Source organism: Mobula hypostoma, chromosome 2, assembly GCF_963921235.1.
Source record: "Mobula hypostoma chromosome 2, sMobHyp1.1, whole genome shotgun sequence".
Taxonomy (NCBI): domain Eukaryota; kingdom Metazoa; phylum Chordata; class Chondrichthyes; order Myliobatiformes; family Myliobatidae; genus Mobula; species Mobula hypostoma.
In genome coordinates, this window is record NC_086098.1 from 23465483 (window position 1) to 23753840 (window position 288358).

General features: G+C 42.2%; 5 protein-coding genes and 1 long non-coding RNA gene across 6 annotated transcripts in view; 4 read left to right on the top strand and 2 right to left on the bottom strand.

Annotated features, from left to right (window-relative positions):
• Nucleotides 1-12932, top strand: part of nkain2 (sodium/potassium transporting ATPase interacting 2) — a 663645-nt gene extending 650713 nt beyond the window's left edge. Inside the window, exon 7 of the mRNA XM_063034222.1 lies at nt 10086-12932. Within this exon, the coding sequence (XP_062890292.1) occupies nt 10086-10095 (10 nt within the window). The 3' untranslated portion in view covers nt 10096-12932. The remainder of the gene's footprint in view (nt 1-10085) is intronic.
• Nucleotides 12933-39604: 26672 nt separating this feature from the next.
• Nucleotides 39605-156209, top strand: rnf217 (ring finger protein 217). The gene is made up of 6 exons (XM_063034243.1): nt 39605-40983; nt 112794-113027; nt 118297-118461; nt 121687-121888; nt 142855-142926; nt 152390-156209. The coding sequence occupies exons 1-6, from the start codon at nt 40234-40236 to the stop codon at nt 152461-152463; spliced, it is 1497 nt and encodes a 498-aa protein (XP_062890313.1). The 5' UTR covers nt 39605-40233; the 3' UTR covers nt 152464-156209.
• Nucleotides 127742-140531, bottom strand: LOC134338441 (uncharacterized). Its single transcript, XR_010016228.1, has 3 exons — nt 140185-140531; nt 128608-128699; nt 127742-128209 (listed from the first exon to the last, which is right to left on the bottom strand). It is a non-coding gene; the product is annotated as an uncharacterized LOC134338441 (long non-coding RNA).
• Nucleotides 156210-189456: 33247 nt separating the features above from the next.
• Nucleotides 189457-233252, top strand: LOC134358363 (myosin-11-like). The gene is made up of 12 exons (XM_063070505.1): nt 189457-189495; nt 193694-193747; nt 195016-195069; nt 195724-195816; nt 195907-195985; nt 201138-201252; nt 207393-207577; nt 208275-208429; nt 212290-212452; nt 214680-214838; nt 218205-218372; nt 232989-233252. The coding sequence occupies exons 3-12, from the start codon at nt 195044-195046 to the stop codon at nt 233184-233186; spliced, it is 1341 nt and encodes a 446-aa protein (XP_062926575.1). The 5' UTR covers nt 189457-189495; nt 193694-193747; nt 195016-195043; the 3' UTR covers nt 233187-233252.
• Nucleotides 233253-253523: 20271 nt separating this feature from the next.
• Nucleotides 253524-281372, top strand: LOC134338447 (tumor protein D53 homolog). The gene is made up of 7 exons (XM_063034263.1): nt 253524-253718; nt 261747-261847; nt 263357-263505; nt 273724-273825; nt 274107-274139; nt 280670-280730; nt 281236-281372. The coding sequence occupies exons 1-7, from the start codon at nt 253661-253663 to the stop codon at nt 281359-281361; spliced, it is 630 nt and encodes a 209-aa protein (XP_062890333.1). The 5' UTR covers nt 253524-253660; the 3' UTR covers nt 281362-281372.
• Nucleotides 281373-282142: 770 nt separating this feature from the next.
• Nucleotides 282143-288358, bottom strand: part of hddc2 (HD domain containing 2) — an 18573-nt gene continuing 12357 nt past the window's right edge. Inside the window, exons 5-6 of the mRNA XM_063034275.1 lie at nt 287798-287936; nt 282143-282278 (exon numbers count right to left, since the gene is read on the bottom strand). Coding sequence (XP_062890345.1) covers nt 282169-282278; nt 287798-287936 — 249 coding nt within the window. The 3' untranslated portion in view covers nt 282143-282168. The remainder of the gene's footprint in view (nt 282279-287797; nt 287937-288358) is intronic.

Genomic DNA, 288358 nt, shown 5'->3' on the forward strand with positions numbered 1-288358 from the left:
TCTTTCTTGGAGTCTTCTTAAGTCATGCCATAATTAAAATGTCTTTTGTTACATTAAGAATTAACATTACAGGGGATTGCACAAAAAATGGTGTGCAGTTAATTAGACAGATGATGCATCACATGAAGGTCATTGTGTAATTTGGCTATAACCAGATGTACATTGACAAGGTTCACCTACAGAACATTATACCGTGAACTTGGCACAGTTGGGAGAACAGATGGGCCACACTACTGCACATTTCTGTCTCCTATGGTTGTGAAGTCCTTCTGCAAGAAAAACCCATATTGAGTCCACAGATGGCTATTGTGACATTTTTTCGCATCCCATCCTGCCCACAATCCCAGTTCCATCCATCAAACCACCATGTGGAGCCACCCTGCTAATATATCAACATGAGCAAGCAGAACAGTTTATTATTTGGTTAAATTCTTGATATCTTACCTATACTCTGAAGTTAAACCATTAGACATAGGGGCAGAAATAGGCCATTCGAACTGTTGTGGCTGCTCTACATTCAATCATGGCTAATTTATTACCAGTCTCAACCCCATTCTCCTGCCTTCTCCCCATAACCTTTGGCACCCTTACTAATCAAGAATCTTACCTACTTCCACTTTAAATATACTGAATGACTTGGTCTGCAATGAATTCCACAGATGCACTGCCCTTCAGCTAAAGAAATTCCTCTTCATCTCATCTAAAGTGCTATCTTCTATACTGAGGATGTGCCTTCTGATCCTAGACTCCCCCACTGTAGGAAACATCCTCTTCACGTCCACAAGTTAAAGCAAACTGCATTGAAACAAAAGTAAATATTTGATGGTAGTTGAGGTTAAAAATATTTATTTCTACTGTAAAAAAAAAGGATAGATAACCTGTATTAGTTTTTGAATCATTAATGTAAAATATATGTGTTCTTCTTTTCCCTATGTCAACCCTTCAAGTATTAGACTGTACCGTCAATGTTACACTGTTATAATTTTCAGGAATGTTTTAGAATCTGATCTGGAGCAGTATTTTTGCCACATGAGGACATCAAAGTTTTCATACACAGCAACACACTTCCAGCATCTGCAGAATATCTTGTGTTTCTCATACATAGGTTGTCTTATTGGTAAAATTTACGAATCCCATCCACACACACATTGCAGAAGTTTTCCATTCAAAACGAAGCACCATACCTACTGATTTCAGAAGCAGATGTTTCCAAGTGGAATAAACCTTTAAATGTGGCACAAGTTGATTAAATTGCTTTAGCAATCACTTTTAGGAACTTTTGCTTCATATATACAGATACAGAGTAAAATTAAGAATAAAATTATGCTAAACCTTCACAAATTACTGGTTAGGCATTACAATAAGTATCATGTCTAGTTATGAGCACCATACTGTAGGAAGGAGGATGACTATGGGGTTTATTAGTCTATACAAGCAATGAAAAGACCATAGAAGCCATGTTTGGATCTCCTAAAAAGAGATTAAAATGAGAATTGATACAGGTATTCAAGGCGATGTTGGGGAGTAAATGTTTCCATTAGCAGTGAGATTGGTAACCAGAGCTTGCAACTTCAAAGTAACTGGAAAAGCACAACCCAGAAGTTTCAATGAGGTAAAATTTAATTGGTTGTTTGCTACAATAATGTGTAACTTGTTAGAAATGGATTCAACATTAACTTTTGAAAGAAAATTGGATAAGCAACAGAGATTGCTGAGGTAGGTGGAAAAAGCAAAAGATTGGAACTAATTGGATGGATTCTTCAAAGAACTGGAACAGGCAGAAAAAACAAATAGCTTCCTCCTTTGTTTTTAAAGTCCATGAATGTGTATCATTAATATTAAATGATAAACTGGTTTTGACTATAGTCACTGCTATTCAGATATTACAGTTTAGTGTCCAACTTAGTGACAATAATGTATTTAGTTCACAAAATTAAGTTCTACAACCCAAACACTGTATTTGATCATTTTAACATTCAGTTTCTGCCTTAATTTGCAACAATTTTCACATTGTTGCAAGAAAAGAGGCGAACCCAAACGCAGGACACAGGCACGGAGATTGAGTTAGGATGCAGACACGGGCGTGAGTGTTGAATGGCAAACAGGAGGGAGTGCAGGAAGGCAGGAGACAGGCAGAACTTATCTTGACATGGAGCGTAGAAAGGAAAGCGGCAGACAAAACTTTTCTTAGCACGGAGAGACGGAGTTACACAGTTAAACCTCAGTGCTGAAGTAAAACTTAGAACACACAATCCTAAGCAGCCGGGAAACTTTAATTACCACACTAGGAAAACCAACGATCTGGCAACTAGTGGGTGCAAAGCCGGGGTTCTTATGCTGCAGGTCTTGCTGAAAACCAGGTGTGCCACCATCAAAGGAAATTAGGAGAAAATGGGGAATTAATGGTCGGAACCATGGCACAATCAAAGGGAATTAGGAGAAAATGGGGGATTAGTAGTTGGGACAGTGACAGAACCCCACCCAACGGGAGCCTCCAGGCTAACCACCAGGGTTGTCTGGATTGTCTTGATGGAAATCTCGGATGAGGGAAGGGTTATGAAGTGGATGGCTTTGGAGAAATGGTCCACCACGGTGAGTACAGCAGTGTTCCCATGTGAAGGGGGTAGTCCAGTAACGAAATCCAGAGCAACGTGAGACCAAGGGCAGCTAGGGACAGGTAGGGGATGAAGCAGCCCAGCAGGTGGCCGATGGGAGATTTTACTGCGGGCACACACAGAACAGGCAGAGACGAAGGAGCAAGTGTCAGCGTCCATGGTGGGCCACCAGAAATGTCGCTTCAGAAGGGACAGAGTTCGATCGATTGTGGGATGGCAGGCAAACCGGGAAGTGTGCCCCCACTGGAGAATCTGAGACCGAACAGAGTCAGGCACGAAGAGGCGACTGGGGGGTCCGTCCAGATGATGAATGGATGTTCAGCTCCCTCCAGCCAGCAACTCCCAATTCCCAACATCGTAGTTCCGTTCGGCCGGGGATAGACAGCAAGAGAAGAAGGCGCAGGGATGGAGTTTTTGGTCTGGGACGAAGCGTTGGGAGAGGACCGCTGCCATCCCAGAGTCGGAGGCATCGACTTCCACAATGAATTGGCGAGAGGGGTCGGGTTGGACCAGGATGGGAGTGGAGGTGAAACGCCTCTTCAGCTCCGAGAAGGCTGAGTCCGCTTCGGGGGTCCAGTGAAAAGGGGTCACAGGAGAGGTGAGTTGAATAAGGGGTGCTGCCACCGGGCTGTAATCCCTGATGAAGCAACGGTAGAAGTTTGCGAACTCCAGAAATCGCTGGAGTTGTTGGAGCGTCGTGGGTTTTGGCCACTCTGCCACCGCCCGGATCTTTTCAGGATCCTCCGTCACTTGCCTGCTCTCGATGATATACTCCAGGAAACTGACAGAACGGGCATGGAACTCGCACTTCTCTGCCTTAACGAATAGCTTGTTCTCCAAAAGCCTCTGAAAAACTTGACGGACATGGTGGGTGTGTTCCTGAAGACTATGGGAGATTAGGATGTTGTCCAAATAAATGAAAATGAAACGGTTAATAAGGTCCCTAAGGACGTCATTTACGCGGGCTTGGAAGATGGTGGGGGCATGGGTGAGACTGAATGGCATGACCAGATATTTGAAATGACCGAGGGGGGTATTAAAAGCTGTTTTCCATTAATCTCCCTCCCTTATCCTGACCAGGTGATAGGCATTCCGCAGGTCCAACTTAGAGAAAATTGTGGCTCCGTGAAGGGGCTTGAAAGCAGAGTTGATGAGGGGCAGGGGATACTTATTCTTTATGGTGATGCTGCTCAGGCCACGGTAGTCAATGCAGGGTCACAGTGAGCCGTCTTTCTTCCCCACAAAGAAAAAAACCTGCTCCTACAGGGGAAGATGAGGGTTGGATAATGCCAGCCGCGAGAGAGGCTTGTTCTGGTGGGAGGCGGTAATGAGTGCCACGGGGTGGCCAAAGGTGGTGGACAACCAGTTCTTTCTCTATGGTGTTCTCGGGGGCGATTGTCCAACCTGGTGGCCAGGGAGATCAAGGAATCCAGGCTGTCAGTATCGTCTCTTGCCGCTAACTCGTCTTTCACCATGTCACCGAGACCGTTCCGAAATACCCCTTGGAGTGCCTCATCATTCCACCCCGATTTGGCCGTTAACGTCCAGAACTCCGCGGAATATTCGGCAACACTGCGTGAGCCCTGAGGGAGAGTGAGTAGACACTTGGTGGCGTCTTTACCACGGACGGGGTGGTCAAAGATCTTTCTCATTTCCGCGATAAAGGTGGCGAAGGAAGAGCAGATATCCGGTTGGTTATCCCAAACAGCTGCGGCCCATGCTAATGCACTTCCCTGCAAGAACCCCATGATATAAGCAATCTTTGACTTATCCGTGGAGTACGTGGACAACTGCTGTTCGAACACCAAGGAGCACTGAAGAAGGAAGGCCCAGCACTTCCCCAAATCCCCAGCGTAGTGCTCCGGTTCAGGTACGTGAGGCTCTCTTGGCGGGGATGTTGCTGGCACGTGGGGGGTTGCTGCTACAGGCTGTCTGGGCTGGTTAGTCAGGGTTCCAGGAGTGGGTTGACTAAAATGAGTGGATACACAGTCCACCTGGTCACCGATCTGCGTGACGTGAGCAGACAGGGAACGGAGGTTCTCCATGACCCCCCGGAGGAGTTGGTCGTGCTGTCCCAGTAGGGAACCCTGGCTGGCGAGGGCTTGTTGAAGGGTATTTGTGTCTGCTGGGTCCACAGTGGCCAGATTGTTCTGTTGCAATGAACAAGGTGAACCCAAATTCAGGACACAGGCACAGAGATTGAGTTAGGATGCAGACGCAGGCATGAGCGTTGAACGGCAAACAGGAGGGAGTGCAGGGGGCAGGTAGAACTTATTTTGAGCAACACTTACAGTGCGCTGGAGGAACTCAGCAGGTCGGGCAGCATCAGTGGAAACGATGAGTCAACGTTTCGGGCCAGAACCCGTTGTCAGGACTGAAGAATGAAGGAGGAGGAAAGACTTGAAGAATGTTTGTAGGTTTGGTTGAAAGACCAGTAATTTGAAAGACAAAGGGGTGGGGGAGGGGAAGCATCGACCTCATAGGCTGGAAACCAATGGGTAGTAGAAGATGGAGGTGGAACCATGAGGGAGGTGATAGGCAGCTGGGGGAGGGGGCAGAGTGAAATAGGGATAGAGGAAGGGAGGGGGAGGTTATTACCGGAAGTTGGAGGATTCTATGTTCATACCAAAGGGCTGGAGACTACCTAGACAGTATATGAGGTGTTGCTCCTCCAACCTGAGTTTAGCCTCATCATGGCAGTAGAGGAGACCATGTATGGACATATCTGAATGGGAGTGGGAAGCAGAGTTGAAGTGGGTGGCTACCGGGAGATCCTGTCTGTTGTAGCTCAAGAACTTATCTTGACACGGAGCATAGAAAGTGGCAGACAAAACTTTTCTTAGCACAGAGAGATGGAGTTACACAGGTAAACCTCAGTGCTGAAGTAAAACTTAGAATACTTATCTTGACATGAAGAGACTGAGTTTCACTGGTAAATCTCGGTACTGAACCAAAACTTAGAACACACAATCCTAAGCGGCTGGGAAATATTAATTACCACACTGGCAAAACCAACGATCTGGCAACTAGTGGGTGAAAAGCCGGGGTTCTTATGCTGCAGGTCTTGATGAAAACCAGGTGTGCCGCCATCAAAGGAAATTAGGAGAAAATGGGGAATTAAGGATTGGAACCGTGACACACACATTATTCTGTATAAAAATACATAGGATAACTTAGTGACTGAATAATTTAGAATATTTGGGTAATGTTTAAAACATGCAAAGGTTGAATCAGAACAGTCACGTCAAATCGTTAAATCTAAACCGTGCTATCCAGATTTTCTTGGCATATCAACTCCATGTGAATGTTCACAAGTACAAAAGGAATTTTTGCACTAATTTAGCTTTAGTGTGGTGGAGCATAGGATTTTCATGAAGGCTAAGTTCATGTAGTTAGAGGCAAAAACTACTACCACCATGGGGAAAACGAGAGTTGTCCCCATGAAAGCTCTCGGCCCAAAACATCGACTATTTACTCTTTTCCATAGATGCTGCCTGGCCTGCCAAGTATCTCTAGCATTTTGAGCGTGTTGTTCTTGACCATGGGGAATCTCATCTCATTGGTTACTCAAAATTCAAGTTAATTTACTCAAACTTCAACATTGGTGCTAATAGAATCACTTGAAATTAACTAACAGGAAGAATATTTGAAATAGCATGAACATGCTAATGAAAATCTAACCATATTACCACTCCAAAAATCGCTTTTGAGGCATTGCAATCTTTTATCAAACACAACAAAAAATAACTTATGAACTGCCATTAATGTTAACATTTGAAGAACTGTAAATACAATGGTGAATAATCCCTAAATTATGTTTTGCACAATAATGTTTAATAATTTGGTTACTTTCTAAAGATTTAGACTTTGAACAATAGGATTGATTTTGCACAAAGGGAATGGTGCAGCCCACTGAATTTATGGTGGCTCCGAGAATAGTAATTCCAACAACCCCATTCCCCTGTCCTTTGCACAGTCCTGCAAGCTATGTTCCATCAATTTCTTATCCAATTCCCTGTTGAAAGGCCTGATTAGTTTCCTTTCCACCACCCTGAAGCTCTCTGTGTGAATGAAGAAACACATAACTTTTGGCCAAAGATTTTAATCTGTGGCCCCTTAAGCAATCAGCTAATGGGATTAGATTCTCTCCATTTACCTTATCTACAGCTGGCACGATCTTGTACATCTCTGTCAAATCTCCTCTCAACAGCACCTCTTCAGGGGTTTTCAGGAGATTGACAGCGGTGTACAAGATAGTGCACAGTAAATGCTGGCTTGGTCAGTGATGCCCGGATCCTGCGAATAGGTAAAGCAAGCACCATGGTTTAAGAAATTTTAACTAACCAAAGACCATGATCTCTAATGTAATTCCAGCAAATCCCTTCTACATCCTCTCCAACCTCTTAAATGAGCACAATACTAAGCTTGGCATAAATTTCTTGTTTAGTACTCAATCCCTCTATTCATAATGGCAAGAACTTACACTTCCATATTGCAAAAAGTCTTCTCAATTTGTCCTGTTACCTTCAAAGTGTTAACTGTTAAACCACAGGTGAACCTGTTCCAAAATTCATTTTAAGAGTACCCAGTCCTGAAGAAGGGTCTCAGTCTGAAACATCGACTGTTCACTCTTTTCCTCAGATGCTGCCTGGTCTGCTGAGTTCCTCCAGCATTGTGTGTGTGTTGCTCCAGATTTCCAACATCTGCTGATTTTCTCATGTTGGGAGTGTACTGTTTAGTTGTCTTCATTTTTCCATCCAGATCCCATCAGATTCCTGAAATCGACCAATCATTACCTTATTTACAGGTTTGCATTATGTGCACACCTTGAAAAGATATCTAAGACCATGTCCTCAATATAAATCTGAACAATCAGTGGTCATAATAAGGTAACCTGCAGAGCAGCTCTGCAGTCTGTTCAATAGTCGTCACCTATCTCTGGTTTCTGTCCTTCAGTCATATTTAGTCAATGCGTACAGCGACAACTCCTTTAATTTGTATTCCCAATCTCCCAAGATAATCAAATCATTGTCCCTCTAAATTTAAGTCCTGTGCATCCCAAGTTTCTTGTGATCTCTGTAATGTTCTCTATTGACATAAAAGCAATGGATGAGCATTTTCTCCGTCTTCATTCGCATAGCTGTTCCAGTTTTAATTTCCAGTACAGTACGTACCAATGTCATTGCTGTAAAACTGGGAGTTCTACCACTAAACTTAATGATTGAAGCTGAGACCCTGCTGAACTTTCTAGCAGCTGCTCCCAGTCTTCTGTGCATCTTTGCTGCAGGTTGACAAACGTAAAGGGGAAGGTCTGCTGTGCTTCCAGCAAAGTTATGGTGGCATGCTCGGAGTAGTTCCAAGAAAGTCCTAGCCTAATCCAATATATGCCTACTGTGTTGGATAGAGACCAGAAGGAAAAGACAATGGGCCTCCTCGCCCACCAGAATTCAGCTCCCCTAGGCTATGTGAGAGATACATGCAGTCTTGCTGTCTGTCCGGGATTTGTTGATTGACTGGTATTAGTGCTCCTCTCACTGTGCTCTGTCAGTGCTTTCCGTTTAGCGGCAAAACTCCAATAGAGGTTAATTGGCATCAAAGCAATGGATGACCATTTGTTCTGTTTCTCAATTTGCTTCACAGTTCCAGTTTTCATTTTGTGTGTGTGTGTGTGTGTGTGTGTGTGTGTGTGTGTGTTAATCTGGAATTCCAACACACACAGAATCTCTTGTGTTTACACCCCAACAGAGCAGTGACTGCCCAGCTTTTTTGGACTATTCTGAAGAGTTTCTCAAAGTTATCACTGGTCTATGTAAAGCTCCACAACCTTACCAGTTCTGACTGTCACTGCAGTTCACTACTTTAGCGTTTAGGAAGCAAGGTAGAAGAGTGGTCAGTGCACAGTAATAACTTTACAGCGCCAGCTGTAAAATCGATGTCCAAATCCCTCCGCTGTCTGTAATCCCTCCCCATGACCCTGTGGGTTTCCACCGGGTGCTCCGGTTTCCTCACACATTCCAAAGATGTATGAGTTCGGTTAGTAAGTTGTGGGCATGCTGTGTTGGTGCCGGAAGCACTGCAACACTGGCAGGCTGCCCCTGTACATCTCAGACTGCATTGGTCATTGACATAGGCAACACATTTCACTGTAGGTTTCAATGTTTCTGTGTATGTAACAAGTAAAGCTAATCCTTTATCTTTTTTTAAAAATGACAGATATAACTTTCTGTGGTTATTTAAGGTAGTTATCTGAGAGTCTAACACATTAAACCCGAATCCCTGTTACGTAGCAGCAGCAATAGACCACAAACTGACTCAGGGCTTAATGTTAAACCACTATATTTATTAGGATCTACTCAAAATATAGAAAATTAAACAAACTACTCTTCGAAACAGAAGTTAACAGTGTTATGCACTTGTGGCTCCTAAACTGCCAAGTTTAAGAACAGTTCTTAAAGTTTTAAGATGTCAAGCTGAAAAGTTTCAGCTATCCACGGAATAGATGAGGGAAGAAACTTGTAAATCCACATTAAAATGCAATGAGGAGACGATCACGAAGAATTCCACAGATTCTACGCTGGGAAAATGAAGTAACAGTCACAGAAGATCTCAGCCGTTGAGTTGTATTCCGAAAAACACGTAGAGATATTACAAGGTGTTTTCTCTCTTTCTCTCTCTCTCTCTCTCTCTCTCTCTCTCTCTCTCTCTCTCTCTCTCTCTCTCTCTCTCCCTCTCTCCCTCTCTCCCTCTCTCCCTCTCTTCCTCTCCTCTCCTCTCCTCTCCTCTCCTCTCCTCTCTCCCCCCCCCCCGCATTTTGTTATGCTGACGTCATACTCCCACCTTGTCCAGGGTCTTAAAGTGACGCCCACAGTAAACAAAACCCATGGTCACGTAACATCCCTTACAAATGTGCTGACTGCTTTAGTTGATAAAACCCCAGTAGTAACTGCAGAAGGGTCTCAGCCCGAAAAGTCAACTGTTTATTCATTTCCATAGATGCTGCCTGACCTGCTGAGTTCCTCCAGCATTTTGTGTGTGTTGCAGTTGTAACTGCAGTTTGTTTTTCAGGATTTCACTTGTCATTGAAATTGGGGGAAAATAATGGAAGCCACTAAGTTAAAATCAGAGTACGTGTGCTCGTTTTTGATCTGACCATCTGACCCTGAATCGCAATGAGGAATATGATGTAAATAGTACCAAAGTAGCAAAATGCATCCAAAACCAGTATTACCTGAAATCTGTCTCTCACCGCTTCATTTAAATATCCCTGTAAAACTACTTTGATTTCTCTAGTCCTGTATCTTGTTAATACATGTTGCTACTGGATAACAAGATTTAGAATCAAATCCCTCAAGTTCTTTGCCTTGTATCAAATGCATTGACATGCAATTGTTATTAAATCTCTTTGAAGCTTAGAAAAATACTGTAAACTTTTATATAGTAATTGATATCACTTCTAATTTATCATTTCAGGTCAAAATAAGCAGGAAGCTGGATGCCTTAAAATTCTCCTGACTTCAAACTTTTCATACCTTAATTTCAAAGAATCTGGTGGTGGTGGCTTTTGTATTGATCAGTGTGGAACACTGATCATGTTTGAAGTGATGTCCTAACTCAGAGATTTGGAATAACAGAAGACCCAACTAAAATGCAGACAATATGAAAGACTTCGAAGTTTTAAAACTGCACACAGTTACCAGCAAAAGTTCTGCTCTGTGTTTCAACTGTAAGTGGAAGTTTGGTGCCTAAAAGGTTGAACTAGAGTTCTGGCGCCCTCTGCAGGGTAAAGTGGAAAAGTGACTGCACAGTTTTCCTGTCAGATTGCCAACTATAATAACTGTAACTGTTCATCAACAAATTAGATTAACAGTTTATATTTAGAGGTCATTATTAAATAAGAATTTCTGCTGGATAAGATGCAAATGGTGAATTGAACCAGTGCCATGATTTTACTAGAGATTGGGTGATGCTACCAAATGTGAGCTAATTCTTGTACTAGCTCCACATTTGCCTTAATATATTCAGGACTAAGCATCTCTAAGTAAATTAAAAATGGGGTTATGGAGGATGGATGTAATAATGTTGAAACTTTTTCCCTGTCTGACTGCTGATGGAGTCTATCTTAGTCATGTTGCTACCATAGCCTCCGCAGGAGGTGCTTCAAATTCCCCTGGCTCTTCGGTAAATAATCCTCTTCATCTTTTACTGTCCCTACACAAAAAAAAATGAAGCTGTGGAAGAAATAGGCTGTAGTAGTGTATATGAATAGTTGAAAGCCTTTGTAGGTCACATGAAAAATAGATGAAAGGCAAGAACCAAGCAAACATTGGTAATAGAGTGTAGTCAAGAGACTTTTGTTTCTATGTTCCACTGCTTCCGCTGTAACCCACTAAAGCTGTCTACATTTTAATATCTGAATGTATACAGCAGCTGTTATGTTTTAACACAGGGATACATGTACATTATGTTCATTAATGCAAACTAAAGGCTAGAAATTGTATTTACTGTTATTTTTTAATGCACTGGTCTATTGATGTACTTTGTGATAACCATCTTTGTTACTATCTGTATAAAAGGAACACGATTTTATTATCTGTATTAACACTCTGTTGGTCCCATGGTGTTTTTGGAATCCAAATCTGCTATAGACTATGTCTTAAACATTATATCTTAGCTATAATTGTGGCTCATGTTTGTGCTTTCTTTGGTAGCTTGGGGGATGTTATTAAGAACTAAATTATAGTAAATTGTGCATATATTAACATTCTATACTTGCCTGATCAAACGCCTGTTCTTGCCGAGTGCTTGCATTTGATGCCAAATGTCACAGCCTGGAGTTACATTTCAGTTTATTTATCTGTGCTTGTAATACTATAGGGCACAGTGATTGTTTCATTATTTTTACATGTCACCAGAGCACTTCAACTATATCATTTTTCTTTGAGATGGAGGTTGGATGAAATGGTGAGTAAAAACATGTTTTTAATTTTTTTTGTTGATTACGTTGGGAACGGGTCCAAATACTGGGGAAAATGTTGCCTGGCAGGGAATCTACCATCTGTGCAATTATGATGTGATTCCCCCAAGGCCGGATAATGTCCAGATTGAGATCTTTATTAATACAAATAAAATTAATAGTTTATTAGGTTCTGAAAAAGCTGCATTCAATCTCAGATTTTGTTGATAACATTTGTAAAATGAAAGCCTGAACTTATTATTGGCCCCGAGATTGACTGGGCCGGCCGGTGGCAAAATGGCATTCACACCGCGCTTCGAGGCGTGTGATCCCGGTTCAAATCCGGCTGGCTCCTGCATGTTTTCCATCCGTGCTGGGTTGAGCGTCGAGCTAGCAACTCGGCCTCATTTAAAAAAAACTGAAAAATCAAAAGAAATGGCAAGATTGCCACCCAATGTGCCACAAGGCGCAGAGAGGAACAACCTGAGATAGACTGGAGATCAAAGGATAAAAATTCATCATGGGTCGATGCATAAAACATCCACGTCCACAAACACAACCCAACTTGGAAGTGCTTCATTTACTGGAAAGTTGAATCAGCACATTGCACTCTGGAATGAATTTTAAACTGTGTGCAATGCAGTGACCATTTAGAGTTACCAATTGTTTTTCAATCTCTGAACAATAGTAACTGTGTGGCCTCTCATGGTATGCTCGGCTTGGTCTATTCATTGAGTTCAGTGGAGTAAAATATGATGACTCACACTCAAGGTGAATTTCTACTTCAAAGGATGTATCACAATTATCAAAGTTACAGGGACCATATTAAGAATGATTTATTTTCATTTCATAATTTGTAAGGATTATAAGAATCATTAGTAAGAAATATATCACTAAACAATGACTTTGCCCTACATTATTAAGCCAATTGTTTTGATTGTCAATATATACCACAGGCAGGTTGCCAGAAGGAACAGTTGGAAAATAGATTTTCACCTTCACTACCAGCTGAAAACAATGGCAAGAAAACCTGGCAGCTCTTTAAAGGCTAGATCATCATTTTCACCAGATTAGTGGCCAGGTGGTGGAAATAGAACACTATTCTTTCTTTTTGTTACATATTTTAATGAAATATTTATTTTTATAATTGTAGATAATGTTACGGAAATTTTATTTCATGTTCAATTATAAAAGTAAATTTGAAGACTGATGGATTTACATCGATGAAGAAAATCGATGACTGGAATCAAATTTAGTGCTATTATTTGCCTCTTAATGTCTGACTTTTATTGTCTAATCTCTTCTTTGAAGGGGAGCATAATCCCTGTTTACTTGAACGCCCTTGTGCTGTCGGCACTTTTGAAAAAGCCTTTTTATTTGAATGAAATAAATTTTTTCAGGATTACCAAGTTGTTGTGGGAAATGGTTTAATATTCTATTACAGTAGTGTACAAGGGTATATGTTTACCTTTAAAATGTACCAATATTTTCTTTCACTAACATCAATGACAACTGATCATTTGCCTCTTTTGTCAACAGCTGCGAAATCAATTCACAGGTAATTATAAACTCCAAGTGAATGACAAACTGATGGAATGGGAGAAATTTCTCTTGTTCCTCGTCAGTCATATCAATGTTAATTTTTAATAGTACCACATCTGATAGAATTATAGATTCCCTCAGTTAGATTGAACCTAATGTTGTTCATTCAAGCAAAGCAAGTTACCATTCCCTTGCTTCAGTGATCTATCTTGACATTAACCTTGGTAACTACAGCTATTTTACTTGCTACTTCCATGCACATGATCTTATGATGCCAAGTTTTAGTCCAATGATTTGTTCCAGTCTCTAGACAAATAAATATGCTCTTCATTTTAAACTTATATTGAAGGAAGAGGGCCATTTTTCACTTCACATTCATGACAGATGTGTTGCAGGAGGTAACTCACTCCATTTTAACTCAGCTGTCCAAAGGTGGGGGGAAAATATAAGAACAGAAATACCTCTTTTAAGCATATAGGATGTCTTGGGTGTCATCTAAGCATTGTGAGATAGGGAAAATCATTCGCATTAAAGTTTAAGGTTCAAAGCAAATTTTATTGTCAAAGTACATATACGTCACCTGAGATTCATTTTCTTGTGGGCATACTCAGCAAATCTCTAGACTAGCAACTATAAAAGGATCAATGAAAGATCAACCAGAGTGCAGGAGACAACAAACTGTGCAAATGCAAATACAAATAAATAGCAATAAATACCGAGTCTGCTGAGATTTCTTACATTACCTTAAGTGGATGGCAATCAGGCAAGCTGCATTATGTATTTCGGAATCCCTCACATCAGATTAGCCATCCACACTGCACTTGAGTGTTCTTTCGCCCCTGATATTATTAACAGTAAAACATTTCCCAGTCCTTCATTCACAAAGTACAGTTGCTTCTCAGGCATAGATCTTTTGATTTAGTTTTGTTCTTGTAGGCAATGCTTCCTTTAATTGAAGCAGTTTTAGCTTCATATTTGGACATAAGTTTTGAAATGGTATTAATCACTAAAGTCATCTTCCACCATCCACAAAAATAGAACTTTGCAGCGGAGTGCCGTGCTGATAAATATTCAGCCAACAGAGTGAATCCTGCAATTGGGTTTGCATTCATTCTTCCGGCTTCATTAAAAGTTAAGTCCCAAGGGTTTGTTTGCAGAATTTTGAAAGAAGTTTTCTTTTTGGTTTACATGTTTTTGGGGATTCTAGAATGTCCAAGTACCAAAATCCAGGTTTATGTATCGGTGTAATTTTCCAGCTTTAATGTCCTCAAATTTTCAGAATCTTATTCTGCAAGGTACAGAAAAACAAATCGTATGTACCTCCAGTAGAGGCTAGGTCTCATCCTAAAACTAGGAAACAGACAACAGAAAGTAATATAATTGGAACATGAAACACACCGCCATTTCCATCCAGTTTAGTTTTTTTCTGCAGGAGTGCAGCCCGTTAGCACTGTACTTGTTATAATGCTAATTCAAAGGAGATTGCAGAATTCATTTGTCCTGAAGAATCAATTTCAAATGGACGATTCTATTTTTTTCAGCAGTCCCCGAATAAGGAAATGTAAAATTAGTTTAATGATACCCACCCTTAATTTAAAAAGAGCAAATATGAGAAGAGAAAATCAGGTTTATTTGTACTGTACCTCACTATAATGGGAAGTAGTTCACTAATCTAAGTCACCCAGACTAGATGAACTGCAACCCAGGGTTCTGAAAGAGGTAGCGGTAGAGATTGTGGAGGCATTAGAAATAATCTTTCAAAAATCTTTGGTCTCTGACATGGTGCCGAAGGACTGGAAAATTGCAAATGTCACTCCACTCTTTAAGAAAGGAGGAAGGTAGCAGAAAGGAAATTAAAGACCAGTTGGCCTGACCTCAGTGGTTAGGAAGATGTTAGAGACAATTATTAAGGACAAGGTGACGGAGTAATTTGTAACACAGGACAAGATAGGGCTAACTCAGCATGGTTTCCTTAAGGGAAAATTTTGCTAGATGAACCTGTTGGAATTCTTTGAGGCGATTACAAGTATGATAGATAAAGGGGATGCAGTGGATGTTGTATATTTGGACTTTCAGAAGGCCCTTGATACGGTGCCACACATGAGGCTGCTTACCAAGTTAAGAGCCCATGGTATTACTGGGAGGAGGCAATGAATGTGAATAAAATGATCTTTTTCTGGTTGGTTGCCAGTGACTAGTGGTATTCCGTAGCTATCGATGTTGGGACCATGTTCTTTAAAGTGTACATCAATGATTTAGATGATGGAATAGATGGCTTGGTTGCCAAGTTTGCAGATGATACAAAGATTGGTGGAGGGGCAGGTAGTGTTGAGGAAACAGGTAGGCTGCAGAAGGAATTACAGATTAGGAGAATGGGCAAGAAAGTGGCAAATGAAATACAATGTTGGAAAATGCATAGTCATGCACTTTGGAAGAAGAAATAAATGTGCAGACTATTTTCTAAATGGGGAGAAATCCAAAAATCTGAGATGCAAAGGGACTTGAGAGTCCTTGTGCCTAACACCCTAAAGGTTAACTTGCAGGTTGAGTTGGTAGTGAGGAAGGCAAATGCAATGTTAACATTCATTTCAAGTGGTCTAGAATACAAGAGCAAAGATGTGATGCTGAGGCTTTATAAGGCACTGGTGAGGCCTCACCTTGGGTATTGTGAACAGTTCTGGGATCTTCATCTAAGAAATGGAGAGTGTTCAGAGCAGGTTCACAAGGATGTTTCCAGGAATGAAAGGGTTATCATACAAGGAATGTGTGGAGGTCTGGGTCTGTACTCACTGGAACTTAGAAGGATGGGGGAGGGGAATCTCATAGAAATCTTGTTGAAAAGTCTAGACAGAGTAGATATGGAAAGGATGTTTCCCATGGTGGGGGTGTCTAGGACAAGAGGGCACAACCTAGGGATACTGGGGCATCCATTTAAAACAGATGCAGTGAAATTTCATTAGCCAGAGGGTGGTGAATTTGTGGGATTTATTACCACAGGCAGCTGTGGAGGCCGGGTGATTGGGTTTATTTAAGGCAGAGCTTGATAGATTCTTGATTGGACACGACATCAAAAATTACAGGGAGAAGGCTGGGGTGTGGGACTGATGAGGGAAAAAATGGATCAGCCATGATTGAATGGCAGAGCAGACGCGATGGGGCAAATAGCCTAATTCTACTCCTCTGTCTTACGGTCTTATGGTAATATTCACATTTAGATCCACATATAAAGATTAATCCCTTGGGTCAAAAGTCAGAGGGCACTATCAAGCATATAAATGTATCCCAGCATCCATTTGTAGATAACTGGAGACAAGAGATTGAAGGTTTTATGTAAAAATTCTTCACTGTCTTCAGGGTCCATTAAACATCCACTGAGCAGTGAGCGACTGACAATTTTGGTGAATGGGGAAATACAGTCACACTTCAGGTCTAGGGCAGTACATCTGTTGGAGATGTCTACTGTATCTGGTCCTCCCAGTGTGGCCTTCCCTACATTGGTGAGACCTGACGTAGATTGGGGGACCACTTGTTGAGCACCTCAGCTCCATCTGCAAAAAGCGGAATTACACTTCAATTCCTAGTCCCATACCATTCCGACATATCGGTTCAAGGCTTTCTCTTCTGCCAAGATGAGGCCAGTCTCAGGTTGGAGGAGCAACACCTTACATTCTGCCTTGGTAGTCTCTAAACTGATAACATTGACATGGTTTCCCCAACTTCCAGTATTTTTTCCCTTCCCCTTCCCTCTTCATTTCCCTACTCTGGCCTTTTACCTCTTCTCCTCAGCTACCCATCACCTGCTGCCACTTCTCCTTCCCTCTCTTCTTTGGTCTGCTCTCCTCTCCTATTAGATTCCTCCTTCTCCAGACCTTTGCCTTTTCCACCTTTCACCGCCCAGCTTCTCACTTCATCCCATCTCACCCACCTACCAGCCTTCACCTATCACCTTCTAGCTTCTTCTCCTCCTCCTCCTCCTTCCCCCAACTTCTTCCCCCAACTTCTTCCCCCTCCCTTCGCAGTCCTGATGAAGGGTCTCATCCTGAAACACCAACTGCTTATCATTTCCATAGATGACCTGCCAAGTTCCATCAGCATTTTGTACGGGTTGTTCTGAATTGGCCGTATCTGAGATAGGGTCATTCCTTTGTGGAGATGCACGTGAAGAGTATGCACTGGAAATCATTTAAGTCGGTGAGATTATAACTGTGTGGGAGTGGGTCAGGGATCAGTGGATTTAAGGCACAGGCCTGCTCCCAGTGATTGGAGGGGATGGGATCCGTTATCAATGGTAGGGCCAGCAACGGTTACAAGATTTGGGGGAAGGGGATTGGGCATCTATACAATGTATGGGAAGTAGTGAGGAACAGGAGTGATGAATTGCTGAAGTGGACCCGACATGAATCATAATCCCAGCAGTGAAGTAGTTCAGGGAGATACTCCTCACATCACCCAGAAGGCGGCTCCATGGGTTTAGTGAAAGTTTTCTCTGCAGGTGAAGTGAAGCCTACATCAGCATTATAAATCATTGGAGGCTATTTGTTACGCTTTGTAACTTCAAAATATTAAGGACACAGGAGTCCGAAATGGGAGTCTAACTTCGTATTTACTGTAAGTGAGGTGCACAGGTATCATGTGGTGGTGCAATGACATATGAAATTCACACGTTTTAATATATAACCCATAATGAATTATTTAAATAAACAAGAATGCTTAATCAAGCAATATATTTACAATATTACTCAAATATTATGAAATGGTAAATACACTACACTATTTATGTAATTAATGCTCTCTGTGCATTCAGTGACAAATGCATGAAGGAATCTGGAGCCATCTACAGACATTGCAATACAGCAAACACAGAATCTTGGTTCATATTTTGTTATTCATTGAAATTGGATCCTGTGGCAGGTATTAGTTTCTGAGAATTTGCTCAGAATTCCATAAGGTGATATTCTCTCCTAGATGCACAGTGAGACTCGAATTAACAACATATGTAGACATATTGCATTGCAGTTAATGCCATTTTTGTTATAAGGCTTCAAAGAAACTGAGAAGATTTGCAAATAATTCACATTATTCAAAAGCTATGAGATTCCTAAAGCACCTTAAGTTGAAAATGGAGACAATGTATGACTTACAAGAGGGACGCGTGTCATTGATGTTGATGCTAAGGACTTATGAAAATGCAAGTGCAGCATTCAGCCTTGTTCAAAACTCACACAGACATCAAAGGGGTTATTCCATTAAGGTCATTCACTCCTGAGCTGAAAGGAGGAAAGTACTGCTACATATAGGAAAGAGTTCTGTTACAATGCTAATGTCCCCGAGCACCTGATCAATTGCCAATTGAACTCCTTCAAGTCATGTTGCAAAAGATGCGATTATTTCTGGTTCTGTCGGAAAAGGAGAGGCAACACCACTATGTAAGCGCAATATGGATGACATTATACTGTCTTTGATTGTGAATTACAGGCATCTCAAATCTACTGTAAACCACCTCCAAGTTGATCATTGGTTATCTGAATGCCTTCATGACATATGATGCACAATATACAATGCAATTCAGAACATAAATCAAAAGCCACCTACACTGAGATCAAGATTTTCTTTCACTGATGGGTTAGGAAGATTTCAAAGGCTGAATGTGTAGCCTAAAACTCAAACTTGATAACCCTAAACTCCCGATCAAAACAAAATCTACCATATTTTAAACTCTGACTGACATTTGTTCCTCTTACACTTCTACTAATTAATTTTATGGTACAGGTATTGGAATGAAACACCCCAAGGTAAAAGTTGTTTCAAAGCTATGTCACTGAAATGATTTTTAAAAAAATGCATTGAAAGTTAGCTTGTAATTTCTTTAAAGAACTATAATCACGATGGCTTGCTGGCCAAAGCCCTTTTGAATTTACCAAGTGGATGGAAGCAAACAGATGGAGAGGTATGATAATGAACAAAGTCCGAGAGATTAAATATTGATTAGGGTAAACCTCCTGCCTCCAACATCCTAATGAAGCAAGTAAGAGAGAGAAGGTATAACCTTAAGTTGGCATATTCCATGAATTCCTTTAAAAATATTAGTTTGGGCTGTTAGATGTTTGAAGAAGCTGACCAGAATATGTATGGGGTATATGCCTGGTGTAGAACAAACCAACTAAACAACTTCCATGGAATTCAATGTCTTGCTGAGGGATGTAACAAACTTTCACTCAAGACCTTCATTGATTCTCTCATTAAGCACAGAAACCAGTTCAAATTGGCATCCAACTGGTCTTTGGCAAGGGTGCTACTGTCCAAGTCACTGCTTCAGTCCTTGTTAATATTAATGAAGTGCCTATCATAGAATGAAAGAGCTGCTTACCTCTGCGAATTTGATGTTTGAATTCCCTCCACCCTTTTATCTCCAGCACAGCATTATAATGTATCCGTATGACATGACAGCAAACATTCTTTTATATACTTAGGCCCACACTGAAAAAATATACTAAGACAATCAAAAAGTTTCAGGCAGATCAAAAGAAGTGTAGGATAGTGCAAATGATATATTGCCTAGTTCCAACAAGCAACTGCAGTATTTTTTCAGTCAGATGTTCCTTACACAATAGCAAGAAAGAAAAGATTGATCTTGAATGGATGAAATACAGAAAGAGCATAATTATTAGAATAGGGTTGTAACACTTTCTCCATTTCATATAAATTGATACAAAATATTAAACAGGGAATGAGCTTATCCTTTGTGTCTGGTGCAGAAATCACATCAGATGCACAAGAGTTAATCTTCCCAAGATTCCCAGAATATGTTTTTCTAAGGACTGATCAAAGTTTAGATAGGGCAGCACAGTGCATTACAGTACAGATGACCCAGGTTCAATTCCCATCACTTTCTTTCAAGAGTTTCCTCCAGATGCTTCAGATTTTTCCCAGAGTCCAAAGATGTGCCACTAAATAGGTGAATTACTCATTGTAAATTGTCCTGTGATTAGGCTAGGGTTAAATCGGGGGGTTGCTAAGCAATCTGAACTGAAGGGCTGGAAGGGCCTGTTTCATATCGTATCTCAATAAACAAAAAAAAACACAGAACTACTGAGTTGTGCTGTAGAATGGATTTTTCAGAAATTCAGTACACTACATGAAGTATTATAGCAAATAAAATACATTTGATCTGTAGTTAGAGTTTTATGAAAGGAAACACTGGAGCCAATTTAGGCAGAGCATAATCTTAGAGAACAGCAATAAAGCAACCAATTAGATGAAACTTGTTTCTGCCTAAAGTTCTGTGAAGAACTCCCCATCTCTGTTTTCAGTTTCAGTGTAGTGTTACACATGGGAGCCTAAAAAAAACTGCTTTTATTTGAAACTCCCAATAGAAGCTCCAGCTCTTTCACCAGTTTTCACAAACTGCCTAGACAAAGCTTGAACCAGAACAAGGCCAGAAAACTGGAAGAGAAGGGGATATGTCCCAATCGATTACAAATGCTTTAGAAACATCCATGAGAAAAGTTAGCTAAAGAACTTCATTTAGTATGCTTAACTTGTATCCTTTACAAGGAACAGTGGGAGGGCATTTGGCCCATCAAGTTCAAGTTGGCTCTCAGAGCATCCCACTAATTCTATTCTCGCTGTTTCCCTGGAAACCATTCTCTCTGACATGCTCATTAGCTCCATTTTAGCAGTTTCTTACCGGGCCAATTAGAATCAGAATCAGTGGCATATGTCGTGAAAATTGTTGTTTTACGGTAGCAGTACATTGCACTATATAATAATGAAGAAGACTATAAATTATAATAAGTATATATAGAATATTGAATTTATTAAGTAGTGCAAACAGAGGAAGAAAAAAAAAAGAGGTAGTGTTCATTGTCCATTCAGAAATCTGTTGGCGGAGGAAAGAAGCGGTTTTTGAAATGTCGAGAGTGTGTCTTTATTACCCGTACATCCTTCTTCATGGTAGCATTGAGAAGAGGGCACTTCCTGGGTGATGGATGCCACTTTTCTGAGGCATCGCCCCTTCTGAAGGTGTCCTCAATGCACGTGATGGAGCTGGCTGAGTTTACAACTTTCTACAGTTTCTTTCCCCGATTCTGAGCAGTGGCCCCTCCATGCCAGACAGAAATGAAACCAGGATGTCAGACCCTGATAGTGTACCCGGTAAGACTCTCAAAACTTGTGCCAACTAATTGGCGGGAGTGTCAAAGGGCATCTTCAGGCTCTCACTGCTGCATTCGGAGGCTCCCAACTGCTTCAAAAGGGCAACAATCATACCGGTGCCCAGGAAGAGGTGGGTGAGCTGCCTCAACAACTGTCACCCAGTGGCACTCACATCTACAGTGATGAAGTGCTTTGAGAGGTTGGTCATGGCTCGAGTCAACTAATAATAATGGGACAATGGTAATACTATACTGCTGTTTATTGATTACAGCTCAGCAATCAACACAGTCATACCCTCAGTTCTAATCAACAAGCTCAAAAACCTGGGCCTCTGTACCTCCCTCTGCAAATGGATCCTTGACTTCCTCACTGGGAGACCACAGTCTGTCAAGATTGGAATTAACGTCTCCTCTTCACTGAGAATCAACATGGCACACCTCAAAGCTGCACATTTAGTCCACTATTCTACTAACATGCACATCTCCGGCATGTGGTTGGGGGGGGGGGAGCCACTTGTCCTAAGGGAGAACATGCAAACTCCACACAGGCAGCACCAAACACCAAGATCAGGCTGGGTTCCTGGAGCTGTAAGGCAGCATCTGTGCTACTCAGATGCTTAGAATGAATGAAGAAATTTTAAGCTGTAACAGAATTACTCACATGCCTCTTGTCAGCACCAATGATATGGAAGAGTACATTTATTCAAGGATTGCAGAGGCTTATTGTAAAAGTAAAGCTTTTTCAAGCAATAATTTCTAAAACCAACAAGAGAACAAGGTGCAAAAGGTTTACTCATGTGCCTGGTTTAGGTTTTAATCTAATAGGGAACATTTACCCAGCAGGCATTATGATCAGATTCAACGCTATTTAAAAGGTAGAATTTTATCACAGTAGCTAGGTAAGATGTTGGTAAGGCTAACTTTAAATTATTTATTGAGATGCAGCACAGAGTAGGCCACCCAAGCCATGCCATTCAGCAAGCCCTTATTTAACCTTAGCTTAATCATGGGACAATTTACAATGACCAATTAACCTAGCAACCAGTATGTCTTTGGACTGTGGGAGGAAACAAGAGCATCCGGAGAATTGGAAAAGAATTCGATAACATTAAACTAAAGGACCGAAGTAGAATAATGATCTGGATCTTAAAATGAGTCTTGGACCTGGAATTTTAATCCTCTTTCTCATTCCACAAATACACGAGATTTGCTGAGCACCCGATTCATTTTATGATCTGGATTTACCTTTGTGCCCCAGCATGATGGTGAGCTTTCAAGTCAGAAGCACATCGACTTTTACCGTGCAGTGTTCCTTTTGGAGCACTGTAGGAGAACGTGGACCATGTTGTCCCTGTTGTTGGGCAGTTTGGGCTCTACATGCACAGTAACCAGCTAAGATTGGGAACAGCTTCTTTCCAACTGTGATAAGACTGTTGAATGGATCCTGACCCGGAACTGGACCGTACCCTCCAAATATCCGGACCTGCCTCTTGGTTTTTTTGCACTACCTTACTTTCCATTTTTCTATTTTCTATTTATGATTTATAATTTAAATTTTTAATATTTACTAATTTTAACTATTTTTAATATTTTTAGTATTTAATATTTGTAATCCAGGGAGTGTGACGCGCAGAATCAAATATCGCTGTGGTGATAGTACGTTCTAGTACCAATTGTTTGGCAATAATAAAGTATAAAGTATAAGACATCAGCTAGACAAGGTAGTTGCACACTTTCATCAATCAGTGACACCTCGTCATCACTGCCCCGAGGTAAGTCAGACTCTGACCCCTCATTCAGCGAAGCCCTGATCGACATCAATTCTGTCACCTCCCTAATCACCATCACACGCGTGCACACACACACACTTACTTCCTTGGACAGTGCTAATCCTCTCCCTCTTCTGGAGAGTGAGGTTCTGATGTCTGATGCCCCCACACCTACTCTCAGCAACCTTGGATTGAGGAAATAAAGGTTCAAATTACCTCAAGCTCATTGAATGGATTGAAGGGAAGAATAAGATACTTCTTTTTCTAAGATTCCTGAAAAAAAATTAAATTTGATTGCTCAGTGACAGATCAAGGTGTGAATATTGAAATAAATCAATATAATCTGAAAGTTGAACTTTGAACTTTGAAAGTTTAAAGGACAACTATAGGGTAAAAATGATTGTGAAGGAACATATGCTACTGCAGTGGTCCTATCTCCAATGGGATCCTACCACTAAGTACATCTCTCCCTACCCTCCTCCACTTTACATAGAGATCAGTCTCTACACAATGCCCTTCTTCACTCTTTCTTCCCCACTGATCTCCCTCCTGGGACTTATCCCTGCAAGCGTGACAAGCCCTAAACAGTTCTTACATGTGAGGCAACACTTTACCTACGAGTTTGTTAGGATCATCTATTGTTTCTGGTGCTCCAGGTGCAGCCATATCTACACCAGTGAGACCCAACACAGATTGGGGGAACTGTTTTGTCAAGCTCCTGCACTCTGTCTGCTGCAAGAGGTGGGATCTCTCTGTGGCTATCCATTTCCTTTTGCCATCCCATTCCCATTCTGACATGTCTGTCCATAGCCTCCACTAGTGTTATGTAGGTAAATAAGTATAAACTTAAACTTTTCTGTACCCACTGCTCAAAGTAAGGTAGAAATAATTTTATAACTAAATCTACCCTGTTCTCCAGGCCATGAAACAAACTGGAAATAATGAATATAATCTGCAGGTCAGACAGCACCTGTGTATGGGAGAAACAATGTCATGTTTCACATTAATGCCTTTCACTGGAACCCATTCACTCTAATTATGGATACCATATTTCTCCACTTTAAAATCTGTATTCACCAAATTTTCTGTTACATATTCCACCATCAACACCATCGCAACATTAAGCATAATTTCTAATTGTAGATATCCTTTTCCTGCACTTTCATTACAATGGCAGGATACACAATATCTTATGTGTCTTGTCTCATTCCACTCTTAGTGTTCAAGCACTTCCTGTTCAAGTTATTTACATACGCTTACCAATCTCGTAGGTTGCATTTAGATTAGATTAGATTATGAGGACACTTAGTCCTCGATTATTGTCATTTAGAAATGCATGCATGCTTTAAGAAATGATACAAATGTTCCTCCAGAGTGATATCACAAAAAAAAAGGACAAGCGAAAGACTAACACTGACAAGACCACATAATGATAGTTAATATAGTTACAGCAGTGCAAAGCAATACCATAATTGGATAAAGAGTAGACCATGGGAATGGTAAAAAATTGTCTCAAAGTTCTGATCGGCTCCCAATAGTCCCCGATAGCAGGCGGCAGAAGGGAGAAACTTTCTCTGCCATAAACCTCCAGGCACCGACAACTGTCGATGCATTGGAAGCACCGACCACAGCTGACTCTGAGTCCGTCCGAAAACTTCGAGCCTCCGACCAGCCCTTCGACGCCGAGCACCATCTCTGCTGAGCGCTTCGACCCTGTCCCGGCCGCCGAGCAACAAGCAAAGCCGAGGACTCGGGGCCTTCCCTTCTGGAGATTCTGGACCACACGGTAACAGCGGCAGTGAGAAAGGCATTTCAGAAGTTTCTCCAGATGTTCCTCCGTTCTCTCATGTCTGTCTCCATCAAATCAGGATTGTGCACGCCACCCTACTTGACAGATTACAGATATCGTTCACCAGAGTGGCCGTGCGCGCTGCGTCACGCTGCCATCTTCTCCTCATTTGTATTCAGATTGAAGTTTCCTCCGCCATTGGAAAACCAGTGCAAATATATGATTATTTCATTGACCGTATTCTACAAAATTAACATTATGTACTATAGTTTATCAGCTTAACCCCATTCTCATTCCCATTCTGGCCTTTTTAGTCGTTAGGCTTTAATCACTGCCCCAGGGATAAGGTTGTCATAGCCGAGGGATGATAATGGGGACAAGTTCCCACTACCTATTAAGTGGTCCCAATGTGTGCGCCTCAAATAGCCTCTGACAACCAACTCCAGCTCCTAGCTTTCACATGTGGCTTAGCTACTAAGCCCAGCAGAACAGTTTCTACTGACAGAAGAAGGGGCAAAGGCAGGTTACTGGTGCCTTAAAACCGTCGCTTCAGGCAGATGGAGCTTATCACCCATGGTTGGCAGCTCATCAAGGAGAAGGAAAACTCTGATCTCAAAACTCCGCTGCCTTGCAGCAATACCCACTCATGGGAAAAGGTTCAGGAGTAAACTTGAGGGAAAAATCCAGAGCTGAAGTCCCTAAGGCAGTTCTTCATTGAGTTCAATGCTGACTGGCAACTCCTGAGATGCTGCTGGTGCCAAACTATATCAGTCTCTGCCGTTGCTTTAGGTTCATGGAGAGGGGGAGCTTGCTACATGGGTAACCGCTTGCTCTCCATATTGTACTGCCTTGGCTTGCGTATCTAAACCACCAGGATGCAACATCCATGATTGACTCTGACTAACGGAGGCCAAAAAATTGAATCTTAATACAGGATTCCAAAGAGTTCCTCTGCCATAGAAATTTAACTTTTCACATTGTATTTATTGTAGGGCTACCTGTGATGCAGAGTGAATCCGTGATTATCCAGATGAAGAAGAGATAAGATCCTATTTGGTTGATGATCAGACAGAGGATCAGAGTACAATGTCTATGGCAATGGGCTGCTTCAATATGAAGGACAGTGTGAGGAGACTCATATCACACTGTTAAATGACCTCTGTACATAAATATCTTGCAACAAGATGGATCAGAATGAGCGATCAATAGCAGAGTTGGCCAGGCGACCTGAACAATGGCATCCTGTGGGGGAAAGCCTGCTGTATCTCTCATGGCAGGAATGGGTCCCTCTATTACAATGAAGCCAACCCGAACAAGTGCACAAACATTACTCTCCTTGCATCAAAGCCTACCTGTCGGAGGATCTCATTGTGGATGCCCTAATGCAGTTTGTGGTGGGTGTCAAGCGGGAGGATAACTCCACAACCCCCACACTGAACTCCATGAAGACATCCGGGACAGCATGCAGTTGACAAATAATTGATCACTCTTAAGAATTTATACAGAAGTAGAAACCCTAAAGTTGTTGCTGATTACTCAGGGAATGTCAGCAGTCCACATAAGATCCAGCGTATTTACTATTTTTCTTGATTCTAAACCCTATGGTTTTCTCATTTCTTTGCTTCTTTTTCAATTTTGTTCAGTTCATTGCTTTCTTAAGATGAGCATCAATTAATACTGTGAGGCAAGGGATCCATGGAAGTTTGGCAGTGTGGATTTGGAATTTCTTTCGCCCACAGGAGGCAGGGGGTGGTAGTAGATGGACCGTATTCTGCCTGGAGGTCTATGACCAGTGGTGTTCTGCAGGGATCTGTTTTGGGACCCCAGCTCTCCGCAATCTTTAAAAATGACTTGGATGAAGAAGTGGAAGGGTGAGTTACTAAGTTTGCAGATGACATGAAGTTGTTGTGTTGTGGATAGTGTTGTGGCTGTTGTAGGCTGCTATGGAACATAGACAGGATGCAGAGCTGGGCAGTGGCAGATGGTCCAATGGTTCCATTTAATATCAGAGAATTTATACAGTATACAACCTGAAATTCTTACTCTTCACATCCACGAAACAGAAGAAAATCCCAAAGAATGAATGATAGAATAAAGTTAGAACCCCAAAACACCCCCACCCCCCTCCCACGCACAAGCTGCAGTGAAGCATCCACACCCACCACCCACCAAGCAAGCAATAGCAAGCCCCACTACCCAAAGAGACCATGATCTAAGTCCATCCAAACCTCTGGTTAGACTACACTTGGAGTATTGTGTTCAGTTCTGGCTACCTCATTATTGGAAAGACATGAAAGCTTTAGCAAAGGTGCAGAGGAGATTTGCTAGGGTGCTGCCTGGATTAGAGAAAAATATGTTAAGTTTGAGCAAGCTGGGCTTTTCTCTTTGGAGCGAAGGAGGATGAAAGGTGACTTGATAGAAGTGTATAAGATTATGAGAGGCCTATGGACAGCCAATGCTGTTTTCCCAGGGCAGCACTGGCCTTTACCAGAGGACATTTTTTAAGATGAGTGTAGTGCTGATGATTAGAAATGCAGGAGCAGGCTGTCAACCATACTCCCCCCCCCCCCCACCCAGAGCGTCACACTGCCCCCACCCGAGATGTCATCCATCTTTGGCAATGCCAGAGTCCTTAACAAAGTCCAAAATTCCCAGTGGGGGTCGACGCTGCTGCCTGGGGCACCGGGGGGGGGGGCGTGTTCTGGAGCTCCCTTCAGGGGAGGCCCTGTGGCCCTGTTTGTGTGAGGCAAGAGGCAGGGCAGCTGGACTGTCACTTCCTTCCTTCAGCCTCGTTCGGTTAGTGGTGGCCAAGGGCTGGCACGGTGCCAGCCGGTCCCGGTGCAGCACCACTGCCTTCTGCCGCTCAGGCAACCGTACCCAATATACCACATTGGAGATGTGGTCGAGCACCTCTCCCAGCCCCTTCCAAGCCTGGGGGATAGTCCTTTCTTCCAGGAGGGGCAGTAGACTGTCGGCCTGACCCCTTCTGGGATGTGTAAAGGCTAATTTATACTTGTGCATACGGGCTACGCCATAGGCCTGATTTATACTTTTGCATAGCCCTACGCCGTAGCGAGCATGCGCAGTTGTGTCTGCGTTGCTCTGCAATTCACTGCCAAAACACTAGTTGGCGGTGGGGTTTCTATGCCACTGTGTTGAGTTTCTTCGTGGGAGACATGGAGGAGGAAACGTATTTCAAATATTTTCGGATGTCGGCAGGTAGATTTGACGATTTGGTTCATCGTCTCCAACCATTTATTTCGCATCGGTGTACAGACATGACGGAGAAAAGCAACCGGAAATGCGTAGGAGGAAATGTGATGCTACCAGTGGACCAATCACAGTTGTTGCGGTCTGCGTCGCCACGATGCGTGAGTTACTTTTTGGGGGAGGTGCATGTCACCCCACGGCATAGGGTACGCGGTACCTACGGCGTACATTTGACACACAAGTATAAATCAGCCTTAAGTGTCGTTGCAGTCCCCAAACAGCTCCACGTCCTGCCTGTACCCAAGCCGGTAGAAGCACTCATACAGCTTGCCCAATGTCTTTGCAACTCTGAAATGGCCGTCCCCCACCACTCTGTGCACCGACCGCAGCACCGTGGCGCAGAGCCCCCAGGGGACCACCAGCTGCAAAAGGTGTCTGTCACCGTTAGGTATCTGCCACCGCCAGAACAGCAACCCGTCACGTACCTCCAGCGTTCCCACTGTGAGTGAAGGGCTTTGGTTTCTGGATTCAGGGTGGAGACCTCCGCCCACTCCGGCCGTCGTCCAACACTCAGCCATCCCCTCACCTGGGCCAGCACGGGATCGCTCACCTACTCACCACGCAGCTGTTTGTGGAATTCCGGACTTTGTTAAGGCCTCCATGGTGGGGAGGTCTTCACTGGCTGTCACCTGAAGCGCCATCACCGTCGCTTGCCCCTGGTTCAGCTATGTTGCATTGGGCTGCTGTGGGGTGTGTGCGCTGCCGCGGGGGGCTGTGAAACCGGCGGTAGTTGCTGCTCCCGCTGGGACCGCTTCCTGGAGCTGCCCTGCCGGAGAGCCACGGCTTCAGCACCAAGGTAGAGTGTTGCCCCCGACACATCCACACGGGCCGCCGAGTGGGTCAGCAGGTCCAGGCCAGTGATGCAGGACTCTCGGATGTCGGCGAGCCACACCTCGTGCCCCACTGTCTTTCTCCCCACCGCGATGCGCAGCCACCTCCTCCCTCTCGTTGACGCACAGTCGTCGGTGACCTGTGCCAGCTGGACCACCGACGTTGTTCACCCAGGCGGGGATGGCTGGTCCGTGTCGGGGAGAACACCAGGACAGATGGTTGACCCTGTGTCCACCAATGCCCAGCATCTGATGCCCTCCCCCACACAGTCCACATATAAGCCTCTGTGGAGGGGTTCTGCTGGAGGTCACAGGCAGGTCTGCCCACTTGACATTTCCCCATGGCCGCGCTGGGCTGTGGCATGGTGCTGGTGCAGGACAGTCCCAGGTCAAATGGCCCACCTCACCGCACCAGTAGTGGAGATTGTTCCATGGCCCACCGAGCAGTGGCAGAGATCTGCTGCAAGAGCCCCCAGGCTTTATCCCCACACAACGCCATCTGCTGCGCAGCTCTTCCCTCAACAGCCTCTGCTCAAAACATCGCTCCAGCACCCTGTAGTCACACTACTAGGCCGACGTTAGTTTGAGGAGGATCCACTGGGCATTTCCCTCCAGTGCCAGGGCAAGGTGCACCGCCGTCTCATAGAAAACCTACAGCTCAATGCAGGACCTTCGGCCCACAAAGCTGTGCCGAACATGCCCTTACCTTAGAACTACCTAGGCTTACCCATAGCCCTCTATTTTTCCAAGCTCCATGTATCCATCCAGGGGTCTCTTAAAAGAACCTATCGTTTCCGCCTCCAGTAGCCCATTTCACACACTCACCTCTCTGCGTAGAAAAAAACTTAGCCCTGACGTCTCCTCTGTACCAACTTCCAAGCACCTTAAAACTATGCCCTCTCGTGTTAGCCATTTCAGCTCTGGGAAAAAGCATCTGACTATCCACACGATCAATGCCTCTCATTATCTTGTACACCGCTATCAAGTCTCCTCTCATCCTCCGTCGCTCCAAGGAGAAAAGGCCGAGTTCACTCAACCTATTCTCATAAAGCATGCTCCCCAATCCAGGCAACATCCTTGTAAATCTCCTCTGCACCCTTTCTATGGTTTCCACATCCTTCCTGTAGTGAGGTGACCAGAACTGAGCACAGTACTCCAAGTGGGGTCCGACTAGGGTCCTATATAGGGGCAACATTACCTCTCGGCTCCTAAACTCAATCCCACGATTGATGAAGGCCAATACACTGTATGCCTTCTTAACCACAGAGTCAACCTGCATAGCAGCTTTGAGTGTCCTATAGACTCGGACCCCAAGATCCCTCTGATCCTCCATACTGCCAAGAGTCTTGCCATTAGTGCTATATTCTGCCATCATATTTGACCTGCCAAAATGAACCACCTCACACTTATCTGGGTTGAACTCCATCTGCCATTTCTCAGCCTAGTTTCGCATCTCATCAATGTCCCGCTGTAACCTCTGACAGCCCTCCACACTATCCACAACACGTCCAACCTTTCTGTCATCAGCAAATTTACTAACCCATCCCTCCACTTCCTCAACCAGGTCATTTATAAAAATCACAAAGAGTAGGGGAACCAAAACAGATCCCTGAGGCACACCACTGGTCACCAGCCTCCATGCACAATATGACCCATCTACAACCACTCTTTGCCTTCTGTGGGCAAGCCAGTTCTGGATCCACATAGCAATGTCCCTTTGGATCCCATGCCTCCTTACCTTCTCAATAAGCCTTGCATGAGGTACCTTATCAAATGCCTTGCTAAAATCCGTTTAAACTACATCTGTGGCTCTACCGTCATCAATGTGTTTAATCACATCCTCAAAAAATTCAATCAGGCTTGTAAGGCACGACCTGCCTTTGACAAAACCATGCTGACTATTCCTAATCATATTATGCCTCTCCAAATGTTCATAAATCCTGCCTCTCAGGATCTCCTCCATCAATTTACCAACCACTGAAGTACGACTCACTGATCTATAATATCCTGGGCTATCCCTACTCCCTTTCTTGAATAAGGGAACAGCATCTGCAACCTTACAATCCTCCGGAACCTCTCCCGTCCTCATTGATGATGCAAATATCATTGCCAGAGGCTCAGCAATCTCCTCCCTCACTTCCCACAGTAGCCTAGGGTACATCCTGCCCGGTCCCAGTGACATATCCAACTTGATGCTTTCCAAAAGCTCCAGTACATCCTCTTCCTTGATATCTACATGCTCAAGCTTTTCAGTCCACTGCAAGTCATCCCTACAATCACCAAGATCCTTTTCCGTAGTGAATATTGAAGCAAAGTATTCATTAAGTACCTCTGCCATCTCCTCCAGAACCATACACACTTTTCCACTGTCTCACTTGATTGGTCCTGTTCTCTCACGTCTTATCCTCTTGCTTTTCACATACTTGTAGAATGCCTTGGGGTTTTCCTTAATCCTGTCTCAGTGTGACTCCACCCATTGTGCAATGCAGCAAATTTCACTTGCGCCAGGTAAGCCTCCAGGCGGCTGGTGCCATTGTATTTGGGGAGCTTCAGGGTGGACCTTGAGGCACAAATCGTCGAGGCCCTTTGGTCTTCCTGTTGGACCGGCGGCATCTGCCATGGTGCCCATTCTCTCATGGCTACAGCGTCTTGGGTTCCCCTGTGCAGGTCGCTACAGAGGCTCTGTCCCCCAGGTTGGGGAGCCTGGGTACGCTCGTCCTGTCGGGGCTCCCTGGGAAGGCACAACGCCAAGTTCCCAGGTCCTCCCTCCAGCTGCTGCCTTCATGAGCCCAGCCTCGGGGCGCGGGGAGGCATACTGCTTGGTCGCTTGTCTTATCCCCCAGTCATAACCGTTCAGTCTCACTGTCAATTTTGCATCCCACTCCTGACACCAAATTGGCGAGCGTTTGGTCCATTATGACAGTCTAGGCAGCTTGTTAAACTCAACACCAGTTTTATTGTGATAAACACAAAAACAAAGCAGCCACCATGATCCGGAAAGAGAACCCAACCAGTCTCATACAGACAGGGGAGGTGACCATCACACAGCCCCGCTACAGGTACGGTGATCCACAAATACACAAGTGAATAACTGTATAACCAAAGCTAAAATGAAACAATAAATGATCTCGAACGTCCCACCATAATCCCACAAAAGCATTTTAACACAAGAACAATAAACAGTGCTGGTCATTAGAAACACGGGGTGGTCTGTCGACCACGCCCAACCCTGGAGCGTCACATGAGTCTACGAGACTCTTAGATAGGCAGATGAATGTAAGAAAATTGGAGGGTTATGGGCTGTGTCAGAAGGAAGGGTTTGATTAGCTTTATGTAGGTTGGCACATTGAGGGCCAAAGGGCCGATATGCTTCTATAATTGTTCTATGTTCTGTCCTGTGTACTTTGTAGTGACAGTTTTGGCCACCAGAAGGTGCTATTACATTCATGAAAGTTGTTTTCCTGGATCTTATTTTAATAGGTTTGAAGCAGCAGTTACTCAGCATTTCTTCAAAACATTCTCTACAATAAACCAAAAGTTGTAATTATACTACAATTGATGTCATAAATTTGGATGATATCAGCTAAGTATTGATGCAGGAGTACAAAATACTAATTTGGGGAAACAATCAGAAAAGTCAGCTAAAATTAAATTAATTTACATTTAATGCAAATGTAAGGTTTTCAACTTCCCACAAATAAAATCAAAAGAATTATATTATTGGAGATGCCAAAAGCTGTAATCTGGTAGAATACTACAATATCAATATTCACATAGTTACTGTTGTTGTCATAAGAATATAAGACATAGAGACACAATTAGGCCATTCGGCAAATAGAGTCTGCTCTGCCATTCCAACAAGGCTGATTTATTATACTCCTCAATCCCATTCTGCTACCTTCTTTCCATAACCTTTGATGACCTTACTAATCAAGAACCTATCTAGCTCCTCACAAAAAAAAAGTTCTCCAATGCCTTGTCCTCCACAGCCATACATGGCAATGAATTCCACAGATTCACCGTCCTTTGGCTAAAGAAATTCCTGCTCATCTCTGAACATAAAGAACATTCTTCTATTCTGAGTCTGTGCCCTCTGGTCCGAGACTCCCCCACGATAGGAAACACCTACTCAACATCCAGTGAGTACAGGCTCAGCGCCATCAAACGCCACTCATTCCTTAACCCTTTCATTCCCGGGATCATTTTCATGAACCTTCTCCAATGCTAGTACATCCTTTCTTAGATAAGGGACCCAAAATGAACAAGAGGCCTTCACATGAATGCTTATTTACACAACTTATGGCAGATATGATCTATTTTGTCAGTCTACCTTTTTAAAACAATTCCAGATCTAGCACTTTTCTTACAAGTAACTGATTTAATTCAACATAGGGTGAATAGTAGGTCAGGTTTCTCAGTTTTCATAAGAGTATGTATAGAAGTCAAGCATGTTTTGAACCAGGTAGGGTGACACATACCTGTTTGTGCTAGCTTGGTTGTTAATTTTTAATATTTTTAATATTTCCCTTTCACCTGTGATGTAATTCTCCATCCCTATGTTGCAGATGAGGATTCAAAGGTCAAACCACAATCCAGGAACAGGTAGGAGTTGGGAGTGACTCAAAAATCTGAAATATGTATGTTGCAATGCAATTTGCTTTACATCAATCCACAGTGAGGTTAGACACACACAATCAAACAGATTAATGACAGCTGTGGGACCTAACTGCAGTTAATAATCTGGGATTATGTAGTCATTCCTAATAATGACAGTTAAACTGTTTTTTTTTGTGAAACGTGTCACGGGCACCAGCCTACCCAACCATATATACAGAAAGGTAAAAAGAAAAAGGCCAGCGATATTACGAAGGACCCACACACCCTGCTCATGTACTGCTGTCCCACTGCCAGCAGGGAGGAGGCCACGTAGCAACCACGTCAAGATCACCAGTTATTTTCCCCAAGCAGTAAGGCTGATCAACACCTCCACACACTAAACCACCCCACCACCACTACTGTCATTTCCTATTAAAGTCAACTTACGTACAGACCCTCATGTGCTTAGTGTCCCTTTATGGACAAGCAATCAATGTAAGACCATAAGACAAAGGAGCAGAAGTCGGCCATTTGGCCTGTCGAGTCTGCTCTGTCATTTTATCATGAGCTGATCCATTTTCTCCTATTTAGTCCCACTCCCCCGCCTTCTCACCATAACCTTTGATGCCCTGGCTACTCAGATACCTACCAATCTCTGCCTTAAATACACCCAATGACTTGGCCTCCACTGCTGCCCGTGGCAACAAATTCCATAGATTCACCACCCTCTGACTAAAAAAATTCCTTCGCATTCCTGTTCTGAATGGGCACCCTTCAATCATGCCCTGTCGTACTAGACTCCCCCATCATAGGAAACAACTTGGCCACATCCACTCTGTCCATGCCTTTCAACATTCGAAATGTTTCTATGAGGTCTCCCCTCATTCTTCTAAACTCCAAGGAATACAGTCCAAGAGCCGACAAACGTTCCTCATATGTTAACCCTCTCATTCCCAGAATCATTCTAGTGAATCTTCTCTGTGGAATCATTCTAGTGAATCTTCTCTGTACTGTATATATAACTTATACTGTACTGTATAAGCTACCTATGCATTTATATTTATTGTGTTCTTTACCTTATTGTTCGTTTATTCTGCTGCATGAAATCTGGAATAAAAACTATTTTGTTCTCCTTTTACACTTGTGTACTGGAAATGACACTAAATGATCATAAATCTTGAAATCCTATCAGGTTTCTCTTATGGAAGGAAGTCTACCATCCTGGTCCAGTCAGGGCTACATGCAGCTGCGATCAGCATGGTTATTGACTCTTAAATGCTATTTGAAAAGGCCAACCAAGCCATTCAATTCCAAAGCATTTAGAAATGGGCAATATCTGTTGGCCTTACCAGCAAAGCCCAGATTCTGATTTTTTTAAAAAGCAAGTAAAATGACAAAGCTTGGAAGCTGGCCAAAGTTTAATTCCCAACAACTATAATGGCTTTGAGTGCTTTGTTGTCATGAAAGGCAGAATTCGATAGAAGTAAGGATGAAAACACTTTGAGGAGTCTGTGTGAGGGCAATTCTGTTCTACTGGAAGTTGATCAAAACTTCTGTCTAACGTATATCCAGACTTATTTCAAAAGATCTAAAACTTGTTGAAAAAGGCATGTGGGTTGATGCCGATGATGATCTTCTAGTGGGATGACTCACTCATAGAGTCCAAAAGCAGAGGAACAGGTCCTTCAGCACATCACAGCTATCAAAAATATATGACGTTCAGGTGATCACCTCAAATATTTCTGAAATGTTTATATAACATCCTGAGGGAACAATTTGCTCCTCACCTCAAATGAATAATTTGTCACTTAGACACTGCTTTATTTCATGACCATGCCTCCTAGTTTTAACCTTCATGACCGGGGAATAATATATTACCTTATTAAACTGCCCCTCAGAATACATGGCCATTCCTCATTAGACAATTTCCAACCCTCCACCCCCATTCCATGAATCAGTCTCGTTCATCTCTGCCGCACTATCTTGCAGGAATCTCATCCACCTCTATTGCCTGTGGAACCGAGATCACACCGACTTCTGTCATCAACTTCCAGAACGAGTTGGCACTTGTGTGTGTGCACACTCAGGGTCTGGCCCTTCAATGAAGTGTACAGGAAGATGGGCCCCAAACTGGATATTCAGAAATCAAGTGACCTTCACCATTTCCTCAGCAATCAGCCAATCCCTTGGTCAAAGTGGATTATTTTCCATACCTCAATACACCTCCCAGTAAATGCAGGCATAAGTGATTGTAATGTACCATGAACATTTGGAAGAAATGACCAAATCCAACACTAAGCTATCCATTGAGCGGCAGTGAACAGAGACCTGAGGAACTTGCAGTAGGCATCGCAGAAGACAGTGGAGTACTTATAAATCAATGCCAAAGTTTCTCCTAGTCCGACATCACCAGTACCGTGTCTCTGATCACATTCAACCCATTCTTGTGAGCAAGCCACATTGTCCACATGCCTGATAGGACTCCCAAAGCCTCACTTTACGCCAAGCTCTATCACAACACTACATTTCTATTCAGGAGACACAGAAAACATTTCAAGGATGGTTTTCCAAACCTTCTTGAGAAAATCTTACTGGCTCTGGGAAATTCCTGGTCCACATCTGATCAAACTAGCAGAGAAGCACCTGGATTGCACCTCGTATTTTGCGCCATTCAATAAGAGATAATACGGAGGCCATCTGCAAGGAGGAGCAGAAAAATTCCAACAAACCTACCCTCAGGTTTTGCCATTGTGGTAGAGTCTGTAGATACCACATCAGTCACCTCTGAACCTGGGCAATGGAGCTGAAGCAAGAGATCTTTGTCCCCATGCAACTTCTCAAAAAAGAAATCTCAAAGGCAAGTGAATATCTCCTTTAAAGGTACAAGAATCATATTTCTTATTTGCACCCTTACTCACTTAGAGTCCATCTTTTGTAATTTCTCATTGAACTCGCATTGCAAGTTTTAAAATAATGCCTTTCTTGTAACTTCTAAAAATGTAGCCCCTTTGGCTGCAATTGTATCACTTACACAAAAGTGTGAAAATCCCCAAAACTCACCTGCGAGGCAAGATCATCAATATCATATTATATCCTGTCCCACTAAGATAAATGGAGATTTTGTGTTGTATCTTGCTGCCTTGTTGCACAGTAAAGGCCCTGCAGCTATTTCTTCACTAAGTCTTGGTAATAATGTTCACCTCTTGGAAATGCTGAAACAATACCTGTTATGCTGATGAGTCAAGATAATTCAGTATTAATTCCACCCTGACTCAACTGGTATTGCTGTCAGATTCCTTCTTATTCAGCCCTTTACCTCTTCCACCTATCACCTTCCAACTTCTCAATTCATCCCCACCTAGTTTCACCTGTCACCTTATATCCTTCCCCCGCCCGATCTTTTCCAGTCCTGACGAAGGGTCGCCGTCTGAAATGGCAACTGTTCATTCCTCTCCATAGATGCTGCCTGACCTGCTGAGTTCCTCCAGCATTTTACGTGTCTTGATCTGGATTTCCAGTATCTCTTGTGTTTATAATACTCAACAGGAGCCGTGAATGTGATGGGTCTGATTCCCTTTTGTGCTGCTCAAGGACCATTTAACAAGCTTGTGCTAAAAAGTTGTTACAATCCCACCTCCCTCCAGTTTCTTAGTCACCTCGCAACCCTGTCTTAGGATAGGACTCTAACCTGGTTACCCCGCAAATAAAAACTCATATTGAATTATGAGAGTCCAGGGCCAGGGACTAGGGGGCCCGTGGAGGCCAGTCCTGGGGCTGGAGGCCAGTGTGTGAGGGAGGGGGAGCGTAAGAGTAAGAAAGGATCTTCTTTTGCTGTCGTTGTCTTGTTTTGTTCTGTTGTTGTTGGTGCTTGTGTTGGTCTGCTGAACATTATGGGCATGCTATGTTTTTTAAAGAAATACAACTGGTATGGTGGGCATGTGGCCAAGTGGTTAAGGCATTGGACTAGCAATCTAAAGGTCATGAGTTCGAGCCCCAGCCGAGGGAACGTGTTGTGGTCCTTGACCAAGGCTCTGCGATGACACTGGTGCCAAGTTGTATGTGTCATAATGCCCTTCCCTTGGACAACACTGGTGTCGTGGAGAGGGGAGACTTGCACCATGGGCAACTGCTGGTCGTCCATACAACCTTGCCCAGGCCTGCGCCCTGGAGAGTGAAGACTTTCCAGTCGCAGATCCGTGGTCTCACAAGACTAACGGATGCCTTTACTTACAACACAGTAGTAGGCCCTTCTAGGCCAATGAGTATGTACCACCTGATTACACTCATGTGACCAATTAACCTGCGAACCCTGATGTCTCTGAGTGTGGGAGAAAACCCATGAGGTCATGGGGAGAAGGTACGAGGTCACGGGCAGCACTGGAATTAAACCTAGGTTTCTGGTGCTGTAATCGTACAGTATTACATTAACTGCTATGCTACTGTACTGCCCTGGAGTGGAGCACAGGAGTATGTGGTGACACTTGTGCGCTGCCCCCAGCACATCCCAAGGTTCTGTTGATTGTCAACAATGCCACATTTCACTGTATGTTTTGATGTACATGTGATAAATGAATCCTAGAATCATTAAAAAGTACAGCACAGAAACAGGCCCTTTGGCCCATCTAATCTGTGCCGAACCATTTAAGCAGCCTTGTCCCATCAACCTGCGGCGTGACCACAGCTCTCCATATCCCTACTGTCCATGTGCCCCTCCAAACTACTCTTAAACATCGAAATCGAGCTTGAATCAGAATCTGAAACTTAAACCAAATATTGTCGGATGTTCAGCGAGCAATGAACCAATCATGGAATGAACTGTGAGTGAGACAGCAATCAGTCTGAGAGCTTTAGAGGCCTGTAGAAACCAGATGGTCTGATCAAAAGTTAGGGCATGGACGTTAGTCCATCTGCATGAAAACATATAGTAGTACTAGGCAGCCGTCGATCCCAGGGGATCATGGGTTTGCGCCTCTGGTGGACTGTGTCCTCTCCAGGGCGCAAGCCTGGATGAGAAGATTTGAAGAACCGGCTGTTGCCCAGGCAGCGGGTTCCCCCTCTCCGCGTCACTGATGTAGTCGAAGGGAAGGGCAAGTGCCAATACAGCTTGGCACCAGTGTCGTCGCAGAGGTTACCAGCGTGGAGTTGTAAACAACATCAAACTGCCATAGGGACCCCGGCTCCATATCTCTTCCTCAGGGTTTACTCCCAAAGCCTTTCCCATGGGGGGGTATGGCCGCAAGGCAGCGGAGGTTTAAAATCAGAGTTTTCCTTCTCCTAGCCGGGCTGCTGTCCAAGGCTGACCAGCCCCACCTGCCTGAAGCAACTAGTTTTGAGGTGACAGTGGTCCACCTTTGCCCCTTCTCTTGTCAGCAGAAACAGTTCTGCCGGGCCTAGTAGCTAACCCACACGTGAAGGACAAGAGTTGGACTTGGTTGTCAGAGGCTGTTAGAGTTGCACACCATTTGTAGCACTTTAAAGGTAGTGGGAGCTTATCCCCACGACCACCCCAGCTATGACAACCTTAGGAACCAAGAGAGAACAGACACAAAAAGCCGGACAAACTCAGCAGATCAGGCAGCATCTACGGAAGAAGGTGAACATTTCAAATATGTATAGACAAAGTGCCAAAGTTTTTCAGTATGATAATTTTAGGTAAGTACCCAGCAGTCACCACAATACTTTTCTATGATTCTATGACAATATACAACTGTCAGGGACACAGAAACCAAGAGTCTAATTCACTGTTTAAGCCAGGGGTTTCCAACTTGGGGTCCACAGACCCCTTGTTTATTGGTATCGGTCCGTGCATAAAAAGGGTTAAAAACTCGTGGTTTAAGGCATCAGGATCACTGAAACTAGTTACTCTGAGTGCCCAGGGCACGTACGGCAAACGAGGCAGTACTCACATCGATTCAAGCTCTATCCAGATGACATATAAAGTAACTCTTACACTTCCTTATTACGGATGGTTTGTGTGATAAGGAGCATTTAATGTTGACGCTGTGTTTTTTCCCTGCTGTGCAATTGCTCTGTCCCTTCCTCGCAGGCTCTGCTATCAGTTCCCACATTGCTACAATGACCATTGTTTCGACCTTGGCACTTTTTTTTCGCGACAAGGAAGCACTGCAGATTTTCGATTGCACTTTTGAATTTTAGCTTGCAATTCTGATTTTGCTTGTCAAATTATTATTTGTTTGGAGAATTGTTAGTTCCATTGTCCTATTTACTTGCAAAATACTTGCTCAATTCTATCCATAAAACTTTTTGATCGGTACTACAATCACTGCTATTCGGTGTATTAGATGAATTTCCCGATATCTTTCTATAATTAATTCTACTGATATTTACGGTAAATTCAACGTGCCCATTTATCACGGTAATTACAGTAAACCCCGAACAGTTGAATCGACCCGACTTTGTTGTGAAAGTATGAATGTAGGAAACAGCCTGCACGATAATTTCTGGGAAGCTCCGGGTTCGTGAAATCGTTCCAAATCTGCCTTTTGTAAATCGGAGTGAAGTGCGTTCCGAGAATGAATGCCTCGGGAAAAGGAAAGACGACATTCCCGAAATCTTGCTTTTGAAAGGTTTGACTTGCAATCCCTCCTCCCGGGGAAAACATGAACGAGTGAATGTTATCAGTGGCGATCGCGAAAAAAAGGGGGGAGTGGGACCCGGAAGCAGATGCGGGACTAAGCTTGTTTTGAGCCGTGCCTATGGGATTGGAGTCAGGAATGGAAGATGAATGTGTTAGAGATGGGGGAGACCTGCTTACGTCCAGCGAGGATGAGGACACGGCCGAGGTCGGCCGGGCCACGGACCGCCCGCCCCATGGAGTGGAAAGCCCTGATGCCGTTGCAGCCGGCCAGCGGCATGAGGAGGAGCACTCCGCCCGGTTCGGGACCTGCCCTCCACCCGCTGACCAGCGCAACAATAAGGAGTGCCCCGCCGGGCTCGAGTCTCGCCCGCCGTCCGCTGGGCAACACCACCGCCGGCGTTCCTCCAGGTCCTGCCCGGCGCCCGGAGACCTCCAGGACAATGAGACCGGACCTCCACCGGCCGCCCAGCAAACACGCCCGCAGCCGGGGTCGGAGCTTTGGCAGCACGTCTACTGCACTGTCTATTGCGTGGAGAATGAGAACCACAAGAACTCGGAGCTGGGAGGCGAAGGTGAACAGACTAATTACCCTCCTGACTCGGGCCGATCCACACCGACCGCCCTCAGCCGCCGGACGGACCGGGACACTGCACATTCCCCGACACCAGAAGGACCTTCCATTTCGGAACCCTTTAACATCTCCCGGCAGATCGACATTAATTCGCTGGGAAACCTTTACGTCGGGGAGTATAAACAGTTAGTTATTTTGACCTGTCGAGTTTGTCTGGATGAGAAACCTATCCGACCACTTCCTTGTTGCAAGAAGGCTGTATGCGAAGAGTGTTTGAAGAGATACCTCAGCAATCAGGTAATTCTCATCCGTCATACTTGATAGGAATAGGAACTACAGGCGTTCACTTTAGAGCAGAGAACCCCGCAGAATCTGATACTGAAATCCTAGCTACTAACTGAGGTACTACACCACCAACAGTCCGGTGCCATGGTTGTCTTTTTCCCCCCAACAAACTTGTTTGTTAACACAGCTAAAACTTCATCCTTTGGCTTTCGGATGCACTTGTGACTGCTAATATATCTTAATTCCCCCAAGCACTGTCAAGGAAGATTATGGCACACGCGGTCCTTCAACCCAACCTAAACCCACCCGTCCAACATTTGGTTGACAATCCAGTAGCTCAAGTCCAGGCATTCCTTGCCGGGTCTTCCCGCCTTGACCACCCCGCCAGGCAGCGAGTTTCAGACTGCTGCCTGCCACTTTGAATGGAATCACCGCCAATCCTACAAATAACTTAAAATTCAGGTTTAGATTAGTTTAGTGTCATACCAGGACGCAATGAAATACATCAATATATAGAGCAGCCAGTCCAAAACAACATAAAATCTCTGTGAATATCGAACATTTCTCCTTTTGGTTGAAAAAAAAACCCTCCCCTCTTCTTCTACTCCCCATTCTGGCCTATTACCTCTTCTCACCTGCCTATCACCTCCCCCTGGGTCTCCTTGCTTCCTGCTCATAACAGAGGTCGACCTTCACTAATCCAGCACCATTGGGACCTGAGGAGTTCTGGATTAGTGAAAATGCCAAATTACAGAAGGATCACATTAAGCATAATCAGTGCCGGATTATCAAAGGAACTGGATTACAAGTAGTCAGATTAGTGAAGGTCGACTGTACTCCAAGTGAGGCCTCACGAAGCCTCAACATAACATCCTTGCTTGGCTAATGAAAGAAAGCCCTTTTCACTGCCTTATCTACCTGTAAATATTAATGGCATTATACTCTAAGGTCTCTCATTTCCTGAATATATCTCAATAATCCCCTTTTGCCTTGTTTCCACATATCTCTAGATCAGAATCAGGTTTAACATCACTGGCATATGTCACGAAATTTGCTATTTTGTGGTAGCAGCTCTTTGCAATACACGATGATAGAAGCTGTAAATCATAGTAAGAAGTGCATATATATTAAAAAAGTTAAATAAGTAATGGAAAAATAGAAAGAGGAAGTAGTGAGGTGGTGTTCATGGGTTCAATGCCCATTCTGAAATCTGATGGCAGAGGGGAAGAAGCTGCTCCTGAATTGTTGAGTGTGTGCCTTCAGGCTCCTGTACCTCCTCCCTGATGGTAGCAATGGAAAGAGGGCCTATCCTGGGTGATGGCTGTCCTTGGTGATGGGCGCTGCCTTTTTGAGGCATTGCTCCTTGTGAAGATAACCTGCCCACCTATATAAATGTAAATTGCTGCCTCTTTGCCCAGCCTGACCATAATAACTAATGTCAAAAGCTTTCCACTCAGTCCCGCAACTACATGCCATTTAATTACTTTAAAATGTATCAAATACAAATGTTGCTTCCTATGTAAGTCCAAAAGCAAACTACTACAGAGACCAAGAAATTGAAGTAAAAGCAGTAAATTCTAAAGTATTCAGAGAGTAGTGCCTACATTTTTTTGTTCCTACTTCCTATTTTGTTTACGTACATTTGGGGGTGTTGCAAAATCATTTTGGTGCCATTGTAACTATTGAAACCAGCAAATTGTTTTTTTGTTTATCAGATTAAGTTGAATTGAGGGAAGTTTGTTCAAAATACATAATTGATTGATGAGGTCAGTCTACAACCTCAGTGCATTTGGTTTGACAATGGCAGTATAATTGTGGTATTCTCTTTTATATTTCTTACAATGAACTATAGAATTTTACATTGCAGTAATTTAAAAGTATGTATAATATTTTTAAATCAATGGTTTTGTGACTTTGCTTAAATAAATATGTATGTTGATTAACAACATGAATGATTCTGCAGATGCTGGAAATCCAAAGCAACACACACAAAATGCTGGAGGAACTCAGCAGATCAGGCAGCATCTATAGTCCTGAAGGCCCAAAACGTCGACTGTTTATACCTCTCCATGGATGCTGCCTGACCTGAGGAATGTTGATTACACTGTTGAATTAATACAGAAATATAAGCACGAGCATTTTTTCCTGGAAAAACTGATTGCTCTAAGATTTAGAAGGAATGTATTTCAGAAGAAAGATAAGGAATTTATTTAAATTATTGGGTGGCGGGTGGAGATGTGTCTCTACCAAAGGAAGCACTCCTTCCCTCAGCAAGCATGCAGGTCACTCTTGGGCAAGGTGTAGTATCTGCTTAGCTCCTGATCAGGGTCATGTGAAGCCATGGGAGAAGGTGGTGGCTGGTCGTATGAGCAGCTGGTGCATATCACGAGCACTGGTTCTGTGACCATTGACCCCGGGCAGACAATCTCTGAAGAGTATTGATCATGGCTGGGGTCACCCGTCTTGTAAAGACATTGCCCAGAAGAAGGCGATGGCAAACTACTTCTGTAGAATTTGCCACGGACAATCATGGTCATGGGAAGACCACGATCACTCACGTCATATGATATGGCACATGATGATGATGATTTAAATATGTATATATTAAAAAAGGAGGAAAAGATCAAGTTTTCCAACTAACAGAAAGTTAGTTCCAAACACTCGCATTCACAAAGGCAAATCCTGGACCACACATTGTCTGTCAGGTACCACATCCGATGTGGACTTTGGTGACCATGGTTTTCCATATGGATCTATCCTTTGGTTTTTAGATGACTTCCATTTCCACACATTAATTAAATTCTAATTAAACAAATATGTGAATTACAAACTAAATCAAGAATGAAACTAGGTAACTAGGACAGCACGGTAGTTCAGCGATTAGTACAACGCTATCCCTTGACATTCAGTGGCATCACCATCACTGAATCCCCTACTATCAATATCCTGGGGGTTACCATCGACAGCAGACTGAACTGGTCTAGCCCTATAAACACCATGGCAACCAGAGCAGGTCAAAGGCTAAGAACCCTGCGGCAAGTAACTCACCTCCTGACTCCCCAAAGCTTGCCCACCATGTACAAGGCTCAGGTCAGGAGTGTAATGGAATACTCACCACTCACCTGGATGAGTGCAGCTCCATCAACACTCAAGAAGCTTGACACCATCCAGTACAAGGCAGCCCACTTGACTGGTACCCCTTCCACAAGCATCCAATCCCTCCACCATCGACGAACAGTTGCAGCAGTGTGTACTATCTACAAGATGCACTGCAACATCACACCATAGTCCCTAAGGCAGCACCTTCCAGACCCACGACCACTACCACCTGGAAGGATGAGAGCAGCAGATACCTGGGAGCACCACCACATGGAAAATCCCCTCCAGGTCACTCACCATCCTGACTTGGAAACATATTGCCGTTCCTTCATTGTAGCTGGGTCAAAATCATGGGATTCCCTCCCTAACAGCACTGTGGATGTACCTACACCTCGGGGACTGCAGCCCATCACCACCTACACAAGGGCAACTAGGGATGAGCAATAAGTGCTGCCTTGTTTGGCAACACCCACATCCCATAAATGAATAAAAAAAAGAAAAATTACACTCGGTGTCGGAGTTCGAAGTTCAATTCCAGCGCCACCTGTAAAGAGTTTGAACATTCTCCCTTTGACTACTTGAGTTTCCTCTGGGTGCTCTGGTTTCCTTGCAGTCCAAAGGTGTTGTAAATTGTCCTGTGATTAGGCTAGGGTTTAATAGGTGAGTTGCTGGGTGTTGCGACTCGTTGGGCCGGAAGGGTCTGTTCCTCAAATAAATAAAAATAATCATTCCCAGTGTGTGTCTATTGCGGCTTTGGTCAGTCATGTCATCACAACAAGTGTGTAGCTATAATGTATTAAGATACTGGAAACTAGACACCAGTTTGTGAGTGGGTGATGTAAATTGATAGCTGGGAAAGTAAGTCAATCAGCCTATTCATAATTACAGAAGTTTACATTTGATTTCTGTAGATGTTATCCTTTTTCACAATCCTCATCTTTTAGTGTTCTTTTCAATTCATGATTAATTTGACTTCCAGACTAATAGTCTTAAAGGTAAAGGTCAGAAAACATCAGCCTGCATTAAACAAATGTCATTTGCTATGGATCACTGAAGTGATTATCTGATTGCAATCACATGGAAACGTTACAGCACCAAAGAAAGTGATTTGATCCATTAAATCCATTGATGCCAGTTCTATGCAATCACTTCCAATTCCCCTTGTGTTTTTGTGAACCTGCAAGTTTATTTTTTTCTAGATTCTCTATCCTTTTTTTAGATCAATCTAATACTGACCCTCCATTAGCTTTAATTTTATTAACCAGACTTTTGATGTGACAAATTGTTAAATATCTTTAATAAACACGGGTCAACTCCATTTTCTAAACTCCTTTCATCCAAAAAAAAAGTTAAAATATGACCTAGTACCATTCCTTGCTGAATTAACCCTTAGATCTTGGAAGACAAGATGTATTGTGTTCGACTGCAGGCTGCTGCAACATTCATGGACTCGGGCTTAGACTTTTTTTTGTGTGACTGTATTTTACTGCTATCTTATATGTGCTTTGTGCTGTGTATGACTGTTGGCACTGTGTTTTGCACCCTGGCCCCAGAGTAACACTTTTTTTTGTGCCTATATTCATAGGTATTCATGCATGGTTGAATGACAATTAAACTTGAATTTGAACTAATTAATTTAAACCTCTTTGTGCATGCCATTTTTCCACAATCTATAGAGAAGATTGGATTACTATGCCAACACTTTGTGCTATCTGCATTCGCACTCTCCCATGGCAAGCAGACTGACAAACCATTCAGATTATGCAATTTATACAGTCGAAACACAGCGAGCCTTTCCAGTATATCAATCAATCCAGTTTTCACCCCACCTTTTGCTCTCCCTTCTCCCCTTCAGATTATATGTTGTCTGTAGCCTCTTACAAAAAAACTACTCGTAGTTCCTCCTCTTGTGCCACATTGGGGCCACCCTCAAGATGGAGGAGCAACACCTTGTGTTCCGTCTGGGTTAGCCTCCAACGTGATGGCATGAATTCAATTTCTCTTTCCAGTTAAAAAAAAATCCTCTCCCCTCCCCTCCTCTTCTCCCCATTCTAGCCTCATACAAACCTCTTCTCACCTGCCTATCACATCTCCCTGCTTCCCCTCCTGCTTCCCTTTCACTGTGGTCCACTCTCCTCTCTTATCAGATTCCTTCCTCTCCAGCACTTTACCTTTCCTACCAACCTGGCTTCACCTATCACCCTCTAGCTATCCGTCTTCCACTCCCCCCCCCCCACCCACTTTTTTATTCTGGCATCTTCCCCTTCCTTCCCAGTCTTGAGGAAGTGTCTCTGCCTGAAACATCGACTGTTTGTTCATTTCTGTGGATGTTGCCTGACCTGCTGAGTTCCCCCAGCATTTTGTTTATAATGGTTTGCTTAATTTGCCAATCGATTTGTGGCATTGGTTGTACCTTGCAGGAGTAGTGATGTGTCTGATGCATGTTTTTGCCCCTGAGAAGTACGTAGGTAGGCAGGGATTGTGGTTTATCTGGGATTGAGGTCACCATTTTAGAGCATCCGTTTCCTTTGCCAATTAAAGTCCGTGCTGCTGCTCCTTAGGTTAATGGTGCATTCAAACCTTGGTGCCTGCAATCACTAAGAGGTGGCTCTCGAAGTATGGGAAGTGGTTCACATTTTCCAAGGTCTCTCTGTGCTTACAGATGCGCAGCTATACAAGCATAATGAATATAATACAACTTGATTGCTGAGTCCTGAAATGGATTATGTAAATTGAACGGTTTCCCGTTTGTTCTGTAAGAAAGTGGAGGTGAGGTGCAACTTAATCGGGGGTGAAAAGCTAAAAAGAAATGTCAGGGCAGTGACATGGTCTTGTTTGAAACCAATCTGCACTGAGAATGAGTTTGTTATGGACCCATTGGTCTGGTTAAATGACCAAACAGCTGTGTATTTTTGTGTTTTTAGGACGTTTATCCCATCTCTTTCTGGTGCCTCTCCTCTTTATCTGCATCCTATTTCCTCTCCTATCAGATTCCTTCTTCAGTCCTTTTCCTTTTCCATCTATCACCTCCCAGATTATTTTCTGTCTTTAGGGCTTCAGTGCTGAGGTTGCCAAGAACTCCAGTATTGAGTCCCTAATTGCAGTCCGTCATTGGTGCTTTGATCACATGGTCACCAACAGACTTCCAAACCAGACATTCACATCTGAGTTCCGTCACCAAGGTAACTATCAGGTAGAGTGAGGAAGGGATTTGCAGAAGTTAATCCTGACTGGCAGTGGTATGGGGATTCTCATGGGATTGCCTGACCCATGACTATGCAAAGCGGTGAAGCAGCTGTTGGGATTGCACAGAAAATCTCGAGTCCCTGCATCGGAAGCACACAGAAGGCAGAAGGAGCACATCACCTCCCAAACTACCTGGCTGCCATCACACCAAGTCCCTTCTGTCTAATTTATGGCAAAACCTCAGTTTCCCATATTGGTATCATCATTTAACGTGCAATCCACAGAGTCCGAGACATCCTTGTCCTTGGTGAAAACCAAAGAGAAAGGAAAGACTAATACAAAGAGCTGATTAAGCCTTACATAAACATAAGAAATTCTATTTCTTCTCCCTCCTCCTTTTGAACTTTTCCATTCCCAATTCCGGCTCCCCCCTCACCCCTTCTCCTCACCTGCCTATCATCTCTATCTGATACCTCACCTCCTTCACTTTATGCCATGGTTCAATCTCCTCTCCTATCAGATTCCTCCTTCTTCAGCCTTTTCCTTTTCCACCTATCACCTCCCAGCTTCTTAATTCATCAGCCCATCCCCCACCCACCTACCTTCCCCTTAACTTGGCTTCATCGTACACCTTCCAGCTTGTACTTCTTCCCCTCCCCCCACTTCCTTATTTGGTTTCTTCCCCCTTCCTTTCCAGTCCTGATGAAGGGTCTAGGCCCGAAATGTCAGCTCTTTATTCCTTTCCACAGGTGCTGCCTGACTTGCTGAATTCCTCCAGAATTTGATGTGGGTTACTCATTAAGCCTTTCCCTTTGTCCCACCTGGATTCTTATGACCCTGTTATGAGTTATGTGCTAGTAAAAGATTTTCCAATTTCTTTATACACACTGTGGCCATTTTATTAGGAACCTCCTGTACCTAATAAAGTGGCCACTTGAGTGTATGTTAATGGTCTTCTGCAGCTGTAGCACATCCTCTTCAAGGCTCAACGTGTTGTTCATTAATAACTCAAATAACCACACCACTTGTAACACCTGGATATTTAAGTTGCAACATTCTCTGGCAACTCTGGACACTCGTGTGTGAATATCTCAGGGTATCAGCAGTTTCTGAGATACTCAAACCACCCCATCTGGCACCAGCAATCATTTCACATTCAGAGTCACTTAGATCACCTCTCTTCCCCATTCTGATATTTGGCCTGAAAGGCAGATGAACCTCATGACCATGTATACATGCTTTTATGGATTGAGTTGCTGCCACATGATTAGATATTTGCATTAATGAACAGTTGTACCTCATCTAAAGTGGCCACTGAGTATAAGCTGCTAAGACTGGTTGTGGACAAAATGGTGCAAATTTCACTTGACCTGTAGACCTGGAGGTTATGGCACTTTTTAACTACAGCATTTGCGTTTCTACAGAGCAGTTCAAAGTACATTTTGTTATCAAAGTATGTATGCAGTACATGAACCCTGAGATTCGTCTTCTCCAAAGATGGCCACATAACAAAGAAAACCATGGAACCCGTTGGTAGTAAAACATCAACCCCCCCCCCACATGCAAAAAAACCAATGCGTAAATGGCAACAAGAACATCAACACCACCCCCACTCACAGAGAAAAAATAAAATTACACGTAACTTAAAAATAGTTTGACTATAAAATTCGAAGTGTTATTTACATATCTGCCTCAAAACCATGATGAACTGATATATACTGCAATTTTCTAAATTTTAGGAAGCATTTGTGTCTCTCTTTTGTGTTTATCCTTTAAATATAATTGCACAAGTAATGTTCTTCATTGGTATCTTGTTATTGCTAAGAAAAACATTACATCTTTCCATTCTGTACCATATAATTTGTTGCAGTGATATGTCAAGTACATAATGTCAGGTAACATACTGACCAGAACACGTTACCAGAGGCAATCTGTCTCACTTCTCATGTCTGTCTGAATGAGCTTGCTTCTTTAAATTTTTAGGGATTGCCTCCTCAGTGTTTCGTTTTTAAGTGAGTAACCATTCCTAATATGGGAGTAATTTTCACATTAATAATAACTGCCAAAAAGCAAAGTAAAATTGTTTGCCCTTCAATACAAATCTGAGAGGTTTTCTAATGAGGAATGATTGAACATGCTGGGAAAAATAAGTTTAATTTGACCTAACACAGTGTATTAGGTCACATTAAGCTTCCATCTGCCAAAAGCAGAAGTTCCCGGTGGCCAAACATTTTAATTCTGATTCCCATTCCCGTTCCAACATGTTGGTCCACAGCTTCCTCTTGTTCCAAGATGAGGCCACCCTCAGGGTGGAGGAGCAGCACCTTATATTCCGCCTGGCTAGCCTCCAACCTGATGGCATGAATATCAATTTCTCCTTTTGGTAAAAGTAATTTTCCTCCCGTTCCCCTCTTCCTATGTTCCCCACTCCGGCCTCTTACCTGTTCTCACCTGTCTATCACCTCATCCTTCCCTTTCTCTTATGGTCCACTCTCCACCCCTATCAGATTACGGCTTTTCCAGCCCTATATCTTTCCCACCAATACCTATCACCTTCTAACTATCGTTCTTCCCCTCCCTCCACCTCTTTATCCTGGCATCTTCCCCTTTCCTTTCCGGTTCTGAAGAAAGGTCTCGGTCCAAGTGTCAACTATTTCCACAGATGCTACCTGACCCACTGAGTTCCTCCAGCATTTTGTGTGTGTGTTACAGTGTACAAAGAAGTGAACAAGTTTGAAATAACAAAAATGGGAGGCATGTTTCAAACAAGGGAGGAGGGGAGGGGGAGGGAGGAAACGTCAACTCAGACCATGAGAGGCCTGCGTCGGGCATTTTCATGCCTTACAAGGTGCAGATTGGAAGTCTGTGTGGGGCTCCACTCCTCGCACAGACACTAGAACAATGTGTGGTTAAGTGCTTTGCTCAAGGACACAAACACGCTGCCATAGCTGAGGCTTGAACTAGCGACCCTCAGATCACTAGACGAACGCCCTAACCACTTGGCCACGTGCTAACACAAGGATCAAACAAGGATCACATAGAAAGAATTTATTCAAGGTTATCCTTTATAAAAAAAATAAAGAAACATTGATTTATTCCCAGATTTCTAATAATACCTAGCTCACAACCACAAGAAGTTGTATAGGAAAATGATATCATTGTAATAGAGAAGGTCGATTGTCAGGAATAAAGAAATAGAAGAATATATCACGAGAATTGATTATGTTGCGTTCATGTGAGTATAAAGGTCACTCAAGTCAGTTGCATCAAACGATTGGAAATTTTATGTAATTCACATTGATTTGCACAGAATTCAGAGACAAATCTTCATTAAAATGACATATCTAGAGCAGAGAGTTATGGTATTAGTGGTGAATTGCAATGAGATAACCTGATTGTTTTAGATTTTAACTTTATAGCCGCAAATTAGCAATTTGTTTGCTTTTACCATAATTCAGTGACTGATTCACTTGTCACATACTTGCAAATGTCTAGGTCTTGCACGTGACTCCCATTTCCAAACCATCAATGCTTGGTGCTTTAAACTTAATTAGTTTTGAGAGTTGCAGCTACATTTAGATTTGCATGTATTTGAAGCTCATTTTGTTAACATCAAGCAACACACATCAAAGATGCTGGTGAACACAGCAGGCCAGGCAGCATCTCTAGGAAGAGGTACAGTCGACATTTCAGGCCGAGACCCTTCATCAGGACTAACTGAGGGAAGAGCTAGTAAGAGATTTTAAAGTGGGAGAGGGAGGGGGAGATCCAAAATGATAGGAGAAGACAGGAGGGGGAGGGATGGAGCCAAGAGCTGGACAGGTGATTGGCAAAAGGGATATGAGAGGATCGTGGGACAGGAGGCCCAGGGAGAAGGAAAAGGGAGAGGGGGGGAAAACCCAGAGGATGGGCAAGGGGTATAGTCAGAGGGACAGAGGGAGAAAAAGGAGAGAGAAAGAATGTGTGTATATAAATAACGGATGGGGTACGAGGGGGAGGTGGGGCATTAGCGGAAGTTAGAGAAGTCAGTGTTCATGCCATCAGGTTGGAGGCTACCTAGACGGAATATAAGGTGTTGTTCCTCCAACCTGAGTGTGGCTTCATCTTGACAGTAGAGGAGGCCGTGGATAGACATATCAGAATGGGAATGGGATGTGGAATTAAAATGTGTGGCCACTGGGAAATCCTGCTTTCTCTGGCGGACAGAGCATAGGTGTTCAGCAAAATGATCTCCCAGTCTGCGTTGGGTCTCGCCAATATATAAAAGGCCACATCGGGAGCACCAGACTCAGTATCTCACCCCAGCCGACTCACAGGTGAAGTGTCGCCTCACCTGGAAGGACTGTCTGGGACCCTAAATGGTGGTAAGGGAGGAAGTGTAAGGGCTAAAGATGCTGCCTGGCCTGCTGCATTCACCAGCAACTTTGATGTGTGTTGCTTGAATTTCCAGCATCTGCAGAATTCCTCGTGTTTACGTCGTTAACATCAAGTTGTTCACTCCGCTCTTCACTGTGTTGGGGCTGAGGCTTTGGCCCTGCTCCGGCTCTTCTGGCCTTTGTGTCTGAGGACTCAATTTCATTCTAAATATTATTTGCTTACTTTTATTTGTAAGCACGATTCGTTTTTTTCCCCCTCTCTCTGCACATTGGATGTTTGTCAGTCTTTTCTATGGGTTCTTCTGGGTTTCTTTGTTTTGTGGCTGCCTATAAGGAGATGAATCTGAAGGTTGTATAATGTATACATTCTTTGTACTTTGAACCACCAAAACAAAGGTCTGGAACTTGATGAGAGTGAATTATTATTTATATAATATTACAGAATAGTGCATTGAAATTAGAAATTACTTTTTTTTGTTTTCTAACATTAGTGTGCAGGGGTGGGGAAAATTATTGTCTTTTTATGTAACAGAGTATAGATGGATAGATCTCTCACTTATTTGCCTCTCTGATTTTTTTTTTGGAGGAGGACTATGCTTACAGTTTAGATTTCAGAGCAATGATCCAGCAGTACACCATGCACTTCTAGTCGCATTCAAAATATGTATGACCTCAAGATCTCACTACCAAATGCCAGCTAATAAGTTATTAGCTGATGTAAATTACTAAGTAGATTTTATAAGGTCTGTTGCAACAGAACTTTGAATTTTTAACAAGGCTGAACACTTATCAGAGCTCTTTGAGGTGGTCATAAAGTATTCCAAGATCCTTGACATCTGCTCTTAAATTGCATTTAAAATTCAATAATAAATGGTTCTAAAAGCCGAACAACTTGATAGCAGTTCGCTTTTGTCGTTGCTGGTTAGTCAGCAGTGAGTTCTGTGATCTAACTCGTATTCTTCTGATGTTTTACTGCAGATGGTGTTAACTTGTACAAAGTTTTGCTCACTGGTTTTTAATAACAGGGGATTTATCTAATCCTAGGGAACAAGCTGAAAGAACGGTCAGTGAATGAAAAATATATTTTTAAAAACTGCAGATGCCGTTACGAAATAAAAACAGACTTCCAGAAAGGCAGTAGGTCAAGCCACATATGTGGAAAGAGAAGCAGTCAGCAATATGGGTCTGTGATCCTTCATCAATTTATTATGAAAGAAGTCAGTTTTATTTAAAGAAACATGTAGACAGTCCAGCCGGTGGTGTAATAGCATCCCCACCAAACTTCTAGGTAAGTGGTCCTGGGTTCGAACCTGACAGGATCCCTGCACACTTCCCATCTGTGCTGAGTTAAGCATGGAGCTAGAAACTCAGCCTCATATAAAAAAAAATAGACAACATGCTAAAGAGGTTTGCCACCCAATGTGCCATAAGCCACAGAAAGGAACAATGAAGACTGTCCAACACATTCAATTTGACTTTGAAATACAATAGATACAGCATCAAATGCTCTTTTAGGGAGTTTTGCACTGAAGATAAAATGGTAAAATATCTGTTCCTCTGCTATAAATATCAATTTGCACTAACATGGTATATGGTATCTTGAATTGTACATAATTGCTGCAGGATATCCCAGAGGTATAATCAAAGATCTGTGGCTGCCATGCAGAGAGGGGAAACATTCAGAGGGTTTCGTTACAGACAGATTTCAGAAGGTTGTAAAGGAGGAGCATAATTGATGAGGAATAAGAGATTGTAGTACCTGCATTCCGGCCAGATAAATGGAAAGGTAAAGCAACAGTGTACACAAATGCTAAATTAATCCATAATCATGGCAGCAAATCTTTGTCAGTTGCAATTTGAGGTGCCTGTTGTTTTTGTGTATGTTGGAAAAATCTTATACATATATTTCATCTATGAAAGAGCACACTTAGAAAGCTCATGTTCCTGTATGCACCAATCATGCTAAAGGAGATATGGTTGAGAGCTCAAGTCAATGCTGACTCTTGTCTGATGCACAAGTACATATATGCACTGGTGCAATAAAAAAAATGTATTTGCAGCAGCATCACAGGAACATAGCATCAGACAAGAAAAGCATAAATTAACAACGATTTTCTTAACAAGAAAGAACACATTTAGACCAAAAAAAAGCAGAGTCCATTGTAGTGCAAAGTGGCACAGCATAATCGTTTGCAACACACACAAAATGCTGAATGAACTCAGCAGGCCTGGCAGCATCTATGAAAAAGAATGAACAGTCGATGTTTCTGGCTGAGTCAGAGTGATGAAGGATCTTGGCCTGAAACATCGACTGTTTACTCTTTTCTATAGACGCTGCCTGACCTGCCGAGTTCCTCCAGCATTTTGTGTATGTTGCTTGGATTTCCAGTATCTGCAGATCTTCACAGCATAACCACCTGTCCAATTCCAGTTTTACGTCAACAGTGCAACATATTTAAACAATGATTACTTAAAAAAACACATTGCTTTGAAATTCTTAGGGCTACATTGACTTTTCCTAAAGCTGTGGGTTCCAGCTGTACTAAAGAAAAACGGGTCTGGGGTGTTCCTAACCAGAGATCTGTCTACCACAATTAAAATACATATATTGACTACGTGTGGAATTGGCAGCACATCTCCCCATCTCTCACCAAGCAGCAAACAGATCAATGAAATAGATTGTAGGTTGTTGTCTGTTTATACTTGTGAATCAAGTAGTTGGGGAATGTCTGACGGGTTCCCCTTAGTGTTTGTAGTACTTGGTAGAACAGGGCCCCATGTGTGAATGTTATCAAACACGTTCATAGACAATGAGTCTAACTTAGCTTCTCATGTTGTTGGTGTGCCAACAGAAGTGACACAGCAGAGATAACCAGTTCTTAGTAATTTAGTGAACCATAGGGCAAACTGTATTTCTTAATCAAAGCTTTTAAATACTTCTTAATCAAACGTGTTAAATCATCTGAGACAAAACAAGGAGGTGGAAGGGGTAGGAGGACATATTGGGTGAATTTGCTGTCAAGTCAGGTATGTTAAAAGGAGTAGAGATAGATTGTTTTTATTTCCCTCTCTCCCTTCGCACGAAGGCACAAAAAATTAACATGTAAGATTACAGTATTTCTAAAATCTTATGTGATAAGGCATAGGCTAAAATTATAAGGTCGATTATTTCTGGGACAGAGAGACTAAGTGACAATCATTAAATATTACCACTTCATCATTAAAGTTATATACGCTAATAATTACAGAGTATGGCGTTTTCACAGCTCACTGGGTGATTAATCTGGGAGTATGGTAACCATGAAATTTCTATAGTTAAGGACACAATGATATTTTGCAAACTTGAATGAAAAAGAGTGCAAATTGGCTAGCAACATGGTGAATCAAAGGAGTTTAATTCACATACATCTTCTGTCAGTATTTCAATCATTAACGATATTGGAGAGAACTAAACAGACAGGGCTAATTTAAATTTGCCACTTGCTGATTGATAATTTAATCATTATCCAACAGCGTAGCACAATTGTACAATAATTATTCAGAAAATTTTAATAAGTGTTTGATGTCAAGAATCCAACAGAATCTTTCAAGTGTGCTGTATTGCTTAATACAGCAGTAATAAATGATGCAAATGGAGGCAGCACCTCTGATTAATGGTTAGGGTTGGGAAGGTGGGTATGAGGGGGCGAGGTTGACCAAGCTCTCTGGATTCTACAAGTATGTGAAGAGCAAGGGGATAAGATCCAAGAGAACAAGATGAATCAAGTGTGACAGTGGAAAAGTGCATGGACCCGGAGGAGATAGCAGATGTAATTAATGAGTACTTTGCTTCAGTATTCCCTATGGAAAAGGATCTTGGCGATTGCAGGGATGACTTACAGCGGACTGAACAGCTTAAGCATGTAGATATTAAGAAAGAGGATGTGCTGGAGCTTTTGGAAAGCATCAAGTTGGATGAGTCACTGGGACCGGACGATATGTACCCAGGCTAATGTGGGAGGCGAGGGAGGTGAGACTCTGGCATCATCAATGGGGATGGGAGAGGTTCCAGAGGATTGGAGAGTTGCAGATGTTGTTCAAGAGAGGGAGTAGAGATAGCCCAGGAAATTATAGACCAGTGAGTCTTACTTCAGTGGTTGTTAAGTTGATGGAGAAGATCCTGAGAGGCAGGATTTATGAACATTTGGAGAGGCATAATATGATTAGGAATAGTCAGCATGGGTGTGTGAAAGGCAGGTCATACCTTACGAGCCTGATTGAACTTTTTGAGGACGTGACTAAACACATTGATGAAGGTAGAGCAGTAGATGTAGTGTATATGGATTTCAAGAGGCATTTGACAAGGTACCCCATGAAGGCTTATTGAGAAAGTAAGGAGGCATGGGATCCAAGGGGATATTGCTTTGTGAATCCAGAACTGGCTTGCCCACAGAAGGCAAAAAGTGGTTGTAGAAGGGTCATATTCTGCATGGAGGTCGGTCACCGGTTGTATGCCTCAGGGATCTGTTCTGCGACCCCTACTCTTCATGATTTTTTTTAAATGACCTGGATGAGGAAATGAAGGGATGGGTTAGTAAACTTGCTGCTGACGCAAAGGCTGGAGGTGTTGTGGATAGTGTGGAGGGCTGTCAGAGTTTACAGCGGGACATTGATAGAATGCAAAACTGGGCTGAGAAATGGCAGATGGAGTTCAACCCAGATAAGTGTGAGGTGGTTCATTTTGGTAGGTCAAATATGATGGCAGAATATAGCATTAATGGCAAGACTCTTGGCTGTGTGGAGGATCAGAGGGATCTTGGGGTCTGAGTCCATAGGATACTCAAAGCTGCTGCGCAGGTTGACTCTGTGGTTATGAAAGCATACAGTGCATTGGCCTTCATCAATCGTGGGATTGAGTTTAGGAGCCGAGAGGTAATGTTGCAGCTGTACAGGACCCTGGTCAGACCCCACTTGGAGTACTGTGCTCAGTTCTGGTTGTCTCACTACAGGAAGGATGCAGAGGAGATTTGCAAGGATGTTGCCTGGATTGGGGAACACACCTTATGAGAATAGGTTGAGTGAACTCGGCCTTTTTCATTTGGAGCGATGGAGGATGAGAGGTGACCTGATAGAGGTGTACAAGATAATGAGAGGCATTGATCACGTGGATAGTCAGAGGCTTTTTCCCAGGGCTGAAATAGCTAGCGCGAGAGGGCATAATTTTAAGGTGCTTGGAAGTAGGTACAGAGGAGATGTCAGGGGTAAGTTTTTATGCAGAGAGTGGTGAGTGCATGGAATGGGCTGCCAGTGGTAGTGGTGGAGGTGGATACGATAGGGTCTTTTAAGAGACTCCTGGACAGGTATGTGGAGCTCAGAAAAGTAGAGGCCTATGGGCAACCCTTGGTAATTTCTAAGGTAAGGACATGTTTGGCACAGCTTTGTGGGCTGAAGGGCCTGTATTGTGCTGTAGGTTTTCTATGTTTCTATTTCATCTAGGGTCCTAACCAACTGAAAATATGTATGCCTGCATTTGTAACAAAAACTGTATGATGATGCCTGTTAACAAGCGTGCTGTTGGAATAGTTATTGAAAGGCTGGTAGACCTGCAAGAAAGTTGCCAGTATCTTCAGGAGGAGAAAAATTGCTGAAGACCAGAGGTGACTAACTAGGGAAATTATAAAAAAAAAATTTACATGGACAATTACTATATTAGGAATGTGATTAAATGATCAAACTGAGAGGGGGGAAATCAGTTCAAAAATTTGCTCTTGAAATTTTCTTATTGTTAGAAGATAAGGCTGACACAGCAAATAATATTTCTGAGCAGTAGAGTAAAAAATCATCTAATGTGATTTGATGTGGATTTTGTCTGGGAATAAAGTTAAACCTAAATTAATCTCAGTTTATAAGTAATCAGAATTCCTGTCTCCTCTGGTTTTGTGGGGAAGAGTTTTATTTCTATTTATTTATTTATTGAGCTACAGCACGGAATAGGCCCTTCTTGCCCTGCGAGCTGCATTGCCCTTTTTAAACCTAGCATAATCATGACCAATGACCAATTAACCTACCACTGGTAGGTCTTTGAACTGTGGGAGGAAACCAGAGCACCTGGAGGAAACCATGTGGTCATCAGGAGAACATAGAAGCTCCTTACAGTCAGCAACAGGAATTCAACCCAGGTCGCTGGTACTGTAAAGCATTGTGCTAACCACTACGCTGCAGTGCTGCCTTCTCACTATCCACTCCATCCATACCCTCTATAGTTTTTCAGATCTGTATCAGATTCTGCTCGGCCCACTCCACTCCTAGGAAAACAGTAGCCTATCCAATTTCTCCTGTTAACTCTGCATTCTCTCTGAGGCAACATCCTAGTAAATCTCCTCCTCACTGTCTTCGGTGTAACCTCATCCTTCCTCAAGTTGCGCCATAGCCTGCATGTAGAATGTTGTAAAATGCTACCTAGGTTATGTGACTGTAGAGTGCCTCTCCCTGAGCTCCCTGCCAGTGAAATCCAGTCAGGCATGTTCTGCGATGGAATTCCCTACTGCCTTCTGTGTAATGCAGTATTGCTGAACCGGCATCTGTAATTGGTCCAGTTAAATGCAGTGATGTGAGATCTGCTGGTGGCAGAGAGCGCTGTCCAGTCTGATCCAGGCCATAGTTTCCTAAATTTCTGAGCTGAAATCTGAATCCTGAGCAGAAATTTTTCTTTTTCCTGTAATGATGCATCAGTAAAGAGGTATTTAGGCAGATACAAGCAGGGATTGGAGGGACATTTGACCATCCACAGACAGATTGGATTAGTTTAAACTGGCTTCAGGGTCAGCACATACGACAAAGGCCTAAAGGCCCAAAGGCCTAATCTTGTGCTGTACTGTGTAAAGGAGACCTGTTGGCCCACCATGCCTCGCTGGTTTGCAAGGACTAACTAATTAGTCCTATTTCACTCGTCTTTTCCAAAAGACCTGCTGTTTACTGTGCTTCATGGTTATTAAGCAAGGATATATTTTACAATTTTCCCCTATCTTCTTAAATTTTCTTGTCACATCGACTTCACAGCTTCCCTTAATTTAGCAAAATGACCCAAAGCGATTCACAGGAATGTCACTAAATAAAAATGCTGTCAAGCCATTTAAGGAGGTTTCAGGGTATGTGATCAAAGATTGTTCAAGCAATATTTAAGGAGGAAAGTGAGCTGTGAAATAAACAGTCTTATAAAAAGAACATTAACACTTTGGAAGCTTAAGTAATGGCCTAGAAGAGTGGACTTCTGTAATTCAGCTATAAACAAGAGCTCATGATTGAGGGGAAGCTGATATTTTTGGTTATAGGGATAGAGGTTAATAAAATAATGAAGGAGGTATTTGTAAAAGAAGATGAAAATTTTAAGATCAAGACATTGCTTAGCAAGGTGATGGAAGAGTAGGGCATGTGAAATAGATCAGTGGCAACACAGTGTTAAACAAACTTGAGTTTACAAAGAGTAGAATGAAGAAGACAATTTTTGCAATGGAATATTGGATCTAAAGGTGATAAAGACATATACTTAGTGTACCTTTATTAGGTACACCTGTATATCTGCTTGTTAATGCAAATATCTAATCAGCCAATCGTGGCAGCAACTCAATGCATAAAAGCAAACAGACATGGTCAAGAGGTTCAGTTGTTGTTCAGATCAAATATCAGAATGGGAAAGAAAAGTGACTTTAATCGTGGAATGAGTATTGGTGTCAGACAGGGTAGTTTGCTGATTTCCTGGGACTCTTAACTGTTTTTGAAGTTTACAGAGAATGGAGTGAAAAACAACAAGCATCCAGTCAACGGTGATTCTGAGGGCAAAAATGCCTTGTCAGAGGAGAATGGCCAGACTGGTTCAAGCTGATGGGAAGGTATAAATACAAATAGCCTTAAATTACAGCAGTGGTGTGCAGAAGCTCATCTCTGAAGCACAACACATCCAACTTTGAAATAGATGGGCACAGCTGAAGAAGATCATACCTGTGATGGTCTGAACCTCAGGCTCAGCTTTGGATCAGTTGTGATACCAAGATGTCAATAAATCTGAGGCACCTTCTTGCAAATTGCCAGGGAAATGGATGGAGTTAATAATTCGTGATGTATTTGCATGAGTAAAGCAAAAGCAAAGACACCAACTTGCAGTACCCCAAAGTCTACTTGTTCACTCGATATTCAACATACCACAGGTTCTCTCTCTCTCTCTCTAATAAGCGAGAAAGAGATGTCTCAGTTTCACAGCAAGAGGGGAGACATAGCAAACAGCTCGCTGGTTTATGATGTTAAAAGTCAGTTGCGTCGCTGATTCCAAACTCTGTGCCTAAAGATCTCAGGTCTCTGTGCACACAGCCAAAGGTCTTCCAGCTCCCTTGACACACTGGTCTGTCAGGACACTGACCTTCGATCCGCCCATCACCAGAGCCCCGAGATCCCAGACCTCCAAAGGCGAGCCCTTGGCATGTCGGATAACGACCAGTCATAAAATCCCGAGAGCGGGTTGCATTCCCGCAAAGAACCGAAGTCAGCTTGTAACTCCAGACCAGAGTCTCCAAAAGAACCTTGCAAAGGAAAAATAGAGATATTAAAGACGGAAATAGAGCTGTTTCTGAAGATGCAAGCAAAGGAATCACCGTTTAGCACCATCTTGACTAAGCTCCGCCCTCCATTCCTGTGCAACCAGTTTGCCGTATCAGAACATTATGTTGCCTATCTCCTGCAGAAATTGAAAATATGACTTAGAAACATAAAAGTAGATAATTTGATATATTCAGAAGTACAGTAGGAACAATACTGGCTCTAGGATACTAAAAGATCCTTCCAGTTTGGAAAAACAATAATTTATCTTTATTCCAACCAATTGCATTCAATTTAGGCATCACTGCTGGGAAAAATATTATATGATACTTTATCAAATTTATTTTGGAAATTCACTTTTTCTATCTTTGTAACATATTCATAAATGCATGAAGAAATAGTATGTGTACACAAAAGAGGTGGTGCTTTATTTACAAGACATATTATTGATTAAAAACACTTGAGTTTTCAAGCTCTTGATTGCGACTTGCATTCCAAGTCATTGTAATAAAACAGACACATCACACATCAGGCCTTTCCAACAGCATAACTGCATGTCCATGCGCATTGGAGAATGTCCATGTATTTAGATAAACAACGATCTCAAATGTCATTTTACCTGTCAATGTCAGGGTAAGCAGAACGCCCATTGTAATTACTCTTTTCTTTTACGTGAAGATTTACTTCTCACTCCCCTCCCAACTTTTGATAGGTTGTTGAATAGATGGGCATCATGGTAGCACAGTTGTTAGCCTAACGCAATTACAGTGCTCGTGACCCGGGTTCAGTCTCGCTGTTGTCTGTAAGGAGTTAATATGTTCACCCTGTCACAAAATGGGTTTTCTGTGGGAGCTCCAGTTTCCTTCCACATTTGAAAGATATATATGGGTTAATAGGCTAATTAGTCACATGGGTGTCGGCTTGTGGGCCAGAAGAACCTGTTACATAATGTATCTCTAAATAAAAAAATCTAAAACTTGCAGCATAATAAGTCCACCATTGTTCCTTAATTCTAACTAAACAGATTTTATTTGAATGCCTAAGTACCCAACCCTTTCCTCTATTGTAACAGTGTTTTTTGGATTCATAGCTCCCACTCTCTTACTAATGAAAAAGGCTTGCAACTCATCATGGGTGAGACCCAATGGATATGGCCTTGTGCATTTAGTACTCACTGAAGCTCTCCTCCTAGCATGGTGGGAGAGGAATGTGAGTAAATCGCGGAACTCTGGCAATGAAAACATTGGCAGGAGGAGAGGGGATTTCATATTAGGACATCAGTTTTGGGGACGCTGAGGCTTTAGAGGACAGTTCACAGTCAGCTGCCTGGGATTGAAGTTGGGCTGCCATCAAGAGGAGTTCAGATCTGAGTTTGGTAGTGTGGGGAGTGAGGCTGAAATATTTTTTGTAGCAGCAATTGGTGCATCAAAGTGATAGAGTGTCTGTGCTTAAGGATGAGATTTTGAATTTGACTTTGGGGTAATGTTCATACAAAAGCTTGGTTACTTTGTCTCCACTAATAAATCGAAGCCAGAAAGCAACTTGCATTTAGCACCATTTAGTCCCTTTTATATTGTTCTGGTTTAGCACTGCATTGCAAGCTCCACAAATAGTTGTGCTAACAGCCAGATTATCTGCTAAATCATCTATTAAAGCTGTCAAGATATGCTTTGCTAACCATGGAACTGCTTCAGTTTTATTAGTTTGGTGACCAATTATGGATCTCCTTGTTTATGAAATTCTTAGATCATCCATTGATCCATTCAGTTTTCACTTAGCCATTCCAATAACTTGCAGCACAAAATTTACTTGAGGTGAAGGTTGAGGGGGGTGTTAGAGCATTTTTTGGGGGTTAGTACATATAGCATAGAAACATAGAAACATAGAAAATAGGTGCAGGAGTAGGCCATTCGGCCCTTCGAGCCTGCACCACCATTTATTATGATCATGGCTGATCATCCAACTCAGAACCCCACCCCAGCCTTCCCTCCATACCCCCTGATCCCCGTAGCCACAAGGGCCATATCTAACTCCCTCTTAAATATAGCCAATGAACTGGCCTCAACTGTTTCCTGTGGCAGAGAATTCCACAGATTCACCACTCTCTATGTGAAGAAGTTTTTCCTAATCTCGGTCCTAAAAGGCTTCCTCTTTATCCTCAAACTGTGACCCCTCGTTCTGGACTTCCCCAACATCGGGAACAATCTTCCTGCATCTAGCCTGTTCAATCCCTTTAGGGGTTTCAATCAGATCCCCCCTCAATCTTCTAAATCCCAACGAGTACAAGCCCAGTTCATCCAGTCTTTCTTCATATGAAAGTCCTGCCATCCCAGGAATCAATCTGGTGAACCTTCTTTGTACTCCCTCTATGGCAAGGATGTCTTTCCTCAGATTAGGGGACCAAAACTGAAAATAACTTCAGCAACTGGCTTTAGCCACCAGTCTTCAAATATGAATATAAACCGTAGATTTATAACTGAATAATGTGTTCCTAAGAACCATGAAGCACAGTTAATTGGAAGACTGGACAATGCTGATTTACATTTGTTTTTTGGGTGTCTGTAGTGTGGATGTGAAGAGGGAGGTGTGAAAGTTGTGTGTGGTTCAAAGGAAGCATTGTGGATGCATTATAAATATGGAATTGTCTTTTGATCTTTAGCATATAAAATTTCATGTAGTGTTGGGTCAAGGAGGCCTTTATCCTCCAAAATGATGCCTGCCCGGTCTCATTCTATTGAATGAGGCGGTCTCTTTAAATCTCCTAGTACTTCTCTCTGTTGACTTCATTCACGCAACAATGGGGTATAAAGCAACTGTGAAGCATTCAGAAATTTTCTTGGGATGGGATTGGCTGAAATAGATTTGACTATGTAGCTCCAGTACAAATGGCTGGATTTCTTAGCCTGTCACATGTATAAATATTTCTGTGGACCGAAATCATTTTGAAGCTGAATTAATGATGCTTGATGCACTAATATTAAAATAGTATGCTGTCTAAGTAGATAGAATTGCATCAATTAGCCTAATCAGTTTTTAAAAAAAATTTCTGTAAGCTTATTTCGGGATTGCGAGAATATTATTGCTTTTGGGCAATGGCTCATAATTGAGGAAACGTTCAGAAAACTAGGTTGGTTTTCTTCCTAATCTAATTTGCATGTTACATTATCAAGGGAATTAAAATTGATTCCATAAATAATGAAAATGGAAGGTTTTGCTAGATTTTTTTTACCACTGAGTTTGCAAAGCAAGTAAAAACTGCAGGATTTGACACCATAGTACAACGTGCTTCTGGAGGAAGACAACGAAGGCACATAATGAGTTGATGAGTGAACGTCAGTAAGACGAAATAGCTGCTTGTAGACTTCAGGAAGGGTAAGACGAAGGAACACATACCAATCCTCATAGAGGGATCAGAAGTGGAGAGAGTGAGCAGCTTCAAGTTCCTGGGTGTCAAGATCTCTGAGGATCGAACCTGGTCCTAACATATCGATGTACTTATAAAGAAGGCAAGACAGCAGCTATACTTTATTTGGAGTTTGAAGAGATTTGGCATGTCAACAAATACACTCAGAAATTTCTATAAAATCTATTCAGTATATTTAGTTGATTTACTTGTTTATCTATTATTATTATGTTTTATTTTATTTATTATTATTTTTCTCTCTGCTAGATTATGTATCATGTTGAACTGCTGCTGCTAAGTTAACAAATTTCTCGTCACATGCCAGTGATAATAAACCTGATTCTGATTCTGAAACTAGGTAGTCATTTTGGAGAGGACCTACATTTTCTTCTCCAGATTCCAATATCTGTAATTTATTTTGTCTTTGGACTAAAAGCGATGACAAAAATGGATTCTTGAAGAAATTGGTTCAAGAAACAATTATATTTGCAAAGTGAGATGTTAAACTGGAAGATAAATGAGCTAAATGGATAACCTAAAAGAACCAAGCAGGACAGGAGTTGACTGTCGGCTCTTAAATGGTCAATAAAGCATACAAGAGCAAATATGTGACCAAATTTCTCTGGAGAGATCATCATCATGGCTCCGTCCGTCTCCAGGGTGCAGACCTGGGCAATAAATATGGAGATCCTGGGCTGCCCAGACATCAAGATCCTCCTCTCGGCCTCACGGACGTGATCCAAAGGAATGCGAAGCAATACATTTGGCATCAGCTTGGCTGCAGGAGCTGCCGGGAGATGGCGTGATATGTCATCCAACCGCCTTAGGGGCTCCACTCCGGATTTGTGTGGGTTTACTCCTTCGCCTTCTCTTCTCCTGAAGATACCCGCAAGGCAGTGGAATCCATAACCCTGGATAGGGGCCCAAACCAGGTACTGTCAGCCGGAGCCAGCTGAGCCCAGGACTCGTGTAAGGCAGGGTTGTCACGCCCGGTAGTAGTGACATATGGAGCCACTACCCACTACCTGGAGAAATATAGCAGTAATTTTAGGCATCAATCAATTTCTGTTCCAGGAGACCAAACCTTTTAAAAGTTAAAGAAAGTGCAGAATGCTTAAAATACATTCGAGTAGTATTTTAGTTAGTGTTAAGAGAGGGTAAGGCTCTGGACTGAGTTCAAGGGAAGTACTTTGAGAGGGAGAAGGGGGTAAATCCAGAATAGCATTCTGGAGGTGGTGAATATGTGAAAAGATTTACTAAACTAAAAGGCGAGAGAAAATCCGGAAATACTGGAAATCAAAGTAGTAGACACAAAGTGTTGGAGGAACGTAGACCAGCTAGCATCTATGGAAAAGAAGAAACAGTTGACGTTTCGGGTCAAAACCCTTCATCAGGACTGGAAAAAGAGATGAGAAGTCCAAACTAAACTAAGCTAAACTAAACCTTTGAAAAATACCTAGAGCAGTACAAGTTTTCAAGTGCAGAACTGTTGTTTGTACTGAGTGAACCAGTCTAGTGCCAAGGGATGGGGATAAGTAGCTGGGAATGATGATCAGCCCAAGGAGTTCTGAAGAGAACGGTCCCTGTACAAGGCAGGTTGATTTTCCAGTATACCATGTGCCTTTCCAATCAGTTTTTGTGCCTTCATGTTGGCTTTCCATTCCAATCCGTCATCATTTCTAAATGTACAGCATGCTCCATTTTGTGTTCGGTTTCCATTTTGTAATCCATCTGCCCTGTTTTTGCCCCTTCACAACGTTGCCTTATCCCTTTTAGGGGTCTTTGCATTTTTCTCCATTATCACTATCTCATAGTGAAGTTGTGCTTTAGTATCAACATCAAGTTTGTAAATATGTCAAAGGTTCCTTCAATAAAATGTCAGTATAGAGCTGGTGCCCAATCACCCATTGGCATAGTGCCCCATGAATTGCACACTGTAAATTTGAAAAGGGTTAATTTTTATCACACCTTATTTCCTGTACAATTATCAGTTCTCAGTCTCCTTGGACCAAAACCTATGAGAAATAGAGGAAGATTCTTTACGCACCACAAGTTTTGTCCATATTCTTTAAATGTTTTTCTTTTTGCATTGTAATGCTTTAGATTTTAGTTCATAATAAGTCTTGTTGAGACATTGTAATACAGTCAGCTCAGACAACGAAATATCTAGGAAGAAGTACTGGCTAACAATATTTTAACTGCATCAATATTGATTTAAGTTGCTCTGTAGATGAGGCTGCAGAAGCATTTAAAAACGTTTGAATTAAAATAGCCATTTCAAAGCATGAAGCCTTTGCCACCCTGGTTCCCATCTACTCTTTCATGTTTCAGGACTTTGTCGACAGCCTGTGTTTCCAATTTATTAATAATAGTGACCCTAAACCAGTGGTCAAGGCTGCAGTGGCACATTTCCACATAAAACAATGCTCTGTCCATCAACACACATCAAAGTTGCTGGTGAACGCAGCAGGCCAGGCAACATCTCTAGGAAGAGGTACGGTCGACGTTTCAGGCCGAGACCCTTCGTCAGGACTAACTGAAGGAAGAGTTAGTAAGAGATTTGAAAGTGGGAGTGGGAGGGGGAGATCCAAAATGATAGGAGAAGACAGGAGGGGGAGGGATGGAGCCAAGAGCTGGACAGGTGATTGGCAAAAGGAGTATGAGAGGATCATGGGACAGAAGGCCCAGGGAGAAGGAAAAGGGGGAGGTTATTTATTTATATACACACATTCTTTCTTACTTTCTCCTTTTTCTCCCTCTGTCCCTCTCACTATACCCCTTGCCCATCCTCTGGGTTTTTTCCCCCCTCCCCCTTTTCCTTCTCCCTGGGCCTCCTGTCCCATGATCCTCTCATATCCCTTTTGCCAATCACCTGTCCAGCTCTTGGCTCCATCCCTCCCCCTCCTGTCTTCTCCTATCATTTTGGATCTCCCCCTCCCACTCCCACTTTCAAATCTCTTACTAACTCGTCCTTCAGTTAGTCCTGACGAAGGGTCTCGGCTTGAAACGTCGACTGTACCTCTTCCTAAAGATGCTGCCTGGCCTGCTGTCGGTCACCAGCAACTTTGATGTGTGTTGCTTGAATTTCCAGCATCTGCAGAATACCTGTTGTTTGCTCTGTCCATCAGTTGGCTTTGACCAATTTGCTGTGGAATGGGTGACTTTCTTCCTGACCAACAGATTGTTGAACAGGCCATCAATGCTGACTGAGTTTCTTTCTTTATTCACATTCTCTCAAGAATAAGGATAAAAAATACTTCCATTTTATTTTTTCTTATTTTGAGATACAGCATGGTAACAGGCCGCTCCAGCCCAACAAGCTCACGTAAGTTGGTGCAGTCCAACCTAAAACTGTTTTGTACTCGAGGAAGCAAGCAACCAGCTTATACAGGATGTAGGCGTCAAAGATCACCTCCTTGATCTGTTGGGAACAGACGTGTTTTTCACGTTTAGTTAATGACACAAACAAAGCTGTTGATTGATATATTTCTGGTGCTGATAGTGTGCACTCAGAAAACTACTGCAGAGATATCTGGAATATGGCTTCTTACTCTTTTCTGCAGCCAACAAATGGACAGTTCTTTTCCAGTTTGATTATTACCTGAACATGAAGGATGCCTGCTTTGTACAGTGTCATCTTGCTAACAAAAAAAACTATAACCATGAGTTTATATTCCTCAGTAAATGTCAAATGATTTATCTACCAACCAACCAACCAACCAGAACAGGCCCTTCCGGCCCTTCAAGCAACACCACCCAGCAACCCCCAATTTAACCCGTAGCCTAATTACGGGACAATTTACAATTGCCAATTAATGAATAAGGTTAATGAAGTTTCAATTCTTTTTCAGCAGAATTTTTTTGATATTCAGCTATTCTTTTGACTTCTACAAACCAAAAATAGGCCTTTGTTTCTGATTATTGGTGAACATTTTAATGGCGTAAAATTCGGTTGTGATGGTGAAGTTAAAATGTCTGTGGGGAAAAACTGCAGATGCTGGAAATCTGAACTAAAATTTCAATATGCTGGGAACACTCAGCAGGTTGAGAAATGTGTGGGGAAGAAAGAAACTGAGTTATTGTTTCAGATTCGACGTCTTCTCTCACCTCAACACTGAACTGATCATTGAACACAACCCTCGGACTCACTTCCAAGGAATCTACAGCTCATGTCCTCAGTTTTATTTATTCATTTATTTATTTATTTTCTCTCAGCCAAAATGGGTGAAACCTGAGATATGGGCATATTCATCTCTTAATTGCTTGCAACTTTCGGACTTTTCTGGTGGTGTTTAATATTGTGGCTTTTCTGGAGGTTTACATAAATATTGCTGTGTAGGTCTAATTGTTTAATGCTATTATATAGTGACTTTGGGATGATACCAGTTATAGATATTACTATTGGGACAATGTGTGTCCTGCTCATGTTCCATAGTCTTTCAATTTCCTCTCTTAATTCAGCAAATTTCTAGTGTTTTTTTTTAACTTATTTATTTCTGTATGTTATGTGCTTGGATTGGCTATATCTTATAAGTAAGTTCTTGCTTGCTTATCCTATAATATTATATCCAGAAAGTTATTACAGATTGCCCTATCTGTAATAATTGATCAGTCATAATATAATTTGTAGGACTCTGGCTCTAAAACTGGATCAGGTGTATATTTATAGTAAGGTATGGTGTCTGTCATGTGTGGGTAGTTCAAAGCAAGATTTTGGTGGATGATGCTTGCCACTTGATTGTGTCCGTGTAAGTAATCAGATTGAGTTAAACTGCTACAAGATCCTGTGATGTGTTGGATTGTTTCTAGTTTCTCTTGGCATTTTCTGCATTTATCATCTTGAACTTGTTGGTCTTTTATTATATACCCTTGATAATAGTTTTGTGTTAACCACCTGCTCCTGAATTGCCACGAGGAACCCTTTATTATTTTTTTTCTGTATTTCTATAATTTGTCAGTTATTGTTTGTGTTTTTCATTGATTCTATTGTAATTCTTTGTTCTACTGTGAATGTCTGCAAGAAAATGAATCTTGGGGTAGTATATTGTGACATATGTGTACTGTGATAAGAAAATTAATTTTGAACTTTGAGGTCAAGGAGCCTGCAGAATCAAAGTGTTACTTGTTTGTGAATAATTTTAAACCTCTGCATGAGTTGCTCATTTGAGCATAGAGGGTTGTGATCATGGTGGAAAGGTGTGATGCAATTGAGATTAGTTTAATTGTATATAAAGTTCTCGGGATGTTGCTTTTTATATAATGTATGTAAGTTCTGCTGGTATATCCCATTGTCCTATTTATGCTGTCAGCTTTACCTCATTCTAAAACAGTTACGTTCTCCAAACTGTAAGGCTAATCAACACCTTCACCCACAAACCCACCCCTCCACACAGCCACTACTGTATCATTTCCTGTCAGAGTCACTTCATGTACTGACACTCCTGAGCCTGGTATTTACTTTAGGACATGCAATCATTTTATATATACATATAAGCTACCTTATATGTTTATATTTATTATGTTATTCATCATTGTACTCTTTATCTAATTGTATTTATTTTGTGCTGCATCGGATCTGGAGTAACAGTTATTTTGTTCTCATTTACACTTGTGTACTAAAAATGCCATTAAGCAAACTTGTATCTTGAATTAACTACCAAAAGATTTTAATATAGCCGATCCATATGATATAACCATAACAATTGGTGTAACTGTGGCAATGATACTTAAATATGAAAGATGGTAAGTGTATACCAAAGGCACTTCTTTGTACTGATGTTTTCAAAATCCTGTTTATTAGCAAATCTGTTTTTTTTATTCTAATTTTGAAACCTCTCAAATGTTTGACAATATTGTCATCTTTTCTTTCTTAACTGTCTCTTTCTCTTCTTCCTTCAAAGTTCAAAGCAAATTTATTATCAAAGTACGTAGATGTCACCATATACAACCCTGAGATTCATCTTCATACTCGATAAATCCATAATAGAATAATAATCATAGAAACAATGAAAGACTGCAACAATTGGGTATTCAACCAAAGTTCAGAAGACAATAAACTCTGCAAGTATAAAAAGAAAGAAATAACAATTGATAAATAAATAAGCAATAAATATCAAGAACATGAGATGAAGAGTCCTTGAAAGTCAGTCCATAGGTTGTGGGAACATTTCACTGATGGGACAAGTGAAGTTAACACCTTTGGTTCAAGAGCCTGATGGTTGAGGGGTAATAACTGTTCCTGAATCTGGTGGTGTGAGTCCTGAGGCTCCTGTACATTCTTGCTGATGGCAGCAGCAAGAATAGGCCTTGTCATGGGTGGTAGGTGTCCCTGATGATGGATGCTGCCTTCCTGCAACAGTAATCTATGTCAATGTGCTCAATGGTGGGGTGGGCTTTACCCGTGATTGACTGGGCCGTATCCACTACTTTTTGCAGGACTTTCCATTCAAGCGCATTGGTGTTTCCATACTAGGCCATTATGATGCAACCAATGAATATACTCTCCAGGGCCCAGCACAGATCCTCTGGAAATGGTAACACCGAGAAATAGAAAATTGCTGTTCCTCTTCACCTCTGAGGAGAATGGGCTCATGAACATCTAGGTTCCTCCCCTGAAGTCAATGATCAGATCCTAGGTCTTGCTGACATCGAGTAAGGGGTTGTTGTTGTGGCATTTCCAGAACTCATGATGCGGGTTTGCTGGTTTCAATACATTATCCAATTGAGCTTTAGTCACTCAGACAACCAGTTTATTTCCCGTCTTGCTCTCAGTCTACCTTCAAGTGAATCCAACACAAATATCAATGCACAGCAAGAGAAAATCAGCAGATGCTGAAAATCAAAGGAACACACACAAAATGCTGGAAGAATTCAGCAGGTCAGGCAGCGTCTATGGAAAAGGGTAAAGAGTCGACATTTCAGGCCGAGACCCTTCATCAGTCCTTGTATTCCGTCTGGGTAGCTTCCTCCCTAAAATAGACACCACAAAAAGCTCAGCGAAGACCAGAATTCAGATCGTGGTCTGAGAGCTTGCTACTCTGCATTGCTCAGTTATTTCTTGTGGAAGCTGAGCTTTTTGTATTAAATCTTCCAAATCTAAACCACAATTAATGCATCTACTGAGCACACTTGTACTACTGCAGGTGAAAGCACAGGTGACTCCCTCCTCTGTGATCTATCAGCATCACTGAAAAAAGCAGAAGTTTGTCAAAGTATTTTTTTTCTTCCCCTTTTAGTCTGGTGCATCTAGCTGCACCAGTAATTATAAGGAATACTTATAAATAGCATACACAAACTGGTTATTTTTTTTAAGCGTGTCGCACCAGACAGTCAGCCATTCTTGTCTGGCATGTGGTGTCAGGATTGGTCTCCTTTCGGATTAACTGGGTCACGATATGAACGTCCCTGACTCAACCTTTTCTTAAAAAAAAACGAGGCCAAGTGGCTAGCTCGATGGTCAACCCGGCACGGAATGGAAAGCATGCTCGGGGGGTGGCCTGACTTGGATTTGAATTCAGGAGCCTTCGCTCTGGAGTCTGGCACTGATGCCATTGCACCACCAGCCGGCCATAGCAAGCTGGTATGGGCAAAAAAATGCTAAAGACCACAACAAAAACTAATTAAACAAAATTCTGGAAAACATTCTTGATTGTGGAGAGAGGAATAATGTTGGCATCTCATGTTGATGGTAAAGAGAGCCACAAGGTAGAATGGTGGTTAGCACAAGGTTTTACAGTACCTGTGACCCAGGGTCATTTCATGCCGCTGTCCGTAAGGAGTTTGTATTCTCTCCCTGTGACCATGTGGGTTTCCTCCAGTTGCTCCAGTTTCCTCCCACAGTCCAAAGATATGCCGGTTTATGGTTTAATAGGTCATGGTAAATTGTTGCATGATTAGGCTAGGGTTAAATCGGGGTTACTGGGTGGTGCGGTTTGAAAGACTGGAAGGGTCTGGTCCGTGATGTATCTCAATTAATAACTAATAAATAATAAATATTTAAAAATTTAAAAATAAATTAACATTAATTCTCTCTCACAGCAAGTGCAGCCTGTCTTACTGAATGTTCCAAGCCTTGTACTGTTGTTTTTAAAGTTATGTTCTTTGATTAGATTGTCAATAGAAACATAGCAAACTTGTGATCTTCCACATTTTTGAAAAATTAAGCTGACAGCTCTTAATTTCTATTCTTAATAAAATGTGGAATCTTCTTCCTTTTGAGGCAAGGTGAATCAAATTTTAAAAATTGACAATACTGGTAGCTAACACAAGTTAGATTTTAGTAACCCTGCCCTTTTAATCAACATTTCATCCACATAGAAAACAAGACCTGAGATTTTTTATAAAATGGAAGAATCCGTGATTCAAATGTTTGGCAATATTATTGTATGTTCTGTGTAAATAAAATCTGTAGTTTTATGTAATATAAGGCTGTGAGAGAGCGCATTATTTAAAAAGACAATGGGATAATCCTGAAAACAATGCGGACTGAGAATGGGTAAAATGGGTAACGTGGCTCTTGAGTCGAAAACCATTGGCATAGTTTTGATATATCTCTGTTCACAGAATCAAAGAATCACTAACAGGAACACAAACTTGTTCCTGTTAGTAATTCTTTGATTCTGTAAACAGATGGATAGTTACAAAGATGAAATTGCTTGTGAAAGGATGTCAGAGATATTTTGAAACCATTCAAAATCATTGGTAACCTTTCCAGCAGGAAGTGTCGGCTATCAAAACAAACACACGGTATTCATGTATAGCAACAAATATAACAGGCAAGAAGCCAATTTCTACAAAAATATGAACACCACATTTTGAGAACTCTGTTTCAAATGTTCGTGCTAAGGTTAGGAATGTGTAAATCACCAAACTCTTAAGTTTAAGATATTAATCTTACTTTCTAACATGGTTTATTTATTTTATGAAATTTTGATTAAAATTACACTGTCTGATGTAAACTGGAAATGTAGATTTCAGCAAGATCCACATCACATCACATTACTTGTATATCTCATCAATCCACGTCACATTTACTTGTATGTTTTTTTTGCAGTATTTTGTTTACTTGCAATGAATTTACTAATACTATATTCATATATTATGTGAATTAATTAATTTGTAATGTGGATTCACCAGATACTTTTCCGTAGTTTTCTTCGTTTTGACTATATTATCATCCAAGCCTCTCTCTTGCTTTATTTGACAGTAAATTGCAAATACCCCTCATGTCACGGGTTTTTTTGTACGTCCATCTGCACTACACTGGCACTTGTCAAACTTGTATTATGGTTGGGCAAGGTTTGTCAGTAATTTGTATATAATTCTAGTACAAAGGTAATACCTTTTTACATAGAAGCATAGAAAACCTACAGCACAATACAGGCCCTTTTGCCCACAATGCTGTGTCAAACATGTACTTTCTTTAGAAATTACCTAGGGTTACTGATAGCCCTCTATTTTTCTAAGCTCCATGTACCTATGCGGGAGTCTCTTAAAAGACCCTATCATATCTGCCTCCACCACAGTTGCCAGCAGCCCATTCCATGCACTCACCACTCTCTGTTTAAAAAAAAAACTTACCCCTGACATCCTTTCTGTACCTCCTTCCAAGCACTTTAAAACTGTGCCCTCTCGTATTAGCCATTTCAGCCCTGGGAAAAAGCCTCGGACTATCCACATGATCAATGCCTTTCATTATCTTATACACCTCTATCAGGTCACCTCTCATCCTCTGTTGCTCCAAGGAGAAAAGGCCAAGTTCACTCAACCTATTCTCATAAAGTAAGTGGTTAAGGCATCGGTCTAGTGATCTGAAGGTCGCTAGTTCAAGCCTCAGCTGAGGCAGTGTGTTGTGTCCTTGAGCAAGGCACTTAACCACACATTACTCTGCGATGACACTGGTGCCAAGCTATATCGGCCCTAGTGCCCTTCTCCTGGACAACATTAGTAGCATGGAGAGGGGAGACTTGCAGCATGGGCAACTGCCGGTCTTCCATACAACCTTGCTCAGGCCTGCGCCCTGGAAACCTTCCAAGGCACAAATCCATGGTCTCACGAGATTATATATACACACACACACACACACCATCATTGTCAATACGCTCTGCACCTTTTCTATAGTTTTTACAATACTCCAAGTAGTGTCGGATAAGGGTCCTATATAGCTGCAACATTACCTCTTGGCTCTTGAGCTCAATCTCACGGTTGATGAAGGCCAATGCACCATATGCCTTAACCACACAGTCAACCTGCACAGTAGCCTTGACTGTCCTATGGACATGGACCCCAAGATCCCTCTGATCCTCCACACTGCCAAGAGTCTTACCATTAATACTATATTCTGCCTTCATATTTGACCTACCAAAATGAACCACCTCACACTTATCTGGGTTGAACTCCATCTGCCACTTCTCAGCCCAGTTTTGCATCCTATCAATGTCCCGCTGTAAACCCTGACAGCCCTCCACACTATCCACAACACCCCCAACCTTTGTGTCATCAGCAAATTTTCTAACCTATCCCTCCACTTCCTCATCCAGGTCATTTATAAAAATCACAAAGAGTAGGGGTCCCAGAACAGATCTCTAAGGCACACAACTTGTTACCGGCCTCCATGCAGAATATGACCCATCTATAACCACTCTTTGCCTTCTGTGGGCAAGCCAATTCTGGATCCACAAAGCAATGTCCCCTTGGATCCCATGCCTCCTTACCTTCTCAATAAGCCTTGCATGGGGTACCTTATCAAATGCCTTGCTGAAATCCATATACAATACATCTACGGCTCCACCTTCATCAATGTGATCTCTTTTCTTGTATTTCCTTATCAATGTTTGTCACATCTCATTACACACAAGTATCGCTGTGAAAACTTATTTAGATCCATTCTCTTGAATTTTCTGTCCTTGATTTAGATTAATTTGTTTTAATTTTATTAAGGTGGAGTCATAACTACTGTTTAAATTGCCTATATATTCACCTATCACTGCAGTGCTTAAAGGCTACTAAGTAACAAAAACAATATTAAAATGTAACATCCTTTTATTGCTTATCTAATAGCTGTGCTTATTAACCAGACCTGGATTTCAGCACTTGATTTCCTTTATTTTTAGATCACCCAACTTTATTTGATCTTATACTGTGCCACATTAAATCTCGGTCAGATGTAACTTTATTCTTGTTAGTACACACTTCCTTAACATGCTACTAAATATTAAAAAACACTCTCCTCAAATCCCTCCAGATCTTACTGCTCTGCATTTATTTTATCCTTAAATTGCGCTGCAAGGCTGTGTGCTTAGCCCGTGCTCTACCCACTTTGACTGCAAGGCTAAGCGCAGTACCAATGCCATATTTAAGTTTGCTGATGACACCACTGTCATTAGCCAAATCAAAGGTGGTGACAAATCAGCTTATAGGAGGGAGATTGAAAGCCTGGCTTAGTGGTGCCACAGTAACAACAACCTCTCATTTAATGTCAGCAAGGTCATGGAGCTGATTATTGACTTCGGAAGCAAGAAACTGGAGGTCATTGAACCAGTGCCTTTTCACAGTTTCAGAAGTGGAGAGGGTCAGTAATTTTCAGTTCCTCAGTGTTATCATTTCAAAGGATCAGTTCTTGGCCCAGCACATAAGTATAATTATAAAGAAAGCACAGCAGCACCTCTATTTCATTTGAAGCTTGCAAAGATTCTGCATCATCTGTAGAAGTTTGACAAACTTACAGCTGTGTGGTGGAGAGTACAGTGACTGGCTGCATCATGGCCTGGTATAGAGACACCAGTGCCCTTGAACGGAAAGTCCTACAAAAAGATGTGGATACGTTCCAGTCCTTCACGGGTCAAGCCCTCTCTGCAGTTGAGCACCACCCAATCCATGCCCGCTTCTCGCTGCTGCCATCAGGAAGAAGGTAAAGGGACCGCAGGACTCATACCACCATGTTCAGGAACAGTTATTGCCCCTCTCCCATCTGGCTCTTAAACCAGTGGGGATAACTTCACTCACCCCAAGACTGAACTGTTCCCACAACATCACTTTCAAGAAATATTCATCTTATGTTCTCAATATTTATTGCTTTTTTATTATTATTACTTCTATTCTTTCGTAATTGCACAGTTTGTTGTTTTTTTGCACACTGGTTGTTTGTCCTGTTGGGCGCAGTCTTTCATTGATTCTAGTTTGTTTTTTGGATTTCCTGAGTATGCCCACGAGAAAACAAATCTCAGGGCTGTATATGGTGACATATATATACTTTAATAATAAATTTACTTTAAACTTTGAAAATTTTTGATTTCCTTAAAGAAAAACTTACTGAGAAGCATCTGTTTACATATCTTTTATACTGGTTTCTTTAGAACCATAGAACACTACAGCACAGAAAACAGGCCATTCGGCCCTTCTAGTCTGTGCCAAAACATTATTCCTCTAGTCCCATTGACCTGCATCCAGTCCATAACCCTCCAAACCTCTCCCATCCATGTACCTATCCAATTTATTGTTAAAACTTAAGAGTGAGCCCGCATTTACCACATCAGACAGCAGCTCGTTCCACACTCCCACCACTCTCTGAGTGAAGAAGTTCCCCCTAAACCTTTCCCCTTTCACCCTCAAGCTATGTCCTCTCATATTTATCTCTCCTAATCTAAGTGGAAAGAGCCTACTCGCATTCACTCTGTCAATACCCCTCAATTTTTTAAGCCTCTATCAAATGTCCCCTCATTCTTCTACGCTGCAAGGAATAAAGGCCTAACCTGTTCAAGCAACACACACAAAATACTGGTGAACGCAGCAGGCCAGGCAGCATCTATAGGAAGAGGTACAGTCGACGTTTCAGGCCAAGACCCTTCGTCAGGACTAACTGAAAGAAGAGATAGTAAGAGATTTGAAAGTGAGAGGGGGAGGGGGAGACCCAAAATAGTAGGAGAAGACAGGAGCCTGAAGACCCGGCAAGATCCTAGTAAATCTTCTCTGCACTCTTTCAATCTTACTGATATCCTTCTTATAGTTAGGTGACCAGAACTGCACACAATACTCCAAATTTGGCCTCTCCAATGTCTTATGCAACCTCCCCATAACATCCCAACTCCTATACTCAATACTTTGATTTATGAATGCCAGGATGCCAAAAGCCTTCTTTACAACCCTGTCCACCTGTGACGCCACTTTCAGGGAATTATGCATCTGAACTCCCAGATCTCTTTGTTCCTCCGCACTCCTCAGTGCCCTACCATTTACTGTGTATGTCCTTCCTTGATTTGTCCTTCCAAAATGCAACACCTCACACCTGTCTGCATTAAGTTCCATATGCCATTTTCTCGCCCATTTTTCCAGTTGGTCCAGTTCCCTCTGCAAGATTTGAAAGCCTTCCTTGCTGTCCACAACACCTCCAATCTTAGTGTCACCAGCAAACTTACTGATCCGATTTACCACATCATCATCCAGATCACTGATATAGACAACAAACAACAATGGTCCCAACACAGATCCCTGAGGCACACCACTCATCACAGGCCTCCAGTCTGATAAGCAAACATCCACTACCACTCTCTGTCTTCTCCCACACAGCCAATTTCGAATCCAGTTTACAACCTAGTGTATGGATACCTAGTGTCTGAACCTCCCATGTGGGACCTTGTCAAAGACCTTATAAAGTCCATGTAGACAACAAACACAGGCTTTCCTTCGTCTGCTTTCTTGGTAACTGCCTCAAAAAACTCTACAAGATTCGTTAAACACGATCTATCACGCAGAAAGCCATGTTGACTATCCTTAATCAGCCCTTGGCTGTCCAAATACATGTATATCCGATCTCTCAGAACGCCTTCCAATAATTTACCTACTACTGATATCAGGCTCACTGGCCTGTAATTACCTGGTTTACTTCTACATAGATAGATAGATAGATATACTTTATTAATCCTGAGGGAAATTTGTATTCGTTACAGCCGCACCAACCAAGAATAGAGCATAAATATAACAATACAAAAAACTGCAACAATCAAACACCAAAATACAAACTATGCCAGATGGAAAATAAGTCCAGGACCAGTCTATTGGCTCAGGGTGTCTGACCCTACATGGGAGGAGCTGCATGTTCGACGACCACAGGAGGAACGACCTCCTGTGCCGCCAAGTGTTGTATCACGGTGGAATGTGGCCGAAGTCCAACAGTAAAAAATTCAGTATCCAGTCTGCAAACACGTTCCTCGATTGTAATATACCCCGGATTGCACCATCCGTTGTTAGCCAGAACAGTTTGGAGCTTTTCTTAAAAAACGGAACATGAGCTACCCTCCAATCCTCTGACACCATACCCGTGGCTAAGGACATTTTAAGTATTTCTGCCAGGGCCCCTGCAATTTCTACACTGGTCTCTCTCAAGGTCCGAGAAAATATCATGTCAGGCCCAGGGGATTTACCTACCTTTACTTACTGTAAGGCAGCAAGCACCTCCTCCTCTTTAATCTCTATATGTTCCATGACACTGCTGCTTGTTCCCCTTCCTTCCATATACACTATGCCAGTTTCCTGAGTAGATACTGATGCAAAAAAATTGTTTAAGATCTCCCCCACTTCGTGAGGCTCCACACATTGATGACCACTTTGATCTTCTAGGGGACCAATTTTGTCCCTTACTATCTCTTAATACACTTGTAGAAACCCTTCAGGTTTACCTTCACATTATCTGCCATTCTTTTTGCCTTCCTGATTTCCTTCTTTAGTATTTTCTTACAGTTTCTATACTCTTCAAGTACTTCATTCGTTCCTTGTTGCCTATACCTGCTATACACCTCTCTTTTTCTTAACCAAATCACCAATATTCCTTGAAAATCAAGGTTCCTTATGCCTGTTAACTTTGCCTTTAATCCTGGCAGGAACATGCAAACTCTTCACTCTCAAAATTTCACCTTTGAATGCCTTCCACATACTGAACACATCCTTGCCAGAAAACAAATTAGCCCAATCCACTCTTCCTAGATCCTTTCTCATCTTCTCAAAATTGGCCCTCCTCTAATTTAGAAGTTCCCTAACTGGGTTTGTCAGGAGCTGTAGTGGGATGCACCTTTTACAGGTGTAGTCATCAGGGACAATTGTGCTGTCCCTGACTTCCCACATACTGCATACGGAGCACTCGACTGTCCTAACTGCTGCCTCCGTTACCCTACTCCTAAGTTAATTAAATTAATTAAAGGAACCAGCCTCAGCCTCAAAGCTCCACTCCTATCCTGAACCACTCACACACTGGCCGCTCCTTGCTAGCCACTCCTTCTTCTTCTTCTTCTATTTCCGGCTGTTTAGACGATTGCAGCTCAGCAAAACATGTGGGACTGTCTCTGGACTACCACAGTCACATAATCCAGTAGGATGTTTTCCCATTATCTTTAAATAATAGTTTAGCCCACAATGCCCAAACCTAAGTCTTGTAAATTTCACCATATCTCTACGACTTAAAAGGTTACAGTCTGAGACCTTTTTAACTAGTGGGTAACTAGAAAAATAATGCCTGCCCTTTAACTCATTTTTCTGATTCTCCTGCCACTTCTTCTCTGTACCTTTTTTAATCCTACTTCTCAATTCTGCTCTGCCTAGGGGAACTCAAATTTCTACTTGCCTGCTCTGTAAGGAAGACTTTGCAGTGCCATCCACAATTTCATTTCCCTCCACCCCAGCATGCTCAGGAATCCATGAAAATCTAACTGCACAATCCATCTTCCCTACTCTAAACAACACTAAGAGAATCTCAATAACTATGTCAGGACAAGCTTTTGATTTACTCCTTTTTATAGACTCTAAGCCAGCAGCAGAATCCAAACAGATGATAACCCTACGTGTTCAAGAGTCTTCTATCCACCGTAAGGCCCAGAGGATTGCCAATAATTCTGTTGCAAAGACAGAACACCATCTGAAACCCGGTGACCAATCTTAACTCCAAGTTGAGACACATACATCCCAAATCCTGCCCTATTGCCCTCTGGGTCCACTGAGCCATCAGTAAAAATCATCAGATAAGATCCCCATTTGTTATTTAAATATTCATTTGTGACCAATGCTGATGAAATTGCACTGCTTCCTTTAAGCTGAAAAAGGAGGAATAGGTCTATTTCTGGTTCTGGAAAGAGCCAAAAAGGGACAGGTGGCAAGCAATTTTGGTCAACTATGTCTTCCTCAGTCAGTTTCAATTTCACAGCCCGGTTATTAACCAAATCAAAAAATGGATATCTTTTCATTTTACTTTGGCACTCTGACTTCCCCTGCAAAAGACACTTTGGTGGACAGCTGTGATTGAATCCATTTAGTTTTACCCAATACTGCAGGCCCAACTGAATTTGTCTTAAATGTAGAGGCACTTCTCCCATCTCCACACATAACAGCCACTCCTCTTTAGTTACCCCACCTTTTATTTGTCCCTGCCAATTATCTCAAGTACTCACTCCCTCTAATCAACTAATCAACACTGTTTAACCCTTCAGTTGCCTTCCACGCTCCTTTTTAAAGCACACTCACCTGAGCTGCTTCCCAGCACTCAGCAGCCGTTCCTCAATCAAACTTATGTTTGTAAAAGACCAAGTACTCTGAACTGGCAACTGAAGCTGCCCAAAACGGCTGGAAGACCAAGATTTTCCCTGTAGAACTGGGATGCAGGAGATTCGTTGCTACATCTACGACCAGTCTATTGAAGAAGTTGGGGGTGAGGGGTCACTCCCTCCAACAAGCAATCAAGTCCTTGTCAAATGCAGCAGAAGAAAGCAGCAATTGGATTTGGATTAAAAGGAAAGACAACAACTGGGCTGCAAGATGAAGACAGGAGGGTATGGAACTGAAGGGGGTGTATCTGGGACGCCAGGTAGCACCATTGAGCCCTCTGGAGATGTCGTGGGCTTATCAATGAAATGTCAAAGAAGGAGGGTGCCCACCTGATGACCCCGATGACGTACCTACCCTCCCTCCTTGTCACCAATCCAAACCCACTGCCAACATCGAGAGTGCCAACTTACCATAGGGATTGAAACATCAAGTCCTAGTAGCTCTACTGTGAAACAGATTTTCTTTGTTTCAGGGAACTAATTAAATGTTCACAGATTTTCCTAGTGTTTCTTCCAGAATGATCTGAAATTGTACATCTGCCCTTGAAAGTGTTCTTATTTGGAGACCTGTAGACAGTTTTTAATACTGATCTGGACAATATCCCAAAAACATCAGTTCAAATCTCTTCAAGAATTTTCAATTGAAGAACAATGGGAAAATAATAAGCTGGCACTTGCTGCAGAACATGTTGTATGGAGCTCTTGGAGTACTTATCACTATTAGTCTCAGAAAGTTCAGAACATCTACGTAAATATGAAGTCAGGTTGTTCCATGCTCTGGTTTTCCTGACCTATGCTGTCATGTTGGTGCAGGAACAGTGGCCCATTTGTTCCTGCTGGGAAGTGAAAGGGCAGCTATAAATAAATTTATATTTAGTTTTGTGCTCAAAGATTTCTTTTAAAAATAATTTTTCTTTGATACATTAACTTTAAATTTTTTATAAGTGTTGCTGAATGTCAGAGTTCTTAGCTACATTTATTGCCCCTGCCAACTTTCATAACCAATAGGTTATGGAAGCATGGCTTAGCCTGCTGGCAAAGTTAATTTTGGTCTGGTTTTTATTATCTGTTAATTATGACACATCCTAATTGTATGTAATAGAATAGTCGCTAGGTATTGACTATTAATGTCTGAATGAAAATGCATTACGTAATTTATTATTTAAATAACTTTTGATTATTAATATTAAAATATTGAATACAAAAATTGTAGTCAGTTTCATGTTGATTGAAAAGATTAATGAGACCCATAATGAGAACCATATATAGCTTTGGTGCCTTAGATTTTTGTATATTAAGTCTTTCCAGTTACCAAATAACACTTAATACTACTGAATCTAATACAAAGCTAAGTTTCTTATTTCTATTTTCCAACGATCTTCATATTTTAACCAATATATAGTACTCTGTAAAAGTCTTAAGAACCCTAGCTGTATTTTCTGTATGTGCCCTAAGACTTTTGGACAGTAGTGTATCAGTGTTCAATAGATTTTTGTTTCATTCAAATACAGAAAAATGAGACCCCCTCTACCCAGCATCTTGTCAGCAAATGTGCTGTCGCTGGAGAACAAAATTGAGGGCCTGAGGGCAAAATGGATGTATCGGAGAGATATGAGAGACTGTTGTGTTCTATGTTGAATCAAGATGTGGCTTAATCCCAGCATGTCAGATGCGGTGATCAGACCCAAAGGCTTTTTGGTTTATGGGATGGATTGAACTGCTGATTCAGAAAACTCAAAAGATGTAGGTGTGTGGTTCATGATCAACTGTCGGTGGTGCTCCAGTATGGTGATTTTCCCCGACCTTGAACATCTAATGATCGAAGAGAATTCTCCGTCATCCTGACTACAGTTTGCATATCACCAGTGGCCGACTATAATCAAGTGCTTGAGATACTGCATGATGTTGTCTTTCTCCAAATAAGAAACAGCCCATCCTGATCCATTTCAAATCATAGTAGGGGGCTTCAACCAGGCTTGCTTGAAGAAAGCCCTGCTCAATTACCATCAGCATATAATCTGTAGCACCAGATGTCCCAACACACTAGACCACTATTATACTAATATAAGGACTGCTACCATTCCAAGTCCAGGTAAATCTGATCACTTGGCTGCCCTTCTCCTACCTGCATACGGGCAGAGGCTAAAGAGCGGAGCTCCAGCGATTAGGACAATGGAGAGGTGGTCGCAAGAGGCAGAGGAGTGACTATGGGATTGCTTTGAGTCGGTGGACTGGGCCATGTTCAAGGACTCATCTGTGGATCTGACTGAATACACCATGGTTGTAATGGACCTTATTAGAACTGTTGTTGAGGAGAGGGACTGCACAAAATCACTCACAGAGTCTCCCCAGCCAGAATCCCTGGATGATCCATGAGATCCATAATCTGCTGAGTGCCAGGTCAGAGATATTCAAGTCCGGTGACCAAGGAAGTTACTAAAGGTCCAGGTATGATCTCTAGAAAGCCATATCATGGGCAAAGTGGCAATTCTGGTCTAAACTTGAATTAACGAAGGATGCCCAACAGTTGTGATAGGGCTTGAATGCTATTGCCTCTTACAAAATAAAATCAAGCAACATAGGTGACATCAGGGCTTCACTTTCAGATGACCTCAATGAATTTTATACTCGCTTTGACCATCAAAGCATGGAAGAACCATCACAATCTCCTGCAGCCCCTGATGATCCTGTGATTTCCGTCTCTGCGGCTGACATGTGAGCATCCTTCAGGACGGTGATCCCCTGAAAAGCATCCTGCCCAGATGGGGTATCTAGCCAAGCACCAGAGACCTGCGCTGATCAACTGATCACTGATATTTTCAACCTCTCACTTCGGCAGTTGAGGTACCTACCTGCGTTACTTCACTTATACTGGTCCCTAAGAAGAATGTCAGAATCAGAATCAGGTTTAATATCACCGGCATATGTCGTGAAATTAGTTAACTTAGAAGCAGTATAACAGGATAATATAGAAAAAAAACTGTGAATTATAGTGAGTATATATACTGTGTATATTAAATAGTTAAATTTAATAACCAGTACAAAAAAAAGTAGTGAGGTAGTGTTCATGAGTTCAATGTCCATTCAGAAATTAGATCGCAGAGGGGAAACAACTGGGCCTGAATCACTGTGTGTGTGCCTTCAGGCTTCTGTACCTCCCTCCTGACAGTAACACTGAGAATAGGGCATGTCCTGGATGATCCAGGTCCTCAATAATGGGCAAATACGAGGAATTCTGCAGATGCTGGAAATTCAAGCAACACACATCAAAGTTGCTGGTGAACGCAAAAAAAAAGTTCCTGATGAAGGGTCTCGGCCCGAAATGTCAACTGTACCTCTTCCTAGAGATGCTGCCTGGCCTGCTGTGTTCACCAGCAACTTTGATGTGTGTTCCTTAATAATGGGCATCGCCTTTCTGAGGCAGTGCTCCATGAAGATGTCTTGGATACTACGGAGGCTAATACCCAAGCAGGAGCTGACTAATTTTATAACTTCCTGCAACTTACTTTGGTCCTGTGCAGTAGCTCCCCATACCAGACAGTGAGGCAGCTGATGCAGAACATGGTAACCTGCCTCACTGACCATCGTCCAGTAGCTCTTGCTTCCACAGAGATGTAGTGTTTTGAGAGGTTGGTGATGAAACATGTCAACTCCTGTCCAAGAAGCAATTTGGATCCACTCCAATTTGCTTCCCAGAGCAGCAAGTCCACAGCAGATGCCATCTCATCGACTCTTCACTCAACCCTGGGACATCTGGATAGCAAAGACACATACATCAGGATGCTCTTTATTGACTACAGTTCAGCATTCAATAGCATCATCAGCTCAAAATTAATCAATAAGCTTCAAGACTCTTGAACCAAAAGGGATAAATTAACAACATTGAATCAATGCCCCACCATTGAAATGTTCCTACAACTTATGGATTCACTTTTAAGGACTCTTCATCTCATGTTCTTGATATTTATTATTATTATTATTATTTCTTTCTTTTTGTATTTGCACAGTTTGTTGTCTTTTGCACACTGGTTGAATGCTCAAGTTGGTTCATAGATTATATTATGATTATTATTCTATTATGGACTTATTGCATGTGCCCAGAATAAAATGAATTCAGTATTGTATATGGTGACATGTATGTACTTTGTTAATAAATATGCTTTGAACTTTTAATCAAAACGAAAGAATGTGGGGCGATACAGGACCGTGCCTTAAGATTAAAAAAACAGCTGTAACTTTATTGAAGATTGGAGTATATGTGAGCAGATAAATGCCTTCCCCTTATTTCTTTTTTGTATATTCAATGCACATCATCGTGCTATGGAATAAATCAAGTACATTCAGGAATTTGTGGTTGCATTTCAAAAGAAATCTGCAAAGGAGCCCAGTATGGACTGAAAGATTTACTAGTTTAACTTGCAACCTTGCTTTTCAATTTTGTTTGGTTTCTCGCGCCCTTTCCTCAAAGCTGTGAATTAATTCTCCAAGCCCGCTACGTTTTGATGAGTGTGATGTCTAATCATACAATTTTGAACCTGCTCAGTTTTTTCCCAGTGAGAGTCCCAGGCATTATTGTGTTCTTGTTTTCTTCATTTGCTCGCCTATCTGGTCAAGGAAGGAGAGCCCAGTTCAACCATAATACTTTAAAAGGTTTATAAGTGAGGTAAAAATTATTGCCATCAGTTTTCTGCACACTTTGTACTGGTGCATGAAAACAGAAGTATAGTGCTGATCTGACATCACTTAGACACAATTATTCCATGCATTCATGATCATCATTACATCCTCGGTCTCAAGACCAAGATTATTCTTGGCAATTTTTTCTACAGAAGTGGTTTGCCATTGCCTTCTTCTAGGCAGTGTCTTTGCAGACAGGTGAACCCAGCCATTATCAATAGTCTTCAGAGACTGTCTGCCTGACATCTGCGGTTGCATAACCAGGACTTGAGATATGCACCAGCCAACACCTGCTCCCATAGCTTCACATGATACTGATCAGAGGCTAAGCAGGTGCTGCACCTTGACCCTGTTATCCATCCCTGCGCTAGAATACTGAAAAAGGGCTCACCAGGGCCATATGGAGCTTCCAGTTTCCAGCCATTTTAACTCTCTTACCCATTCCCACACCAATACGTCTGTTATTGGCCTCCAATGCCAGGATGAGGCCAAAAGCACACTCGACACATCTCATACTCTACAAGCCAAAGGCATGAACATTGAATTCCCCAATTTCAGGTACACCTAGTTATCCTTGCACTCACCTCATTCACTGTATCCTTCCCCTCCTCCACCTACTCCATATACCCACCACATCCCCCGGTTCTTTTGCTATTCCAACTCTCTTCTCCTCCATCTGCTTATCCTCCCTCCTCACCTCGATCTACTATCGCTTGCTGCTTTACCCCATCCCTTCACCTGTTTATAATGGCCATCTCCCCTCTATCTTGCGTCTTCACCCAGTAAGTTGCTAGTGTTAGAAGCTCCAATTTCTCTTGGCCTGCATCTTGTGTGTTTGAGGAGGCCAGTTTCCTTAAGAGAGGCTTTTATAACCTCTGCTTGACTTCTCCTCTCCCTCAGCTGCAGTCCTCTCCTGAACGGATTTCTCACGTCTGTGCGATGAGGTTTATTCTCACATTTATGGTGGCTACGACTCCTTGCACATCTTGACATAGGCACAAATCCTTCTTGAACACTCCTTTGGCAGGCTGGCAGGAATTAACATAATTACTTTCTAGCCAATGGCATGGTCAGTTCTTGGATAACGAAACTATATCCACCACAGTCCTGGTGTTCTGCTGATACATGTTTAGTGATTACAGAAGCATTTGAGTTAACTTATCTCCATGATACCAGAGCAGAAGAATATTTTTCTCTGACACCATCAGTAACCATAGTAACCTCAGAATAAATATTTGAATGCTACATTCAGAATGGCACACTGTTTGTTGAGTGTTGTTTTAGTATGCTCTGTGCTTACAATCATCAACCCGCTGGTAAAGATATTTGTGAAAGTAGATTAGTTATTTCTCTCTAAACTGAGCCAATAGAATCAGAAGCTTAGAATATATCATCGACATATTTTCAAAAGTTGAGAAATGTATTCGATTAATTTGCTTCATTCAATTAAGTATTTATAAAAGTAGTAAAACTCTTATAACCTCATGGTATCACTGATTATGTGTTCAAGTCAATGATAATTTATTTTGCCATTTTACTGAAGAATAATGTCTCAATCACCTTCACTGAGGTAAGTGGTTTTAAAAAAAGCAACTGTACTGTAACTTAGGAAAAGCAACCAGACAGAAACTTGTTTAAAAAATTGGTTTTATAGAGAACAGGAACCTGGGAATTAGATCTAAGAAGATTGATTCAAAACTTTGAAACAGCCCATATTGGTGAGGTAACGTAAGGGAGTAATTTGTAAAATATCAGGATTGAACAACACATTTGGGAGAAGGTGAAGTGATTCAGATTCAGATTTATTTATCACATGTCCGTGGAATGTGTCATCTGCCTTAACAACACAAGGATGTGCTGGGTGCAGCCTACAAGTGTCGCCACAAATTCTGGCACCAACATTGCATGGCCACAGTGCTCGGCAGAACAACACAGAATGCAACAAAGCGGAACACAACAAGCAACAAAACAGCAGGAAAAATAAACAGGCCCATTTCCTTCCTCTCACCCACCCCCACACACTGATAGGCCTCCACCTCCAGGAGAGGCCTTTGGTTCTCCAGAATCCAGGACAGGGCTCTGTGCCTTCAACTCCTAGATAGGCCTCTGGACCTCCAGACTCCGGGCTTGGGCCATTGGATTTCGCATTCCAGACTTCAGATTTCATTCTTTGATATTGACTGAGGCTCAGGGTTTGCCAACCGACTGCCCTCATTCCCAATCGTGGGACGGACCAATCCAGGACAGCCCAATCCCAGGATGCACCGACCTGGGATAGCCCAACATCCGTGGATGTCCTTGGTCAGCAATTCACATCATTGACCTTGCAGTTTGGTGGATATGAAAATGAAGACTAGAATTTTACTCTTTGAAGATGATTAATATAATGGATAAGTGGACTGTGGGCTGGACAAGATTAAATAATTTGAAATGATAGAAGATCAACCATGGAAATCTGCAAGAAAAGCGTTTTAATAATGATGGTGGCATATGTTTGTAGGGTTCATTGAAAGATGGATTGGAGGTAGAAGTTGTTGTCTTTTATGTAGGGTCACATGGAGGTGTTCCTTGTGATGTAACAACCTTGGGAATACAGACTGGCAGTAATTGAGAAGCTGAGAGTCAGAACCAACTAGAAAGGTAGTTGGATCTCCTGATCAGTTTGATCCTGGGCCTGGCCAAGCTGGCCACTCATGGATCCAGGAGACGAAGAGTCAAAGGCTCTGCCTAAGCCAACAGCCGGCTTGCGCCTCTTCCAGGATTACAAGGGCTTTGCCCGAGTTGATTGCCCACCAACTGCAGTTAATGCAGAGATGTTCAATAGTTCTGTTTAATATCAGAGAATGTATACCTGAAATTCACACTCTTAAAGATAGCGGTGTGAAGGGAGGTGGGGAGAAGGCAGGAACAGGGTACTGATTGTGGATGATCAGCCATGATCACAGTGAATGGCGGTGCTGGCTGGAAGGGTCGAATGGCCTACTCCTGCACCTATTGTCTATTGTCTTCACAGACATCCTCGAAACAGAAAGTAAACTCCAAAGAATGAATGACAGAAAAAACGTTAGAACCCCAAAGCCCCCTCTTCCCCAACATTGACAAGCAGCAGGAAGGTACCAACCCTCCCCCGCTCCCTTTCCCCCACTTGCTCCAGCAGAAAATGACAGCCCACCAGCACCACCTACCTAGCAATAGCAAGCCCCCAAATAGCATGATTTGTTGTGCTTCAGAAGCTACAGTCCATAACACACCTCTTCAACATGCCACAGGCTCACTCTCTCTCTCGCAAACAAGGGAAAGAGAGATATCACTCCTTCCACAGTGAGAGGAGAGATCAGTAGCTCACAGTTTCAATGTTAGTTGTTATAGTCATTGCTAATTTTTTTATAAAAGAAAAGGCAGTTGGAGCCATAATTTGTGACTGGCAGTGAAGGAAGAAACTTCAATATTAGCTCAGTTTGAAACAAGATAATATGTTCATACTTTTATGTATGGTGCAGTAAGTCAAATCAAGTGGCTTTTTATTGTCATTTTGACCATAAATTGCTGGTACAGTGCACAGTAAAAACGAAACGACATTCCTCCAGGACCATGGTGCTACATGAAACAACACAAAACTACACTAGACTAAGTGAGACAACACAAGACTACACTAGACTACGTAAGACAACACAAAAACTGCACTAGACTACAGACCTACACAGGACTACATAAAGTGCACAAAATGGTGCAGGGCAGTACAATAAATAATAAACAAGACAATAGGCACAGTAGAGGACAAATTACAATATAATAATAAATGATGTAGATGTCAGTCTAGTCTCTGGGTATTAAGGAGTCTGATGGCTTGGGGGAAGCAACTGTTGCACAATCTGGTCGTGAGAGCAATTTTTAATTTAAAAAATTAAAATACATAGTGTCAACCACGTAGCTTTCCATTGGACTTTTGCAATGAATTATTCCAGAAACACAAGCTTCATGAACTTTTATTTCAGTAATAATGTTCTTCCACAGAGTATGTACTAAATTATTCAAGCAAAGAACTTGGCAATATCTCTGCAAAGTTCAGTTACAGTGTTTATTTTCTACATTTGTTTTCTGGCAAATCTGACAGAGCCGAGAGTTCTCAAAAGATCATTCCCTTGCATGGAATGTAAATGGCTGCTCTTGGTGGCTTTGTCTATCCTGACAGTACAATAACTCTGGTTTCTGACTGCTCAACTACATCTCCCAGGGAGACCATCTAACTGGGAGTTCGCGGCTACAATGTTCAGTGAACTTTATTTTCTTTCTGCCTCAGAGCTCCTCAGAACTTAACCTGTAATGTGGAAAAATAAACAGAGAGATAACCTGGCTAAGAAAAAAATAAGACACTATTGGTTTGAAGTGGTTTTATACAATATTACTCCTTACATTACTGTCTATTTTGGGTATGAATTCAGGAATATATCATATATGTAAGAGTTTCTGCCGATGCTGGAAAACCAGAGCAACACCAAGAAAAGATTTAAACTTCTTCACGGTGGGCATACCTTGAAGAGACTTTACAGTGGAGCAGCAAATCAAAAGCATGAGATTCCAACCAGACTTGCTACCACAGCTACGTGTTCTTCCTGAGAACTTGTCTTATTTCATCTCCCCTTCCCCCACCAACCCACCGTCTCCCTCAGCCACGATAATGCCATTGAATGTGAATGGTATGTGGTGAGATTTCCCCTTGTTGTTGATGGCCACCGTCTGCCACTGTGTGATGGAAACGCTGTTTTTTTACATATATATGCAGAATAAATAAAGTGGGATGAAATGTACCAAGACTTAGCATGTTGTCTGTAAGGTAGATTTCTGTAATTACAACTGTCAGGCTGAATACTGAGACCCCCACTTGCTCTGTGAACCACAGTCTTTATATAGTATGACTGATTCTGTCCAGTTTCTGTACAGTGGTAATCTGGCAATCTTGTTATATTGATGGTTTGGCCTTGGCAATGGTCAAACTATTGAACACTAAGGAAGGGAGTTTAATTGTTGGAAAATATTGCCAGCCACCGTTTAGCATGGATGTTATTTACCGCCGATCGGCCAAATCTTGAATGTTATCCCAGTATTGATGTGTGCAATATTGGACTGCTGCTTTATCTCAGGAGTAATGAATGGAACTGAACTCTGTGCGATGGCCAGTGAATGTCCCCACTTCTAATATTGATATTGAATCACAGCAAGGTTATAACATGACGGGGGCCATTTGGCCAATTGAATCCATTGCTAGTGATATGAGTAGAATCAGTCTGGTTCCTTTTACCTGCCCTTATATATATTTTAAGTTCTTTCCTTTGAAATATTTACTCATTTCCTGTTTGGTGCATCTTTAAATTTGCTTCTGCTTCTACCCCTTTCAGTGCATTCCACACCATAAATATTCACAATGTACACAGAGTTTTCCTTTCTTCACTTCTGGTTGTTTTGACGATCATCTGTGTCCTCTGCTCATAGGAATAATTTCTCTCTTCATTTCAACTAGACCAGGGGTTCCCAAACTGGGGTCCATGGACCCCTTGCTTAATAGTATTGGTCCATGGCATTAAAAAAAGGTTGGGAACCCCTGGTCTAGACCATTTATGATCTTACACACCCCTTTACATTCCTTGTAAGGCCTTCACAATTTTCTCAAAAGTGTAGTGCCCAGACCCGAAGCAGTTCTCCATTTGTGGTTGAGCCAGTGGTTCATAAAAGTTCAACAAGATCTCCTCGCTGTTTTGCTGTTCTTCTATTTATAAAGCCAAGGATACTAAATGCTTTTATTAACCATGTTCTCAAACTTCCCTGCCCCTTTAAATTATTAGGGTAACACTCTCCTTGCCCCTTTCAAATTATGTCCTCTAGTTTATGTTGTCCTTCCTCATTTTATTTCTCCATAAAAATTTCATGTCTGTCCATTACGCCAAATGGACTTTTTACACCACTGACTTTTTGCCCCTCCATATTTGAAAATTGTGCTGTTGTGGTAAACCATGTATATATGTTGTAACTGGGTTAACTGTCTGGACACACCCCTCTGCTGACTGCCCCTGTGGTTCCTCCCACAGAATCCTGTATAAAGGTGTTTCGCCTTGTCCCTCCCCCTCAGTCCGGGGGCAGACACTCACCGTGGAGGTCATATTGTACAGCGAATAAAAGCCTTTCAGTACTTTACCTAACCTCAGTCTTTTGGAGTTATTGAAGGTGCTTCAGCTGTATACTTCCAAGACCAAATCTTTAACATATTAAATAAAGCAGGAGATACTAGTCCCTGGTAAACTCCAATGAACCTTCCCTTCTGTCTGAGAAACATGCTTTCTTTAATGCCCTCGGTTTCCTGTTACATAGCAAGGCAATTTATACTTTCACTGATACTTTATTGTCGCCAAACAATTGATACTAGAGCATACAATCGTCACAGCGATATTTGATTCTGTGCTTCACACTCCCTGGAGTACAAATCGATAGTAAATAGTAAAAATTTAAATTATAAATCATAAATAGAAAATCGAAAGTAAGGTGGTGCAAAAAACCGAGAGGCAGGTCCGGATATTTGGAGGGTATGGCCCAGATCCGGGTCAGGATCCATTCAGCAGTCTTATCACAGTTGGAAAGAAGCTGTTCCCAAATCTGGCCATATGAGTCTTCAAGCTCCTGAGCCTTCTCCCAGAGGGAAGAAGGACGGAAAGTGTGTTGGCTGGGTAGGTCGTGTCCTTGATTATCCTGGCAGTACTGCTCCAACAGCGTGCGGTGTAAAGTGAGTCCAAGGACGGAAGATTGGTTTGTGTGATGTGCTGGACTGTGTTCATGATCTTCTGCAGCTTCTTCCGGTCTTGGACAGGACAACTTCCAATTTTCTGCCCATACCATTACTGACCCTTTTATTCCATTTGGTTCAGTCTTGTTGAGAAGCTAATAATGCAGCATTTTCTGTGATGCTTTTTAAGAATCCATATGCACTGTATCAACTGCAATTCCAATCACACTTGTTTATATCGAAAACTCTGTGAAATTATATAAACATGATTTGTTTTTAATTAGTCCATGCTAGCTTTCTTGAATTAATCAATACTTGTCCAAATGAGTGTTAATTCTGCCCTGATCATCATTTTGAAAAGTTTCCCCACCAATAAGGTTAAATTAACCAGCCTCTGGTTGCTCAATTTATCCTTGCATCTTTTTTGAACAAGACAGTAACATTCCCAAAACTTGGGGAATAACTACACCACTCATCATCACACCCTATGTCTTCTCGACAAGTTCTGTAACTTCACTATTTTCTGGCCTATGGGTTAATTCCAGTAATCTACATGTTACTTCAATTGAATAAATTTGTTGTGACCACTCCAGGATGTCCTGTCTTCTAATTTTGGAATTTATTTCCCTAATCCATGCTTCCACCTCCTCCTTCCTATCCTGAACACAGTATATTCTGAAATATTTTCGACCAAATCCTGCCAACTTATTTTGAAGAGATCTTTCTTTTTGCTGCAGCAACATAATCCCATGTGGTTAAACATAGAAACGTAGAAAACATACAGCATAATACAGGCCTTTCGGCCCACAAAGCTGTGCCGAACATGTCCCTAGCTTAGAACTACCTAGGCTTTACCCAAAGCCCTCTATTCTTCTAAGCTCCATGTAACCATCCAAAAGTCTCTTAAAGACCTTATCGTATCCGCCTCCACCACCGCTGCCGGCAGCCCATTCCAGTCACTCACCACTCTCTGCATAAAAAAACTTACCCGACATCTCCTCTGTACCTACTTCCAAGCACCTTAAAACTATGCCCTCTCGTGCTAGCCATTTCAGCCCTGGGGAAAAGCCTCTGACTATCGACATAATCAATGCATCTCATTATCTTTTACACCTCTATCAAGTCACCTCTCATCCTCCATCGCTCCAAGAAGAAAAGGCCGAGTTCACTCAGCCTATTCTCATAAGACATGCTCCCCAATCCAGGCAACATCCCTGTAAATCTCCTCTGCACCCTTTCTATGGTTTCCATGTCCTTCCTATAGTGAGGTGACCAGAATTGAGCACAGTACTCCAAGTGGGGTCTGACCATGGTCCTATATAGCTGCAACATCACCGCTCAGCTCCTAAATTCAATCCCACGATTGATGAAGGCCAATGCACCGTATGCCTTCTTAACCACAGAGTCAACCTGTGTGGCAGCTTTGAGTGTCCAATGGACTTGGACCCCAAGGTCCCTCTGATCCTCCACACTGCCAAGAGTCTTACCATTAATGCTATATTCTGTCATCATATTTGACCTACCAAAATGAACCACCTCACACTTATCTGGGTTGAACGCCACCTGCCACTTCTCAGCCCAGTTTTGCATCCTATTAATGTACCGTTGTAACCTCTGACATCCCTTCACACTATCCACAACACCCCAACCTTTGTGTCATCAGCAGATTTACTAAACCATCCCTCTACTTCACCATTCCTCTACTTCCTCATCCAGATCATTTATAAAAATCACAAAGAGTAGGGGTCCCAGAACAGATCTCTGAGGCACACAACTTGTTAACGGCCTCCATGCAGAATATGACCCATCTATAACCACTCTTTGCCTTCTGTGGGCAAGCCAGTTCTGGATCCACAAAGCAATGTCCCCTTGGATCCCATGCCTCCTTACTTTCTCAATAAGCCTTGCATGTGGTACCTTATCAAATGCCTTGTTGAAATCCATATACAGTACATCTACTGCTCTTCCTTCATCAAGGTGTTCAGTCACATCCTCAAAAAATTCAATCAGGCTCGTAAGGCACTTTGACAAAGCCATGCTGACTATTCCTAATCATATTTTGCCTCTCCAGATGTTCATAAATCCTGGCTGTCAGGATCTTCTCCGTCAACATACCAACCACTGAAGTAAGACACACTGGTCTATAATTTACTGGGCTATCCCTACTCCCTTTCTTGAGTAAGGGAACAGCATCCGCAAACCTTCAATCCTCCAGAACCTCTCCCATCCTCATTGATCATTCAAAAATCATTGCCAGAGGCTCAGCAGTCTCCTCCCTCGCATCCCACAGTAGTCTGGCGTACATCCCATCCGGTCCCGGTGACTTATCCAACTTGATGCTTTCCAAAAGCTCCAGCACATCCTCTTTCTTAATATCTACATTCTCAAGCTTTTCAGTCTACTGCAGGTCATCCCTACAATCACCAAGATCCTTTTCCATAGTGAATACTGAAGCAAAGGATTCATTAACTATCTCCTCTATTTCCTCTGGTTCCATACACAGTTTTTCACTGTCACACTTGATTGGTCCTATTCTCTCTCGTCTTATCCTCTTGCCCTTCACATACTTGTAGAATGCCTTGGGGTTTTCCTTAATCCTGTCCACTAAGGCCTTCTCATGGCCCCTTCTGGCTCTCCTAATTTCATTCTTAGGCTCCTTCCTGCTAGCCTTATAATCTTCTAGATTCCTATCATTACATAGGTTTTTGAACCTTTCATAAGCTCTTCTTTTCTTGACTAGATTTACAACAGTCTTCGTACACCATGGTTCCTGTACCCTACCACTCTTTCCATATCTCAATGGAACGTACCTATTCAGAACCCCACTCAAATATCCCCTGAATGTTTGCCACATTTCTTCCGTACGTTCCCCTGAGAACATTTGGTCCAATTTATGTTTCCATGTTCCTGCCTGACAGCCTCATATTTCCCCTTACTCCAATTAAACGTTTCCCTAACTTGTCTGTTCCTATTCCTCTCCAATGCTATGGTAAAGGAGATAGAATTGTGATCACTGTCTCCAAAATGCCCTCCCACTGAGAGACCTGACACCTGACCAAGTTCATTTCCCAATGCCAGATCAAGTACAACCTCTCCTCTTGTAGGCTTATCAAATATTGTATCAAGAAACGTTCCTGAACACACCTAATAAACTCTACCCCATCTAAACCCCTTGCTCTAGGGAGATGCCAATCAATATTTGGGAAATTAAAATCTCCCACCACAACAACCCTGTTATTATTACTCCTTTCCAGAATCTGTCTCCCTACCTACTCCTCGATGTCCCTGTTACTATTGGATGGGCTATAAAAAACACCCAGTAGAGTTATTGACTCATTCCTATTCCTAACTTCCACCCACAGAGACTCCGTAGACAATCCCTCCGTGACTTCCTCCTTTTCTGTAGCCGTGACACTTACTCTGTTCAACAGTGCCACACCCCCACCTCTTTTGCCTCCCTTCCTATCCATTCTGAAACATCTAAAGCCTGGCACTTGAAGTAGCTGTTCCTGCCCGTGCACCATCCGAGTCTCTGTAATGGTCACAACATCATAGCTCCAAGTGCTGATCCACGCTCTAAGCTCATCCCCTTTATTCGTGGTACTCCTCACATTAAAATAGACACATCTCAAACCATCGGTCTGAGTTCGTCCCTTCGCATCTGCCTATCCTCCCTTTCGCACTGTCTCCAAGCTTTCTCTGTTTGTGAGCCAACCTCCCTTACCTCCGTCACTTCAGTTTGGTTCCCACCCCCCAGCAATTATAGTTTAAACTCCCCCCAATAGCCTTAGCAAACCTTCCCGCCAGGATATTGGTCCCCCTCGGATTCAAGTGCAACCTGTCCCTTTTGTACAGGTCACACCTGCCCCAGAAGAGGTCCCAATGATCCAGAAATCTGAATCCCTGCCCCCTGCTCCAATCCCTCAGCCACACATTTATCCTCCACCTCATGCTATTCCTATACTCACTGTCACATGGCACAGGCAGAAATTCCAAGATTAGTACCTTTGAGGTCCTGCTTCTCAACTTCTTTCCTAACTCCCTGTAGTCTGTTTTCAGGACCTCCTCCCTTTTCCTGCCCATGTCATTGGTACCAATATGTACCACGACCTCTGGCTGTTCTCCTTCCCACTTCAAGATATCATGGACGCGATCAGAAACATCCCATCCCTGGCACCTGGGAGGCAAACCATCATCCGCATTTCTTTCCTGCATCCCCCTAACTATAGAGTCCCCTATCACTACTGCCATCCTCTTCCTTTCCCTACCCTTCTGAGTCACAGCGCCAGACTCTGTGCCAGAGGCACGACCACTGTTGCTTCCCCCAGGTAGGCCAACCCCCCCAACAGTTGTCAAGCAGGGATACTTATTGTTAAGGGGAACAGTCACTGTGGTACTCACTAGCACCTGCTTCTTGCCCTTCTCTCTCCTGACTGTTACCCACTTCTCTGTCTCCTCTGGTCCTGGGGTGACTATCTGCCTATAATCTCCGCTCTATCACCTTCTCACTCTCCCTGACCAGACGAAGGTCATCGAGCTGTATCTCCAGTTCCCTAACCCGGTCCCTAAGGAGCTGCAGCTCAATACACCTGGTGCAGATATGGTTGTCCCACATCTGACACCGAGCACAGAAAACCGGCCTCACACACATACTTTTTATCTTTATTTTAAACAGATAATCTACCTGGCCTCAACCCTTTATCACCGATGCCCCGTTGAGCCAAAGCTTTCCTACTCTGTCTCCCACTACTTGTTGCCCGCTCTGTAAATCTGTCTTCCTTTTAAACTCTTCCCGCTGTTCTCACTGGCCGACCTCCACGCGCTTGCACAGTCGTGCCCCATTCAAACTGCTGAAGATATAACCGTCACCTTTTCAACTCCACTCGCTTTCAAACTCTTTCCGCTGTTATCACTGGCCAACCTCCATGCACTTGCACAGTCATGCCCCGTTCAAACCGCTGAAGAAATAGCCTGCTGCTCTTTCATGTTGTCTTTGCAACACTGTGCAAAAGTCTTAGGCACATATCTGTAGCTAGCGTGCCTCAGACTTGTGCACAGCACTCTATTTGTCAACACGGAGTGGAGAGCGAGTTTGTCAATCAGGCGGGAGCACTTTGGGAGTGATGAAGGTGGAGCGCCGCGGGACAGGTGTGGAACAGGTGACAGAAGGAGTGCCAGGGGCAGGGGTATAGCATGGGTGCAGACACACCCAGCTCTGAGACACCAGACAAGGTTATTTTTTTCCAAACAATTAGCTTATTGATCATTACAGAGTAACTCTCTGGTGCTTCACGCTCCCTCTCCCTTCCACTTTTCCCAACTATGATCCCTCTCTCCCTAAGCCCTTCCTACTTTCAGTCCACAATAGAGACTCACATCAGAATCAGGTTTATCATCGCTCACATATGTCATTTTTTTTTGCAGCAGTACAGTGCAACACATAAAATTACTATAGTAATGTGCAAAATTCTTCAGCACCCTAGCTATATACTGTATATGTGCCTGAGACTTTTGCACAGAACTGTGTTTACTCTATGTTCATTTATGCATGTGCACTGGAAACGCAGTTTAGACTTTCTTGTATGCTCTGTAATCTGGGCCTAAAGTCATACCTTTTATCTTTTTCAAAGGTCAAAGGTTCATTTATTATCGAAGTATACAACTCTGAAATTCTTCTTCTCCGGGTAGAAAGAAAAGAAAGGTGGCACGATCATCAGCCCCCACAATCCCCCTGTCCTGCTCAAAAAAACTGAACAAAAACAACAGGAACATCAACCCCAAAATCCCTCCTCCCCACACGAAAAAAATGAACAAAATCAAGCAGCACATCAACTCCCAAATTCCCCTCCACTGCACAAAAAAAAAGAGAAAGATCGGGCGAGAAACAAAATATTAAAAAACTATAAGACTGAACAAAAATGTTCAAGTCTGCAGTCCAATTCCATATCAAAAATGCAGAAAACCCCGGTAACATTCTACAGGTACAGCGGCAGGCTCTTTATCTGTTCTTATCATCTCTTCTCCTCTTTTGCTATCTTATCTGGAGGCGAAAGGAGAAGATGGCAGCGCGCGCAGCTCTCCGGTGAAATGATATCGTATCTGTTAAATAGGGTCCGTGGACAATTCTGATTTGATGAAGACAGACGTGAGAAGCAGAGGAACATCTGGAGAAATTTCTGAAATTCCTGATTTCGCTGCCGCTGTTACCGTGCGATCGAGAATCTCCGGAGGGGAGGCCCCAAAATCCCCGGCTTTGCCTGCTGCTGGCGACCAAGGCTGAGGTCGAAGCGTTTGGATAGAGATGGCGCTCGGTACTCGGTGTCGGAGAGCTGATCAGAGGCTCAAAGTTTTCGGACGACTCAGAGTTGGACTGTGGTCGGGCATGGCAGGAAGGGTTTTCTTCCTTCTCCCGTCTGCGTGAGATGTGGGACTTTCGAGAGACTTTGAGCTTTTTTACTGTGCCATGGCCTGTTCTTCATGAAGTTATGGTAATATTGCACTGTTGTAACTATGTGTTATAATTATGTGGTTTTGTTAGTTTTTCAGTCTTGGTGTGTCCTGTGTTTCTGTGGTATCACACCGGAGGAATATTGTATCATTTCTTAATGCATGCATTACTAAATGACAATAAAAGAGGACTGTGTGTCCTCATAATCTAATCTAATAATCTAATCTAATCTCCCTGCCTACCCACCACGAATGTCTCTGCCAAGCACGAATTGTACACTTGAGTCCAGATTGAGATTGAGAGACAAGTGTTAGAAGCTAATCTGAATTATGATAAACCAGACAATGAAGTTCAGTAGATATTACTATTAACTGTTTTCTCCATTACTTTGATTGGCAGTATATGGATTGTGTAGGTTAACTGCATTGGATTTGCTTATCTATTATGGATCAGAATTGTCTTGTAAATTTTCTAACTTGTTAATTAGTAGCCTGGGTTTACCTGACTTCGATAAGTTGGCTAGGAACATGGCTAAATCTGGATCATGGTTCTTCTGTGTTAAAGCCTTTATTTTCTGACTGGGTTTCCTCTTGTTTTCCTTCCTGCTTTGCTGACTGTCGATGTTCACAATGTTCACCATCCTTTCTGTTCAGGATATCTCAAATAAACCAAATCCTCTCGCAGGAGAATAGTCAGACACATTATATAATGATTGCTTATTTAGAACTTTCTCAATCACAATTGATGTGGTTATTTTTGTCAATAAGAAGCAACGTAATAAATGGCTCAGTGTATTATAAAGCCATTTAAAATTTTCATTTTAGAATATAACATTTTGAATTGACTCATTACCCTTTTAGTTGTTCAAACAAAAAGAATCTGGATTCACTGTGTAATGCTACACGTCTTGTCAAAGGTCCTTTAGCTTGTCATTTCCTTCCAACTGTTAAGCAGCTGCAGTATAACATCCTGTTTGAGTTCCTTCAATCAGCTTTCCCTCTCTGACACAACACAATCAGTCACCAGTGATGTTCTGCTATTTTGACTTCTTGTTCTTTCTGGTATTTGACCTGTGCCTTAGTGCTCTCCACAGACTGCTTACAGCCTTTTCTGGTATCTTTATAATTATCTACACTGATCGCATATTTACAGCTGATACCTTGTTGATAATAGTTTGATTATATGTACAGGGTTCGAGCAATTATTTACAAAAAAGAAATTAGAATTACAGTCCTCAATGACATTTTTCTAAGTTCTTCACTATTTTTTTTATTCACCTTCCTTCCTTGTGTGGAATCTTCCACACAAAATTGCCTTAGAGACACCTGGTTATATGCAACAAAAGAAACTTGCATTAGAATTTGTCCAGATGCAGTTTCTTATAGAATCAGAATCGCGTTTATTATGATGGACATATGGTATGAAATTTGTTGTTTTGTGGCAACCTGTACAGTGCAATACGTAAAAATTAATGAGCTGCAGTAAATGAATGAGTAAATAAATAAATGGAGTAGATAGTGTGAAAGAGGAATGGCAAGGTAGTGTTCATGGATCTGTAGACCTTTCAGGAATCTGATGGCACAGAGGGAGAAGCTGTTCCTGAACTATTGAGTGAGGGTCTACAGGCTCCAGAGCATTCTTCCTGCTGGCAGGAGCGAGAAGCGGGCATGTCATGGATATTTAGGGTCCTAATGATGGATGCCACCGCCTTGTGGCTCTGCCTTTCAAAGACGTATTCTGATGGGGGCTGTTCTGGCCGGGATGGAGGTGACCAAGTCTATATTCTCTGCAGTCTCTTTCCATCCTGCACATTGGATTTTCCCATCCGTCTCCATAATGCTGTTCATTTTTGGTTCTGTTCTCATCACAAGGATTAGCTTAATGACCAATTTTGTACTGACCTACTGTAATTAAAAGGTAGCTCTGGGTTCAGGAAGCTGAATAGGCTAAAGGTCGATAAATCTCCTGGACCAGATGGAATGCAACCTCGTGTTCTGAAGGAAGTAGCTGTGGAGATTGCGGAGGCATTAGCGATGATCTTTCAAAAGTCGATAGATTCTGGCATGGTTCCGGAGGACTGGAAGATTGCAAATGTCACTCCGCTATTTAAGAAGGGGGCAAGGAAGCAAAAAAGAAATTATAGACCTGTTAGCTTGACGTCGGTGGTTGGGAAGTTGTTGGAGTCGATTGTCAAGGATGAGGTTACAGAGTACCTGGAGGCATATGACAAGATAGGCAGAACTCAGCATGGATTCCTTAAAGGAAAATCCTGCCTGAAAAACCTATTACAATTTTTTGAGGAAATTACCAGTAGGCTAGACAAGGGAGATGCAGTGGATGTTGTATATTTGGATTTTCAGAAGACCTTTGACAAGGTGCAACACGTGAGACTGCTTAACAAGATAAGAGCCCATGGAATTACAGGAAAGTTACATACGTGGATAGAGCGTTGGCTGATTGGCAGGAAACAGAGAGTGGGAATAAAGGGATCCTATTCTGGTTGGCTGCCGGTTACCAGTGGTGTTCCACAGGGATCAGTGTTGGGGCCGCTTCTTTTTACATTGTACATCAACGATTTGGATTATGGAATAGAGGGCTTTGTGGCTAAGTTTGCTGACGATATGAAGATAGGTGGAGGGGCCGGTAGTGCTGAGGAAACGGAGAGTCTGCAGAGAGACTTGGATAGATTGGAAGAATGGGCAGAGAAGTGGCAAATGAAGTACAATGTTGGAAAGTGTATGGTTATGCACTTTGGCAGAAAAAATAAACGGGCAGACTATTATTTAAATGGGGAAAGAATTCAAAGTTCTGAGATGCAACGGGACTTGGGAGTCCTCGTACAGGATTCCCTTAAAGTTAACCTCCAGGTTGAGTCAGTAGTGAAGAAGGCGAATGCAATGTTGGCATTCATTTCTAGAGGAATAGAGTATAGGAGCAGGGATGTGATATTGAGGCTCTATAAGGCGCTGGTGAGACCTCACTTGGAGTACTGTGGGCAGTTTTGGTCTCCTTATTTAAGAAAGGATGTGCTGACGTTGGAGAGGGTACAGAGAAGATTCACTAGAATGATTCCAGGAATGAGAGGGTTAACATATGAGGAACGTTTGTCCGCTGTTGGACTGTATTCCTTGGAGTTTAGAAGAATGAGGGGAGACCTCATAGAAACATTTCGAATGTTAAAAGGCATGGACAGATTGGATGTGGCAAAGTTGTTTCCCATGATGGGGGAATCTAGTATGAGAGGGCATGACTTCAGGATTGAAGGGCGCCCTTTCAGAACAGAAATGCGAAAAAAAATTTTTAGTCAGAGGGTGGTGAATCTATGGAATTTGTTGCCATGGGCAGCAGTGGAGGCCAAGTCATTGGGTGTCTTTAAGGCAGAGATTGATAGGTATCTGAGTAGCCAGGGCATCAAAGGTTATGGTGAGAAGGCGGGGCAGTGGGACTAAATAGGATAAAATGGATCAGCTCATGATAAAATAGCGGAGCAGACTCGATGGGCCAAATGGCCTACTTCTGCTCCTTTGTCTTATGGTCTTATGGTTATTTAATTGGATGAATGTACCTGTAGCAACAGTCAATGAGGACTGGCTCATGGATCTCTGGTTTCCTCCTCCTGTAGTCAATAATCAGCTAGGTGAAGGTATTCCTGCAGTATGGTAAGGTAGCAGATTCAAAAAATACCATCTATAAATTTGCTGATGGTACAACCATTGTGTTAGAATCTCATATGGAGACGAGAGGGCGTACAGGGGCAAGATATACCAGCTAGTGGAGTGGTGTCGCAGCAATAATCTCTCACTCATCATCAGTAAGATGAAAGAGCTGATTGTGCCCTTTAGAAAGGGTAAGATGAGGGAAAGCGTACCAACCGTCATAGAGGGATCAGAAGCGGAGATAGTGAGCAGTTTCAAGTTCCTGGATGTCAAGATCTCTGAGGACCTATCCTGCTCCCAACATATCGATGCAGCTATAAAGAAGGCAAGACTGTGACTATACTTCATTAGGAGTTTGAAGAGATTTGGCATGTCAACAACAACGCTCAAAAACTTCTATAGATGTACCATGGAGATAATTCTGACAGGTTACATCGCTGATTTGGGGGGAAGCTACTGCACAGGACCAAAAGAAGCTGCAGAGGGTTGTACATTTAGTTGGCTCCATCTTGGGTGCTAGCCTACAAAATACCCAGGACATCTTCAAGGAGCGGTGTCTCAGAAAGGCAGTGTCCATTATTAAGGACCACAGCACCTGGGGCATGTCCTTTTCTCATTGTTACCATCAGGAAGGAGGTACAGAAGCCTGAAGGCACCCACTCAGCAATTCAGGAACAGCTTCTTCCCCTCTGCCATTCAATTTCTAAATGGACATTGAACCCATGAACACTATATCTCTTTTTAAATATATATTATTTCTGTTTTTGCACGATTTTTAATCTATTCAATATACATATACTGTTATTTATTTATTCATTCATTCATTCATTCATTCATTCATTCATTCATTCTGTACTCTGTATTGCATTGCTGCTGCTAAGTTAACAAATTCCACAACACATACCAGTGATAATAAGCAACACACATAAAAATTGCTGGTGAACGCAGCAGGCCAGGCAGCATCTTTCAGAAGAGGTACAGTCGATGCTTTGGGCCGAGACCCTTCGTTCTGAATTTGGCTTAATGATAATGGAGCAAGGGCAAATCCTTTCTGAGTTGGATGATGTGTGACGTGTAGCCGAGTACTGAATTTGTTAAGCACTTTTTGCCCTTGTCCTTCTAATTAGATAGATTTGGGAGGTGCTGTTGAAGAAACCATGAATTCAACACTAATATCTTCTTAAAGTTTGAAAGCAATGCTTCCTTGAGTTAACTCTACAGCCCATGGTATCCCAGTGCTGAATGGATGCTTATGGTTATGTTCAGTGGTGGCAATACTATTGAAAGTTTGGGAGGGGTTGTTAAACCACCTCCCTTTAAAGAGATGATCACTATGTGACACAACAAATTCCTCAATGATTTTATGCTTGTGTGTGTCCCATTAAATGGAGTAAAATGTGGTGTAATCAGCAATGAATGTCACCACATATAGAATTATGACAAAGAGAGTGATTTGTGAAACACTTAAAGACACTTGGATGAATGACAATACTCTTTGGCCCTTTTACAGCAATATATTTTTTAAAAGATGATTAGTCTCCCACAGTCTTCAGCCAATACAGAGCTGTATCTTAAACAGGAGTGATGCGTCTCACTTCTGTGCGTGTGTGTGTGTGTGTGTGTGTGTGTGTGAGAGAGACAGACAGACATGTCGCTGTTGGCATGAACAGTTGTTTTTGATGGATCATGGTCTCTTTTGGGGCTTTGCCATTGCTTGCATGGCTGGTGGTGGGGGCTCATGCTTTTGTTGAGGCAGATAGGAGGATGGGGAGGGGGACTTTGGGGTTCTGATGTTTTACTGTCATTCGTTCTTTTGGGGTTTTTCTTCTGTTTCATAGATGTCTGCGGAGAGTAAGAATTTCAGGTTGTATACTTATACATTCTCTGATATTAAATTGAACCATGAAACAGAGATTCTGCAGATGCTGGAAATCCACAGCAACACAGGAAAATGCTGGTGCATCTCAGCATTTGCGGAGAGGATGAAGGGTCTCAGTCCAAAATGTTGACTGTTCATTCCTTTCCATAAATGCTGCTTGACCTGCTGAGTGCCTCCAGCATTTTTTAAGAGCTGCCTCCTATTTTTAAAACTCTTCAATTTTCTTGGAGCACCTTGATTTTTTACTTGATCAAATTCTAACTTGATGTCAAGAATGATTACTTTCCTCTCACCTGAAATGCAATGTATTGTCATTGTTTGCTGTAATATAGTCTGAAGCCATGTTCTCTGAGGAATCCAAATGAACCATCAGGGAATTTGTTATTGTTGGTACTGCTCCCTGGCATTTTCAATGACATTTAATATTTTGCAAATTGAAGGAAAGCTGATTAAGTGGTAAATGGGCCTATTAGATTTGACCAGCCTCATCTACTGGTTAATTGCATAGACCAAACTATAAGTATCTCAGCATTTTACTCAGTACTTTTTATGCTTAAATATAGATTAATTCTCGGCTCCCCTAAAAGAACAGCACAGATTTGTTGGAATGATATAGTTTATTTTATTAAGATAAATTATTAAAAATCATTGTGTTCTTAATCACCTCTTAAATGGAAACGAGTGGATGAACAGCTGATCATTCTGTCCAGCTAATTCTTTAAAATAAAATATGTCTAGATGTCTGTTGTCCTGCCATTTCATATATTCATGATATGGTTACTATGAAAAAAAGAGGTCATTCAGCCTTTGAGGTATGAAATAGTCATATGTAAGAACAAAGTAGCTAGTCCCTTTCCCCGACAGTCCTGTAATTTTTTATACAACAGATACTTATCCGCCTTTTATTTTTAACAATGCTATTGTATCTGCCTCCCCACTGCCCAAGCAGTGCCTAACAACAGGGCCAGTTCCACATCCTAATCATTCAACATGGGTGTTTAATATTTTACCTCTTGTCATTTTTTGATTCTTTTGGCAATCATCTCCATTCTATAGCCTCTAGTTAATGACTTTTCCATCATAGCGCCACCAAGCACTACAAGTAGAGAAACAGATCCTTCAGCCCATCTCCCTGCACCTGGACCATAGCCCTCCTTACCCCTGTCATCCAGGAACTTACCCAAACTTCTCTTATATGTTGAAATCAAACCCACATCCACTAATTCCACTTGCAGCTCGTTCTACACGTGGACTTCCCTCAGCGTGAAGAAGTTCCTCTTAAATATTTTACCTTTCACCCTTAAGCTATGACGTCTAGATCCAGTTTCACCCAACCTCGAAGGAAAAATCCTGCTTGCATAAACGTGCCTAAACTTCTCTTTATTTTGTTTAGCAGCGGGAACAATTTCTTTTTGTCTATCCTGACCAGACAATTCATGATTTTAAATACTTCCATCAGATCACTTGTTCCAAGGAGAAGTGTCCTAACTTCTGCATTAAACTAATGTTCCTTGTCTCTGGAATCATTTGATTAAATCTTTTATTTGTCCTTACTAAAGTGTATATAGGTAGGGTCCCTAAGGCTTTTGCACAGTACTGTAGTGATTTCATGTATTGCACTCTACTGCTGCACAAAAACACAGACTTCATGACATATGTGAATGATGATAAAAATGATTCTGATGCGGGTCTCTATTATGGACTGAGAGTAGGAAGGGAGCAAGGAGAAAGGAATCATGGTTAGGAAAAGGGGAAGGGAGAGGGGAGGGAGCAGGAAGCAGCAGAGAAACATTCTGTAGTGTTCAACAAACCAATTGTTTGGAATCAAATGGCCTTGCCTGATGTCTCAGGACTGAGTGTGTATGCACCTGCTGCCCCACCCCTCCCATGACACTCCACCCTCGCCATTCCCAACATCTTTTGCAACCGCCAAATTTACAAACTTGTTCTCCCCTCCACATTGACAAATACAATACTGTGCAAAAGTCTTAGGCAACCTATAGCTATATACAGTTGCAAGAAAAAGTTTGTGAACTTGTTGCAGTTGCCTGGTTTTCTGCATTAATCACTCATAAAATGCGATCTGATCTTCATCTAAATCGTAATAATCCACAAACGCAATCTGTCTAAACTAATAACACACAAACAATTCTACTACTTCTCGTCAATATAACATTTGAGTATAACATTTAAGGAATCACAGTCTAGGTTCAAAACAGTGGATGAACCTCCTAGGGTAATGCCTTCTACAAAAGCTATTTGGAGTCAGGTGTTCCACTCAGTGAAATGAGATTGGAAGTGTGGGATGTAGAAGTGCCCTGCCCTATAAAAAGATACACAAAGTCAGGTTACTGACAGAGTCTGCTCTTCTCAAGAAAGATCTGTTTATGCGCACCATGCCTCGATCAAAACAAATTTCAGAGCACCTTAGAAGAAGATTTGTAGAGAGACATGAAACTGGAAAAGGATACAAAAGCATTTCTAAAGACCTGAGTGTTCATCAGTCCACAGTTAGAGAAACTGTCTACAAATGGAGGAAACTCAGTATCTTTGCTACGCTCCCTAGGAGTGGGTCTTCTGCATAGATTACACCAAGAGCATAACATGCAATGCTGCTAGAGATGAGAAAGAACCCAAGGATAACAGCGAGAGGTCCATAGAAACCTCTAGAACTTGCTAAAGTCTCGGTTCATGTGTCCACTATAAGAAAAACGCTGAACAAGAGTGATGTTAATGAAAGGACACCACAGAGGAAATCACTGCTCTCCAAAAAAAACATTGCTGCACAACTGAAGTTTGCAAAAGGCCAGTTGGATGTTCCACCATGCTTCTGGGTCAATGTCCTGTGGACAGATGACAAAAGTTGAACTTTTTAGCAGAAATGCACTCTGCTACGTTTAGTGTAAAAGGGGCACTGCACACCAACAGCAAAACTTCATCCCACCTGTGAGGCATGGTCGAAGGGGCATCATGGTTTGGGGCTGCTTTGCTGGAGGACAGCTTGCAATCACTGAGAGAGCATTTTAGAATGGCCAAGTCAGAGTCCAGATCTTAACCCAATTGAGATGCTGTGGCATGACCTGAAGAGGGTTGTTCATGCAACGTATCCCAGAAATATTGATGAACTGGAACAGTTTTGTGTGGAGGAATGGTCCAAAATTCCTCCTCGACATTGTGCAAGTTTGATCAGCAGCTACAGGAAATGTTTGGTGGAGGCTATTGCTCCTAAAGGAGGTTCTGCCAGTTATGAAATAGAAGGGTTCAAATACTTTGTCCAGCCTGGACTGTGAATGATTAAACAATGTGTTCAATAAAGACGTGAAAAGTACAATTGTTTGTGTGTTATTAGTTTAGGCAGATTGTGTTTGTCTATTAATGTAACTTAAATGAAGATCAGACCACAATTAATGCAGAAAACCAGATAATTGCGAAGGGTTCACAGACTTTTTCTTGCAACTGTATATGTGCCCAAGACTTCTGTACAGTACTGCAGTACTTGACCGTAACGAACTTCATGGTGACATGCTCACTGAAGCTTAGAAAGCTCAGGATCCCATTTGCTATTTCAACCACGTTCTTAATGTGCCCAAACTTTGGACACATTCCTTCAGATCATTCTGTTCTTTAACACCCTTTTAGAATTAGCTTATGTTGCTTCTTCTCATTTTTCTTCCCAAAATGTCACACTGTGTATATTACAGCAATAAATTTCATCTGCCATCTGTCCATCACCAGTACAACCACATATAATTCGTTTGAAGTCTGTTGCTTTCTTCCTCAGATTTACTGGTCTTTCAGGTTTTGCATGATATATAGATTTAGAAATAGTGCCTTTTATGCCTGAGTTCAAACCATTAAAATACGAAGGAAAGCAATGTTCCCAGCAATGACTGTGGCGGCAGCTCCTTTGAACACTTCCCTCCTGTAAGAAAGATGAGTTTTGTCCAATACAAGAGAGACTGCGGGTGATGAGAATCTGGAGCAGCACACAAAGAGCTGGAGGAACTCGGTGGGACAGGAGGGAAACCAACAGTCAACTTGTTAGGCTAAGACCCTTCATCAGGACTAGAAAGATAAAGGGCAGAACCAGAATAAAAGGGTGGAGGAGGGAGAGGAGTAAAATTTGGCAGATGATGGGTGAATCCAGGTTAGGGGGGGAGGCAAGAGGGTGGAGAAAAGGGAAAAATGGGAATGATATGGGAAGCAAGGAGAAGATAGGTGGAAGAGTCAAAAGGCTGATGGGAAAGGACAGCAGACCACGAAATAAAGGGAAAGGGGTGGGAAACAGAGGGAGGAAGGTGTAAATGATAGGCAGGTCCTGAGTGTGAGGGAGGGGAAAGAGAAAGGCTTAAAGAATCAGAATCAAGGGTCCTGCTAAAGGGTCTCGGCCCAAAATGTCTCGACTGTACTCTTTTTTCCATAGATGCTATCTGGCCTGCTGAATTCCTCCAGCATTTTGTGTATGTTGCTTGAAGTTCCAACATCTGCAGATTTTCTCTTGTTTGAGAATGCGAATCAGAGTTGGGTTTAATATCACCGGCATGTCATGAAATTTATTAACTTAGCACCAGCAGTACAATGCAAAACATGATAATATTGAAAAAAAAATAAGTAAATCAATGACAGGAAGTTTATGTATATTAAATAGTTAAATTAAAAATAGTATGTAAACAAAAATAATAGATACATTTTTGAATTGATGAGTGTGTGCCTTCAGGCTTCTGTACCTGCTTCCTGAAGGTAACAATGAGAAGAGAGCATGACCTGGGTGATGGGGGTCCTTAATGATGGACACCACCTTTCTGATGCATTGCTCCTTGAGAAGTCTTGGATACTACGGTGGCTAGTACACATGATGGAGCTAACCAGTTCTACAAGTTTCTGTAGCTTCTTTTGATCCTGGGCAGTAGCCTCCCCCATACCAGACAGCGATGCAGCCTGTCAGAATGCTTCTCCACAGTACCTCTGTAGAAATTTTCGAGCGTTTTAGGTAACAAACTAAATCTCCTCAAACTACTAATGAAATATAGCTACCTGGACTATTCCTCTTCCCACCCTGTCTCTTGCAAAAATGCCATCCCCTTCTCGCAATTCCTCCGTCTCCGCCGCATCTGCTCTCAGGATGAGGTTTTTCATTCCAGGACGAAAGAGTTGTCTTCCTTTTTTAAAGAAAGAGGCTTCCCTTCCTCCACCATCAACTCTGCTCTCAAACGCATCTCCCCCATTTCACGCACATCTGCTCTCACTCCATCCTCCCGCCACCCCACTAGGAATGGGGTTCCCCTTGTCCTCACCTACCACCCCACCAGCCTCCGGGTCCAACATATTATTCTCCGTAACTTCCGCCACCTCCAACGGGATCCCACCACGAAGCATATCTTTCCCTCCCCCCCCCCTGCATTCCGCAGGGATCGCTCCCTACACAACTCCCTTGTCCATTCGTACCCCCCATCCCTTCCGATCAATCTCCCTCCCGGCACTTATCCTTGTAAGTGGAACAAGTGCTACACGTGCCCTTACACTTCCTCCCTTACCACCATTCAGGGCCCCAGACAGTCCTTCCAGGTGAGGCAACACTTCACCTGTGAGTCGGCTGGGGTGATATACTGCGTCCGGTGGTGCGACCTTCTATATATTGGCGAGACCCGACGCAGACTGGGAGACCGTTTCGCTGAACACCTACACTCTGTCCACCAGAGAAAGCAGGATCTCCCAGTGGCCACATATTTTAATTCCACATCCCATTCCCATTCTGATATGTCTATCCACGGCCTCCTCTACTGTCAAGATGAAGCCACACTCAGGTTGAGGAACAACACCTTATATTCCGTCTGGGTAGCCTCCAACCTGATGGCATGAATATTGACTTCTCTAACTTCCGTTAATGCCCCTCCTCCCCTTCACACCCCATCCCTTATTTATTTATTTTATATATATTTTTTTATATATTTTTTTATTTTGTATTTTTCCCCCTTTTTTCTCTCTCTTTTTTCTCCCTCTGTTCCTCTCACTATAACTCCTTGCCTGCTCTCCACCCTCCGGGCTCCCCTCCCACCTTCTCTTTCTCCCCAGGCTTCCCATCCCATGATCCTCTCCCTTCTCCAGCCTGGTATTCCTTTTGCCAATCAACTTTCCAGCTGTTGGATCCACCACTCCCCCTCCTGTCTTCTCCTATCATTTCGGATCTCCCCCTCCCCTCCCACTTTCAAATCTCTTACTATCTCTTCCTTCAGTTTGCCCTGACGAAGGGTCTCGGCCCAAAACGGGAACTGTACCTCTTCCTATAGATGCTGCCTGGCCTGCTGCATTCACCAGCCTTTTGTGTGTGTGTTGAATGAAATATAGCCACTGTCTTGCCTTCTTCATTGCTGCATCAATATGTTGGGACCAGGTTACATCCTCAGAGATCTTGACACCCAGGAACTTGAAATTGCCCAGTCTCCACTTCTAATTCCTCAGTGAGGATTGGTTCGTGATCCCTCGTCCTACCCTAATTGTATCCATTGAGCTGGTCCGCATCCAGTTCACCTTAGGGTGCCCCAGAGTCCGAGAGATAAAGCAGAACAGTGTGCGGAGCGTAACCGAGGGGCATGGTTGCTGTAAGTTAGAGAAATTTAAATTGTTGCCATCAGGTTGGAGATACAAAGATGGGAAATGAGGTATTGTTCCTCTAATTTGCATCCAGCGTTAACTTGGGAATAGAGGAGGTTGTGGACAGACATATCAGTGTGGGAATGGGAAATGTCTGGCTACCAAGAGATCCTGTCTTTATGGTAAATAGATCACTGCAGTTTCTTTGCAAATCCTTTGACCATTTAAAGAAATATGTGAGAAAAGATCAAGTAAGGATCAGGTGATTTAACAAATTTAAGTGAATTAGTCTATGTAATATCCTTATCATTTTTAATGCATTCAGCATTTCAACTACATCTTTCTGAGATTACATCAGCACCTTCTCAATAAAGTTTGATGTTACCTGCTTATTTAGGACCTCAGCTGTGCCTTCTCCCTCCATGAAAATTGTCAATCCAGAAGTTAATTAAGTTAAATAATCGAAGGTTTCAAAACTTAATTTAATGTTAAAATACTTCAATTGATTTCTCAATGGAAGTATAGAAGGGGATCTATTTAATTTGTTCTTTATCCTTCTACTATCACAGATCCTCTCCCAGCATGTTTGTAACCACAAACAATGATTGTTTTCATTAAAATCACTCAAATATATTTTGGCAATAGTTTAACATGATCATTCCTTCTCAATCTTACTTCTTCCCTCTTCCTTTCCAGTTCTAATGAAGGGTCTCGGCCCAAAACGTCAACTGTTTACTCTTTTATATAGATGCTGTTGAGTTCCTCCAGCATTTTGTGTGTGTTACTGAGAAAAGTATTTGTTTCATTTGTGCTTAAGCAGTTTTGAATGAGCTTGGAAAGTAAGTATGTTGTAAGGTTAGACAAGAGAAAGAAACAAGTTCAAAGAATTATTTTCTGAAAAATTTCAAAAATTAATTTTGGCTTCTTACGGAATAATGAGGTCATTCCACATCTGAAAGAAATATTTTTGCTTGTAAACATTTACTGCACTGGGAAAGAGAGTTCAAGCTGCTGAGGAACATAATAAGCTTTTTGCCCCTGAGGATTTTCCTTAGTTTATTTCTGTGCTCCAGAATTTTAATAAAGCTCTCCAATGATTTTAAATAAAGGAAGTATTTCTGATGTTTGACATTAAACTGTCATGCTCTTTCAAATGTTGAGTATTTGAACATGTACATTCAGTATTCAGTGCATGATTCCATATTTTTGCCTTCATCTTTCAAGGAAAAGAGAAACTGTTAATGACGAACACTGAACAAGAGAAGCAGTTTTTATTTATCTTTTCCTCACAAAGGACATTATCATAGTTGCTTACAACACACACAAATGCTGCAGGAACTCAGTATGTCAGGCAGCATCTATGGAAATGAATAAAAAGTTGGCGTTTAGGGTCATGACACTTAACCAGGACTGGAAAGGAAGTTGGGGGGGTGGGGAGAAGCCAGAATGTGGGGGACAGGAAGGAGTATAAGCTTCTTCTTATTCTGTTTTTGTCCTTCCTTTCCAGTCCTGATGAAGGGTCTTGGCCCGAAACTTCAACTGTTAATTCATTTTAATAATTCCTGTCTGACCCACTGAGTTAAGATCATAAGAGGTAGAAACAGAATTAGGCCATTCAGCCCATTGAGTCTGCCCCGCCATTCCATCATGCATGATACCAGATCCCACACAACCCCATACACCTCTCTTCTCGCCATAATATTTGATTACTCTGACCAATAAGGAAACTATCAATTTTCGCTTTAAACACACGGTACCCATGATCTTGGCCTCCACAGCTGTCTGCAGCAGAGCATTCCACAGATTCACTACTCTCCAGCTAAAAAAAATTCCTTCTTACCTCTGTTCTAAAGGGTTGTCCTCAATTTTGAGGCTGTGCCCTCTAGTTCTGGGCACACCCACCGTAGGAATCATCCTCTCCACATCCACCTTATCTAGCCATTTCAACATTCGGAAGGTTTCAATGAGATGCCCCCGCATTCTTCTAAATAGTACAGGCCCAAAGCTGCCAAGCACGCCTCATATGTTAACCCCTTCATTTCTGGAATCATCCTGGAGAACCTCCTTTGGACTCTCTCCAATGACAACACATCCTTTCTGAGAAATGGGGCCCAGAACTATTGACAATATTCCAAGTGCGGCCTGGCTAGTGTCTTGAGGACCCTGTCCACAATGCAAAGTTCCTCCCAACATTTTGTGTGCATTGCACTAGGTTTCCAACATCTGCAAAATCTGTTTGGTTGATTAAATTTTTTAACGTTATTTTCTTTTTTGTGATGAGGAGCCTGTAGTTCACACCTTAACCTGCTCATCTTTAGTTAATTCTAACAAGTGCTTTAAAAAGGTGTCAAGTCACAATTAACATTTGATAGACTTACCGATGATGTACTTGGGCAGGTGACTGAATTGGGCTGGGTACAGTTGAACAGTTGCAGGTTTCATTCTACCTGCCTTTACTCAAGTTGTCAATCCTAACCACATACATGCTATTGCAAAAAGGAAACTATGTGAGTGTACTGCAGTTTTGGCTCGTTATGTATTCTACATACCTAACTTTTCCAAACCATGTCTTCCATGAATGCAGGTACAGCTGGGAAGAGCGGAGATAAAATGCCCTATTACTGAATGCAGCAAATATATGGATGAAAGCACTGTTATCTCCAATTTGCCTCGTGATGACATTGTCAAGTACAGTTACTTCCTAGAGCTGAGCAGGGTTGATTCCAGCACAAAGCCCTGTCCTCAATGCAAGCATTTTACTACTTACAGACGGAAGAGCAACATTCCAACCCCTACAAAATCAGAGAGCAAGTTCAAAGTGAGTAGCGTTCTGTCAAATTCTCATAGCATTAATTTAGTGAATATGTGTAAATTCCTGCTACGTGTGGTTAAAATACTTGTCTAAGATATTACTTAGAATTGTAGTAGAGCATGGCATGGGGAAGTGTTCTGTGTGCAATGAGTGTTTGAATTTATTGTTTATTTTTTTCTCACATTTCTAAGTAAATTTATTATCAAAGTACAAGGAGGATGTGAGGGGTAAGTTTTTTGCTCAGAGTGTGGTGGATGCCTGGAATACACTGGTGTGGTGGTAGAGGTAAATACATTAAAGGCTTTCAAGAGGTGTTTGGATAGGCACGTGGATGTAAGGAAGCTGGAGGGATATGGACATGGTGTAGGTAGGAGGGATTAGTGTTTGGGTGTTTTCGATTTGCTTTTTAGCTGGTTTGGCACAACGTGGTTCCTGTGCTGTGCTGTTCTATGTTCAATGTCAGCATATACTACCCTGAGATTAATTTTCTTGTGGGTTTTCACAGTAAATAAAAGGAAACGGTAGAATCATTGAAAAAAAAATGCAAATAACAAGAGACCGTCAACAAGCAATGTGCAAAAGACAGCAAACGTGGAAATACAGAAAGAGAAAAAGAATACGAATTTCATTGGTTGGTCAATGTGCTTGAGACGTTTTGTAATAATCCTAATGTGCCTCTTGGGTCAATGAAGCAATAGCAGTGGTGTTGTTTATAGACAGGGCCCCTTGTCCATTCAGCCTGGAGCGGTCGTAGAGTACACTTATAAGAAACTGATGCAAATGAAGTGCTTATTCCAAGGGGAAAGGAAGCAGTGAGCATTGTTATGTTGCAGTTACAGAAAGCAAGAGAAAAGTTCACGAGAAAAAGAGGTTCAAGATTCAAGTTTATTTTTCTCATAAACATCAAAACACAAGGGTGTGCTGGCGGCAGCCCGCAAGTGTTGCCGCACATTCCAGCGCCAACATAACATGCCCACAGTGCCCGGCAGAACAATACAGAGCGCAACAAGCAACAAGGCAGCAGCACAAAACAAGCCCCATTCCTCCCTGCCTCCCATGCACATACACAGTCCTTTAAACCCAGAACAGGTTTGACAAAAAGCAGAATTTCCCAGAGGCCAAGCATTATAATTCCTATCCCCGTTCCTGTTCCAACATGTCAGACCACAGCCTCCTCTTCGACCACAATGAGGCTGCTCTCAGGGATTGGGAGCAACACCTGAAATTCCATTTAGGTAGCCTCCAACCTGATGGCAGGAATATTGATTTCTCCCTCCAGTAATTTTTTTTTCCTTTTTTTTTCTTTTCCCCTCCCTCCTTCCCACTTATATTATTCCCCATTTGGCCTCTTAGCTCTTCCCCTCACCTGCCTATCACTTCCCCTTGCTGCCCCTCCTTCTTCCCTTTCTCAGTTGGTCCACTCTGCTCTCCTATCAGAATCCTTCTTCTCCAGCTATCACCTTCTGGCCATCCTCCTTCCCCTCCCTCTAATTTTTTATTCTGGCGACTTTCCCCTTCCTTTCCAGTCCTGATGAATTGTGGCAGGCCAAAACGTTGACTGTTTATCCATTTCCATAGACGCTGCCTGACCTGCTGAGTTCCTCCAGTATTTTGTATGTGTTGTTCTGGATTTCCAACATCTGCAGAATCTCTTGTGTTACAGGTTTGATCAGTTATAAAGCGTCACAGAGTCATGTACGTGTACAGCACGAAATTTTCACTTGCAGAGTTTTGTTTCAGAATCAGGTTTAATATCACCTGCATATCTCATGAAACTTCTTGTATTTGCAGCAGCAAAGCAGTAGTAAAAGTAAATAAAAATAAAACAAGTATTGCTAGTGTTCATGGTTCAATGTCCATTCAGAAATCTGATGGCGGAGGGGAAAAAGCTGTTCCTCAAACATTGAGTGTGTGCCTTCAGGTTTCTGTACCACCTTCTTGATGGTAGCAATGAGAAGAGGGCGTGTCCTGGGTGATGGGGGTCCTTAATGTTGGATGCCATCTTTTTGAGGCATTGCTCCTTGAAGATGGCCTGGATGCTGGGGAGGCCAGTGCCCATGACGGAGCTGACTAAGTTTATAAGACTGTACAGCTTATTTTGATCCTGTGCAGTTGCCCCTCCCTCATACCATATGGTGATGCAGCCAGTTAGAATGTTTTCCACGATACATCTGTAGAAATTTGCGAGTGTCTTTGTGACGTACCAAATCTTCTGAAGCTCCTAATGAAATATAGCACCTGCTATGCCTTCTTTGTAGCTGCATCGATATGTTGGCCCAGGATAGATCTCAGAGATATTGACACCAAGGAAATGGCTCACCCTTTCCATTTCTGATCCCACCATGAGGACTGGTGAATATTCCTTTGTCTTACTCTTTCTGAACTCTACAATCAGTTCGTTGGTCTTACTGATGTTGAGTGCATACCATTTTTTGAGTTATGCGTACTAGTTTCAATATACTTCTATCAAATTGGAGCAATAAACAAACCAAGGCAATTTGTTTATTTGAGGGAGTAGAGAAGACAACATTGCAGAGGATGGCCCGAGCCATTTCATGAGTGCAATGTGAACAGAAGGACTATTTTAAAGTAGCAGTTGAGCTACTTGGGTAAGTGATTCTTGACTGAGTGCCACATGATACCAGTTTACATAGGATTTCAAATTTATCTACAGCTGGATCAGCAGTGTGAATCTGGGTGCCTTCAGCACTCAGCTGTCAATTGACCTCCTCCTGAACGGTGACGTTTAGATACAGGAGGCAATGGTGTTTTGGATAGTATCCAGGACATCCTCAAGTAGTGATGCCTCGAGAAGGTGGCATCCATCATTAAGGACCCCATCACCTAGGCCGTGCCTTGTTTTCATTACTACCATTCAGGGAGGAGGTACAGAAGCCCGATGGCAATCATTCAATGATTCAGGATCAGCTTCTTCCCCTCTCCCATCTGATTTCTGAATGACCATTGAATCCATGAACACCACCTCATTTCTTCTTTATTTCTGTTTTTGCGCCACAGATTTCCAACTCTGAGTTTATGTGCTGCCGATAAGCAGTCGTTGTCTTACACATGATCATCATACTTATGTACTTAACAGTAAAAATTACTACATAGCATTAATATAATGAAAATATATGCTGTGGGCACATGACCAAGTGGTTTAAGGCTTTTGACTAGCGACCTGAAAGTCGTGAGTTCGAGCCCCAGCCGAGGCAGCGTGTTGTGTCCTTGAGCAAGGCACTTAACCACACAGTGCTCTGCGACGACACTGGTGCCAGGCTGTATTGGTCCTTGCCATTCCCTTGGACAACATCGGTGTCGTGGAGAGGGGAGACTTGCAGCATGGGCAACTGCCGATCTTCCATACAACCTTGCCCAAGCCTGCGCCCTGGAGAGTGAAGACTTTCCAGGCACAGATCCATGGTCTCACAAGGCTAATGGATGCCTTATTATTATAATATCTGCTAAGTAACAAAAGCAACACAGCAGCCTGGTGAGAATACCTGAATCAGCTGTTAAACAGCAATAAACAACAGCAAGCTTTCAGTTTCCGCCTACAAGGTCGTGTTTTGATTAAAAATTTACAGTACACTGTATTTGTATTTTTCTGTTTTTAGATTTATGTAAGGTATATAAACAATTAGCATTGTAGACTTGTTCTGTTGTTAGATGTTCACCAACAAATATCTTGCAAACCCATCAATGAATTTCTCTGCTGCTTTTTGATCAGCAGAAGCTTTAATAATTTAAAGTCCTGCCTTTTCTTAAATTTCTGCAACCAGCCTGCTGAATATTCACAAAAAGTTTCAATTTTCCATTCATTATGATAGATCTTTGCTTGTTTCATGATCAGCATACTGTTAAGCAGAATATGTTCACTCTGACGCTGACAAATCCACTCTTTCAATACAAAATCAAGACCTTCATTTTTGCTTTATGCGGTGTTTTTTTCTATTTTTCATTAACTTCTGTTCATCACATATGTGAGGTCACAGGACTGTCTGTGGTGCACAAGGACCTGCACCTCACCTGGGAACCTTCCTGGTGCCCTGTGGAATTTTCCATTTGTGACGTCATGTCAGTGCTCAAAAAAAATTTGATTGGATTTTCGGATGAGGGGTGCTCAACCTGTATTACTATGGATGGTATGCTGTTCGTAACTGGTAAGTGGTAAATTAATGGATAGGAACCTCTTCCTGTTCTAGATTTCAAGGCCATTGAAGTATACCTACTTACTGTGCTTTTTTTTTTATCTTTTTATATTTGGAAATATAGCAAAACTGTAAAATTTGAACAGTCCTTCACACTGTTTCATATGAAAAGGAAAAACAAATAGCAATATCAGAGAAAGGAACAAAATTGGGTTTTGTGCTGGCTGTACCACCCCACTGTGGTGATAGGTGCATATTCTCTCTCTCTCTCTACTAGATTGTACATCACCATAATTGCTTGCTTGCTGAAACAAAACCTGAAGTGATGCTGCTTCTGGAATCACTCAACTGACTCACCGATTCCCAGTTTCTTGTTTCCTTCATTTGCCTTTATAATCGTTTTTACGGCTGCTGACAGATCTCTCAGCCCTCAGCACCACAAGTGCATTTCACGGACTGTCTGTGCCAACTTTCTACCGTTGACTTTATACCCATTCTCCTCCCCTTCCTGCCGCCTCATTGTTAAGTCCTGGTCTTTGGAAGCAAACTCCCAGTGTCACCCTTTAAAACAGCTTTAAGATCGCTGACAAATGCTTCGTAAATGGGTGGCACTGTAGTGTAATGGCTTGCACAACCCAGTGACCTGGGATCAATTCCCATTGACACTTGACCACATGGGTTTCCTCCAGGTGCTCCGTTTTCCACCCACAGTCCAAAAAGGTAACGGTTGGTAAGTTAATTGTAAATTGCCCCATGATTAGGCTAGAACTAAATCGAGGGATTGCTGGGCAGCACAGCTTGAAGGGCCAGAATGGTCTGTTCTGCACTGTGTCTCAATTTAATAAAAAGAAGTAATTTTTCCTGTTCTAATAAGAGTATTTCCAAAGAAAACATCACGTGTTTTTATGGTTCTGACCACATAGTCCCTTCCCGTAGACTTCATCAAGGCAGATTTAGTCACAGGCTGCTGGGAGCTTGATATTTTTAACTGAGCAGATGCATGTTTATCTAAAGTGTTCTACTTTTAGATCTGGCTCTTCTTTTGCAGACATCTGAAGAATTTCCCTTCCCCTTCATCAGGGTGTGAACGTACTAATTTTTTTTTCTGTTCCTTGATTCTACAGATTCAGTGTTCCGTGTGCCAATTTGTTTGGTGCTTTAAGTGTCACTCTCCTTGGCACGAAGGTTTAAACTGCAAAGAATACAGAAAGGGTGATAAGCTGTTACGCCACTGGGCCAGTGAGATTGAGCATGGGCAAAGAAATGCTCAAAAATGCCCAAAGTGCAAGGTGGGTTCAGACATGTTTAATCATTCGTGTTTTCTAACTTCAGCACAGAGTACAGGTGTGTTTTCATCTAGGATATTGCTGTTTAACTGATAACTCCATAATCTGTGCTGTGCTTCTTACAAGGTTCATTTTATTGTCAAGGTATGCATGTACAATACAGCTCTGATATTTACTTCTCCAGATAGCCAGGAAACACAGAAGGATTATGCAAGTTGTTGAAAGAAAAGACCAACCCTGCCCCCCCCCGCATGAAAAAGAAACTAAACTCACAAAACCCAAACCCCCCCCAACCCCTCCCTCGCACAAAAAACAAACAGATCACCCACACGGAAAAACGATAGCCAGAATATGAAAAGCCAGGCCCCCAGCACCCTCCCTCGCACAAAAACTAACAGATTGCCCACCCAAGAGACAGCAGTTATGTAGCCCCCCTGGCCACCCTCAGGGTCGCTCGGCTCGTTGTCGTCTAGGGAAACAGCCCTCGGCCCCGCCAAACTGGGTAATTAGTTTGCGTGGATACTGTGTGATATACCCCACCCTGCCCCAAATAACAGACAATACACCGGATACGATTAAATGATTTACAGTTTATAGATATTACTGGAACTATATAATTAATAGAGAATAAAATATAAAAGGAAAATAAAAGGCGCCACACTTATCAAAGTTCAGTCTCTTCGTGCACAAACAGTTGGAGCTCAGGACCCTTCTTCGTCACCCTGCGACCCCTTGGACCACCTCAACCGGCCGCCTGGGACCAACAACGGTGGTCGACCAGACGCTCCACACGAGTCCGTCTCCGTCCCCTCTCCTCACCGACCGCCCCGCTCGGGGTCCGACCCCATTAGCGGACATCACAGCACCTGGTCCATCCTCTGTCTCTCTCTCCCTCCAAAACCCCGCGCATACAAATCTTCCAGATACACCAAAAGCATAACAACTACCCCAATTGGTTCATATCATCTTCTTATCACAATCTAACCCAAAACAAGCTGCTAGCGCTAGAACTTTCTCAGCGTTTAACATAACAAAGAAACCATTTTAATTAGCCTACGCATTAACATAAAAGACGATACCCCCTTACAGTTAGAACATCAAAAACCCAAACCCCCAACCCTGCCTCCCTCACAAAAAGACATCAAGCCCCCAACCCCCTCCGTCGCAGTGACAATAGCATGAAATCCCAAACCCTCGCTCTCACATACAAAAAATTAACAGATCGCCCATGCAGCAAAGCACGAACAAGAACATCAGGCCCCAAATCCCCAACTCCTCCCTCACACAAAGCATTGAAACAGCAAATTGCTATTGTAGATTGAGGTCTGGGAACCATTTAATGGTGTCAGGAGTTGCTACATGTAGATCACTAAACCCTACGGATAGGTGGTTCATATAGCAAGATTTTACAGCAAGATCAGTTGTTTGAGTTTAATATTTACAATTGCACATGGGGGTGTTTTTGTTCTCTTACGGGGAATTACATCGTGCTGTTGTTACAGTCAAGTTTAATTTCATGTTAAATGTCAAGTTAAAATACCAGATTGCAGCAAGAGTAATTCAAATGTGGTCTATTTAGGAGTGTTGTATGTAGCCTGCAGAACGTCACTGTGGTTCACCGGTGCCATGTTATTCACATCTTCTTCTTGGCCCAAAATGTTGACTGTTTATTCCCCTCCACAGGCATTGCCTGACTTGCTGAGTTTCCAGCATTTTGTCTGTGTGTCTTGCTCAAGTATCGACCTCTTATTTTATTGTGGGCCGTAATTCCTTCCAATAAGTTGTCAGTGAATGACACTGTGATCTAAGGCTTTTTATACTAGACCAGTGGAGCCAGGAGAATTGCCCTCTGCAATAGAAAGAAGCTTGTATGTAATTGGCAATTGGCAACAGTTGATTGGCTGTACAGTTCGTTAATGTTCTGCTCATTATAAAAGTAATGGCAGATCAATATGCACAAAGGCAGGGAGCACCTGATCGGGACCAATTTTAAGGCTTCAGTCATTACTTAGTTGATCTCAAATGGACATCAATGATTTGTGTGTATCATTGTCTGCCCATATCAAGCACCAGTGCTGCTGAATTAACTAATAAATGTGCAGTGGCTTGCATAGTGTTTGCTTTACTCCTCCATGTAGTATCAGCTGGTTGCTATATGACATGGGACGGCGATATCTCGGTCAGTCAATCGCTTTTTTTGTTGTAAGGATCAAATGCTGTGTTACCAGTTCAAAAGGTAGTGGATTTTTTTTTTCTTTTTGTGAATTGTGTTTGGCTTAGATCTTATTTTTTGGTATCGGTTAGAACTAGTTTGGGTCCAAAATTGTACATGAATGAATGAATTAATCGCCATTCAGAGTTAACATCAATTGTTAATTGTTAGTCCTGATGAAGGGTCTCAGCCCGAATCGTCGACTGTACCTTTTCCTAGAGATGCTGCCTGGCCTGCTGCGTTCACCAGCAACTTTTATGTGTGTTGCTTAACATCAATTGTGCTTGTTCACAGGATTTTATAGAGCTTATAAAATGAAGTTAGTTAAGCAGGAATTGAGGACTGTTAACCAGTGTAGTATAAAATAGTTAATAAATTATTTTAAATAAACATTCTCAGTTTGACTAAAAGTGCAAATTTTTTGATGAATTTATTTTCACACACATTAGTAAAATGCTCCTTATCTTTAGTTAGATTAATAGTTTTTTTAAAAATTAAAACAATTCTAAAAAGATATTTTATAAAGCTGTCCAATTCTGATGGGTCACAGGAGATTTAGTTTTCCCTCCTGGTGATTAAATAATTAAAATGATCTAAATGATTAAAAATGAGTGCTTTATTTGTAAATATGAAATTCAGTAGAAGGTGCCCCACCACATCTATTCATTTTAATCAACTTACCAAACTGGAGAAGAACATGATTAAATGCTGTGTATTTATAGCCTTAAATTTTTCAAGTTCAAGTTTATTGTCATGGGTATGCATATGTGTGATATACATGCCATAATAATTAGGTTTCAGCGGCAACAGCACAGTACATTGCAAAGTTGAATTACATTAACATAAGTTATAAATAACTTGCACAACAAAATAAACAAAAATAATTCTCTGAAATATACTTTTAGAAAAGTGAAGCCTTTGATTTATTTAATGTTTACTATTTAAAATGAGTTGTACCTCTGCCAAAATCCTTTATTTTTAAATTAACATGCTTTTTCTCCCCCTTACAATTAAAGATTCATATCCAGAGGACAGAAGGCTGCGATCACATGAATTGTTCACAATGCAACACTAACTTTTGCTACCGCTGTGGGGAGACGTACCGGCACTTTCGATTCTTTGGTGACCATACTTCCAATTTAAGCATTTTTGGATGCAAATATCGCTACCTCCCCGACAGACCACATTTACGAAGATTAGTCCGTGGTTCTGTCTGTGGTAAGCAAAGCATTTTAATATGCAGGTTGTGTGGGGAAATATACAAAAATATTTTTTGTGCGGTTTGGATTTGATTTTATTTAGAGATACAGATCACCATCACCATCAGTGTGTCCTGATTCCTTACAGAAACAAAATTTTAAGGGAAATTTTGAAAAAAGAATAGGTTAGGTACCTTTTCTGATTCCTACATCTTCACTAGTGCTCCCACAGATCTTGCAGTTGGGAAGGGTGTAAAACCCTGATAGAAACAATCAAAGAATAAAAATAAAATTGGGGACAAAGCTGCCTCTCAGCTCTTGGACCTCACCATTATCCTGCAGCATGTTCTGACTTCCATTATCCTGCCAATGAGGCCCCAGGTATCCCAGGGCGGTAGGGATATGGCTCTGCGTAGATCTTCTGATTTTTTGTCTGGGAAATGGATGTCCTCAAGGAAAATGATCGGTAAGGTTGCCCAATAGTGTTGCCTCTCAAGCAAGATTACATTTCTGTTGCCAGAAAATGGTATATATTTGCAAGAAGAGTCGTCAGATGAGCATGCGAAGAAAGCCTTAAAGAAATATTAACCACTTTGTGATCTGAACAAATTGATATTGAAATGCAAAGAGCAAGGTTACCAAACCTTTAGACTGGTTACTGTTTTTGAATGTTGTGTGTTTGTTCTCCCGCCTTCCCAGCTGAACTGTGACCTTCACCGAGCAAAGGTTAATGTCAGGAAGAAAGTGAAAAAAGACTGGGCGAATCTAGCTAGTTGTCTCAGATTCTTTTTGAATATGGCCTTAAATTCAAAAATTATTGTGTACGAGTTAAAGGTGGCAACTCATTATTTCACAATATATCAACTAAATTTTGCTGCCATGCACGTTCAAACCTAATCTCTGGATGAAGGAAGATAAATAATACAAGATTTGTTTGTGGCGTAACTTAATATAAAACATTGCCATTAATATTTGATTATTGCATCATGGCCTGGCACAATTAATTTTAAACTATCTGTAAACAGAAGAAGGTGCACACTGTAATTAAACCCTTGGTTCTAATCTTGATTTCAGTATTGGATTACTTGAAATCAGGTTTTTGAAATTCTGCAGACTTGAGTTACAAGTTATCGATATTTGTGAATTTCTTTTTGCTTGTTCTATTTCTGATTGGTTGCACAGTTGAGTAATTAGTTAGACATGAAAGTGTAAACTGTGTCAAGTTTTAGTTACTTACTTACTGCCATTTACATCGCTGGTGTTTAGGGCAGCAATGAAGGTCCTCCATCTCTGGCGGTGTTCAGGGCTTCCTTCCTCATGTCGGTAGCTTCCTGTCGGTTTTCACTACTGTCAGTCATGCAAGTCCCGGTTGTTTTATATTAACCCTGGGCGGAAACTCAGGAAGACCATCGCACTCAGATGTAGATGGATTGTTCATTGTTGTTTCTGTAACAATTTTGTTTTACCAGTGAGGGTTGTTAGCCCTGAGCTGAACTCATGATGGTATGGTGGTCCACTCCCATTCTAGCCTTTACTCTTTGACCTGTTTGGCTTGGGTGACCCTACCGAGAGCCAAAGCACAAAACCCTGACTCCAGCCAACATAGCTCTCTGGGTCGTTGAGGCACGCAAGCCTCCACAGGATATGGTCCTCTAGGAGGATTTTGTTTATAATTTCCATTATATGTCCACAACCCACCAATTTTATTTGCACATATTCATGATAGTCAGGAGTTGGATCAATATAATAAGTTGATTTATGACATTTGCTGACCTCATAGGCAAATGCATCAATGGATCAGCAGAACTGCAGCACATCCCAGTGAATATTGGATGTTAAAGATGTGATTTTCATATTTAATCATTTTCTCATTACATTTGGCACATAAGGTTGAAAGAGTACAGAGAAAATTTACAAGGATGTTACCAGCCTTAGAGGACCTCAATAGGTTAGAATTTTATTCCTTAGAACGTAGACAATTGAGAGGAAATTTGATAAAGGTATACGAAATTTGATAGAGGTATACAGAATTTGATAGAGGTATACAAAATTCAGAGGGGTATAGATAGAGTAAATACAAGCAAGCTTTTTCCGCTGAGGTTGGGTGGGACTGGAATCAGAGGTCATGGATTACGTGTGAAAAGTGAAAAGTGTAAGGGGAAACTTCTTTGCTCAGCGGGTCATGAGAGTGTGGAATGAGTTGCCAGCACAAGTGGCATACGAGCTCAATTTCACTTAAGTGAAGTTTTGAGAGGTACATGGTTTGGGGGGCTGTTGTTCCAGTGCAGGTCGAATCTTTAGATCAACCATGTCCATCTAGTACCTGTCTATAGTAATCCCTTTTGTCAGTGCTTTATCCATAGTCTTTAGCTACTCAAGTTCTCCTCGACACTCAGCAGCCACTCTTTAAGGTACACCTGTACACCTACTCATTAATGCGAATATCTAATCAATCACTCATGATCAGTGCATAAAAGCATGCAGACATGGCCAAGAGGTTCAGTTGTTCAGACCAAACATCAGAATGGTGAAGGAATGCAATAGAAAGGAAGGACATTAGCCAGGAGGATGTGGAATCGATATGGGTAGAGCTGCATAACACTAAGGGGCAGAAAACGCTGGTGGGAGTTGTGTACAGGCCACCTAACAGTAGTAGTGAGGTTGGGGATGGTATTAAACAGGAAATTAGAAATGTGTGCAATAAAGGAACAGCAGTTATAATGGATGACTTCAATCTACATATAGATTGGGTGAACCAAATTGGTAAGGGTGCTGAGGAAGAGGATTTCTTGGAATGTATGCGGAATGGTTTTTTGAACCAACATGTCTAGGAACCAACTAGACTGGGTATTGAGCAATGAAGAAGGGTTAATTAGCAATCTTGTCGTGAGAGGCCCCTTGGGTAAGAGTGACCATAATATGGTGGAATTTTCATTAAGATGGAGAGTGACATAGTTAATTCAGAAACAAAGGTTGTGAACTATAAGAAGGGTAACTTTGAAGGTATGAGACGTGAATTAGCTAAGATAGACTGGCAAATGACACTTAAAGGATTGACGGTGGATATGCAATGGTAAGCATTTAAAGATCGCATGGATGAACTACAACAATTGTTCATCCCAGTTTGGCAAAAGAATAAATCAAGGAAAGTAGTGCACCCATGGCTGACAAGGGAAATTAGGGATAGTATCAATTCCAAAGAAGAAGCATTCAAATTAGCCAGAAAAAGTGGCTCACCTGAGGACTGGGAGAAATTCAGAGTTCAGCAGAGGAGGACAAAGGGCTTAATTAGGAAGGGGAAAAAAGATTATGAGAGAAAACTGGCAGGGAACATAAAAACTGACTGTAAAAGCTTTTATAGATATGTGAAAAGAAGAAGATTGGTTAAGACAAATGTAGGTCCCCTACAGACAGAAACAGGTGAATTGATTATGGGAAGCAAGGACATGGCAGACCAATTGAATAACTACTTTGGTTCTGCCTTCACTAAGGAGGACATAAATAATCTTCCAGAAATAGTAGGAGACAGAGTGTCCAGTGAGATGGAGGAACTGAGGGAAATACATGTTAGTAGGGAAGTGGTGTTAGGTAAATTGAAGGGATTAAAGGCAGATAAATCCTCAGGGCCAGATGGTCTGCATCCCAGAGTGCATAAGGAAGTAGCCCAAGAAATAGTGGATGCATTAGTGATAATTTTTCAAAACTCGTTAGATCCTGGACTTGTTCCTGAGGATTGGAGGGTGGCTAATGTAACCCCACTTTTTAAAAAAGGAGGGAGAGAGAAACCGGGGAATTATAGACCGGTTAGCCTAACATTGGTGGTGGGGAAACTGCTAGAGTCAGTTATCAAAGATGTGATAACAGCATAATTGGAAAGCGGTGAAATCATCCGACAAAGTCAGCATGGATTTGTGAAAGGAAAATCATGTCTGATGAATCTCATCGAATTTTTTGAGGATGTAACTGGTAGAATGAATAGGGGAGAACCAGTGGATGTGGTATATTTGGATTTTCAAAAGGCTTTTGACAAGGTCCCTCACAGGAGATTAGTGTGCAAACTTAAAGCACACAGTATTGGGGTAAGGTATTGATGTGGATAGAAAATTGGTTGGCAGACAGGAAGCAAAGAGTGGGAATAAACGGGACCTTTTCAGAATGGCAGGCAGTGAATAGCGGGGTCCCGCAAGGCTCAGTGCTGGGACCCCAGTTGTTTACAATATATATTAATGACTTAGATGAGAGAATTAAATGCAGCATCTCCAAGTTTGTGGCTGACATGAAGCTGGGCGGCAGTGTTAGCTGTGAGGAGGATGCTAAGAGGACGCAGGGTGATTTGGATAGGTTAGGTGAGTGGGCAAATTCATGGCAGATGCAATTTAATGTGGATAAATGTGAGGTTATCCACTTTGGTGGCAAAAACAGGAAAACAGATTATTATCTGAATGGTGGCCGATTAGGAAAAGGGGAGGTACAACGAGACCTGGGTGTCATTATACACCAGTCATTGAAAGTGGGCATGCAGGTACAGAAGGCGGTGAAAAAGGCGAATGGTATGCTGGCATTTATAGCAAGAGGAATCGAGTACAGGAGCAGGGAGGTACTACTGCAGTTGTACAAGGCCTTGGTGAGACCACACCTGGAGTATTGTGTGCAGTTTTGGTCCCCTAATCTGAGGAAAGACATTCTTGCCATAGAGGGAGTACAAAGAAGGTTCACCAGATTGATTCCTGGGATGGCAGGACTTTCATATGAGGAAAGACTGGATCGACTAGGCTTGTACTCGTTGGAATTTAGAAGATTGAGGGGGGGATCTTATTGAAATGTATAAAATCCTAAAAGGATTGGACAGGCTAGGTGCAGGAAGATTGTTCCCGATGTTGGGGAAGTCCAGAACGAGGGGTCACGGTTTGAGGATAAAGGAGAACCCTTTTAGGACCGAGATGAGGGAAAACTTCTTCACACAGAGAGTGGTGAATTTGTGGAATTCTCTGCCACAGGAGACAGTTGAGACCAGTTCATTGGCTATATTTAAGAGGGAGTTAGATATGGCCCTTGTGGCTACGGGGATCAGGGGGTATGGAGGGAAGGCTGGTGCAGGGTTCTGAGTTGGATGATCAGCCATGATCATACTGAATGGTGGTGCAGGCTCGAAGGGCTGAATGGCCTACTCCTGCACCTGTTTTCTATGTTTCTATGTTTCTATCTAAGTGACTTTGACCATGGAATGATTGTTGGTGCCAGGCAGGCTAGATTGAGTATCTCAGAGACTGCTGATCTCCTGGGATTTTCATGCACAGCAGTCTCAGCTTACAAAGAAAAGTGTGAAAAACAGAAAAGATCCAGTGAGCGGCAGTTCTATGGGCGAAAACGCCTTGTTAATGAGAGAGGTCAGAGGAGAAGGTACAGGAGCCTGAGGACTCTCACCACCAGGTTCAGGAACAGTTATTACCCCTCAACTATCAGGCTCTTGAACCAGTGGGGATAACTTCACTCAACCTCACTGTCCCACAACCTATGGACTCACTTTGATGGACACACTTCATCTCACACTCTCAATATTTATTGCTTATTTATTTTCTTCTTATTGTTTATTTTTTTTCTTTTGTATTTGCACAGTTCGTTATCTTTTACACATCTGGTTGTTTGCCATGTTGGGTGCGGTCTTCCACTGATTCGTTTACGGATCTTGGATTTACTGAGCATTCCTGCAAGAAGGCAAATCTCAGGGTTGTGTATGGTGTCATATATGTGCTTTGATAATAAATTTACTTTGAACTTTGAGAATGGCCAGACTGGTTCCAGCTGACAGGAAGGTGACGGTAACTTAAATAATTGCGCGTTACAATATTGGTGTGCAGAAAAGCATCTCTAATCACACAATACGTCCAGCCTTGAAGTGGATGGGCTACAACAGCAATACATACTCAAACATACACTGCATGTAGATCGTTGTTAACCGTTGCAACGGTACTTGGTTTCACCACCCAGTCAGGCCTTGCGTTCCAGATTCCCACCACATTCTGTATGGTTTGTGGATTGCAGTTCATGTTGTATGTGTTTCTGGTTTCTGGTTACTCCTTTTTTTTATTGCTGTTTTGTGCGATTTTGATTGGGGGGTACTGGCTTTGCAGCCTACAGTCAACGAGCGACACGGAGTTAAATTAGACTGGACTGAACTAAACTGAACATTCCTAGACCGCTTCAATGTGTCTGGATGTTTTATATTCTGTGTTCTTCGCTTGGTTTTTGCCACTTGCACAAATTGTTCTTTCTTTTTGCGCATTTGGTGTTTGTTGTTTTCTTGAGCGGGTTCTAAGGTGTTTCTTTGTTTCGTGGCTGTCTGTGGAAAGACAGATCTCAGGGTTATATACTACATACATACTTTGATAATAAATGTAGTTTGAATCTTTAAGTTTTCTCCACTCTCTCTATGTCCTACATAATTGTATACATGTCCATCAGGCGCCCCCCACGTGCTCCACCTCAACCTCAAGGAAACAAGATCCAGCCTTCCTCGTAACACACACAAAATGCTGGAGAAATTCAGCAGGCCAGGCAGCATCCATGGATAAAAAGTACAGTTGCAGTTTTGGGCCGAGACATTTCATCATTTCTCAGCCTGAAACGTTGACTGTACTCTTTCCCATAGATGCTGCCTGGCCGACTGAGTTCCTCCAGCATTTTGTTTGTGTTGCTTAGATTTCCAGCATCTGCAGATTTTTCTTGTTTGTGTCCAACCTTTCTTGTTCCTCCTTGTAACTGAAGGGCTCCATTCCATGCAAATCCTGGTAAATCTCCCCTGCAGTTTGTCCAGTGTAATCAGGTCCTTCCTATATTAAGATAACCAAAACATAGTACAGTGAATTCAGGTTAATTGGAAGTGGTTAAAAAGACAAAACAAGTAACAAATTATGTCTTAAATAAAATACAAAACAAATTAGGACACTACCAATACTACTACAGTACTATAAAACCAGTGTGACCCTTGCTGCAGAGAAGCTTCTAATAAAATAAAGAATCCGCTATACAATAGTTACTGAAAAATCTCTGAACAATTACATGTACGTGATCATATGAAATTACAAGCATACTTCGGAAAAGTTGAATGACAAGGAAAATAACAGTTTTACATTCCAATCCAATACTACTGATCACAGGTTTCCAGTGACAAAAATAAATCTGTAAAAAGTTTGAAGTACATTTATTATTGAAGTGTGCACAGTGTTTCTTTGTTTCGTGACTGTCTGTGGGGAAGGTGAATCTCAGGGTTGTGTACTGCGTATAATACTTTGATAATAAATGTACTTTGAATCTTCGAATACTGTATACAACCTTGAGATTTGTCTCCTTACAGGCAGCCACAATACAAAGAAACCCAATAGAACCAATTGAGAGAAAGGTTGTCAAACACCCAATGTGCAGAAAATAAAAACAAATCGTACAAACAATAAAAATAAGCAAATAACATTCAGAACCGAAGTTCATGAAAGTGAGTCCACAACCACGAAGCCAGTCATCACCGCAGCTGAAAATCTACATCCAAAATCTGGGCATTCCTGGAAAGGTGAGCACTTGCTGCCCACCTGTAATTGCTCGTAGAAAGGTATATCTCACCATTGCAGTTGTTTCTGGTGAAGATGCTAGTGGGTTGGGGCTTCAGGATTTGGACTCATCAATAAGGAGGTCTCGCACCATGAGTAAATGTCGAAGATGCTTAACGGAGGTGCAAATCCCCTCAGCTGCCTTGAAAGGGACCTTCTTGAGTGTTGTTGGTGTTGCTCTCATCCAGACAGGAGGAAAGTATTTCATCATGCTTCGGACTTGTGCCTTGTGAAAGGTGAAAAGGCTTTTTGGTGTCAGGAGGTGAATAACTTGCTGCAGGACACCCAGTCTCCGATCTGCTATTGTTATTTTGGCTGGTCCCGTCACTGGTCACTTGTGACCTCAGGACTATTGATTGTGAGAGACTCAGTAATAGTAAGGTCATCGAATGTCACGGACAGCCGGTTAGATTTTCTCCTGCATCTGCCTAGCACTGTTATGGTGCAAATGTTACCATGACAGTGGCTAATCAGGCCATTGGCTAAAAGATGTCCTGTTCAAACATATCAGATAATAAGGGGCTTGACAGAATAGATACTGAGATGTTGAAATGCTTTGAGAACTTGTTGTTGAGCTAAAGGGAGAGTCACAAACAAGGGGGCATGGTGACAAAATAAAGGGCTGGTCATTTAAAACTACGATGTGTTGTTTGTTATCTATGGAGGGCGGTGAATCTCAGGAATTCCTTGCCTGAGAAAGTTGTGGAGACTGCCTGTGAGAACTTGTAGATTCTCTCCATGAATGCGTGAGTTTCCTCAAGGGGTTCTGGTTTCTGCCCATAGTCCGGTTGGTGGGTTAATTGCTCAGTGTAAGTTGACCTGTGATTAGGCTAGGATTAATTCGGGATTGCTGGATGGTGCGTTTCAAGGGGCTGGAAGGGCTTATTCCATGCTGTATCCCAATAAATAAATAAATGCGAATTTAAAGTGGAGATAGAAAAAATATTTGTAAGATTGAGGAACTGAAGATTAAGGGGAATTCTATTAATTATGATCATATTGAATGGCAGGACAGGTTTTTGAGGGACATAGTGACTACCCTGTCTGGTTTCCTGGCATTCTTGTTTATGTCTTGGGGCATGCAGACATGGGCTGGTTTACTTGTATGGATTTGGGAATAAAAATTAACATTGTGAAATCACTGGTGAATGGTCCCACCTTTGACCTTCCTTGTGATGGAAAGGGTAAAGCAGCTTAAAATGGCGGTGCTTAGGCTGCCACCTTTAGCAGCTCTTGCAGGGGTGTTCTGGGACTGAGATGATTGGCTCTGACAACCACAACCATATACAAGTTTGCTGATGACACGATGATACCGCTGTTGTGAACTGTATCAAAGGTGGTGATGAATCAGCAGAGAGCAGGGAGACTGAAAATTCGGCCGAGTGGTGTAATAACAACAACCTTTCACTCAATGTCAGTACGACCAAGGAACTGATTGTGGACTTCAGGAGAGGGAACCAAAGGTCCGTGAGCCAGTAATCATCAGAAGATCAGAGGTGGAGAGAGTCAGTAACTTTAAATTCCTGGGTGTCACTAACTCAGAGGATCTATCCAGCACCCATCAGATAAATTTAATTGCAAAGAAAGCACAGCAGCATCTCTACTTCCTCAGGAGTCTGCGGAGATTCGTAATGTCATCAAAAATCTAGGCAAACTTCTATAGATGTGTGGTGGAAAGTGTGCTGACTGGCTGCATTATGGCCTGGTATGGCAACACCAATGCCTTTGAGCAGAAAATTCTGCAAACAGTAGTGGATTCGACCCAGTACATCATAGGTAAAACCCTCCCAACTATTGAGCACGTCTACATGTAACGATGCTGTAGAAAAGCAGCATCCATCATCAAAGATCCTCACCACCCAGGCCATGCTCTCTTCTTGCTGCTGCCATCAGGTAGAAGGTACAAGTGTCTCATGACTTGCATCACCAGGTTCAAGAACAGTTACTACCCCTCAACCATCAGGCTCTTTAGCAAATGGGAATAACTACACTCATTTAAGGACTCTTTTATCTTGTTATTTCATGGTCGTTATTTATTACTATTTACTTATATCTGCATTTGCTCAGTTTGTTGTCCATTGATCCTGTTTACAGTTACTATTCTACAGATTTGCTAAGTATGCATCAGAAAAAGAATCTCGGTTGTAAGTGGTGACATGTATGTACTCTGACAATAAATTTTACTTTCAACTTTGAACAACCATCTTCCTTTCTGCAAGGTGTGATTCCAACCACTGGAGTTTTTTTCCCTCCTCTTGATACCATTGTCGTTATTTTTACCAGAATATCTTGATGCCACATTCAGTCAAATGTTCTTTTAAGACTATAAGATATAGGAACAGAAGTAGGCCATTCAACCTATCGGGTCTGCTCCGCCACTCAATCATGGGCTGATCTAATTCTTCAGGTCATCCTCACTCCCCTGCCTTCTCCCCATACCCTCTGATGCCCTGGCTAATCAAGAACCTATCTATCTCTGCCTTAAGTACACCCAATGACTTGGCGGTCCACAGCCACTCGTGGCAACAAATTCCACAAATTTACCACCCTCTGACTAAAATAATTTCTCCGCATCTCTGTTCTAAAAGGACATCCTTCAATCCTGAAGTCGTGCCCTCTTGTCCTAAAATCCCCTGCCATGGGGATTTTGGCCATGGATATGACTTTGCCATATCTAATCTGTTTGGACCTTTTAACATTCAGAATGTTTCTATGAAATCCCCCCTCATTCTCCTGAACTGCAGGGAATACAGCTCAAGAGCAGCCAGACGTTCCTCATAGTGTAACCCTTTCACTCCTGGAATCATTCTCGTGAATCTTCTCTGAACCTTCTCCAATGTCAGTATATCCTTTCTAAAATAAGGAGCCCAAAACTGCATACAATACTCCAAGCATGGTCTCACAAGTGCCTTATTGAGCATCAACATCACATCCCTGCTCTTATATTCTATACCTCTAGAAATGAATGCCAACATTGCATTCGCCTCCTTCACAACTGATTCAACCTGGAGCTTAATCTTTAGGGTATCTTGCACAAGGACTCCCAAGTCCCTTTGCATCTCTGCATTTTGAATTCTCTCCCCATCTAAATAATAGTCTGCCCGTTTATTTCTTCCCCCAAAGTGCATGACCATACACTTTCCAACATTGTATTTTATTTGCCACTTCTTTGCCCATTCCCCTAAACTATAAGTCTCTCTGCAGGCTCTGTGTTTCCTCAACACTATTCACTCCTCCGCCTATCTTTGTGTCATCGGCAAATTTAACCACAAATCCATTAATACCGTAATCCAAATCACTGACATACATTGTATAAAGCAGCGGTCCCAAACCCTGTGTAACTTCATTGGTAACCGGCAGCAGAATAGGATCCCTTTATTCCCACTCTCTGTTTTCTGCCTACCAGCCAATGCTCCTCCCATACTAGTAACTTCCCTGTAACTACATGGGCTCTTATCTTGCTAAGCAGCCTCATGTACGGCACCTTGTCAAAGGCCTTCTGAAAATCCAAGTACACCACATCTACTGCATCTCCTTTGTCTACCCTGCTTGTACTTTCCTCAAAGAATTGCAGTAGGTTTGTCAGGCAGGAAACCATGCTGGTTTTGGCCTTCCTTGTCATGTGCCTCCAGGTACTCTGTAATCTCATCCCTAACAATGAACTCCAACAACTCCCAACCACTGATGTCAAGCTGACAGGTCTATAGTTTCCTTTCCGCTGTCTCCCACCCTTCTTAAATAGCAGAGTAACATCTGCAATTTTCCAGTCATCCGGTACAATGCCAGAATCTATCAATTGTTGAAAGATCACCGTTGATGCCTCCGCAATCTCTCTAGCTAGTTCCTTCAGAATCCGAGGGTGCATTCCATCAGATCCAGGAAATTTATCCACCCTCAGACCATTAAGCTTCCTGAGCACCTTCTCAGTCATAATTTTCACTGCACATACTTCACTTTCCTGACACCCTTGAATGTCCGGTATACTGCAGACATCTTCCACTGTGAAGACTGATGCAAAATATTCATTCAGTCCCTCTGCCATCTCTGCATCTCTCATTACAATATCTCCAGCATCGTTTTGTATTGGTCCTATATCTACCCTCAACTCTCTTTTACCCTTTCTATACTTAAAAAACTTTTAGTATCTTCTTTGATGATAGTCGCCAACTTCCTCTCATAATTCATCTTTTCCTTCCGAATGACCTTCTTAGTTTCCTTCTGCAAGTCTTTAAAAGCTCCCCAATCTTATATCTTCCCACTAGCTCTCGCTTCTTTGTATGCTCTTTCTTTTGCTTTTACTTTGGCTCTGACTTTACTTGCCAGCCACAGTAGTGTCTTTCTTTCCTTTGAAAATTTCTTCTTATTTGGAATATATCTGTCTTGCACTTCTCTCATTTTTCTCAGAAACTCCAGCCATTGCTGCTCTGCTGTCCTTCCTGAAAATGTCCCTTTCCAGTCAACTTCAGCCAGTTCCTCTCTCATGCCATTGTAATTTCCTTTATTCCACTGAAATACCAACACATTGGATTTTATTTTTTTCTCTCAAATTTCGATGTGAACTCGATCGTATTGTGATCACTGTTCCCTCCAGCTTTCAAATACTCACTCTTCCTTCAGTTAGTCCTGACGAAGGGTCTCGGCCTGAAATGTCGACTGCGCCTCTTCCTATAGATGCTGCCTGGCCTGCTGCGTTCACCAGCAACTTTGATGTATGTTCCCTAAGGGAACACTGTTTTGATGCCAAAGACAGTGACTTTCACCTCACCTTCGGAACTCAGCTGTTTGGTCCATTTTGAACCAAAATTTAGATGAGATTGGAGCTAAAAATCCAAGCTGGGAACTAGCGAGCAAATTATTGGTGAGTTACTGCTGCATGATAACATCGCTGATGCTGATAATGGAGGGTAGATTGATTGAATGGCAATTTGCCAGATTGTATTTCTGTTGCTCGTCTTGAAAACAATATATCTGGATAGGTTTCCATTACAGTTTTTGAGTGTAGGTCTTCAATATTACAACTTGGCATGCATTCTGATCCCCTAGCCTTTGTTGTATCTAGTGCTCCTAACCATTTCTTAATATCACACAGATTTTATCAAAGCACCTATTTACGGCCTGTAATGCCACTGGCATTTAGGGCAGCGATGAAGGTCCTCCGTCTCTGGAGGTGTTCAGGGCTTCCTTCATCATGTCAATAGTTTTCATCTCGGTTTTCACTACTGTCAGTCAGGCAAGTCCTGGGTGAAAGCTCAGGAATACCGTCGCACTTGGATGTAGGAGAGTACTTCATTGCTGTTCCCGTAACAGTTTTGTTTGACCAATCAGGATTGTTAGCCCTGAGCTGAACCCTCGAACCTGGAGGACCAGTGGACCACTCTTAGTCTGGCCTCTAACCTTTGACCTGTTTGGCACGAGTGACCATACCAAGAGCCAAAGCATAGAGCCCTGACTCCACCCAACATGGCTGTGCGTGTCATTGAGGCACGCAAACCTCCATACCACGACAAGGTTGTGACCCACATGAAGGTTATAGATTTAATCAACTTGAGTCAAAAATGGCTTCTGAGATAAGACTTTAAGGCATAAGAAAAGAATTGGGCCTTTTGGCCTATCAAGTTTGCTCCACTATTCCATCATGGCTGATTTATTTTCCCTCTCATTCCCATTCTCCTGCCTTCTCCCTATAATGTTTGACACCCTTAATAATCAAGAACCTGTCAACCTCAACTTTAAATATACCCAATGTATGACTTGGCCTCTGCAGCCATCTGTGGCAATGAATTCCACAGATTCACCACCCTCTGTCAAAAGAAATTCCTCTCTGTTCGGAAGAGACATTGTTTTGTTCTGAGCCTGTGCCCTCTGGTCCTAGGCTTTCCCACTATTACAGATACCTGCTCTGCAACCACTTTAAGTTAACCTTTCAATCTACAGAGTAGTAACTACAACAGGCTCAGTGAAAGATCAACCAGAGTGCAGAAGACAACAAACTGTGCAAATGCAAATATAAATGAATAGCAATAAATAACAAGAACATGAAATAACAAGATGAAGAATCCTTGAAGTGAGGTCATTGGTTGTGGGAACATTTCAATGGATGGGCAAGTGAGTGTAGTTAACCTCTTTTGTTAAAAAGCTTGATGGCTGAGGGATAGTAGCTGTTCTGGAACCTGGTGGTGCGAGTCCTGAGGCTCTTGTGCCTTCTACCTGATGGCAGCAGCAAGAAAAGAGCACGGCCCTGATGGTGAGGATCTCTGATGATGGATGCTGCTTTCTTAAGACAGCGTTTTGTGTAGATGTGCTCAGTGGTTGGGGGTGGGGGGGCGGGGTACTGGGCCATTCAAAAGCATTTGTGTTTCCAGACCCCAAGTGGTAATGCAGCCAGTCAAAACGCTCTCCACTATACATCTGCAGAAGTTTCTCAAAGTTTTTGATGTCGTGCCGAATTTCCGCTTACTCCTAAGGAAGTAGAGGTGCTGCTCTTTGTCTTTCCAACCCACCTGGCTTCATTTGTGACCTAATGGCCTCCTCCCATCAGCCTCTTTATTGTCACCCCTGTCCATAACTAGATGCAATAGGATTGCTGAGTTTTGAACTTATCGACTGGTTGTGATATTATTTAGGGTTAATTCCTAAACTACTTCCATATCTAAAGAGCAGCACAGAGATCTGCGGTGAAAGTGACCTCTGGGCTGTATGTCCAGTGCACACAGAGTTCCCTTCATTTACCATTCGTCTATCACCACGGGATGCTGCAGGCACTAAGGTTTTTCATCTCTAGGTTCTGGGTGGGTTCATGAATCAATTTGGTAAGTGCATATTTCAGTGCTGCATCATCGACACAACAGATTGTGTTTCCCATAGCGGTGTTCCAGTTTTACAGGTTATATAACATCACTGTAGTGTGGGAAACGGTCATATGACCATCATGCACCTGCAATCAGTAACCTCCCTTCTACTAACCGAGCATTTTTGTTCTTTCAGCATTCAGTTGCATGTGACCTGCAGCTAAAAAAAAGGGAGTAAATATTGCCGCAATCACTGAAATATTAAGGGAATCAAGGATCATTTAAGTGTCAAGCATGGCTGATAGGCAGTTAGCTTATACAGGTTAAAATTCACGTTCTATCTGCATGTGTTAGAACTATTTATGAAACTCTTCAGAATGGGCCTATAATGAAGCATACTTGCAAGGAAAAACAATACCAGTACAGCATTTTAAGATATTTAAAGTTAAGATGATTCTTCTAAGGTATTTATATTTGGAGCGTGTTGCAACTTATTGTAGCATAAGAAAACAAAACATTAAACAATGATCTTGCTTCAAAAGTGCTTCATTGGTTAAAAAGCACTTTGGGATGCCAAAAGCAATGCATGCCAAATGCTGGAATAACTGAGCAGGTCAGGCAGTATCTCCAGAAATGAATATAGTCAATGCTTTGGGCTGAGACCCTTCATCAGGACTGAAAAGGAAGGGGGAAGACACGGTGGGAGTAGTAGGAAGAGGATAGCTCGAAGGTGCTAGGTGAAGCCAGGTGGGTTGGAAAGATAAAGGGTTGGAGAGGAAAGAATCTGATCGGAGAGGAAAGTGGACCACAGGGAGCAAGAGGATGAGGAGGAGCACCAGAGGGAGGTGAGAAGAGGTAAGAGGCCTGAGTGGAAAATAAAAGAAGTAGAGAGGGAGATGGATTTTTTTTTAGCAGAGGGAGAAATCAATATTCATGCCATCAGGGTGGAAGCTACGCAGACAGAATATAAGGTGTGGCTCCTCCTCCCGCATGTTTAGGAAAAGTGCAAGTCTTTTATTAATTTGAGCAAGAGAAGAATTCTCTTTTAAAATCCAAAGCAGGATCTTATTTATATCAACTTATGATTTCCAGCATGGTGATTTTCAATATCTGACTAACTTGGTGAAAGAAAATATTTGAAAGATTGAATGAATGGAGAAAGCTAAAGAGCAGTCAAAGTAATTCGGTGTGGGAGCTTCTCTCATTTTCTCAGACCTATTCTTAAGGCAGTGATTTTCATCTGGATTTGTCACCGATAGGTCCACAACAAACAAGAGCTGCTCTGCAGTCAAGTCATCCTGTTGAAGTGTGGCACCTAACAGAAGTAGCTAATCGAGAAACTGTAAGGTTTAAGATGAGCTTTATTTATCACATGCACATCGAAGTGTACAGCGAAATGTGTTGTTTGCGTCAACAACCAGCACAGTCCAAGGGGCAAGTGTCGCCATACTTCCAGCGCCAACACAGGAATGCCCAGAACTTTCTAATCCTAACCTGTACGTCTCCAGAAAGTGGGAGTAAACCAGGGAACTCAGAGAAAACCCATGCGGTCGCATGAGAAAATACAAACTCCTTGCAAATAGTGGCGGAATTGAATCCACTACAATTCCGCTAACCACTACACAGCTGCGCTGCACCAACCTTGCAGATCCAACCTTCACATTTCAGTACTTGAACATAAGTGCCTTTAAAATCAAGGCCTGTAATTACCTAATCCCAATTTACCAGCCAACAGTCACTATCAGTAGTAACGTACACAAAATGCTGGAGGAACTCAGCAGGCCGGGCAGCATCTATGGAAAAGAGTACAGTTGACGTTTCAGGCCGAGACCCTTCAGCAGGACCTGCTGAGTTCCTCCAGCATTTTGTGTTCGTTGCTTGGATTTCCAGCATTTGCAGATTTTCTCTTGTTTGTCACTATCAGTAGTACTTATTATGAGAACTATAAGCTAGTTTTCTAGTCTGCCTAGAATGTGTATTATCTTCATCTTAAAAAGATGAAAATTAGGGACCATGCTCTTTACACAAGTACACGACAGTAATCATGGACTGTTCTGATCTTGCATTGAATGAGACATTCTTATGGTGACCTAACTAATCCTGGGCAGATGGTAGTAATTTCCATTGAAGATAGTACAAGAAAACATAATACAAATATACAAAATGCTGGAGAAACTCAGCAGGTCAAACAGCCTCTGTGGAAATAAAAAAACAGTCAAGCTTTTGGGCCGAGACCCTTGTTCAGGACCTGAAGGAGGGTCTTGGCCCAAAACGTCGACTCTTATACAGCATTTTGTGAGTGTTGCTTTGGATTTCCAGCATCTGCAGAATTTCTTGTGTTTATTAATACAAATATATACTAATACATATTCATTTATTTTTGTTAAAAGAAAGGGAAAAAGAAATCATTTCAGATTTATAGAGCTCTCTTTGTGGAAAAGAAATCCATCTGATTTAGGCAACACACATAAAAATTGCTGGTGAATGCAGCAGGCCAGGCAGCATCTCTAGGAAGAGGTACAGTCGACGTTTCGGGCCGAGACCCTCGTGTTTCAGTCTGATTTAGGCTCTCTGAATCTGTGAATTAATGAGTGAGCTCACCTAAGTGCTCATTACAGAGTGGTAGCAGATTGATCCTTGTTCTGCGAAATTTCTGGTCCATCTAAGTCAATAAAGCTGAACATTACAAGTGACCATGATGAATTCCTATCCCTCAGAATTTTAGAAGTGGGATATATTCTTTAGCATAGTTTAGTAAAACTGAAAATACTAAGAGCAACATGAACTGTTTTTGTGCTATATATGGGTGGAGAGAGCTGAGCAGCCAATTGAAGAGGGGAGGAACAGCTTAGGAAATGTTGTGCCAGTCAGTAGGATCTGACAAGCTGGGGGTGGGGGACCCATGGATCATTCTCACTGTACCAAGGCGTAGCCCAGAGATCCAGCACCGCAACCCCTGAGACTCTGGTGAGAAACAAGAGAAAATCTGCATTTGCTGGAAATCCAAGCAATACACACAGAATGCTGGAGGAACTGAGGAACTCAGCAGGCCAGGCAGCATCCATGGAAGAGAGGAAACAGTTGACACTTTAGGCCAAGACCCTTCATCAGATTTCAGTCAGATTCAGGTGAGAATGGAAGCAGATAATATTCAATGATTTATTTGAAGACCATTATAAAGTTATTATTGAACTACATAATTATTATTGAGCTGCATAATTAACAGGATATCAGGACTCAAACTAAATGGCATGTTTTTATTATTAACTTCAGTATTCTTACAATTCATTTTTTTGTAAATGCTTTACCATGTATGGAGATTTTCTCTATCCAACTAAGAAATCCCCAACTTCAAACCTAAACCACACTGAATCAATTAATACCAATAACAGTGGTAAATGGCTCCTAATTCCTGCCCTGCTGGATGTTGGGAATGGTGAGGGGTGGAGCTGTGCAGGAAGGGTGTTGGATGGGTAGCACAGAAGGAGTGACAGGGGTGGGAAGGTGGCGGGCATACCCAGCCCTGAGGTACCAGGGAAGGTCATTTGATTCCAAACAATCGGTTTAGTGATCATTACCGAGTGTCTTTCCAGTGTTTTCTCTCCTATCCCTTCCCCTTTTCCCAACCATGATTCCCCTTTCCGTGCCCCCTTCCCACTCTCAGTCCACAATAGAGACCCATATCAGAATCAGGTTTATCATCACTCACATATGTCATGCCTGTATAAAGTATTCACCCCCGCCCCCAGAAATTTTCATGTTTTATTGTATTATACCATTGAATCGCAGTGGATTTAAATAGGCTTTTTTGAGACTGATCAACAGATCATCTTTCATGTCAAAGTGAAAACAGATCTCTACAAAGGAATCTAAATTAATTGCTAATATAAAACATAAAATAATTGATTCTATATGTATTCACCCACCTTTAATATGACACGCCAAATCATCACAGGTGCAGCCAGTTAGTTTTAGAAGTAGCAATTAGTTAAATGGAGATCTGTTTTTGGAGACCTGTGTGCAGTCGAGGTGTTTCAATTGATCGTAATAATACCTCTAACTGCTGGTGAGTTACTATCCTGCCAAAAACTACACCATGAAGACACTCCAAGCAAATCTGTGAAAAGGTTATTAAAAAGCACAAGTCAGGAGATGGATACAGGAAAATTTCACAGTCTCTGAATATCCCTTGGAGTACAGTGCACAATCATCAAGAAACAGAAAGAATATGGCACAGCTGCAAATCTGCCTAGAGCAGGTCATCCTCAAAAACTGAGAAAGAAGGGGACTAGTGATGGAGGCCACCAAGTGACCTATGACAACTCTGGAGGAGTTACAAGCTTCAATGGCCGAGATGGGAGAGACTGCACTGACAGTAACTCTTGCCCGGGTGCTTCACCAGTCACAGATTTATGGGAGAGGGGCAAAGAGAAAGCCACTGTTGAAAATAGCTCACATGAAATCTTGGCTAGAGTTTGCCAGGAGGCTTGTGGGAGACTCTGAAGTCAGCTGGAAAAGGATCTATGGTCTGATGAAACCAAAATTGAGCTTTTTTGGCCATCAGACTAAATGCTATGTTTGGCATAAGCCAAACACTGCACATCATCAAAAACACACCATCCCTGCCATGAAGCATGGTGGTGGCTGCATCATACTATGGGGGTGCTTCACTGCAGCAGGCCCTGGAAGCTTGTGAAGGTAGAAGGTCAAATGAATGCAGCAAAATACAGGGAAATCTTGGAGGAAAACCTGATGCAGTCTGCAAGAGAACTGAAATTTTGGAGAAGATTTGTTTTCAGTAAGACAATAACCCCAAGCATAAAGCCAAAACTACACAGTAATGGCTTAAAAACAACGAAGTTAATGCCCTGGGGTGGCCAAGTCAGAGTCCAGACCTCAATCCAATTGAGAATTTGTGACTGGACTTGAAAAGGGCTGTTCACCCACAATCCCCATGCAATCTGACAAAGCTTGAGCAGTTTGGTACAGGAAAATGGGGGGAAATTGCAGTGTGCAGCTATGCCAGGCTGACAGAGACCTAGCCACACAGACTCAAGGCTATAATTGCTGCCAATGGTGCATCTACTAAATACTGACTTGAAGGCTCATGATTGGTTTGTTTTTTGGCAGCTGTAGAGTGCAATACGTAAAATTACTGTGCAATTGTTTGTCAATATGTGGCAGCACTAGCAGGCAAGTAGGAAAAATGACCTCCAGGGATTAAAAAAGGAAAGTTTGGCTCATATTTAAGCCTTGTAAGAATACTTGTAAACTATTGTGTAAAGAGGTTATGCTGGTAATTCTCCTGCAACCCACTTCGCAAGATCTAGATTGATGATAGTGTTATTTTTAAATTTGCTTACATTGGCAACAATTCACATTGTTGTTGGAACTGTTTAGACCAGTAAATCTCAACCTTTTTTTGTCCACGGCCCCCTTAGGAGCTCTTCTCTGGTTCCAGGGCCCCCCTTTCAAACAGGAGTACAACACAAACAGATAGACAGAAAATCATTTATTATTGAACACCAGGAAAACATGAACATTCCGACATACTGGACAGAACTTAAAAAAAGACTGTATGAAATTAAACATCTATCAGGCCTAATGCGATCCCTGAGCTTGGTGCTTTTCATCATGATAGCGGGCTCCAGATTAGACAATGACAGTAATAAACACTTTTCACAACGTACCTTAACATATAATATATCCAAACACATATACTTTAAAGTTACTAGGCTAAAATAGGCCTAGGAAGACACGCTGATCTTCGGAGAATGAAGTATGGTGATAATGGATGCGAGAACCCCTGATTGAATACGTTGACCCGGTGCAGTCTGATTCGCGACTGACTCTGAAGTGAGGCTGTGTGGGAGGAGCTTGAGCAATGAATTTACCAGGTGCGCCAAAGTCAAACGGTGTGTTGGAAAGATATTATAAATAGGAGGGAAACTATTGACTCCAATGAAGGTTGCTGCTTGGGTATTTCATCGGTTCAGTTACCAGAGCCCCCATAAACCCTTGGGGCTCCCCTTCTTACAGTTTTCAGTTGGTGACCCCCTTCAAATGTGCCAGGGCCCCCAAAGGGGCCATATGGCCCCCATTGAGAATGGCTGGTCATTATCTTTGACTCTTACACTGAACTGAAATATAATGCGAGGAATACTTGGGGCGCCACAGTCTCGCAGTGGTTAGCACAACGCTGTGACAACTCAGGGCATCGGGGTTCAGTTCTGGCATCTGCTTTAAGAAAGTTTGTACATTCTTCCCGTGAGCCTCCAGGTACTCCAGTTCTCTCCCACAGTCCAAAGACATGGCTGTTAGTAGGTTAATTGGTAATTGTAAATTGCCCTGTGATTAGGCGAGAGTTAAATCGGATTACTGGGAGTTGGAGCTCATTGGGCTGGAAGCACCTGATCCAAGCTGTATCTCTAAATAAATAAATACTGACTGCTTCTTCCTCTGTGTGCACCTACTGTCTACTCTCAAAGTGCCCACCCATTGATAGGCAGATTTGCACCACACCACAAGTGATCTAGGAGAAGAACAATGTGTCCTTATGTACAATTATTCTAACAGGTTTTTTTTTCATCTTACAGCTGGAAAGTTACTAATTGCTCCTTTGATGCTGGTTTTGGTTGTGGTGGTTGGAGCCATAGCATTTGTAGTAGGTAAGAAATAATGGACTCTCCAATTTCAATTTTCCTGTTAATTATGAACTAATTTTTTGGTAAAATTGTTGACTTTACATGAAATGATTTCAGCAAATATCTTTATGTCACCGATTGTACAATTTTCCATGTTTGCCTTGCAAATTATTTTATATAATGGCATCTTAACTTATTTTGGTTGTTAGAAAACTGATAATGTGGAAATACAGCTATTTCACATTAAGCTGTCACAACTGAAAACTCAGAAACACTTGTATTTCTTGTTAGCTTTGACAAGCAGCTAAGCCAATGAACGTTGCTTGACTCTCTGTTTAGCCTCTCAGCAATTCTTGGCCAAGATGTCAGCCTACCCACCTCCCCACACCTGCACATGATTTTTTCATCATAGCCAGCTGTCTGAGCTCAGGGTTAGTCATTCAGTAAGATGCCCTCCAGTGAAACGGCAAAGTAAGTGCAGACTTTAGTTTTTAATCCACAAACCAGAAATGGTACAGTCATTGCCTGACAGCACTGCAGGCTATTCACTACTCACCTTGGGCACTGTCTGTGATTTGTCTGTACATTCTCCCTGTGGCTGTATCCAGGTGCTCCTGTGTCCTCCAATATCTCAAGAATGCTGAAGAGATTACAGAGGAATTAATAACGATCAAGTCAAATCAAGTCACTTTTTATTGTCATTTCAACCATAACTGCTGGTACAGAACACAGTAAAAATGAGACAACGTTTTCCAGGACCGTGGTGCTACGTGAAACAATACAAAAACTACACTGAACTACGTAAGAAAAAACACAAAAACTACACTAGACTACAGACCTACCCAGGACTGCATAAAGTGCACAAAACAGTGCAGGTATTACAATAAATAATAATAAATAATAAACAAGACAATAGGCACAGTAGAGGGCAGTAGGTTGGTGTCAAGCCAGGCTCTGGGTATTGAGGAGTCTGAGGGCTTGGGGGAAGAAACTGTTACATAGTCTGGTCGTGACAGCCTGAATGCTTCGATGCCTTTTTTCCAGATGGCAGGAGGGAGAGGAGTTTGTATGAGGGGTACGTGGGGTCCTTCGTAATGCTGTTTGCTTTACGGATGCAGCGTGTGGTGTAAATGTCTGTGATAGCGGGAAGAGAGACCCCGATGATCTTCTCAGCTGACCTCACTATCAGCTGCAGGGTCTTGCAATCGAGATGGTGCAATTTCCGAACCAGGCACTGATGCAGCTGCTCAGGATGCTCTCAATACAACCTCTGTAGAATGTGGTGAGGATGGGGGGGGGGGGTCGGAAATGGACTTTTCTCAGCCTTCACAGAAAGTAGAGACGCTGCTGGGCTTTCTTTGCTATGGAGCTGGTGTTGAGGGACCAGGTGAGATTCTCCACCAGGTGAACACCAAGAAATCTGGATCTTTCAAGAATCAGTGGGTTCTGATATGGTTCCAGAGAAATGGAAAATTGCAGATGTTACTCCACTCTTCAAGAAAGGAGGGATGCAGAAGAAAGGAAATTATAGGCCAGTTAGCCTGACCTCAGTGGTTGGGAAGATGTTGGAGTGGTTTGTTAATGATGAGGTCTCAGGGTACTTGGAGGCACATGATAAAATAGGCCAAAGTTAGCATTGTTTCCTTTAGGGAAAATCTTGCCTGACAAATCTGTTGGAATTCTTTGAGGAAATAACAAGCAAGATGGACAAAGAAGAATTAGTGGATGCTCTGTACTTGGATTTTCGGAACAGCTCTGATAAGGTGCTATACATGAGGCTGCTGAACAAGATAAGAACCCATGGTGTTACAGGAAATATTCTAGCAGGATTAGAGCATTGACTGACTGGCAGGAGGAAAGAGTGTGAATAAAAGGAGCCTTTTCTGGTTGGCTGCTGGTGACTAGCGGTGTTCCACAGGGGTCACTGTTGGGACTGCGTGTTTTTCCATTGTATGTCAATGATTTGGATGATAGAATTAAGTGCTTTGTGCCCAGGTTTACAGACAATATGAAGATAGATGGAGGAGCAGGTAGTGTTGAGGAAGCAGGGAGGCGGCAGGAGGATTTAGACAGGTTAGGAGAATGGGCAAAGAAGTGGCAGGTGGAATACAATGTTAGGAAGTGTATGGTCATGCACTTTGTTAGAAGGAATAAAAGCTTAGAATATTTTTGAAGCAGGGATAAATTTCAAGGACTGGGGTGCAAAGGAAGTCCTTGTGCAGGATTTCCTAAACATTAATTTGCAGGTTGAGTTGGTGGTAAGGAAGGCAAATGCAGTGTTAGCATTCATTTTGAGAGGACTAGAATAGAAAAGAAGGGATGTAATGCTGAGGCTTTATAAGGCACTGGTGAGGCCTCACTTGGAGTATTGTGAGCCGTTTTGACCTCCTTATTAAGAGCAGTTGTACTGTCATTGGAAAGGATTCAGAGGAGATCCAGGAGAATGGTCCTGGGAATGAACAGGTTATCATATGAGGAGCGTTCGATGGCTTTGGGCCTGTACTCGCTGGAATTTGGAAGAATGGTGGGGAGGGTGGAATCTCATTGAAATCTATCAAATGTTGAAATGCCTGGATAGAGTGGATACGGAGTAGATGTTTCCCATAGGGGGGAGGTCTTTGATCAGAGAGCACAACCTCAGAATAGAGGGACAGTCATTTAAAATGGTGATGAGGAGGAATTATTTTAGCAAGAGTCAAGTCAAGTTTATTGTTGTTTAACTATATACATGTATACCATCAAATGAGACAACATTTCTCCAGACCAGGGTGTAAAGCTCAGTAGTACATATTACATACAACAACTTAGGAAGATAAGAATTAAATATATAAGTGAATTCCACATAAATAAACACAGTAAAGTTCATAAATTAAATATTGTAGAGTAAAGAACAAATTAACCAGTGACACTTTGAATGCAATGCGGCGGAGAGTTCAGAAACCCAGTGACCTGAGGGAAGAAGCTGTTTCCCATCCTGACAGTTCTTGTCTTTATGCATCGGAGTCTCCTGCCTGATGATAGAAAGTCAAAGAGGATGCTGGATGGATGGGTGGGATCTTTGATAATCCAAGAGCCCTGTGTACTCGGCACTCGTGATAAATTTCCCTGATGGATTGTAACGAGATGCCTATGACCTTCTTGTCCATTCTGACAGTCCTTTGTAGGCACTTTCATTCTGATGCTCTTATGCTCTCATACTAGATGAAGATGCAGCTTGTCAGGATACTCTCAAAGATGCTTCTGTAAAATTCAGGTGGTGGGGGGTCTCACTTGCCTCAGTCTGTGGAATTAATTGCAACAGGCAGCTGTGGAGTCCAGGTCACTGGGTGTATTTAAGGTGGAGGTTGATCGGTTATTGATTAGTCAGGATGTAAAAGGTTACGGGTAGAAGGCAGGATAATTGGATTGAGAGGGAAAATGGATCAGCTGTAATGAAATGGTGGAGCAGACTCAATGTTCTGAATGGCCTAATTCTGCTCCTATGTGTGTGGTCCTATGACTATCTCACACAAGCAAAGTTACATCAAAGTCTCCCCATTTTTAGACTCATTACTGGATGCAATAAAACTCTGAATTCCATTAGCTTCCCTCACTGATTTCTGTACCTACAGACTAACACTTAATCTACCATTTCCCATATAATGAACCCTTAACCTGGTTTACAGCAACCTTTTGTAGGGCAACTCTAGTTATATACTTAAACACAAAATACTCTGCAGATGCTGGGGTCAAAGCAACACTCACAACACGCTGGAGGAGCTCAGCAGGTCGGGCAGCATCCGTGGAAAAGATTGGTTGACGTTTCAGGCCGGAACCCTTCGTCAGGACTGTAGGGGGAAGGGGCAGAGGCCCTATAAAGAAGGTGGGGGGAGGGTGGGAAGGAGAAGGCTGGTAGGTTCCAGGTGAAAAACCAGTGAGGGGAAAGATAAAGGGGTGGGGGAGGGGAAGCAGGGAGGGGATAGGCAGGAAAGGTGAAGAAGGAATAGGGGAAAACACAATGGGTAGTAGAAGGAGGTGGAACCATGAGGGAGGTGATACAGGATGAACTCCATCCTGATGAAGGGTCTCTGCCCGAAACATCGACTGCTTGCTCTTTTCCATGGATACTGCCTGACCTGCTGAGTTCCTCCAGCTTTTTGCGTGTATTACTTCGGATTTCCAGTATCTGCAGATTTCCTCAGGTTTGTTGAGTGAAGTTATCCCCTGTGGTTCAAGAGCCTCTGATAGTTGAGAGCTAGTAACTGTTCCTAAACCTGCTGGTGTGAGTCCTTTCTTGATGGCAGCAGCGAGAAGAGAGCATGTCCTGAGTGGTGGTCGGGGGGGTGGGGGGGTCCCTGTTGATGGATGCTATTTTCCTGGGACAACGTTTCATGTCGATGTGCTCAATACTGGGGAGGGCTTTAACTGTGACGGGCTGGGCACCCTCCATTTATAATTTCACAGGCCAAATAGTTGCCATGTGGCAAAACCTAGACCACATAGTCATAGTCATACTTTATTGATCCCGGGGGAAATTGGTTGATTGATTTCACAAAGTGTGTAAAGATAACCATTTCAGCAAGAGAACCACAGATGAGAAACGCACAGCATTTAAAGGATATCCCAAGTTTCTCTGACCATAAATTCAGCAAGATCAACTGCAAATATAAAGACAAAATGCTGTAAAAATTCAACAGCTCAAGACAAAATTTTGGAAAATAGGAAAAAGAGCACGTACAACACCATCACATCATCTTCTATGAAGTGCAACAAAAATTATACTCGTTTACACATTGAAAGAGTATAATTATCATTAAAGACTATCATTGTTAACCCTCAACCATCAAGCTCCTGAATCAGAGGGGATAACTTCACTCAACTTCACTTGCCCCATCACTGACTAGCTTTCCTCGCTGATGATTATTCTTAGAATTAAACTGCAGAATAACAATTCCATGTTTTAACCATTTTATAATGAAACTATCTTCATTTCTGAACTGAATGTTAAACTTGCTGACCTTGGAGCTATCAGTAAAAGGACTATCGTATTAGTTTCAAAAGGAGCAGTAAACTTTTCCATCATGTTGCTAATTGGTCTCCTTTTCGTTACTTGGTATGAAGGTCAGCTAATCAAATAGTTTTGTTTCTGAAAGTACAGTTTTTATCATCATACTGAAATGTTTCTTTTGAATTCATTCAGGTCTCTGGCAGTCTGTTACCTATCCTTAATTACTTGCAAATTGACTGACTTTCCCTGCAATTAAAGGTGAACTACACTTCATTACCCTGGAGACTCAAATCAGTTACAGGCATCAATTTTTCGTGCATAAACAACATAACTGGATAGCTTTTTAAGACAACGTCGTAGGTTGAAGTTACCACGGCCAGCACTGGCTTTTTAATTCCATACTTATTTAAATAATTTAAATTACCACACTGCGCACCTCCCCCCACCTTCCAGCTGCAATGATGTGATTTGAACTCCTTTTTCCAGATTATTCATTTCTAGGTTGCTGATTGAGTGAAAAATGTTAAAACTACAGTACTAGGTACAAAAGTCTTGGGCACATATATATAGATAGGTTATCTAAGACATTTGCACAGTACCGTATTTGTCAATGTGGAAGAGAGAGCAAGTTTGTAAATCTGGCGGGAGAAGAGGATGTTGGGAATGGAGAGGATGAAACACTGCGGAAGGGGTGTGGGACAGGAGGTGGAGAAGACGTGCCAGAGGGAGGGTGGGGTGGGGGGGTTGCAGTTACACCCAGCCCTGAGACACCAGGCAAGGACATCTGATTCCAAACATTTGGTTTATTAATCGTTACAGAATGTCTCTCTGGTGCTTCCCTCTCCCTCCTCTCTCCCCTCCCCTTTCCCCAACCATTATTCCCCTCTCCTTACCCCCTTTTCACTCTCAGTCCACAAAAGAGATCCATATCAGAATCGGGTTTATCATCGCTCATATGTCATAAAATTTGTGTTTTTTTAGCTACAGTACAGTGCAATACATAAAATTACAGTACTGTGCAAAGATCTTAAGCACCCTACCTATATGATCTTGTATATTTAACAAAGTTAACAAATTTCACCACACATGCTGGCGATGATAAACCTGATTCTGATATATGTGCCTAAAACTTTATACTCCAGTGAAGTATACCAGAAAATACTCTTCTTGGTTTAGTCACTGTGAGGTATTGAAATGGGTAATTGGGATGAGGAGTAGGAAAATTCCTGGGTTTTGCAGTTTAGGGCAAATTTACTGCTTCTGCTGACTGAATTTTTTCAGACTACAATACTGCCAACATGCTTAAGATGACGTGATTGGATTTCACCTTTTATTTAGTTTAGATGTTATAAAATGGCAATATTGGAAATCTGCAAACATTACTGGAGAGAAGTACAAAGGTCAAAATGAAGCAACATTTTAATTTTGTCCATGTTTTGCCAGTTCTTATGAAGCACTATGCCCAAAGATGCTAGCATCTGCAGTTCTTGTGCTATCTGACCCTGCTCTTGTTGAGGTCATGGGTTAATTTGACTTAAATGGGCATTTTTCAGTCTCATATATCAGGCAAGTGAACCCAAAAGAAATAGGGATCAAAAAAAATAGCACTGAAGCACTGACTTCAGCTTACAGTATGGTTCCATCCTCAGTCTCTACAGTCAGAAAAAAATACTTCACAGTGCTTGTAAAACTTCAGTCCTGTTAAAGATATGTATGTAGTACATTAAAAAAATTATCATTTTTGGAGCACAATTGTTTCAGAAGTTTGAAAGTACTTCAGTAGCTTTTAAAATTCGGCATATGACTCCGTCCCATGGTAAATTGCAAATTATTGGAAATTTTCCATTTTCATATGACAACAACAATCTCAATTATTCATAAACTATCCTTAAAGAGGTGGTGTAATGGTTGCACTTATTACATATTAATCTTTCAAAAGATTACTGGAAACATTATGCAAAACATAAGACTATAAGTTATCAGGGCAGAATTAGGCTGTTTGGCCCATCGATTCTGCTCTACCATTTCGTCATAGCTGATCCATTTTTCCTCCCAGCCCCAATTTTCTGCCTCCCCCCCCCCACCCCTGTATCCCTTCCTGACTAATCAAGAATCTATTAACTTCTGCCTTAAATATACATAAAGACTTGGCCTCCGCAGTTGCCTGTGGCAAAGAATTCCACTGATACACCACTCTCTGGCTTAAGAAGTTCCTCCTGGTTAATTTCCTTTTCCCATCATATATCACAAATGAAAAGTAATTATTTTATATTTGTACTTTTCCTTTGAGGTGCTAGCCTGTAGGCATTAAATGGCAACATAAAATAAAATTGGATAAATGTTGGATTATTATAAATGAGTGCATGTAGAGTCCACTTGGATTCTGCGGGTGAAAGGACCTGCTTCCTTGCTGTATGATTGTATGACTCTGAGAAAAAGTGATCTACATTAAGTAGAACAAGAATGAGATATTATAGCACAATAACAGGATTCATGTCCTATCTAATCACATTGTGCTACTTTGTGTAATTACAAGAGCGTATTTTTGTATACTATTCAAATTATTTAACCAAAGCAATTTTGTGAACCAATGTAACTACCTAATGCCAAACTTTTTTTTTTGTGCTTCACTACAATGTGCACTTTAATGTTTTGTCGCTTTACAATCATTTAGTAATACGTTTATCTTAAACCAGTTAAATTTTTATTACTACTTAGTCTGTTCTAATCAGAGTTAGGTTTAATATCACCGGCATATGTCATGAAATTTGTTAACTTTACGGCAGCAGTACAATGATAAATAAATACGTGATACACATAGGGAAAAAATGTGAATTACAGTAAGTATATACAAGTATTTTAAATAGTCAAATTAAATAAGTAGTACAAAAACAGAAATAAAAATGTGAGTGAGGTAGTGTTCAATGTCCACTTAGAAATCCAATAGCAGAGATGAAGAAGTTGTTCCTGAATCGCTGGGTGTGTGACTTCAGGTTTCTGTACCTCCTTCCTGATGGTAACGATGAGAAAAGGGCATGCCCTGCGTGATGGGTGGCCTTACACCACCTATCTGAGACACTGTTCTTTAAACATGTTGTGGATACTGTGGAGACTAATACCCATGATGGAGCTGATTCATCATGGGACTTTATTAGCAAGGGGTTAACAAATGGCTTTTTAAAAAAAAAAAATTCCAAAGATTTAGAACCGTAGAACATTACAGCACAGAAACAGGCCTTTTAGCCCTTCTTGGCTGTGCGGAACCATTTTTCTGCCTAGTCCCACTGACCTGCACCTGGACCATATCCCTCCATACACCTCTCATCCATGTGTACCTGTCCAAGTTTTTCTTAAATGTTAAAAGTGAACCTGCATTTAGCACTTCATCTGGCAGCTCATTCCACACGCCCACCACTCTCTATGTAAAGAAGCCCCCCCCCCCAATGTTCCCTTTAAACATTTCCCCCTTCACCCTTGACCCATGTCCTCTGGTTTTTTTTCTCCCCTTGCCTCAGTGGAAAAAGCCTGCTTGCATTCACTCTATCTATACCCATCATAATTTTACATACCTCTATCAAATCTCCCCTCATTCTTCTATGCTCCAAGGAATAAAGTCCTAACCTATTCAACCTTTCTCAGTAACTCAGTTTCTCAAGTCCCAGCAACATCCTTGTAAACCTTCTCTGCACTCTTTCAACCTTATTAATATCCTTCCTGTAATTTGGTGACAAAAACTGCACCAATACTCCAAATTCAGCCTCACCATAACATTCCAACTCTTATACTCAATACTTTGATATATAAAGGCCAATGTACCAAAAGCTCTCTTTACGACCTTATCTACCTGTGACGCCACTTTTAGGGACTTTTGTATCTGTATTCCCAGATCCCTCTGTTCTACTGCACTCCTCAGTGCCCTACCATTTACCTTGTATGTTCTACCTTGGTTTGTCCTTCCAAAGTGCAATACCTCACACTTGTCTATTAAACTCCATCTGCCATTTTTCAGCCCATTTTTCCAGCTGGTCCAATTCTCTCTGCAAACTTTGAAAACCTTCCTCACTGTCCTCTACACCTCCAATCTTTGTATCATCAGCAAATTTGCTGATCCAATTTACCACATTATCATCCAGATCATTGATATAGATGACAAATAACAATGGACCCAGCACTGATCTCTGTGGCACACCACTAGTCACAGGCCTCCACTCAGAGAAGCAATCCTCCACTACCACTCTCTGGCTTCTTCCATTGAGCCAATGTCTAATCCAATTTACTACCTCTCCATGTATACCTAACGACTGAATCTTCCTAACTAACCTCCCATGCGGGACCTTGTCAAAGGCCTTACTGAAGTCCATGTAGACAACATCCACTGCCTTCCCTTCATCCACTCTCCTGGTAACCTCCTCGAAAAACTCTAATAGATTGGTTAAACATGACCTACCACGCATGTTAATAAATGAATTCTAATGCAGGTTTTTTATTCTTTTTTCATAGGTTTGTTTGTCTTTCCTATCTATTACATTTGTAAAAAGCAAAGGAAACGGTCGCAGACTGGTATGTTTACATAAACGAAAGTCTCACTTACACGGGTAACGGCGGATGTGTCAGGGTCTTCACAGAACTCCGCAGTGAGAAGCAATAGCACGTAACAAACAACTAGATATCGAACAAATGTGAAACTGGGAATGTTGCCATGAATTATTATCTTTTTTTTGGCCATATTACCAAGCAGTACACTATTCTCAGAATACTTCCAAAGACCTGGCTACAAGCACTGTGATGTACAACTCAAAGAAAGAAGAAAATAATCAATTTGTTGTGAAGTGGCTGCATCAGGAGTAAAACATAAGCGTGCTGATGAAGGGGCTGTCTTACCATTTTGCACATGTTAGTTATAATCATGGATGGTGCAAGCTTCTCGTAACGTTTGCACTTCCTGTATTGTTCTAACACTGTCTTAATATCTCAATTTCTGAAGAATACTTTTCTCTGCACTATATGACACTTCTGTTCCTTTTGTAATGGAAAAATATCATCTCAAGGAATATTCACATGTTACATGCTCCACTTCATTTGGCCCTCGTCTGTATGGATATATCATCCACTTGTTAACAGCTGTCATTTTTAGAATTGCAATTATAATTCAGCTGATCCATGAAGAGTTAAACTGGGGAGTTTTAGAAGGGAACTCAAGTTAACTCTTCTATTTAGTCCAAAGAGCGAGCAATCTTTATCATTATAATACTCAAGGAGCTTAAATTGTAGCCAAAGTAATGTATATACAGTAGTCTGTTTTTTCCCCCTAAATGAAAAACTGCCCTTTATTTTAGTAGTGGGAATTATTGGAAACTGGTTGAAGCTAACATTTTGCTAAAATGTGAATGGCAGAGATCTTGCAAAAAGCGAACATTTGATTTGTTGTTATTGATTCAGTGATTGGTGTCATCAATATTTAAAAGTAAGCTGTTGGGGGACCAGAAGCAGTAGGTGTAAATAATTTAAAATGCTGAAGGAATTTTTGTTTTTGGGTTTTAACAATCCACTTCGGTAGCTCTGATCACTGGTCACAGATAGACTCAAGTGTTTCAGTGAGCACTACCTGCTTCTCCTCTGGGGGCATCCTGCCACGGGAAGAGACCCGGGGTGCCAAGTGTGCTCTCCCCATCCTGGATCCATGAGGAGCCACAGTATATTAAATGAAAGTATGAGTTCATGGCAGCCTGGGATTTTTCCACTTAGCTAAATTGCCTCATGCTAATTGTGACTAATTGCCAGGAGAGCAGAAAAGGAGGAAGTTCTTACTCCAGCAGCTTGCATTCCATCTAACATCATCAACTGATGCCATACCATATAAGGTAACTTTTTGTGCCTTATTAATTTTTTAAGAGGAGATCCCTCTGCTGCTGATAGCCAAGCTCTATGTAAGATGTATATTAACTCTGTACTGCAATAAGATGAGTCACGTGGTTGTCATTATCATAATTTGAAAATAAGAAAACTTAATGTCGACTTTTGCAGAGAACTGCAAAAAAAGTTATAAGTTTGGGAAGATGTGGTTTTGCTAGAAATGTTTCCTCATAGGTACCTCCTTTCACTAGCTGATCCAATAATATGAGAAGAATAGTTCTGACATTGTAATATCTTACCGTTATTAACTATTTTGGACTTCTCCGTTTAAACCAATTCAAAATTCAGTACTTTATCAAAACTCTGTGCTGAAGTGCTTAAAAAACAATGTTTTATAAATTCTTTGTTTAAATATTAATTTGTAGTGAGTTATTTTTCAATTAAAATAATAAGAAACTCAGTATTAATCTAACCAGTCATATCCTGCACACCTGGCAAAGTTGGCATTTTATTTTACTGGATAGCAAAAAGTGGTTTGAGATTACTGACTTTCAATTTTACAACTTCTATAAACCCAGTAAAATACTTGGGTGAAAATGTTGATAGATACAGTATAACTCCCGCAAAACTTGACATCCAGTTGTGTTAGCATCTTTTTGAGTGTAAAACAATGTTTTTGTGATTGGCTGAATATTATGATAACATTATACAAATTGAGTGTTACAGTTTCTGTGAAGTATAAGACCGTAAACCAGTTACTAGTGAGAAAAATTCAAGTTCCAAACACGTCTTTGCAAACAAGGCTGAGAAAATAATGAGCAATGAATTAGATCCATGAGGAAACCAAACTTGCACAGAACACAGGCAGCACAATTAAAATTTCCTCTCATACTGAGCTCACAACAAGGAAGTGCGGGTCATGGAATTAACCTATAATCTGTGTCCAATTAAAAGCAACATTCTTTTGGTTGATTTGTTTTTATTAACCACTGGACCTTTATCAGTTTTGACCTGATTACATTTGCAAACTTTAATTCAGAACAAAAAGGACTTCCTTGGATATGCAGAATTTTTGTTGTTATACAATATGGATTTTAATAAAACCAAAGATATTTTATTTAGTTCCGTCAAGTCATATATAATAAATGATGATGATGGGCTTTCACATCTCTTCATCCCTTTTTAAACTTCATCAAGTTTAAAAAACTGCCCTTGCTTTATTTTAGTAGTGGGAATTATTAGAAACTGGTTGAAGCTAACAGGTTATTGAAATGTGAATGGCAGAGATCTTGCAAAAGGCAAGATTAATTTGTTGTTGATTAAGTAACCTAAACAAGAGACAATAAGTCCATCTTTCAGTTTGCACAATAATCTCCTCCTAAAAACAGCAGGCTGCTTTTTAAAGCAACATTCTGGCCAAGTCTGGCTTGTCTAAGCTGGTACACGACTGGCATGAGGAATGAAACAAAATTTGAAATTGCTAATAATTTGAGAGTAATTTTTTTTATCTATTAAGGGGCTAATTTAGCAAAACCACAACCCACAAATATATTTTGTACAATATACTTCCTTTTGCAATCAGTAATTTCCAGTCAGGTCACTCTTTTGTTCTATTTCCTTTCATGTGCCCTTTATAACAAGACAGTTAATTTTCCTCAAAATGTTATGAAGTTAACTGCAAGAGCAAATTGATAACTGAACAGTTACAGATTTTCTTATATAAGTGATTTTTGATGTTGGCAGTGTATTTCTGTTTCTAAATAGCTACAGAATTAATGAAAACTGCATAGTGCCCTTAAATGTCTGTATTAATAGACAATTCATTAACAAAGGATGTGCCTTTTTTATTTGACATGATTTCATCATCTTTTCACGAAGCAAATTGCATAAAATTTAGCTAATTAGCAATGATCCAAAGTGCAAAAACGAAGATGTTCATATATTAATGCCAAATTAAATTTCCTTTATTTCCTCACCACCACCACATACACGTATAAGAAAGCAGAGAAAAACTTGAAACTAGAGGTACTTTGCACTTGTTTATTCGTCTTCTGTCAATATTAAGATCCTGCTGGCCAGGGTCAGGGAAATAATCAAAAATGTTACTTTTACAAGCTGTTTCTGTGGATTGTGCTGCGAAAGTATATTTAAGCTTATTCACGTTCATTTTCTTTAGTTTTTTAAGAAAAGGAAAATGTAGTTGTTAAGCCATTTTCATATTAACCACTACTTGAGTCAGATGATGGAAGTTACTGTGCATAAATTCTATGTAAATGTGTCTGATTAATGGCTCATCAGCATCCAACAACTAGAAATAACTGCTTGGGTAATTCATTGTGACTGGAGCAGAAACAACTACCAGTACTACTTCTGATAGCTTTTTTTGTGCAAAACAGTAGCTGAAATAATGTGATTAAGTATATCAAATGTACTATTCTATAGAGAAAGAAATAAAATGAAATTACATTGTGTTGTGTTTTTAATTTTAGGTCAAAACTTGTGTTTTCTCATCGGGTTTGAATTTTTTTGGTGCTTTAATTAGAAGTACTTTGAGAACGTAAACTTCATTTCATGCATGTGACAGAAATTGCAATCAATATGCTTAATTTCTTTACGTTCAGACTACTTTACAAATCTAAATTTAAAAAAATTAACATATATACAGAGGTCACCGAGGGACCTCCTATACCTAGTAAAGTAGCCACTGAATGTACGTTTGTGATCTTCTACTCCTGTAGCCCATCCACTTCAAGGTTCGATGTGTTGTATGTTCAGATATGTTCTTCTGCACACCACTGTTGTAACACATGGTTAGGTCAGTTTCTGTCACCTTCCTGTCTGCTTGAACCAGTCTGGGCCATTCTCCTCGGACCTCTCCCATTAGCAAGGTGTTTTTGCCCTCAGAACTGCTGCTCACTGGACGTCCTGTTTTCTACACCATTCCCTGTAAACTACAGAGACCTGAGCATGAACATCTCAAATCAGCAGTTTCTGTGAACTCAAACCACCCTGTCTGGCTCATACGATCATTCCACAGTCAAAGTCACTTCAGTCACCATTCTTCCCCATTCTGATGTTTGGTCTGAATAACAGCTGAACCTCTTGACCATAAACATGAGTCAGTCTGCAGATGCTAGAAATCCAAAGCAACACACACAAAATACTGGAGGAACTCAGCAGGCCAGGTAGCATCTATGGAAAAGAGTAAGCAGTCAACATTTTGGGCTAAGATCTTTTCCAGGACTGGGCCATGTCTACAGGCTTTTATGCCTTGAGTTGCTACCACATGATTGGTTGATTAGATACTTGTATTGATGAGCAGATGTACGTAATAAAGTGGCCACCCTCAGTGTAAATGCTGTGTTATACACATTACATCTCAAGAGCTTTGAACCAATCTGGATTGATAGTCTGAGCAACAATGTTGAATGTGCTGATCTACGAGGAAGGTGAAGGATGGGGTGTCATTCAGGAGAGCATTGAATCAAAAGTCTTTGGAGGTGACGAAAAAGGATCTCATGCTTTCCTGTCATATATGACACACAAACTCTTTTCGGGCTTCCAGCCAGTCCAGGTGTCGATTTTAACTGAAGTTTCAATGACGAGCTCCACCATCTTCGTCAGGGATGTCCAGTCTGGTAGTAGTTAAATCCCGTCGTCCATCCCTACTGATTGGTTAGTCCTCAACCAATCAGGTTTCCACTGTCCCACCTTGTTTAAAATCGTATTCCAGTTCTTGCTTAGAATGAGACTTTCGACTTTGTTGAATGATGAAAGTAAAATGCCCTGCGTTCTAATTGTGTTTTTTAAATCTATAAAGTGGCATTTTATCAAGGGCATTCTGGAAAATGGAATACACCTCGTCTGATTTCATTTTGTCTTTTCTGGTGGTTAATAATAATAGGCATCCGTTAGTTTTGCGAGACCAGGGATCTGCGCCTGGAAAGTCTTCACTCTCCAGGGCGCAGGCCTGGGCAAGGTTGTATGGAAGACCAGCAGTTGCCCATGCTGCAAATCTCCCCTCTCCATGATACCGATGTTGTCCAAGGGAAGGGCATTAGGACCCATACAGCTTGGCACCAGTGTCATTGCAGAGCAATGTGTGGTTAAGTGCCTTGCTCTGGTGGTTATGATCTCCAAAATTAACCAATCCAGCAGGCACAATTCACCTTTGTTGACTGCCCAAACTGAAGATTATTTTTATATACGTAAACACGAGGAATTCTGCAGATACTGGAGATTCAAGCAACACACATCAAAGTTGCTGGTGAACGCAGCAGGCCAGGCAGCATCTCTAGGAAGAGGTACAGTCGACGTTTCGGGCCGAGACCCCTCGTCTGGACTAACTGAAGGAAGAGCTAGTAAGAGATTTGAAAGTGGGAGGAGGAGGGGGAGATCCAAAATGATAGGAGAGGACAGGAGGGGGAGGGATGGAGCCAAGAGCTGGACAGGTGATTGGCAAAAGGGATATGAGAGGATCATGGGACAGGAGGCCCAGGGAGAAGGAAAAGAGGGAGGGGAAAGCATCCAGAGACTTGGCCTCCACTGCCTTCTGGGCAGAGCATTCCACATATCCACCACTCTCTGGGTGAAAAAGTTTTTCCTCAACTCCATACTAAATGGCCTACCCCTTATTCTTAAACTGCGGCCTCTGGTTCTGGACTCATCCATATGCTTCCTGCCTCCAGCATGTCCAATCCTTTAATAATCTTATATGTTTCAATCAGATCCCCTCTCAGCCTTCTAAATTCCAGTGTATACAAGCCCAGTCGCTCCAAGCTTTCAACATATGACAATCCCGCCATCTCGGGAATTAACCTTGTGAACCTACACTGCACTCCCTCAATAGAAAGAATATCCTTCCTCAAATTTGGAGACCAAAACTGCACACAATACTCCAGGTGTGGTCTCACCAGGGCCCTGTACAACTGCAGAAGGACCTCTTTGCTCTTATACTCAATTCCCCTTGTTATGAAGGCCAGCATGCCATTAGCTTTCTTCACTGCCTGCTGTACCTGCATGCTTGCTTTCAGTGATTGATGTACAAGATCACCTAGATCTCGTTGTACTTCCCCTTTTCCTAACTTGACTCCATTTAGATAATAATCTGCCTTCCTGTTCTTACCACCAAAGTGAATAACCTCACATTTATCCACATTAAACTGCATCTGCCATGCATCCGCCCACTCACCCAACCTGTCCAAGTCACCCTGCATTCTCGTAACATCCTCCTCACATTTCACACTGCCACCCAGCTTTGTGTCATCTGCAAATTTGCTAATGTTACTTTTAATCCCTTCATCTAAATCATTGATGTATATTGTAAACAGCTGCAGTCCCAGCACTGAACCCTGCAGTACCCCACTGGTCACCGCCTGCCATTCCAAAAGGGACCCGTTAATCGCTACCCTTTGTTTCCTGTCAGCCAGCCAATTTTCAATCTATGTCAGTACTCTGCCCCCAGTAACATGTGCCCTAATTTTGCCCACTAATCTCCTATGTGGGACTTTATCAAAGGCTTTATGAAAGTCCAGATACACTACATCCACTGGCTCTCACTTGTACATCCTCAAAAAATTCCAGAAGATTAGTCAAGCACGATTTCCCCGTCATAAATCCATGCTGACTCTGACCTATCCTGTTACCACTATCCAAATGTGTCGTAATTTCATCTTTTATAATTGACTTCAACATCTTTCCCACCACTGACGTCAGGCTAACAGGTCTATTCTTCCCTGTTTTCTCTCTCCCTCCTTTCTTGAAAAGTGGGACAACATTAGCTACCCTCCAATCCACAGGAACTGATCCTGTATCTATCGAACATTGGAAAATGATTACCAATGCGTCCACGATTTCTAAAGCCACCTCCTTAAGTACCCTGGGATGCAGACCATCAGGTCCTGGGGACTTATCAGCCTTCAGACCCAACAGTCTATCCAACAGCATTTCCTGCTTAATATAAATTTCCTTCAGTTCATCCATTACCCTAGGTCCTTTGCCACTATTATATCTGGGAGATTGTTTGTGTCTTCCCTAGTGAAGACAGATCCAAAGTACCAGTTCAACTCGTCTGCCATTTCCTTATTCCCCATAATAAATTCACCCATTTCTGTCTTCAAGGGCCCAATTTTGGTCTTAACCATTTTTTTTCCCTTTTCACATACCTAAAGAAGCTTTTACTATCCGCCTTTATATTCTTGGCTAGTTTACCTTCATACCTCATTTTTTCTCCACATATTGCCTTTTTAGTTGTTTTCTGTTGCTCTTTAAAAGTTTCCCAGTCCTCTGGCTTCCCACTCATCTTTGCTATGTTATACTTCTTCTCTTTTATTTTTTTACTGTCCTTTACTTCCCTTGTCAGCCACGGCCTCCCTTTACTCCCCTTAGGATCTTTCTTCCTCTTTGAAATGAACTGATCCTGCACCTTCTGCATTATTCCCAGAAATACCTGCCATTGTTGTTCCACTGTCATCCCTGCTAGGGTACTGTTCCATTGAACTTTGGCCAGCTCCTCCCTCATAGCTCCATAGTTCCCTTTGTTCAACTGTAATACTGACATTTATGAATTTCCCTTCTCCCTCTCAATTTGTAGATTAAAATTTATCATATTATGGTCACTACCTCCTAATGGCTCCTTTACCTCGAGGTCCCTGATCAAATCCGGTTCATTTCACAACACTAAATCTAGAATTGCCTTCTCTCTGGTAGGCTCCAGTACAAGCTGTTCCAAGAATCCATCTTAGAGGAACTCCACAAACTCCCTTCCTTGGGGTCCAGTACCAACCTGATTCCTCCAGTCTACCTGCATGTTGAAATCCCCCATAACAACTGTAGCATTACCTTTGTGACATGCTAATTTTAACTCTTGATTCAACTTACACCCTACATCCAGACTACTGTTTGGGGACCTGTAGATAACTCCCATTAGGGCTTTTCTACCCTTAGAATTTCTCAGTTCTATCCATACTAACTCTACGTCTCCTGATTCTATGTCCCCCTTCCCAAGGGACTGAATATCATACCTCACCAACAGAGCCACCCCATCCCCTCTGCCCATCAGCCTGTCCTTTCGATAGGATGTATACCCTTGAATATTCATTTCCCAGGCCCTGTCCACTTGAAGCCATGTCTCTGTTATTCCCAAAACATAATACTTACCAATTTCCAACTGTGCCTCAAGTTCATCCACTTTATTTCTTATACTCCGTGCATTCATATATAATACTTTTAATTCATTACTCCCCTCACCTCCCATATCAATTCCTATATCACTTGGCCATACTGTACAATCCCTTCTTGAGCTTTCTGCTCCGTTGATTCTGTTGTCTTTCTTAACTTGTCTTATTCTCATTTTCCCTTTAACTCCATCCTTATATTTCCAGTTCGTCCCCTCCCCCCACCCCCACTACTTAGTTTAAACACACCCATGTTGCAGTGGCAAACCTGCCTGTCAGAATGCTGGTCCCCCGCCTATTAAGGTGCAACTGGTCCCTTTTGTACAATTCATCCTTACCCCAAAACATACCCCAGTGGTCCAAGAATGTAAATCCTCGCTTCCTGCACCAGTTCCTCATCCACACATTCAGATCCATTTTCTCCCTGTTGAAGGAATTTGAAGTTGCTCACTCTTTCCACTTCTGATCCCTCTCTGAGAATTGGTATGTGTTCCTTCGTTTTACCCTTCCTGAAGTCCACAATCAGCTCTTCTGTCTTACCGACATTGAGTGCCAGGTTGTTGCTGCGGCACCATTCCACTAGTTGGCATATCTCACTCCTGTATGCCCTCTCGTCACCACCTGAGATTCTACCAACAATGGTTGTATCGTCAGCAAATTTGCAGATGGCAATTGAGCTATGCCTAGCCACACAGTAATGTATATACAGACAGTAGAGCAGTGGACTAAACACACACCCCTGAGATGCGTCAGTGTGCCATCAAATATCCCAATTTTGTATCAATTACTTGTCTAAATGAATTAAATGTTGTATTTCAAAATTTGCTGATGAAACAAAAATAGCTTCTCATCAAATCTACAGGCGAGGACGTTGGTTTAGCAAAAAGAAGCCAAATGTCAGCTTATGGCATCAAAGTTAGTCATAGGTCACAGAAGCAGGCTCCTTGGCCCACCAAGTCCATGCTGATCATTAAGCAGCCATTCACATTCATCCTGTCTTGGTTCCATGTTTATTCTCTCCACATCCTCATCGACTCTGCTTCCCCCAGTTTCTGCTACTCATTTACACGTTAGGAACAATTAATGAATTAGCATTCCAAGAGGTTCCGTCTTTCTTCTGCACCATTGCTTGCCCTCTACCTTCCGTTCAACCACAGGAGATGGAGTTTTAAAAAAATACTTCCTACCATTCAAGAAGCCAAGCATCTTTCCATATAAAACACAAATTCCTTGTATTTTTTTTTCCAATCTCCTGTACTGCATTCAGTAGTCACAATTTGCTATTCTCAAAGTTGGAGAAGCTAGGTGTAGATTGGGACACTGAAGAAAACCTCTATTTGGTTATCACATTTTCAGTGACCTGTCAATTTGATCCTCCTTCGCAGTTCACTTGTTTGTCTTTAGTCTTTTACACTCTTCTTACAAAAATGAAGTTGAAAATGAAGCACAGCAAATTATTTCCCATCTCGACACATTGCAGCCCTCATGACATGAATGTGTTCAAATAATAACCATTCTTTCTAGGGTGTGTATTATACTTGGACAGTCCTGATGTAAGACATCATATTAACCTGTCGCACTAACTCAACTTTTCTTTCTCCACAGACGCTGTCAGTCCAGCTGGTTACTTCCAATATTCTCTTATTTGTTTACCCAACATTTGTTGTGTATTGAATCTCACTTTTCAGCATTTTTCTTCTTCTGACTTTTAATGGTGATTGGCAGTCCAACTTAAAAGGTACATTACAGCCACCAAATCGAATGGAGTGTGGTGTAGAGAGTTGCAAACCGAAGAAGAATCTGAACAAATTACAACTTTGCAAGGACAAATTTCCTCCGCTTAGAGCATAGATCAATACATGGAACTATGACATTGTGGCCATTACTGAGATTTGTATGTCTTGGGCAGGAATAGCTAGTGAGTGTGCCAGGCTTTAGATGTTTCAAAAAGGACAGGGAGGAAGGCAAAAGAGGTGGGAGTGTAGCATTGTTTATTAAGGATAGTGTCATGGCTGCAGGAAAGGAGGAAGTCATGGATGGATTATCTTCTGAGTGTGGGTGGAAGTCAGAAACAGGAAAGGGACAATAACTCTAATGGATGCTTTATAGACCCCCACCCCCACCCCCCCCAATAGTAACAGGGACATCGAGGAGCAGATAGGGAGGCAGATTCTCGAATGGTGCAATAATAATAGGATTTTTGTGATGGGAGATTTTAACTTCCCTGATATTGACTGGCATCTCCTTAGAGCAAGGGGTTTAGATGAGGTGGAGTTTGATAGGTGTATTCAGGATTGTTTCCTGAACAAAATATGGATTGCGAAAGGAGGAGAGGCTGTACTTGATCTGGTATTGGAGAGATAAACCTGGTCAGATGTCAGATCTCTCAGTGGGAGAGCATTTTGGACGTAGTGATCACAACTCTTTCTCCTTTACCAAAGTGCCGGAGAGGGATAAGAACAGACAATTTGGGAAAATATTTAATTGGGGTGGGGGGGGAAATGATACTATTAGGCAGGAACTTGGGAGTAGATGTTCTCGGTGAAATGCATGGCAGAAATGCATCAAATGTTCAGGGGACATTAGCATGGGGGTGGTCCACATAGGTTTGTTCCACTGAGGCAGGGAAAGGATGGTAGGGTAAAATAAAACCATGGTGTACAAAGGATGTGGAAAATCTAGTTAAGGAAAGAAGAAAAGCTTATGAAAGGTTCCAGAAACTAGATACAGATAGAATTCTAAAAAATTACAAGGTTGCCAGGAAGGACCTTAAGAATGAAATTAGGAGAGCTAGAAGGGGCCATGAGAAGGCCTTGATGAGCAAGATTAAGGAAAACCCCAAGGCATTTACAGGTCTGTGAAGAGCAAGAGGATGAGCCGTGTGAGAATAGGACCAATCAGTTGCGATAGTGGAAACGTGTGCACGGAGTCAGAGGAGGTAGCAGAGGTACTTAATGAAGACTTTGCTTCAGTATTCATTTGGACCTTAGTAATTGTGGGGATGACTTACAGCGGACTGAAATGCTTGAGCATATAGACATTAGGAAAGGGGATGTGCTGGAGCTTTTAAAAAGCATTAAATTAGATAAGTCACTGGGACCAGACAAGCTATACCACAGGCTACTGTGGGAAGTGAGGGAGGAGATTGCTATGCCTCTGGCGATGATCTTTGCATCATCAATGGGGAAGGGAGAGGTACCGTAGGATTAGAGGGTTGCAAATGTTGTTCCCTTGTTCAAGAGAGTAGAGATAACCCAGGAAATTATAGACCTGTAAGTCTGACTTCAGTAGTGGGCAAGTTGTTGGAGAAGATCCTGAGAGGTGGGATTTCTGAGCATTTGGTAATTATCTGATTACATAATCTGATTAGGGATAGTCAGCATGGCTTTGTCAAGGGCAGGTTGTGCCTTACGAGCCTGATTGAATTCTTCAATGACATAACAAAACACATTGATGAAGGTAGAGCAGTGGATGTAGTGTATATGGATTTCAGTAAGGCATTTGATAAGGTTCCCCATGCAAGGCTCATTCAGAAAGTAAGGAGGCATGGGATCCAAGGAGACCTTGCTTTGTGGATCCAGAATTGGTTTGCCCACAGAAGGCAAAGGGTGGTTGTAGATGGTTTATATACTTCATGGAGGACAGTGGTGTTCCACAGGGATCTGTTCTGGGACCCCTCCTCTTCATCATTTTCATAAATGACCTGGATGAAGAAGTAGAAGGGTAGGTTAGTAAGGTTACTGATGACACAAAGGTTGAGGGTGTTGTGGACCATCTGGAGAGTTGTCAGAGGTTGCAGTGGGACATCAATAGGATGCAGAACTGGGCTGAGAAGTGGCAGATGGAGTTCAAACCAGATAAGTGTGAAGTGGTTAATTTTGGTAGGTCAAATTTGAAGGCAGAATGTAGTATTAAAGGTAAGACTCGTGGCCATGTGGAGGATCAAGGAGATCTTGGGGTCTGTGTTCACAGGACACTCAAAGCTGCTGCACAGGTTGACAGTGTGGTTAAGAAGGCATATGGTGTTTTGGCATTCACCAACTGTGGGATTGAGTTCAAGAGCCATGAGGTAATGTTACAGCTATATAAGACCTTGGTCAGACCCCACTTGGAGTACTGTGTTCACTTCCGGTCACCTCACTACAGGAAGGATGTGGATACTATAGAGAGAGTGCAGAGGAGATTTACGAGGATGTTGCCTGGATTGGAGAGTGTGCCTTATGAGAATTGGTCAAGTGAATTCGACCTTTTCTCCTTGGAGCGATGGAGGTGACCTGATATAGGTGTATAAGATGATGAGAGGCATTGATTGTGTGGATAGCCAGAGGCTTTTTCCCAGGGCTGAAATGGTTAACACGAGGGGACATAGTTTTAAGGTGCTTGGAAGTAGGTACAGAGGAGTAAGTTTTTCCACACAGAGTGGAGGGTGCATAGAATGCGCTGCCAGTGATGGTGGTGGAGGCGAATACAATAGGGTCTCTCAAGAGACTCTTAGATAAGTGGAGCTTGGGAAAATAGAGGGCTATGCAGTGGGGTAATTCTTGGAAGTTTCCGGAGTAGGTTACATGGTCGGCACAACATTGTGGGCCAAAGGGCCTGTAATATGCTGTAGATTTCTATCTTCTATGTTCACCCACTGTAAGACAAAAATGATGGCAAACAATTTTGTGTATACACTGATGAATGTAAGACATTTCTTTATTGTCACCTGTAATTCAGGCACAAAAAGAGCCACACCAACATTCCCAGTTAAATTATCTTTTGATTCAGCAGTAAAAATCGTTAACCGATCACAATAATTTTCCTTAACATATTGATGAACCAACAGACTCTCAAGCATATGGGAATCCTTGGACTTCATTAAATCGTATAACCTAAAATCAGCTAAAGTCATTGGGAAAAAAACCAAGGTGGGGTTACTGAAAAGGCCACAGTGGGACATATTGCATAATGCAATAAAATCATATTCCTAGCGTGATAAGAACCCAGCCATTCAAAACAAAAAAACACTCTTCTTGTGAGTCTTCTAACACACTTGGGTGATCATTCCTCTGCCCCCTTAAATTAATCTGGTATGTTACTAACAACTTCAACCTTCGCAACTGTAAAGGTAATTGTCCCATTTCAACCAGTAAAGCGGAAACAGCAGACAGCCTTACTGCACCACAATGCAGTCTTAAACCCTGTGCTTGTATCACATCCAAACATTTTAAATTTGAAGATGAAGCTGATCCATAAGCCACACAGCCATCACCAAGTACAGATCTAATTAAAAAAATATAAATGGTCAGAGATTTTCGTGTAACAGCCCAAGAATTCCCACATAGACACATGAGGATATTTAATGCTCTTTTACATTTATCAATTATTTTACTGATATGGTGCTTCCTTGTCAGCTTATAACCCAGCCACCTGCCGAGAAACCTTACCACTGATACTTCTTCAAGAGTTTGACCATATAATTTCAAATCAAGTCTGGGTCTATTGATTCTTTTTGTAAAACACACAACCTGTGTTTTAGCTGCTGAAAACTTAAAAGCCCATCTACTTGCCCACTGTTCAACCTTATTAATTGTTACCTGCATCCCATATACAGTTAAATTGAAATTTATTCCGCTAATCCATAAACTCCATCATCTGCAGAAAGTGGTTTACCCAGCCCAGTGTCTATCTCAGAGAAAATATCATTAATCATAATATGAAGTGTTGAAGGGCTACAAATACTACCTTGTGGGGTCCCATTTTCTATCTTATAGAAGCCCTAATATACTGCACCAGGTGGAAAATCTAGTCAGGTGGAAGAAGGCAGCATACATGAGGTTTAGGAAGCAAGGATCAGATGGGACTATTGAGGAATATAGGGAAGCAAGAAAGGAGCTTAAGAAGGGGCTGAGAAGACCTTGGTGAGTAGGGTAAAGGAAAACCCCGAGGCATTCTTCAATTATGTGAAGAAAAAAAGAATGACAGGAGTGAAGGTAGGACGGATTATAGATAAAGGTGGGAAGATGTGCCTGGAGGCTGTGGAAGTGAGCGAGGTCCTCAATGAATACGTCTCTTCGGTATTCACCAATGAGAGGGAACTTGATGATGGTAAGGACAATATAAGTGAGGTTGATGTTCTGGAGCATGTTGATATTAAGGGAGAGGAGGTGTTGGAGTTGTTAAAATACATTAGGACGGATAAGTCCCCGGGGCCTGACGGAATATTCCCCAGGCTGCTCCACGAGGCGAGGGAAGAGATTGCTGAGCCTCTGGCTAGGATCTTTATGTCCTCGTTGTCCACGGGAATGGTATTGGAGGGAGGCGAATGTTGTCCCCTTGTTCAAAAAAGGTAGTAGGGATAGTCCAGGTAATTATAGACCAGTGAGCCTTACGTCTGTGGTGGGAAAGCTGTTGGAAAAATTCTTAGAGATAAGATCTCTGGGCATTTAGAGAATCATAGTCTGATCAGGGACAGTCAGCATGGCTTTGTGAAGGGCAGATCATGTCTAACAAGCCTGATGGAGTTCTTTGAGGAGGCGACCAGGCATATAGATGCGGGTAGTGCAGTGGATGTGATCTGTATGGATTTTAGTAAGGCATTTGACAAGGTTCCACATGGTAGGCTTATTCAGAAAGTCAGAAGGCATGGGATCCAGGGAAGTTTGGCCAGGTGGATTCAGAATTGGCTTGCCTGCAGAAGGCAGAGGGTCGTGGTGGAGGAAGTACATTCAGATTGGAGGATTGTGACTAGTGGTGTCCCACAAAGGTCTGTTCTGGGACCTCTACTTTTCGTGATTTTTATTAACAACCTGGATGTTGGGGTAGAATGGTGGGTTGGCAAGTTTGCAGACGACACAAAGGTTGGTGATGTTGTAGATAGCGTACAGGATTGTCGAAGATTGCAGAGAGACATTGATAGGATGCAGAAGTGGGCTCAGAAGTGGCAGATGGAGTTCAACCCGGAGAAGTGTGAGGTGGTACACTTTGGAAGGACAAACTCCAAGGCAGAGTACAAAGTAAATGGCAGGATACTTGGTAGTGTGGAGGAGCAGAGGGATCTCGGGGTACATGTCCACAGATCCCTGAAAGTTGCCTCACAGCTGGATAGGGTAGTTAAGAAAGCTTATGGGGTGTTAGCTTTCATAAGTCGAGGGATAGCGTTTAAGAGTCGCGATGTAATGATGCAGCTCTATAAAACTCTGGTTCGGCCACACTTGGAGTACTGTGTCCAGTTCTGGTTGCCTCACTATAGGAAGGATGTGGAAGCATTGGAAAGGGTACAGAGGAGATTTACCAGGATGCTGCCTGGTTTAGAGAGTATGCATTATGATCAGAGATTAAAGGAGCTAGGGCTTTACTCTTTGGAGAGAAGAAGAATGAGAGGAGACATGATAGAGGTGTACAAGATAATAAGAGGAATAGACAGAGTGGATAGCCAGCGCCTCTTCCCCAGGGCACCACTGCTCAATACAAGAGGACATGGCTTTAAGGTAATGGGTGGGAAGTTCAAGGGGGATATTAGGGGAAGGTTTTTTACTCAGAGAGTGGTTGGTGCGTGGAATGCACTGCCTCAGTCAGTGGTGGAGGCAGATACACTAGTGAAGTTCAAGAGACTACTAGACAGGTATATGGAATAATTTAAGGTGGGGGCTTATATGGGAGGCAGGGTTTGAGGGTCGGCACAACATTGTGGGCCGAAGGGCCTGTACTGTGCTGTACTATTCTATGTTCTATGTTCTTACCTACTCTCACCTACATAGACCATCCAAACACAGAAAACTCAAAAAAATTATATAGCTTTCCTCTCACTCCTAATTTCCAGAATTTAATTAAAGGACCTACCCTCCATAACATATATGCTTTTTCAATATCAGAAAATTCTGCTGTTACAACTTTTTTATTTACCTGTGCTGTCCTAATATCATCTTACAAACATAAAACTGAATCCAATGTCATTCTACTCCTCTGAAATCTGATAAAATACTATATCGTCTTTTTCCAAAATATAATTCAACTGCGCTATTACCATACGTTCCATAAGTTTATGCAAATGGGATGTTAATGATAATGGTCTATAACTGGAAGGATCCAATGGGAGTTTCCAGGTTTTAGAATAGGCACTACTACTGCCATTTTCCATGAGGAGGGAAGATGGCCTAATCTCCAAATATGATTCAAAAATGTCAATATCATCTCAAGGGAGTTGCCAGCCGTATGTTTAAATTTACAATAACATATACAATTCTTTCCTGGAGCTGCCTGACCTGTACAATTAATAGCTTTCTTAAATTCACTCAAAGAAAACTCTACATCTCTAATACTATCAATGCTACAGCTGGCTTCCGACACATCAGGGTATTCAGATAAAGCATTATCCCTACATTTTTTAGCCTCTTTACTTACATTATCTTGATTATGAATTGCATTAAATGATTTAGCTAGTAACTCAACCTTCTCCATTTCAGGAACAATCATGACCTTCTTTAATCAATACTGGAGTGTTATTAGCCCTATGAATCTCCCCATTTCTTAATCATTCCCCAAACATCTCCAAGTTTAATATCCCTCCAGTAATATGACCTCCGGCAAACCTTTCTCGCAACCTTTACCACTTTCCTTACCACAGCCGGTGCCCTTTTGTACTTAATAAGATAACTCAAAGAGTGATACTACTTAACTTTCCTAAATGCCTTATTTCTCTCCCTCATTGTCTCTGCACACTCCTCAGTCCACCTTGGTACAGCCTGTTTTCTAATAGTGCCCATTTTAATAGGAATTACTTCCATCGCAGTTTGAGGAATAATGTGACGTAACCTTTCATTGCAGAAATCCACATCATCCACACCATTCAGCCCAGACAGATGCTCATCACATAAAACCATAAACTTCTCCCAATTTGCTTTACCAACACTCCACCTCCTAAAAGTGGCCTCCTGTCTGATTTAAATCCAAACCCAAGCTTATAAATATAGGAAATGATCACTCCCCAGTGTTTCATCTCCCATGACATCCCACTCACTCACTCCAGCCAGAATGTTCGAAACTAGTGAACATTAAAACCTCAAACCCCTCCCATCATTAAGACACACAAGATGGGAAATATTTAAAAATTCTTTTACACTGAACAATGTGCATTAAAATCCCCACACCATACAACCCTTAGTGAGTTAGAGCTACATATACTTCCCAACAAATCAATTGGAAGCTTTCCACAAGGGTTGTAAAATTTATCACTCTAATACCCCTACCTGTTGAATCAAATACTTTCAACAAATGCCTCACACACTTTATTCACATCCACAACTCTGTATCCTATCCCTTTTTTTATAAAACTTGCAACACCATCCCCTCTACCAACTAGCCTAACACACCTAATTACAATATAATCCTGCGAAGAAAAACTTAAGTGTAGTAACAATCAGGTTTCCTGAATATATAAAACATCGGGTAGATTTGATAAATCAGAAATAAACTTCTTGAAGTCTTGACCATTAGAGATCAGACTTCTCCCATTCCATTGCAATTTTCATAGTCCTATTATGTACCTTCACAAGGAGACTGAAATACAGATATCCTACCAATCAGAGCTTCATTTACAGCTTCCCACATAACATCAGTTAGGCGATGAAACTTTTCAGCAGCTTTTGCAATAATCTTGTTTTTCTCAGTACAACTAGATGTCTGAGCAGTACAATTCACCACATCCATTATAAACATCACAAACTTCATTTTATCAACCCGTAAAGTATCTTCCGTAAGAAAACTGTGATGCCAACATATAGCCACTGACTTCACATTCTGTTTTCTGACTGATAATACTTTATGAACATTTGGTTTAACTCTTTGCAAAGCCTCTGCATAAGCCACACCCAACTGTACTTTAAACTGTTGAACTTCAGCTGCCTTCTTAAGCACTTCACACCCTCTGTAAGCTGCACTATGTTCTTCTCCGCAGTTACGACAATTAAACTTTACACCTTCACAATCTTCATATTTATGTTCTCCACTACACTTACTACACCATAGTTTCCCAAGACATTCTGCTGCAACGTGCCCAAACCTCTCACATTTGTAGTATCTAAGCGGAGGTGGAATATAAGCTTATACATTATAACTAACATAGCATAAGCTAACTTTATCAGAGAGCTTCACCTCATCAAAATATATCAATACAGATAAACTACCCATCTTTTCCCCGTTTCTGACTACTTGCAATCTCTTTACCTCCATAACCTTGCCTCCCAATAAATGAGATTTAACCTCTTCTATCGAGATCTCCAATGGAACACCCTTTATAACACCACTAATGACATTAGGCAACATAGATACTATCTTTTTGCCAAGTAAAGTCTTCCAACATAAGGCCTTCTCACACTGTTCCTTATCCTTACAAACGATTAACACATTACCTCCTCTTAAAGTACGAACAGAATCTATATTCCCCATAGCAGATTTCAACTCTGTAGTTAATTTCATGGGATTGATAGAAGGCGACCGTTCCAGGTCGAATTTTAAAAATACCTTCAGTTCCTCTTTCTTTTTTTTTTAATATCCCACCCTTCCTCTCCATCACTGGAAATGATTCCAATATTATGTTTCTTTTCCTGTTTTCCAGATATAGATTCAACTTCATTCCAACCTCCCACACTTCGCTCTATTTCCAGTTTTTCCCAAGTCCTCCCCCCTGCCTGAACCTACGCTATTTCCCAACAGTCCACACCATTCACAGCCAGTGCCACCAGCCGCCACTGCTGTCCAAGCTGAGCTGGGACCCTTTCCAACATTTCCCCCTCTTTTCTATCTTTATAAAACTCTTTCTATTTGCATCCCCACCAGACAGATCAGCGACGGTTAGTAATCACCACCTGACATCAATACCATTTGTGTTATTCATTTTCAAAGTTTAAAGTAAACATATTATCAAAGTACATGTATGTCACCAAATACAGCCCTGAAATTCATTTTCTTGTTGGCATACTCTATAAATCCATAATCAAAACAATGAAAGACCACATCAACTGGGCGTTCAACCAGGGTGCAAAGGCAACAACTGTGCAAATACAAAAATAATTAATTAATTAATTAATATAGATATAGATATTAGACGTCAAGAACATAAGATGCAGACTCCTTGAAAGTGAGCTCATAGGTTATGGGAACATTTCAGTACTGGGGCAAGTGAAGTTAAGTTGTTAACCCCTTTGGTTCAAGAGTCTGATGATTGAGGGGTAGTAACTGTTCCCCAACATGGTGGTGTGAGTCCTGAGTCCCTGGCATATCACAGTCGCTCTCTTTATTCTCTCCAGCCCTCCCCCTTCTCTGATACTTAATACACATTTGCTTTCTACATTTGCCAGGTTTTTGTGAAAAGTTATTGACCGTAAAGGCTAGTTGTTTCTACATAGATGCTATTTGAACTGGTCCATATTTTAAGTACTTGCAATATTTCTTTGAGATCACACAGTAACGTAGCAGTAAGCAGAATACTTTACAATGCCAGATGTAACATCAGTGTCAGGAGTTTGTACGTTCTCCCCGAGACCACATGGATTTCCTCCAAGTGATCCAGTTTCCTCCCACATTCCAAAGATATACAATTAAGGTTAAGGAGTTGCAAGTGTGCTGGTTGGCCTCGAAGTGTGGCAACACTTGCAAGCTGTCTAGTACATTCCTCACTGGTTTGATTTGACACAAATGATGCATTTTACTATATATGTTTTGATTATAAAGTAAAGTTAATCTTTTCTTCTTTGTTCTATCACGCTTCTTAGTTTTCTTTTGTTTTATTTGGTATGCCTTACAGCGTTTGCCCTCTTCTCATGCCTGGACTTGACTTCATTTTGGCAAGGCAAGGCAAGTTTATTTGTGTAGTACTTTTCAACAAGGCAGTTCAAAGTGCTTTTACAGAATTGAAAATACACTTAGACTAAGATGTTAACTGTCCTGTGCTATCACCAGTGGGATCATCAGTTGATCTGCCAGCTGTCTTCAGAAGTTTCGGCCGGCTTATGATCAAGACTCCCTCGAGGTGGTGGGCCAGCAGTGCTAAAGCACCACCTCCCACTGGTGAGCTTAAAAACTTGGCATCTGCCTCTATCAGAGTTGTTGGTCACTTCCATCCAACAGATAGTCTGCTCTTCAGGTGTCTATGCAACTACTGAAGGGTTTGCAAAAGATAGATACACTGTCCGACTATCTGCCCCTCTGGACATACTTGGTCCACACCCATGCTGATCCTGTCTCTGCTGCCTCAGCTACAGCCCTGCTGGTTGACTTGATCTCTCTTCTAGTGAAGCCAAGGTCACGCAGCCACTTCTGGAGAGTGAACGCAATAAACCCACGGCAGCCTACTTCAAATGGATAGCATGAGACCTTCCACCCTCTGTGTCTGCACTCTGATCTTAATTCTGCATACCTGGTTAACTTGCGCTCATGGGCTTCATCGATGTTGTCTCCCCAGGGTGAGTTCACCAATAACCTCTCTACTGGTATCAGACCATATGATTATATCTGGACACAATGTGGTGAAAGCTATTTGCTCCGGGAAACTGTCTTTCCCATCCAGGTCGGCCTTGACACACCAATCATTGGCTGAAGAAAATATGCTTGATCGTGAGCCTGCACTGTACACCCTTGACTTGGAGCCTTCTTTCACAAATGATATGCAATGTTCTGTGCAGTATGGGGCATGAGATAAGTTGTGCTACAGTACTCTCTGCTCAACTTTGAGAACGTTGTTATGTCTCCACGTGTACATGCCGCTGGAAAGATTGACTCTGCATGCACTCAAAATATGTTGAAGTGTTCCCTTCTCGCCACAAGCAGCACACCTGTCTGTCTTATCTTCATACCAGGTGCTGAGGTTGGCAGGTGTTGGGAGCAGTCGTACGCTGCTCTGCATAGAAAAGAAATCTGGAGCAGTTCCATCTGCCACAGAACATTCCAAGATAGATGTTATTGTTCAACACTTTCCCACCAGGTCCAAGTCCCTTGTTTGGCCAGGCCAGCTGTTTTAGCTAACCTCTTCTCCTCTTCTACCTCTCGTATTTCTTGTGTTACAAGCTCACGGCGCTCCTTACCTGTAGAAGATGACCACCACTTGTGGGTTGTCCATCCAAGTCCCTGGCGGCCTAGCTGGATAGCCCCAACTGTCTCCTGGTGCTTCAATCTAGACTCTGCCTCATCAACTGCTACACGGGCTGACCACTTCCGTACCTGATCTCACATCCGGCTGGGTGTCCTTGATGACAGGGTCTTTTGAGTCTCAAAGCATCAAGAATGATCTTACCTTGGCTACCTTGACCTCTTCAACAAGGGATTGCACTGGGATGGTAAGCTTTGTCTGGCTACTGTGGATTGTAACATTGGTGAGGCTGCTCAGTACTCCAAAGCCACTTCTTCACATACTTGTTGATCTTCCATTCCATTGCCTCAACATGGGACATTGCCACTTCATAGACAGTTAGTGACCACATTATCCATGGCATCAGTCCGTACTGCAAGCACCACAACTTCAACTTGCCAAGCAAGCCACACTTGTCAACAGACATCAGACCTCTGCTGATCTGTTCCCCTGTCTCTTGAACCCTCTTGGTGTCTCTCAGCTCCTCTGTGTACCATCGCCCGAGGCTCTTAACTGGTTGGTCCTGAATGGATGGAATCTCCTCTCCACAAAGGGTGAAATGAAAGTCAACCAGCTTTCCTCTCCTAAGAACAAGGCTCCTTGAATTCTTGGTCTTGAACTTCATTCTTCCCCAGTCCATTAGCTCCTCAAGTTTAGATAGTTCACCTTCCACTGCCTCCGTGCTAGGATCCAAAAGGGTGAGATCATCCATGAACGCTCGTATTGGTGGTAACTCCCCTCCGCCATCAAGTGCGACACCTGGTCCCATTGATTCTGCAGCCCTCACAATGACCTCCATGGCTAACACAAAAAGGATGGAATCCCATTGGGATTCCAACATCCACGCTCTGCCACCTAGTTGTAAACTGCTGAGTGGAAAACCTCATCCAGAAATCATTGTAGTACTGCATAACAAAGTTCCTCGCCTTAGCAGGAATCCAAAGGAATTCCATCGCAAACTCAGTCAGGGATTGGAGAACAGAATCATACGCATTTGCCAGATCAAGCCAAACCACAGCCAGATTTCTTCTCAACCTTTTCGACTCCTGGATGGTATGCCATATCATACGAGTATGTTCAAGGCATCCCAGGAAGCCTGGTATTCCTGCCTTCTGCACAGATGTATTTACTGTTACGAGAATACACATGAAATTAAGATGTTTGCTGGCCTGGGCTAGCATCAGTGGCATCAGCAGTTGGTCTGCCACCTGCCCTCAGGGGAAGGAGAGATAAGGAACAATGGAGCAGCGTCTGGAGATGTGTAACGAAGGGACGTGGGAGAGAGAGAGCTGTCTGGAGCGGCTCCCCCCTTTGAACCCTGAACTGTTTGAAGTGATGGACAGGCGATGCCCCAGCAGGGGGATAAAAAGGGACAGGTTCGCTAAGACACACACACCCGCCACCCGAGGTAACGAGACCCTGGAAGCGGTGCGCCTCTCACGAGTGGGTGAGAAGTATCAGACAACAACCAGGGTAGAAAGGTACGACCAGCGGGAACCCGGTGTGTGTCCGCCCTTGCCTGGGTGCCGGGTTCACTGCAGAGGATCGACCACATCTGGAGGAGGGGTCACAGTCGGTGACCTCAGGTGACATCACCAAGGACCCGCCCAAAAGTTGCTTGTGAGCAATCTTGCTGGTCTGTGAGTGAAGCAGTGTTCTGAATGATCAGTTGTTCCTGTTCTATCTCTCTCTTCCCCCACGTTGTCCATCGCCATGGCAACGATTACTGCGAACTGAACTGGACTGAACTTCGAGTCATTTTGAAATTTGGTCATTTACCCCCAGACAACGATAGAGCTTGATTGATGCTGTTATCTTAATTCTGTGCACATGTGTGGTTATCATCGCTGAACTGTTGCATTTATTATCCTTTCGATTACTGTGTTGCTTGTTTCTTTAATAAAACTTTCTTAGTTCTAGTACTCCAGACTCCAACTGAGTGATCCATTTCTGCTGGTTTGGCAACCCAGTTACGGGGTACGTAACATTACCAATCCATTCTCTATCACAAATGAAGATATACTTTCTGCTAGAATGCCAAACATAATCTTCCCCTCTACATTCAGGAGTGAAATTGGTCGGAACTGATTCAATGTAGAAGAATTCTCTTCCTTCGGGATGTATACTCCTTCAGCCTCACTCCATGACAAAGGAACAACACCTTGTCTCCACACCACCTTCAACAATCTCCACAAGTATTTCCTCAGCTCTTCACACTTCTTGAACATCTTATAAGGCACTCCATTAGGTCCTGACTCTGAACCTGACCTTGCCTTTCTGATGAACCATTCAACTTCTGCCAGTTTGGGTTCTGACAGATTGAACTTCACTCCTGGCTAGGTAGGCTTCACAAGCCCCGAAATGTCAAGCAAAGGAGCCTCCCGCTGTTCGTTAGAGTAAGTGCTTGCCAGATGATCCTCAAGTTCTTGTTGAGAGATGTGAAGCTGCCCGCTCTTACTTTGTTCAAACAGTTTCTTTGTGAACTGGTGAGGGTTCTCAAAGAACAACATTCTTGTGTTCTCTCTCTTCTTTCTCTTTTTACGTTGTGACTCTTCATGACAGAGTGATGCTAACTTTAATTGAAAATGCTCTCAGAGATCAGCAAGCCCTGACTTGTCACCCTCACTTGCTACCTCTGTCTCAACGATCTAAGCTCTCTCCTCAACCTACTAATCTCCTTCTGGCACCTGCTTGGTGTCTGTGTAGGCTTTGCTTTCTTCAACTCAACCAAACCAAACCGGTTCTTTCCAACATCGTAAATCATATCGCCCATCACTTCCAACTTTCTCCTTGACGTTTCCATTAGAGTGTTCTCCAACATACTGATAACCCCATCAAACACATGCCAAGTCTTCTCCTCTGCCATTGCTGGCCACTTGGCCTTCCTCTTCTTCTCTATCTCCTCACCACCGCCATCATGCAAAGGATCTACCTGGATACTGTGGTCTGACACCTGACCTGGGTTATCTCTCGTCTGACCTGGAGTATGATGACTCTCTCCAGAGCAAATCGCTGTGGCTTGTAAATCAGTGGTTGAAAAGACCACATCATCTGTGCTTGGTGAAGATGTAAAACAAGATATAAAAATCAAACATCAATTCTCAAATAATATAAAGAGAATAAAATCACACATCAAAAATAAAGAAATAAAAGTAACAATGCAAAAGATTCTAATTAAAAGCTACAGCAGAAAGAAAAGCTTTAAGCTTCGAATTGTTTCATCTTAACTAAATGAATTTTCAGTGAGTGAAACACTGACTTCTAACCTGATGCAGAGACACTGACAGCATGTCTAATCTTCTGAATTTTGTCTGTAAAAAAGAATGCAAGGTCATTACATGACTTTGTGTATAGTAGTTCAGGTGCTACTGATACAGGAGGATGTGTGAGCCTATCGACTGTACAAATAAGACACATGCATTATTGCCGTTTTTGTTAGATTATGAGAACACTCAGTCCTCGGTTATTGTCATTTAGAAATGCATACATGCATTAAGAAATGATAAAATGCTCCTCCAGAGTGATATCACAGAAAAACAGGACAAACCAAAGACTAACCCTGACAAGAGCACATAATTATAACCTACTGTATAGTTACAGCAGTGTAAAGCGATACCATAATTTGATAAAGAACAGACCATGGGCATGGTAAAAAAAAAGTCTCAAGTCCCAATCAACTCCCAAGTCCCTGATAGCAGGCGGCAAAAGCGAGAAACTCCCTGCCATAAACCTCCAGGCACCGTCAACTTGCCGATGCCTGGGAAGCACCCGACACAGCCGACACTGAGTCCGTCCATCCGTAAACTTCGAGCCTCTGACCAGCCCCTCCAATACCGCCTCCTGAGCGCCATCCTCTACCGAATGCCTTCGATCTCGCCTCGGCCACCGAAACAAGCAAAGCCAAGGATTCAGGGCCTTCTCCTCCGGAGATTCTGGACCACACAGTAACAGCGGCAGCGAAGTGGGCATTTCAGAAGTTTCTCCAGATGTTCCTCCATACTCTCACGTCTGTCTCCATCAAATCAGAATTGTGCACGGTACCCTACTTGACAGATATCATTCACCGGAGAGAACGCGTGTGCTGCGTCACGCCGCCATCTTCTCCTCCTCCTCCTTCACTTTATAATACCAGAGAAGAACTGCCTTGCATGTCTCAACTCTAATTTCTAGTTGCTTTATCAGGATAAACATAAAAGGAGGTTTGATAGGTAAATAAGGAAGTAGTATGTCTTATATGACTTTTTAGCAAAGTATTAGTCCAAGTTCCACATGGCAGATTGCCCCAGGTAAGTAAATGCCTTTTATGTTTATCCTGACAAAGCGACCATCTTTCCATCAGGGTAATTCCAGGATATAGCATTTGGTCCAGTATTATTGCTGTAATCACAGAAATACCATAGCTCTCCCTTTAACCTTAAAGTTACTTTGCTAGCATTAGGGTCTCAAGTTGATTTTTTAAAGTCTTATTTTATTTAGAGATTTTTTTTAAAAAGCCCAGCAGCCCACAACGACCACGATTTAACCCTAACCTAATCATGAGACAATTTGCAATGACCAATGAACCTAGCCGGTACATCTTTGGACTGTGGGAGGAAACTGGAGCACCCGGAGAAAACCTGAGGGGGAACATACAGAGACTCCTTACAGAGGAAGCCGAGACTGAACTCTGAATTTTCGAAGACGCGAGCTGTATTAGCGTGTTGCTAACCGCTACGCTACTACAGTGTCGTTAAATGGATTTTAAAAAACAAGAATTTGGTTTGAAGGTAAATCTTGTGCCCATTATGTATGAAACCACCACATTACAATCGGTTATCTTTTTCAATAATTGTGTTGTTATTTTATGATATCCATTAAAACTCAAGGATAACGTTATTGAATCAAATGTAATATACTTAAAATGTTCTGCTTAACAAACAAATAAGTTTTATATGTCTGTATTGATCATACTTCCTTTATCATTTTTAAAGAATGTGATCAGCAGTTTTCAAAATAGATGCAAATGTTTCTGTGTCAATAACCTTATGCAGGTCTCATAATTATAGTCAGAGAAGGAATGGGATGTAGGGCAAAGAAGTGAACACATCTATTGTGATCCTGCTCAAGGCTTCTTAAAAGTTCTGACCCATGTGATGCACTATCAATTACTCCAAAAGACTGGAAGTAGAGTAAATACTGAAAGGCTTTTATTAACAGTAAAATGGGTCCTCGTCCATGCTGTGTCTGTCCTGGACTGAGGGAGGAGCAGTGGCACAATCGCTTTTATTCAGGGTCTGTGGGAGGAGCCACAGGAGCAGTCAGCAGAGGGGCATGTCCAGGCATGTCCAGACAGGTAACCCAGTTCCAACCTAAATACATGGTTTACCACACCATGGTCACTTGTAACAGCTCAAAGCTATGTCAATAAAACAGTGAACAAAAGAATACACATGAGAGATTCTGTAGATGTTGGAAATCCAGTGCAACACACACACACAAAATGCTGGAGGAACTCAGCAGGTCAGGCAGCATCTTTGGAAATGAATGAATTGTCAACATTTCAAAGCAAGACCCTCAGACAGAGTAGATGTGGAAAGGATCTTCGGCAAAAGTTTAGGGGTAACATGAGGGGGAACTTCTTTACTCAGAGAGTGGTAGCTGTGTGGAACAAGCTTCCAGCAGAAGTGGTTGAGGCAGGTTCAATGTTGTCATTTAAAGTTAAATTGGATAGCTATATGGATAGGAAAGGAATGGAGGGTTATGGGCTGAGTGCAGGTCAGTGGGACTAGGTGAGAGTAAGAGTTCGGCATGGACTAGAAGGGCCGAGATGGCCTGTTTCCGTGCTGTAATTGTTATATGGTTATATGGATGTTTCCCATGGTAGGAGAATCCAGACAAGAGGGCACAGTATCCAATTAAAACAGAGATGCAGAGAAATATTTTTAGCCAGAGGGTGGTGAATTTGTGAAATTTATTACCACAGGCAGCTGTGGAGGCCAGGTTGAGTGGTGTATTTAAGGCAGAGATTGATAGGTTCTTGATTGAGCACGGCATCAAAGGTTACAGAGAGAAGGCCAGGGAGTGGGATGAGGAAGGAAAACAAAAGGTTCAGCCACGATTGAATGGCGGAGCAGAATCAATGGGCCAAATGGCCTAATTCTGCTCCTATGTCTTAGGGTCTTCATCGGGACTGGAAAGGAAGGGGGGGGGAATGGCAGAATAAAAAGGGGGACATGCTAGAAGGTGATAGGTGAAGCCAGGTGGGTGGGAAAGGTAAAGGATTAGAGAAGAAGGAATCTGATAGGAGAGGAGAGTTGGCCATGGAAGAAAGGGAAGAAGGAGGGGTACCATGGAAATGATAGGCAGGTGAAAAGAGGCAAGCGGCCAGAGTGAGAATTGAAGAAGACAGAAGGGGGAGGGAAAAAAGTTACCAGCAGGAGAAATCGATGTTCATGTCATCATGTTGGAGGCTACCTAGGTGAAATATCAGGTATTGCTCCACCACCCTGTAGGTGGCTTCATCGAGGCAGAAAAGGAGGCCATGGCCCCACCTCCCCCTCGTACCCCATCCATTATTTATTTATATACACACACTCTTTTCCTCTCTCTCCTTTTTCTCCCTCAGTCCCTCTGACTGTACCCCTTGCCCATCCTCTGGGTTTCCCCCCCTCCCCCTTTTCCTTCTCCCTGGGCCTCCTGTCCCACGATCCTCTCATATCCCTTTTGCCAATCACCTGTCCAGCTCTTGGTTCCATCCCTCCCCCTCCTGTCTTCTCCTATCATTTTGGATCTTCCCCTCCCCCTCCCACTTTCAAATCTCTTACTAGCTCTTCCTTCAGTTAGTCCTGACGAAGGGTCTCGGCCTGAAACGTCGACTGTACCTCTCCCTAGAGATGCTGCCTGGCCTGCTGCATTCACCAGCAGCTTTGATGTGTGTTGCTTGAAATTCCAGCATCTGCAGATTTCCTCGTGTTTCCATGGACCAACATGTCGGAATAGGAATTAACATGGTTGGCCACTGGGAAATTCTGCTTTTGGTGGATGGGGCAGGGGTGCTCGACAAGGCAGACCACCATGCTTCTGTCTATATCAACTCTAACTCAAGATATATGTGATTAAATCAGAAATAAAAGAAACAATTGAGGAAATCCAAATTATGCACAACTGACAGAATAAGTTATTTGCATTTCAAAGTAGGGGAGCATGACTTTTCTTTAATCTTTTTCCCTAGTATTTACCACTTCAATGATAAAGGAGGGGAGAGACTTGAATTGGAGCTATGGTTTTCAGTAGGGCACAGAATGCTACCAAAGCAATCAAAATCTGCAAAGCCATTGAAAACTATTTGAATACAGTTCATAGAAAATAGTGATCTAACTATCCAGTTTTCTGCTCAAAGGATACCTTTGATGTGCTGGGAAATTCCTAATTGCTAAAGAACATGAACAACAATTGAATAATTTGAGCTAGTACAGAGAAATATATTGTGTAATAACATGCAATCTACCTACACTGGGTTGAAGGTATGCTGGTATACCACCAGTTAAACAGCAGGGGGTGCTGAGAGGAGGAAAAGTAAAATGACTACAGATAGGATTTTGCCTCCTCCCATTTTCTATTATTATAATTAAAGTTATTGGAGAGATGAGATAAAACTGGCTTAAACTAGGTATTGCAAGCATTTGTTACATTGTTTGGAATGAGGATATAAGATTTAATCGCTGCAATTAAAACTCATGAGAAACAAATTCTGCAGATCAACAAAATGGCAACAATTGTGCAGGTACCACAGAAAGGGGACGAAAAGGGGACTTTGATTCTTCTATGGAATGTTTTGAATTATGCTTAGTCTTAAATGATCCTGGAGACATCAGCAAACACCCCATCTTCAGAAGCACACTTCTCAAATAAATGCCACAAAAACACAATCAAAGACACCACTTCTGTGATGGAAACCACAAATAAATTTTGTGTCATTTTGCCAGAAAATCGAAGTTCAAAGTAAATTTATTATCAAAATTCATGTATGTCACCATATACTGTACAACCCTGAGTTTCGTTTTCTTGTGGGCATACTCAATAACTCCATAGAATAACAACCATAATAGAATCATTGAAAGACTGCACTGACTTGGGCATTCAATCAGTGCACAAAAGACAACAGTGCAAATACAAACAGAAAGCAGTAATAATAAATAAATAAACAATGAATATTGAAAACATGAGGTGCACCCTTGAAAGTGAGTCCACAGGCCGTGCCAACAATTGTGGGAAAAGAGTATGCAAAAGTTCAAAACAAAAGTCTTGATGCAGGGCTTTGGCCTTGAAGGTTGACAATTCCTTTCCCCCCCATAGACATTGCTCAACCCATTGAGTTCCTCCAGCATATTATTATTATTATTAATATTATTATTATTATTATTTCTTTCCTGTCCGCAATATGTGACTGAGACCAAAGGGAATACTGAACTAAAGGATTAGCAATCTGGGTCTCACTGCTCAAGGGTGAGGAAATAGGAAACTGGAAATAATATTTACCTTAAGACGGACCCAGTGAGAACACCAGTGAGCATGCAGCTGGACACCAACCCATCTGTATCACTTTTGCCAGAGCATCTATACTGCAAGAGGAGTATTAAGTGACCATACTACATTACCCTTGCATCGCTGAACATGTACTGAAGACATAATTCCATTTGTGGGAGTGATTCAAGTGAAGCACATAGATGATAGTCAGATCATTTTCCTGGTGGTAATGCAGAGCTCAGAAATAGTTTGGTAAGAACTCAGTAAAGATTTGCAGCTCACAAATCTAAGGCAGTGTTCTGCAGGAAGTGTAGGATAGATATGTGTTAATCTGTATTAAAAAAAGGGCATCCATTAGTCTTGCGAGACCATGGATCTGCGTCTGGAAAGTCTTCACTCACCAGGGCGCAGGCCTAGGCAAGGATGTATGGAAGACCGGCAGTTGTCCATGCTGCAAGTCTCCCCTCTCCACGACACCAATGTTGTCCAAGGGAAGGGAAAGGGCCAGTACAGGTTGGCACCAGTGTCGTTGCAGAGCACTGTGTGGTTAAGTGCCTTGCTCAAGGACACAACACGCTGCCTCGGCTGGGGGCTCGAACTCACGAACTTCAGGTCGCTAGTCGAACGCTTTAACCACTTGGCCACGTGCCCACACGTAATCTGTATACAGGCTATGGAAACAATTTGTCCACCTGGAAACCAAGATGCATGCCAAGTTTCCATCAGCCCTAACTTCTGCGCTAAGCCTTGAACAAAGTACGTGAGAATGAGCTGGGTGATCAAGCAAGACATTCAGTCACACTTAGAGAGCAGTGACTTGGCAGCTGCTATTATTATTCATTATTAATTAAGGGCCTGTAGGTGGAGAGGGTCAGAAGCTATAAATTCCTAGGCATTATCATACCATAGGATCTATCCTGGGATCAGAACACAAGTGCTATCACAAAAAGGACACAACAGCGTCTCTACTTTCTTAGAAGTGTGCATAGATTTGGCATATCAATTAAAACTTTGATAAATTTATATCGGTGTACGGTGGAGGATATTCTAACTGGTTGCATTACATCCTAGTCATAGAACATGACAGCACAGAAACAGGCCTTTCGCCCCATCTAGTCTGTACTGAACCATTAATCTGCCTAATCCCATTATCCTGCAATGGGACCATAGCCCTTGATACCCCTCTCATCTATATACCTATTGAAATTTCTCTTAAATGTTGAAATTGAACCGCACCCACCAGTTGTGCTGGAAATTCATTCCACACTCTCGGTGAAGAAGTTCACCCTCATGTTCTCCCTAAACATTTCACTTTCACCCTTAACCACAACCTCTAGTTGTAGTCTCACAGAACCTCAATGGAAATAGTATGCTTGCATTTGCTCTATCTAAACCTCTATCAAATCTTCTCTCAATCTTCTACATTCTAGGGGATAAAGTCCAAACCTATTCATTTTTTCCCTATAACTCAGATCCTCAAGTCCTTGTAAATTTTCTCTCTGTACTCTTACAATCTTATTTGTAACTTTCCTGTAGGTAGATGATCAAAACTGCACACAATACACCAAATAAGGCCTCACCAATATTTTCTAGAATGTTAACATAACATCCCTACTCCCGTACTGAATACGTTGATTTATGAAATCCAATGTGCCAAGAGCTTTTCTTACAACTCTTTCTACCTGTGATGCCACTTTCAAGAAATTATGGATCTGTATTCCCTAATCCCCCTGTTCTACCATACTCCTCAGCACCTAACCACTCACCGTTTAAGATCTGCCCTAGTCAGTCCTCCCAAAGTGCAACACCTCACATTGCTCTGCATTAGATTCCTTCCGCCATTTTTCCAGCTGGTCCAGATCCTGCTGCAAGCTTTAATAATCTTCCTCCCTGTCCACTATACCCCCAATCTTGATGTCACTGCAAATTTGCTGATCCACTTTACCACATTATTATCCAGATCATTGATATAGATGACAGACAACTGCAGACCCAGCACTGGTCTTTGCGACACTCCACTAGTCACAGGCCTCCAGTCAGAGAAGCAACCATCTACTACCACTCTCTGACTTCTGCAAGCCAATGTCAAATTTACTACCTCATCTTGAATGCCAAGCAACTGAACCTTCTTGACAACCTCAATATGGGACCTTGTCAAAGGCACTGCTAAAGTCCACGTAGACAACATCCACTGCTTTGCTTTCATCAACTTCCCTGGTAACTTCCTCGAAAAACTCTTTAAGATTGGTTAGACATGACCTACCATGCACAATGCCATGTTGACTATCCCTAATCAGTCCCTGTCTATCCAAATAATTATATATCTGTTCCCTTAGAATACCTTCCACCAACTTTCCCACTACTGATGTCAAGCTCAGTGGCCTATTATTTCCTGGCTTATTCTTAGAGCTTTTCTCAAACAACAGAATAACATTATCTATCCTCCAATCCTCCGGCACCTCACCCATGGCTAATATATCCGTAGAAGCCCGAAGGATTCTCCTTCAGCTTGACTGCCAGAGCAACCTCTTGTCTTTTTTAGACCTCATGATTTCCTTCTTAAGTGCTGTCTCCCACTCCTTATACTCCCTCCTGTTACAGCAGTAGCAAATCTTTCTGCTAGAATATTACTCCCTCTCCAGCTCAAGTACAAACTGTCTCTTTTGTGTGGTGGTGGTGGCATCCATTAGTCTCGCAAGACCATGGATCTGTGCCTGGAAAGTCTTGCTTCAGGAGTGCCCTCTCCAGGGCGCAGGCCTGGGCAAGTTTGTATGGAAGACTGACAGTTGCCCATGCAGTAAGTCTCCCCTCTCCACAACACCGATGTTGTCCAAGGGAAGGGCAAGGGCCGATACAGCTTGGCACCAGTGTCGTCGCAGGAGTTGCCAGAACGAGGTTGAAGGCAACGTCGGACTGCCTTAGGGACCCCAGCTCTGGATTTGTCCTCAGGGTTTACTCCCGAAGCCTTTCCCATGAGTGGGTATGGCTGCAAGGCAGCGGAGGTTTGAATTTAGAGTTTTCCCTCTCTTAAATGGACTGCCTTCCCAGGCTGACGAGCTCCATCTACCCAAAGCACTGGTTTTAAGGCGCCAGGACCTGCCTTCACTCCTTCTCCTGTCAGTAAAAACAGTTCCGCCGGGCTTAGAGGCTAAGGCACACGGGAAGACCAGGAGTTGGACTTGGTTGTCAGAGGCTATTTGAGATGCATGCCGTGAGGAGCATTTTTAGGTAGTGGGAACTGTCCCCACTACCTCTTCTCCGCTTGACAACCTTGGAATTTTGTATAGGACTCACCTTTCCTGGAAGAGAGCCCAATGATCTAAATACCTGCAGCCCTCCCTCCTGCACGAACTCCTTAGCCATGTGTTAAACTGGGTGATCTTTCTATCTCTGGCCACACTAGCACATGGCACAGGTCACCATCCTGAGATCAGAACTCTGAAGGTCATGTTCTTTAACTTATCACCTAATTCCCTGAACTCACTTTGCAGGACCTCGTCACTCCTCCTACCCATGTCATTGGTATCTACATGATCCACGACCTCTGGCTGCTCGCTCTTCTACTTAAGTCTGCTGTAGACTCAAAATGAGAGGTCCCTGACCCTGGCACCTGGGAGGCAATATACCATCTGGGAATCTCGTTCTCGTCCACAGAACCACCTTCCTGTTCCCTCAACCAAAGCATCTTCTATCACTACAGCTCACCTCTTCTCTTACCTTTCTTTATAAGCCATAGGGCCAGACTCAGTGCGGGGGGACCTGCTTTCTGTGGCTTCTCCTTGGTAGGTCATTTTCCCCAACAGTATCCAAACAGTATACTTATTATTGAGGGGAATGGCCACTCGCTGGCTGTTCCCTTTCCTGACAGTCACCTGGGTAACTTCCTCCTGCAACGTAGCATTGACAACATCCCCGTAGCTCCTATCTATCACCTCCTCATTCTCTCCCTCGAGCCAAAGGTCACCGAGCTGCAATTCCAGTTCTTTAACACAGTCTCTAAGAAACTCAGTGCACTCCGGGCAGATGCAGTTATCAGGAAGTTCCCACATTTCACACAAGGAACATACCACTAGCTCTGGACCTGTTTTCAGCGCACTACCTATGTATTAACAAAAAAAAACACTAGAAACTTACTTAGAGCTTACATCTATACTTGACCAAGCCTGTTGAGCCAAAGCCAAACCACTCTGAAGTTCAAAGTTCGAAGTAAATTTATTATCAAAGTACATATATGTCATCATATAGAACTCTGAGATTTGTTTTCTTGAAGGCATATTCAGTAAATCCAAGAACCATAATAGAATCACTGTGGCAGAGCTAAGATCATTCTTTAACTTATTGAATTATAACACACTTCTTTGCCTATCTGTTAACCCTTGCTACATTCACTATAATTGGTTTGCACAGTATCAAGATGCATTACAGAGAGCTTATATCAGACAACAGTCCTCTGTTTGGTGCACACAACTTGGAGCCCTTCCTGAAATGAAGTTGGATCAACTACATTTTGCTCCCATGTCAGTGGTGCACCAGAAGACAGCTTGTACACTGACCAAAAGGATACCAGTTAAGTTGCTTTTGCAACATCAATTTCACTCTCAACCGTACTCCCTCGAGCCTAACTTGATCCCCACTAGTTCAAGCAATAACTGCAGCAATTGACAGATGATTTGAGATGACCAGGACTGCCCAGATATCTCATGTTGGAAATGAGGTGACGATCCAAGGTTTCAGACATGCAATGTGCGTGTGGATTTCTGAGGTGGTCATGAAGTATAAGGGACCTTTGAGCTGCAATATAAAATTCAAAAACAGGCATATGTTTTGACACCATTAGTAAATGGTTTCCAGATAAAGTCATTCACATGTACAAATGTACTCCTTCTGAAACTGTGGCAGAACCTTTTACACATGTTAAAGGTTATCTGCTCTCATTTTATTCTGTAACAGTAGGTGCCAGAGAGACTTGACCTTTAAATTGAACATATTGTATATGTATTTTGTGAGTTAGCAATAAGTTCTATAAGTGGATAGAATACTTCCCTGAATTTGTTCTAGGAATTGTCTAGTTATGTTTTGTGTTCTTATAATCTGTGTGCTCTTGTTACAGAATGTTCAACTTAAAGGGAGCTGCAGTGCACGGCTCCTTATCTCTCTCTGTTATGAGTGAGGTTATTAGAGAGGCCTGCAAGTTCTTATCCCTTTGTATCAGGGGTCTCAGCTATGGCCTGTAAAGGTAATGTCATAGTGAACGTAAGATGATACTGTAAATGCTATGGGAAGTGTTCATACATGATACTATTTTAAATTAAACAGTGACGATTACACACTTTGAAACACATATTTAAATAGGGAAAAGGTAAATTCTAATTTGCCACCAGAGCTTCTTCCTGCAGCGTGATTAGCATTTATTCGATAAGCCATGAATGGCGAAGGTGACGTACAGAGCGAAGGGTTGCTTGGGATGGAGAGAAAAAAAAATCTTTTTGCGGCCTTAACTGGGATAGAGTTCCTCTTGTCCTCACTTAGCAGCCCATGAGCCTTCATATCCAACACATCACACCCTGCAACTTCTGTTATCTTCAACGGGATCCTACCACCAAACATATCTTTACCTTCTTCCACAGGCAATACTCCCTCTAGTTTTCCTTTGTCTTTTGTACCTCCCCACTAATCTTCCTCCTAGCACATGTCCCTGACAGCAGCAGAAATGCCACACCTGCCTATTCACCTCCTCCCTCTCCTCCATTCAGGGTCTTCCAGGTAAGGCAACATTTCACATGCAAATCTTTTGGGGTCTTCTTCTGTATCTGATGCTCCCATTGCAGCCTCCTCTGCATTGGTGAGACCTCATGCAGACTGAGGGGCCGCTTTGTCAAGCACCTCAACTCCATCTGCAAAAAGTATAATTTCCCGGTGGCCAACCACTTTAATTCCTATCCCCATTCCCATTCCGACGTGTTGGTTCACGTGGTCCTCTTCTGCCATGATGAGGTCATTCTCAGGTTGGAGGATCCACACCTCATATTCCATCTAGGTACCCTTCAACCCTGATGGCAAAGACATCCATTTCTCCAATTTCTGGTACATCCCCCCGCCCCCCCCCCCGCCTTCCCTCTTCTTCATTTCCACATTCTGGCTTCTTGCATCTTCTCCTCACCTGCTTATCACCACCCCCTGGTGCTCCTTTCCTTTCTCCCATGATTCTCTCTCCTCTCCTATCAGTTTCCTTCCTTTCCAGCCCTTTGCCTTTTCTACTTCTCACCTCATCCTCCCTCCCTCCCCCGCCCTCCAGGCTTCACCTAGCACTCTCTATTCTAACGGCCTCCTCCTCCTCCCCCTCCACCCACCCTCTAATTCTGACTTCTTCCCCCTTCCTTTCCAGACTTGATGAAGGGTCTCCGCCCAAAATGGCCATTGTTTATTCTTCACATAGATGTTGCCTGATGGGCTGAGTCCCGACAGCATTTTGTGTGTTGCAGAGAGAATAAAAATAGCTTAGTTCCTACTTCCCGTTCCTAAATCTCTTGTGATAGAGGGAAATACGTCGAAAAACACTTTGACTTCTATCTGCAGAATTTGGACCTGAAATAAACACGAATAGACAAGAAACCGATCTATAGATTGGTATCGGAAAGGAAAATTGCGATTCATTCATTTTATAACTGGAAGCGGAGGGTTGAACCGTATAAATGGAAAGTTCTAAAAGTAATGAGAGCGGAGCTCGGGCAGCACCCAACAGTTTAGGAGTTGAGGGACGTTAAAGATCAAAGCGGAAAAGAAATTCAATCAAAGATCGACAGTGCCAGGGAAGTAATCACTTGGATACTGAGTCCGTTTATCCACACGACGACTTTGAACTAGCACCACAAAAAAACAACAGAAGTTCCTCAGTCAGACGGAAGTTTGCGTTCACCTTGGTAACGATACTCTGAGGCTGGAACTCGAAGACAATCCGGAACTTGCAGGTACGTGTGTTTTCAAGGGGAGTAGGGCAATCGGTTCGCTTATTGCAATAACTGCAAGGATTCACCTGTGTTTTCTGGTCTATAACAGCACAGGGATATCTTAGAAAATCATGATCATTTCAATCCGCAAGCTGATTTTGAAGCAGTATTTTTAAAGCAAATTGATACTGATAAATGGCCTGAAGGTTGTATTTAAATATTTAAAAGATGTACATCAGATGGTTCAGATCAAGCTAATAAGTGAATTGCTGTTCGAAGCCTGCAAATGAGGAAAAGCTAAGAACTGGTCCAATGTGCAAACGATATAATTAGGTTTGAGTTCTGACGAAGGGTCTCGGCCTGAAACGTCGACTGTACCTCTTCCTAGAGATGCTGCCTGGTCTGCTGCGTTCACCAGCAACGTTGATGTGTGTTGCTTGAATTTCCAGCATCTGCAGAATTCCTGTTGTTTGCATAATTAGGTTATATTTATTTGTTTTAAGGACAGTGTAGAATAGTATAAAAAAAGACAACTTTTGCCATTGGCTAATGAACTTTAGTATAGATTAGTAAGGAGACCAGACTGTACAAGAATTGGAATTATTAAGTACACTCACTCTTTAAGGCAAATATCTAATCAGCCAATCATGTGGCAGCAACTCAGTGCATAAAATATGCTGACATGGTCAAAAGGTTCATTGTTGTTCAGACCAAACATCAGAATGGGGAAGAAATGTGATCTAAGTCATTTCGATTGTTGGTGCCAGACGGGGTGGTTTGAGTATCTCAGAAACTGCTGATCTCCTGGGATTTTCACAGACAACAGCCGCTGGAGTTTATAGAGAATGGTGCGAGAAACAAAATAACATCCAGTGAGTGTCAGCTCTGTGGGCAAAAGTGCTTTGTTAATGAGAGAGGTCAGAGGAGAATGGCCAGACTGGTTCAAGCTGCCGGAAAGTAACAGTAACACAAATAACCATGCATTACAACAGTAGAGTACAGAAAAGCATCTCTGAACACACAACATGTTGAACCTTCAAGTGAGTGGCTCCCAAAGGCAGAAAAGCACAAACATACACTTAGTGTCCACTTTATTAGGTACAGGGGGTACCTAATAAATTGGCCACTGACTGTCCATTAAAATGGAGGGGAGAAGAGCAAAAAAAAAACTCGGAAACTAGCTACTGAACATTTCAGCTAGTGAAATGTAACAGTTCAGTAAAGACATAAATAAGCAAAGTTCAGCATTTATTTTGTGAGTACTAGAACTTTAAGCACAAAAAATGTCTTGAAATTGTTGGAAATCTTCTTTAGAACACACAAAGTATTCGAATTGCCTAAAAAGAAAGTCTTGTGTACAACTCTGATCTCCATGTTATAAACAGAATATATCATAATTTAAGAAAATTCAAAGGACATAATTAATTTGCAAGATATGGGCACCATCCATAAGGCAAGTATTTATTGTCAACTCCTAAGCAATTGTTTTCTAGACAATTTCGGAGAACAGTTGTGAGTCAAATTTATTGGAGTCACAATCCTTTTAATAAGGACGGTAGGTTTCCTTTCCTAAAGGTCAGTTATGAGCCAAATGGGTTTTTAAATCCAATAGTTTTTTGTTTAATAGTTTTTTTTCCCATTCAAGATTCATTAATGTTTGCCTGATGTTATGGTAAAATTCATTTTTAGATCAATAGCTTAGGCCTCTGGATGCTAATCCCCTAAACATTTTGCTACTCTACTGTAAGCATAGAACTGAGAAATTATACTAATCTGAAAATATTGATCGGAGATCAAAGTTGAAAGTAAGTTTATTATCAAAGTACATGTATGTCACCATATACAACATTGAGATTCATTTTCTTGTGGGCATAATCAATAAATCCACAATAAAATAATAACCAATGAAAAACTGTACCGGCTTCAATCAGTGTGCAAAAGACAACTAACAGTGCAAATTCAAAAAGAAAGAAATAAATAGCAATAAATATCGAGAACACGTAATGAAAAATCCTGGAAAGTGAGTCCATAGCTTGTGGGAACAATTCAGTGAAGGGGCAAGTGAAGTTATCCCCTCTGGTATAAGAGTCTGATGGTTGAGGGGTAATAACTATTCCTGAACCTGGTGGTGTGAATCCTGAGGCTCCTCTACCTTCTTCCTGATCACAGCAGTGACAAGAGATCATGTCCTGGGTGGTGGCAATGATAAATGCAACCACACTCGGTGTAGATCTGCTCAATGGTGGGTAGAGTTTTACTTCATGATGGACTGGGCCATACCCACCACTTTTAGTAGGACTTTCAATGGGAAAGATTTAGGTGGGCAAACAAATCCCAAGAGGTTCCTACTATTCAAAATCTCCAACCTGACAAGCTTCTGAACGAATAGCACAAAAGGACCTTCAAGGTTTGCTCATCATCTGGAGTTTAAGGTCTGTGCTGAGAGGTTGCCATCTTGCTTGTGATTCTCAATGGTACCTATTTATGAGAGAGGAAAGATGCTGTGAGTCTTGTAATAAAAGCAAAAAAAATGTTCTTACAAGTGAGGAATACACAACTTTCTGGAGCAGAAGACAAGAACTAGAGGTGCAGTATTTTAAGTATTTTATTCTATGACCCGTGATACATTCATGGGTTACAGAATATACAGGGTTGGATTTTCTGAAAACTGCCCTGGAATACAGTACTCTGAAGGGATTGAATGAAGAAGCACACATTTCATATACAGCCACAAAACTGGTAGAGGTAGTAGGATAATTCAATATGATGATTTAAGAAGGCACTTGAGATGTTTAATAATTGCTGGTGAATGCTGCAGGCCAGGCAGCATCTCTAGGAAGAGGTACAATCGATGTTTCGGGCCGAGACCCTTCGTCAGGACTAACTCTTCCCTTCTTTCAGTTCTTCTCTTCTTCATGATCTACAATCAGGTTCCTTAAAGGTTAATTTGTAGGTTGAGTTGGTGGTGAGGAAGACAAACAAAATGTTAGATTTATTTTGAGAGAACTAGAATATAAAAGTGAAGATGTAATGTTGAGGCTTATAAGACACTGGTAAGGCCTCACTTGGAGTGTTGTGAGTAGTTTTAGGCCATTTATCTAAGAAAGGATGTACTGACATTGGAGCGGGTTCAGAGGAGGTTCATGAGAATGATTCCGGGAATGAAAGGGTTACCATATAAGGACCAATTGATGGCTCTGGGCCTGCCTGTACTCCATAGGATTCAGAAGAATGAGTGAAGATCTCATTGAGACCTGTTGAAATATCTCAATAGAGTGGATGTGGAGAGGATGTTTCCTATACTGGGTGATTCTAGGACCAAAGGGGCACAGCCTCAGAATAGAGGAACATCCATTTAGAATGGAAACGAGGAGGAATTTCTTTAACCAGAGATTGGTGAATCTGTGGAATTAATTGCCACAGGCAGCTGTGGAGGCCAATTCATTGGCTATATTTAAGGCAGAGGTTGATAGATTCTCCGTTAGTCAGGGCATGAAGGATTTTTGGGAGAATGCAGGAGATTGGGGCTGAGAGGAAAATGGATCAGCCATGATGAAATGGTGTTGGAGACTCTATAGGCCAAATGGCCTAAATCTGCTCCTATATTTTATAGTCTTTATGGACTTGATCATGACTATCGTTCTGCTCCCTACATTGTCACTGCACTGAAGAAGATGCAGAGGAGACTGTTGAGAATACTGTCAGGATTGGAGCTGTAAGGAAGGATTGGATAATCTATGGTTATTTTCTAGGCAACAGGGAAAGCTGAGAGGAAACAATTGAAGTGCATAAGATTTACAAAGGGCTGTGTTAAATCCTTTCTATTAGTTTTCCTTGGCAGAAACATCAAATGCCAGGTGATAGAGATTTAATATAAATCGACACAGTAGAGAGGAGATGAAGGAAATAACTGTCACTCAGAAGGTGGAAAGAACCTAGATTTTGCTGGCTGAAAGGGTGGTAGAAGCAGGAATCCTCAATATAATTTAAGAAGTGCTTACACTTAAAGTGTGGTGACCTGCAGGCCGCCGAGTTAGTGTTACATTGCACTGTTTCGACCAGCGCACACGATGGCCTGAATGGGTTCCGAGGAAGGGACTTGGCCCAAAACGTTGACAGTACTCCTTTCCATAGATGCTGCCTGGCCTGCTGAGTTCTGCCAGCATTTGGTGTGTGGTTTGGCTTTCTATGTAATGACTTTTCCATGATTCTCTAAAAGGAACACAAGGATAGGATGCACCGAGGCAGAAGACTGCTTATGCGAGCTGCTGTGGTGAGTTTCTCAGACTTTTCAGAGCCCTGATATGGGGAAAGGTAGTAACTGAGAAACAGGTGATATCCATCGCTAGAAGTACTGCCTGACCTCAAGTAAACAGGTTGCTACGTTGAATTTCTATTAGTAAGACTCCACGATCAGATTCCCAGGTTGACTTTTTATTTAGTCCCGGCTAATGTCCTCCCTCTTTCATATTTTTTTCACCCAAGTCATCTCCTTCATTATAAGGCATAATTTCTTTGTCATTAATTTTGTTGTTCGGGTTCGGCAATGGATTATTGATGACCCCTACAATGAGTTTAGTGCAATGTTTCATAATGCTGACGCTATTGAAATTCTGATTGAATGCTGGGCTTTCTTTTTGGGGTTACTAATGATGAAGCCAATGGAATGGCAGAGACTAATACAGTTTAATACCAGCAGCATCGCAGGAGTCGCCAGCCAGTGTTGAACTCAATGAAGGACTGCCTTAGGGCTCCAGCTCTGAGTTTTTCCCTCGGGGTTTACTCCCGAAGCCATCTTCATGAGTGGGTATAGCCGTAAGGCAATGGAGGTTTGAAACTGGAGTTTCCTTCTCCTAGATGAGCTGCCAACCACATCTAATGAGCCCCATATATACGTGTGTGTGTGTATATATAGATATATATATATATATATATACACACACACACACACACACACATACACACACACGTATATATGGGGCTCATTAGATGTGGTTGGCAGCTCATCTAGGAGACGGAAGCTCCTGCATATATATACACACACATACACCCACTCACTACGGTTCACAGTTTTGTTCATGTTTGCATTGTATTGCTACCATATTTTATAGCATAGGCAGGTGATATTAAAGGATATTACAGGAGCATCAAAACTAAAACCACAAGGCTACTAAACAGCTTCCTCCCACAGGCAGTCAGACTGCTAAATAGCTGCTCTACCTGACTCTGCTTTGGACACTTTTAACTTGCACTGGACACTTATAACTGATTTTAACTGACATGTGGCTGTTGTGCTTTACTACTTATTGTTATGTTTATTATTTAGTGTTGCGTTTGTTATGTTATGTTGCACTGCTCCTGAGAAACGCTGTCTCATTCTGCCCTGCAGAGCTGATGTATGGTTAGAATGACAATAAAGCTTTTTTGAATCTTGAATCTAATTCTGATTCTGATCATTATGGAATTGTGATTGAACGCAGTGTGGAGCAGACCCATTTCTAATCTTCCTATTTTTTTTATTTCTGTTCTTCATTGATTTAGGTGGAAAATAAATTGACTCCCAATCAACATGAGCACTTTTTCAAAGGAATTCATGTAAGATTGTAGGATTATACAGTAAATATTGGGTTTTGGTATGTATGTATCCGTATCTTGCTGAGGGAGTGTTCAGTGGATGTTCATTTGTGGGGTTGGTTGCATAACCCATTATTGATAACGTTGCAAGACAGTGGAAATAAAGGATTTAAGACCATAAGATATATGAGCAGGATTATACCATTTGGCCCAGTGAGTCAGCTCAGTCATTTCATCATGACAGATCCATTTTCCCTCTCAGCCCCAACCTCTTTTCTTCTCCCCATATCCCTTCATGTGTTGACAAGAAATTATCCACTTCTGCCTTCAATATACTCAGTGACTTAGCCTCCACAACCACCTGTGGCAATGAATTCTACAAATTCAACACTCTCTGGCTAAAGAAATTCCTCATTTGCGTTCTAAAAGGACGTCCCTCTATTCTCAGGCTGTGTCCTCTGGTCTTAGACTCTCCCACCACAGGAAACATGCTCTCCACATCCACTCTCTTGAGGCCTTCCAACATTTGATAGGTTTCAATGAGGTCACCCCTTTATCTGATGAATATTCCAGCAGCTTTTCTTCATGTTGTCAAAATAATATAGTGGGTTCTTTGTTTAATGATGTGTTGGTGTGATTTATATGTTGTATAAATGAGCTCCTTTCCTCCTCTAGTTCTGCAGAAAGCTCTTTAGCTTGTGTTGAAGCTGAATTTATAAAGAATCTACAGCAACAGATCTACTATCTGGAGCTAGAAGCCAATTTTCTATATCCTTTTCTCAGCATGAAAATCCCGCAATTATATTAATATCTATAAAATCTACGAAGTGTTTCTTTTAATACCTTAACCAAATGTACTCGTGAGCAAACGAAAAAGTCCATCATTCTTCAGCCAAAGGTGGAGTCAGAAGCAGAGATAATGTCACGGAAACTGCGGGTAAAGTTAAACTTGTTTGAAAATGTATTTAAATCATTGTTGCTTAGCATAATTTCAAATGTAGTGTTGATGAAACTGCAGAGAGGAAGATGGATAAAGCTGATATTTTCATAATTGGAAATATGATGCGAAGCGATTCTTATTCTTTTCCTCTACACACCTCAGTAAGATACAAAGTACATTTATTATTAAAACATGTATGCAGTATACATGAGGAAATCTGCAGATGCTGGAAATTCAGGCAACACACACAAAATGCTGGTGGAACACAGCAGGCCAGGCCGCATCTATAGGAAGGGGTAGAGTCGACGTTTCGGCCCAAGCCCTTTCGTCAGGATTAACTGAAAGAAGAGCTAGTAAGAGATTAGAAAGTGGCAAGGGGAGGGGAGGTCCAAAATGATAGGAGAAGACAGGTGGGGGAGGGATGGAGCCAAGAGCTGGAAAGTTCATTGGCAGAAGGGATACAAGGCTGGAGAAGGGAGAGGATCATGGGACGGGAGGCCTAGGGAGAAAGAAAGGGTGAGGGGAGTGCCAAAGGAGGATATAGTGAGAGGGATAGAGGAAGAAAAAAGAGAGAGACATTGAACATTGACTTCTCTAACTTCTGTTAATGCCCCTCCTCCCCTTCTTACTCCATCCATTATTTATTTATCCCCCCCCTTACTTTCTCTCTCTTTTTTTCTCCCTCTGTCCCTCTCACTATATCTTCCTCTGGCACTCACCTCCCCCTTTCTCTCTCTCTCTAGGCCTCCCGTCCCATGATCCTCTCCCTTCTCCAGCCTTGTATCCCCTTTGCCAATCAACTGTCCAGCTCTTGGCTCCATCCCTCCCCCTCCTGTCTTCTCCTATCATTTCAGATCTCCCCCTCCTCCTCCCACTTTCAAATCTCTTACTAACTCTTCCTTCAGTTAGTCCTGGTGAAGGGTCTCAGCCTGAAACGTCGACTGTACCTCTTCCTAGAGATGCTGCCTGGCCTGCTGCATTCCACCAGCATTTTGTGTGTGATGCAGTATACACCCCTGGGATTCATTTTCCCATATACTGCCACGAAACAGAGAAAAATATGGAGCCCGTACAAAGAAAAGCATCAACCCCACCCCCCTGTCCCCCCCACTGCCATGTGCAAAAAAAACACAAATTGCACAAAAAGCAAAAAAAGCCGGGCATATTCAGTTCAGCTCAGTTCCGTTCAATCTAGCGCTGTGTCATTCATTATATGCAGGCTGCCCCAATCAAAAATCGCACAAAATAGCAACAAAAAAAAGAGTGACCAGAGTCGAGAAACACATCATAACGTGAGCTACAGAGCGCGATCTGCAAACTCTAGATTAAGCCTTGCCCAAGACCCAGAACTCTAGCTCCATGCTCCAACAGCATCGAGGGAGAGAGAAAGATCGTCTGAACGCAGGGACCTTCCTCTGGGAGGAGCACGTGAGATGGAGGGAGAGACTGTAACATGCAGCCACCTTCCTCCAGTAGCTGTGAGAAGCTGCTAGAATATCCTGGCTGTGTCAGTAGGATGCTTCAAAAGCCCTATTTTAAAAAAACGCTAAGAAAATGTGCAGTGATAATAGATGGAATTGAGCTGAAAGGGTTATGAATCAAATTCCACCTTTGCAAAGCCAGCCTTATAGCAAAGTGAGTTGGGGGTGTCTGTAGAAGTACCACAATGGAAGCTGTGTAGAAACATAGGAACTAATCACAGGTTTAGTCAATTCTCTTCTACTATTGCTCAATAAAATCATAGCTTTTGCATCCTAATTTAGTTTAACACACACAAAATGCTGGAGGTGTTCAGCAGGACAGGCAGCATCTATGGAAAGCAATAAGTAGTCACTGTTTTGAGCTAAGACCCTTCATTAGGATTTCATTAGTACCTTGTTCCTGCTTTTTCTTCATTTATTTATCCTTGATTATAAGGGCAGGGTGAACTGCCTTAATGACTATTATCCAGTAGCACTTGCATCCAGACGATGAAACCCTTTGAGAGGTTCATTATGGCTAGAATTAACTCCTGACTCTGAAAGGACCTGAACCACTGCAATTTACCTATCACCACAATAGGTCTATGCCAGATGCGATCTCATTGGCTCTTCACACGGCCTTGGATCATCCAGCCAATACAAATACAGGATGCTATTTATTCACTCTAGCTCAGCATTTAACACAATCCTTCCCATATTTCTGATCAAAAAGCTCCAGAACCTTGGCTTGTGTACCTCCCTCTTCAACTGAATCCTCGATTTACTAACCAGAAGACCACAATCTGTGCAGATCGGAAACAACATCTCTACCTCGCTGACAATCAACATTGTTGCACCTCAGGGATGTGTGTTTCGCCCTCTGCTCTACTCTCTATACACCCATGACTGTGTGGCTAGGCAGAACTCAAGAGCCATCTATAAATTTGCTGATGGCACAACCATTGTTGGCAGAATTTCAGATGGTGATGAGATGGCGTAAAGGAGCGAGACATATCAGCTAGTTGAGTGGTGTCGGAACAACAAGTTAGAACAGAAAGGTGAAGATGAGAGAACATACACCAGTCCTCATAGTGGGATCAGAAGTGGAAAGAGTGAGCAATTTCAAGTTCCTGGGTGTCAATATCTCTAAAGATCTCACCTGGACCCAACATATTGATGCAGCTACAAAGAAGGCATGACAGCAGCTATATTTCATTATAAGTTTGAAAAGAATTAGTATGTCACCAAGAACACTTGAAAATTTCTGCAGATGTACCATGGAGATCATTCTAACTGGCTGCATCACCGTCTGGTATGGGAGGGGAGGGTGATACTGCTAAGGATCAAAGTAAACTGCAGACAGTTGTAAAATAAGTCAGCTCGATCAGGGGCATTGAGGACATCTTCAACAGAGAAGCCTCAAAAAAGCAGCATCCATCAGACCCCCACCCCATCATTCAGGATATGCCTTGTTGTCACTGTTACCATCAGGAAGGAGGTACAGAAGCCTGAAGGCACACACTCAGTGATTCAGGAACAGCTTTATCCCCTCTGCTATCCGATTTCTGAATGGATATTGAACCCAAGAACACTACCTCACTACTTTTTTTTTATTTCTATTTTTGCACTATTGATTTAATTTAACTATTTAATATAAATATACTTACAGTAGATCACAGGTTTTTTTCTTTTTTATTATTGTGTATTACATTGTACCGCTGCTGCAGTATTATCCTAATTTTGATGTGATGCTGTGGTTCTATAAGGTATTGATCAGACCATATTTGGAATATTGTGAGCAGTTTTGGGCCCCATATTAAGAAAGAATGTGCTGGTATTGGAGAGAGTCCAGAGGAGGTTTATGAGAATGGCTCTGGGAATGAAAGTGTTAAATACAGAGGAGCATTTGAAGGCTGCAGTTCTGTACTCGCCGGAGTTTGGAAGAATCAGTGGGGATCTCTTTGAAACCTATTGAATATCGAAAAGCCTAGATGGAGTGGACATGGAGAAGATGTTTCTCATAGTAGGGGGAGGCCAGGACCAAAAAGCACAGCATCAAACAAGAAGGACGTCCCTTTAGAACAGACATGAGAAGGAATTCTTTTTAGCCAGAGGGCGGTGAATCTGTTAAATTCATTGCCACAGAATGGAAGCAGGACATTGAGTATATTTAAAGTGGGGGTTGAAAGGTTCTTGATTCGTAAGCTTACGGGGAGAAGGGAGGAGAACAGTTTGAGAGGGAAAATAAATCAGCTTTGATCAAATGGTGGAACAGACTCATTGGGTCAAATGGCCTAATTCTGCTCCCTTGTCTTATGATCTAAATAAAGGAATCTTTCTCGAAGTCCAGCGGTATTGAATATTTGGAAACACCTCACTGCAGATGTTTGGCCTTAGTCTGGAGGGTGGGATCCAGAATGCTAGGTAGGACATAAGTTAAAGTAAAGTCACATTGGTTATTTTATTTTGAGAAGAAAAATTTTCAGAATAACAAAATAAAAGATATTGAAGAGCAAAGGGTGTTTTGTAAAGGCAGGGTTAAATTGCTTAGACAGTGTAGTTCAACATTGAATGAGACCTGAGTGTGTTTGGGTATAAAGACATACGGGAGTCAATCCTGCATCTTAATGAAGAAACACAATACTGTTAATATTATGTACACTTTTATGATGCAATATCCATCACAATTACCTTTTTCATTTATGTTTTCAATCTGTTACTATAGCATTTACACTGAAGTTGTATGTTAGGGCTTTCATTGCAACTCTGGTAGAGTTTTATCTTTGATCTGGAAGCATATGCTTTCAAGCCTTAACCCATCTATTTACACCACATTAATGCTTAATGAGGCTACCTCATTAAATATATTTCAGGCATAGTTCGATAGATTTATGCATAGCTGGGGAATTAAGCATAATGGGGAAAAGGCAAGTAGGTGCATCGGAGCCTTTGGCCAGATCAGGCATGATCTTAGAGAATGGTGAAGCAGGCTCGATGGGCCAGAGGGCCGACTCCTGCTCCCATTTCTTGTGTTAAGACATCTTCACTTCAAGTTGGAAGTGGTATTGTAGAGATCTATCTCCTCCCTCCAATCCATCAATTGAGCACACATCGTTAATAAAAACATGGGATTTTTTAGGGTCCTAGCCAAATATTATTTCTCACTCAACACACACACAATGCTGGAGGAACTCAGCAGGTCAGGCAGCATCTACGGAAAAGTATAAACAGTCGACGTTTTGGGTCGAGAGCCTTCTTCAGGACTGAGAAGGAAGAGGGAAAATGCCAGAATAAAAAGGTGGGAGGAGGGAAAGGAGGCTAGTTGGAAGGTGATGGGTGAAGCCAGGTAAATGGGAAAGGTCAAGGGCTAGAGAAGAAAGAATCTGAAAGGAGAGGATAGTAGACAACAGGAGAAAGAGAAGGAGGAGGGGACCAGGGGGAAGTGACAGGGAGGTGAGAAGAAGTGAAAGGTCGGAGTGGAAAATAGAGGAAACAAATGATCAGGAATTTGTTCCACTGCTGTACACAAACTATTCTTTGTACATCTTCACATGGTAGAAGAAACTTTTTTGAATGCAGGTTTTTTTGTTTGTCAGTAAAATTACACAGTGCGAATACTGTGGGGGGTGGCGGGGAAGTATTGTATATAAGCATTCACTTCTGTTCTCCGTCTGTTTGTCCTTTTGCAGGAGCTACGTTGCCAAGCTGATGGTTTGCGCTTGGAACTGAAGCGGAAGGATGCCTATTTAAACACACTGCAGACTGAAAAGGAGAGGCTCAACAACCAGCTTAAACAATCCGATGGCAAGTTCTGTGATTGACGTGTACACCAATACCATTTTGCCGGGGTGGTTTTTATTTTGTCTGGAGAAAGCCTCTAATTAATAATCATCATTATTACGTGCGGTGTTGAATAACATGGGTGATCATGGTCTTTCCGTGACCATGATTGTTCTTGGCAAATTTTTCTACAGAAGTGGTTTGGTACTGCCTTCTTCAGGGCAGTGCCTTTTCAAGATCGCTGGCCCCAGCCATTGTCAATACTCTACGGAGGTTGTCTGCCTGGGGTCTGTGGTTGCATAACCAGGACGTGATGTGCACCAACTGCTCATACGACCATTCACCACCTACTCCCATGGCTTTACGGTACCCTGATCGGTGGAGGGGTGGGGTGGGGGGGAACAAAGCAGGTGGAGGTTAACACCAAAGCTACTTAATATTCAAGGTATATGGAGGAATTTAAGGTGAGGGGTTATATGGGAGGCAGGGATTGAGGGTCGGCACAACATTGTGGGCCGAAGGGCCTGTAATGTGCTGTACTATGGTCTTATTCTATGTTCTATGTTTTATGTTCATTAAAATTTCAGCCTTTTCATTTGTCAAAAGCAGAATGACATCATTAACTGCTGAGGAAACTCGTGTCTTTCTTGCATGGTAGTCATAACAACTGCGCATAGTGCTCCAGTGGTCTAGCTGTTGTTTTAAAAAGCTGTATCATAAACTCCTTGCTCTTGCATTCGGTGTCATGGATAATAAAACCAGGTATCCCATGAGCCTTCATCAACACCTTAACTACTTTTGCTGCCACCTATAAGGATCCTTGGATTTGTACACCAAATTCATGAGGCCTCACCTGGAGTACTGGGTGCAGTTCTGACCTCCTTACTTGAGGAAGGATATACTGGCTTAGGAGGCAGTGCAGAGGAGGTTCACCAGATTGATTCCAGAGATGAGGGGTTTAGACTATGAGGAGAGATTGAGTCGCTGTACTCACTGGAATTCAGAAAAATAAGAAGAGATCTTATAGAAACATATAAAATTATAAGGTAGAGGCAGGAAAGTTTGCACAGGTAGTTGAGATTGGAACTAGGGAACATAGCCTCAAGATTCAGGGAATAGATTGAGGAGGAACTGTTTTTCTCAAAGAGTAGGGAATCTGTGGAATTCTCTGCCCAATGAAGCAATGGAGGCTTCCTCAGTAAATATATTTAAGACAAGGTTGGATAGATTTTTGCATAGTAAGGAAATTGAGGGTTATATGGAAAATGCAGTAGGTGGAGATGAGTCCATGGTCCATTCGTTGTGTATGTCTCACCCTGTTAGCCTACTTAAAGCATATCATTTCTTACTAATCAGGATTAAATTCAGTCTCCTATTACTCTGTCCAACTTACAACATCCATTTTTATATCATAAGACATAAGACATCAAAGCAGAATTAGGCCATTCAGTCCATCAGGTCTACTCTACCATTCCATCATGACTGATTTATTTTCCCTCTCAAACAATTCTTCTGACTTCTCCCTATAACTTTTGAGGCCCTTACTAATCAAGAACCTATCTACCTCTGCTCTAAATATACCTAATGACGTGGCCATCAGAAGTGAGACCCTTCGAGAATCAGAGGGAGAAAAGAGTAGAAGGAAATGGTGAAGGTACTGTAGGTGGAGGTGACGCACAAGTAATGGGTGAAGCAACCTAGTGCTAGATGGTTCTGGAGAGCTCCATGTGAAAAGCAAATTTTCAAGAACTCCTTTCAGTTCAGAATGTGTGTTAAGAGGCTGCTTATTGAGGCCTCAAAGTTTGTGGGACCTCACCCAAGTAAGGCACAGGAGAGGAGAGATGGATGAAAAAACCTTGGGATCTTCGGTGCGTTCATAGAAATGGTGGTCAGGACCCGTTCTACGACCTTGTCTGAAATGGCACAGAAGCTGGGATATTCAGGAAACATTAGAATCACTGGATCGTCTTTACCTCGTCTGCCTGCAGAAGACAACACTGAGTCCAACTTCTAAAGATACTGAAAACCTGACAGATGAGAATGTTATGGAGTGGTCACACCCAGAGCGCAGGCTTCAACTGGTAGATGGGTGACCAGCAGGAGAAGTCAGGGGAATAAGCAGGTTTCCTCTGTGGCCATTCCCCTCAGCAATAAGTATACCCCTTTGGATAATGCAGGGGGGGGGAATGAGCTTTCAGGGCACAGCAGCAGCAGCCAGGCCAACAGCACTGTGGCTGGCCCCGAGGCTCAGCAGGGAACGTAAAGGCAGGTAATGCGATAGAGATGGGAGACTTGACTGGGGTCAAGGACGTCTCAGAACAGCAGCAGAATATTCTCAAGAGGCAGGGTAAGTAGCCAGAGGTCATAGTGCACATTGGCACCAATGACATGGGCAGAAGAGGGAAAGTGGTCCTGTGCAGTGAGTATAGGGAGTGAAGGAAGAGGCCAAAGAACAGGGCCTCCAAGGTAGTAATGTCTGGATTACTCCCAGCACCACACGCTAGTCAGGGCAGGAGTAGAATGACAGCACAGATGAATGAGTGGCTGAGGAACTGCTGTAGGGTTTAGGGTTTCAGATTTCTGGATCATTGCCAGATAGGAGCGACAGCTGGAAATACTTCCTACAAATACAGTCATCAGGGTAATTGAAATCCAACATCTCACAGGAGGCATAGTCCTCCACCTGAACTACCAACACTTGCTACACCTCTGACTTCTCAAGCTTAAGTTCTGGCCAGTGCCTATTCTCACCTAAGCCTGACCGCTCTAATACTGGCCCCCTCCAAAAATTGTGGCTCTACTTATACCTTGTGTTATGCCTAAAAGATCACAACGATTGCAGTGTGCCAAAATGTTCCAAAAGGCCCCAAGCTCTTTTAAAACCTTGCGCAGCCTCTCTAACGAATGATTGCAGTCTGCCAAAATGTTCTGAAAGATCTCCAGCTCTTTTTAAACCTTGCACAGCATCACCAGTTAATGACCCCGCTCGATGATCACACCTCCTAGATTCATATCAAGATTATTTATGTATGTGACAAACAGCAAGAAATTGTAGTGGTACGCCATTTGTCAAGGGTTTCCATTCCAAAAATAATGACCCACTGTTTCACTAAGCCAGTTTTAGATCCAGTTTGCCAATTTGCCTTGAGTTCCATAGGCTCGAATTATTTTGGACCAGTCTCCCACATACAACCTTGTCAACAGCCTGTCTGAAGATCTGGAGGACTACATGAACTACAACTGCCCTCATCAACATATTCCATCATTTCTTTGAAAATCTTTGATTGATCATTGCCTTTCCAATGTAAATTAATACTGTCCCTCTGGATTTCTTCCTAATAACTCCCCAACCACTCTCAAGTTAGTTACCAGGCTTGTATCCTTGTTCTGCTTTTCGGATAGAGTTACCACTTTTCCTGTTCTCAAATCATATTTAAAACTCTTTGTCAGAGTGCCAATATGCCTTGCTTCCTGTAGCAGCCTGGCCCATACTTCCTTAAGCCCTGTACATAAAAAATTAGCTTTATTTGTTACATGTTCATTCAAGCAGACAGTGAAATGCATTGAAATGACCAACATAATCCACGGATGAGCTGGGGGGCAGCCGGCAAGCTTCGCCACGTTTCTGGCGCCAGTGAAGCATGCCCGTATGTCTTTGGAAAGTGGGAGGGAAGTGGAGCACCCAGAGGAAACCAATGGAGTCATGGGGTAAATGCACGAACTTCTTACAGAGGGCAGTGTGAAATGAACCCTGATCGCTGGCACTCACAGGCGTTAAGCTAGCCACCATGCTGCCTAACTACCCACTATTTCATTTTTTTCCATTCTTAAACTGCCTAATACCTCTATTTCCATGCTATTGTGTTCTAGAATTTCACCGTGTCCTCTCCCTGAATTTTCCACCTCTATAATATTTCACTTCAGTGAATGCAGGTGAAGACTGTTCATTTAGGACTTCCCTGATACTCTGGCTCCCCACATACTAGCGTTTTAGCCACTAATGAGTTCCAATTTTTCCCTGATAACTCGCTTGCCCTTAATCTGAGATTTTCCTTAATTCTGCCTGCTGTGATATTCCATGCCATCTCTTTACCCTACCGACCACTTACTAAGTACCCACATCACTTTCTGTTGTCCTGAAGGGGCGCCTTGTTTTCAGTTTGTTTTCCCTGGACTCTATAACTTATGAGACTACAGCTCATGTTCTCTGTATTATTTATTTTTTTATTTGCACGTTTTGACTTCTTCTGCACTCTGGTGTTTGTCAGGCTTTGTCTCTGTATAATTGTTCCTAAACTATATTATACACTAGGGTGGAGGGACGAAGATACGTCTCTACCAAAGGAGGTGTAAGGCACTCTTTCTCTCTGCTAGCCCCTGCTTAGATCCCCGATCTGGGTCATGTGAAGCCGTGGGAGCAGGTGGTAGATGGTCTTGTGAGCAGCTGGTGCATATCACAAGTCCTGGTTATGCAACCACTGACGAGAGGCACACAATCTCTGAAGAGTATTGATAATGGCTGGGGGGGGGGGGTCACCTGTCTTGTAAAGATACTGATCAGAAGAAGGCAATGGCAAACCACTTCTCTAGAAAAATTTGCCAAGAACAATCATTGTCATGGGACCATTATTGCCTACCACCCCACTAGCTTCCATGGCCACTACATAATTCTGCGTAACTTCCACCTTCTCCGACGGGATCCCACCATCAAGCACAACTTTCCCTCCCCCCCAACTTTCTGCCTTCCACAGGGATCGGTCCCTACATGACCCCCTTGTCCATTTGTCCTTCCCCACTGATCTGTTTCCTAGTACCCACCCTTGCAAGCGGAATAGGTGCTACACCTGCGCCTACACCTCCTCCCTCATTCAGGGCCCTAAACGGTCCTTCCAGGTGAGGCAACACTTCACCTGTGAGTCATATACTGTGTCCTGTGCTCCTGGTACGGCCTCCTGTAAATTGGTGAGTCCCAACATAGATTGGGAGCCTTCTTTGCTGAGCGCCTATGCTCCATTCACCTGAAAAAGCGGGATCTCCCAGTGGCCGCCCATTTTAATTCCACTCCCATACCCATCTCGATATGTCCATTCATAGCCTCCTCCTCCACTGTCATGATGAGGCCACACTTAGGTTGGAGGAATAACTCCTTATATTCCATTTGGGTCACCTGCAACCTGATGGCATGGACAGTGATTGCTCGAACTTTCAGTACTGCCCCCCACCCCCTTCCCCTTCACCACTTCCCATCCCATTTTCCCTCTCTCACCTTATCTCCTTACCCGCCCATCGCTTTCCTCTGCTGCCCCTCCCCCTTTTTCTTTCTTTCATGGACTTCTGTCTCTTTTACCAGTTTACTTCCCAGCTCTTTACTTCATCCCTTTCCCCTTCAGATTTCACCTATCACCCTGTGTCTCTCTCTCCTTCCCCTGCCTTTTAAATCTACTCCTCAGCTTTTTTTCTCCAGTCCTTCCAAAGGGTTTTAGCCTGAATCATTGACTGTACTCTTTTCCCAGATGCTGACTGGCCTGCAGAGTTCCTCCAGTATCTTGTGTGCCTGTGTGTGTGTGTGTGTGCCTCTGTGTGTGTGTGTGTGTGTGTGTGTGTGTGTGTGTGTTGCAGGATTAGGCCATCCGGCCCATCAAGCCTGCTCTGCCATTCAATAAGATCATGGCTGATCTGACAATGGACTCATCTCCCCAACCTGCCTTTTCCCCATAACCCTTAATTCCCCTACTATGCAAAAATATATCCAGCCTTGTCTTTAATATATTCACTGCTTCATTGGGCAGAGAATTCCACAGATTTACCACTCTTTGGAAAAGCAGTTCCTCCTCATCTCTGACCTAAATTTACTCCCATGAATATTGAGGCTATGTACCCTAGTTCTAGACTCACCTACCAGTGGAAACAACTTTTCTGCCTCTTTCATAATTTTCTCTGTTTCTGTAAGATCTCTCATCTTTTTTGAATTCCAGCGAATACAGTCCCAGGTGACTCAATCTCTCCTCATAGTCTAACCCCATGCAAGAGGTGAGCATGGTCCAGCCCATAGCCTTTAGCAATATAAATTATTACAAGAAGTATGGCAATTCATCCTGCGGTATTCTCACATAGATAGGCTTCCTCAGTAATATTTAAGAATGTTGCTTATTTACAAACCACAGATTCCCATTCAAAGGAAAAGCAATCCCTTGTGGAGGAGATTATACAGCTAAAGAAAATGAAGGAGCTTACAGACAGGGAGCTCTCACACAAGGAAACAGAAATACTACAGAGCGAGCAGGAACTGGAACGGCAGATCTCTGACCTAACGAACACTGATCACAAGGTTATAACGTTAAAAGAACAAGTAAGTTCAGCAAGTCTGCAGTAGATAGGTTTAAATCACTGACCATTCAAACTACAGGGGGAGGCATCTGAGTGGAGATTAAATTTGTGTAAAGCGAGAAGCGATATGTTTGATTATTTCCAGCAACAGATAAACTTGCAAATCTGGCTTCACCTCCTGATTGTGGGATACTGATTTCAAATTTGACCTACACGTAAACTTCATCTAGTCAATGGCCCTTGAAGGTCTCTCAAACCATGTGCTTGGAGAAATTATAGTCTCTTGAACCCCAGTGTTTGGAGGAAGTGCAAAGTCATCTTCAAAAAACACACCAATAATACAACTAATTATTTTAGGTTAAATTTATTTATTTAGAGATACAGCACGAAACAAGCCCTTCATGCTCAATGAGCCACACTGCCCAACAACCCTCTAGCCTAATCACAGGACAATTTACAATGAGCAATTAACCTACTAATCAGTATGTGTTTGGACTGTGGGAGGAAACCAGAGTACCTGGAAGAAACCCAGAATGTACAAACGGGGAGAGTGTACAAACTCTTTACTACGTCACCGGAATTGAACTCTGAACTCTGGAATGCGGCAAGCTGTAAGAACATCACGCTAACTGCAACACTACCAAATTTTAGACAAGTGATTAGTTGACTTTGAAGAGCCATGTAAATGTCATTCATTTGTTAAAATTGGCTCTTTCCAGATCGGACAAAGATCAGATCAAGAGAAAGTGATTGTGACGCAACTGGAGGAAAAGCGCCTCATGATTTTAAAAGTGCAGTCAGCTCTCCAGGAGATGGAGGGAAAGCACAATGCCAACACAGCTGCCATGCTGGATAAAATCACACGTGATTACAGGTACCGTCTCAGACACAGAAAATCGGTCAGCTAGGAGATAGCTAGTCAAAGACGTTGGATTTTGTTGCTTTTGCTACCCCAAAACCACTGTATTAATAATCTGCACTTTACTACTACCTTAAAAACTCCTTTCAACATTCAACATTTTAACATGTAAGCTACTCCACACCAGGAAACTGTGAAAATATACCATACAACACAGGTGAGTAATTTTCCACATTTTCCTGGCAGTGTGTAGCTCACAATGAGAGCAAATGCGTGCTGGCAAATATACAACCGTCAGGCCCCATATGCATAGCTATCGGCTTTCAAATAGCAATGTGCAGATTATTTTTGACAGTAATGATAATTAATGCAAGTACAGAGGCAGAGCCCAATCCAGTCTAATCTTGCTCCTCTTCATCTGCATTGAGTGTTTCATGAGCCACTTCCCATCACTCTCCTCCACCGACAATAATGCTTCTTTAATTCCCTTAACGTGAATGATGATATGATATCCCAGTATTCTCTATATAATTGCTGGCATGCAGTCTATAGAAAAAAAGTCTACCATGTTCCTTTCAGTCCAATAACTGAGTGTTCTTTTAAATTTGTTCTTTGTTTTTCAAAGTTATCCATTTATGTATTACTACATGGCAGTAGAGCTCAGAAATCGACAATGTCTTGCAGTTCACAAAAAGAAAAGATTCTTTCTTTGGAAAGCTGTGCTTTTGGACAAGCAGCCATAGTGCATGACTAGTCCCTTCAGCCATGTGACCAAAATATGTATCCAAGCTAGTCCCAATTGGCTCACCTATCTCTGAACTTTTTCTATTCGTGTCCCTGTCTAAATATCTTTTGCTCTTTGTAATTGTTCTCACCCTGACACAGTGGAGTCAAGAAAACAACCTCTCCCTCAATGTTGTAAAAACAAAGGAGCTGGTTGTGGACTACAGGAGGAATGGAGACAGGCTAACCCCAATTGACATCAACGAATCTGGGGTTGACAGGGTGAACAGCTTTAAATTCCTTGGCATGAACATCACAGAGGACCTCACGTGGTCGGTACATACCCGCTGTGTGGTGAAAAAGGCACAACAGTGCCTCTTTCATCTCAGACGGTTGAAGAACTTTGGTATGGAGCCCCCATATCCTAAGAACTTCCTATAGAGGCGCAATTGAGAGCATCCTGACTGGCTGCATCACTGCCTGGTATGGGATCTATACGCCCCTCAATCGCAGGACTCTGCAGAGAGTGGTGCGGACAGCCCAGCGCATCTGTAGACGTGAACTTCCCACTCTCAGGACACTTACAGAGACAGGTGCAAGAAAAGGGCCTGAAGGGTCATTGGGGACCTGAGTCACCCCAACCACAAACTGTTTCAGCTGCTACCATCTGGGAAATGGTACCACAGCATAAAAGCCAGGACCAACAGACTCTGGGACAGCTTCTTCCACCAGGACATCAGACTGATGAATTCATGCTGATACAATTGTATTTCTATGCTGTATTGACTGTCCTATTGTACATACCATTTATTACACATTACCTTAAATTCCACATTGCACACTTAGATGGAGATGTAACGTGAAGACTTTTACTCCTCACTTATGTGAAGGATGTAAATAATAAAGTCAATTCAATTCAATTGATCTCTACAGCTTTCTCTTCACTTCATTCCATGTACCCACCACCATTTGTGTGGGAAAAAAAAACCCCTCTGGTCCCATTTAGATCTTTTCCCATTCTCCTTAAGTCTCTGTCCTCCAGTTCTAGATTTCCCTAACCTGGGAAAAATTATTGCAACCATCTATCTTGCCCATGCTTTTCATAAGTTTACATACCTTTATAAGGCCACCCTCAGCCTCCTACATTCCAGGGGAAAATGTTCCCACCTATTCAACTTCTCCTTATTAGATTATGAGGACATGTAATCCTCTTTTATTGTCATTTAGTGATGCATGCATTAAGAAATGATACAATATTCCTCCAGTGTGATATCACAGAAACATAAGACAGACCAAGACTGGAAAACTAACAAAAACCACATAATTATAACATATAGTTACAACAGTGCAACAATACCATAACTCGATGAAGAACAGGCCATGGGCACAGTAAAAAAGTTCAAAGTCTCTCGAAAGTCCCACATCTCACGCAGACAGGAGAAGGAAGAAAACTCTCCCTGCCATGCCCGACCACAGTCCGATTCTGAGTCGTCCAAAAACTTCAAGATCCGATCAGCCCTCCGACACCGAGTACCGAGCACTATCTCTGCCGAACGCTTTGGCCTCAGTCTCGGTTGCCAGCAGCAGGCAAAGCCGGGGATTTTGGGGCCTTCCCTCCAGAGATTCTCGATCGCACAGTAGCAGCGGCAGCGAACCGGGCATTTCAGAGATTTCTCCAGATGTTCCTCTGTGCCTTCTCATGTCTGTCTCCATCAAATCAGAATTGTGCACGGCATCCTACTTACAAACATTTCAATTCACCGGAGAGCTGCACGCGCTGCATCGCGCCGCCATCTTCTCCTCCCGCCTATAATTCAAGCCTTCCAGTCTTGGCAACATCCTCATGAATCTTCCGCATCCTTACATCCTTTCTAAAATAAAGTGATCAGATCTGCACAAGAGATTCTGTAGATGTTGCAAATCTTGAGCAACTAACAAAAGAAAAATGCTGGAGGAACTCAGCAAGTCAGGCAGTATCTATAGAGGGGAATAAATAATCAAGATTTCAAGCTGAGAACCTCATCAGGATGTTCAACAAAACTGCGTGCAACGATGCAAAAATTGTTTTGTACAGTGGAAAGGTGCATCCCAATTTCTGTACTAAGTGCTCCAGACTGGTGAAGGCAAACATGCCAAACACATTCTTTGCCTGCCTGTCTACTTGTGTCACCACTTTCAGAGAAACCTACCTGTCTCCCTGTCTTGCCCTGATTTAACTTTCCAAAGTGCAACACCTCACACCCTGTGCATCTTCATTTGCACCTGAGCAGTGAAGTTTGTGATTCAGATTGAAATTCTGTGCACCACCCCTGCCACAACTTTCCCCTCCCCTACTTAATTTTGAAACACCTCTTACTCTGAGAATAGGATTCAATATCCGAATTCGAGACGCACCGCGCAAGATTCCCTAATGATTACTTTGCAGTTGAATCAGTGGTGAAGAAGGTAAATGCAATGTTAGCATTTATTTCAAGAGGGCTAGAATGTAAAAGCAAGAACTTAATGCTGAGGCTCTCTATAGTACTGGTGAGGTGTCACTTGGAGTACTGTGAGTAGTTCTGGGCCACTTATTTAAGTGGCCCAAGAGCTGATATTGGAGAGGGTTCAAAAGAAGTTCATGAGAATGAAAGAGTTATTATATGAGCAGCGATTGAAGGCTCTGGGCCTGTACTCACTGGAATTTAGCAGAATGAGGGAGAAATCTCATTGAAACCTATCGAAAGTGATAGGCCTTGATGGAGTGGATATGAAGAGGTTATTTCCTTTGGTGGGGAAGTCTAGGACCACAGTATGGAGGGATGTCTGTTTAGAATGGAGATGAGGAGGAAATTCTTTAGCCAGAGGGTGGTGAATCTGTGGAATTCGTTGTCACAGGCAGCAGTGGAGGCCAAGTCACTGGGCACATTTAAGGCGAACGCTGATAGGTTCTTGATTAATCAGGGCATGAAGGGATACGGGGAGAAGGCAGGAGAATGAGGCTGAGAGAGAAATGGATGAAATAGCAGTGCAAACTAAATGGGCTGAATGACATGATTGTGCCTCTATGTCTTACAGTCTTAATGCCATTTTCAATTTTCCATTATAATGGATATTAAAATTTGGAGAAGTTCCGGTACAGCATAAGATATTGTGGCATCCTCTTCCCCCACCAGAGATGAGATCCGTCTTCTTCATCAACAGCTGCGTGAGAAAGAGATGATGAGGGAACAGGACCGTTGCCTCAGAAGCAAAATGACAGATAATTGTGCCCCTTTGATCAAGGAAAATGCCCAGCTACATTCACAGATTCTTGAGCTCAAAAAACAGTTAGACAGGGTATGTAGAAAATCTTTCTGTGTTTAAAACTAGCTTGAGTACCCTGTGCTGAATATTTGAATGACATTAGATTTGGGTTAATGTTTTTGACGACTATAGTTTGTTTGATAGAGTGAAGGAAAATTTGGATCAGCGATACTTAGGTTGATGATCTACAATATTCAATGGTAAAAGCAAAAGAAAGATATTTTATCTGTAGTGTTTACTTCAGCTTTAAAATATGGCAAAGTTTTAAAAAAGTGCTTTACATGATCCAATGTAGGTATAAATTGTTATCAACTGTTTATATTCAGCTAACTTAGATTCACATATTACAAGGTCAATATTTTTTAATTGCTAGCATTTATTGGCCATCTCTAATCATATACTAACCTCTTCAGAAGAAATTAAAAGTCAGCCAAAGTGGTCAGCTTAGCCTCGGAAGACAGATCAGAGCTGTGAAGAATGGAAGATTTCCTTCTCTGAAGAACATTAGAGAACTACATAGGTCTTTTTACAAGAATTAGGTATTTTAATAGTCACGATTGTTGGTATTTTTTTTTCATTGCAGATTTTATTTAACTTAATTAATTTAAATTTCCCAGCAGCCCAGATCAATAATCCAGCACTCCAGATTCTAATCCAGAAACATAACTTTATCTTACTTTATCAATTTCACTGAGTATTGGTAATACGGGAGTCAGTGGAATATAGTGGGAGTTCTGGAAAATTCTTTGAAAGGAAGAGAAATGTAGTAATTTATGAACAAATGAGAATATCAATCAGTAGCGAGGAAGCTATAACATCATTCTAAAGTGCTAGCACATAAAAGGAGGGCCAGATGAAATGTTGCAGTTTTCTGAATACGTATTTTTCAGGTTTTAACTTGGCTGTCTAAAAATAGCAATGGAATTCGAAGACAGGTTTCAGAAAAATAATGAATTCAGCTGGCCATCCCACATTGTCGGAGTGGCAGAGACCTCTCATGGGACACCAGGAAAGGAAGGAGTTACATGACCCTACAAACACAGCAAGAGTGAGAGATCCTGCAGGCCAACTCTCTTCTTGAAAATCATACAACGAAAACATTGCTCCATAATATTCCCAGCCAATGTTTTCAAGAAGTCTGTGACTGCAATCTGGTAGGCTGTGATTGTACTAAGATTAATCGTCCAGGATTGCCTCATGATAAAAAAATTGATGTGTTCCTTTATAGAAATTAATCCAGCAAATTAACTCCTGATTATTTTCTAATCTTCCATTCTAATCTTGTGCTATTAGTTATGTTTCATTCTCTCCCACACCATAGTGAGTCCCATTAGTTCTTGAGTATTTTACTGCAGGAACTACTTGATCTATGTCATGTTAACAACTGATTGAAACTTTCCACCCGTTGACAAGCTCTGCCAAAATTTGGATTTCACAATCCTAACCCCAGTAGTACAGAAGACAAACATTACTTTAGTTGAGATTGACCAATTTAAAGAATCCAATCATATCCCATGTTTACCACCTACGGCATTGGGGATTTCCAAATGGTTGCATTCCTAGTTTGATTTCATTGAAGAGACTCTTTCTGTATGGCATGCAGTAAGAAATAATAATTGTGTTTTCTGGAAGAAGAGATTTTTCTCCTTTTTATTGATGTGTAGTGGAGAGTGTATTGATTGCTGCATCACAGCCTGGTATAGGAACACCAATGCCTTTGAACGTACGTTCAGCCCTGTACATCACGGGTAAAGCACTCCCAACCATTGAGCACATCTACATGAAATGCTGTCGTAGGAAGGCAGCATCCATCATCAAAGATCCTCACCACCCAGGCCATGCTCTTTTCTCACTGCTGCCATCAGGCAGAAGGTACAAGAGACTCAGGACTCACACCACCAGGTTCAAGAACAGTTACTAACCCTCAACCATCAGGCTTTTGAACAAAAGGGGATAATTACCCTCACCTGCCAATGACTTTAAGCACCCTTTATCTTGTTACTTCATGTTCTCATTATTTATTTGCTATTTATTTATATTTGCATTTGCACTCATTGTTGTCTTCTGCACTCTACTTGGTTTTTCATTGAACCTTGTTATAGTTACTATCTTATAGATTTGCTGAGTATGACTGCAGGAAAAAGAACCTCAGGGCTGTATGTGCTGACACACTGTATTTGTAATCTTATAATAACATTTACTTAGGACTTCTGAACTTTGGTGCTTTGTATTGATGACTTTACTGCACGATGCATTGCAGGAGAGGATAGTGAAAGAAGAGACTGGTCTTTGGCGTACCTCAAGTGTGGTTCAACTGATTACTGTAAAGGATCATAAGCAACAACTGGAATATGAGTTGAAGAGACACAAAGAGCTCCTGGAAATTAAGAAAAACAAATTTAAGGAATTTATGGAAAAGGTAATTGGGGAAAAATGTTTGGAAAATGGAATATATCAGTAAATAAATAAATTCAGATTTTGATTTATTATTGTACTCAGATGTTCTAAATAATTCTGAACTGTGTTATGTTTATGCTACTCACCTGTTCAGTACTGATATCAGAATCAGGTTTAATTTCACTGGCATATGTCGTGAAATTTGTTGTTTTTGAGGCAGCAGTGCTCTGCAATACATAATTTTAAAAATTAAGTTACAATAAGAAATATGTATATATTATTAAAAATTAATTAAATAAGTAGCCCAAAAAGAGAGCAAACCAAATAGTGAGGTAGTGAACATGGGTTCAATGTCCATTCAGGAATCGGATGGCAGAGGGGAAGAAGCTGTTCCTGAAACGTTGAGGGTGTGACTTCAGGTTCCTGTATCTCCTTCCTGATGGTAACAGTGAGAGGAGAGCATGTTCTGGGTGATGTTCAAAGTAAATCAAACTACGTATATGCCACCATGTATAACCCTGAGATTCATTTTCTTGTGGGCATACTCAATAAATCTATAGAATAATAACCATACTGAATCAACAAAAGACCACCCATCTACGGCATTCAACCAGAGTGCAGAAGACAACAAATGCAACTACAAAAAGATGAAATAATAATAATAAATAAATAAGCAATAAATATCAAGAGCATGAGAAGAAGAGTTCTTGAAAGTGAGTCTATCAGTTGTAGGAACAGTTCAATGATGGGGTGAGTGAAGTTATTTCCTTTGGTTCAAGAGCCTGATGGCTGAGGGGCAATATCTGTTCCTGAACCTGGTGTTTTGGGTCCTGAGGCTTCTGTACCTTCTTCCTGATGGAAACAGTGAGAAGGGAGAATGCCCTGGCTGGTGGGGGTCCCTGACGATGGATGCTGCTTTCCTGAGACAGTGTTTCATGTAGATGTGTGTTCAATGGATGGAAAGTTTTAGATATCGTGCTAAATGTCCGCAAACTCCTAAGGAAGTAGAGGCACTGCCATGCTTTCTTCATAATTGTACTTATGTGCTGGGTCCAGGACAGATCCTCCGAAGTAAAAACACAGAGGAATTTCAGAATCAGAATCAGGTTTATTATCACCGGCATGTGTCATGAAATTTGTTAATTTCGCAGCAGCAGTTCAATGCAATACATAATATAGAAGAAAAAAATAATAAATCAATTACAGAATATGTATATTGAATAGATTAAAAATCATGCACAAACAGAAATCATATATATTAAAAAAGTGGGGTAGTGTTCAAGGGTTCAATGTCCATTTAGGAATCGGATGTCAGAGGGGAAGAATCTGTTCCTGAATTGCTGAATGTGTGCCTTCAGGTTTCTGTACCTCCTTCATGATGGTAACAGTGAGAAAAGGGCATGCCATGGGTGCTGGAGGTCCTTAATAATGGACGCTGTCTTTCTGAGACACTGCTCCTTGCATATGTCCTGGGTACTTTGCAGGCTAGTACCCAACATGGAGCCGACTAAATTTAAAGTTGCTAATCCTCTCCATCTCTGATTCTGAATTGAAGACTGGCTCATAGATTTCTGGTTTCCTTCTCCTGAAGTCTATAATCATCTCCTTGGTCTTGCTGTGGTAAGAGGTTGTTGATATGTCACCACTCAGCCAAATTTTCAATCCCCCTCATATGTGCTGTTTCATCACCATCTTTGATTCAGCCTAAGACACAGCAGTGTCATCAGCAAACTTGAATATAGCATTGGAGCTATGCTTAGCTGTGCTCAGTCATTGACGATGGATGCAATGTTTTATGAGGCATCGCCTTTTGAAGGTGTCCTTGATGCTTGGGAGGACACGATGGAGATGGCTGAGTTTACAACTGTCTGCAGCTTTTTCCGATCCTGTGCAGTAGCCCCTCCATACCGAATGGTGATGCAACCAGTTAGAATGCCTTCCACAGTACATCTGTAGAAAGCTGCAAGGGTGTTTGGTGACATACCAAGTTTCCTCAAACTCCTAATGAAATGTAGCCACTCTCATACCTTCACAGTAATTTGATTAATATGTTGGGCTCTGGAGAGATCTTCAGGGATGTTGATACCCAGGAGCTTTTAATTGCTCACTCTTTCCACGGCTGATCCCTCAATAAGGACTGATGTGTTCCTTCAACTTCCTCTTCCTGAAGTCTATAATCAGTTCCTTGATCTTGGTGACACTGAGTGACAGGTTGTCATTGTGACACCACTCAACCAGCTGACCTATCTCACTTCTGTATGCCTCCTCGTCAACATTGGAGATTCTGCCAATAATGCTCGTGCCATCAGCAAATTTATAGATGGTATTTGAGCTCTGCCTAGCCACAGGGTCATGGGTATAAAGAGAGTAGAGCAGTGAGCTCGGCATGCATCCTTGAGGTGCGCCAGTGTTGATTGCCAGCAAGAGTGTTATTTCCGACCTGCGCTGACTGTGGTCTCCCTGTGAAGAAGTCAAGGATCCAGTTGCAGATGGAGATTCAGGGGCCCAGGTTTTGGAGCTTGTTGGTTAGAACTAACAGTATGATTGTGTTGAACGCTGAGCTATAATCAATAAACAGGAGCCTGACGTAGATATTGCTATGGTCCAGGTGATCCAAGCTGAGCGGAGAGCCAGTGAGATTGCATCTACTGAAGACCTACTGTGGTGATATGCAAATTACAGTGGGTCCAGATCCTTTCAGGTGTTGACTCAGGCCATGACCAACCTCTGAAAGCACTTTGTCACAGTTGATGTGAGGGCGACAGTCTTTAAGGCAGCTCCTCCTGCTCTTCTTGGGTACTGGTATGATTGTTGCCCTCTTCAAGCAAGTGGGAACCTCTAATTGCAGCAGTGAGAAAGATTGAAGATGTCCTTGAACACTTCCTCCAGTTGATTTGCCCAGGTTTACAGAGCCCACCAGGTTCACCGTCAGGGCCTGATGCTTTGCAAGGATTCACCCTCGTAACAGATGTTTCAACGTCGGCCTCCAAGACAGGGATCAGAGGGTCACCAGATGCTGCAAGGATTCGCGCAGGTGTTGTTTCGAAAGTGTAGTGTAGTCTCATTTTTGAAGTGTGCGTAAAAGGCTTTGAACTCATCTGGAAGTGAAGCACCACAGCCATTCATGATGTTCATTTTCACTTTGTAGGAAGTAATGGCCTGAAAACTCTTCCAAAGCTACGTGTATTATTTCTCTTTACAAACAGATTGACAAACATTAATGAAATATGATGAGAAAGTGATGAATTCTTTGTTTTCTGTTTGCTTATTCAAAACGAAATCTTCATCCGTTCTAGATATATCAAAATATGTATTTTCATTATTTGTGAGATAGGTTGAGGACAATGTCTGAAATAATTATAACTTTGCTTTAAATGGCTTCCCACAGATTCTGCTCCTTGAACAGGGGAAGACCTCGCTGGAACTGAACAAAGACACTCTGCACAGTCGCATAGCTGAGATACAAAGCAGAATTGCAAATATCGAAGAAGAGAACCTTCATTTGCAAAGAGACAAGGTTCTGCTGATTGACCTCATTACCGATTTACAGAAGCAGGTATCTTATTCCTAATCTAAATATTCATTCTCCATTATTAGTCATAAACTAAAGAACTCTCTTTCTTCATATTACAGAGGCTAACTGCATTTATTTATTGAGGTATAGTGCGTAATAGGTTCTTCCGGCCCTCCAAGCTGCAAAGCCCAGCCACCCCCGATTTAACCCAGCACCCAGAGAAAACCTATGCAATCACGGGGAGAAAGTACAAACTCCTTACAGACAGAGGCAGGAATTGAACCTGAGCTGCTAGTACAGGTCGACCTTCACTGATCTGGCACCACTGGGACCTGAGGAGTGCCGGATTACAGAAGGATCACATTAAGCAATAGCTAACCGCCTCTTCATACCTTTAAAATATGATGTAAATCAGTACAAGTTAGGTAATAATGAAACAGAAATATTAAATGAGTAGCAAGTGAAATTTTAATAAAGTAATATACTATACAGGCACAGATAAAATAAAGGGTATAGCTAAATGTACAGGAATTAACTTATACAGAAAAGTTGAGCACTTCGGCTTCTAAGGTGAGACGTTTAATATACCTTCAGGCAAAGTTACATGTCTGCAAGTGTGGGGTTGTCAGAATCATCAACACCTTCATTGTGAAAACGAGTGAAGCAACAGGAACTGGTGCTGAAACTGGTTGGTGGCAGCACATCTGGGTGAGCAGAAGTTGATGGCTCTGGATTTTGAAGTGTTAGCTCCCCTGTTGCACTTTTTCTAGCAATTTTTTTGAACGTATCTTCCAAAGTAAGCTGTTTTGTATATTTTGGTCTCTCTCTGATTAGCTGATCCTGCAGCATATAAACAGTCATTATTTCTTGCTCAGTTATAAAACATCGTTGCTCTAATCCTTTCAGCAATTCACCTGTCAATTTAATTAGCCTGTCTCTCTGCTACAATTTCCTCATCTTCATCACTGCTTTCTCCTCCAATATCTTCCTTCTCTGGATGTACAACCATCTGCACAATTGCCGAGTCAGTATAATGATGAACAGTAGGCTCATCCTCATCTATATTCATCCATTCTTCAACATTGTCATCATTGAACCTTGATGCAAGATCCTTGGCACCAGGATTAGTTAGCTCTTGAGTAAAAGAAAGCCGTTCACGTATACTCTGTTTTTCCTTGGAAACTCTAAAGCCTGTGAAGTCATTTCCAGTGTCTTCACCAGGTGCAGACTCAAACATTAAACCTGGCCATAATCTATGCCAACCATTCTTCAGTGTGGGTGGCTCTACAGACCTCCAAGCATTAGCAGCACAGTAAATCATCTCTTTCATATTAAAATCCTTCATAAATTCCTTTACTGGTCTGCCAGCATTAACTGCACTCAAAAGGCACCTCATAAACAGGGAATGGTACTTCAACTTGAGAGAACGTAATAAGCCATTGTCCAGGGGTTGAATTAATGACGTACAGTTAGGTGGCAGGAAGATACCAAAAACATTGTTTTTTACCAGGAGTTCTGCTTTCCGGTGTGCTGAACAGTTGTCTAAAACAAACATTATCTTAATGTTGTGATGCAGGCCTACAGAGTCACAGTGAGCTCGTGCTTCGGGAATGAAATAATTTTCAAACCAGTCTAGTGTGATGCTAGTTGTAATCCATCCGTTTTTGTTAGAACGGTAAATTACAGGAAATTGCGTCATACCTTTGAAGGCCCTGGGACGTAGACTTTTGCCAATGACCAGTAACTTACATCTGTGGGTTCCTGCAGCATTAGAGCAGCCTAGCAAAGTCACACGATCTCTCGATGCCTTATACCCTGTGGTCGATTCTGCATCTGCTGTTGTTAGTGTTCTTCTTGGTGTTCATCTCCAATACAAATCAGTCTCATCAGCATTGTACACCTGCTCGGGGTTTAATTTTTCATCGGAGACTAACTTGGCGAACTCGTCAACAAACTCTGCTGCTGTTTCCTTGTCTGCTGAATGTTTTTCACCACACACTGCACGAAACTGTAAGCCATGACGCTGCTTGAACTAATGAAGCCAGCCTTCACTGTAGTCACACTCATAATCTAGTCCTAGTTCTTCATGAAACGCTTTTGCTTGTTCCTTCACCATATCTCCAGATAGTTCAACACCTTCACTTTACACGAAGATTAAACCACGTTATCAGCACTTTATCTAGTTCCGAACTTCTTCCGTCTTTCATTGTTTTTCTTACGCACATCTGTTTCTTTGAGCCACTATCCGCAAAAAAAATGTAGCAGTTTTTCTTTCAGTTTCTTTATATCATTCACTGTGGAAGAGCCAATGTTGTAACAGTCACACAAGCTTTTCACCGATACACCACTGTACAGTTTTTTCAAGAGTTCAACCTTATCTTTAATGGATAATGTGCGGTGTTTTCGCTTCACAGCACGAGGTGCATTTCCTTTACTCACTGGGGCCATAACTGGCGCCAAAAAAGAGCAAATGATATTAATAAATGCAGGAAAATAAGCAGGAATTGCCTGTCTGTGCTTATAAGAGCAGGCCAACACGTGAACAGATCTAGCGCAACCAAAACAATGCACAGCAGATTGGTACAGTGGCCCAGGAAATTTGAAATTACAGTTGCGCGGAAAATTTGAAATCAGTGCTGGATTATCGAAGGTGCCGGATTACAGATAGTTGGATTAGTGAAGGTCGGCCTGTACTGTAAAACGCACCGCCCCTTCAGGTTGTAAAGAAATTTTATTAATTCATTTACACCCTCTATCATTGCTGATGGCAGTTGGGAAGAATATTTCTTTTTAATGTAGAAATAAAGAATGCATAGTTACAGGTGTCTGCAATGCAGATCACTAAGATTTGCTTAGTTTTCACATTACAGGTTGAAATTCTCTGTTACAACATTTTGTAGTCTGCCAGCTCTCATGGTCCAGTGTGTTTTGAGTCTGTAGTATCTACCAATCAATACTAATTAACAGTGCATGGCCTCCTCTACTGCTGTGGTGAGGTCACACTCAGGTTGGAAGAGCAACACCCTGTATTCCATGTGGGTAGCCTCCAACCTGACAGCATGAATATCGATTTCTCGAACTTCCGGTAATTGCCTCCCCTCCTGCTGCCTCCTTCACCATTCACCATTCCCGTTTCCCTCTCTCACCTTATCTCCTTGCTTGTCCATCACCTCCCTCTGGTGCTCCTCCCCCTTCCCTTTCTTCCATGGTTTTCTACCCATTCTCGAGAATCAGATTCCCCCTTCTCGAGACTTTTATCTCTTTCACCTCACAACTCCCCAGCACTTTACTTCACGCTTCCCCCACTTCCGGTTTCACCTATCACGTGCCACTTTGTACTTCGTCCTTCGTGATAGTGAAGGATTGTTCTTGTGTCTGGAAGCCTGTGACCGTAGGGATGGACGTGGGGTTCTTGCGGCTTGTAATATAAAGTAACAACCTGGATGCTTTTCTAGGAGCAGCTGTTAATAAGATTATTGGATTATGGTGGAATGAAAGTTGGTGGTATCGTAGACTTGGGCTAAAGAATATAGCACTATGTTGGTAAGAGCAATGACACATGGAAGTTAGTCCTGTTAAATAATAAACCTTGGAGCGTACAAAATGAATGGTAAAGTACTATTTACCACTATGATGGTATAAGACTATTGAGGAACGGAGGAACCCTGGAATACCAACCCAAGGATCCCTGGAGGTGGCAGCAGAGTACGTAAGATGATGAGAGGAATTTTGGGTTCATTGCATTGAATATGAGAGTGGAGATGTTATGGTACAATATTATAAAAAATTAGTTACCTTACTGCTAGACTGCTGTGGACAGTTGTGCGAATCACAATATAGGACGGATGTGATTGCACTGGGGACGGTGTTGAGGAGAATCGCCAGGATGTGAATTGTTTGATTACTGCCACATGCACTGGGGTACAGTGAGAAACTTGGTTTAGCACGCCATCCATACAGGTTGTGTCATCATATCAGTGCGTTGAGGTAGTACGAGGGAAAACAACAACAGAATGCAGGATGAAAGTGTTGCAGTTACAGAGAAAGTGCAGACAATAAGGTGCAAGGCCATAATGACATAGATAGTGAGGTCAAGAGTCCAATGGTCTTATAGCAGCAGGTTAGAAGCTGACTTTGAGTCTACTGGTACATACTTTCAGGTTTTTTTTAAATCTTCCACCCAGTGGAAGGTGGGAGAAGAGAGAATATTTGGAGTGGGTTGGGGTCTTTGATTATGTTGGCTGCTATGGTAACTAGAAGTATAGACGGAATCCATGGAGGGGAGGCTGGATTCTGTAACATGCTGAGCTGTGTCCACAACTCCCTGCAGTTTGCTGTGGCCCTAGGCGGAGCCGTTCTCATTCCAAGCTGTGATGCATCCAGATGGGATGCTTTCTATGCAGCATTGATAAAAGTCTCTGGTTAATTCTGTTTCCCTCTCTATGGATGCTGCCTGATATGTGTTTTGAGCTTTCTCTCTTCTGACAACAATTACCTGCTGCATCTTGTGCCCAAGGCAATTCTGAATCCAACTTTTCTCTTTCCTTCGGGCATTTTCACTCTCCATTCTGCTATATGGAACCCTTTCAATAACTTCCTTAAAGTCCATGCAAAACTTAATGCTGATGTGTTTAAGATGTTAGCATACATTTGACATCCACTTGAAAGGGCAGACTTCAATTGAGACAAGTCAATTAGGAGAATTTTGTGCTTAGTTAAACGACTTAATCCATTAACATCAATAATTAAGAGAGTCTCTCGAATGGTTGAAGAAAGATAATTTAACCCCATGTTTGACAAACACTCAGTGGCCATTTTATTAGGTACACCGCTACACCTGCTTGTTAATGCAAATATCATCAAGCCAGTCATGTGGCAGCAACTCAGTGCATAAAAACATGCAGACATGGTCAAAACATTCAGTTATGGTTCAGAACAAACATTAGACTGGGGAAGAAATGTGACCTAAGTCACTTTGACCATGGAATGTTTGTTGGTGCCAATGGGGTGCTTTGAGTATCTCAGAAAATGCTGATCTCCTGGGGTTTTCATGTACAAAAGACTCTAAAGTTTACATAGAATAGTACAATTAACAAAAAAAGTCTAGTGAGCAGCAGTTCTGTGGGTGAAAATGCCTTGTCACTGAGAGAGGTCAGAGGAGAATGGCCAGACTGGTTCAAGCTGACAGGAAGGTGACAGTAACACAAATAACCACACAAGGCAACAGTAGTGTTCAGAAAAGCACCTCTGATTCCACAGCACTTTGAACCTTGAAGTGGATGGGCTACAGCAACAAAAGGTGATGAACGTACACGTTATTAGGTACAGGAGGTACCTAGTAAAGTGGCCACTGAATGTATCGAGAGTGAATTCTATTATTACTGCCATTGTGGATTGACGATGCCAACAGGTTTCAACCAAAGTACATTTGCCTACAATATATGAAGTTTTTATCCCACAATACTGGAAAATATCTCGTGGCCTAAGATTGTAATTGTCAGCAAATTATTTAAACAATTATTGAGCAGTGAATCAAAGTTTAAAAACGGAAAAATTGTAACATGGCTCAGCTATTTAAAAGGAGGCGACCAAAACATCATGGACATGTGTTGTTCAAATAGTTCAATTTAATATCCGAGAATGTATACAGTATACAACCTGAAATTCTTGCTCTTTACAGACATCCGTAAAACAAGAAGCCCAGACCCCCCTCCCCCCCCCCACACACACAAGTAGCAGCAGAAGAATTGACCCTCCCCATTTGCGCCAGAATGTATGGCAACACTAACAAGCTGGCCCCAGCATATGCACGTGTTGATTTTTTTTTTTAATTTTATTTTTATTTGGATAAGGAGTTCACAATTATCATGTACTTTTTTCACACATATAACCTTTTCCATTTTTTTATATGTATAAAACTACAATTATTTATACATTCTTAAGTACACATTGAGATGATATAAAAGCAAAATAAACATTTAAATAGATAATTATATTCTTAATGCAAAATGACACATTTCACAGCATTTTTAATGTAGATGTGATAAAGAAATGAATCTGAATCAAAACTAGTACAGCCTGAACATGCATCAGAATTACTACTTTCATTGAGTTAATTATCTCTACGCAGGTGGATTGGAAGAGAAGCTTACTGGGTTTATGATAATTCAAAATACTAATTTATTCTTTTTATAGGATATATATATAACAAATTCAAATTTATAGATAACAAATCTAGATATAGATAACAAATTAAAAAGAACACTGAGTTATCATATGTATATCTAATATAATTTTTAAATATTATTTGGGGCATTCAATGGAAAGGGAGAACAATATGGGGAAAACAAGCTTTATATTTCACACCTTCTGATCACAGAGCTAATTGGACTGAAATTCTTTTCAACACAACAAAACGCAACAATCAAGGTTAACATTTCAATGCAGTCAAATCACAAACAAGAGAAAATCTGCAGATGCTGGAAATCCGAGCAACACACACACAAAATGCTGGAGGAACTCAGCAGGCCAGGCAGCATCTATGGAAAAAAGTGCAGTCGATGTTTCAGGCTGAAACCCTTCAGCAGGACTGGAGAAAAAAAGCTGAGGAGTGTTATTGTGCAATGCAGTATTGAGATGGTGCTGCACTGTTGGTGTGCTATATTTTGGATAAAGTGTTACACCAAGGCCCTCATAATTATAACAAGATGAGTGTTGCACATTCTTTTCTGCTGTTGCTCTATATGTTTAGCATCCTTTGTGTAGGTCAGATGCGTGGAGGACTACAAGGGAAAATTATGCACAAAATTAGACAGATCAGGTTCCTTATTTTCCATTACAGTTCATCCTTATTTGAAATCAAAACATTTTGTGTACCCAAACATGGTGCTACATGCTCCAGCAAGGAAGGTTTTCATTGCTTTTCTTTAATAGTTCACACTTTCTTGATTGGAAAAACAAAGATGCAAATGTAATTCAGCTCTCAGGAAGTCTTGTGCATTTTCACTGTCTGAGCTCCGATCAGACGTTGATCCATTCTAACAAGTCAAAGGCAGAAAACGTCCATTTTGCTTACTATGAGTATTTTGTTAATCACTGATGCTGGACTGCTTAGAAATTTGGTTCAAAGTCCTAAATGGTCACAACTTCTGAAACTGATTTCAGATCCCTTTGACATTCATCCTGTCCAAACTGAAATCCAGCAACTTTGCCAAATGAAATTAAGTGTGCCTCAGCATTTTCTTACTGCCATCCTCTCCAGAAATGCCTAAAACATTGACAGGAGGTTGTAGAAACATAGAAACCTCAAAAACCTACAGCACAATACAGGCCCTTCAGCCCACAGCTGTGCCGAACATGTCCTTGCCTTGGAAATTACCTAGGGTTACCCATAGCCCTCTCTTTTTCTGAGCTCCGTATACCTGTCCAGGAGTCTCTTAAAAGACCCTATCATATCCGCCTCCACCACCATCGTCGGCAGCCCATTACACGCACTCACCACTCTCTGCATAAAAAAAAACTTACCCTTGACTTCTCTTCTGTACCTTCTTCCAAGCACCTTAAAACCATCTCGTGTTAGCCATTTCAGTCCTTGGGAAAAGCCTCTGACTATCTACACAATCAATGCCTCTCATCATCTTATTCACCTCTATCAGGTCACCTCTCATCCTCCGTCGCTCCAAGGAAAAAAGGCCAAGTTTACTCAACCTATTCTCATAAGGCATGCTCCCCAATCCAAGCAACATCCTTGTAGGTCTTCTCTGCACCCTTTCTATGGTTTCCACATCCTTCCTGTAGTAAGGCGACCAGAACTGAGCACAGTACTCCAAGGGGGGTCTGACCAGGGTCCTATATAGCTGCAACATTACCTCTCAGCTCCTAAACTCAATCCCACGATTGATGAAGGCCAATGCACCGTATGCCTTCTTGACCACAGAGTCAACCTGAGCAGCAGCTTTGAGTGTCCTATGGACTTGGACTCCAAGATCTCTCTGATCCTCCACACTGCCAGGAGTCTTGCTATTAATACTATATTCTGCCATCATATCTGACCTACCAAAATGAACCACCTCACCCTTTATCTGGGTCGAACTCCATCTGCCACTTCTCAGCCCAGTTTTGGATCCTATCGATGTCCCACTGTAACCTCTGACAACCCTCCACACTATCTACAACAACCCCAACCTTTGTGTCATCAGCAAATTTACTAACCTATCCCTTCACTTCCTCATCCAGATCATTTATAAAATTCACGAAGAGAAGGGGTCCCAGAACAGATCCCTGAGGCACACCACTGGTGACCGACCTCCATGCAGAATATGATCCATCTACAACCACTCTTTGCTTTCTGTGGGCAAGCCAGTTCTGGATCCATAAAGCAATGTCCCCTTGGATCCCATGCCTCCTTACTTTCTCAATAAGCCTTGCATAGGGTACCTTATCAAATGCCTTGCTAAAATCCATATACACTACGTCTACTGCTTTATCAATGTGTTTAGGCACATCCTCAAAAAATTCAATTAGGCTCATAAGGCACAACCTGCCTTTGACAAAGCAATGCTGACTATTCGTAATCATATTATGTCTCTCCAAATATTCATAAATCTTGCCTCTCAGGATCTTCTCCATCAACTTACCAACCACTGAAGTAAGACTCCCTGGTCTATAATTTCCTGGGTGATCTCTACTCCCTTTTTTCAATAATGGAATAACATCCACAAACCGCCAATCCTCCGGAACCTCTGCCATCCCCATTGATGATGCAAAGATCATCGCCAGAGGCTCAGCAGTCTCCTCCCTTGCCTCCAACAGTAGCCTGGGGTACATCTCGTCCAGTCCCAGTGACTAATCCAACCTGGTGCTTTCCAAAAGCTCCAGCACATCCTCTTTCTTAATATCTACATGTTCAAGTTTTTCAGTCCACTGTAAGTTATCCCTACAATTGCCAATATTCTTTTCCGTAGTGAATACTGAAGCAAAGTACTCATTACGTACCTCTGCTATCTCCTCTGGTTCCATACACACTTTCCCACTGTCACACTTGACTGGTCTTATTCTTTCACGTCTTATCTTCTTGCTCTTCACATATTTGTAGAATGCCTTGGGGTTTTCCTCTATCCTGTCCACCAAGGCATTCTCATGGCCCCTTCTGGCTCTCCTAAATTCTTTCTTAAGTTCCTTCCTGCTAGCCTTATAATCTTCTAGATGTCTATCATTACCTAGTTTTTTGAAACTTTCATAAGCTCTTCTTTTCTTCTTGACTAGATTTACACCAGTCTTTGTACACCACGATTGCTGTACCCTACCATCCTTTCCCTGTCTCATTGGAACGTACCTATGCAGAACTCCACACAAATATCCCCTGAACATTTGCCACATTTCTTCCATACATTTCGCTGAGAACATCAGTTCCCAATTTATGCTTCCAAGTTCCTTCCTGATAGCCTCATATTTCCCCTTATTTCAATAAAATGCCTTCCTAACTTGTCTATTCCTATCCCTCTCCAATGCTATGGTAAAGGTGATAGAATTGTGATCACTGTCTCCAAAATGCTCTCCCACTGAGAGATCTGACACCTGACCAGGTTCATTTCCCAATACCAGATCAAGTACAGCCTCTCCCCTTGCAGGCTTATCTTCATATTGTGTCAAGAAACCTTCCTGAACACACCTAACAAACTCCACCCCATCTAAACCCCTCACCCTAGGGACATGCCAATCAATATTTGGGAAATTAAAATCTCCCACCACAACAACCCTGTTATTATTACACCTTCCCAGAATCTGTCTCCCTATCTGCTCCTTGATGTCCCTGTTACTATTGGGTGGTCTTTAAAAAACACCCAGTAGATTTATTTACCCCTTCCTGTTCCTAACTTCCACCCACAGAGACTCAGTAGACAATCCCTCCATGTCTTCCACCTTTTCTGCAGCCGTGATACCTCTCTGATCAACAGTGCCACACCACCACCTTTTCTGCCTCCCCCCGCCCCCCGTCCTTTCTGAAACATCTAAAGCCTGGCACTCGAAGTAACCGTTCCTGCCCCTGAGCCATCCAAGTCTCTGTAATGGCCACAACATTATGGCTTCAAGTACTAGTCCACACTCTAAGCTTATCTGCTTTGTTATAATACTCCTGCATTAAAATAGACACATCTCAAACCATCGGTCTGAGCACGTCCCTTCTCTATCTGCCTATCCTCCTTCTCGCATACTGTCTCCAAGCTTTCTCTATTTGTGAGCCAACTGCCTCTTCCTCCGTCTCTTCAGTTTGGTTCCCACCCCCCAGCAATCCTGGTTTAAACTCTCCCCAGGAGCCTCAGTGAACCTCCCCGCCAGGATATTGGTCCCCCTGGGATTCAAGTGCAACCTGTCCTTTTTGTACAGGTCACTCCTGTCCCAAAAGAGGTCCCAATGATCCCAAAATCTGAATCCCAACCCCTGCTCCAATCCCTCAGCCAAGCATTTATCCTCCACCTCACTCTATTCCTATACTCACTGTCATGTGGCACAGGCAGTAATCCCGAGATTACTACCTTTGTGGTCTTGCTTCTCAACTTCCTTCCTAACTCTCTGTAGTCTACTTTCAGGACCTCCTCCTTCCATGACCTCTGGTTGTTCACCTTCCCACTTCAGGATATCATGGACCATCCCGGACCCTGGCACCTGGGAGGCAAATTACCGCCCGTGCATCCTTCCTGCGGCCACAGAATCGCCCGTCTGACCCCCAAACTATAGAGTCCCTTATCACTGCTGCTTTATAAATAGCAGTTAGCATGACATTATTACAGCGCCAGGAGCCTGTGCTCAATTTTCACTATTATCTGCAAGGAGTTTCTACAGTCTCCCCGTAATCTTGTGGGTTTCATCCAGGTGCTCCAGTGTCCTCCCACATTCCAAAGACATAGGGTGGGTTAGTTGGTCACATGGGGGATTTGGGCAGTGTTGGTTCATTGGGCCGGAAGGGCCAGTTACTGTGGGAGGGAAGGAAGGAGGGAAGGAGGGAGGGAAGGAAGGAGGGAAGGAGGGAAGGAAGGAAAAAAAAACATAATTAAGACCGGATCTGAAGTATTGCTTTCAGTACTGGTCACCCCATTATAGGAAGGAATGGAGGATGTGGAGAGAGTGCAGAAGAGGTTTAGCAGGAAACTGAATTGACGAGAGTCATCTACTGTAAGGAGATGTTGTTCAGACTAGGGTTGTTCTTTTTCTGGAGTTATGGAGGCTGAAGGGAGACCTAACAGATGTTTATAAAGCAACACACATAAAAGTTGCTGATGAACACAGCAGCAGGCCAGGCAGCATCTCTAGGAAGAGGTACAGTCGACGTTTCGGGCTGAGGCCCTTCGTCAGGACTAACTGAAAGAAGAGCTAGTAAGAGATTCCCTCCCACTTTCAAATCTCTTACTAGCTCTTCTTTCAGTTAGTCCTGACGAAGGGTCTCGGCCTGAAACGTCGACTGTACCTCTTCCTAGAGATGCTGCCTGGCCTGCTGCTGCGTTCATCAGCAACTTTTATGTGTGTTGCTTGAAATTTCAGCATCTGCAGAATTTCCCCATGTTTTAGATGTTTATAAAATTACAAGAATCATAGATAGGGTAGACAGGGTCAAAATGTCTAATACTAGAGGCCATGCAGTTCAGCTAAGCGGGGAAAGTTCAAAAGGAGGTGTGTGAGGTATGTTTATGCACAGACTGGAGAGTGCCTTCAATGCATTGCGGGGGGTGTGGAGGGGGAGGGGTGATGGATATCATAGAGGCTCCTAGGTAGGTACATGAATATTGCAAAGAATCAGAATCAGGTTTATTATCACCGACATATGTCATGAAAGTTGGTGTTTAGTGGCAGCAGTACAGTGCAATGTCCTGAATGGAGAGTTACGGACCATGTGAAGGTAGAAGGGATTAGGTGTCATTAGCTCAATTATTTCAGCACAATATTGTGGGCCGTGTGGCCTGTTTCTCTGCTGTACCATTCCATTTCTATGTTCCCGGTGCTGATGTCCCCTTCCTGGAATCTGAGACAGCTTCAATGCCAGGGCAGAATATAGTATATCTGACAAATATCAGTGAGTTTTAAACCTGAGATTAAAAATTCAATGTCCTGCTCCATATTCATTAATGGAGATCAAATTCTGGGAAGTCCTATGTCATCGAATTCTTTAATTGGTTGGAAGAAATATTAACTTTATGCACTCAGTGCACTTTTCAATGCCTCTAGGAGTAATCTGAACTTTTGGCCTTGTGTGAAATGGGCACAATCAGATTGCCAATCCTTGTACGCCTCTCTCAATCTAATGAATCTGTTACAATTGATTTTCCTCTTCGTATTGTTTGTGCAGGAGCACTTTGTGGTTTATAGCAACAATCTGCTAAAGATTTGTTATATGAGCAGCGATGCAAGGTACTTGCTGAATTTTAGAAGAATGGTTGGGGGGGGGAGGGAAGGATCTCATTGAAACCTATCGAATGTTGTAAGACCTAGATAGAGTGGACGTGAAGAGGGTGGTTCCTATGGTTGGGGAGTCTAGGACCGGAGGGCACAGCCTCAAAATAGAGGGATGTCTATTTGAACAGAGTTGAGGAGGAATTTCTTTAGCCGGAGGTGGTGAATCTGTGGAATTTGTTGCCATAGGTGGCTATGGAGGCCAAGTTATTGGGTATATTTCACACGGAGGTTGATCGGTTCTTGATTAGTCAGAGAGTGAAAGGTTATTGGGAGAAGACAGTTTAATGGGGTTGAGAGGGAAATGGATCAGCCATGATGAAATGGCGGATCTGACTCAATGGGCCAAATGGCCTTATTGTGCTCCTATGTCTTATTGGGTCTTAGGGTTTTGATCATTTTAATGGAGGACAATAGGATGTTTTAAAGAATAATATTTTAATTTTTCCAGAGGAGGTTCACAAGGATGATTCCGGGAATGAAGGGATTAACAATAAGGCGTGTTTGGCAGCTTTGGGCCTGTACTCACTGGGATTTAGAAGAATGTGTGGGGATCTCATTGAAACCTTCTGAATGTTGAAAGGACTAGATAGGGTGGGTGCGAAGAGGATGTTTCCTATGGTAGAGGTATCCAGAACTAGAGGGTACAGCCTCAAAATTGAGGGTGACCTTTTAGAACAGAGGAAGGGAAGAACATTTTTAGCCAGAGAGTAGTGAATCTGGGGAAAGCTCTGCCACAGACTGCGGTGGAGGCCAAGCCTTTGGGTATATTTAAGACGGAAGTTGATCATTTCCTGATTGGTCAGGGCATCAAAGGATATGGCAAGAAGGCAGGCGTTTGGAGTTGAGTGGGATCCAGGATCAGCCCTGCTGGGATGGCGGAGCAGACTCAATGGGCTGAATGGCTTAATTCTGCTCTTATACCTTATGGTCTTAATCTGAAAATGCAACCTGTTTGATGTGTGAAATTAGTCTTCCTCAGTTCAACCATTAGATTTTGTCATGAATTAGTCAGTTACAGCAGAACTTTATAATATGGATAATTCAATTGGCTCAGTGTTGGTAACACAAGAAATACTAGAGGGCAACAATAACAATCTTATTTAAAATTATCCTGACACATTAGTATTTTTAACTGCATCTGGAGCTTTAAGAACATCTATCACTAAAAGCAGTCACCATTATGACATCATTCTTGCCTCTTGGTCAAAAATCTTGAATTCAAATCACAGTGTAATTTGAGGGTGAAACTTTAGGGGTTGCTGTATTCTCTGTCAGATGCCTGATCTGTAAAGCTACTGTTAAGATAAATCAGCTTGTTGAAAATGTTAATCGTTAAATGGTTCAAATGGTTCTGCTTATTATCAGAGAATGTACACAGTATACAATCTGAAGTACTTAGTCTGTGCAGACATCCATGAAAAGCAGAACCCCCCCCCCCCCAAAAAGAAAGAATGACAGAAAAATGATAAAAACCCAAAACACCTCTCTCCTGGGCAGGTAGCTGCAGGCATCAACACATCAACCTCCCCCCCACCCCACACCCATCTCAGCAAAACAGCGTCTGCGCCTACCACCTGTTAGAGTGGAAACCTTACTGCTAATCTATTGCATTTTGAACCAAACTTAATTTAATGGAGAGACAGGAAACTGCAGATGCTGGAATCCGGAGCTAAAATAAAAACCACAAACTGCTGGAAGAACTCAATGGGCTCAGACAGCTTCTTTGGGAGCAAAGGAATGGTTAACATTTCAGGCCAAGCCCCTGCATCAGGAATGAGAGTGTAGACAGAAGGTAGTTAGCATATTGATGCAAGAGGGTGGAGTGAGACACAACCTTACTGGTGGAAATAGATAGGAAGGGAGGGATGATAGCCAAGGGAGGGTTAGGGGATAGGAAAGGGAGAAAGTAAAAAGTTACCACATACAACCCTGAGATTCTTTTTCTGTGGGCATACTTAGCAAATCTATAGAACAGTAACTGTAAACAGAAGAAACTCAAGTGGATTATTAGATGATGGGTAGATGGAACCAATTGGGGGAGGGTAATTTAATAAAGAGAGTGAGAACATGGTGGACAGGTGGATTAAATTGATTTACTGAAATTCTGAAATGGAGGGTTCACTCTTGACCAGTCACATTGTTATTTATTGAATAAACAAACCTAACATGAATCGATATTTACGAGGCACAAATATCAACTCTTTATCACAGTTTTCAGGTAAGGAAGAAGAGCTCTCTCGTGTCTACACTGAGATGCATTTAATTGATGAAGACATTTCCACTCTGAAATCCCAGAATGCACTGGAACAGTCCGTTCAGTCTGAAAAATGGCAGGAACTATCCAGAGTTTCTGGTTTGGCAAAATTAACTGGGTCAATAAGCAGGAATGGTAGAAAATATGCTCAATAATGTTTTAGTCAATGTGTAGAGTAACTTATAGCTCTATATACAGTAGATGAAATAAATAAGCTTGAAAATGTGTATTTTTCTTTGGATCTGATGTGCAATTTGTAAAAGACATGTTTTGTTTCACATAACACTATAAAATGCTACTTTGTATCAAATGCTATGAACAAATAACATTTGCTGTGTTTGTTTTGTTACGTACCCCGTAACTGGGTTGCCAAACCAGCAGAAATGGATCACTCAGTTGGAGTCTGGAGTACTAGAACTAAGAAAGTTTTATTAAAGAAACAAGCAACACATTAATCGAAAGGATAATAAATGCAACAGTTCAGCGATGATAAACGCACATGTGCGCAGAATTAAGATAACAGCATCAATCAAGCTCTATCGTTGTCTAGGGGTAAATGACCAATTTCAAAATGACTCAAAGTTCAGTCCAGTTAGTAGTTCAGTTCGCAGTAATCGTTGCCATGGCGGTGGACAACGTGGGGGAAGAGAGAGATAGAATAGGAACAACTGATCATTCAGAACGGCTTCACTCACAGACCAGCAAGATGGCTCACAGACCAGCGATAATTGCTCACAAACAGCTTTTGGGCGGGTCCTTGGTGATGTCACCTGAGGTCACCGACTGTGACCCCTCCTCCAGATGCGGTCGATCCTCTGCAGTGAACCCGGCACCCAGGCAAGGGCGGACACACACCGGGTTCCCGCTGATCGTACCTTTCCACCCTTGTCGTTGTCTGGCACTTCTCACCCACTCGTGAGAGGCGCACCGCTTCCAGGGTCTTGTTACCTCGAGTGTCGTGTGTGTCTGTCTTAGCGAACCTGTCCCTTTTTATCCCCCTGCTGGGGTATCGCCTGTCCATCACTTCAAACAGTTCAGGGTTCAAAGGGGGGAGCCGCTCCAGACAGCTCTTCCTCCCACATCCCTTCATTACACATCTCCAGACGCTGCTCCATTGTTCCTTATCTCTCCTTCCCCTGAGGGCAGGTGGCAGACCAACTGCTGATGCCACTGATGCTAGCCCAGGCCAGCAAGCATCTTAATTTTATGTGTATTCTCGTAACACTTCCCCCCTTTAAGGATTTTTACCGGGAGGTAAAAATTACAAACATGACTACATTATCTGATACATACACAATATACATCTTTAACAGTTATTTAGCTAATACAGAGAATTTGAAGCTGTCAACACCTTGACAGACAGTCATCACATTTTCTGTTCCTTTTACACGTGTTATTAATAATCCCTTAGACCAGGCTCCAACTCAGCAAACTTCATAGTGGCCAAAAACACTGATGAATTGCGACCAATGTAACCTCTCATTTGGTTTTGTCCCGGACCACAACAACAAGGGTCGTCCCATTCCGACTCAGTTTTCTCTCGCAAGGGCTTAGTAGGAGGGGGACGGGTATTGACCGCAGAGTTATTGCAAAACTTCCTGCAGTACCCCACCATCTCCAAGAGCCTTCTGAGGGCCCTCTTGTCTGTCGGGGTTGGGAGGTCAGCGATAGCCTGCACTGTAGCTTGCATCACTGCCAGCTGCCCCTGTGTCACCACAATTCCCAGGTAAGTGACCTTCGTGTGGCCGAATTCATTTTTTTCAAGGTTCACTATCAAGCTGGCTTCAGACAGCCGTGTTAAATTGCCAATACACACCTCTGTGTTCATCAGCCCTTTAGTCACTGAATTACTCAAAAAATATGGGTGTTGTTTACTTGGCCGCCCTATTGTAACCGACATAACCCAACGTCCCAGTTCTTTGCATTTCCTCGGGACAATCAAACACATGGGTGCGAGTCGTTTAATTACTCCTTCGGGGATTAAGGGAGAGACCTTATCAGTAGACCTGGCCAAAACAATAGCCTTCTCCCATCTGACCGATCCCATCCTAATCTTTTCAAAATGGTTTTTTCCTCTTAGCAGGGGGCCCCTAGCTTCATTGATTTCCACGCTAACACCGACCAGGTTTGTGAGCATTATCAAAAACCGGTGACCGTCTCAGTTCGCGTCGGTCATGATCAATAACATTTTTCCCCCTGGGCAGCCGGTAAATCTCTTTCATGATTCCACCAACTGTTTCCTCCAGCACCGCAAAATGTCCACCGGGGGGTACCTCGTGGGCCATGTTAAAAACCTCATCCCCATAACTCTTTTGCACCACCCCCCATTCCTCATCTGTGGGTACTGTACTTGATTTCCCTTTCTTCCTTAGCACTTCCTCCTCCGCACAATAGCTTGTCAAGGCTGTGTCAGAGAGAGCGGTCTCGGCAAAAACCATCAGCCCCTCGTCTCGCTCCTGCGTCTGCACAAATTCTTTCCTGGCTACTGCTACGTCCGTCCCAGCTCCCTCACTACCTCTCATCTCACTACACCCTGTCTCATACAAGGTTGGCAGAAATGTTTCAGCCAAATTCACCATCGCGGGCGGGGCCTCCATGCTGGCAGGCTGACCCGTCAATCTCACGACTGGGAACACGATTCCTCCGGCGATGTCATTACCGAGCAAGACTTCCACGTCTTTCATCGGTAATTCGGACCTCACCCCGATCGTGACTAGTCCAGAGACCAGGTTGCTCTGTAAATGTATCTGGTGCAAAGGGACTGACTCTGTCCCTTCCCCAACACTTTTGACCTCTACCTCCCCAGTCTGGGTCTCTGAGCTAAACTCTAATACACTCTTCAGTATTAGTGATTGACACGCTCCCGTGTCTCTCCAGATCCGCACTGGAACTGGTTTTAACCCCTCCTTCACTGACACCAGTCCGGCCGAGATAAACCTCTCGCGCCCTTCCTGGACTTTTTCAGACCTGTCCTTCCCTAGCGGTTCGCTTAACAGCTCAATACAGCCATTCAAAATTTCCGCTTTTCCTTTCCCCGTCTCCTTCCTTGGGGCAAAGCACCTGGACGCAAAGTGTCCGACTTTCCCACAATTATAACAGACGACCCCAGGAGACTTCCTACCAGACTGCTCCCGGTCTACCTTATCCTTTTCACTAGTCCCCGGCTTACTTTCTGACTTTTCCGGTGGACTCTCCCCGCCGTCCTGACTACCCTTCTGGTAGCCTTTACTCGGGGCAACCTTCATTTTATGCGTCAACGCATACTCATCCGCTAACTTAGCAGTTGCGGCTAACGTGGCTGCCTCTTTCTCATCGAGGTAGGGTCTCATACCCTCAGGGACACAACCTTTAAACTGCTCAATCAGAATCAGCTGCAGCAGTCTGTCATAATCCCCCTCTACCCCTTTCGAGGCGCACCAACGCTCACAATATGTTTGCATCTCGCGAGCAAACTCCAAATACGTGCGGTCCCACCGCTTCCTCGCATTCCGGAACCTCTGCCGGTATGCCTCCGGGACCAACTCATAGATCCTGAGGATGGCCTCCTTCACCACCTTATACTTCTGGGCATCTTCCGCGGATAAAGCGGAGTAAGCTTGTTGGGCTTTCCCTTTCAGTACACTCTGAAGTAAAACAACCCACTTATCCCTCGGCCATTCCTGACTTATAGCCACCTTTTCGAAGTGGAGAAAGTACCGATCCACATCGGTATCGTCAAATGGGGGAACCAGCCTAACCTCCTGGGTCGCCCGGAACCCTCCACCTTGGTTCGGCACGAGCCCCTGCTCGGCCCTTATCTTTAACTTCTCCAGCTCAAATTCCCTTTCCCTCTGTTTCTCCTCTCTCTCCAACTGTCTGTCCCTCTCTCTCTCTTCTCTCTCCAACTGTCTTTCTCTCTCTTGCCTTTCTACCTCTTTCTCTTTCTCCCGCCTTTCTAACTCTCTCTCTTTCTCCCGCCTTTCTAACTCTCTCTCTTGCCTTTCTAACTGCTTCTCTTCGTGTTCTAACTGCCGTACCCGGAACTCGTGCTCGAGTCTCAGTTTTTCAAGCTGTACCTGTACCGCGTCTCCAGCAGGTTTTTCAATAGACACCACCCCCAGCTCACCTTGGGGAAACACACCTTTAGATACATAGTGCTCTACAATAGCTCTGTGTATCTCCTCTCTCCTCATTGTCGACTTCACCTTAGCAAGATTCACCCGTTTGGCCACAGCTATCAATTCCGATTTCCTGGCATCCTCTAATGCCTCCAAGGTCGGCGCCTTTATAAATTCCTCAACCTCCATTTCTGCTGTTTGTCTTTTCTTTCTTTCGGGAATTTTAACCCAATCAATTTACTCCGTCCCAAATTTAGCGTTCAAAATCCCGGACGAGCCCCCACTTATGTTACGTACCCCGTAACTGGGTTGCCAAACCAGCAGAAATGGATCACTCAGTTGGAGTCTGGAGTACTAGAACTAAGAAAGTTTTATTAAAGAAACAAGCAACACATTAATCGAAAGGATAATAAATGCAACAGTTCAGCGATGATAAACGCACATGTGCGCAGAATTAAGATAACAGCATCAATCAAGCTCTATCGTTGTCTAGGGGTAAATGACCAATTTCAAAATGACTCAAAGTTCAGTCCAGTTAGTAGTTCAGTTCGCAGTAATCGTTGCCATGGCGGTGGACAACGTGGGGGAAGAGAGAGATAGAATAGGAACAACTGATCATTCAGAACGGCTTCACTCACAGACCAGCAAGATGGCTCACAGACCAGCGAGATGGCTCACAAACAGCTTTTGGGCGGGTCCTTGGTGATGTCACCTGAGGTCACCGACTGTGACCCCTCCTCCAGATGCGGTCGATCCTCTGCAGTGAACCCGGCACCCAGGCAAGGGCGGACACACACCGGGTTCCCGCTGATCGTACCTTTCCACCCTTGTCGTTGTCTGGCACTTCTCACCCACTCGTGAGAGGCGCACCGCTTCCAGGGTCTTGTTACCTCGGGTGGCGTGTGTGTCTGTCTTAGCGAACCTGTCCCTTTTTATCCCCCTGCTGGGGTATCGCCTGTCCATCACTTCAAACAGTTCAGGGTTCAAAGGGGGGAGCCGCTCCAGACAGCTCTTCCTCCCACATCCCTTCATTACACATCTCCAGACGCTGCTCCATTGTTCCTTATCTCTCCTTCCCCTGAGGGCAGGTGGCAGACCAACTGCTGATGCCACTGATGCTAGCCCAGGCCAGCAAACATCTTAATTTTATGTGTATTCTCGTAACAGTTTCCATGAACAAACTCAAGTTTTTTTGGCACCCAGCTAGTTCCAATGTCCAGCATTATATAAGGGTAGAGTGTAACTCTAGAACTAACCGTTTCGGAAATTATAGAAATTCTTTGCCCCAAGACAATCCATCTCTCAACTCAAATCACCCTCAACTTTTCAGTGCCAAATCCTCATTATTTTTTCTGTCCACAAGTTAGTTACTATCTATTTTGCTCTCCTTCCTTTCCTGTTGCCCATCAAGTCAAACACATTTTACAGAACTAGCTTTAAATCTGAACCCTGCTTGCTAATTTTTCCTCTTCTCTCTGCATGCATATTATACATAAGCATCACTTCACAGAAGCAAATCATCCTATTGCTACAGCCCATCAAGTCTATACCATCAGTCAAATTATCCCACATTTTCCCCAGAGCTCTGCAAATTAGCATTGATTGATTCTATTTCTGCTATCCCTAGAGGCAGTGAATTTTAGATAATTACTACACTTTTTGTAGTATCTCTTACCTAAAGTCGTAAAACATTTACCCCAGACCTTGATCCATCCCTTAATGAAAATGTCCCTTAATTTACTTTACCCCTCCCCTTCTCTCGGTTTCATCTATCACCTGCCACCTTGTACTTTGTCCCCTCCCCCCACCTTCTTACTCTGGCTTTTTCCCTTCCTCACCAGTCCTGATGAAGGGTCTCAGCCCGAAACATTGACTGTTTACTCCTTTAAACATACTGGGGAATCTGCACAAACAAGAGAAAATCTGCAGCTGCTGGAAATCCAAGCGACACACACAAAACGCTAGAGGAACTCAGCAGGCCAGGCAGCATCTATGGAAAAGAGTACAGTCGACATTTCGGGCCAAGACCCAATCCATTTTGGTAAAACTCCCCAACAGATTTTTCTTTATTTTTGTTACTTTTCTGTGATAACGCCTTGTGGTGAATTGTAACCATTTTCACGTCACAAGGTGATCTTTGACCAAGATCTTGTTTTAGAAATTCAAACTTTTTCCTATATTCTGCCAAATACTTGATGTATTGAAAAACGCATATTCTAATTCAACCTACTATTAATGATAAATAAATAATTGCCTTTTTAATTTGCAGTTTGTTATTATTATGCATTGCAATGTACCTCTGCCACAAAGCAACAAATTTGATGACGTATGCCAAAGATATTAAACCGGATTCTGATTCTGATCCTGATTTATATCCAAATTCTATTTGTTGTTAATTTAAAAATAGCACATTGGCTAACATTTCATCTTCTGCAAAATTTCACAAAAATATTGTACAGATTGGGTGATGCACAACTCCAGGCAGTGAAAATAAAATTCTACTCATCATATCTTGGACGACATATGACAACAAGTTCTCCTCTGCGCACTTGTGAAGATGTGAAAGATCAAATGGTAGTGTTTTGGGAAAGGAAGATGCGAAATGCTAAGGAAGATGGTAGTATTTTGGAAAAAGATAATCCTGTCTACCCCCTCCCCATCAAAGACCCTTCAACTCAAATCCAGGATTTAATAGGGAAATGCTTGTACAATTAACTAAGTTCCTTTCTACTGTTTACCAGAGTGTTTCAGGCTGTGCTTCAGTTTTGCAGTGCAAAGTGAGGAAACAAGGTTATGACAGTCCCTCATTACTCAGGATGGGGAATTCACATGAACAATCTATGCCAGGTTAGGCTAGTGCAGCAACGGCTCTGCGTACTTGAATTGAGATGATTGGCTATAAGAAACCAAGGTAATGAGTTAGTCCTGACGAAGGGTCTCGGCCTGAAACGTCGACTGCGCCTCTTCCTATAGATGCTGCCTGGCCTGCTGCGTTCACCAGCAACTTTGATGTGTGTTGCTTGAATTTCCAGCATCTGCAGAATTCCTGTTGTTAATGATTAATTTAATGTTTTGAATTCTTTTTGTTTATATAAATTATTAAATTTTAAGTAAATTTACATATTTAATTTTGCAACAAAATTATGATATTTCGATATGTTTAATGGTTTGGTTATTTTCTAATATTTGTTGAATGCTGTGGCAATCAGCTAATTTGGGGATGCGACTTAGCTAATGTCAAACTTACTTCCAGCATTTTGTGTCAGGGGCTTATTCATGTAACTGGATTTGTGCAGATGAGACTCAGGGCTCTGCCCCTTCATCGAACCAGCTCCCCTAGAGAAATTGTAGGTCAATGATAGTTGTAGGGCTCACTCCTGACTAAAAATTCTACATCACCATTGAAAGTATTGTTAGTTTTGCAGCAAGGTGATCAGAGTTCAGGTCTTTTCAAATGGTAGTGGTATCAGGGCATGTATATACTTCTGGTAAGATGGCAGCACGTTCGGATGCAGCAGTCCCCTCGGGCCAACCAGAGGTGTTCTTTTCTTTGTTAAATGTGCTTTTTATTATCGTCAGACTGTACTGGACTCCAAGAACTATGGTGCACATGTCTACCGCATCAGTGAGCTGCTCGTTGTTTGGAGTAGCCGGCCGGGGTGTCGTAGGAGCCGGCTGGCAAGTTGGAGAAAGAGAAGCCGGCCAATGGGACAGAGAAACAGAGGCCAGCTGGCGGGTCAGAGAAGGGGGAGCTGGTCGGCAGGTCAGGGAAGCAGGAACTAGTCGGCGGGCCGGAGAAGGGGGAACTGGTCGGCGGGTCAGGGAAGCAGGAACTGGTCGGCGGGTCAGAGAAGGGGGAGCTGGTCGGCGGGTCAGAGAAGGGGGAGCTGGTCGGTGGGTCAGAGAAGCAGGAGCTGGTCGGCGGGCCGGAGAAGGGGGAGCTGGTCGGCGGGTCAGAGAAGGAGTCAGCCAGTGGGTCGGAGGAACCAAATTGGGTTCGGAGGAGCTGACCTGGGCCCAGGCCATGTTGCTGCCAGCTACCCAAAGGCATTGGAGTTGGTGCGTGAAAGCAGCGTGCACTGTAACTCCGAGTGACTGTCCAGGACGTTTCCCTTGACCCTGTTGGACGTTGATAATGTCAGATGCAGCAGGCCTGTTTCCCTTGTTTGGCAGCACAACAGACAGTGAGGCAGTAGCATGGACTCAGTTGTAGCAAGGACTAGGCCTGAAACCAGGGGCTTGCCTGCTGATGTAGCGTAGGTGAGGAGACACCGGCGATGATGTACCATGACGTCCCTACCAGATTAGGGCTGGCCTTTCCTGCCAGTGCTGCCCTCCAGTGTTTGATCTGTGGATTGACAGGAACTGTACCATCAACTTGGGGGACACGTCATTCAGGGTATTGGACTACATATGCCTTTTCTTACGTGACTATGGTTTTTTTCCTCGCTGTTTTGAATGTGCTGTGTATGTTTTGCACCTTGGCCCCAGAATTGTTCAGCTGTATCCATGTGTGATTAAATGATAATTAAGCTTGATTTGATTTGTATATAGGCACATCTTTGGTTGCTAGTAGTAAACATAAAGTCTTCAAATTCAGTCCAGTAGATCAGTGGATCAATTATTCAAGAGGTGAGTGCAACCAGGAGCCAATGCTCAGACACTCAGCACGAGTGACCAAAGGTGGATATCTCTGTCTAAGTGTAGCTATTGTAGCAGTATAGATCAGGTGTTACTTATAAGACAGGACACAACGTACTCTTTGAGGCTAATCACTTAAGACAATGTCATTACTTTAGCAATATTGTAGACTGAATAGTCATGAATCAGTCACCATTTTACATTTCACATTTTTCTACAGTACATATAAATCAGTCTGATAATTCACTATCATCTATTTTATTATACAGCTGAGATCATTTACTTCATGAACTCTCCACAGATAATTTGAATAATTGCTTAGCTAATTTGCAAAGCATTTTGAACAGAAGAACATAAGAAATAGGAGCAGGAGTAGGCCACCTGGCCCATCGAGCCTGCCCCGCCATTCAATAATATCATGGCTGATCTGTCCGTGAACTCAGCTCCATCTGCCTGCCTCTTCTCCATGACCCTTAATTCCCCTACTATTTAAAAGCCTATCTAACTGTATCTTAAATATATTTACTGAGGAAGCCTCAACTGCTTCCTTGGGCAGAGAATTCCACAGATTCACCACTCTCTGGGAAAAACAGTTTCTCCTCATCTCCATCCTAAATCTTCTCCCCTGAATCTTGAGGCAATGTCCCCTAGTTCTAGTCTCACCTACCAATGGAAACAACTTTTCTACTTCTATCTTATCTATCCCTTTCAAAATTTTGTATGTTTCTATAAGATCCCCTCTCATTCTTCTGAACTCCAGAGAGCAAAGTCCCAGGTGACTCAACCTCTCCTCATAGGTTAACCCCTTCATCCCCGACATCAATCTGGTGAACCTCCTCTGCACTGCCTCCAAAGCCAGTATATCCTTTCTCAAGTATGGAGACCAGAACTGCACACAGTACTCCAGGTGCGACCTCACCGGTACCCTGTATAGTTGCAGCATGACCTCCTCCCTGCTCTTGAATTCAATCCCTCTAGCAATGAAGGCCAACATTCCATTTGCCTTCTTAATAACCTGTTGTACCTGCAAGCCAACATTTTGCGATTCATGAACAAGGGGTATATTTAAAGCAAAGATGAATAGGTTCTTGATTAATCAGGGAGTCAAAGGTTACGGAGAAAAGGCAGAAGAATGGGGTTGAGGGAGATAATAAATCAGCCGTGATGGAATGGCAGAGCAGACTTGATGGGCCAAATGGCCTAATTCTGCTCCTATGTCTTATGGTCTTTGTGGTTCACTGCTGATAGGAGTTGGATCTGCAGGCAGAAACCTACACCTTTGGTTATTTACTCTCAAGAAAAAATAGGAGCACCCAATTGGGAAGGGATGACGTCAATTAAAACTTCCGCCCAGTCACTACACATTCTGCAGCTTCACATTTGATAATTCCCTGGAGCTCCCTGCAGTGGCTACAGACTTTCTTTGAAATTACTTGTAATCTGCATAGATCAGTCATTGACCTTTCAGCAACCTGCAGCGAGGGGCCACGCACCACAGGAAAGGTTTAGGTCAGTCCATTGTAAAGGAAGAAAGCCAGATGTGGAGAAAAATACCAGGTTCCCAACTTCACTCCCAATTTTACTCTGTTCCGTGGATGCGATGGAGAACACTCCTTGAGGTGTGATTCACTTCCCAGCCATCAGCACAGCAATGATAGCGAAGCAGCAGGCTCTGCTGACATACTGTATGTCATTGGGAACTCAGGTAATGCATCCCTACATGGCTCAAAGTGTAACTGTCCTAACAATGTTCAACTTGCTCTTTTGCCGGGGTGGGTTTTGCAAGTCACCTGACTGACCATTAGAGTTATAAAGAATGTTGGTTTAAAGCACACAAATAAAGTGACTAATTTCGAGTCAACTTTCTTCCAAGCCACCCAGCTTTATTCCCTAAATCTAAATCCGGATTTTTTTACCTACCAATAATTCTCAGCTTCTTCCCTACCAACAGCATCACCACCTCTGGTCTTTTGTCAGGTTGATAATGGAAATAAAAATTTACGGAGATCCCCTGGTGCAACTGTCCTGTTGTTTTTGTGCTTCTCAGAAATGTGCCTAGAAATTTGCTCTTCTTAAACACAAGAGAGTCTGCAGATGCTGGAAATCCAGAGTAACACATACAAAATGCTGGTGGAACTCAGCAGGTCAGGCAGCATCTATGGAAAGGAATAAACAGTCGATGTTTCGGGCCGAGGCCCTTCATCAGGACTATGTGTTACTTACTCTTCTCTTGCCCTCCAGTGGTTTGGCGGTCCTCTCTACATTCCCGGCTTTGTTCTTAAATTAACCAAAGTAGCCTCATTTGATGATCTTTCAACCATTTCATTGAAAAATTGTATTTCCCGCTTTAGCCAATGTTCCTTCCTCACTCCTCCTCTGATTCCGCTGTGCTGTCTGTAACTGGGAATTACAATCTAGCATTGTCGTCACTGTTTGAGATATGTTTCAGTCATAGTTAAAGTATCAAACTTTCATGTTCTTATATGTCCCCTCAACTCAGAGGCCTTAATCACCATCGTCCTTGCATTTAGATTTACACTGTTAATTACGCACCCACTGTTTTTCTTTCCAGCTACTTGCCCATCTTTGTTCCTAACTGGTATTTTAGAATCAAACAATTTCTATGGTAGCACATTGAGTTAAAGGAATTGCAATTTATTTACCTTCATACCCTTCAGCTTATTAGGAACCAATGTCCTTGCAGGCAGGTTAGCTAGAGCTGTTGGAGAGGATTTAAACTAATTTGGCAGGGGGATGGAACTGGAATGGTAGGGCTAAGGATAGGGCATTAGTCGATGCAGAGTGTAGAGAGACTGTGAGGAAGGGTCAGGAAGATGACAAGAGCAAAACTGCAGTCAGTGGGATGAGTTGAAGTGTAACAATCAAAAAGAATGATGAATGCAGGACTGAAACGTTACATTTGAATGCACGCAGTATACAGAATAAAGTGGATGATCTCGAGGCGCAGTTTGTGGATGATAGGAAGATAGGTGGAGAGACAGGTGGTGTTGAGGAAGCAGGGAGTCTGTAGAAGGGCTTAGACAGATTAGGAAAATGGGCAAAAAAAGTATCAGATGAAATAGAGTGCCGGGAAGTGTATGGTCATGCACTTTGTTAGAAAGAATAAATGTGTAGTTTATTTGCTAAATTCAAATATTCGAGGTGCAAAGGGACTTGTGAGTCCTCATGCAGGATTATCTGAAGGTTAACTTGCAGGTTGAGTTGGTGGTGAGGAAGCCAAATGCAATGTTGTTACTCATTTCAAGAGGACTAGAATATAAAAGTAAGGATGTAATGCTGAGGCTTAATAAAGCACTGGTGAGGCCTCACTTGGAGTATTGTGAATAGCTTTGGGCCCATTATTGAAGAAAGGATGGGCTGACATTGGAGAAGGTTCAAAGGAGATTCACAAAAATGATTCTGGGATTGAAAGGGTTATTATATGATCAGCGATTGAAGGCTCTATTGTAAGGCCTAAGTAGAATGGATATGTTTCCTATAGTGGGTGCATCTGGGACCAGAGGGCATGGCCTCAGAATAGGCAGGAATTCACAACCTGGTGTCCATGGACCCCTCAGTTAATAGTAAGGTTCCATGGCATAAAAAAGGTTGGGAACCCCTGGAATAGATAGAGGGTACTGTTACGTACCCCGTAACTGGGTTGCCAAACCAGCAGAAATGGATCACTCAGTTGGAGTCTGGAGTACTAGAACCAAGAAAGTTTTATTGAAGAAATAAGCAACACAGTAATCGAAAGGATAATAAATGCAACAGTTCAGCAATGATAACCACACATGTGCACAGAATTAAGATAACAGCATCAATCAAGCTCTATCGTTGTCTAGGGGTAAATGACCAAATTTCAAAGTGACTCAAAGTTCAGTCCAGTTTAGTAGTTCAGTTCGCAGTAATCGTTGCCATGGCGATGGACAACGTGGGGGAAGAGAGAGAGAGAACAGGAACAACTGATCATTCAGACACGGCTTCACTCACAGACCGGCGAGATGGCTCACAAGCAGATTTTGGGCGGGTCCTTGGTGATGTCACCTGAGGTCACCGACTGTGACCCCTCCTCCAGATGCGGTCGATCCTCTGCAGTGAACCCGGCACCCAGGCAAGGGCGGACACACACCGGGTTCCCGCTGATCGTACCTTTCCACCCTGGCCGTTGTCTGATACTTCTCACCGACTCGTGAGAGGCGTACCGCTTCCAGGGTCTCGTTACCTCGGGTGGCGTGTGTGTGTCCTGCCTTAGCGAACCTGTCCCTTTTTATCCCCTTGCTGGGGCATCGCCTGTCCATCACTTCAAACAGTTCAAGGTTCAAAGGGGGGAGCCGCTCCAGACAGCTGTCTCTCCCCCGTTCCTTCATTACACATCTCCAGACGCTGCTCCATTGTTCCTTATCTCTCCTTCCCCTGAGGGCAGGTGGCAGACCACTTGCTGATGTCACTGATGCTAACCCAGGCCAGCAAACCTCTTAATTTTATGTGTATTCTCGTCACAGTACCTACGTTTACATCAGAAATGAGGAGGAATTAGCCAGAGTGTGGTGAATCTGTGAAACTCATTGCCACAGAGGGCTGTGGAGGTCAAGTCGTTGGGTATATTTAAGGTGGAGGTTGATAGGTTCTTGATTAATCAGGGAGTTAAAGGTTACAGAGGGAAAGCAGGAGAATGGAGTCGTGAGGGATAATAAGTCAGCCATAACAGAATGGTAGAGTAGACTCCATTGTCTAAGTGGCCTAAATCTGCTCCTATGCCTTATGGTCTTATTTGAAAATGGCTACATAAATGTGGTGAAGGTGTTACATTTGATTGGTGGCAACCCTCCACAGATGAGTTCTGTGATATCAGTTTCAGCCAAATCGATGTACATCTGACCGGCCTTGCACGTTCTATTCTCTGTAAAAAATCACACCTCAACCCATTCACACACCATCCTATTTTTGATGAACTACTGATTTTGAAAAATCCCATGAGAGTAAAGTTCCCACCTTCTTGTCAAGTCCTTCTATGGTCTTACCCTTTCCTATCACTGAATATCACCTCTATGACCATATAACAATTACAGCATGGAAACAGGCCATCTCGGTCCTTCTAGTATGATGAAATATCTGCAATATTTCTTCCACCCTGCGCTCTTGAGCATCTTCAACTTAATTACTATGATTGGCAGATATTCCTTCTATGCCCAGACCCCAAGATCATTTTTTCTCCCCGTTCTGTCTTTCTAAGACCATAAGACATAGAAGCAGAATTAGGCCATTCAGCCGATCGAGTCTGCTCCACCATTCAATCATGACTGACCTAAGTCTCATTCCTGCTTTAAGACTGCGATACATTATACCTAATTTGACCTAATTATGGTTATGTGGCTCCAGCAAGTCCTCTTTGGCAATTAGCCTGTAAAACATCTTGGAAAGATTTAGCACTTTAAAGGTTCTGTAACAAATGAGTTGTTGCCGTTACAGAATATCGACACTATTAAATTTAATATGTTGTATCAGAGGCCATCGCCCTTCTCACAACAGAGGTCATTTTCGATCAGCAGTAATGTAAAGTGTGATAGCTAATCAGCTGCCTGTTTTATTCCCATGGATACAATTTCATCACATGCTTTATGTTAACAATGACCTACTCAGCTGATATAGAGCTTTGTACATGTTCAAATTTATCGATAAGTGTTAACACGTTTGAAATAACATTATTGCATTTCATGGCACTGTTAAAATAGGTAGATGGAAATTGTTGAAAGAGCCTAGCCATAAACTGTTTTGGCATTTTTAATTACTAGAAGAGAATTGTGTGACTTGAGTTATGACGTTGATTTATATAAGGTGCCTATAATGTAATTAGGACCACAAAGTTATTTTTAATGAGTTACCTGGACCAACATCTACCATGGTGGAATCTATTGACCAGGAAGCAGTTATATTCAAAGGTAGGTGAAAAATAGCTTTTGCAAGGAAGACAAAATTCTGCTATTAAGCCTCTCGTAGTCTCAGTTTTGCTTTCTAAAAGTTTGCAAATGTGTTCGATCAGTGGAAGAAAAACAGAGCACACCAAAGGTCCTCCAAACAGATTCAGTTTTTAAAGTTTAATTGGATTTTTCTCTGATCTTAAATAATTATTTCAGCAGGTGTTATCCTTTATGAATCTCATCCTCTGATTTCCAATGACTGTGACAAAGATGAAGAGAGAAAAATATTAAAGACAGTTTCTTTCCTCAATCTAATAGTTTTAAGTTAAATTTTGAAAAATGACGTTTTGAGGGAAATAGATGATAGGAAAAACTGAGAGCTTTGGGTAATAGATAAAGGTGGTGGGGTCGCTGTACCTTGCCAATTTTAAAGATATTCCTCAAAAGATCTGAATATAATGAAACCATGTGCACAATCTAGGGGTTATTGCTAATACTAAAGGCTGATTTATACTTGTGCGTACTAGCGTGCGCTGTAGCCTACGCAAGTGGGCTATGCCATTGTGAGCATTTATACTTGTGTGTTGTTGTGTGCATCACTCTGTAATTCAGGCACGTACATGCATGTGCACGTCACGTATTCGCACGTCACGCATGCGCACAGACTTGCCCACCCAAGGCTTCATGGGCATGGTAGTCTTTCTCGGGGTAAACAAGTTTAAGGTGAGCGTCTTTTTTCGTAAAGCGAAATGTGTCCTCCATAATTTCGGAGGTCTGTAAAGCTTTATGGAAAGCATTGCAGCCAGAGTTCCTTCCCTGCCCTTCAGTTGCCCAATGGGAAGCTATTGCAGCGTAGGAGGAAATGCGATTCTACCAAGCGGACCAATCACGGTTGTTGTGGTCTGCGTCGCCGTGACACGTAGCTACATTTTGGGAGAGGTGCGCTTCAGGCTACGGTGTAGGGATCCGCGTAGGCACTGCGTAGGGTTCGCGCCTACGCCATACCTACGGCGTCAATTTGTTGCACAAGTATAAATCAGCCTTAAGATTGAAGACTGCATCCAAAAAAAGAGGAAAGGGAATTTCCTCTTAATCACTGGGAACAATACACCAATCCAACAACTACAATCTGTTGTAAGGACCATGCCATGGTAGTGCAGACAACTGCAAGACTCTGTTACAGCTCAGGGTATTGGAGTTCAGAGTCAAATTGCAGCGTCACTTGTAAGGAGTTGGTACATTCTCCCCTTGGAATGCATGGGTTTCTCCCGGTGCCCCAGTTTCCATATGACCATAAGACACTGAAGCAGAATTAGGCCATTCGGCCTATCAAGTCTGCTCCGCCGTTTCATCGTGGCTGATCCATTTCCCTCTCAACCCCATTCTCCTGCCTTCTTTCACAGCCTGGCTTATCAAGAACCTACCAACCTCTGCTTTAATGACCGCGCTTCCACAGCCACCTGTGTTTCCTTCTACAGTCCAAAGACATACTGAACAGGTTAATTGGTTATTGTAAATTGTCCCATGAATAGGTTAGGGTTAAATCCGGGTTGTGGGCTGGTGTGGCTCGGAGGGCTGGAGATGGCCTACTCCTCGCCATATCACTAAATAAATAAATAATAAAACCGATAAGCAGTTTTAGAACAATCTTCAATAGCTAGCTACCTTCAACAGAAAAATTAAAGGGAAGTACACATAATTTAAATGTCTGTTTTTGACCAGGATAGACACAATGTTCTTCTTCTGTGCTATGAATCTGTGATCCTATGTTTGTACATCCTTTTGTGAAATGAAGTGCATTTTATTCTGCTAAGACTTTTAAGTGCAATTTCTTTTTTAAGTGAATGTGTCTTTGATATCACTTGATTAATGTGGCTAATCTTAAATACACATTAGGAGACTCCTACCACTGCACAGAGGATGACATTGCCCAATCATAATGGATGACCTTCAAAAATGTCTTTAGACTTGCACATTGCATGCTTGTGGTGTCTTTTTATTTTAATTATTTTCAAGTCAAGTTCAAGTTTATTGTCATTCAATCGTACACATGTATACTGCTAAACATTGTCTCTCTGAGGCCAAGGAGCAAAACACAGTCACATGCACCACACACAGTTACAATCCAGCACATAGTCACATCTGGCTGAGTAGATCCACAGCAACAACAACAGCCTCTCGCTCAATGTCAGCAAGACCAAAGAACTGATTATTGACTTCAGGGGAAGGAAACCAGGGATCCATAAGCCAGTCCTTATTGGGGGATCAAAAGTGGAGTGGGTTCTATGGGCATGTGGTGGACAGTGTGTGTGTATATATATATATAAAAGACTGCCTAACATTTCTATAGCTACATAGTGGAGAGTATATTGACTGGCTGCATCACAGCCTGGGATGGAAACACCAAAGCCCTTGAATGGAAAATCCTACAAAAAGTAGTGCATATGGCCCAGTCCATCGTGGGTAAAGCCCTCCCAGCCATCTACACAGAGCATTGTCGCAGGAAAGCAACACCCATCAGTTTGGGAAACACCTACCACCCAGGTCATGCTCTCTTGTCGCTGTTGCCATCAGGAAGGTGGTACAGGACCCTCAGGACTCACACCACCAGGTTCAGGAACAGTTATTATCCCTCAACCATCAGGCTCTTGAACCAGAGGGGATAACTTCACTCATCCCACACATAGATTCCCACAGCCAATGGACTCACTTTCAAAGACTTTTCATCTCATGCTCGTGATAATTATTGTTTACTTATTTATGGTTGTTAATCTTTTTTCTTTTGCATTTGCACAGTTTGTTGTCTTTTGCACATTGGTTGTTTGTCCGTCCTGTTGGGAGCGGTATTTTATTCATTCTCTTATGATTCTTGGATTTCCTGAGTATGCCCACAGGAAAATGACTCTCAGGGTTGTATATGGTGACATACATGTACTTTCACTCTTCCTTCAGTTAGTCCTGACGAAGGGTCTCGGCCTGAAACGTCGACTGCGCCTCTTCCTACAGATGCTGCTTGGCCTGCTGCGTTCACCAGCAACTTTGATGTGTGTTGCTTTGATAATAAAATTTACTTTCAACTTTAGTCACAGCCTGCCAGCTTCTGAAGGACAAATAGCATGTAGTTACAGAGCTTGTCCTTTCCTCTAATTTTAAACCATAATAAATATACTGTATTTCTAAATAATAGTCCTTCAGTACTCCAGCATCATCTCTCTAGCCAGGGATGATTGAAACCTGAGAGTCAGAACATCAGCACCAGCATTTTTCATGCGTGTTGCTTGAATTTCCTCCTTTGTTTCTTTTTGTACGTTTTAATAATTCCAAGCAAACTCACTCCAAATTCCTAGTCCTAGGACTCCAAGCCACTCTTTGCAGCTGGATTCTTGACTTTCTGTCCAAAAGAACACAATCAATAAGAGGAAACGGAAACACCTCCACTGTGATTATTCTGTATGCTGGTGCCCCACAAAGTTGTGTCCCCGGCCCCCTACTCTACTCTCTTATCACTCACAACCACATGGACAGATTCTGCTTTAACCTCATCCACAGGTTTGCAAGTAATACCTCTGTAGTGGGCTGTATTGCGAATAACGATGAATGGGAGTACAGGAGGAAGACAGTGAACCTAGTGACAAAGTGTCATGACAACTATCTTTCCCCTTGATGTCAATAAAACAGAAGGGCTGTTCATTGAATTCAAGAATCGTGGGGGAGAGGTGCTATGCTCCTGTGTTTTATCAGTGGTTCTGAGGGTGAGAGGGTTGAGAGCATGTCTTAGTCTAACCACATCGATGCCTTGGCCAAGAGAGCTTACCAGAAGCTTTCCTTTCTCAAACAGCTAAAGAAAATTGACGTCCCCTTTCATTCTCACCAATTTTCATTGATGCGCCCTAGAAAGCATCATATCTAGATGCATCCCGGCTTGGTGTGGCAACTGTTCTGCCTACAATGGCAAGAAATTGCAGAGAGTTGTGGGCACAGTTCAGCACTCCCCTCTATGGATTCCATTTACACCTCTCGCTGCCTCAGTAACACATAATCAAAGATCTCACTCCCTGGGACCATTCTGTCTTCTCCCCACCCCATCAGGCTGAATGTACAAAAACCTGAAAGCACATACCACCAGGCTCCAGGACAACTCTTATAATAAGGCAATTGAACAGATCCCTAATACAATAAGATGGACTCTTAACCTCATAATCTACCTAGGCACATTATTTTCTGTCTGCACCGCACTTTCTCTGTAACTGCAACACTCCATTCTGCATTCTATTATTGTTTTACCTTGTACTACCTCAATGCATTGTAGTAATGCATTGATAGTATGCCAGGCAGTTTTCACAATATAACAATAATAAATCAATTACCACTGTGAACTAACTTTCCAGTGATTTATTTATCTTCAGTTCCTTGATATTTCCTCTTTTATAATGCCTATCCTATTCAATATTTCACAACCTTCCTTCTGTGAAGGGGTAAGAGCAGAGATGCAAAAATATAGATGAAAAGCAATGAAGGACTTGGTTAAGTATGTAAACGAAAAACACACACACAATGCTGGGCATTAGGCAGCATCTATGGTGGAAAATGAACAGTTGACGATGATCTCTCAGCTGTCTACTTCCTGACAGAAGGGTCTCGGCCCGAAACTTCGGCTATCTATTCATTTCCATAGAATTTTTTTTAATTAAGTGCAATCGTGAACAATAACCAGATCAGAAATGCTGATCAAGTCAATTAGTTCCCAAAGAGAACTCTGATAGGCCACTCAGATGGTTCACTGCTGCTCAGCAATAGCACACAAAAAAATCATATGTCAAGTACATAGAACAGGCACAAGGGTCGCTAGCTCCTGTAATCCAGAAACACACCTGAGCAGTGCGGCGGAGATGTGTGCTATGCATGATCTGATCTGAAAGCATCATGTTGACTCATAACAGATCGTGTTCACGGTGGAACAGCTTAGTCCAGGATGGGAACAGCACTGTTTTGCCCCTCAGACGCAGGTCCTCCGTGTGGTTAGAGCGCTGTTTTGCCCCTCAGACGCAGGTCCTCTGAGTGGTTAGAGCCCTGTTTTGCCCCTCAGACGCAGGTCCTCCGTGTGGTTAGAGCGCTGTTTTGCCCCTCAGACGCAGGTCCTCCGAGTGGTTAGAGCCCTGTTTTGCCCCTCAGACGCAGGTCCTCCGAGTGGTTAGAGCCCTGTTTTGCCCCTCAGACGCAGGTCCTCCGAGTGGTTAGAACGCTGTTTTGCACCTCAGACGCAGGTCCTCCGAGTGGTTAGAGACCTGTTTTGCCCCTCAGACGCAGGTCCTCCGAGTTGTTAGAGCGCTGTTTTGCCCCTCAGACGCAGGTCCTCCGAGTGGTTAGAGCCCTGTTTTGCCCCTCAGACGCAGGTCCTCCGAGTGGTTAGAGCGCTGTTTTGCCCCTCAGACGCAGGTCCTCCGAGTGGTTAGAGCGCTGTTTTGCCCCTCAGACGCAGGTCCTCCGAGTGGTTAGAGCCCTGTTTTGCCCCTCAGACGCAGGTCCTCCGAGTGGTTAGAGCGCTGTTTTGCCCCTCAGACGCAGGTCCTCCGAGTGGTTAGAGCGCTGTTTTGCCCCTCAGACGCAGGTCCTCCGAGTGGTTAGAGCGCTGTTTTGCCCCTCAGACGCAGGTCCTCCGAGTGGTTAGAGCCCTGTTTTGCCCCTCAGACGCAGGTCCTCCGAGTGGTTAGAGCCCTGTTTTGCCCCTCAGACGCAGGTCCTCCGAGTGGTTAGAGCCCTGTTTTGCCCCTCAGACGCAGGTGGCGGCGGCGCTGTTGTGTCTCTCTGGCGCAGGTCCTCCTAGCGACGACGTCGCTGCTGTGCGTGTCAGGTCGGTGTGAGTCCAGTTGCGGCCGGGCTTCAGTGGACGGTTGGGTGCACAGAACCGGGAACCGAGCTGAGCGGGAGTGGTGCGGGACAAAAAAAATCGTTGCTCTGGACGGAGAGGCAATGGATGTCACAGAGCGAGGATGGATCAGCCGCTGGGACGACACCGGCTGTCGGCCCAGTAAGTTTCTGCGAGCAGGCAAGGGGTCGGTTTGTGTCCGAGGCTCTGACATCTTGCGGCCCAACGTTTGCCGGCCTGGGTCACCGAATGCCCTGCCGGGCCGGAGTACTGGAGTGCGGGAGGAGTTGTGTTGTGTCCCTGGGGGCGAGCAGTACAGTTGATGTTGGAGCCTGTAGGAGGGCGGGGTTGGGTAGCGGTGGGGGTTGGTTGCCGGGAGGAGGTAAAGGGGCTGTCGAGTGCTAATATGAGAGTCAAATTCAAGTTTATTGTCATTCGCCTGTACACGTGTACTGTATACCGCTAAATGAGACAACGTTCCTCCGGACCAAGGTGCATCACATACTCACAAACACAAAGTAAAATTACTACAAATGAATTAACAAATAATAAGGTTCATATATCATACGAGTTTAAAAAGTAAACAGTATAACTCTACTGGCGCTTCATGAGTGATGAGACCTGGGTGGTGGCAGGGAGTTCAGTAGCTGTTTCATAGAAACATAGAAACATAGAAAATAGGTGCAGGAGTAGGCCATTCGGCCCTTCGAGCCTGCACCGCCATTTATTATGATCATGGCTGATCATCCAACTCAGAACCCAGCCTTCCCTCCATACCCCCTGACCCCTGTAGCCACAAGGGCCATATCTAACTTCCTTTTAAACATAGCTAATGAACTGGCCTCAACAGTTTGCTGTGGCAGAGAATTCCACAGATTCACCACTCTCTGTGTGAAGAAGTTTTTCCTAACCTCGGTCCTAAAAGGCTTCCCCTCTATCCTCAAACTGTGACCCCTCGTTCTAGACCTCCCCAACATCGGGAACAATCTTCCCGCATCTAGCCTGTCCAATCCCTTTAGGATCTTATACGTTTCAATCAGATCCCCCCTCAATCTTCTAAATTCCAACGAGTACAAGCCCAGTTCATCCAGTCTTTCTTCATATGAAAGACCTGCCATCCCAGGAATCAATCTGGTGAACCTTCCTTGTACTCCCTCTATGGCAAAGATGTCTTTCCTCAGATTAGGGGACCATAACTGCACACAATACTCCAGGTGTGGTCTCACCAAGGCCTTGTACAACTGCAGTAGTACCTCCCTGCTCCTGTACTCGAATCCTCTCGCTATAAATGCCAGCATACCGTTCGCCTTTTTCACCGCCTGCTGTACCTGCATGCCCACTTTCAATGACTGGTGTATAATGACACCCAGGTCTCGTTGCACCTCCCCTTTTCCTAATCGGCCACCATTCAGATAATAATCTGTTTTCCTATTTTTGCCACCAAAGTGGATAACTTCACATTTATCCACATTAAATTGCATCTGCCATGAGTTTGCCCACTCACCCAACCTATCCAAGTACTCCTGCATGATGGTAGGGGAGTCAAAGAGATTATTGGACAGATGGGATGGACCACTGACATTGCTAAGGATCCTGAATGCACAACACTCCACATAAATACTCTAATTCGTGGAATGACTCTGGGACCCCAATGACCCTTTCAGCAGTTTTTGCAATACTTTGTTGGGACTTCAAAGGCGGTCAGATGCCTTTGCAATTCCCATACCGAATGGTGATACAGTTGGTCAGGACACTCTCAATGATGCTCCTGTAAAATTTGTTAAAATGGGAGGGGGTGGAGATCCTCACTCACCTCAATCTCCTCAAGATGTGGAGACACTTCTGTACTTTTTTGACCAAAGTGGTGGTGTAGAGGGACCAAAAGTCCCAAGTCATCTCTTTGGTCTTGACCACGTTGTGACTCAGGTTGTTGAGCTCGCAACATCCTACCGGCTGCTCTACCTCTCCTTTGTACGCCCTCTCAACACCGTTGATGAGGTCAACTATTGCTGCGTTACCAGTGAACTTGATGATTCTGTTTAAACTGGATCTAGCGATGCAGTCATACATTAACGGCATAAGCAGCAGCGGGCCGAACACGTAATCCTTGGGAGAGCCGATGCTCAGCATGATGGAGCTTCAGATGTTTCTGCCACCATGGGCAGACTATGGCCTTTCTGTCAAGAAGTCCAGGATCCAGTTACAGGGAGAGGTACTGAGACCCAACAAGGATAATTTCCCCACCAGTTTCTGAGGTATGATCATATTGAATGCTGAGCTGAAGTCAATAAATGGCATCTTGGCATATGAGGTACCATTTTCCAGATGGGACAGGATGGAGTGCAGAGGATTTGAGCAATAAGCAAACTGGAAAAGCAGGAAGATGGGATTTAATCCATAACCAGCCACTCAGAGCACTTCATTATTGTTGAGGTCAGTGCCACTGGACAGTGGTCATTGAGGCAGGTTTTTGTTGCCCTTTTGGGCACCAGGATGATGGTGGCACCTTGAAGTCTGACGAGACAGTGGACTCTTCCAGAGGGATGTTGAAGATGTCTGTTAGAACCTCAGTTAACTGGGCTACACAGTCCTTCAGCAGTTGACCTAGTATGTTATGAGGCCCCACAGCTTTACATGGGTTGACCCTGACTCGGGTCTTCCTTACATCAGCTGCTACCAAAGTGCCTGCTCCTCAGGGGAAATGGCTGCTTTCTTTGCCATGCATCAAGCCAAGCGTAAAAGACATTCAGCCTGTTGGGAGTGAAGCATCACTGTCATTGACTTGTAGTCCGTTATGGTCTGAATGCCCTGCACCTTGTGTTTCTGGTGTCACATAAATGACTGTATATTCTCTGTGAGTAATCCGGTTTTGCCTTCTTGATGGCTATTACTGACCTGAGAGCTATCTTTATCCTGATCTGAAGACAGTATCCCAATCTCTCAGCCGTGCTCAGACCTCTGCTTTGCCCTCACAGAGACGTCTTTAATAATTAATAACAGTGATGTCCTCAATGCTTGCATATTCATCGATGCTAATGAGATGGGCATAGGTAGCCACCTCCTAGAACATGTTCCAGTTGTTTTCAGAACAGTCCTGTAACACTGACTGCTGTTGCTTCGTTGAGCCAGGTCTTTATCTCACTTTGAACTGGTTTGACATGTTTAATCAGTCAGCGGTCAGCAGGAATTAGCATAACAAATAAGTGGTCAGAGAATCCGAAGTGGGGATGAGGAGCAACTTTATATATACTAGGGGATGTTGGTATAAACCAAGTCTAACGTGTTCTCACCTCTGGTATGAAAGTCAAGATGCTGATAGAATTCAGGCAGGGCTGTTTTTGAGTTAACACAGTTGAAGTCACCAGTAACAAGAAAGAAACCATTGGGGTGTGTGGTTTGCAGGTCACTGGTGGCGCTGTAGAGCTCACATAGTGCTTCCCCAGCATTAGCTCGGAGGGGAGGTGGGGTGGTATGTATACAGCCACAATCACAATAGCAGTGAACTCCCTCGGTAAATTTCTCCATTATGAACTCTACCATAGCTGAACAGTGGGTCGTCTCTACCAAAGCATACACACACCAGTTCTTATTAGAGTTGATACATACACATCCACCGCGGGGCTTGCCAGGGATGGCAGGAATTCTGTCAGCTCGAAGAAAGATGAAACCCTTTAGCTGGATGGCCACTCCAGAGATGGTATCCTGGAGCCATGTTTCTGTCAGAATGAGCACGCAGCAGCCCTTCATCTTGCGCTGATTCAGTCTCAGCCGTAGGTAATTGTGTTTATTTTGAGCAATTGAACGTTTGAAAGTAGAATCTGCAGGAGAGCTGGCCTGCAGGTTCTCACCTTTAGTCTCACACGAATACCAGTGTGCTTTCCTCTCTCTTGTTGCCTCGTGCACAGCTTCCAGCAGCACCTCCCCTGGGTGGTTGTAGCAGATGGCAACAGAGTGCGCAATAAGCCCATGTTGTGGAGCGCATCTGCTATCCAACAACTTGCTAGTGAGGTAGGCTTGCAGTATTTTGTGTTTTTAATTTCCAGCAGTGCCTTGTGATCATAGGAAAGGTATAAAGGTACGAACAATTATACCTTTGGTTTAGCCGGAGTGGCCACTGCATCAGGAGGGAAGACTGTGTTAGGTGTCAATGTGAAGGTGGAGGAGTGTTCCAGATGCCGGGAAAGGATGGAGTTAAGCATTGCTGTAAGTGGCAACAAAATGGCTGAGTTTGCTGCTACCGTTAAAGAAGTAGATAGGTGCCTGGCTATGAATTTTGGGGGTAAAATGGGAAGTTGTAGATTAGGAAAGGAAGTAAATACCATGGGGTGGTAGAATAAGATAGCAGGAGGTGCTGTTTTGGGATAAAGTTGGATTCTTGTGTGTGGTCCCAGTCTTTGAGAAAGTCTAACCTTTGTTCTTATGCTAACAGTTAATCAATGCCTAAGTATAGTAACTAATCAGTGATACTGTACATATTGTAAGATCATTTCCTAATTTAAGTTTGATTTAATTTAGTTCAGTTTTAGCTCCATTTATTTTGAAGACAATATCAAGTATTAACTTTGTGGCAATATTGAACCATTTCAGGTCACTATTTCAGGTACAATAACCAGTAAATATGTTCACCCCTGGGCTTCTTCCGAACCTTTACATTGTAGGGAAAGGAGCCCCAATCTTTGCACTGTTTCCTGACTGGCATAATATTAGTTTTGGTGTCATGAATGAAAATGTTTTTTTTAAATCTCTGAAGCAAATTAGCATGGATTTGATAAATGCTTTTGACATTGTAGTAAATATTTCAGTTATAGTGCGTTTTTAAGGATCCATTCTATAGTTTTAATTATGCTATTACAATTTCATGAATATTTTGTAAAGGGGGGGATTTAAATATGCCATAATAAATTGCTTCATTCTCATCTAATTCTCTCTGATGTAGACTATTAGGAAAGGAATTAGGCTATTTGGCCCAGCGAATCTGTTCTGCCATTCGATCATGGCTGATTTATTTTCACTCAACCCCATTATTCTGCATTCTTCCCATAACCTTTGATGTCCTTATTAATCAATGGCTGCTTTAAACATACTCAATGACTTGCCCTTTTGTATTTATCTGATGCCTCAGAACATGGCATTTAGAATGCAATTAAACTAGGATTCAGAAAAATAAATTGTGATTAAGATGAATATGTCATTGCAGCTCGGTAGAAAACTTTAAATGTTTTGTACCTACTGTTAGAACTGAACAGTCCACAAAGTGATGTTTTATTTTCCCAGTTAAAATACCATGTATACAAAACATGTTTCCCTTCACCTTTCCAAACATACTGATGTATGAAAATGTGTTGTAAGCCACGGTATGAGCACATTTCCTGTTCAGTGAGTTATTTAACCTCCCATTTTTGCTGGCATCAGAAATTGTGGCTGATTTTTAAGTTTAAATTATAATATCTTTGAGAAATAATTTATGCTCCTCATGCGTTCTCTCTCCTACTACGCGGCACGGTTAGCATGCATACTTTATGGTGTCAGAGATCACGTTTCAATTCCCACTGCTGTCTATAAGGAGTTTGTGTGTTGTCCCCGTGACTGTGGGTTTCTCTGAGTGCTCTGGTTTCCACCCACAATCCAAAGACATATGGGTGAGGGTTAGTAAGTTGTGAGCATGTTATGTTGGTGCCCGAAGCGTGGCAACACTTATGGGCTGCCCCCCAGCACATCCTTGGACTGGGTTAAACAGCAGGTTTCACTATATCGGCGTACATGTGCCAAATAAAGCTAATCTGTACTCTCTTCCTGCTGTCAACATTCCTTCCTTTACCCTTGTCCAAGCAGTGTTTATCTAACATCTGCTCACATAATCTGGTAGTTACTTTAGTTACTTGTACATTCCATAGTCCTACCATTACAGGTTACAGACGTTCCTCCCAAAGTCACTATTTCAGGTACAATAACCAGTAAATATGTTCACCACTGGGTTTCTTCCGAACCTTTACATTTTAGGGAAAGGATCCCCAGTCTTCGCACTGTTTCCTGACTGGCATAATATTAGTTTTTTGTGTCATTGATAAAAAAATGTTTTTTTTTTAGATCTCTGAACCATATGAGGGGTATACGTAGATAGGATAAATGCAAGCAGCCATTTTCCACTGGCAGGCTGGGTGAAACTAGAACTAGAAGTCATAGGTTAAGGGTGAAAGGTGAAATATTCAAAAAGAACCCGATAGGGAACTTCTTCATTCAGTGGTGCAAGTGTCGAACATGCTGCCAACAGAACTTTGGATAAATACATGGACAGGAGGGGTATGAGGGTTATGCCCAGGTGTGGTTGATGGGACTAGGTGGAATAACAGTTCAGCATGGACTAGTTGAACCACCTCTAGCAGCTACAGGTATTCAGCCTTTTTAGATAAGTCCCTATTAGCTTTGAACAACATGATGAAGCAAGATTTGCCCATTCCTCCTTGCAAAATTGCTCAAGCTGTCCCAGCTTAGTTGGGAAGTGGTAGTGGACAGCAATTTTGTCGTCTTGCCGGAAATGCTTGATCAGGTTAAGGTTAAGATTCTGACTGGACCACTCAAGGACATAATTTTTTTCATTTGAAGCCATCTATGGTTGCTCTGTATTGTGCTTAGTGTCGTCGTTCTGCTGAAAAATGAATTTTCTCCCCAGTTTCTGGCAGAGGTTAGCAGGTTATCTCAGGCTATCCAGGATCTCTCTGTATTTAACAGCATTCATCTTCCCATCAATTCTGACCAGATTTCCAGACCCTGCAGCTGAAAAGCATCCCCAGAGCATGATGCTACCTGCACCTTATTTGACAGTAGGGACAGTGTTATCTTCCTGATGCACAGTGTTTGGTTTACACCACGCGTACCACTTAGTACTGAGGACAATATTTAGTCTTTAGTCTCATCCAATCACAAAACCTTTTTACATAGCTTTACAGTATCTTCTAAGTGGTGCTTTGCAAAGTCTTATTGGCAAGCTTATGTTTTTTTTTAGCCAGGGCTTCTTTCTTGCTACTCTTCCATAAATACCCTTTTTTGAGCAAGGCCTTGGAGATTGTGGAGCCATGAACATCATCTCCAATTGCAGCCGTTATCCTCTGCAGCTCACTCAGAGTGACTGTTAGCGGTACAGTAACCTCTTTTACAAGTGACATTCCTCTCTGATGACTAAGTTTAGGGAGGGCCTGACCGAGGCAGTGTAGCTGTGGATTCATATTCTTTCCACTTTTTCTTGAGGGACTGCACTGAGCTCCAGGGTATGTGCTGTGCCTTTGAGATGGTTTTGTATCCTGCCCCAGATTTGTGCTTCTCTGACTTGTCTTGAATGCTCTTCATTCTGGTTCGGTCTGTTTGTAAATCTACCATACTGTTGAACCTTACAGGTAGAGGGGGTATTTATTCTTATGAATTCATTGGAAACAGGTGATCCTCAAATTTTCTACATCAACTAATTGGGTGCGTTGGTAAGGTAATATTCAGTATTGCACCTGAGGAAAGTTACTTTAGTAATTACAAAGGGAATGAATATGTTTTCAGCCTCACAATTTTGGTTTTTAATTTTTGGTAAATTGTTGACAGGTTTTGGAATTACTCTTTCGATATGATGCACAATGATTAGCAAAACAATCCTACTTAAATATATTTTAAATGTAGAAAATGAGACAATAAAAAGTGAAAATAGTTGTGGGGTCTGAATACTTTTTTCTAGGCTCTGTAAATATTGTGTTGGCAGAAGGGATTGGTTTAGTTAGGCATTTAATTACTCGTGTAATTTTTTTCACATCATCTGCATTGATATTATCCTCTATTCTGGCAGCTGTCTGGTTCTGTCGCACAATCTATTATCATGGCCTGAAAATCATGTAAATGATAATTATCAATGTTCTTTGTATTTAAATTATCATTCAAAAAGTCATTTATTTAATACTTCTAGCTTTAACTTGGAATATTCGATAGGTTAAATTATTTAGGATAATGATTTCAGTTTTCAGTCTCATTTAAAACACATCTGATAATGAGACATGACTTGCTGGTTGGTAAAGTTACTTGCTAAGTGGAAATGCTAACATTTAATTGGTTTCTGAATGATTGTAGTCCAAATATGATGGTGGTAATCAAACTTTGATCCAATTGCTAAGGAGCTGATTAATTCGGTCTGTCACAGTATTCTTGTTTTCTCAGCTCTTCTTGAAACTGGATGTTTGAGTGATCCAGATGCCAATGTTGACATTGGTACAAAGCCTGAAGTAGAAAAGGAAGAACTTCATGTAGAATTGGCCAAGGTAAGCTGAGATAAATATCTGATTTATTATGTTAAGTCACTTGCTTTGAGGAAAACAAAACATTGATAAATTATATAAATTAGTTTTTTCTAACGGAAATGCAGTTACAGATAGGGTGGGGGGAGCACTGCAAAGATCCATAAATAATGATAGATTCTTGTCTGATCTCTCAGAACATAGAAACAGGAGGCAGAAATATAATTTATCAAATGCAGTCCAATCTTAAATGGGATTATGACTGAAATGTGATCCACCTCCATTTACCCTATTTTCTCCCTTACCCTTAAATCTTTTTGTTAATAAAAATCTGTGATTTCAGATTTAAAACTGACCATTGATTGACATTCATGGTAATTGAAAGAGAATTTATGCCTCTGTGTGTTGCATTGTTTATTCCTGAGAGAGTTGTTTTACTTTTTTTTGACTATGTCCCCTTTGTGTTTTAGTCCTCAACTGGTGAATATACTTCGTAAATGCTTCCTAATGCTCTGAAAACACTATCAATTCAACTCTGTTTCATCATCATAGGCATAGATAGAATTTAGTTATTTATGTAGTGTTTGAAATCCATTTCTTCCCTAGCTCTATCTTGTCATTTTCCTTCTGCATTAGTCTATGAGAACATGTCGACAACTCTATTCTTTAGTTCCCATATGAGTAACCTTTGAATATTATGTTTATTGGATTGTTCAGCTACATAATGTAAAACAAAATAAAAATTATCACTTTTTTAAAATAATTGAAAAAAATCACATTGAAAGAAAAAATAGATTTCAAATTATAACTATGCAGGAAAGGTTAATATGTTGTAGGAGTATTTTCAGCTAAGTGTGTCTTAAGGTTGAAATTCTCATGCTGATGATGTATTGGAAATGAGCTGAGTGGGTAGGGAAAAAAAGAAAATCAAGTACACTTGTTCTGTTTCCTGTTGAGTATATATCTCAATTGTACAAAATATTATTAGAAAATCAGGTGCTGCACTTACCCAGCTGTCATGCATGAGAGCTCAACGAAAAGTTTCCCATTGACATCGAGCCTGAAGAATCATTCTTTACACATTTGTGGATCGATGAACCCTGAATTTTTCACCTCTGCTTAAGGCATGAGTAATATTACTTTAAAAAAGATACAATGAGCATGATCCAAGTTTCATGCATAAATCTTTTTAGCTCCACATACTGTGTAAAATTACTTTCAAATTACTACATTTATTAATAGCCATTTTCTTTTTGTATGTAAAAAAATTAATTGTGTTTGTTGAACTAACATTGCTAGGCAAGATCAATAGAAAGCAAAAAGCTTTTCTAACCATATTTTTAAAAATATAAAACTTTAACCATTAACATTTTGGAGGCAAAAATGTAATGATGTTGAATTGTAAACTGATTGCATTAACTTTACTTAGTGGTCTACCTAAATAAATTGATAAAATTTCAGTAATTCAGGTGGAAAAATACATATTACTGAAATGTTAGTTTAGTATATGTAAATTGTTCTTTTTAATACCAGCTGGAAGATGAAATAGCAGCATTGCGGCAGACACTGATTGCCAAGGAGAAACATCTAATTGAAATAAAACAGAAGATGGGTATTACTCCACTGAATGAAATAAAGCATAACTTAAGCAAAAGTTGGCATGAAATGCAGACTTCTGTGATGTAAGTTTTTGAGTAATGGAGCTTGCTACTTTATAATGTAACCTTAGAGTGTACTTTCTGTTTCATATGCTGAAATGCCTGACTTGAAATTTTAAAAAATTTCATACAAAATAATAACTGCATTAATAGATTTCATACAAGTTATTATTGGATACTGAATAAACTCTGATGGATAAAAGGATCCTCATATGCCCATTGGCCACTGGTCAGGTAAATGGTCTTCAAATGTATAGAGCAGTTAGAAACTGTACAATGTGTATTGGGTGAGAATAGTTTTGAATTGAGCTTTTATGGATGCTTATTATCCTTAATGGTCAAAGTATTAGTTGTGTTATAGTACCAAAAAGCTTTATAAAATCAATAGAATGTTCATTTTGGATTTTTTTTTGTTTCGTGGATGTCTGTGGATTTCAGGTTGTATTCTGTAAACATTCTCTGATTTGAACCATTTGATTTTTTAAATTTCTATGTAATTTAAAAAGAATGAAATACATCGAGACTTTGACTATTGAACTTTTTTTCAAAGTATTTTATTCAAAATTACATGGATAAATAATGGAATAAAAATTGTAAAAATGACTCCAGATTGCAGCTGAGAACAAAATTAGCATCATTATCCTCACTTCCTGTTTTTGAATTGTTCTAATAACTAGTCTCAACCCAAGCATTAACACTCTTTTGCGTTATGAAAAGAGATCATTTTAATTTTGAAATAGAATGTGGTTGCCCTCACTTCCAGTATTAGATTCAGTGAACACGCTGACAGTGATTTTAACATTTTGCCTTTCAAGTTTGTACATGTAAGCATAGCCTGCATGTTTAACTAATGAAGTTGGGATGTTGATTTTGGAGTGGAAGTTGCCTTGAGCATCACTTTGCAGACATGGAAAGATGGGATTTTCCCATTCCTACAATACATTGTTTTCAGGATAATTTGGAATAAGGCCTCCATTGACTGAGACCATCTGAATTGATCTTGCATCTGACTTTTTGGTGTTTTCAGCAATTGCCTGGACTATGAAACTGATCAGTTGTTTTTTTTAAAACCAAATTTCCTTTATTATGCTAAAATATTGAAATTCTTGAAATATGAAGATGATAAAATGAAACATGTAATACATTGCTTAGATTTCAAATCTGAAATTCTAAGCATCCATGTTATAAGCTGATTACTGTTCTTCTGCATGGCAACGCTGTAGGTGGTTTGTTGTCCCTTTATAAAGTCATAGAACATTGAAAACCTACAGCACAATGCAGGCCCTTCAGCCCACAATGCTGTGCTGAACATGTACATACTTTAGAAATTACCTAGGGTTACCCATAGTCCTCTATTTTTCTAAGCTCCATGTACCTATCTAAGAGTCTCTTAAAAGACCCTATCCTATCCACCTCCACCGCTGTCACCAGCAGCCCATTCCACGCCCTCATCACTCTCTGCTTAAAAAAAAACTAACCCTGAAATTTCCTCTTTATCTACTTCCAAGCACAAACTGTGCCCTTTCATGTTAGCCGTTTCAGCCCTGGGAAAAAGGTTCTGACTAACTATATGATCAATGCCTCTCATCATCTTATACACTTCTATTAGGTCACCTCTCATCCTCCGTCGCTCCAAGAAGAAAAGGCCAAGTTCACTAAACCTATTCTCATAAGGCAAGCTTCCCAATCCGGGCAACATCCTTGTAAATCTCCTCTGCACCCTTTCTATGGTTTCCACATCCTTCCTGCAGTGAGGTGACCAGAACTGAGCACAGTATACCAAGTGGGATCTGACCAGGGTTCTATATAGCTGTAACATTACCTCTTGGCTCCTGAACTCATTCCCACGGTTGATGAAGGCCAATGCACTGTACGCCTTCTTAACCACACATTCAACCTGTGCAGTAGCTTTGAGTATCCTATGGACTCGGACCCTAAGGTCCCTCTGATCCTCCACACTGCCGAGAGTCTTACTATTAATACTATATTCTGCCATCATATTTGACCCACCAAAATGAACCACCTCACACTTATCTGGGTTGAACTCCATCTGCCACTTCTCCGCCCAGTTTTGCATCTTATCAATGTCCCACTATAACCTCCGATAGCCATCCACACTATCCACAACACCCCCAACCTTTGTGTCATCAGCAAATTTACTAATCCATGCGTCCACTTCCTCATCCAGGTCACTTATGAAATTCATGAAGAGAAGGGGTCCTAGAACAGATCTCTGAGGCACATTAGGTTACTGACCTCCATGCAGGATATGACCCGTCTACAACTACTCCTTGCCTTCTGTGGGCAAGCCAATTCTGGATCCACAAAGCAATGTCCCCTTGGATCCCATGCCTCCTTACTTTCTCAATAAGCCTTGCATGTGGTACCTTATCAAATGTCTTGCTGAAATCCATATACACTACATCCACTGCTCTACCTTGTCACGTACACACAACCCTGTAAAAGTATCAGCAGCAATAGAAGACACCTGGAGTCTGGTTTTGCTGTTAAAATCCACTATCTTTATTAGTAACTACTAAATCACAAGTTAGCAGTGTTTTGCATATATAGGTGTATAGATAAAGTTCCCAAACTTATTCAAGCTCAGGTGGTAAGAGTTACAGTCTTACGATGGTATGTAAGAAAGTTCAGTTCAATCCTCAGGTTAATTAATGTGAGATATTTGTAATCCAAAGACGAATGTTGTGAGAAGGCAATTACGTCGATATTCCACAGATTCCACGACAGCCATACAAAATAACAATAGCGGTAGGTTTTGTCTCCAAAGTTGTTCCACTCCACACACGAAGTATCACCGACAGTGATCTTCAATGAATATCCCTTCAACACAAGTGGTGCCACACACGAATTCAGCTACGGGACATCCCAAAGTGGTGGCCAAAGGTTACTCAAACCGAATCCATGTATGGATTATCACCAACAGTAGCTTATTATAAAGGGGTCCCTCTTCCAGGGAAAGCTACCACCCAGGCAAGGGTAGACACACTGGTAGATTCCACACAGTTACCCCAAACACACAACGTGATAGCCACTTATCCAGTTCCACGACATACGAAATAACTCCAACAGTGATTTGCCACAGGGGTACTGTCTTCCAGTGAACTACCACACCCAGACAAAGGGTAACACACACATGCTATTCACAAAGGTCTCCCCTCACCAGAGAACCCACTCCCATGGATTAACTATGTGACAATCACACTTTCGTATTTAAATGGAATCAAACTCGCCCCTTACAGGCTACTTGGAGAGAGTCCGAACAGTGACTTCTTTGTCACTAGGTCTCTTCTGTTTCAAACCTTCCTCTCCCCTCCCCTCTGCCAACTTCTAGTTGCAGCACTTGTCAGAGTCAATTATCAATACTCTGGATCGATCTCAACTCACCCCTTTAGGGCTACTGAAAGTTTAAACCAGCAAACTCACTCACTGGTGCCTTTCACTGACCGAATCCATCGTGACTATGAGCATGTGTCTCTCTGTGTCTGTCTGTAAGAGGATCATCTGACCTTGCTTATTCAAAACACACTGCAGAGTAGACAAGCTGCTCACCATAGCAACCAAGCAATTTTGCAGACAGCAGAAATCCAACAGTGTCCCAAAAGTCAGTCTCATTCTCTTGGCACTTTAAAGTGACAGTCCACAGAAAGAATGAACCCTAAAGGGTATATAGCAACCTTTACTAATGTGTTTAGTCACATCCTCAAAAAATTCAATCAGGCTCGTAAGGCAAAGCCATGCTGACTGTTCCTAATTATATTATTCCTCTCTGAATGTTCATAAATTCTGCCTCTCAGGATCTCCATCAACTTACCAACCACTGAAGTAAGACTCACTGGCCTATAATTTCCTGGGCTATCTCTACTCCCTTTCTTGAATAAGGGGACAGCATCTGCAACCCTCCAAATCTCCGGAAACTCTCCCATCCCTGTTGAAGATGCAAAGATCATTGCCAGAGGCTCAGCAATTTCCTCCCTTGCCTCCCACAGTAGTATGGGGTATATCTCATCTAGTCCTGGTGACTTATCCAACTTAATGCTTTCCAAAAGCTCCAGTACATCCTCTTTTCAGTCCACTGTAAGTCATCCCTACATACGCCAAGATCCTTTTCCATAGTGAATACTGAAGCAAAGTATTACGTACCTCCGCTGCCTCCTCCAGTTCCATACACACCTTTCCACTGTCACACTTGATTGGTCCTATTCTCTCACGTCTTACCCTCTTGCTCTTGACATATTTGCAGAATGCCTTGGGGTTTTCCTTAATCCTGCTCGCCAAGGCCTTCTCAGGGCCCCTTCTGGTTTTCCTAATTTCATTCTTAAACTCCTTTCTGCTAGCCTTGTAATTTTCTAGACTCTATCATTACCTAGTTTTTTGAACCTTTTGTAAGCTTTTCATTTCTTCTTGACTAGATTCTCAACAGTCTTTGTACACCATGGTTCCTGTACCCTACCATTCTTTCTCTGTCTCATTGGAACGTACCTATGCAGAACGCCACGCAAATATCCCCTGAACATTTGTCACATTTCTGCCATACATTTCCCTGAGAACATTTGCTCCCAATTTATGCTTCCAAGTTCCTGCCTGATAGCTTCATATTTTCCCTTTCTTCAATTAAACATTTTCCTAACTTGTCTGCTCCTATCCCTCTCCAATGCTATAGTAAAGGAGTTAAAATTGTGATCACTCTCTCCAGAATGCTCTCCCGCTGAGAGACCTGACACCTCACCAGGTTCATTTCCCAATTCCAGATCAAGTACAGCCTCTCATCTTGTAGGTTTACAAACATAGAAGCATAGAAAACCTACAGCACAGTACAGGCCCTTTGGCCCACAAAGCTATCCTACCTTAGAAATTACCTAGGGTTACCCATAGCCCTCTATTTTTCTGAGCTCCATGTACTTGTCCAGGAGTCTCTTAAAAAACCCTATTGTCTCCGTCTCCGCCTCCACCACTGTCGCCGGCACGCACTCACCACTCTCTGTGTAAAAAAAATCTTACCCCTGACATCTCTTCTGTACCTCCTTCTCCAAGCACCTTAAAACTGTGCCCTCTCGTGCTAGCCATATCTACATATTGTGTCAGAAAACCTTCCTGAACACACCCAACTAAACTCCACCCCATCTAATCCCCTTGCTCTAGGGAGATGCCAATCAATATTGGGGAAATTAAAACCTCCCATCATGACAACCCTGTTATTATTGCACTGTTCCAGAATCTGTCTTCCTATCTGTTCCTTGATGTCCCTGATGCAAACTTAATGTTGCACTATATAGTCAGATACTATTCTCTCAGAGTAGATTATTGCTGCCAGGGAAATGTGCAGTGCCCTGACAAAGTATTCACCCTACAACTATTTTCACATTTTACTGTCTCATTTTCTGAATTTAAAATATATTGGTCAGATTATTGAGCTAATCTGCAAAACATTGTGCATAATGTCAACTCAAAAGAAAAATTCCAATACCTGTCAACAATTTACAAAAAAAATTAAAAAGCAAAATTGTGAGGCTGAAAAAGTATTCATCCTCTTTGTAATTACTGAGCTAACTTTCCGTAGGTGCAGTATTTGTTGATGTAGAAAATTGGAGGATTATCTGTTGTCAATGACTTCATAAGAATAAACTCCCCTTCTATCTGTAAGGTCCAGCAGTATGGTAGATTTCCAACAGAGCAAACCAAAATGAAGACAAAAGAGCATTATAACCATATAACAACTACAGCACGGAAACAGGCCATCTCAGCCCTTCTAGTCCGTGCCGAACTCTTACTCTCACCTAGTCCCGCCAACCTGCACTCAGCCCATAACCCTCCATTCCTTTCCTGTCCATATAGCTATCCAATTAAATGACAACATCAAACCTGCCTCAACCACTTCTGCTGGAAGCTTGTTCCACACAGCTACCACTCTCTGAGTAAAGAAGTTCCCCCTCATGTTACCCCTAAACTTTTGCCCCTTAACTCTCAACTCATGTCCTCTTGTTTGAATCTCCCCCACTCTCAATGGAAAAAGCCTATCCATGTCAACTCTATCAATCCCCCTCATAATTTTAAATACCTCTATCAAGCATTCAAGACAAGACAGGGAAATGATAACAGAGAAGCACAAATCTGGGGTATTGTACTAAACCATCTCAAAGGCACTGCACATACCTTGGACTCAGTGCAGTCCATCATGAAAAAGTGGAAAAAAATATGAAACCACAGCCACAGTGCTTAGGTCAAGCCACCCATTTAAACATAGTCACCAGAGAGGAATGTCATTTGTAAAAGAGGTTACAGTACTGTGCCACCAGCAGTCACTCTGAGTGAGCTGCAGAAGTCAGTGGCTGCAACTGAAGATGAAGTTTATGGCTTCACAATCTTGCACAAAAAGGAAGACTGGCAAGGAAGAAGCCCTGGCTAAAATAAAAAAAAAGTGTCACTTAGAAAATACGGTAAAGGTGTGGAAGAAGGTCTTGTGGTCGGATGACACTAAGGTGGAACTTTTTGGCCTCAGCACTAAGCAATATGTGTGGCATAAATCTAATAATGCACATCAGCCAGGAAACACCATCCTTACTGTCAAGTACAGGGATGCTTTCCCGCAGCAGGGACTGGAAATGTGATTAGGATTGATGGGAAGATGACTGCTGCTAAATACAGAGAGAACCTGGATAAAAACCTGCTAGCCTTTGCCAGAAAACCTAAACTAGGGAGGGAATTCATTTTTCAGCGGGACAGTGGCCCAAAGCACACTGCCAGAGCAACTGTGGAGTGGCTTCAGGTGAAGAAAATTGATGTCCTTGAGTGATCCAGTCAAGAACCCTGACCTGTACCTGATCAAACATCTCTGGCAAGACCTCAAGTTTGCTGTCCACTGCCGCTCCCCAACTAAACTGGCACAACTTGAGCAATCTTGCAAGGAAGAATGGGCAAATCTTGTTTCATCATAATGTTTAAAGCTAATAGGGACTTATCCAAAAAGTCTGTAATACCTTTAGCTACGAGAAGTGGTTCAACTAAGTACTGAGCAAAGGGGATGAATACTTTTGAACTGCTGGCATTTCAGTTTTTGAATTTTTAGTTTATCAATTGTTTGTTTTGGGCTCTACTGTGAAAAAAGGAACATGTGATTTACAAATACAAATCCTCAGTTAAATTAAAGACCTAAAGGTACATACGTCACCCTGAGCAGATGAACTGCACCCTAGGGTTCTGAAAGAGGTGGCGTTAGAGATTGTGGTGGCATTAGAAATGATCTTTCAAAAATCATTGGACTCTGGCATGGTGCCAGTGGACTGGAAAATTGCAAATGTTACTCAACTCTTTAATAAGAAGACAGCAGAAAGGAAATTATAGACCAGTTAGCCTGACCTCAGTGGTTGGGAAGATGTTAGAGTCAATTGTTAAGGCTGAGGTGATGGAGTACCTGGTGACACAGGACAAGATAATACAAAGTCAGCATGGTTTCCTGCAGGGAAAATTCTGCCTATGAACCTATTGGAGCAACACACATCAAAGTTGCTGGTGAACGCAGCAGGCCAGGTAGCATCTCTGGGAAGAGGTACAATCGACGTTTCGGGCCAAAACCCTTCGTCAGGACTCACCAGCAACTCTGATGTGTGTTGCTTGAATTTCCAGCATCTGCAGAATTCCTCGTGTTTATGAATCTATTGGAATTCTTTGTGGAGATTACAATTTGGATAGATAAAGGAGATGCAGTAGGTATTGTATATTTGCACTTTCAGAAGGCCTTTTACAAGGTGCCACACATGAGGCTGCTTACCAAGATAAGAGCCCATGGTATTACAAGAAAGTTACTAACATGGTTAGAGCATTGGCTGATTGGTAGGAGGTGGCGAGCGGGAATAAAAGGATCCTTTTCTGGTTGGCTGCCAGTGACTAGTGGCATTCACCAGGGGTCGGTGTTGGGACGACTTTTTTTATGCTGTATATAAATGATTTAGATGATGGAATAGATGGCTTTGTTTCCAAGTTTGCAGATGATATGAAGATTGGTGGAGGAGCAGGTAGTGTTGAGGAAACAGGTAGGATGCAGAAGGACTTAGACAGATTAGGAGAATGGGCAAGAAAATGGCAAAGGAAATACAATGTTGGAAAATGCATGGTCATGCACTTTGGTAGTAGAAATGAACGTGTGGACTATTCTCTAAACGGGGAGAATATCCAGGAATCTGAGATGCAGAGGGACTTCGTACTCCTTGTGCAGAACACCCTAAAGGTTCACTTGCAGTTTGAGTGGATGTCATTTTAAGAGGTCAAGAATACAAGAGCAAGGATATGGTACTGAGGCTTTATAAGGCACTGGTAAGGCCTCACCTTGAGTATTGTGAACAGTTTTGGCCCTTCATCTTCGAAAAGATGTGCTGGCATTGGAGAGGGTCCAGAAGAGGTTCACAAGGATGATTCCAGGAATGAAAGGGTTATCATACGAGGAATGTTTGATGGCTCTGGGTCTGTACTCGCTGGAATTCAGAAGGATGGTGGGGGGGGGATCTCATTGAAACCTTTCAAATGTTTAAAGTCCTAGACAGAGTAGATATGGAAAGAATGTTTCCCATGGTGGGAGGATCGAGGATAAGAGGGCACAGCCTCAGGATAGAAGGGCTCCCTTTCAAAACAGAGATGCGGAGAAATTTCTATAGCCAAAGGGTGATGCATTTGTGGAACTTGTTGCCACATGCAGCTGTGGAGGCCAGGCTGTTGGGTGTATTTATGGCAGAGATTGATATGTACTTGACTGGACATGGCATCAAAGGTTACGGGGAGAAGGCCAGAAACTGGGGTTGAGGAGGAGATAGAAAAGACAATTAGCCATGATGGAATGGCAGAGCAGACAGAATGGGCCACTTTTGCAAGGTGCTGTATAATTTTAAGGTGAATACTAAGATGCAAGAGCACTGACCCAGAGAAATTAAGCAGATCAACCATAGCTCATGGTTCTGGTCTCTGAGTCTGTAGTTCAGATATTGACCTGGTCACTTGCTTAAGCTTATTAAAGAAGTCAAAGAAGGAGGCGGGAGGAGAAGATGGTGGCGCGTCTGCGTGTGCGCAGCCCTCCGGTGAAAAATGATATCGTATCTGTTAAATAGGGGCTGTGGACAATTCTGATTTGATGGAGAATGGACGTGAAAGCACAGAGGAACATCTGGAGAAATTTCTGAAATGCCTGTTCGCTGCTGTCGTTACTGTGTGGTCGAGAATCTTTCGGAGGGTAGAACTCAAAATCCCCGGCCTTGCCTGCTTTTGGTGACCAAGAAGGAGGTTGAATCGCTCGGACAGAGATGGCGCTCAGTACTCGGTGTTGGAGAGCTGATCAGAGCTCGAAGTTTTCAGATGACTCAGAGTCGGATTGTGGTCGGCATGGCAGGGAGAGTTTTCCTTCCTTCTTCCGTCTGTGTGAGATGTGGGACATTTGAGAAACCTTGAACTTTACTGTGCTCATGGACTTCTTTCATCAAGTTATGGTATTGTTGCACTGTTGTAACTATATGTTATAATTATGTGGTTTTGTCAGTTTTTTCAGTCTTGGTCTGTCCTGTGTTTTGTGATATCACACCGGAGGAAATAATGTATCATTTCTTAATGCATGCATTACTGAATGACAATAAAAGAGGACTACGTGTCTTCATAATCTAAACTGGAGAGGGTTATTTTTCTCAAGTATGTTGTACAGTTGTTTTTGAAAGAAGTGCAATTTTGGAAACATTTTCTCAGCTATATTTTTTTAAATGGAAGTGAATGCTGTCCAGCCTATCCCATTAATTAGGAATAAATGAAATGAAATTTGTTCGGAGTCATTGGACTTACAATAGGTGTCTTACTCTTACAGAACAAGCAGATGCACAAAAATACATTCAAATAGGGGCTGTCCTTTTTTATAGTGATGACTGACAACATTGCATACAAAAAATAATGATATTCGGTGTATTTTGTTACTGTTATATGTCCAGGAAGCTTTGAGTAATTTCTGAGAATTCCTGCCCTCCTCTCTTCCCGCTTCCTGCTCAGTGAATTGCTTTGGAATTTTTTTTTTAAAGAAATTTATCATATTACCTTTCCTAGGATGGAGGAAAGGACTTGACAGGGTCAGATAAATTGAATAACTGGTGTTTTCCTCTATGTTCTTATACTCTTCATTGAAGTACAATTAAATAGAGACTAAACTCTTTCTGTAGAGCATTGTGTCAAATCTAAACTATATTTATTTTTTCCAAAAAGATACAAAAAAACACAGGAGACGCTCAATAACACTGGACAGAAGGCATCAGCAGCTTTAAATAATGTAAGCTCAACGCTTACTAAGAAACTAGGAGAGATGAAGTAAGTTAAAGAAAATATTCTAATTTAATAATTGTGAATGGATAGAATTTTACACAAGTCTTATAAAGTACATTGGACTTTTTATTCCATTTAAATCATGTTAGGTTTTTTCCCCTGTTAGGTTGTTTCTGTATGTTCATGTTATTCCAAAAGTAGGATTATGAAAATGTTTTTAGTATCTGTAAATATATTAACTTGCGTGTTTTCAAATATATTGATAATGCTTTCTTTAATTTGCTGTTCTGTATGATATTTACAACTAATTAACTGTTTTGCTGTAGCTTGCATTACCTAAGGCTACTGTTCCCAAACAGGTGAGATTAAAATAGATCTTTGTTTTTAAAGTATCAATATAATTTAACTTAAGGTTCTACGTTTTCATTTTGGATAATGTGTTTATGCATATATAAATGGTCAGCTGCAATTAATTCTGAGTGAGCATTTCTTTAAAAAATTCTTCCTAACATTTCTTTTTATAGTATAATAGTTTCTATATGGCAATTTGGCACAAGATTATTTTATAACCCAAGTATGTTCTTACTAATATAAATAATCAGTTCATGCCTTTCTATGACAGGAGTCCGGTCTTGAATGTGCCAACAATATGGCCTACCCAACAGAATTGATTAGAAGTAATTTTTGTCTGGGAGAGAATACTGCCATTGGTTTGCATATCCTTCCAATGAGAATTTTGGGACATAGTGTTGGGAGTTTTTTTTTCCTGTGCTTTGAAATGCCTGCTATGGGTAATCATGTTTCATCACTATTTAGGAGGGGCAGGTTTTGTGCCAGATCTAAGGTTTTGATCTTTAAATATCCTTTTCCTCAGTCCATCAAAGGCAATGGTGAATTTCAACATCAGTGACCGTTTTTGCTGAGAAGTAGCTGCCAGGATGTGGGAAATGGTCTGTGATTTCCTTGGATTCACCATACCCTTTTACTGTCAAAGATAGTGTAGTGCAGCAGGAACAGGTTGGTAAAGGGCCTCCATCTCCATCCTCCAGCATAATTTTGATGACTGTCATTTTTATCTTGAAGTTTGACCTCTAAACACACAAATGCAACGTTGTCTGCAGATTGCAGCTGGACTGTTGAGTGATCTTGATTCTGCACTGTTCATAATTGTTTCCTATTGCAGAAGATCAAAGCACTTGTACACTTCATGGGCACTAGAAGGATACCACCAATACTGTACTGGGAAAACCTTACAGTTCCACCAATCAGATAAGTGAACCAATGTTAGCAAGCTCTCCTAGGCCAATATGCTCAACATCAAGGTTTTGAAGGGCAGGCCTTATTCCCTTGCCAGACACCAGTTTCCAATAAAGATACACTATGAGCTGTACAGAGGAGATTAGGAAGACCTTCAAGAGTGTTCTCAAATCCATCTTGGAAAAAGTCTATACAAAAACTTCTGAGAATCCCCAGTTCATTGCTGATCTTTGTGCGAAAGGACGGCACTGGGATTCTCAAGGAGGATCTGTGGATCATCAGCCCCTGAGAATACATGTAACTGAAGTGAAGGCAGTCGAGCTTAACATCAAGGTTAAAAATATTTGAGAAGACTCAGATAACGTGAACTCATCCTGAATAGTTTTGAAGAAAGGTATTCACTTATGTCATTAGGTAATTAAATCTGATAAATGTGGCAGGTAAGTCTTTCAGATGATAAGTTAGGAAACACTTCGAACTTCAGAACAACATGCAATACATTGAAATTTGGAATACTGTTCTGAAAAAGGCAACTGATCCCAGATGAATTATTCTTTTTGTTAACCATTAAGGACATGGTCCCAAAGTAAGTATGTTGTGTTGGATCACAAGTCAGCCATGATCTTATTAATATTTGAAGGACCTTCTGTTCCTGTGCTCCTTTGCTAAGTTTACATTCTTGGGAAACGCCTGACAAAAAATGTCATTACTCTTGTTTTTTTGCCCGTCATTGTCCCATTGTGTCAGATGATTAATGCAACTGAGTTGGCCTTGATTTTTCAAGATCTTATCCTGTCCATTGGGGAGAAGATATCCAAAATTGGAGCCAAATTGTGGAACAGAAAGCATTCTTTTCACTAGGGTTTGTCCTTTATCTTGAGCAAAGAAAATCACAAAAACTATTGGAATTTTATTTTCGATTTATTCTACTGAGGAAATAACGTACTTTAATTTTATTTTGTCTCTTTATAATATAATTTGCTGTTTTTGAAACCTGATAATATTTTTGCAAAATATTGGTTTCCAGATTTTTGAAAACAGATTTAATTATAGAAAGCTATGTGCTCTATATTGCCAGTATACAGAATAAAATTCTAAACATACCAAGTATTGGTACCATCATAACAACCATGAAGATGGACCTCTTGATCAAAAGATTATATACTCCCTTTCCATTCTCGTATAACACTAATAGCTACTGTTTCCCAAGAGATTACAGGTAAATGAAGGCAATAGGTTTACAGTTCTGAGTGTTTAATCATTGTATGCTTAAAACTGCATTATTTTAAAACCTGATTTTGTTGCAAGGAAATATTGAACATAAAGTGATTTCTTTTGAAGTTGTTATTTTATTTCAGCTCAGTCCATTTGTACGACCTTAATAGTAAGGAAATCCAAGCATAAATTTGACAATAAAGTAAAAATAACATCCACGCATTAGTTACGCAAACTTAATAGCTGATAGCAGACTTTGGGAATCAGTGGGATAGCCCAGCACCACGATGACATGAGATGTTTTTAGGAGGTACCTAGTTTATTGTTTGAGAACAAATCAGACTATATTTCAGTAAGGACAAGGACCACTGACTGATCTGTTTGACTATAGCTTTTAGGTATGTTCCAGTCTATAGTCTAAAAGTAATATTTGAGACATGGTTTTGAAGTCGAGAGAGAGATCAGTTGTGAGTGAGGTGAGCTATAAAAGTCTTCCAGGAAGACATGGATTAGTGAAGAGGGGTGTGATGTGTGTGTGTAGTGTATTAATACAGTTAACTTCAATATAATTGTATCCTTCACATAACTGCTTAAACCTGGAGTGTGTGACTACTCCACCACTTGATGCAGTTTACAACTCCAAAGCTTTGTGAAACTCAGAACTTGTGTCAAGTACATTGAAACCAACTTTGTTAAAGATCCATTTTGACTATGTGCTGTCTAGGAGGTAGACGGCCTGCTCAGGCAGATTACACTATGAAGGAATTCTAGGGAACATTAATAATATTTAAAATGCCTGTGTAAGATTGGGCATAATGTTTAGTCAACAATGTTTATTTACCTGGTATGTTGTCTGCACTTATCCTTTATTGTGATTGGCTGCTGAGCCAACTTGAAGACATTCATTGTGGCTGGATGTCAGGAATCCTCTAGATATGAAGTCTAAGTATCCAAAAGTGGAAAAGGAGGAAGGTCTACGCATCTTCAAGGTCAGCTGTGAGCTGTGTATTTTGGTGATCTCTATCTTGTCTACTACCTCTGTTTGGTAATTTTGACATGATTGATTAACCAATTAAGCATATGTAGAGTCAGGGTGCTGTGGGAAACCTCAGTGCATTTACAAACCCCATTTCCAGAAAAGTTGAGATATTTTCCAAAATGCAATAAAAACAAAAATCTGTGATATGTTAATTCACGTGAACCTTTAACTGACAAAAGTACGAAGAAAAGATTTTCAATAGTTTTACTGACCAACTTAATTGTATTTTGTAAATATACACAAATTTAGAATTTGATGGCTGCAACACACTCAACAAAAGTTGGGACAGAGTTAAAATAAGATTGAAAAGTGCACAGAATATTCAAGTAACACCAGTTTGGAAGACTCCACATTAAGCAGGCTAATTGGTAGCAGGTGAGGTATCATGACTGGGTATAAAAGTAGTGTCAGTCTTTGCTCAGTCTTTGCAAGCAAGGATGGGTCGTGGCTCACCCTTTGTGCCAAAATTCGTGAGAAAATTGTCAGTTCAAAAGGAACATTTCTCAACGCAAGATTGCAGAGAATTTAGGTCTTTCAACATCTACAGTACATAATATTGTGAAAAGATTCAGAGAATTCAGAGACATCTCAGTGCGTAAAGGGCAAGATCGGAAACCACTGTTGAATGCGCGTGATCTTCGAACCCTCAGGCGGCACTGCCTAAGAAACCATCATGCTACTTTGACAATTATAGCCACCTGGGCTCGGGAGTATTTCGGAAAACCATTGTCACTCAACACAGTCTGTCACTGCATCCAGAAATGCAGCTTGAAACTGTATTACGCAAGGAGGAAGTCATACATCAACTCTATGCAGAAACGCCGGCGAGTTCTCTGGGCCTGAGCTCATCTCAGATGGACTGAAAGACTGTGGAACCGTGTGCTGTGCTCAGATGAGTCCACATTTCAGCTTGTTTTCTGAAAAAACGGGCATTGAGTTCTCCGTGCCAATGATGAAAACGACCATCCAGATTGGTATCAGCAAGAGGTGCAAAAGCCAGCATCTGTGATGGTATGGGGGTGCATCAGTGCCCATGGCATGGGTGAGTTGCATGTATGTGAAGGTACCATTGACTCTGAGGTGTATATTAGGATTTTAGAGAGACATATGTTGCCATCAAGGTGACGTCTCTTCCCGGAAAATCCATGCTTATTTCAGCAGGACAATGCCAGACCACATTCTGCACGGGCTACAACAGCGTGGCTTTGTAGACAGAGTGCGTGTGCTTGACTGGCCTGCTGCTGGTCCAGATCTATTTCCTATTGAAAACGTATGGTGCATCATGAAGAGGAGAATCAGACAACGGAGACCACCCTCTTATATCAAGCAAGAATGGACAAAATTTCCAATTGCAAATCTACTACAATTAGTATCCTCAGTTCCAAAACGATTAAAAAGTGTTATTAAGAGGAAAGGTGATGTAACACAATGGTAAACATGCCTCTGTTCCAACTTTTGTTGAGTGTGTTGCAGCCATCAAATTCTAAATTTGTGTATGTTTACAAAATACAATTAAGTTGGTCAGTAAAACTATTGAAAATCTTTTCTTTGTACTTTTGTCAGTTAAATAAAGGTTCACGTGAATTAACATAGCACAGATTTTTGTTGTTATTGCATTTTGGAAAATATCCGAACTTTTCTGGAAATGGGGTTTGTAGATCAGTTTTGAGTTGCTCTAACACCGCGGGACTGAATTGTTGAATGTTAAATTGAATTTGTGGTTCACTAACTTTTTTGATGTTGACTAAACATTATGCTTTAGTATTTTGAATTAATGTTGTACAGGTGGCTTATTTCTTCACTTATTGCTTGACTGAAATATGTTTATTGTTTTAATTTAATGCTTTCATGCCAGTTATCCTGTCCTGCATGCAATTAGTATGCCAGCTGTGAGGTAATGTGTCTTGTATTGATAAAGCATAATTAATAGTTTTGATACTTGCCTATACCTTGTTAACCATTTGATAAGTGTATATTTACAATTTTAGGAAGAAATTAGGTATAGTAAATCTTTCTGCAGAAGTTTAGTACAAGCGCATTCTAATCAGTTATAAAGAAAATACCGGAATCAAACTTAAATAGACTTAATTTTGGGTTTTGTAATATTGTAATATTCATTACTGTGCCCAACAAACTGAACAAATGAAATTACCTTCAGTACCCTGTTTATGGTTATTGGAATTACTGACACAATCAGTCCACTTGCTCAGAATTACTGATCCCAGCAATTTTTGAGAGCTGAGTTACTACTTGCAGATATTTGCAGCTTTCTTTGTAAATATTATTTATTTTCTCTAAATTGTCATTGTGCATATCATAAACCAAAGGTGCAAATTTAAAAACCAGCTTTAAGATAATTTGGAAATGTACTGATTCATTTAGGATGGATGCAAAAACATCCATCAGAAACACTCTTTGATTAGACTGATAGCCTCTACTCTGATCCTCCTTGTAACTTGTTTTGAAACCCATCTACTCATACCATTTGTATTCCTGTTTAGTTTTCATTCCAGGATAATAAAATGTATCTAGAAACATGAACTCGTGACTTTTTAAGTGATGTTAACTGATAAATCTAACAGATTCATTGCATAATTCTTGTTCTATTGTAATTAAGACGACTAAATATTATGCTATTAGTTCCACTGAAATAATGCACAAAATATACATAATCTAGTAGATATTCATCTAGTAATACTGGCAATGTAGAAGTATTTAAACTAGTTGTTGTTCAGTCGTTTTAGTCGAGTCCGACTCTTCGTGACCACATGGACCATAGGGTCCATAGGGTTTTGGCAAGATACAGAAGTAGAATGCCAGGCCTTTCTTCCGTGAAGATACTGTTGCTGCCCAGGTTGGGACCTGCCTGGGTTTGAACTCAGGACCACCTGCCTTGGTCCAGTGCTGATGCTACTACATTAAACTATATCTCCCAATATATTAGCTCAGTATAGGAACTATTTTAATTTGTGATTCAAAAAGTGATTTGTTCAGAGTGGTATCAGCATTTGATTTGGCAGTTGCTATGAGTTCTGTCCACACTGGTGTCATTGCTGGCAAACCTTCACTGCAATACCATTTCATGTACATATCAGTTGATAAATTTGCAGTCTGATCTTTGAAATGTTGTAACTCTTGTATGCAAATTTTATTGTTTAAGTTTAATTTTAAGAGCATTGTTCCTATTTAATCATCATGAGCCTTTTGAATGGGAAGTGACTTGCTCTGGCATCAATAGTATGGTATTACATTAAAGTGAATTCAGCATTAGATTAATAATAGTAAATGTATGTGGCAGAATAGTTGATATAAAATTATTCTTAATCTACTTATTTGCTGAAAAATGACAGAGTATAAATCAATCTTTTCCTGTTGTAGAAATTCTCCCACTTTAAAGTCCTTTGAAGAGCGGGTGGAAACTACTGTCAGTAGCTTAAAGGTAAGTTTTACTGTCAAATGTTGCTGAACCGCTCCAACCCACTCAATCATAGTGATTTGATCTAATTAAACTGTATTTAGTATTGCTGCTGTTACAATAAAAAATTGACTTTACCTTTGCATATGAAATTCCATAATGTCATTAATTAATTTGTAACTTAAAATCTTGACTAAGAATTCACATTCTCTTAAAAAATAGGAATTACCCCATTTCTAATTTTACATACTAAGTTGAATGGCTGTGAAAATTGGAAAGAACAAATTCAGTGGGTAGAAAACAGGCAAATAGAGTAGTCAGAAGATGCAGGGTGGTAAGGGGTGTGATAAATGAAAGTAGATGGACTCTGTTTTGCATGCTTGGGTGTTAACCTATTCTACAAAGCAAAGTGAAGATGAGAGTTAAGAGATGTGTTATGTGACAATGGGAGCAGGAAGCAGCCCCGTTACATCAACTGGGTTGTTTCTCAAGAATTCGGCCTGATCTTAACCACGTTTCTGCCATTTAGTGTAAAGTCGGTGTACCTACCCGCAGCAGTGGAAGTTTTGAAGATGTGTTGAACTCTGCTGCTAATGCCAGTGTTCAAGAATCAAGCCCGGGGTATCAGCAAGCTAAAGACTTTGGAGCGTTTTAAATCTTTACGTTTGAATGTGTCAATTTTGATGGTGTAAGATTATCTTAAGTAAATTTGGGAATAAGCTGCAAGTACTCAAAGTAATAAGTAGAAATTCTACCCAATGTTGTTTAGGTGAATAAATGTTATTTATAAAATACTTATTGTAAACATTATTTATAATTTACATTATAACAGAATCTGAAGTTCACAGCAGCTTCTCTGACCAAAGGACTTGTTGTACAAAAGAAATGTCCAGTTACCCAGTGTTTCTAATTTGTGTTATTTTACTTGACTTAATATAAATTATTCTAATATTGTTAAATAGAGAAATTTAAGCAAGAACTTGTTCTATTGCAATATTAAGGCACTCAGTTGCTGTGCAGTAACTCTAGTTCTGTTAATGTACTGTAAATGGGATCTTGGTCAGAATTTTGTTTCTGTGCTGTTTAACCTTAATGTTGAAAACTTTATATGTAGTATCGCTCAACATCTAGCAACACTACTTTGTGCACTAAAAGTTAAATTACCAAGATAATATTGGTGCCTTAAATAAAAAGATCAAATGGAGTCATTCCAGAAATTTTGTTTATTTTACTGTTTATCACCATATATAACCCGGAGATTATATAATAATAGAAAATTAATATCCCTTTCAGTACTATTGGAGAACACAAGGAGGAAACTGATCTGAGGCCTTTTTCTTTTCTCTAACATTTGAATTTCCTTATTCAGAATGAACAATGGTAAAATTATATTTTAAAAAAACATTGATGTGTTTTAAGTTCTCAGGTCAATGAAGTCGTTGAATTTTATATTCTCAATGCATCAACTCACACTCTTGACAAAACTCTGTGGCTGGCTTTTTTTCACTCTAGCATCCCTTTCCGTATTCAAAGTTGTCACAAGTTGCAGAATTTCAGGGTGACTAAATTTTCCTGCAGGACAAGCAGCAGATAAAAGATTTATGAAGTAAAAGCTTTAAGTTAGTATGGATCACTAATGGGCAAATAATGGAAACAAAGTTTTTTCGAAGTACCAGATGGTATAGCATAAATTCACAAGAGTTTATCATCAGCAAAGATGCATTTTTCCCCTATAACTATAAATTTAAAATATTCTACCAAGAGAAGCAGCAGTTTATCAGGTTCGACTGCCATGATGCTATACAATGCATTTTTCTACAACAGAAATGACTGAAAACACGCAGTGGGTCAAGTAGCAATTATGGAAGAGAATTAATGTTTCTGTCAACATCTACGATTCTAAGTGCCCTGTTAAGGTAGTAACTCTAATTGTTTCCCTTGGTTGAGAAGTCTTGAACTAGACAGTGCAATCTCAAGCAACATCTTATGACCAAAACAAACATATGTTACACCCTCAATTTTAAACATTGATTATATGCAAGATTAACATCAATTGAGGAAGCTCAAAATCACAGTTTATGCAGGTCAAAGATGACTTGGGACTCAGGTCAGCTGGTGTTTACAGGATTCCCTGTGAATGTGGAGCAGTGTATGTCAGCCAGACATACCAACTACAAGGAGCACAGGTGATATATCCATTTGGGTTACTGGGAGAAATCGACGGTAGCAGAACATTGCATTCAAAATGGTCACAAAACTACTGTGCCACCTGTAAAGGAAGCCATTGAAATAAAACTAGGGGAAAAGTATTTTAACAAAGATGAAGGTCTCGCTCTAAGTAAGAACTAGAATTCGATTGTAAGCAAGGTGGGATAGCGGAAACTGGATGAGGACTAACCAATCAGGAGGGATAAACTACGGGGCTATAAAAGGTGATGATTATCTCTTCAGCGGTTTGAACGGAGCATGACTGCGCAAGCGCGTGGAGGTCGGCCAGTGAGAACAGCGGGAAGAGTTTAAAAAGCAGGCAGCTTTACAGAGCGGGCGTGTGAGTAGAGGGAGACAGAGTAGGAAGGCTTTGACTCAACAGGGCTTTGGCAATAATGGGTCAAGGCAAGGTAGGTTATCTGTTTACATAAGAAACAGGAGCAGGAGTAGACCATCCAGGCCATCAAGCCTGCCCCACCATTCAATAAGATCATGGCTGATCTGTCCGTAAACTCAGCTCCATCTACCTGCCTTTTCCCCATAACCCTTTTTAATTCCCCCACTAAGTAAAAAACCTATCTAACTGTTTCTTAAATATATTTAGTGAGGAAGCCTCAAATGCCTCCCTGGGCAGAGAATTCCACAGATTCACCACTCTCTGGGAAAAAGTTTCTCCTCATCTCCGTCCTGAATCTTGGGGCAATGTTTAGGATACAGACAGAAAGTATGTGTGTGAGGCTGGTTTTCTGTGCTCGGTGTCAGATATGGGAGGTCCTGGAGACTTCCCAGCCTCCCGGACGGCCACATCTGCACCAGGTGCGTCGAGCAGCAGCTCCTTAGGGACCATGTTAGGGAACTGGAGATGCAGTTTGACGACCGTCTGGTCAGGGAGAGTGAGGAGGTGATAGAGAGGAGCCATAGGCAGGTAGTCATTCAGGGGCCACAGCAGACAGAGAAGTGGGTAACAGTCAGGAGAGGGAAGGGCAAGAAGCAGATACAAGAGAATACCCCAGTGGCTGTCCCCCATATTAAGTACTCCTGTTTGAGTACTGCTGAGGGAGACGGCCTACCTGGGGGAAGCAAAAGTTGCTGCGCCTCTGGCACAGTCTGGCCCTGTGGCTCACAAGGGTAGGGAAAGGAAGAGGATGGCAGCAGTTAGGGGTTCAGAGAGGCAATTCTATGGACGCAGGAAAGAAACACGGATGAGAGTTTGCCTCCCAGGTGCCAGGGTCCGGGATGTTTCTGATTGCGTCCACAATATCTTGAACTGGGAAGGAGACCAGCTGAAGGTCGTGGTACATATTTGTACCAATGACATAGGTAGGAATAGGGAGGAGTTCCTGAAAGCAGACTGCAGGGAGTTAGGAAGGAAGTTGAGAAGCAGGACCTCAAAGGTAATAATCTCGGGATTACTGCCTGTGCCATGTGACAGTGAGAATAGGAATAGAATGAGGTGGAGGATAAATACGAGGCTGAGGGATTGGAGCAGGGGGCAGGGGGCAGGGATTCAGATTTCTGGATCATTGGGACGTCTTCTGTGGCAGGTGTGACCTGTACAAAAAGGACAGGTTGCACTTGAATCTGAGGGGGACCAACATCCTGGTGGGGAGGTTTGCTAAGGCTAGAATTGCTGGGAGGTGGGAACTGAACTGAAGTGAGGGAGGAAAGGGAGGTTGGCTCACAAACAGAGAAAGCTTAGAGACAGTGTGAAAGGGAGGATAGAGAAGGGATACACTAAGGCCGATGGTTTGAGATCTGTCTATTTTAATGCGAGGAGTATTGTGAATAAAGCAGATGAGCTTAAGAGCGTGGATCAGCACTTGGGAGCTATGATGTTGTGGCCATTACAGAGACTTGGATGGTGCAGGGGCAGGAATGGCTACTTCAAGTGCCAGGCTTTAGATGTTTCAGAAAGGACAGGGAGGGAGGCAAAAGAGGTGGGGGCGTGGCACTGTTGATCAGAGATAGTGTCACGGCTGCAGAAGAGGAGCAAGTCATGGAGGGGTTGACTACGGAGTCTCTGTGGGTGGAAATTAGAAATAGGAAGGGGTCAATAACTCTTCTGGGTGTTTTTTATAGAACACCCAATAGTAACAGGGACATTGAGGAGCAGATAAGGAGACAGAGTCTGGAAAGGAGTAATAACAACAGGGTTGTTGTGGTGGGAGATTTTAATTTCTCAAATATTGATTGGCATCTCCCTAGAGTGAGGGGTTTAGATGGGGTGGAGTTTGTTAGGTGTGTTCAGGAAGGTTTGACACAATATGAAGATAAGCCTACAAGAAGAGAGGCTGTACTTGATCTGGTATTGGGAAATGAACCTGGTCAGGTGTCAGGTCTCTCAGTGGGAGAGCATTTTGGAGATAGTGATCACAATTCTATCTCCTTTACCATAGCATTGGAGAGGGACAGGAACAGACAAGTTAGGGAAACGTTTAATTGGAGTAAGGGGAAATATGAGGCTATCAGGCAGGAACTTGGAAGCATATATTGGAAACAGATGTTCTCGGAAATGTACGGAAGAAATGTGGCAAATGTTCAGGGGATATTTGCATGGTGTTCTGCGTAGATACGTTCCAATGAGACAGGGAAAGGATGGTAGGATACAGGAACCGTGGTGTACAAAGGCTGTTGTAAATCTAGTCAAGAAGAAAAGAAGAGCTTACAAAATGTTCAAAAAACTAGGTAATGTTAGAGATCTAGATTATAAGGCTAGCAGGAAGGAGCTTAAGAATGAAATTAGGAGAGACAGAAGGGCCCATGAGAAGGCCTTGGCAGACAGGATTAAGGAAAACCCGAAGGCATTTGACAAGTATGTGAAGAGCAAGAGGATAAGACATGAGAGAATAGGACTAATCAAGTGTGACAGTGGGAAAGTGTGTATGGAACCGGAGGAGATGGCAGAGGTACTTAATGAATACTTTGCTTCAGTGCTCACGATGGAAAAGGATCTTGGCGATAGTAGGGATGACTTGCAGCAGACTGAAAAGCTTGAGCATGTAGATATTAAGGAAGAGGATGTGCTGGAGCTTTTGAAAAGCATCAAGTTGGATAAGTCACCGGGACCTTACGAGATGTACCCCAGGCTACTGTGTGATGTGAGGGAGGAGATTGCTGAGCCTCTGGCGATGATCTTTGCATCATCAATGAGGATGGGGGAGATTCCGGAGGATTGGAGGGTTGCAGATGATGTTCCCTTATTCAAGAAAGGGAGCAGGGATAGCCCAGGAAATTATAGACCAGTGAGTCTTACTTCAATGGTTGTTAAGTTGATGAAGAAGATCCTGAGAGGCAGGATTTATGAATATTTGGAGGGGCATAATATGATTAGGAATAGTCAGCATGGCTTTGTGAAAGGCAGGTCATTCCTTATGAGCCTGATTGAATTTTTTGAGGATGTGACTAGTCATTGATGAAGCTAGAGCAGTAGATGTAGTGTATATGGAGTACAGCAAGGCATTTGACAAAGTACCCCATGCATGGCTTATTGAGAAAGGAGGCATGGGATCCAAAGGGAACTTGTTTCGTGTATCTAGAACTGGCTTGCCCACAGAAGGCAAAGAGTGGTTGTAGACAGGTCATATTCTGCATGGAGGCCGGTGACCAGTGGTGTGCCTCAGGGATCTGTTCTGGGACCTCTACTCTTTGTGATTTTTATAAATGACCTGGTTGAGGAAGTGGAGGGATGGGTTAGTAAATTTGATGATGACACAAAGGTTGGGGGTGTTGTGGATAGTGTGGAGGGCTGTCAGAGGTTACAGCAGGACATTGATAGGACGCAAAACTGGGCTGAGAAGCGGCAGATGGAGTTCAATCCAGAAAAGTGTGAGGTGGTTCATTTTGCAGGGTCAAATATGATGGCAGAATATAGCATTAACGGTAAGACTCTTGGCAGTGTGGAGGATCAGAGGGATCTTGGGGTACGAGTCCATAGAACACTCATAGCTGCTATGCAGGTTGACTCTGTGGTTAAGAAGGCATACGGTGCATTGGCCTTCATCAATCGTACGATTGAACTTAAAAGTCGAGAGGTAATGTTGCAGCTATATAGGACCCTGGTCAGATCCCACTTGGGAGTACTGTGCTCAATTCTGGTTGCCTCACTACAGGAAGGACGTGGAAACCATAGAAAGGGTGCAGCGGAGATTTACAAGGATGTTGCCTGGATTGGGGAGTATGCCTTATAAGAATAGGTTGAGTGAACCTTTTCTCCTTGGAGCGACGGAGGATGACAGGTGACCTGATAGAGGTGTACTAGATAATGAGAGGCATTGATCGTGTGGATAGTCAGAGGCTTTATCCCAGGACTGAAATGGCTAGCACGAGAGGGCATAGTCTTAAGGTGCTTGGAAGTAGGTACAGAGGAGATGTCGGGTAAGTTTTTTTACGCAGAGAGTGGTGAATGCGTGGAATGGGCTGCCGGTGGCGGTGGTGGAGGCGGAAACAATAGGGTCTTTTAAGAGACTCCTAGATGGATACATGGAGCTTAGAAAAATAGAGGGCTATGGGCAAAGCCTAGGTAGTTCTAAGGTAAAGATATGCTCGGCACAGCTTTGTGGGACACAGGGCCTTATTGTGCCGTAAGTTTTCTATGTTTCTAAATGCCACTGGACTTGACATGGCCAGGCATCATCCCTGATGAAGATGGCAGAGTTTGTCATCGAAATGTCGGTTATAATATTTACCTGTCCCCAGCTGGAAGCCTGAGAGGAGTTTATTCATAACATCAATTGTTATGGTTATATGGTAGGAAAGTAGTGTTGAAGCCAACGATCAGATCAACCAAGCTGGCTCAGGCAAATGTCCTACTCGTATTCTTAGTTATTATGTTACTAAATGATATGACAATAATGCCTTACTTAAGACAAGACAATAAGATTAACCTTTTGTTGAATCAAAAAATTCCTGTAAGTGCCCAGGTTTTTCTTCCATCTCTTCATATTCAAATGCCTGTGCAATCATTTCAAACCGATCCAGTTCTTTCACATATTTGGCTTCATTACTTGACTGGTTTTCGTATTCCTGTAGAAAGATACATTCAAACAAAAATACCTTTTACTTTCTGCATGGTATCTGTACTACACTGGTGACAAAAGATGTACATAAATAGAAATGTACCTTGAATTTATAAAACAATGTAGATTATACTGTCTAAACGAAAGTGATGCAGGTCCTGCAGTCCCATCACCATCTCCAAGCAAGCTTGTTTATATGGGCAGATTTCTCATTTTGAGTTTTAAAGACATGCAAATCCTGGATATGGCATAGTGATGGACCAGTTACTGCTGACAGGGGTGGGGGGTGTATCATATTAAAGAGAATAGGTTACAAGGAAATATGTGGGGGAAATGCTCTAACAGTTGGCCTACACTCAGTGGGCTAAATAGCCTCTTATGTCACAAGAACAGTTATAAATTTCTGAAGTGTGCATGTCTCGTGATTCA

Coding starts and splice junctions, on each gene's coding strand:
- LOC134358363 (XM_063070505.1), top strand. CDS start 195,044: ATGAGCACTTTTTCAAAGGAATTCAT. Junction 195,070..195,723: donor ACTTTTTCAAAGGAATTCAT/GTAAGATTGTAG, acceptor TTCCTCCTCTAG/TTCTGCAGAAAGCTCTTTAG. Junction 201,253..207,392: donor CCAGCTTAAACAATCCGATG/GCAAGTTCTGTG, acceptor TACAAACCACAG/ATTCCCATTCAAAGGAAAAG.
- LOC134338447 (XM_063034263.1), top strand. CDS start 253,661: ATGGATGTCACAGAGCGAGGATGGATCAGCCGCTGGGACGACACCGGC. Junction 261,848..263,356: donor TTCATGTAGAATTGGCCAAG/GTAAGCTGAGAT, acceptor TTTTAATACCAG/CTGGAAGATGAAATAGCAGC. Junction 263,506..273,723: donor GAAATGCAGACTTCTGTGAT/GTAAGTTTTTGA, acceptor TTTTCCAAAAAG/ATACAAAAAAACACAGGAGA.
- rnf217 (XM_063034243.1), top strand. CDS start 40,234: ATGGGATTGGAGTCAGGAATGGAAGATGAATGTGTTAGAGATGGGGGA. Junction 113,028..118,296: donor AATCAGAGAGCAAGTTCAAA/GTGAGTAGCGTT, acceptor TTGATTCTACAG/ATTCAGTGTTCCGTGTGCCA. Junction 142,927..152,389: donor AGCCATAGCATTTGTAGTAG/GTAAGAAATAAT, acceptor CTTTTTTCATAG/GTTTGTTTGTCTTTCCTATC.